Below are 236,440 nucleotides of genomic sequence, written 5' to 3' on the forward strand. Positions count from 1 at the left end.
AATCTCTGGTCCCGCAGGTTTCGAATTCTTCCAGTTAGTTTATCCAATTCTGCATAGTCCATCAATTTCATCCTCCATTCTTCTTTTGTCGGCAATTCTTCTTGCTTCCATTTTTGTGCCAATAATATTCTTGCTGCCGTCATTGCATATAAAAACAACTTACAATCCTTTCTGTTTATATCATCTCCTACAATGCCAAGTAAAAATGCTTCTGGTTTCTTAATAAATGTATATTTCAACATTTTTTTCATCTCATTATATATCATCTCCCAGAAGTTTTTCACCTTTTTACATTCCCACCACATATGATAAAATGTTCCCTCTTTTTCTTTGCATTTCCAACATTTATTGCTAACTTTATACGAGGGGAACTGAAATTCAAGGCCCATGTGTTCCATGCTCCTTCTGGCACCTCGCCTGTCCTCAGTGCTCAGGCTAAGCCCTGGAATATTTGACGTGGTGGTAACATGCATAAGTGCCTCTGATCATGTGCAAAGGGCACCCTTGACCAAGGCACAGTCTGACTGTGGTAATCCTCATAGAACTCTAGCCCAATGGTTGCCATTAATTTGATTTTGAATTGATTTTAGAATGAATTGATTTTAGAACGCTGGGTTACTTTTATTGTTGTTAGCCACTCTGAGCCCGGCTCCGGCTGGGGAGGGTGGGATATAAATAAAATTTTATTTTTTAATTATTATTATTAAGTGTACATTACGGGCCTTCCGGGTCAGAAGGGTGACTTCCAGGTTGGCAGCCTCTCTGGGACATTAATTGCATGGAGAATTGGAAGAAAAGAAGATGTCAGGGTCAGCTCAAGGCATTTTGTTGCCTGCAGTGGAGGGCAAGATGGCCCCTTTGGTCTATGTATAGGGCAGCTGAATCCTTCAGTGCCCTCCACTGCCCCTGAGGGCAGCAGGAGAGTGCACCCACCTCTTCCAACACACTGTGCCAGTCCCCCAGCATCTGCCGCCTGAGACCCCTGCCTTGTCCTGCCTAAGGGTAGGGCCAGCCCTGGAAGAGGGAGGGAGGGAGAGAAAAGATGTTTTCCAATGAATTGTGGGCAGGGTGTCCAGGTTGAGAGAAGAAAAACGACAGGGCTGGTGCATTTGCTTTGCTTTGGGTAGCGCAGGTGGAAGGTCTGTGTTTGGATGGCTGTACGACAGCCATTTCTTAATCTCCTTCTTTAAGGTGTGGACATGAGAAGAATGGAGAAATGGCTGCCATACAGCCATCCATTTTTTTCTGTTAATAGCAGCTCATTTGACCATATCATTGGGCTGGAAGGAGTCCTTGGGTTTTTCTTTAAATACTAAGTTCCATAAAATGATGGTCATATTTCTGAAAAAAATTGACTTATAAATGAAGGGTCTCTTGGGGTGCAGCTAAATCTATGGATTTTGCCTCCATTTGTTACATATAGGATAGCCCAATCATGGGGGATGGCGATTGTTCATAATATTTATTTTGTGCGCTTTTCTGTTATCAGGTTGGTTTTGTTGTAACACGGATGTTATATGTGTAGCCACTTGCGAGCGTCTTGTGATTTTTAAAAAAGTCATTCTCATTGGTTTCCAAAGAAAAACACACGGAAGTGGGTCATTAGAATGAATTGATTTTAGAATGTATTTCAATTACAGTGGTACCTCAGGTTACAGATGCTTCAAGTTACATACGCTTCAGGTTACAGACTCCAATAACCCAGAAATAGTGCTTCAGGTTAAGAACTTTGCTTCAGGATGAGAACAGAAATTGTGTGGTGGCGGCGCGGTGGCAGCAGGAGGCCCCATTAGCTAAAGTGGTGCCCAGTGGCGTAGCGTGGGGGGTGCAGGGGGGGCCGGCCGCAGCTCTCTGCCCCTACCTGGCTCCACGGGTTAGGGGGCGCAAATTACTTGCCTTGCCCCGGGTGCTGACAACCCACGCTACGCCACTGGTGGTGCCTCAGGTTAAGAACAGTTTCAGGTTAAGTATGGACCTCCAGAACAAATTAAGTACTTAACCTGAGGTACCACTGTAATTGATTATGATTTTATGTAAACTGTGTTATTTTACTGTTGTTAGCCACTCTGAGCCCGGCTTCAGCTGGGGAGGGCGGGATATAAATAAATTATTATTATTATCATCATCATCATCGAAGTGAAAGCTCAGCAACCAGAGGTGAAGGAGCTCTCCTCCAATCATAGAATCACAGATCTTGTCCTTCCTTCTGCAATGCAGGAATCTTTTGACCAAAAATGCCAGGGATGGGGGGATGGGGAGCAGAGAGGGGGCTCCTGGTTGCTCACACAGCTACTCTTCCTGCTCTTTCGGAAAAGCCCAGTCATTCTGCCTACTTGCAACCCCAGGTTTGTGCCACTGCATTCTACAAACGCATGGCGACATTTTCAGGGAGTAGAAAAGAGGGAACGGCAAAGCACATGGGCTTGTCTCACGTTTCCAGAGACTTTCCAAAGACCACTCCCTGTGCATGTGCGTGAGCAAAACCCCAAAGCAGGTCGCTAGAGCAAGCGGCCTCTGTGCCAGTGCTAGATTTGGGAGGTGTGGGCCTTGGGGAGAAAAGTAGGCACAAACAAAAAGTGTTTGGCAGTGATAAGGCTCTAGCAGCTCTGTGCTCTCCTGCACAGCGGTTGTTTATCCCAGCCACGCTGTACTTTTTGAAAACATCCTCACGAAGTTATTCAAGCCATAGCTTCTTATCTGATTCCCCTCCTCATTGGGCTGTTATATAGCTGCTGCTGCTTCCATCCCCAAAAAGAACTTTTCCCCCTGACCCAATTTAGTTTTTTAAAAGCCAGAACAACAACAAAAAACCCTATTCCATTTTCTCCAAAGTATATGTGATATATTATAGGCCTAGTGAGATCAGAGCTCTGCTAGACTGGGTCAAATCTGTTTTTAGTCCACTCTCTGGTCTACCCAGTGCCTGCATCTGCTTTCTCAACATGAGTAATTTTATATTTTATAAATTTCTATCGCGGCCCCTAGTTCTCACTCCCGAATCAAAAGCCCTTGAACAATTTAGACTTCCCCAGTGGTCTGATCGCTTGATCATTTTGCTCGCGCTCTTCTGCTCCCTTTTCTGTACCTACAGCACCTTTCTTGAGAAGAGGTGGCCAAAAAACTGCACACAAAATATTCTAAATGCAGCAACGCCATACAAAGGCATGACAGTACCGGCTGATTCTCCCACCTCCACTTCCCTCAACAACAACCCCCCACACACAATTTTTTTTATTTCATCCTAATTCTTAGCCCTATTCACCACCACCACAAACTGAATTGATGTTTTCATTTATGTGTTGACCTGATTAGTATTGCAGTTCTACATTGTTGGTCATACATAAACCTCATGTATATGCAAAGCTAGAAAATAAATAAATACAACAATGTAAGTTGCCCCAACGGGCATCGCCTTGTTTATTTCGCAAATCGATTTGCTGTTTTGTTGCCTAGTCATCCATTCTGACAAAAGCTCTTTGCTGTCTCCTCGAGTTTTCGCCATCTGGTAAACGCAAGATTTGGGCTAAGTCAGTGCCCCTCACTTGGCTGATGTAGATATGTTCTTAGTATACAGTCTGATTTTACATTCAGTTGTACTTAAATGAAACATTTACTATTGTATTGTATTCTGATGCTGTTCCTTCTTCTGGGATTGTGTGAACAATGAAGGCCGAGTTATGAATAATTTAATTAATTAGTTAATCAAAACTTGACTATTTTGGTATCATTGCAAATTTGGCTCCCAACTGCTTACAACAATATTTATGAATAATATCAATGGTTATAATAACTCACAACTCACTTTCCTCCATTGTGAAAACTGTCTATTTATTCAATCCTGTCCTCTTGCTTCCTATCCTTTAACATATCTCACTGCCTACCTAATGATTGGATGGAAATTTATAGTTAATTATATTAAACCATAGCTAGGGATTTCAGGACCAGGGATTGATTATATGCTCATTAACTCAAAACTGTAACAGGGAAACCTGAACGTATGGCAGTCATAGTTGAATAGCCCATTGATTTTGCTAAGGCTGAACAAAGCGCTCACTGTATTGTCCCAAATAAAAGCCACACTTTTTTTCCAAATTCTGACTGTGAAAAGTTTAAAGTGTGGCTTAAATTCACCACCTCACAAAAATGGGCTTTTACGATATCGCTACCGAAACAAACATACGGTAAAACGGAACCAAAAAAAATGTTTTATTGCTGATTTGAGAGCTTGAGACTATTTATTTGCCATTTACGGGTGTGAGTGCCTGCGGAATTGTAGCAATTGAATAGCGATTTGTGATTTGCACGATTGTGGGCTTTGTGGGCTTGCAAGATCAAAGGCTTAAATTAGCTTGGAATTACAATTCTACCAACCGCAGAAATTTTCAACCTGTAACCCAATTTTAAGGGAGCGGCTTATATTTGGGTATTGTCTTTCTCTCTCCCCCCCTTGAATTTTAAAGGTGTGGCTTATTTGCGGGTGCAGCTTATATTCAGGCCAATACGGCAAGTCTTTCCTTGACTGCTTTGCAAATCCCAGTGTCAGGGGCAGAGGCGGAATAGTGGAGATTGCCTCCCCATTCCTGACCCTTCCAGGGAAGAGGAAGAGGAAGACAGTTTAGATTTACAACAGTGGTTTGCAGGAGGTCACAACTCAGAGGCAGATGAGGGGGAAAGTTGGGAAATAATGGGAGAGGAGGAGCAGGCAGAGCCAGAACAGCAGCTGGCTGACACATTGTCATTTGAAGGATTCTAGACCCTCCATCTCCCAGAACCCGGCAAGCCTTAAAAGTAGGAGAGCAAAGAGCTCAAAGGCAGAGGGCATGGAGCAGCACCCGTAGAGGAGATGATGAGAATGTGGGAGAAACGGAGGGGTGGAGATCCAAGAGGCTGGGTTCTATAGCCTCTCTCTGTAAAGGATGAAATAAAAAAGGATGGTAAGAAACTCTTCCTTGCCTTTATGATTTCCTGGGCAACCAGCTGGTAGCCGCTGACAGCACCCTGACACCCAGTCTAAAATTACTTGCCACCAAAGTTTAACATTACAGTTTGGAAGTCAGTCCTGTGGAGTAGGAGACGACATATATTCCATTGGGTTGAATGGTGCTTTTGTAAGGACTGATAGCTTTGATAATACAGTGGTACCTCTGGTTAAGAACTTAATTCGTTCCAGAGGTCCATTCTTAACCTGAAACTGTTCTTAACCTGAGGTACCACTTTAGCTAATGGGGCCTCCTGCTGCCGCCACACAATTTCTATTCTCATCCTGAAGTAAAGTTCTTAACCCGAGGTACTACTGTAAATTTGATTGATGGCTGCTATCAATGTGCAGAAAGAAAGAGCAGCCATTCTAGGTCTGGTTCCCTAACCTAAAAGAGGAGAGGTCTCGGTCAGGTTTTGCTTTCGTACCACCTCCTTTTGTGTTACTCTTCTAGTTCCTGGTTCCTCCAGCCGGGGAGGGCAGGGTACAAACAAAATTATTATTATTATTATTATTATTATTATTATTATTATTATTATTAGTTCTCTCTGCCAGGGCAAAGTGCACAGCTTCTGCAGAACAGATAGAGTTGGCGAAATCCTGAAAGTTTGCATTTCACCAAATTATTTTATTGAAGGGTGAGTCTCATGCAAAGTCAGCTGTTAGTGTGGTATAGTGGTTAAGAGCAGTGGACTTGTAATCTGGTGAACTGGGTTTGATTTCCCGCTCCTCCACATGCAGCTGCTGGGTGACCTTGGGCTAGTCACACTTCTCTGAAGTCTCTCAGCCTCACTCACCTCACAGAGTGTTTGTTGTGGCAGAGGAAGGGAAAGGAGATTGTTAGCCACTTTGAGACTCCTTAGGGTAGTGATAAAGCAGGATATCAAATCCAAACTGCTGCTCCTCCTCCTCCTCCTCCTCCTCTTCTTCTTCTTCTAATACAGGTCTGGAAGTCCAACACATACTTCCAGCTACAAGCTCACTGTCAGACAAGAGCTACCACTAGGCCTCCCTGCCACCCACCCACCTCTGCTCTTGACTACAGTGTTTAATTCTGGAGGGAGAATAAGGGAGTGAGGTGTTGCATTCCTCTGCAAAATATGGCTTGTCTCACTCAGGGCTGGCCCAAGACATTTTGGCACCTGAGACAAGCCACAGAATGTTTTCCCCCCTCCCTGCCAGGGAAGAAGGGGGAGGGAAAATTTATATCAGGAATAAGTGGGGGGTTTTTTGTTTGTTTGTTTTTTTGGAGATTTACACTGGGAACAAAGAGGTGAATGAAGATCTACATCAGGAACAAGAAGGGGAATCAAATCAACCTTGCTTGGTGGTTGAACTGGGAATCAAAGGCCGTGGGGTTTATATATGTGACAACAGCCACAAGGATGCTACAAGCCCAGAGATGGAAGGAAGAGATAACCCCGACGAGAGAAGAATGGCAAACCAAGTTGATGGACTATGCCAAAATGGCGAAATTAACTGGGAAGCTCAGAAATCAAGAAGACAAGAACTTTAAGAAACAATGGGAAAAGTTCATAATTTATTTACGAGACCACTGTAAGCAGGTTAAAACATTAGCAGGATTTTAACCACACTTGTAAAGTAATGGAAAGTATGGATAATTTAGAAGGATGAAAAATTTGGATAAGTACTGATTTGCAGTTGTAAATATGATTACTAGGACCCATGTAAGGGATGGGGGAAGTCAGGAGATTCAGAGTAATCTCAATATTTGGATTCGGAATTGTTTTCTGTTACATGTTTATACTTAAAAAAAATCAAATAAAAATTTTATTTAAAAAAATAAAGTCACTGGTGGCAAATGTCATAAATCAAAAAGAGGGGGGAAAATGAAACAAAACACCAGGACACTGGCACCCTGTGGCACCTCTGATCTCCACTGGCAAGGCTCTGCTTACCTGGCTTGCATCAGTTGTGTTTTGTACTGAATGGCCTGTAAGCCCATCTCTCTTGGCTCTAGGATTCTAGGATTACTGAGGGGAGGCTGGGGAGAGGACAGCTACGGAACCTCACAGTGGCCAATCCATTAACATCATCGCTCCCTCGTGGGGCACTCAGTTTTCCTGGCCATTTGCGTGTGGTCTCATGGAGGTGAGGGTCTCTATTCGGAGAGATTAGCTGGGGCCCTGAGCGCCCAGTTCTAGGTCAGGACTGCTCAGAGCTTCTAGAGTTTGGGAAGCTGAAAGGCAAGGGACGTCACAGTGACTGAGGGACCCTGACCAAAGGGATGCCCTTGAGGAATAGCAAAGGGGTGATTGGCATGAAGAAGAAGGAGTCTTTGGCCTCTGCGAGGAGGAGGGCAGAACAACATGGGATGGAGCTGGACCGAAGGATGAGTGGCGAGAAAGAGGCAGGTAGGAAGGAGGAGAGCTTGGTGGCTCATTTGGTGGCTGCCTGGAGGAAGGAGATGGAAATGGGGGTGCCAGGAGACACGAAGCTAGCCAGAGCTGTGGGGATGGTGAGCCATGTGGGGACAGGCCAGGAGGGCCTAAGTGTGGAGAACTGCAAGACGATGAAGCTCCGGTGCCACGGTCCTTGTGTGTGCCATGGAGCGTGGCTTTGCTACCAGGCTGCATGGTCCCAATGGAGTTGGGGGCTCCTTCCTTGGGGCAGAGGAGAAAGTCGTGGGGGCCAGCGGGGTTCATAGCATAGAAGGCATTGGCGCCATCGGGGATCAGTAGCTCTTGAAGGATAAAGAGAGAGAGAGAGAGAGAGAGAGAGAGAGAGAGAGAGAGAGAACATGAGTGATGCCAACAATGTTTTCCCCTCCATCCGGGTCCTGTGACCCGGAAACTACAACTAATCCAGAATGCGGCAGCTAGACTGGTGACTGGGAGCAGGCGCTGAGACCATATAACACCGGTCTTGAAAGACCTACATTGGCTCCCAGTACGTTTCAGAGCACCATTCAAATTGTTGGTGCTGACCTTTAAAGCCCTAAACGGCCTCGGTCCAGTATATCTGAAGGAGCGTCTCCACCCCCATCGTTCTACCCGGACACTGAGGTCCAGCGCCAAGGGCCTTCTGGCGGTTCCCTCACTGCGAGAAGCCAAGTTACAGGGAACCAGGCAGAGGGCCTTCTCGGTAGTGGCGCCCGCCCTGTGGAACGCCTTCCCATCAGATGTCAAAGAGAACAACAACTACCAGACTTTTAGAAGACACCTGAAGGCAGCCCTGTTTAGGAAAGCTTTTAATGTTTGATGTATTACAGTAATTTAATATTTTTTTGGAAGCCGCCCAGAGTGGCTGGGGAAGCCCAGCCAGATGGGCAGGGTATAAATAATAAATTATATTATTATTATTATTATTATTATTATTATTATTATTATTATTATCCCTCTCCTCACCTTGACCATCTCCCAACAGCTGCAGGAGCCGGTAGTTGTGCAGCGAGTGCCCTTCCAAGTTGTGCTTCTGCAATGCACGCTGAACTACAGCCGTGGTCTTATCCTGGCTGGTGATCTGTGGGGGAAAGTCATCTGCTAATGAGCCACAGAAGAGGGCACAGGGGTGGCCCAGCAATGTGGCAACACAACACAGAAGGTGTCCAGAGAGGGGCAGGGGAGAATATTAACAAAAGTAGTGAAAACGCCTTCAACCACAGAGCCTAGGGCTTGCCGATCTGAAGGTCGGCGGTTCGAATCCCTGTGACGGGGTGAGCTCCCATTGCTCAGTCCCTGCTCCTGTCAACCCAGCAGTTCGAAAGCACATCAAAGTGCAAGTAGATAAATACCCGGTGGGAAGGTAAACGGCGTTTCCATGCGCTGCTCTGGTTTGCCAGAAGCGGCTCAGTCATGCTGGCCACATGACCCGGAAGCTGTACGCCGGCTCCCTTGGCCAATAAAGCGAGATGAGCGCCGCAACCCCAGAGTCGGCCACGACTGGACCTAATGGTCAGGGGTCCCTTTACCTTACTTACCTTACCTAATGCTAGCTGAATCAAAAAAGTGTCAGACTAAACCAGGGGTGGGGGGTACGTGTGGCTTTCTTGGCGTTTGTTGGGCTCAAACCTGCATGAAGTGGGATGAAGCCATTTGTCATGGGCCAGGAGTTGGCTTCACCTGCTGAGCAGCAGCCTGAAGGAGCAGAAGGCAAAGTCGTGATTCGCAGCTTGGAAGTTTAGACAGCCAATCACGTTGGGAGTGGGAGTGGCTCAGGCTTTCAGGAATGTATATAAGCAGTTGCTTTGCCCCTGTTTCCCAGTTATGTAGATCAATAAAGGTTCTTGCTGTTATCACTGCGTCTTGTCTCATGGGAACCCACCTACACTTCACTCTTGACCTTAGGACTAGACTGAACTTCTCGGTAGTGGCACCTGCCCTGTGGAACCCTCTCCCACCAGATGTCAAAGAGAAAAACAACTACCATACTTTTAGAAGACATCTGAAGACAGCCCTGTTTAGTGAAGCTTTTAATGTTTGACAGACTATTGGATTTTAATATTTTGTTGGAAGCCACCCAGAGTGGCTGGGAAAACCCAGCCAGATGGGCGGGGTATAAATAAATTATTATTATTATTATTATTATTATTATTATTATTATTATTATTAACCTTGGACTCTGCCTCCAGGCAAGTACTCCCCTACCGAGACTCAATTGGTTGGCTGGCTTCTCCCTCCACTGAGCTCTGCCATGGCTGGCAGCACAGGACTATGACACTGTTTGCCTCAGGTGGTGGATCTGACCCTTGCCCTGCCCCGCCATTGTGTCGCTACCTGCTCCTCTGGGACTTTGCCCATGCTGCTGAAGCAGCACTGTTTCCCTCACTGTGTAGGGCCTCTATGCGCTCCTCCCCTGCCAGGAAATCTTCACCCCCACACGCAGACATGATGCACACCATCCAGTCATGTCCAGATGTTCCTGGCAGCTTGTGTCCCTTGTCAACTCACCACAATGCTGCGATACAGGTTGCCGTTGCCATGCACATCGTCCATGCTGACGCGGATGATGCGCGACTCTGTCCCTCGTTGCTTGGAGATGGGAGATGGCGGGGGCGGCTCCAGCGGAAGGCAGGGCCTTAGCTGCGGTACAGACAGATTCTGGTCAGGAGAAGACAACCGAAAAGGGGACCAGGAGATGAATCCATGAGTTGTGACTCCCTTTCCGCCCCACATTTCCATTACCTCTCTGGCCACCAACACCATCAAAACATCTTGCTCAGAAGTTTCTGCCACTTCACTTGCTGATATGTGCATTGGTGCTAAATGAAAGCTGGCTCTTCGTGGGTTACCAGATGTTGTTGGGTGACAGCTCCCATCAACCCTGACCTCTAGCTCTGGGGCTAGGGATGATGGGAGTTGTAGTTGAACAACTTTTGGTGACCCAAGGTGAAAGCATGACTGGTCTTCAGGGCCGGCCTATCCAACAATATCAAAATAAGCTCCAATAAACAAGAAGGGAAGACTCAAGAATAGAAGCAGACCTCAGAACACTCCAAGCAGCCTTTGGAAGGTACAGCCCATAGAATGATTCCTGCTACTCCTATCTTCAATGGACAGAAACTATTGGAACAAAAGACATTCGGTGGAAACTAAAGACTCTATACCTGTAGCTGAGGATAATTGTTTGAACCCTTCCAATGGATATGGGGGGGAAGGGAGGGGAAGGAAAAATTGTTTGGGAAATTTAAAAATTGGAAGGAGATAATATAATGTATGTAAAAATCCCAAAATAAAAATAAAATAAATATTCCTGCTACTCCCCAGAGGAGGAGGAGATGAGTGGGGGTGATAGGGGACCCTACTGAGGGGAACAGAGGCAGTAGTGTGTGGAGGAAACAGGATGTCATGGGAGGTGTGCTGTCTTCTGGGTTCCCTATCATCTATCTATCATCTATCTATCTATCTATCTATCTATCTATCTATCTATCATCTATCATCTATCTATCATCTATCTGTCTGTCTGTCTATCTATCTATCTATCTATCTATCTATCTATCTATCTATCTATCTATCTATCATCTATCTATCTATCATCTATCTATATCTATCTATCTATCTATCTATCTATCTATCTATCTATCTATCATCTATCATCTATCTATCTATCTATCTATCTATCATCTATCATCTATCTATTAAAATTGTATATTGCCCTTCATCCCAAGATCCATAGGGCGGTTCACAGCATAAAAATACAAAATGAACACACAAAACATACCAAAATCCTCCCCTCCCCCACTGACGCATTGAAAAGGTATTTATTTACAAAATACATATATCTAGAGATCTGCTCTTCCCAGCTGTCAGAGATGAGAATCTCTCCATTTCTGTTTAGAGTCTAAACACCCCAGAACCAGTCCCGGAAGTGAAGTACTGTACTAATCAGTGGCTCCATCAAGGGCATCTGATGCAAGCTTGAATACCTACCAAGTGCCCTGGACATCCCATCTTTTGCACGAGAGCACAGAGGCCATTTTGGGTGCTGCGCTCTCACTCCCCCACAACCCCCCCCACAACACTTTATCCAAGCGAGAGTGAGGCATGGGTCACGTGACTTGCCTGGGAGCACATCCCAGAAGATGCACATCCTAGTTTTGGATCTCAAAAGTTGGGTGGCATGAACTTGCACCAGGGTGCATCCCAACATTTTATATTGCTGAAGTGGGGGTGGGGTGGGAGAGTGGGACAGGGACTTCCCTAAATCTTGGCTTTATTGGTCAATCATACCATTTTTTTCCAGCCACAGGGGTAAAAAATGACTGGTAAATTATTACAGTCATACCTCATGTTGTGTCCGCTTCAGGTTGCGTGTTTTCGTCTTGCATCCCACGGCAACCCGGAAGTACTGAAATGGGTTACTTCCGGGTTTCGCTGCTCACGCCTGCGTAGAAGCGCCAAATCGTGCCACGTGTCTGCGCAGACACGGTGCTTCGAACTGTGGGCTTTCCACGCTACAGACGGGCCTCCGGAACGGATCCCATCCATACACGAGGTAACACTGTACACCGTTCTTGTATTATAACAATAGCTTTTAATATCTATTCCTTTCACATGTGTTGCTTTGATAGGCTCATTTTTGGCTAGAAATGAAATCAGCCTACCACACCAATTATTATTATTATTATTATTATTATTATTATTATTATTATTTATACCCCACTCATCTGGCCGCCCCCGCCCCCAGCCACACTGGGCGGCTTCCAACAAAATATTAAAATACAATGGGTTAAACATTAAAAGCTTCCCTAAACAGGGCTGCCTTCAGGTGTCATCTAAAAGTCTGGTAGTTGTTTTTCTCTTTGACATCTGGTGAGAGGGCGTTCCACAGGGTGGGTGCCACTACCGAGAAGGCCCTCTGCCTGGTTCTCTGTAACTTGGCTTTTCGCAGTGAGGGAACCACCACAAGGCCCTTGGTGCTGGACCTCAGTGTCCAGGCTGAACGATGGGGGTGGAGACGCTCCTTCAGCGATGCCGTCTCTTTGGCAACTGCATTACAAATCCCCAAGAGAATTTGCCTTCTTCTGCTTGCCCCTTGCTCTGCTCCATATTTCACCACCATCACGGGTGCAACTGGCAGTGACGCAAGTGCAGGCCTTTTGGGTGTGGGCACCCAGGCTGTGCACCCAAAGAGACTCTGCTGCTCCCTTTCGAGATGCTCTGTCCCAGCTGTTTTATTTTGACAGGCATTTGGTTTATGTTGATTATTTTCTCCCCTTCTGTTTTATAGCAACATACAGACTTCTGCATTTTATGTTATGCCCTGGTTAGCTGTCTCGGTCACATAATGAGATCTTCTAAGATTGTGAGTTGTTTCAGGGACCAAGAGAACGGGACACAAACGGTTTTATAAAGAAAAATAAGCTACCTTGCTAGTGGGGAGTCCCCGAGTTGGTGAACAAGGGGTGCTGGATGCATCTTCAGAGGAAAGGCTGCTGCAGGAACCCAGCGGTGAGATTCCGGGCTTCTCAGGGCTTGGAGAAGCAGCAGAGGCTTCTGAGCCCAGGAGAAGTCTGCAAAGGAAGAACAGAGGCAGTGACTCAGGTGTAGGAGCATCATTGTCAGGTAGTGGTTAGTTGTGTATCAGACAAGAGCTCCAGGGTCATATTCCTACTTCGCCATGATATTCATTTGGTGACCTTGGGCCAGTCAGCATACCCATGTTAGAATTCCCGCTCCATGATTGCAGTCATGAGATTGTTGTCTATCACATGACGGTTTATGTTTTGACTCCACAAAGTGGGAAGTGACGGAGACAGGATATTTGTGTTACTGTGTTCCGTGAAGGGGGACTATTGTCTTTTTCTCTTTGCTGTCTGATGCTAGAGAAAGAGGGAGCGGTGTTGCAATGCTCCGTGTGTGTTTATATGTAAATAAAGTAGATTAGCCAAAATGCTGAGTTGCTGTTATGCAAACTGTGAAGACTCTGCGGATCCCTAAGTGTGCCAATGTCTGTTGGCATCGGTCGCTGTGATGTTTGGGCTGAAGAAAGCTTATGAAGCTCCTGAACGATCGAGGAGGGAGGGAACATGCCAGTCGGGCATGTGTCTCTGCCAGGGTCCTACTTGAGTGTAGGCTGAACTCCTGACAACCCAAGCATAGTTTGCCTTGCAAGATTGTTGTGAGGATAAATATGGAAGGAAGGAACCATTTATGCCTCCTACAGAACAAATCTCTCTTTCATCACCAATACACATGACACTGTACTCAGTAATAATATAAATCTTGGGCTTGCATGGACCAGCAGATCCATCCATTGCCATACACTCACGGTGTGGCCTCGGCCATTGCACTGCCTCTCAACTTGAGTGCTCCGAACTCTTGGGAAAAATCAGGTTGCCAACTTTTATTTCTTTTACTTGGGACTCCTAGTCATGTGTAGCTATGCAGAGAAGGGGAATTGAACAGGCGGTGCTTTCTCCGACAGCATACCCCTCCAACATTCCTCAGATGACAATAGGGACAGTTCTCACTGCCCACAACAGACCATTCTTGACCCCCCATTTTTAGTCATCTCCTTTCCCCCCCAAAGCATTTCCTACGAGAAGAAGGGCAAGTGCTATCAACACCACACCAACAGGACACACACCATCTGCTGCCCCGAGAAAACCCCTTAATCCCTATTTTATTTTATTCTTTGGAAGATTTACAAAAAGGAAATCTAGGATCAATTCAGAAGTTGGGATGGCTTTCATAATTATGGGACTATCCCTGGAAAACCAGGACACTTGGAAGGTATGCAGCAGTGTACCTGTAGGCCAGGCAAAGATTGGTCTGCCTGACAGCTGTTCTAGATGCAATAACCTTGTCAGAAAAAAACAGCTACTATGGGGAGGGAGGTGAGTGATCCCTTCCCTTAGGTAAAGCAGCCATTCTTCTAGATCAGGAATGAGGAACCTCAGCCAAGAAGGCTGCCAGGCTGGTTTTTAACCCAAGGGTGGCCCAACTGCAAAAGTGTAATCATGCCAGGGCATGCGATTTTTCGGAGGCAGACCAGGCCTAGTGGGAGGCAATGCCCAATCTCTCCAGCTTCACTTCCTCTGCCTCAAAAAACAACAACACAGAACGGGGTTCTCCAGGAGGCCGAAGGTCATCAGACAGAAGGGAAGTTTGTCCCAAGCATGGCAGGGTAGGAGCAGGGGGCACGAAGGAGAAAGGGGCAGGGAAGGAGCAGCGGGGCCAGCCCACCCATGAGGCGGACTGAGGCACCTGCCTCGGGCAGCAGAATCCCATGTGACCCCGGCAAGCAAGGCTTCAGCAGGGGGGAGCACCTTCCCATCTTGCCTTGGGTGGCAAAACAGGATGGGCTGCCCCCAAGGAGCAGCCACAGGAAGTGTGCCCCCTCACAGAACCCGAAGGCTGACTTACGAACTGAAGCGCTTGGTCAGGCTGCGATGCAGCTTCGGCGAGTTGGGACAGGAGTCAGCTGGTGGCTCAATCACACGGGAAATCCGGTAGCTGCAGAGGGAGGAGAGCAGAAGAATGGCTATATCCACCCAGGCATGGCCTCCCACTCTTCTCTGTTGGTGTGTCTCTGTTCAACTGTCGCTTCTGATACCCTGCTGCCCTGCAATTTCTCAAAAAGGACATGCCTGGCTCTTTCCCTTGGCATCTGCCTTGTGCCACCCTCACAGTTATGCAGCCTGGTTTAGGGGTGGGACTGCAGGAAGGCCAGGAAAAAAAGACTTCCTCTCTTCCCATCCTTTTAGCTTCTCTCGGTCCCACCACCCTCTCAGGCACGCTTGGTGGGGACATGGGAGAGGGCCTTCTCGGTGGTGGCTGCCTCCAGACAACTCCCTCCCTGGAGAAGCCAGACTGGCTCCCTCCTTGTCGTCCTCCTGTCAGGTGGTGAAGACCTTTGTGTTCCAACAGGTTGTTGGGAGCTGAGTACTTTTAAGGAAAGGACTGTTGCCATACTGTTTATAATTGTAATTATTGGTATGGGGGGTGTTTGTGTGTGTGTGTTTTTTTTCTTTGTTCTTAGTGGTTCTTATTTTTATCTGTAAGCTGCCTTGAGTCCCATCAGGGAAAAAGGAAGGGCATAAATAAATGAATAATAATAAATGAATAATTAGCTGTGTAGCCCACAGTGTGAACTTTGGGGGAAGATTATTCTTGCTCTTGAACTTGGGCACCTAGGGAAGAGAGGATGGGTGCACATTCCCTGTGCACTTTTAATAATAATAATAATAATAATAATAATAATAATAATAATAATAAATTTTATTTATACCCCGCCCTCCCCAGCCGAAGCTGGGCTCAGGGCAGCTACCAACAATCAAAATAATCCAACTTTCTAAAAACCTTTCATTATAAAAATTAATTAAAATCAAATTGATGGCAACCATTAAGCAAAATTCTGTGCAGATTGCCAGAGGAGGGGGTCAGGCTGCGCCCTGACCAAAGGCCTGGTGGAACAGCTCTGTCTTACAGGCCCTGCGGAAAGATGTCAGGTCCTGCAGGGCCCTAGTCTCTTGTGACAGAGCGTTCCACCAGATTGGAGCCGCGGCCGAGAAAGCCCTGGCTCTAGTTGAGGCCAGCCTAACCTCTCTGTGGCCTGGGATCTTCAGGATGTTTTTATTTGCAGACCCTAAGTTCTTCTGTGGGACATACCAGGAGAGGCGGTCCCGTAGGTACGAGGGTCCAAGGCCATATAGGGCTTTAAAGGTTAAAACCAGCACCTTAAACCTGATCCTGTACTCCACTGGGAGCCAGTGCAGCTGGTATAGTACCGGATGAATGTGATCTCGCAGCGAAGACCCCATAAGGATTCTCGCGGCGGCATTCTGCACCCGCTGGAGTTTCTGGGTCAGTCTCAAGGGCAGCCCCACGTAGAGCGAGTTACAATAATCCAGTCTGGAGGTGACCGTCGCGTGGATCACAGTGGCTAGGTCAGGGAGAGAGAGATAAGGAGCCAACTGCTTAGCTTGGTGGAGATGAAAAAATGCCGCCTTTGTTATAGCTGTAATCTGCGCCTCCATAGAGAGGGAGGTATCGAAGATTTTAGGTATCTGATAAGTGAAGAGTCGCTATCCCAGTGGGAAAACAGCTTTGCTATAGGAGATAGGTGACATTCCCTAAGCCACTCTGTTACCATGGAGTTTTCGAGATACCAGGAGCCAGTGTGGTGCAGTGGTTAGAGTGTCTGACTAGGATGTGGGAGACCAGGGTTCAAATCCCCACTTGGCTATGAAGCTGACCAGTCACTGCCTCTCTGCCTAACCTACCTGTGAGTATTAAACGAGATAGGGGCGAGCCATGTACATCACCCTGAGCTCCTAGGTTGTATTCACTGCAGGAGTAAGTAGCACTTTGCACAACTGGAACAACTTACACTTGTGCAAAGGAACTCAATCCTCCAGAGCAGATCAGCAAGAGGGAAAGTCCTATTGCACAAGCAGTAGTCACTCCGTTTGTGCATTTATTTAGTTGGCTGCCACCCACTATCAACCATTCTCTTCCTTGGCAGAGAATCCAACACCTTTCCATACCTCTGCTCCTCAGAGAGCTGCTGGTGCTGGTGAAAGGCCAGGCGGAAGGATGGGTTTGGGCAAAGATGGTACTCTTGACATGAATCCTGCAGCTGGCAGATCCAGGAGAGGATCACTGCTTCCTGGGAGGGAAAAGACATAGCAGTGAGGTGGGCAGTGGAGCCACATTTTGCATTCCTGTGGTTTGAAAGGCAGTGCTCTTCCTCCCAGTTCCACATCCTATCATTCCCCTCCATTTCCAGTTCTGGGCACTGAGCTAAGAGATGCAGAATCCCACCCACCCCCCTCCAGCTTTTCCACCTTGGATTTACCTTGCGCCTCTTCTCAAAGTTAATGAGGTTGCTCTGTGGGATTGAAAAAGAAGACAGGGATTGTGAGCAACACCAGGAGACACAAACCACACTGCAGAGCTGTTTGAACCATCCTACAGCAGTGGTTTTCAAACAGGGGCACCCTGGGGTGCCTTGAATGATGGTCAGGGGTGCCACAGGCAACACGGGACTATGTCCCTCTTTCCTTCCCTCCTCTGATGACCTCTCCCATCTCGGCCTCCCAAAGGCTTGCACCGTTGTTGTTTGTTGCAGCAGCCCTGGCTACAAGCTCCACAGGCGAATGGTGCCTCTGGGGCTGGCCAGGAGGTGCTTCCCAGGCCCCTATGGGGTAGGTTGAAGAGACGCCTCTCTTTGGGGCAGGGGGCACAGCTCAGAGACCAGGTGCGGCAGCAGCAGCTGCCCTGAGGACTCCCAAGGAGAGAGGAGAGGAGGCTGAGGGAACCCTCCACAAGGGAGGGTGTTTCAAAAAGGGTGAGAGGCTGCCAGCTCTGCAGGCAAGGGGTGACATAACTGAGCTCCTGAGCCCCACAGGGGTGCCGCAGAAAGAACGGAGTTGGTTAAGGGAGCTGTAGACTCAAAAAGGTTGAAAACCTCTGCCCCATGTGGCTGCCAGCATTTGAAAAGCCTGAGTGCTTTTTTGTTTATAGGAAAAAAAGGTGCTGGTACGCACCATGAAGTTGTTACAGCAAGCGTCACACTTTTAATGGGGGGGGGAGTGCCAGTACTCCCTTACCCTTAAAGGTAAAGGGACCCCTGACCATTAGGTCCAGTCGTGACCGACTCTGGGGTTGCGGCGCTCATCTTGCTTTATTGGCCGAGGGAGCCGGCGGACAGCTTCCAGGTCATGTGGCCAGCAGGACTAAGCCGCTTCTGGCAAACCAGAGCAGTGCACGGAAATACCATTTACCTTCCTACCGGAGCGGTACCTATTTATCTACTTGCACTTTGATGTGCTTTCGAACTGCTAGGTTGGCAGGAGCAGGGACAGAGCAACGGGAGCTCACCCCATCACGGGGATTTGAACCGCCGACCTTCTGATCGGCAAGTCCAAGGCTCTGTGGTTTAACCCACAGCGCCACCCGGGTGTTCCCCCCTTACCCTTAAAAACCCCCAGGAAAAAGTACAGGAAACCCCAAAGGAGGAGACAAAGGCTTCATTCACTGAACAAACTGATTTATGTGCAGAGGCGGAGCTGTGCACCTGGCCATCTGCCGGGTGGAGCTAACTGCCTGCAGGGGCAGGGCAAGTGTCCCAGGGGGGGTGCTGCAGGGGTGTGTGGTGAGCATCTCAGGGGGGCAGCACAGCGATGTCACCCCCCTCAGGGATGACATCTGGGGTGAGCCACCCCTAACCGCACCCCCTTCCTCCGCCAGTGGTTACGTGACCCCCGAACCACCCTGAAGGGTTGATCTGAAACACCTGCCCAACCCAAATGGCCAGGCATCAACAGGAAGTCATTTGCCAGAGGATGCTCAGCCGTCCTGAAGAGGACAAGGGATGTTCTCGTACCACTTCTTCTTCCCCAAGATGCTCACCTCCACAAAATCTGGTAGTGCTGTGTCCAGCATGATTAGGTCAGTTAGAAAGGTGCCCAGATATGGGATGGTGGGAGCCTGCAACAAAGCACAATGGGACTCATGCACTCAGCCCTTTGATTGCCCAGAGCACCCCTCCTTGTGAAATTAAAACATTTAGTGACACTTCCTTAGCAAGATATGACCAATATGCAAATGGTGTCCAGAATGAAGGAAAAGGATGCTGTGGTTTTCACTGTTTGTTGGGTTTCCCTTCTTACTAGCAAGTTCACTCCAGGGGATTTCAAAAGAGGCGGATGTGTGCAAATCTGTGTGTGTGTGTGTGTGTGTGTGTGTGTGAAAACAAAGGTGAAATGAGATCTTCGTGAAGACTGCTAAATTGGCAGATGTGTGCATTATCAGATATACAGTGGTACCTCAGGTTACATACACTTTAGGTTATATACGCTTCAGGTTACAGACTCCGCTAACCCAGAAATATTACCTTGGGTTAAGAATTTTGCTTCAGGATGAGAACAGAAATCATGCTCTGGCGGCATGGCGGCAGCAGGAGGCCCCATTAGCTAAAGTGGTCTTCAGGTTAAGAACAGTTTCAGGTTAAGAACGGACCTCCGGAACGAATTAAGTACTTAACCTGAGGTACCACTGTAATGTAAAAATCTCAAATATTTATAATTGTGGAGGAGAGAATGTTAGGAGCAGTAGCAAAACCTTTAGCTGACAACTACTCTTGCTAAAAAAAAATCAAAAGAGCACCATGTTCTTTTTGGGGGTCTTTTTATGTACTAATTTTAGGGTTAACCCCACTCATTCTTAAACAAAACACAAAGATGGATACAGAAGTACGATATAGCTCAGTTTGTTAGAGTGTGGTGCTGATAATGCCAAGGTTGCAGGTTCAATTCCCATCTGGGACAGCTGCATAGCAGAGAGTTGGACTATAGGTGATCCTCAGAGTCCCTTCCAACTCTAGTTTTCTAAGAGAAAAGGGAATTCCAAAGGGCAGGTGCCACCATGCTGAAAGACGGATTTCTTGCAGGTGCATAAGGAATATTATGAGGCACTCGCAGCACGGCCAGTTCTACGGATCAAAGCAGTCAAGTGGCATATGAGAGAGAAGGTGATTCTCTCAAGTAAAAAGTTTCCCTTTCTCTTCTATCACACTTCTTCAAAGTCATATTTGATGACATATCATGTGCAGACTTTCACAGAACTGTAAAATCAAGGAATTGTAGAATTGGAAAGGATCCTGAGCACCACCGTCCTGCGATGCAGGAATCTCAACAGGCAGTTCCTGATCCAATTCGAAACCATACCTTTGACTAATCTTAAGTAGTATTTTCACACAAGAGGGAGAGTGTGGACACTCTGGTGGCAGTAATTCTTTGGTGAGAGTCTGGTTTTCAGGATCTAAAGTGTGAGGGAGGTACATTAAACATGTATTTCTTACCTTCCCTTTATGTATATTTTGTGGGAGGTGATCCATGAGAGGCAGTCAAGTACAACATTCCTTGTAATGCTAGAGAAGACATGCAAGGGAATGTTTGGTCCAGCCAGTCGCAACTTCCTGTTTCTCCTGGCTGGAGCATCCTTCCTTTTGCATATGATAGAAGGTGGGCGTGACCTAACCTGTCCAGGTAACAAAAGGACGAGTCACATAGCACACCTCCTTTTTTTTTTTTTTTACTTCCTTCTTCGTTTGACCAGCTTCTAGCTAGGACTGCTCTGCGAGCTCTCAGCTAGCAGAAGCACTGGGATTATTCCCCCATATGGGGTAGATCCACATGTACATATTTGTAACTAAGTCTGCCTTCAGGAATCCAACTGTGAACTGATGTGAGTAAACTTCTTTTATTGACTTTGAATAAGATTGTGGCGTCTTTATTCTTTAAAGAGGGATTCAAGGGGACTTACCAGGAACGTACAATTCAATCTGAGACAGATTAAATTGTGCAATAGTGAGAGGCTCACACGAGCCTGCAACCAGCTATCTGCTGTGCATATAAAAAGGGGGGAATGTAATTCTGCTACATAAAGGAACTTGCCAGCACAAGTTAGGAAGGATATCAATAAACAATATATCCTCTCCTGCCACCCTGAACATTCCCACATATTTCCCTCAGAGTGGATGGACAGCTGGCTGGTGCGGGGGGAGGGCAGGATGGCTCTCACCACTACCCTGGTCTGATGCTTCACCTTCGGAGACGCCCCAGCTGGGGGTTGTGAGCTGTTCCATCCATCACTGGAGCCCTGTATACCTCCTTCCTGCGAGAGACACAGAGACAGGCTGCAGGATAAACTCAGCTGATGTCCGAGGTACCTTGATCGAACTGTACAGAACTGACCCTCCCAGCAGGGGCTAATCTAAGAACTCAAAGGCTTCAAGACATTTCAGCAGGTGCCTCTCATTGCTGCAGCCCCTGAACCAAAAGAGGTTGCACCCAGGGCAATTGTAGCTCACACTGAACAGGGAATAACTCTTTCCCTGCTCCAAACATGGTGGCTTAATGCCCCTGGGTAACACTTAACACAACATGGCAACTATCCTCAAGTCCAGTGGCGGAGCAAGCCAATCGGGCGCCTGGGGGGGCGCGCGTGCCCTGCACCTGGGGGAGGGGCCAGCCGCCCATAGGGGCACCGCAGGGCCTCCGAGGAGTCTGCCTGCCTCCTTCCACTCAGCTGCCCTACAGCTGAGAGGGAGGCAATAGGCGGACTGTTTGGGGAAGCAGGGAGCCTGTGGGCATTCAAGCTAGTGTGTCACTCCCAGGAGAGACACGTAGCTCGGACGTGCTACAGGCCCCGCAGTGAGTGCCACCCACCATTTTGTCACCCCCTCAGTGGGGACACCCGGGGTGGACCGCAACCACCACATCCCCTTTGCTATGCACCTGCTCAAGTCCCCACCCCACCTCAGAGAAATCACAAATATTTTTTGGGGGGAGGGGGACCTTGGCCCCAAGGAGTTGGCTCCTATGCTATTGAACCGTCTCCTGATCCTGACAACACTGGACAATACATTACAGCTATACCTCGGGTTACAGACGCCTCAGGTTGCATTTTTTTGGGTTATGGACCCACCAAAACCCAGAAGTACCGGAACGGGTTACTTCCAGGTTTCGGCGGTCACGCATGCGCAGAAGCACCAAATCGCAACCCGTGCGTGCGCAGACGCAGCGCTGCGGGTTGCGAACGTGCCTCCTGCATGGACCATGTTCACAACCCGAGCATCCACTGTGCATCCTTCTGGGCGCATTATCCTGCATAAAAAGACACACAACACACACACAACATTGCTCTCCTCTTCCTCTCAAACAACGCAGTTCTGCTACCTGCAGCAAGATTTCTCGGCACTTCAAGTAATTGTTGTCTTCGGAGAAGATCTGCGAGAGCTTTCGGAAGGCGCCCCTGGTGTCCCTGGGAGAGAAGTCACACTCAGTTTATGCAGCTCCCTGGCACAAGGGTCAGTGCAAGAGGCCACGGCTAGCTCAAGCTGTTTTGCAGCCTGAGGCGAAGGGCAAAGACAGTGGCACACACACATCTCCAGAAGCTTGACTGGAAGCTGAATCTTTTTTTAGCAGTGGCTGCAACAGAGCATCCTTTGTGGTGGAAAGAGGGCAGCAGGCTAGCAGGTCTTTCAAATTTCAGCGGCGCCTTGTGCAAGGCTAAAATTTGACACCCCCGCCTCTCGTCTCCTGTTTTGCATGTGTACTACGTCATAGTTGTGATGCCCTGCGGTGTTCCCCCTTAGCTTGGGGCCCAGAGTGGGGGAACCGGTCACGCTGCCCTAAATCTGCCCCTACAGACTAGCACAGGGCAGGCTGTGTGGCACAAAAAGCTCTGTCCTCCGAGAGAGGGGGAAATCTGTAGGACTCAGGAAGAACATTCAATGGGTGCCCCCCCGGAGGTCCATTTTTAAACCAAAACAGGTTGTAACCCAAGTCATGCTTTTGTCAATGGGGCCTCCCCCCAAAAATTGTTCATAATCCAAAGAAAGAAAAAAAAGGTTGTGCAGTGGTACCTCGGGTTACAGACGCTTCAGGTTACAGACGCTTCAGTTTACAGACTCCTCTAACCCAGAAATAGTACCTCGGGTTAAGAACTTTACCTCAGGATGAGAACTGAAATCACGCACTGGTTGCACGGCAGCAGGAGGAGGCCCATTAGCTAAAGTGGTGCTTCAGATTAAGAACAGTTTCAGGTTAAGAACAGACCTCCAGAACGAATTAAGTTTTTAACCTGAGGTAACACTGTAATCTGATAAAAGTTTGCAAACCGGGACACACACTTCCGGGGTTGACATGTTTGTAATCCAAAATGTATGCAAACCAAGGTACCACTGTAGTTTCTTTTATCCTGCTGTATTATGTAGGATTATGTAAAAATCTTGTTTGAAAAGAAAAAGACTGTCACGAGCTCTCTGGGGTCGCAGGCAAAACTCTTCCCCAGTCCTGCTTGGGGACGATCCTTGAACCTGCCAGAGCCCTGTGGTTTCTCTCCAAAGAGAAGCAAGAGTCTACTGTGGCCTGCTTTAACCAGCCTTTAAAAGGTAAAAGGTAAAGGGACCCCTGACCATTAGGTCCAGTCGTGGCTGACTCTGGGGTTGTGGCGCTCATCTCACTTTATTGGCCGAGGGAGCTGGCGTACAGCTTCCGGGTCCTGTGGCCATCATGACTAAGCCACTTGTGGTTTAGAGCAGCACACAGAAACGCCGTTTACCTTCTTGCCGGAGCAGTACCTATTTATCTACTTGCACTTTGATGTGCTTTCAAACTGCTAGGTTGGCAGGAGCAGGGACCGAGCAACGGGAGCTCACCCCATCGTGGGGATTCGAACCGCCGACGTTCTGATTAGCAAGTCCTAGGCTCTGTGGTTTAACCCACAGCGCCACCCGCGTCCCGATCCAGCCTTTTCCCTAACCCTTTTCCAATGTTTTTCTTTTAGGGGGAAAAATGGTGCTGGTACTCACCATGAAGTTGTTACAATAAGTGCCACACAGTAGAAAACTGTTTTAATTGCTATAACAAAGGTGCCTCTGGCCTTAAATTGAGGCTCATACAACAACAAAAAAATATTTAGAATATAGTGGACCCCATTACGTTTGTTTTTAAAAAGGGCTATCTAAGGTATCTAACTGTTGGTGATGCAACAGGGATAATGCTTCTCTAAAACATGTTTTTTTCATTGTCCTATATTGAAAGATTTTGGGCAGAGGGTAGCTGAAACCATCAACAGAACTGTACGGAACAACTTTACATTTACAGAGCAAAATATCCTCTTGCATTATATACTCAGCACATGGAACCTTACAAAAGGACAATACGAGTGGACTCCCCGTGCCCTTACCACAGGAAAAAGACTGATACTGGTGAACTGGAAAAATAAAAATGAGGCTTCTTTCTATGATTGGATTGAAGACTTACAGTATACAAACTCGCAACATATGAACAACCCGCATATAAATACAGACTTGCCATGGACAAATTCAATGATATTTGGAATCCATTCTTACAAATACTGTAATATTTGGTGAAGTGCAATAATGACCTTGTAAAATATATAGTTTTTTGGCCCCCCCCTTTCCCCCCCTTCTACACGGGTTCTGTTTCTCTTTTTCCTTTTCTCTCTTTTATTTACGTCTCACAATGTTTAGTGCACATATAATTATGTACTCTTTGAGCTTTCCATAAAGATGGTTAAAGAAAAAAAAGCGCCACACTTTTAACCAGGGCTTTTCTTCTAGGGAAAAATGGTGCCACCCAAAACCTCACCTGTGTACAGCAGCCCACGTCCGCTTCAGTCGGTAGATGGAGTTAGACTGTAGGGCAGAGAGGATGGCATGCAGCGAGGAGAAATTCCGGAGGGCCCGACATCGCTGGAGGGCAGGCGTACCATTTGGGGAATTGGGAGTGGGGAAATGAGAAATATTTCAGTAAGAAAGGGGTAGGATTTAACGCCAGCAATTGGATTGATTAAAGATTTAACTGCAAAGCAGTTGCTGCATTTTGAGTAAGGCTGCAAGCTTTTGATTCATTTAGTTGATAATCAAACCATTTTTAACGTGTGGACTGTGACTCAAGAGAAAACATGGCCATTGTGCAGGCTATTACCATAATGCAGAAGAAAGAAGACCCTATCTTCTTACAATAGCTGGCAGTTTTTATTTAGTAAAAGAAAGTCAAGTAATCTTGCACTTGTCAGTATCTCAACACCCACAATACTGAGGTTTTGATAAGGTACACATGTATTTACATTCAATTAAACTGACAGATCAGTTAGAAGGCAGATGATAATTAAACATTCTTCAAATCAATTAGCGTTCCTCACTTTAATGCCACTTGCTTTGGCTGTATTTTTATATATCATCTTAAGTTTACATTGTCAGCATGTCTGTTACTTTTGCAATGAAAAGCTGAGGGGGTCTGTGCCTTTGGCTTGTGCAGCTATTATGTAGGCCCATTTTTGTAATATTCACAAATTGTGGAGAACCAGTGAGCTGGCTGGAGGTACAATCCCATATGTTGGTTTGTGTGCCGACAGGAGTACAGTGGTACCTTGAATCTCAAACGCCTTGGTACTCAAACAACTTGGAACCCAAACACTGTAAACCAGGAAGTAAGTGTTCCAGTTTGGGAACTCTTTTCGGAAGCTGAACGTGCTTCATTCTGAGTGCCACACTTCTGTTTTGAGTGTTACGCTGAGGTCTGTCTGTTTTTGCTATTTATTTTGCGTTTTAGTTTTTGCGGCTCTTTGTTTTTCTTTTTGAGACTGTGTGGAACCCAGTTCAACTACTGATTGATTGATTGATTGATTGATTGATTGATTGTGTGACTGCAGTACATTGTTTACTGCTTTCATTTTATGGATCAATTAGATAGTAAAATTCATGTTAAATTGCTATGTTAGGGGTTGTTTTTGAAAGTCTGGAACGGATTAATCCATTTTGCATTACTTTCTATGGGAAAGCACGCCTTAGTTTTGGAACACTTTGGTTTTGGAACGGACTTCTGGAACGGATTAAGTTTGAGAACCAAGGTACCACTGTAGAGGCAGGGCTAAGGAAACAAGGAAAACTAAGGCCAGCTAGCTCACTGGACACAGAAGCTCTTACCTGGGCAATGTCGATCCATTTCTCTAGCAGGTGTGCCCGCTGGGGAAAGCGTAGAGTCAGGTCTCCCAGTACAGATGCAATGACACAGCTAGTGACTGCATTGAACTGGGCCACAGTGGCTCGGACGCTGGGAGCCACGTGCTGATTCTCCTTCTTGTCTCGTTGCGACCACACGCAGCCCAGGCAGTGGAAGGGCTGCACTGCTCGGAAGAGTTCCTGGGGAAGGAGAATGAGAGGGAGGATGAGAGAGAAGACCACCCCAATGCCACTCAGCGCAACCACTGCAGAAGTAGGGTAGGACTTTGGACCATGGATCAGGTCTCCAAGATCCGAAATCAACTCTCTGCCATTGAACCATAAAATATATATAGGGTAAAAGGTAAAGGTAAAGGACCCCTGGATGGTTAAGTCCAGTCAAAGGCGACTATGGGGTTGCGGTGCTCATCTCGCTTTCAGGCCGAGGGAGCCGGCGTTTGTTCACAGACAGCTTGATTTAAATTGGATTCTTAAAATAAAATGCTTCTGGAGGAAAAATCTTTCTAAAGACAGTTTTCTAGTTAAGTTACATTATAGTCCAAAGGCTATTCATCAGGAAATAAGGATTTGTTTTAAGTTTTTCATGAGTGCTAAAACTCAGTCTAAGTTTTTTTTAATTGTTTAACCACATCAGTTAACAAACATGGATACTTATGCTATAATGTTATTGTTTAAGTTAAATAAATTGTTCAAATTGTTATTAAGGAAATGATTATATTTCTCCTTCCAATAAAATACAGCGGAAAAGTTGTCCAAATATAAACAGTTAACTTACTAAACCTCACAATAATTTCAAAAGCATCTGTCTATGTATTTCTAAAAGTATAACCAAGTCAGTAATTTTTGATATAACTGTAAAAACTATTCTAAAAATTTATTATTCCGAAAATGAAACCTTCATCTGGTTGTAAATATTAAGATTATACAGTGGTACCTCTGGTTGCGAACGGGATCCGTTCCAGAGGCCCGTTCGCAACATGAAAAGAGCGCAACTCGCAGTGGCGCGTCTGCGCACGCACAGGTTGCGATTCGCCGCTTCTGCGCATGCACGAGACGTCATTTTGCGCTTCTGCGCATGCGGCAAAACCTTGAAGTAACTCTTTCTGGTAATTCCGGGTTGCCGCGGGACATAACTTGAAAGAACGTAACATGAAGCAGACGTAACGAGGTAGGACTGTACCAGCAAGAATGAGTCTTTCCATAAAAAAATGATTTAAATCAACTCTTAATGACTAGTGATTTAAATTGTGATTTAAATTGATTTTATTTAAATCAAATCCACCCTGGCTGGAATTAAAATTTAAGAGTCTGAGAGCCACACCACTCCCCCCATTAATGCTGTTTTCTTCTTCCCAAAGCATTTTGCCATCCCTGACCCCTCTTACTCACCGCATCCATCAGGGTCAGCTGTTCAGCTACTTCATCCACCGAGAAGGACAGAAGGGCTGGTGTCTCCTCACAGTCACCTGTCCCAGCTGCTTCTCCGATCACCTGTGGCAGCCCCATCCCTGTGGGTTCCCCTCCTGTCGGGTAGTGAGACAAGGGCCACCTGAGTGAGTGTGCGCAAGCCCAACCCTGACAAAGGAAGAAGAAGCCCTTCCCTGCCTAACCCATGTGCCTTTCTGGTAAAATAAAAGCCAAGGCATTGTTTTTTCTGTGATTACTCCAGGTCCAGCTCTGAGGGCCTTCTGGCGGTTCCCTCACAGCGAGAAGTGAAGTTACAGGGAACCAGGCAGAGGGCCTTCTCAGTGGTGGCACCTGCCCTGTGGAACACCCTCCCATCAGATGTCAAGGAAATAAACAACTATATGACTTTCAAAAGACATCTGAAGGCAGCCCTGTTTGGGGAAGTTTTTAATGTTTAATGCTGTATTGTGTTTTTAATATTCGGTTGGGAGCCACCCAGAGTGGCTGGGGAAACCCAGCCAAATGGGCGAGATATAAATAAATTATTATTATTATTATTATTATTATTATTATTATTATTATTATTATGCAGACATGCCATCTAATAGGCTGAATAGGATGGCCCTGAAGACAACTGCATGTGGCTGAGGAGCTGAGGAGCTGAGGTGGGGATGGGAGCTGGACCTGAGCCACAAACTTTGGGAGGTCGTTTGCTCTAGGCCGTCATGTCCCCAGGGCAGGGGAAATCCTTACCTTCTGCCTCAGCAGCACCTGCCCTCCTGTGCTCCTCCTCCTTGTCGTCTTTGTGGGACTGCCACAGCCCCTCAGCCAAAGCACACGCTGGGGAGTCACGAGAAGATTGGTGCAAGAAGCTCAAGGTTCTCTGCAGGTTGGGATGTTGGGGGGGCTCCCAGAAATCCTCCGGGTGATGCTGCAACCAGAGTTTCAATACGTGCAGCACTGCCCTGCAACCGGAAGGGAAACAGAGTCAGGTCCCAACCATACACAAACACACGTACAGTGGTACCTCGGGTTAAGAACTTAATTCGTTCTGGAGGTCCTTTCTTAACCTGAAACTGTTCTTATTTATTTTTTTTATAAAATTTTTATTGGCTTTTCAACATATATTATAAGACACTACAAACAACAAACACAAACAAACAAACATAAAAACATGTATAATTTCATAAATTTTTTCATGTACCCAATTTCAACGACTTCCCCATGCCTCCCTTTTCTGCATCCCTATTTTAAACTTTTTCAGCAACCCCTGATCTAAATTACTTATAAATTTCTTTCTTTAAACCCTTTTCTTTCCTCTTATCCAATCATTTATCTCTGCAAATCTGCTATGCTTTACTCATGACATTTTAACACTCACTAATTTTACAAGAATTTTTAAGATAAAATTTAAATTTCTTCCAATCTTCTTCCACCGTCTCTCTCCCTTGGTCACGGATTCTGCCCGTCATCTCTGCCAGTCCCATGTAGTCGATCACCTTCGTCTGCCACTCTTCCAGTGTGGGTAACCTGAAACTGTTCTTAACCTGAGGGACCACTTTAGCTAATGAGGCCTCCCGCCCCGTCGGCACGCGATTTCTATTCTCATCCTGAGGTAAAGTTCTTAACCCGAGGTACTATTTCTGGGTTAGCGGAGTCTGTAACCCGAAGCATCTGTAACCTGAGGTACCACTGTACATATACAGTGGTACCTCAGGTTAAGTACTTAATTCGTTCTGGAGGTCTGTTCTTAACCTGAAACTGTTCTTAACCTGAAGCACCACTTTAGCTAATGGGGCCTCCTGCTGCTGCTGCGCCGCCAGAGCACAATTTCTGTTCTCACCCTGAAGCAAAGTTCTTAACCCGAGGTACTATTTCTGGGTTAGCGGAGTCGTAACCTGAAGCGTATGTAACCTGAAGCGTATGTAACCTGAGGTACCACTGTACTCACAAACTGCTTAGGCTCTTATCCAGGGGTAGGCAACCTAAGGCCCAGGGGCCAGATGCGGCCCAATCGCCTTCTCAATCCGGCGCGTGGATGGTCCAGGAATTAGTGTGTTTTGACATGAGTAGAAAGTGTGCTTTTATTTAAAATGCATCTCTGGGTTATTTGTCGGTGTAATGGCTTTAGGGGTTGCTTGTGCGTAAGTTACCGCCGCTCTGGGCTAGGTTGCCTGGTTAAACCGTTTCTCTCTGGACAGCCATCCCCTCCGTGGCTGTTCAGTCGCTGGCAGAATCCGTCAGTGGGCGTTTCTTGAACCTCTTCCAGCAAAGAAGTTCTTTGACGCCAAGTCGCCGCCTACTTTCCCTGCGCGGAAGTCTTCTGCGCAGGGTGGGTGTGGGCAGCAGAGGACCTGTGCTCTCCTCGCTGGTCTCCTGCGAAGAGTCCTGGAGCCTCCTCTCCGCTTTCCCCATCGGCCCCCCTCTATCCCTGGTGTTGCGCTGATTTTCTTCCCCAGCCGGAGACCTGCCTCTCTCCCTGCTTGGGCCCTCTCCAGCATCGCTGTGGAGCCTCGCCTCCTCCGGTTCCGATGGCAGTTCCCTGACAGTGGGGCATAGGAATTCGTTCATTCCCCCCCCCCAAAAAAAATATATAGTCCGGCCCACCACATAGCCTGAGGGACGGTGGACTGGCCCACAGCTGAAAAAGGTTGCTGACCCCTGTCTCTCCCCACCCCCCGGTGCCCCTAACCCAGTGGTTCTCAACCTGTGGGTCCCCAGATGTTGTTGGACTACAACTCCCATCATCCCTGAGCTCTGGCCTTGCTAGCTAGGGATGATGGGAGTTGTAGTCCCAAAACGTCTGGGGACCCACAGGTTGAGAAAGGCTGCCTTAACCCTTCCTGTCCCAGATAAGCTGCCTGCTGTTTAACAGCAGAACGGACTACCTTGGAAGGTGCACTCTCCTTCCTTCGGGGTTCTTAAGCAGAGGTTGGATTGCCATCTGTCCTGGATGTTTGAGTTGAGATTCCTGAACTGTAGAGGGTTGGACTAGAGGACCCCAGGGGTCCCTTCTAACTCTATGAGTCGATGATTCCATGCTGCCTTCACCAGGATTTCTTCCTGAGGGTGCCCCTCCTTAAGCATCCTGCCAGATTGTGCTGCTCGGACTTCACCAAGCTTCACTGCCCACCTGGCATCTCATTACAGACAACTCCCTCTTTACACAGAGGCCACATTCCAAGGTACCCTGCTCTTAAGTGAAATCACATATATTTGATGTGAAAGTCCGCAAACACCCTGTTCCACCCCTGCCCTTTTCTATGCCCTTTTTGGGGGTCATTCCTGGGTTCGGAACGATGCCCGCCTCCTCAGCTGCACACATATTGGATGCACCTGAAACAGTCACTGCCTGTACAGTAGAACCTCGGATTTCGAGCATCTCGGAAACCGAATGTTTCGGAACCCGAATGCCAAAAACCCAGAAGTAATTGCTTCCGTTTTCGAATACGCCTTGGAAGTCAAACAGCTTCTAAGGCACGTTTCTCAATTTTTTTCAGTTGAATTCCCCGACCACCCATTGTGCCTCAGTTGTCAAGTGTTTTGGAAGTTGAACAGTCTTCCAGAACGGATTACATTCGACAACCAAGGTTCCATTGTATTTTATTCCTATATCCAGTCCTTTTTTCCTGGGGGGACGCAGGGGGATGCATACCCCTAAACATTTTGTGAATCTTTGTACTTTTGTCCATTTATTTGTCTTTATTTTTCCCAATTTGAACTATAAAATGGTGGGGTTTTTTAGTCCAACTGAGAGTACCCCTAAACATTTTTTGAGGGGGAAAAGCACTGCCTATATCTGTCAGTTTGCATTTCTTATTACAGAATGTGTTGATCTGATGTGTAGAGATCTTTCCTATTCTACTTAATTCAAGAGGGTTCTGGAAGCTTCTCTGTGTGAAAGAAACAAGCAGAAGGTTCCTGTTGTTTGGGTTATTCCTTCAGAGAAGCTGAGTACAGCTGGCTTAAACTGGTCCTGTTATCTCTTCTGTCAAGGTCATGTGGACTATAATAGTGAGGCCAGAAGGAGCCTGGGTTTCACTTTCTCTTTCTATCTCTTTTCCTTCTGGTATGGTGTTCTGTACATAGTGTGAAGGTTAAGACTTATTATTGTAAGTGTAAGTCAAGTCTGCTGCAACTGGATTTCTTATGGACAATCCTGAATGTATTGGATTTGTGACCATTATGCTCATTTGCCTTCAGTAGCAGTAAAACTCTGCTGGATGAAATATTAATTGCCTCTGGTCTATGTTTTGGGAATCCTGCAATGTGTTTAAGTTTTCACTCTGCTAACTATACATTGGGAGTTCTGCTCTGGATCAATATTGAGTAGAATTTCAATGACAATAATACGTACTGCACCCACATGTCTATATATCCCCTTTCCAAAGAACACTTAATTGCATGAGACAAATAAATTCGCCCAATACATACATGTCTACAGGGCGAAAAGCAAGGTGGGCATTAGCTAAGATTTATCATAACTGTGATAATTTATGTTGGAAATGTAAAGAAAAGGAAGGTACCTTTTATCACATGTGGTGGACTTGTCCCAAGGTGAAAGACTTCTGGGAAAAGATTTATAATGAATTTTAAAAAATGATGAAATATACATTTATAAAGAAACCAGAGGCCTTTCTCCTTGGAATAACAGGTCTTGAATTGCCCAAGAAAGATGTAAAGGTATTTTTGTATGCCACAACCGCTGCTCGAATTTTAATAGCCAAGAAGTGGAAAACGCAAGAATTACCAAATGTGGAAGATTGGCAGATGAAGATGATGGACTATGGAGCTAGCTGACCTTACTGGAAGGATCCGCGATCAGAAAGAAGAGGAATATCAAGAAGATTGGAAAAAAATTAAAGACTATTTGAATAAATATTGTGATATTAAAAATTAGAAGTTACTTGAAAGTACTAAACAGGCCTAGGATTAAATTAGGAGTTAGTTAAATAAATGAGATCTAGAAAAGATAAGAAATCTGATTATAAATGCAATATTGTTTCTGAATAATGATATTGGAAAGCTGTTACACTCAGATACAAGGAAATTCAGACAGGAGGGACTAGAGGAAGTCAAATAATATGTTTATGAGATTGGAAGTTTAATTAATCCATTAATTTGTGTTGTTTATGTGTTTGTTGTTATATTTTTTTCTATGTCTTATTAGTTCCATTTGTTATATATTATTATTATTATTATTATTATATTTGTTTTACAGTATGTGCTTTATTTGTATGAAACTTAATAAAAATTATTGGGGGGGGGGAGAAAAGAAAAGAAAAGGAAGGTGGGCATCACTGTGATACCCTGCCAGGTTAGAATTGCTTTTCCCGCCCCAATTCGCTGCACTGCCAGAATCAAGAACCAGCCCTTCTCCGGGCTCCTGATTTGGGAGCACACCTTGTCCAGCATTTTCCTCCTGCCCAAACCACCCACCTCCTACCCCTGTGCCTCACTTGTCCGGTCCCAGTGGCAGCAGCAGATCCAGCACCTGCGCAGGGTTGGCGAAGGCCCGGTAGGTGGCCAGGAAGCTGGGCACGTAGCCACGGTCACCCTCCACATCGGCAGACACCAGCCACCCCACTAGTCTGGGGAGCGTAGCAGCCCGCAACAGGCGCTTCTTGCACGTGCGGTACTGTACAAAGGGACACTCTGGTGTGCTGGAGACATCCTGTTGGGAAAGAGACAGGCACGATGAGGTGGGAGGAACTCACATAGCTGACACCTATTGAGGAGGTGCTTATCACTGTCTAACACACAGGGTAGAGGTGCAACCTGCCTTCAGTGGGAACTGCACAGTTAAAAAAACCAACCCTATTTGTGAAAAATCAGATTAGTTAACATGGAAAATCTGATACTTGTGGAGTTATCTTGCCTTTGTTACAGGAGATTCCAATCATTCCCATCACTTCTGAAAAGGTTACCACAAATCTTGGGGTCCCCAAATTTGCAGTAATAATAATATAATAATTATTTGTTATTTATACTCTGCCCATCTTGCTAGGCTTCTCCAGCCACTCTGGGCGGCTCCCAACAGAACATTAAAAACACGCTAAAACATCAGCATTAAAAACTTCCCTATACAGGGCTGCCTTCAGATGTCTTCTAAAAGTCAGATATTTGTTTATTTCCTTGACATCTGATGGGAGGGCGTTCCACTACCGAGAAGGCCCTCTGCCTGGTTCCCTGTAACCTCACTTCTCACAGTGAAGGAACTCCAGAAGGCCCTCGGAGCCGGACCTCAGTGTCCGGGCTGAACGATGGGGGTGGAGATGCTCCTTCAGGTATACTGGGCCGAGGCACTTTCGGGCTTTAAAGGTCAGCACCAACACTTTGAATTGTGCTCAGAAACATACTGGGAGTCAATGGTAGCTCAGTGTGGTCTCGGCAGCCACTCCCAGTCACCAGTCTTGCTGCTGCATTCTGGATTAATTGCAGTTTCCGGGTCACCTTCAAAGGTAGCCCCATGTAGAGCGCATTGCAGTAGTCCAAGCAGGAGATAACTAGAGCATGCACCACTCTGGCGAGACAGTCCGTGGGCAGGTTGGGTCTCAGTCTGTGTACCAGATGGAGCAAGGGAAAGAGAGGAGAGATCCTTGTCATGCTTGCACGCATGAGGGAGACATGACTTTCCGTGCATGTGTCCCCTCTGCTGTCCAATAATAAAAACCAGTTTAGCATAGAAGGAGGGATCCGGTATTCCCTGTAAGGGAAGCTGCCACATACCAGCTGACACGATCTGTTGGCGATGGGCTCTGCCCTCACTCGGTGAAGAATGATGCTGTAGATGGCCCCATCTTCTGCCTCTTCACCCCACTGCTGAAGGGGTGTCTGGGGAGAGGCAGAAAAGAAACAGAAGCAGAACTAAGACACAGCTTTTTGGCTTCTTGGAAGCATATGCATATACAGTGTAGAGCAGGGGTTCCCAACTGGTGGTCTGCAGAACCCAGGGGGTCTGTATAGCCCACCTGGGGGGGGCCGTGGCACCATTCACATATCAAAAGCTACAATAGAGATATCAAAATTTTCAGAAGTAGGAGGCCCAGGGCTTGGGGGTCTGCAGTACTTAGCTAATTGGGGACCAGTCGTGTAGAGCAAGGTCTAAACTGGGCTGGAAAGAATTGAGCTGGGAGCCAAGAAAATGTTATTGTCAGGTAAAGGGAGGCTTCCACGCATTCAGAGGTAGATGTTGGGGAGCAGAGAGCAGTAGTGAGATGCTGGAGCTGTGTGTACCATGTGGTCATTCTTGTACCCCCTAAACTAGCCCCAGGTGTGATGAAGGCAGCCAGAATTGAAGTACTATTCAACAGCCAGTCTAGTCACATTCCCGTGCATGGAATTGCAGGAGGAGCCATCTTGCCTCAGGCAGCAAAATACATTGAGCTGGCCCTGATTTTATTTTGTAGTATGGTGTGGCAGTCATGTTGTAATCAGTATTAGCTGCCTTGAACATCCAATATAGAAAGCTGGGGTGTACGTTTTAAAATAAATAAGCAACAAATAAACTTGAGCAAAGTACGCAAGGCAATGGAGTATAACTATCAGAGAAGGAAGACGGGCAGGTTTGCTTTTCCATCTCCAAAACAAAGGAAAAGGCTCAGGGCACAGCTGAACAGGAGATTTCTGGGGGTGAGAAAAGAGGCTTATGCATGGACGAGGGGCAAATCTCTGTCCTGTTTCCTATTTACAGTGGTACCTCAGGTTACATACGCTTCAGGTTACATACGCTTCAGGTTACAGACTCTGCTAACCCAGAAATAGTGCTTCAGGTTAAGAACTTTGCTTCAGGATGAGAACAGAAATCGGGTTCCGGTGGCGCGGCAGCAGCAGGAGGCCCCATTAGCTAAAGTGGTGCTTCAGGTTAAGAACAGTTTCAGGTTAAGTACGGACCTCCGGAACAAATTAAGTACTTAACCTGAGGTACTACTGTAGTGCTCAGCGAGCAAGTATGGCCATCATTGTTTATCACAGTGATTCAGGCATCATCCTTGGTGGCTCAGAGAGACAGCACTGTCTGGATTTCTGCAATGTTTTCACCTTTCCATAGGCTGCTTGTGCCACGGATGGAGCTTGCGGACTCAAGGCTGTTATTAATTGACCAACATTCAACGGTCAGTCAAAGAGAAGAAGGCTTCATCTCCTTCACTTTGATTACCTGTCCTTTCCCAACTCAACCCTCAGCATCAAAGGCCAGCCTAAACTAGAGTTAGGCAACCTAAGGCCCATGGGCCACAAGCGGCCCACGAGAGTCGTTTAACCGGCCCACGAGCCACCCCCGAACCGAGCTGCCTGCTTGGTGAGTTCCCACTCGATGCACTAAGCCGGCACAGCGCGGCATGGGGACTCGCTTCCGCAGCACTGGAAATCGCGTCTGCACAGGCGCAGGGGCTGGAAATCGTGTCTGCGCAGATGCACACAGTGGAAATTGCGGGCGTGGGAGCTTATGCACACGCACAATCCAGCCCCCGAAGGATCTCCGCTGGAGTGAACCTACCCAGGCGAAGTAAACCTTGCCAACCCCTGGCCTAAAACCAACCACACACAGTGTAGCTGCAGGGAGCTGCTATTCTGGCTGGGGCCCCCCACCTCATGCCACCTATTTGCAAAACAAAGACCAGCTACACAATGCAAGTCACTTTTAGTCTGGCCCTGATTTAACGCTGCTAAGAAGCTTGTGTTGTCATCATGGGTTACTGCTGTTGTGAATGGGCACTTGCTTGTTTTGCATACATTTTAAGCTGCAATTGAATCGTACACGGTACTTTTGGCATTTCTCAGTCATTTAGCCCCATCATAAGCTTTCCATTTCCCCCTCTGCACCTGTGTGAATATACACTTTCTAAGGATGACACTATATGCATCTGATGAAATGGATTCTAGTCCGCAAAAGCTTATGCCATACAAAATCTGTTGGGTCTTTTAATTTACCTGCTTATTGCATTTTTACTATTCTGTTGGGAGCCCCCATGTGAGTAGCTTGCCCCCATCTGTCCACCTATAGCTGGCCCTTTGAAGCCACTGTACGTAAATCTGAAACTGGGCTCGTTCCTAGGATTCACTCCCTGAATTTGTACCTATGGAGCGGCCTCTTTTTCTGTCCCTGGTCTTGTGCTTTTGTTTTGCTTTGTTTAACAGCAACCTGACAGAGCAGCTTTTCCCACTCTGCCTGTCAGAAGTCAGAAAACCCAGTGGTTGCTGCTGCTTAGAAAAGCACACAGGGAAGAAGAATGCAATTGCGGTCATGCTACCAATGTTGTCTGTACACAGGAGAAAAGTACTCTTTGATTTGGGTGTAGGAAGGACCAGACTGTTCCTTCCTTCCTCTCCTGGAGCGATGATATCTGGACTCAGAGTGGAATCGAGGAGTTCCATGCCCTGCCACCAAGCTGAACCCCCTCCTATCCAGGTAAGATGAGATGGGGGAGACCTACTAAAACAAGTTGATCACAATATAATAATAATAATTTATATTATATTATATTAGGTTATATTATTATAATAATATTATTATATTATTATTATATTGCAATCGATAAATTTTTATTTGTACCCTGCCCTCCCTGGCAGCTAACACCAATAAAATTACAATAAAACAATGGGGGGGAACAAACAAACAAACAAACAAAAACCAGATTATTAAAATACAATTTAAAATGCAGCCTCATTTTAAGAGTACAGTGGTACCTCTAGATACGAACGGGATCTGTTCCGGAGACCCGTTCGCATCTAGAAGTAAACGTAACTAGTGACGACACGTCTGCACACGTGCGCTTTGCTTTTCACCACTTCTGCGCATGACGTCATTTTGAGCATCTGCGCATGCGCAAGCTGTGAAACCCGGAAGTAACACGCTCCGTTACTTCCGGGTTGCCGAGGAGAGCAACTCAAACGCGCTCAACTCAAAGCGTATTCAACCTGTGGTAAGACTGTAGTCCATAAATCAAAACCGTAAGGGGAGGAAACTTAAGGGTCAGACTAAGTCCAAACCAAAGGCCAGGTGGAACAGCTCTGTCTTGCAGGCCCTGCAACAGGGCCCTAGTCTCTTGTGACAGAGCGTTCCACGAAGTTGGGGCCAGTACTGAAAAGGCCCTGGCCCTAGTTGAGACCAAATCTAACCACCTTGCAACTTGGGACCTCCAAAATGTTGTTATTTGTGGACCTTAAGGTCCTCTGTGGGGCATACAAGGAGAGGCAGTCCCCCTGATAAATTTCAACAACTTTGGCTCCCTAAAAAAAGCTCGGCAACTCTGGGCAGATCACTGCCAGTTCTGCAGTCTCCTGGGAGTTGGACGTGACTGCGCTAAAGGATGAAAGCTGCCCTGCCTGGGGACAGGAATTCCTCCCGCTTGGTCTCTGCACCCCATCCAGTTGCTCCAGCTTCGTTCCTGTGACCTTCCTTGACATTTCCTGCTCAGCAGAGCCGCCAGACCGGTCCTGCAAGAGGTGGAAATGTAACACCACAACCATCTGCACTGCTCTGTGCCAGGTACCAGTGGCTGAAGGCAAAGGCAGCACAAGTGCCCTCCGCCAGCTCTCACTAGAAGGGGCACAGAAGCGAAAAAGGGGCATCTATCTCTTTAAACACACACACACACACACACACACACACACACACACACACACACAACACCCATTATCTCTCCCCACCCCTAAAAACTGTGGCTCTGCATTACTTGGAAACATCATTTATAACTGAGAGAGTTGAACTAGGAAAATAACAAATATATCAAAATCAGTGACTAACAGCAACATTATTGATGCACAAAATGCATGATTGCCAACTAACTTTAAGAGTTGAACTAGGAAAATAATAAATATATCAAAATCAGTGAATAATAGCAATATTATTGATGCACAAAGTACATGATTGCCAACTAACTTTAAGCATTTTGCAAAGCCACAATATGAACTCTCTCTGTGTGTACATGCACACACTTTGGATCTTGTTGTCAAATACAGTGGTACCTCAGGTTAAGTACTTAATTCGTTCCGGAGGTCCATACTTAACCTGAAACTGTTCTTAACCTGAAGCACCACTTTAGCTAATGGGGGGTCTCCTGCTGCTGCTGCGCCGCCGGAGCATGATTTCTGTTCTCATCCTGAAGCAAAGTACTTAACCCGAGGTAATATTTCTGGGTTAGCGGAGTCTGTAACCTGAAGCATAAGTAACCTGAAGCGTATGAGGTACCACTGTATTATAAAAATTATGAATTCAAATGCCGTACCAGAAATTCATATTATAAATGTTAGGATATCCCAAAACGCGTCCCTCTTTTTAAACATGCGGTGATATTGTTTCCCTCTTTGTATATCTCTTTCCTATTCTGCATTATTTAAAGATACACATGTCTGGCCTATCTCCAGTGAAGAGAAGGTGTTATGAACAGTGGGGGGGGGTTTCTGGATGCGGATCCAGCATTTCGTGAGAAGCATCCTGAGAAACAGGGCTGTGTGTGTGAATTAAAAGAATTTGAGAGCAAGGGATTAGAAGCTTGGCCTCTGGAGTTAGTTCTTTTGCTTTTCAGTTTATGCTCTGCACTTTCCTGTTTCTCACTGAGAGACGCTTTCAATATCCGAACCTCACCACAACCCTACATAAAAGCCAGCCCTCCCTCCCATCCTAAGCCACAGCTGCGCCGTGCAACACTTTCTCTGCAGCTGGCATTGGGGGGAAGATGGCGAGAGGGTACCAGCCTTTGCTGTGGCTTCCAGAGCAGCAGTCCTAGATTTGTGGAAAGCCGCGTTGACTTCAATGGGCACAGGGTCTTGCAGCCCCTCCTGTCTCGGGTTGCAGCCCTGGAGGCTTCCCTCCGCTGCAAAGCCCCGTTCAGGATCAGCTCCAAGGCGCCGCAGCACCCGAAGACCCGCGGGCACGCGCCCTGGGCTCCCTTAAGCAACTTGGCGGCGGCTTAACTGCCTTGCGGATCGGCTGCTCCTCAGGCAGCCTTTAACCCCCGACGATTAAAGCGTGATAAGAGGGGGGAACTGTCTATCTGGAGAACAGTCGAAGGAGGCGAATGCAGCGGGGCTTGGGTTCAAGAGCTAGGGGGGAAAGAGGAAATTCTGGAGGTGAAGAGCAGGCGTGGGAAAAGGTGCCCTTTACGAAATTCCCTCTTCTTCCAGGAGCAAGCCGGTCTCTTTTGTACATCTGCGCGCGCCCCCTTGCACCCCCAACCTCCCTGCCTCGCCTCCCTACCATTGCAATCTCCGCTTTGCCCATCCTCGTCGGGTCTCCTCGGAAGCAGCAGCCTCGGCCGGTCCCTCCCGGGGCTTTGCATGGGGCAGGCGATGGGGGCAGGCGCCTTGCCCGGCCCTGTTGCGAGGAGGGGCTGAGAGCTCCTGCCCGGGCTTGGGGACTCCTCCTCGGGAGCCGTCCGGTTCGCCAGCGAGCTCAGAGGCAGCAGGAGGCGGAGCCGCCGTGGAAATCTCCTCCGCCCCGGCCCGGATCCGGCGGCCTTACAGTGCTGGCCGGTGCAGGTTGGCTCATTGCGCCTGGTGCCCGGGGACGTCTTCCTTCGAGTCTTAAGGATGGGGGTAGAATCCCAAGGGAGCTACGCAAGAGAGAGTTTTCCTAAAAGATTCCCAAAGGCCTCCTCTCCTCCCCTCCACATTTCTACATACTTTTCATTTCTTAACACAAGGCTCCCCCCACTTTTTCTAGCAAGTTTTATTAGGTCAATAGATAGAGAGAAATTGCAAAGCTTAATATCAAATATATTTCAATAATAATAATAATAATAATAATAATAATAATAATAATAATTTATACCCCACCCATCTGGCTGGGTTTCCCCAGCTACTGGGGGGGGGGGCTCCCAACAGAATAGTAAAAATGCAATAAAACACCAAATATGAAAAATTTCCCTAAACAGGGCTGCCTTCAGATGTCTTCTAAAAGTCAGATAGTTGTTTATTTCCTTGACATCTGATCGGAGGGCCTTCACAGGCCGGGCGCCACTACCGAGAAGGCCCTCTGCCTGGTTTAACCAAACTAAGGCTTTGATCTAGATAACAATAAGAACATGAAGAAAGAAAAGGGGGACAGGGAGAGAAAGGAGTAGAAAAAGAGAGAAATAAAGAAAAAGAGAGTGTAGAAAATAGGCTGAGACAGAAAAATAAAATTCTGAAAGTAAAGAACTCCCGATTCTTCATTTGTCTCCTATATATAAACAATATTCACTTTGTCCAATCCAATATTACACAGGGCTCTTATCTAGAGAGTACCGGTAATTCATAATACTTGGCAAGGTGGGAACTGTAGTTCTGCAATGCCTTGAGGCGCCATGCTGGCTACTCCTGTTGTGGGGCTTTTGAATATTAGCTGGGATTTACAGACATCATCGCAAGCATTTTTCACACTAACCCTGCAAAGCGCCACCCCCCCCTCCAGTAGCTGACAGGGGAAGAGGTGTGAGAGTAGTAGCTTGTCTAAACCTATTTAGGTTGCCGGTGGCAGAGGCAAGATTTGAACTCGGGGCTTCCTTGCTTGCAACAGTAGTTTCTCAGCTGCTTTGCTAAACTGGCTCTCATCAGGGAGTGTGCGCTTTTGCCATTCTTGGGTGTTGGCGCTGCATTTAGGGCAGTGTGGGGGCTTCCTACCCCCCACCCCCCCAGAGTGCTGAGCTGAGAGGGTGCAAAACTGTGAAGATCCATTTGGGGGTGCCAAATTTTGGCCTCATCAAATAACGAACAATTACCAAAGTCCACCCCTGGCATTCCCTTGTTGCCATCTGATCTGTGTCCCTGGACAGCAGAGAATATTTATTTTTCACAATTCTGTGCTGCCCAGGAGTGTTTCCAGGGCAGCTTCTGAATAGGCATTATGATAATAAAACTGTAATATGACAAAATGCAAACAGGAATCGTAAAATGAGTCAAACACCCGCTGGTGGCTTAGCAACTCACCAAGTCACTTTACCTGCCTCTTCCCTCCCTGCTCTTGGCCAGTGGGAACCATTTGCTGTGTCTAAGAGCAGCTCAGTGAGAGTCAGTAAGAAGAGCCACAACGATTTACAGCTCAATCTACTCCCAAATTAGTCCCACTGAGTTCACTGGGACTTGTCCTTACAAGGTTCCAGTGTGCTCCCACTACTGATGTCTGAAGTGCACTTGATGTTAGCCAAAATCCATAGGTATCTTGTAGTTTCTTGAGAAACTATCTTCCTTCATTCCTTCCCCCCACTTCCATCCAACTTGAAAATGCAAGATGCAGTTAAGCTGAGCTGTGTTCAGTTCAGACAGCATCTGTGCATATGTAGATGGCAGATTCCTTGAACAGGAGCTGGGGAGGGGGGTGGAATTGCAAGTGTGGGAAAGCAAATCAGGTAATGCACATCAGGCGGGCACCCCTATCCTCCTCTCTGGTGTGCCCAGCCACGTGCAAATGTGACTTGAAACACAGCAGAGGAAAGCAACCTTGCTTTGTTTTAAGCCACTAATGTGCACACAGTCCGAGTGAATATTGCAGCCTTAATGAAGGGGGTGGAGAGGACATGCAACCATGGAGCAATGCGAGTCCCCAGAGTGATTGGATAAATCTGATTCATTTTTAATGGAAGCTGCCCCAAGGGTCTTTGTGGACTGAAAGGAAGAATAGAAATCAAAATTGACAAGAGGTATTTGACGGTGGAAAGGGACTCCCTCGGGAGGTTTATTTGAGGTTTTTAAGCAGATGTTTTTAAGCAGAGTCCCATGGACTGCAAGAAGATCACACCTATCTGAAGGAAATCAGCCCTGAGTGCTCACTAGAAGGACAGATCCTGAAGCTGAGGCTCCAATACTTTGGCCACCTCATGAGAAGAAAAGACTCCCTGGAAAAGACCCTGATGTTGGGAAAGATTGAGGGCACAAGGAGAAGGGGACGATAGATGACGAGATGGTTGGACAGTGTTCTCGAAGCTACCAGCATGAGTTTGACCAAACTGCGGGAGGCAGTGGAAGACAGAAGTGTCTGGCGTGCTCTGGTCCATGGGGTCACGAAGAGTCGGACATGACTAAACAAAAAAACAACAAGCAGAGGTTGGGTGGCCATCTGCCATGGATGCTGTAGTTAAGATTCCTCCATCGCAGGGGGCTGGACTAGATGACTTTCGTGGTTCCTTCCCACCCTACAATTCTATGATTCTGTGATTGCATGATTCTGCCACACAGGACAGAAACAAATACTGTACAAAGAAAATCTACGTGATATCGTTTACTGGAGCAGTTGCTGAACTGTTGCCCACGAGACCACACACGACTTTATCTGAGCACACCCACTACCAACTCCTTCTGCATTTTTGTTCTGGGTGTTGCAGCCCACTCCCTCCCCCACACCTTTGCTCTCTCAGAGCCTTTTCTTCCCCCATGGGGCATTCTTAGCCTCCACAGCAGCAGCCCAGCCAGTACATAACATGGGATCTAAACAACCAAGGAAGGCTGCCTGCTCTTCTTTGTTTGCAATACAAACAAACCTGGGCCAAGCCCAGTTAGAAGGAGTGCACCATGTGGATTAGAGAGACATGAGATCCCACAATACAGTTTCTGGTCCTTTAATTCACCATTTTTCAGTGGGTGTGATTGTCTGAAATGACAGCGACACACTATGGATCTGGCATCACCACTGATGGTCAGTTAGCAGAGAAGCTGAGGGACACCTGTCTGGCTAACATCAACTAACCAGGCTATGCTTCTTTTTAAAAAACCTGTATCCAGGAGATTTACACCAAAAAGCCAACCCTATGAACAGCTTGGCCTCCCAACCATCTGCTTCCTTAGCCTTTGCAATACCAGCCTGATCTCTATTTACAGCCCACCCCATCGCTGACAAAAGCACAGACAAGGCAACTCAGCCTGAACAGGGTTTATTGCATCATACACAGCAAACACAGCACATAGTAACCCCATTCCGCAACCAGAGTGTAACTGACTCTGAGTCCCCACCTCCATCCAGATATACCAGGGGGGTGATTGTGGCTGGAGCAAGGGGGGAAATCAGTCAAACTAAGGGCATGGTGGGGAGTATCTCTGCTCACGGTTGAGAGATTCTGGAAAAGAGTCTGATTTAGCTGGGAGGTGGGCGAGCTGCATCCTCTTCCTTCCTGGCAAACACCAGGGCCAAGCCACCCCACCCCACCCACTGAAGACCCCATGCTTTTCACATAGGTGAGAGCTGAAAGGAAGGGAGAGCAGGAGCTATGCACTGGCTGCAGCTCACTGTAGGTCCCTGCCTGCTCTCTGCCAGCATGGGAAACAGATCCACAAAGCGGTCATGTTTCTCCTTTCCTGGGGCCCGCAGACTTGGCGGGACTGAAGTGTGGGACTGGCTCACACGGAAAATCAGTGGCTGGGAGGCACCTTTAATAGCCAAGGACTCTGGAGCACTGCAGGATCAGGGGAAGGTATGGAGGGGGGCTACATAGGATGCAGCTTCCCTTCCTTCTTTCTGTAGCGGGTGCGACGTTTGGTCTTCGATTCTATTATCTGCTGGGACTGACGCTTCAGGGCTGCACGGGTCACCACATCTGCATCATCCTCTCCGCTATCCTCCTCATCTGCAAAGAGACCAAAGGGTTTGTAGACACACGAGAGCGGGGCCTTCTCTGCAGTGGCTCCCCGTCTGTGGAATGCTCTCCCCAGTGAAGTTCGCCTGGCGCCTTCATTAGACACCTTTAGGCGCCAAGCAAAAACATTCCTTTTTAACCAGGTGGTTGATTTGATTGACATCCTATGACCTTTTAAAATGTGGTTGGTGGTTTTTTGCGGGGGGAGGGTTATTGCTTTTATTTTGAGTATATATTTTGTGGTTTTATATTTTGATTTTGTTTTGTGAAGCTCCCTGAGACCTCTGGGTATAGGGCAGTATATAAATTCAATAAATAAAATCATCATCGTGCATGAGGTCACAAGGCTAAGGTTCCAAGCCCTGCACTATGACACGGGACTAGCATCATAACCAAGTCCACAGCCACAGAGAAAGGCTGCCCCTCAACAAAGCCCATAGCCTGAAGGCCAAGAAAGGTAAGTAGTCTACACCTGTGACGTCACAAAGGGAAACATAGTTGTGCCAAAGCCCCATAGCCATGTGTTCAAGGCCAATGATGTTGTAGGCAGAGAAGACCTGTGCCACACAGCTGCCACCTACACAGAACCTGTAACTTAAAACTACCAAAGAGCCCACAGTGTGCTAAGACAGGGGCTGCGTGAACTCTGTGCAATGAAGGAGAGAAATTCTGTGCCCAGGTAGTCCAAATTCTGGATTAAAAAAATAAGAACTTCTGCAAGGTATGCAAACATGCATATTTACTCTGGGTTTGCATAATGTTCAGTGTTTTGTAAAATACATTATCATTTTGCTCGTTTCCCCTCTCTGCTGAAAATCCCATTAAGCCATTTATCCGATTTCAGAAATTTTAGCAGGCATTGTATACGTGCATTAAAATTTACCCGCACACCCACAAGAGTTACAAATTCTCTTTTCAAAACAACTTTTTTTTTTAATTCAGGAAGCTGAGTTCTATGCCCACAAGCACATTCTATGCTCCCACAAAATTGTGGCACAGCTAACACAACAAACAGTCCACAGCCACAGTCCAATAAGCTTCTTGTGCATTGCTTTCCATTGTACCCACCTGCAGAAGCTAGCCCAATACATGGAACCCAAAACTATCAGCTATAGAAGCTATAGAGCACAGAAGTAGACACGAGGCAACAGAATTTGCCTACAGGGAAGACTCTCGCTGTGCAATGTAGCTTCCATCCAATGGCCATGTGTTAGAAAACTTGGATACATGCTGCTGAGACTCACCATAATACATGTCTGGCTTCTGTGCGGTGGGTAGTTTGACCCTCGTATTGTAGGCAGGCAGCCGTCTCTCAAGTTTAGAATGGAACTGCAACAACATAGGACAGAGGTTAGACTGGGACCATGGGAAATGGGGAGGGGCAACTCATTTCCTTGTGTATTAGGGCAAAGCCCAGCAGACCTCGTAGCTCAGCAATTCTGGCCTGACTTGAAATGTATTGTCTTTGTAACTTTGACTGAGGTCATGTTTTGCCTTAATGTCACCTGATCGGGTCAGGGATTAAATAGAAGAATCTTAATAACTGGAATGCAGCCATAAATGGCTGAGAAATTTATGTTCTCTGAACCTACCAGAGTTTGAAAATGGAGGGCGAAAGAGAAGTGGCAAAGAGTTTGGAGCCAGTCTGAATTTAGGCAGGGCAAGGATAGATCAGAGAGTGCTTAGTTGAAACAGAAGTGTGCCTGGGAAGCACAAGTTGCTCCCTTTGGAGAACCGAGGCAGAATTAGCAACTGCACTGACTGCTTTAGGAGTCTGCTCCCCAAATGCTCAGTTGTGTATTCGTAAATAAAGCAAAGAGGAAAAAAACATCACAAGTGTCAGTGCCCTCTTATCCATAGGAAGGTAAACCCCATAATTCCATGTGGATTATCACTGCCTGGTGAATTGGGGAATATGTCATTGTGTAGAATCCCAACAAAGGTGACTGAGAAGACAAATTAGTCTGGCCCTCTCAACCTTATCTGAACCCACCTCCACGTCTTCAATTCTCTGGAGAAGTTCCTTCTTGTCTCGATCCTTGAGAGAATCCATAAGGAACAGCAGCTTCTCCTCTGTCTGGGCCAGGAGGTCAAGGACATAATCACTGGCTTTCTCGTTCAATTGGGTAGAAGCAAAGCGGCTATCTTCCTAGGGAGAAGAAGAGATGTTCACTAGCTTCTGCCCAACGGAGCACAGCAGGGAAACCTATGAACTTGTTGGAACAGCTACTTGATCAGGGCCACATAGGGAGGGAACAAGGGCAAAATCCTGTTACCCTACTATAAACATATCTTTCAGTGAGGTGAACAGAACCCTGGAGTTCTGCCTCACAGCTCCTGCTATAACCATTAGCCCCTGCTTTCTTCCTCCAAGACTTTTGTTCCTCTCCTTCTCAGTGGAGAGCCTCAACCTGCCCCTGATGGTGCTGCCAAGTAGCTCAGATTGTTGGGCATATCATCACTGAGCTGTACGCTATGTGTTGGGTGGGGAGCTGCCTGCCGTAGACTCAGGACATGCTCAGCTGCGCACTCACCAGCTTGATGTGCTGCACTTTGGAGGCCAAATGCTCCACTCCAGTTTTGGCATTGAGCAGAACCTTGTTCACCTTGGACAGCTCTTCCCGGGTTGCATCACGCCTCTTCTCTTCTTTTTGCAGGTGCGCACGTAACTCCTTCATAAGGTTCTGCGCCCTGGGGGTGGGAGAGGGGGTGGGGTGGTTCACAGAAGAGAACCCTTGAGCCCCCCAGCTCCTAACCCTCATGTGCTCCTACAAAGTGGGTGGGGCAGGAAGCAAGGACTGGCACACTCTGATTGGCAAATTGCCAACATGTGCTCTTGCCTGTAAGACAAATGGTACAAGTGGAGGAACCAACTTACCCCACCTTCCGGGCCTCTCCCGAGTACTTGGTGTGCTCAAGTTCACGTTGCAATACATCCCTCTCCTCTTTTAGTCGCACCAGGGACTCTTCATTCTCATTCTTCATTTCCTCCAGGTGCTTGAAGGTTTCTTCTTGAGCCGCGAAGCAGGCCATAACGTCCTGTCAAGATTTCACAGGGATGAATGGAAGTATCAGAGCTGTATGACTCTGGCCCCTGCCCGTTCAGCATGCAGGCTACTCTTTCCATGCAAATAAGAGGCAGCCGTGGAGAGATAGGATCCACCACAGCTCTGAGGCAAGCCTGCAGATCTTATTGGTCATGTCTGGCCCTTTTGTCTCCTACAGTACAATGGTACCTCCAGTTAGGAACTTAATTTGTTCTGGAGGTCCGTTCATAACCGGAAACCGTTCTTATCCTGAGGCGCTAATGGGGCCTCCCGCTGCGTGTGAGCTCTGGCATGCAATTTCCACTAGCATCCCAGGGCAAAGTTCGCTTCTAGAAGCAGCTGCTTCCAGGTTAGTGGAACTCGTAAACCCAAAGAGTTTGCAAGGAGGACGGTTCGCAACCAGAGGTATTACTGTACACATCAAAAGGAGCCTCAATAGGGAAACCACTGTGGCCAGCAAAGTCTCCTGTCTCTGCTAGAGCCAACTGCTGGTTTCCAAGGTCCCAAAAAGATGAATTCTTACAGTTCAAGCAGGCCAAGTTAAGGGGAGAGCAACCAGCAGCACAGAGGCATGAGACAAGACAATGCAAACTTAGCACAAAGAAGCTGGACCTGCCAGCACACCATCATAGTGTGGCAATCTCAGAATGGGGTATCCCTTTGGCTTAGAAACTAACAGAAGCACAGAGAAGTCTGGAGCACAGAGAAGTCTTGCAAAAGACAGTTGTCCTGGTTCTAGAACCAACCTGAAGCTTTCCTGTCTAGTTTGGGTGCCTTGTGATCCTCACTAGATCAAATGGATTTGCAATGGGTCCAAAAGGGAGCTTGAGATTAAATGCAAATTGTCTGTGTCATTCATGGGACAGTCATGCTTACAGGCAATGCTGCTTACAGGACAAGAGAGAGCTCTAAAATTTCAGGCATGGAGGAAGCAGATCAAAATTTTCCCACTGGAGCAGACAACAGGAGGGACATCCAATGATTTTCATCAACATACCAGGCTTTATAGGTTCAATTAATCCAGCCCTGCCACAAGCACATCCTCTCCAGTCCCTCAGCTTTACTGGAAAAGATCCAGATTTCATGTCCTTGGCCTTTTGCCCTCCAGGAACCTGCAGCACAAGTGCCTCTAAACTACGTCAGTGGGTGGCTGTCTGCAGGTCTGGCTCCTGCCAAAAAGCAACAATTGATTGTGCATAGATAGCTTGGCTGCAAGCCTGAGCCTCCTACGGGCACAAAAGCATTCCTGCTGGGTTCACAGCGCAGAAGACCTGAATGGGGATGGACATCCGGTTTTCCTAGAAATGCGCTTATTTTTTTTTAACCAGGGCATCTTTGGGATATTTAAGTAGAGACCAAAGTCATGAGAAAAATCAACTAAGGGCAAGGAATAAATTTATGAATGGAATTTGCCCAGAATGGCATAAGAACACAGCCTGCAACAGAAAAGGATAACTAAGTTTTGATTGGCTGGCAGCAGCTGGTACATGGAGAGCAGAGAATGTTTTGCCGTCACACATGAATAACTAGTGCCCCGAGCAACAATTGGACTTGTGGCGTCAACTGCATATCAGCAGGGAACAGTCATGGGATGTGCTGGAGCTGCTGCAAAACGGGGGTGAGGAAAGATGCAGATCAATTCTGAGTTTTATTATTTGGTCCTCTGCCTGAAAGAAGGGAGAGTAGCCAGGAAGCTGTTCTCCCAATCTGAGAAGGGTGGCTAAATTCACTTCTGTTTGCAGTTCGTCTGGGGGCAACAAAATTAACAGCATCACCCCCTCCCCCCAGGAACTCCTTTCGGAAAGAAAATTAAGCAGGAATTGCACGTTGGTGTATCCTGAACTTGCTTTGTTTCTGTTTCATTGGACAAGCTAGAGGTTGAATTTGGGCTACTTTGCAAATTATACAGAGATATAACCCCTCCCCCCGCAATCTGCCTATTTCTCCTTCTGAATCTTGGGGTGCAAACCCTGACAGTGTCGGAACACTGGCTGGGCTTCCTGAATCCGTTGCCAGTGAATGTGAGGCAGGTCAGATACATTTGGAGCAACCTGATCCACACCAAAACAACTAATGTTTTTGACTGGATTAATCTCAGACTGGGGAGCTAGAAATAACAAGCATCTTAAGTCTGGAAAGGGACTGGGAGGGTGGGTTTAACAGTGATCTAATGTTGCCCTCTCTCAGCTAAGGAAGGAGTCTGGGAGGAGGCAGCGGGCAAAGTTCTTACATCTGCATGTGTGACGCCAGTGGCTACTCGGATCTTGTCAAAGGCCTCTGCAGCAGTGAACATGGCTTGTTTGCTTTTCAGGATAGTTGATTTCTTGACCTGGGGCTCCTTGAGTACGTCGTCACTTCCAAATGGGATACGATCCTTCTGAGACTGCTGAAACAAATGGAGTGCATGTGGACAAGGTACAGTACACATAGCCCAACAAAAAAATCTCAAAATGGCTTCTGTTATGCTAAGGCCTTGCCACTTGATTGTTGATTTGCTTTTAATTCCTCTCCTGCCTCATTTTATTGTATGCTGGACTGACTAGATTTCTTTCTATCCCCCCCATTTTGAATGATTTTCCCTTCTTGTATTTTTAGCCTTTGTTTGTTTATACTTTTCAAGTTTATACATTTCACTAATTTTATACATTTCACTAATTTCACAATCATTTTGACATTTCAAAACTTGACTTCCTTCCCCCTCTTTCTGCGGTTCCTTAAATTTGTTCTTAATATCTTCTGCATATCCAAATTAACTTAATTTGCTCATTTACTCATCTTCTTTAAATATATACTCCTATAAAACTGAAGGTTATTACAATAACCCTGCCAGTGTTTTCATGTTTAATGATTTTCCCTTCTTTACTGCCTCTCCCCTTTACAATTGTGTCACAGCCCTGGACAGCTGGTGGCAACCAGAAGACCTTTGATCACCTTCCTTGGAGTATAGATGAGATCACCCAGCCAATGAGATGTTAAATTAAAAAGGGGCCGAGAACTCCCTTGGAACGCAGTTCAGGTGGCAATATGTGAAAGGGCCTCTGGGTAATCAAGGCACAGAGCTTCAAGATAATCTCGTCCTGCTCTTTCCCCTGGCAGGATCTTCTAAGTCATTGATCACATCCACATTAGCCAACCTCAGATTAGTCAGGACACCCTGATTAAAGCCTTTCATGGGAGGGAATAAGCAAAGTAGCCCCACTTCATAAAGGAGGATATAATTGCTCAGCTGCTACATAAACTAATTATTTCTTAACTGGATGCAGAGATCAATCGGGTGCTCAGAAACGTCATCCACTGAGCCTCTTCGCAAGAAACTTTTTACTTATTTAACAAAATTTTACACGTAGATGGAAGAGGAAACAGCAGAGGTGGAGAGGGATTCATGGTGCGACAGTTGGCCTCTAAAATGTTTTTAAATGCCCTTAGTGGCCTGAGCCTCAGCTGGGTAATGAAACAAACCTAAACAGTCTAGTAATTGCCATACCCAGGGCTTGAGTTCAGTTGCCAAACCTTGTGGCCAGTGCTGAAGGACCAAAAATTCACTTGACTAGCCATAACGCCACACCTGGGAAAGAGATGGGACCTTGCTCAGATCCCTGGCTGACATTAGATTGGGGGCAGGGACCCATAGCCCTCTCAATTTTGTCGGACTCTAACTACTAGCAGCCCCAGCCAGCTTGGGATGATACAAATTGTAATACAGCAACATCTGGCAGGCCACAAAGTTCCCCAGTATTGGGTTAAAATCCCTTTTGTTATTGTCCTGTTAAAGCTAAATAGGACTGATGTTAGATTTTTTAAAATTTTGCTATAGAATCCCACTGACAGTTCACAGACAGTGTTATGATTTCTGTAATTTCACACAGATGCAGCAAAACCACAGAATTTGCTAGTGGGGGCAGAATTATAATAATAAGACCTAACTCCTCTTTTCTCGTTACAGAAGGTTTAAAGCACATTCAGGCCTGTTCAGAGTCAGAGAGTGGCTGCTTGCCCATTTCAGACACTTGCGATCTTTATCTAGCCCACTTCTGAGATTTAAGTCCTTGCTTTTAGCACCAGGAAAACCAGAAGCTATCTAACAGGCAAAATATCCTTTTGGCCTATAGTCAGTCTGAAGACAGGGGACAGACTTGGGGAGTGTCAGTCACTTAATGGAGAGAAGAAAACCCTACAGTACCCGTCTCTCTGTACGCTCATTCTGCGCTCTCTTTTCCTCGGTCAGCTTCTTCAGATCCTTCAGCTTCTTATCACGAACTTTCCTTTCTCGGTAGATGATTTCTTCTTGGTTCAGGAGCTGTGCCTGCATTTTGGAGGGAAGAGAAGGTAAGCTACTGTCCTGTCCTTGTAATCACTAAATAGGATGCACTGTGAACATCTTTGCACCTCTTAGGCCTGTTTTTGGACAGCCCAATACACCCATTGATGTGGTGAGACACCGATCTTGGGGATGTTGTGATGTTCCCTGAGGACCACTTCCTGGTGCTCTCTCCTAACCTACTCAACACTAGATCACAATTAGAGGTTGAATTAGGTTAATCCAGTGGCACCCGACTCTTATTTTATTTGTTTTAAATAAGAGTTCTAGGCTAATATGTTTGCTTTAAAAGCTTAAAAAGTCTCCAGAACAAACCCCCAGTTATTTGAAAGTATGACTCTTAAGATCAGAGTAAAATATGTGAAATGAATAAAATTAATTATAACTGCAGCCCCTAGTGAGAATCTCCTTACAGTGGGAGGTCTTGTATTATTTAATTATTATACAAGTTGAACATGTATATACAGTCATACCTTGGTTCTTGAACGCCTTGTGACTCAAACGTTTTGGCTCCCGAGTGCTGCAAACTCGGAAGTGTTCCGGTTTGCGAACTTTTTTTAGAAGCTGAACATCTGACGCGGCTTCCGATTGAGTGCAGGAAGCTCCTGCAGCCAATCAGAAGCTGCGCCGTGGTTTTCGAACGGTTTCGGGAGTCAAACGGACTACTGAAACGGGTTCTGTTCAAGAACCAAGGTACGACTGTATTGCTCCTCACTACACAGTAGCCACAAACCATGACTGCTCCTTCATCCTGTATCCAACACTGTGCTGACTCCCTACCCTGGCTGTATCACGAGCATGTTGGGCTTCCGTGTTCACGCTTTCCAGGTCCTTAAGCTCGTTGCGCAGGCGTAAGATCTCAGCTTCCATAGCATCCAGCTTGTTCTGGAAGTGCAGGCTCTGCTCCTAGAAAAGGGATGAAGCATTCCTGGGTGGTTGTGGAGCAAACAGCCATGATGCCTCATTCATCTTTGCAGAACACAAATCCCTAATCATCTAACTCCCTCAGTGGCTCCTAACCCACTTAACTCAGTGTGTCTAGGACCTGGGAGATCAGGGTTCAAATCCTCACTCAGCCACAAAGCTTACTTTGTGACCTTGGGTGAGTACAGCCTCTCTGTTTAACCTACTTACCTGTCCTGTGGATGAACAGGAGGCAAATGTGCAGGTGGATGGATTGCACGTGAGGCTCTGGTCCAACCATACCTGCCATTTAGCCCCCAGAACATTACTCATGAAGAAACTTGGCTCTTGGGCTGGAAAAGGTTCCCCACTCCTATCTAAGAGTGTCTCTGTGTCTCACCTGCATATGCGATTTTAACTTCTGGTACATGCCGGTGATGCGTTGGGCCTCATCAGTCTTAAATCGGGCCTTTTCCAGTCGGTTCTCCAGCGTTCGCAGTGTCTGGATATAAAGAACAGCAAACTGAGCTAGCAGCCAGTAGGATGAAGTCTCTCCAAAAACCCATCTAGTTCAAAGATGTCCTTTTCCCAAGTTACAGCTGCAGGGATGCAAGCAGCTTTCAGGTTCTATAGTCTAATCTTTCCATTCCCACGTCCATCAGATTGCATATGGCTGGACTGACAACCATCCCAAGTGCTTTACGAGTCAGTGGAAATTTTTACAATGACCTCATTGAGTTGTAGGGAATCTTCAAGGTGAGCAAACATGGTGACAGAACAAGGAAAAAACGGACCTGGCACATTGCCAGCTTGGAAGGGAAAACAAAATGCTATTATAGCTCAGCCACCAAGTGGACCATAGTCCCCAGCACAAGACCTCAGGATCTGGCAGGATGGGTGGTGGGTGAGAAAAGTCAGCTGTCTGGCATGTGTGGTCTTCTCCTCTAATGGCATTCATGCACAGACAGGATTGAGGGAACAAGAACTTGGTTGAATACAACCACTGTCTTCCTACTTCCTTTACTCAAACAAGTTTTATTTAAGTAATCAGAATACATTAGAAACCCCGGCTTTCTGAGGCAAGTTCCAAGAATCTCTTCTGCTTGTTTTACAAGTGGTAGATATTGGAAATTTAGGTGATACCTTTATTCAGATTCCTGTGATCTGCAGGTTGCAACTGCTTGTTTTTCAATTCATTTAGCTACAGACAGTGCTTTTTTTCCTGGGGGGGGGGGATGGAGGGGGACGCATACTCCTAAATATTTCGTGAATCTTTGTACTTTTGTCCATTTACTGTATTTATTTTTCCCGATTTGAACTATAAAATGGTGATTTTCTTGAGTCAAAATGAGAAGGAAAAAAGCACTGACTACAGTAGGCGCTAAGCATTAGGTTTTGTATAACTGGATGTGCAAAATGGTGCTTGAGTCTCTCTCTTAGAAAAATAATGAGATATTGATATCTCTCAGAAAGATATCAAACACCAATATAAGTACCTAAGATTGTTTAAACAAAATTACTCTAGCATTTGAAAAATTAGAGCAGGGGTTGTTGTGTCATTATACAGCAACCAAGTTATGTGCTCTTACCATCTAATAAAATAATCCTTTCAATACTTCAATCTGATAACACATTCATGCATTTGCACACGGTTAATTGCATCTGATAGAGGATGTTTGCCTACATTTTCAACAATGCTTATTTTTCGAAACTATCACACAATTTTCCTCTTGTAGATAAAAACATCCCACACATGCGCACATGCAGTTAGCTGCAGGACAAGCTTAGCTTTGATTTGAACCTTCATCTGAACATATGAAGCTCCCATGCCAACCCAGACAACTTTTTGTACCCCAGTACTGTATGCTCTGAATTGCAGAGGGTCTACAGCCTTGTTATCCTCTTGTGTCAGATAATGCCAGGAATTGAACCTGAGACCTTATGCGCACAAAGCAAACCACATCACTGAATTATGGGTCCTTCTCTTATGGCTCCGAGTTCTTGCCCATTCACAGCCAAAATGTACTGAGTATATTAATCACAGGGTGGAGAATACATACTTTGTTCATAGGTTTGTGGAGGTGTATATCAGTGTAGCTCCTGCCTGTACAGTGGTACCTCGGGTTAAGTACTTAATTCGTTCCGGAGGTCTGTTCTTAACCTGAAACTGTTCTTAACCTGAAGCACCACTTTAGCTAATGGGGCCTCCCGCTGTCGCCGCGCCGCCAGAGCATGATTTCTGTTCTCAACCTGAAGCAAAGTTCTTAACCCGAGGTACTATTTCTGGGTTAGCGGAGTCTGTAACATGAAGCGTATGTAACCTGAAGCATATGTAACCCGAGGTACCACTGTATATTCAAGTGCATAAATCATTCATATCAGAGGACTAAAAGTGGAACAGCATCCCTATCATATCACTAACAGGAACAGTATAGAGGTCTGGTGGATGAATTAAGGCTTGGGAACTCAGGCACTGAGCTTTTGTCTTCAGTATCTCAGTGAGCTACTCATCTCCCTTCTCTCTGTCTTGATGTCCTCATCTGAGAATAGGGCACGTACGGCAATTTCTCAATTTCGGACAGCTCCATTTACAAAACAGAATTAAGACCTTAGAGGTTCCAAGCACTGAAAAGATTATGGTGCCCCCATATGTAATTCAAAATAAAACCAATAGTAAACCATAAAACGAAAGTTCAAAACAAAAGAAATCAAAATATAGATATATTGCACCACATGACAGGATCTGACTTCCTTGCATTATTTTGAACTACATGAGTAGGATGTCTCCTGGTTTAGGTGGGGATCAGTAATAGAGAACAGAAACGTGAGGGAAAATGTGGAGTGGAGTGTAAGTCTAACCAACTTCTGATTTCTCCCCGCAGTGACTATTTCAATTGCTTGGTTTTTTTGTTTCGTTTTTTACTTTTAAAAAAATTATTGGGTTTTTTGCTTAAAAAACACACACACAAAAAATGAAAGTTAACATAAGTTAACATAAAAAAGAAAAGCAAAGCAAAAGAAAACAATAATTCCCCCTGTGGCTTCCCTTCCCCAAAACTCAACATTCTTTATTTTTACAGTCTTTTTACCATTGCATCTTTCATATATTATCCCTGATATTCCTAATATATCAATTCTATCTATTTCAGCTATACATACTTAATCTATGCATATTAACATGTTATCTTTAGGCCAATGTTTTTTCATATAGTCTTCAAAACATTGCCATACGCTCCTTAATTTCAGATTTGTCTGGTGTCTTACGGCAGCTGTTAACTTTGCCAGTTCTATATATTCACATAGTTTATTCAACCAGTCGTCTTTTGTACCTCCTTTCCAGTTTTTTGCCAAGACTAGTTTGACTGCGGCTGTAGCATATAAGAATAATATTTTCTTATACTGTGGGATATCTTTTCCTAAAATGCCCAGCAAATACGCCTCTGGCTTTTTTTCTATAGAGATTTTGAACATCTTTTTTATCTCTTTGTGAATACATCCCCAGAATATTTTAATTTTGTTTTGTTTTTTAATATCGAATGTCCAATTCTTCCCAAAAACATTTTCTTCTTGTTGTTTTTTTTGTTTTTGTTCCCCTGTTTTGCTAGTGCCCAAAGCATGTGCTTAGTCTGCCTACTGGGCAATCTACTGCATCTATTACAGCTAAGTAGCTAGAATGGGGACAATTAAGGAAAGTAATGCAGTGGTTCTTTGCCTCCCTCTTGCGGTGTGTTCACATAAGCTGCCAGAAAGAAATGGGGAGTCAAATTACACGTTACATTATATGTTAGCAACTGGTTGTTTTTTCTTTGATAAAGAGCAGCAGCAGCAGGAGGGGGTCATCAGGATTGCAACCGCAGGCTTGGGAGGAAAGGGATAGAAATTCAGTCCTTTATTCCTGCTCTAGTTCTGGTCCAGATCAGTCCTGCTCTCCCACAGCTGTTGCTTGCCTTGGGAGTAAAACTGCCATTCTTAGATGACATCTGATTTAGGATAACCAGATCTAGATTGCCAGGATGTCCTGCACTATAAATGTCAGTTAACTACTTATTATTATTGTTATTATTATTATTATTATTATTAGTATCAATGCCCTATTCTGCCTTAGTCAGACTCCACTTGGAGTCCCAAGTCCAGCTTGTCAATTTAGGAAGGATATTGACAAGCTGGAACATGTGCAGAGGAGGGCAACCAAGATGATAAAGGGCCTGGAAACCAAACCTTATGATGAATGGTTGAAGGAGCTGGGCATGTTTAGTCTGGAGGAGACTGAGAGATGATATGATAAACGTAAAGGTAAAGGGACCCCTGACCATTAGGTCCAGTCGTGACCGACTCTGGGGTTGCGGCGCTCATCTCGCTTTATTGGCCGAGGGAGCCAGCGTACAGCTTTCTTTTTTTTTTTCATAATATTTTATTAAGTTTTTCCATAATATCTCCAATCATACAATTTTAAACATCACATATTTTAACTTATTGGACCTCCCTCAACTCCTCTGACAATCATCCATGCTTAAATTCCTATCTACACATTCCTTAATTATAGTATCGCCTTTTAATACATTTTTCCATCCTCTTTTACATTTTTGCGATATTCCTTATTTTTTTCACAAAGCTTCTTTGAAACACACTAGCGTTGTATTTTCCTCACATGCAGTTTTCAAATAATCTCTAAATTTTCCCCAGTCCTCTAAAAACTTATAGTCTCTCTGAAGTCTGATTTTTCCAGTTAATTTATCAAGTTCTGCAAAGTTTGTTAGTTTTGCTCTCCATTCTTCCAGGGTTGGAAGTTCTTCCTGCTTCCACCTTTGGGCCATCAATATTCGTGCAGCTGTTATTGCGTATTGGAAAAGTTTACAGTCCCTCCTATTTATATCATTTTTAGTTATTCCCAATAGGAAGGTCTCTGGTTTCTTTACAAAGCTATATTTCAGCATTTTCTTTAACTCATTGTAAACCATTTCCCAGAATCCCTTCACTTTTTTGCACTCCCACCACATATGTATAAATGTACCCTCCTTCTCCCCACATTTCCAACATTTGTTACAAATTTTGTACATTTTTGCTAATTTAGCTGGGGTCATATACCATCTATATACCATCTTCATAGTGTTCTCTTTCAGCGTAATACATGCTGTAAACTTTAAGTTTTCATTCCATATTTTTTGCCAATCTTCCAAATCTATACTATACCCTAAATCTCTGGCCCAGTGAATCATTACTGCTTTAACTTCCTCATCCATCGTGTGCCATTCCAATAAAATTTTATACATTTTTGAAATTATCTTACAATCATTATTAACAATTTCTGTTTGGAATTTCGAATCTTTTTCTTTATACCCTCTTTCTTTCACATCCTTTTTAAACATATCACTTATCTGATAGTAGTGCAGCCAATCAAATACATGTTCTTTTACTTGCTCATATGGTTTCAATCTCCATTTCCCATCTTCTTTTACCACCAAGTCTCCGTAAGTAATCCAATTACTTCTCATATTAATTTTCTTGACTCCCATAACCTCTAATGGGGATAACCAGTGTGGGACCCCCATTTCTAATATATTCTTATATCTGTCCCACACTTCCATTAATGATTTCCGGAAGATGTGGTTTTCAAACGATTTATAACCCATTTTCTTCCCTTGCCATAAATGCGCATGCCACCCAAATCTAATATCAAAGCCCTCTAAATCCAGTAGTTTAGTATTTTTGAGTTTTATCCATTCTTTTATCCAGCAAAGACATGATGCCTCATAGTATAGTTTTAAATCTGGCAGGGCAAAGCCTCCTCTTTCTTTTGCATCTGTTAATAATTTATATTTGATTCTCGGCTTTTTGCCCTGCCAGATATATCTTGAAATCATTCTTTGCCATTCCTCAAATATCCTTACTCCTTTTAATATTGGGATCATCTGAAATAAGAATAGCATCTTTGGGAGCACGCTCATCTTGACCATTGAGATTCTACCCCAAAAGGATAATTTTAACCTTCCCCATCCCTCCAGATCTTTCTTGATTCGATTCCACACCGGAACATAATTATTTTGAAACAAGTCAATATTTTTTGGAGTTAACCATATTCCCAAATATTTAACCTTTTTAACAATTTCAATACCCATTTGTTGCTGCAGCACTTCAATCATTGTTTGATCCATATTTTTGATTATAATTTTAGTTTTTTTCCTATTTAACTTAAAGCCTGCCACGTCACCAAACTTTTCAATCTCCTCTAACACTTCAAATGCACTATTCATCGGGTCCTCCACCATTATTACCAAATCGTCGGCAAAGGCCTTAACTTTGTATTCATTTTGGCCTACTGTCACCCCCTTTATCTTTTCATTTTTCCTGATTGAACTCAGAAAAACCTCCAAGACCATTATAAACAGCAAAGGTGAGAGCGGACAGCCCTGTCTAGTACCTTTTGATATTTTAATTTCTTCTGTTATCACATTATTCACTATCAATTTCGCCTTTTGTTCAGTGTATATTGCCTTGATTCCATTAAAGAAATCATTCCCCAGTTCCATATATTCCATATTTTTCAACATAAAGTCCCATGATACGTTGTCAAATGCCTTTTCGGCATCAACAAACATTAACATTGCCCGTCTCTCGTTCCTAGCTGTCAGATATTCTAAAGTATTTATTATATTCCTCACATTATCTCTTATCTGTCTGCCAGGAAGGAAACCCGCTTGATCCTCATGAATGATTTCTTGTAAAACCTTTTTTAATCTCTTCGCATTATTCCTGCAAAGATTTTATAATCCGTATTTAATAGGGAAATCGGTCTATAATTCTTTACTTGTGTTTGGTCCGCATCCTCTTTTGGGATAAAAGTTATAAATGCATCTTTCCATGTCTCCGGAATCTCTCTCTCTTTTAAGATGTTATTCATTACTTCTTTTAATGGTGTTGTTAGGGCTGTTCTCAACTCTTTATAATACCTTGCTGTGAACCCATCTGGTCCTGGGGATTTCCCATTTTTCAATTCTGTTATTACCTCCTTAATCTCCTCGTTATTAATCGGGGTATTCAGCCTTTCTGTTGCTTCTGTCGGGATCTTTTGCACCTCTTTTTCTTTTAAATATCTTTCTATTTTCCTCATGCTGTTCTTTTCTTTATTCCTGTACAATTGTCTATAAAAGTCCAAAAATCCTTTTCTAATACCTTTAGGGTTAACTATCTCTTCTCCTTCCACATTGATTTTGTTTATTGTACTTTGTTCTTTCCTTTTCTTAATCTGCCAAGCAAGCCATTTTCCTGATTTGTTTGCAAATTCAAAGTTCTTTTGTCTTAATCTTTTAATGTTCCATTCCACCTCTTTGTTTATTATCATTGCAAATTGAGTTTGCAGAGCCTTAATACTTTGTCTAATTCTTATATTGTTTGGTTTTTTAATTAGCTTTTTTTCATTTTCCATAATTTGTTTTAAGATCTCTGTCTTTACTTTCTCTCTATTCTTCTTTTTGAATGAATTTTGTTGTATAAAAAACCCTCTCATCACTGCCTTGCTTGCGTCCCATACTATACTCATCTTCGTTCCTTTATTACAGTTGTCCACAAAGTAATCATTCACTTTCTTCTGTGCCTCTTGAACAAAATTTTGATCATCAAATAGGCCTTCGTTCATTCTCCACCTGAATGATCTTTCTTCAAAGCCTTTAAGTTCTAATTTAATTGGACTATGATCTGAAATTACTCTTGGTTCAATTTCCACTTGAATAATTCTTGGAGTTAATTCACTCGAAATCCAAACTTGATCAATTCTAGACATCGACTGATTTGGTTCTGAATAGAACGTAAATTGTTTTTCCAGTGGGTATCTTAACCTCCAAATGTCAATTAAGTTACAATCTTTAACCATTTCAAAAAATGTTTTGGGTAGTTTACCTTCTTTTGTCCCACTGTCTCTCAGTCTATCCATTTCTGTTGACACTACCCCATTCATATCACCCATCAGGATTATCTTTTGATCTACATATTCCAGCAGTTTTTCTTCCAAATTTTTATAAAAATCAGTTTTATTTCCATTAGGTGCATAGATCCCGACAATTATTAGTTTTTCACCTTGCCAGTTGATTTGGACAGCTATAATTCTTCCCTCTTCATCCTTAAAGACTTGCTGAGCTTCAATTTTACTTTTTATATACAAAATCACTCCTCTTTTCTTTTCTTTGTCTGATGATATGAATTCGTTTCCAAGTCTTTTATTAACCAAAATTTTCCTGTGTCTTTTCGCCACGTGTGTCTCCTGCAGACAGATTATGTCTAAGTTTTTTTCTTTAGAAATTGTTCCACCTTATTCCGTTTTTTTTTATCATTCAATCCATTAATATTCCAATTCCATAGTTTTAACGCCATTTTGTTTCCAAATAATCAAAGAAAATTTTTTCCTTTAAAGTATTTTTTATAATCTTTCTTCTTCTTCCTCTTCTTCCTCTTCTTCTCCCTCTCCTTCCTCTTCTCCCTCAAGCCTTTCTCCAGTTTTCTTCCTCTCCCCCAAATCCTTCACTCCTTTGACATCCACTCCTCCTGTTGCTCCTTTAAGTTCTTCTTCTTCCTCTGTTAACAATTCTTTATATTTCCTCTGAAATTTGCCTATCTCTTCCGGGCTGGTCAGTCTGTGTCTCTTGTTTTTATAAGTGAAGGAGCTCCCCTCCGGGAACTCCCATTTAAATTCTATATTATTCTTTTTGAGAATTTGCACCTGTGGCTTGTAGGGGTCTCTTCGTTTTATCAATCTAATTGGAATGTCTTTAAAGATGATTATATAATTTCCATCTATCGATAGTCTTTTTTCTCTGTTTTTTTGGAGTACCAAATTTCTCATATCTCTATCCTTAAAGGTTACCAGACAGTCCCCTGGAAATCTCCTTGCCTTAGTCGTTCTCACTTTCATTCTAAAAGCGTTCTGTACCGTACCTGCTACCTCCTCTACTTGGAGCTCCAACCATTGTGCCAGTTCTATTACTAATTTTTGTCTAATGTTTTCACCTTGGTTTTCTGGGACCCCCCTCAGCCTTAGGTTAACTTCCCGTTGTCTAAGTTCGTTCATGGAAATCGCATCCCACATTTCTTCTTGTGATTTATTAGTTTCCAAGAGGCCTACCCTAATTTTGTCATCTTCACGTTTCAGTTCTTTCATTTCCAATTTCGTCTTTTTCATTCCCTCCTCTAACACATGAGTTCTTTTGGATACCTCTTTAATTTGGCCTTTCAATTCATTTACAGTTTCATCTATTTTCTTATCCATTTTCCCTATCTTTAAGTCTACCTGTTCTATTTTTGTTTCTAAATTCTTTTCACTTTGTCTAATTTCTGCAAACATTTTTAAAATTTCCGATCTGAAATCTGATTCTTGCTTAGACCCCTTTCTTTCTGCTGGAGTCCCCCCATCCCCACCTTTCTTTGGTGGATAAGACATTTTCAGTTAAATATAAAGAAATAATAATAATAATAATAATAATTCAGTTCTATCAATATTTACAAAGCTCAAAACCAGTTCCAATAGATCGTTTAAAGTAACGTTCCAATAATTTCTTCTTAGTGCCACCAATTGGGCTAATCCACTAAATAAGGTAATCCGACATCCCACCGAAAGGGAAATCAAAGTTCAAAAGTTCAAAGTTCAAATCAAAGTTCAAATTATATTCCAATCAAAAATATCCAAAGTTTGAAATGAGATCAGATCAGATACTTAAGTCAATTCTTCCTGCCTCCAAATAGGCTATTCCTTATAATATCGTTTGCAAAATAATGTATTTTTAATAGAACCACTCTTTATCTTCTTTATCTTCTTGCCCTCAATTGGGCTAGATCCCACAGAAAATCAGGCCAACAAAGAGTTCCAAAGGAAATTCAGACAGACCAAAATTCTTCCCCCAGATATATAAATCCAACTTTCAGAAACGTTGAGCCAGCCCAGGGAGGTTAGCAAGTGCCAGCAAAATAAATTGTAGTTTCTCTCCCGTCCACCAGGAGTCCACCGCCAACAGAGTAAAAAAGAAAAAGCACAAGGAGAAAAAGAAGGAGAGAAAAAAAAATTATCCAATTCCCCTCCTCAAAAAAGAAAGATGATGGCAACTGTGGTCAGTCTATATGAATTACTTAAATTTATTTATTAAAATTTCAAAGTTTCAAAGGGAGGAGAAAGCACAGATACCGTGCCTTCTTTTCCCTCCCTCTTCTGAGGCACACAAAGGCAATGAGCAATGGCATCCACGCCGTAACGCAGTGGAGTCTTCCGTTACGCAGAACTTTCAGAAATGGAACTAAATTCCTCTTCTTTCCCACTGTCTCAAAGAGGACTAAATTGTATCAATCAGTATCCAAATATTGTCTCTTTGCTCCCCCTCTACTTTCCTCTCTTGCCAGTTATTCTGTATCCAAACATAGTCACAGGAAAAAGTAGAGCGGGGAGAAGAACTTTAGCCGCTAGCGTCACTTACACTTTCCTCCGCTTTGTTTAGATCTCTGCGTCCACGCTGATTTCAGATAAGAATCGAGCTCTTTTTGACTTCCTCTTCTTCGAATCTTTCCTTAGATGACATCCACTTTAGTTTTATCCTTTTTTAGGCTCGAATTTCTTTTTTTTTGAGAATCCAGCGCTTCTCCTACAGGCTCGGGGCGTCGCTTTTTCGGAGACAGCTATGGCTTCCCTCAGCCCGCTTCTCCCCCCGCCGTACTCTTCGCTCCAAAACGGAGTTACCTGACGGCCGGGAGGTCCGCTTTTTGGCTCTGCGGGAACCAGTGTATCTGAATGCCCTCCAGATACTTTTCAGGGGACCACGGCGCCCTGTGGAACCCCTATTTTCTCCGAAAAGCTCGGGATTCTCCTCTAGGGAAAAATCCCCGCCTGACTCAGAGTCGCGCTGAACCGGAAGTCTCCAGCGTACAGCTTTCGAGTCATGTGGCCAGGATGACTAAGCCGCTTCTGGCGAACCAGAGCAGCACACGGAAACGCCGTTTACCTTCCCACTGGAGCGGTACCCATTTATTTACTTGCACTTTGACGTGCTTTCGAACTGCTAGGTTGGCAGGAGCAGGGACCGAGCAACAGGAGCTCATCCCGTTGCGGGGATTTGAACTGCCGACCTTCTGATTGGCAAGTCCTAGGCTCTGTGGTTTAACCCACAGCGCCACCCACGTCCCTATGATGATATGATAGCCAGCTTCAAATATCTAAAGGGCTGTCACAAGGAAGATGGCTTAGACTAGATGGCCCTTAGGGTCCCTTCCAACTCTACAGTTCTATGATTATGAGAGAATGGCACAAACTCTAAGAACTGCCATTCATGGGTTCTAGGAAGAAAAAGTGCTTTTCCAAAGAGATCTTCAGCATGCCAAGGACAAGCAAACATCACACTGATGCCTCCTTACTAATTAGTAACAACCAGAGAGCAAAAGAGACCAAACATGAGAGATCCTGAATTCATCACTGCATCTCAGGGAGAGGAACTGCAGGAGCAGATATGATACATCAACCGTACAGCTGCCCCTGTGATAAGAACTTGCTCTCTGTGTTACCTGAGAGAGCAGCTTTACTCCAACCTGAGGGAGTCAAAGCAGAAAGGAGCCATTTGCAAAATCATCGGTTCTTCTTCTCAAGAGATCTGAGGACTCAGGGAATCCAGACATTTCAACTTCTCCACTCCACTGCACTAATCTGTCACTATATTGCACTGATCTGTCACTATAGAGAGGAGAACCCAGGACACCTTCAGGTGCAAATAAACTTAAGATTCTTCTCAAGCTTTGTGACAATTGAGCTGCTTTCTTTTTAGCTAAACCAGGACTCTGGTAGAAGGAACAACTCCACTTGGAATACTACAACTAATAATACCTGCAGGAGTCCAACTTCTGCAGAATGCAATCAATGATTGCATATATAAAAGGTGAGATTAAATATAAAAGGTGAGGTGCCAATGACAAGAGTCCTCTGCAAGCATTGAGAGAGAGAGAGAGAGGGAGGGAGGGAGGGAGGGAGAGAGAGAAGTGGCAACAACACTGCAGCAATGATTTGTTTTTTTTCCTTATTTTTATTATGTATTGCAGGCTTCCTCAGCCCTCCAGATGTTTTTGGCCTACAACTCACATGATCCCTAGCTAGCAGGACCAGTGGTCAGGGATGCTGGGAATTGTAGTCTCAAAACATCTGGAAGGCCAAGGTTGAGGAAGCCTAATGTATTGTGCATTTGTATTATGTCTTTTATATTGTAATTTTATGTTGTGAACCACCCTGAGATCTACAGATAAAGGATGGTATACAAATTTAACAACAACAACAACAACATTCTAGCCTGGTGAGAGGGAACCAATGGTGGAGCTTTTCAGCCGCCTCCTTCCAAAGGATTCAGATTTGACTCACCTTAGCTGCCTCTATATTCCGTTCTTCCATTTCTTGCATTTCAGTGATCTCTTTTGTTTTAACACCATACTGAAGCTGTAGCTCTTCCAGCCTGCGTTTCCGCATCTCCACCTGATGCTTCAGGTTGTTTAACTGATTGATTTTCTCACATAGCCGGTGATTGATGATCTGAATAGCACCCTTTGGAACAGAGAGAAGAGGAGAAGAATTAAAGAAGCCTCAATGATTGTGCGGACAATCATCCAGGTGAGGGTGAATTAGACCGGAGACAAAGAATAGGTTTTAATAAAGCTGAAACTGGTCTGAATTGAGGAAGGCTTTAAGATAAGGGGAAATTTGTAAATATATTTGAATTGGATATGCAGCAATAAAAAAGATATGAAATAAATAACCGCAGAAAGGAAGGGAGGGAATTTGAAGGTAAGGTAATTTAGATTTGTAAAGATTTTGTTTTTCTTTTCAAAATATTTGTATATGTACAAAATGAAAAATAAAGTTATAAAAACTGAATTGAGGAAAGCTTTTCATGTTGTGCAAATTTTTTTTTGTACTATTATTTCCTCTGAGCAAACAGATACTCAGCAAACAGATATTTTTGAAATAATGTGCAAACCTGAAAAACTTGTTGCCCAATAGACACATTGTTTTTCCTTTGTGTTGCAGGGTTTTCAGTTTTTTGCATTTTCATTCTGTGCAGTGATATAACGGGACAGGGATCACCACCTACCTCTCCAGTTTTATTTTTCACAGACCCTTGCTCTGCTGGATGTTCGTGGAATGCAGCCTTGATGACTTTTTCTTCTCCCTGAAAAAAACCCCAAATAACTGTTTTCATTTTCTGAAAGTCTGACATAAATCCAAGATGCATACAAGATGGAAGCATATTTCTTTGAACAGAGCTTGCCTTTTACAAGTAGGAAGGTAGGGCGTGTTAAGAAAGGCATGTGCGACACCCCCTCTTCCCCACCAAAAGCCAAAGTCCTTTCTTCCATCTTTTTTAAAATGCAGAGGAAACACTGGGAATGCTTTAAATGCAAACATGCAAGAAATAGTTAAGGCAACATTTTATTGGACCAGCTCTGAAGAAGCACGCAGATCTCCAGGTGACAAACACCTCTAGTAGATAGAATAGAGAGGGAACTGATTATCAGCAGTGTTGCACGAGTCCAAATATTTTTTTGCAAGTTCAGATAATGGTCTAATAAAAAACCACTCATACACATAAACAAACAGAAGAACAAAGGTTGATAACGTCCCAAGTTATATGTCCAGCCCGCTCTTTGTATGCAATAAAATTATAAAAACTAAGGGTGCATAAGGGCCTTTCCCATCTTGCTATTGGCGAGCACATTATTAAATCTGGTGCGACAAACTCAGTGTGAGGTCAGGGAGACCCCCGTCTTTCTCCAGACTTGGGAGATGGGCAGGGGCTGTTCCTCCAAGGCTTAGCAGAATGATAGTTACATTTGATGAGTTCTAGCATCTGTTTTGGAACAGAACGTACATTTAGTGGGATTTCAGTTGGAACCGAACATTTTGTTTTTTCCTTGTGTGTCCAACCAAAGCTTAGTTGGGTGGTGGCTCAGAGCTGGCAGATGAATACCATACCATGGCTTGGGAATGGGCATGTCTGACATCTCCCCAGTGGTTCCGTGCTTTGGTGCACATGAACGGATAGCTCAGTTGGTAGAGCATGAGACTCTTAACCTCAGGATTGTGGGTTCAAGCTCCATGTTGGGCAAAAAGATCCCTGCATAGCAGGGGGTTGGATTAGATGATCCTTGTGGTCCCTTCCAACTCTACAATTCTGTGAAAATATTCCTACTAAATGTGTGTTTGGAGTTTCCATCCACCACACTTGTTGCTTGCATGTCTGCATTAATGTGACCAGGGATGGGGAACCTCAGACCTCTCCCATGGGACTTGCCCCAACCCATGCCTCTTACTAGCCCAACTTTGCACCCTCCTTGAGTGTGTTTGCTTGGCTGGAGCCAGTCCCTGAACACTGATGGTGCTTTTTGCTTGTTTGGAGGCTAGAGAGGGGTGTGCAAGTGTGTGTCAAAACTGCCCACTGCACAAAGGTATCATTCACATTTGTTGGTCTGCCCACATTTGCCTCTGCCTCTGGAAGGGAATGTGGATTTCAGGCTGAAAAAGGTGATAACAGCTACTAACCAGTGTTATAGCCTCACTGAGAACACCTTCAGTGTTTCCTTCGTTCATTCTTAGGCTTGACAGCCGTTCCAACGTCTTATTCATCATAGTTCCTTCCTTAGCACCTTGAGAGCGTCCCAGAGTGTCACAGCCAGATTCAGAATGGGCTGCTAACAGACTTTGAGCAATACTTTTGTGTTTCTTTGCAGTTTGCCCTCGGTCAATGACTTGTGTTCCGTGGCTTGTCACTTTCATGCTTACTTTCCCTGACATATTAAACTTCCAGTAGTAGTTTACTAGCAAAACAAACACACCACTGTCATCTGAAACAGCCCTGATGCATTTGTGATGACACACAATGACAACATAATTACTGGCTGCAACAAAATAATGTATGCTTCCTCGTGTGTTTTCAGGTCTCTGTGCTAAGAGACAACATTGCAAAGGACTTGAGCTGCTACACTTGAACTTCAGGTTAGCACATGTATATTTTCCATGCATTTTCTTTGACACACTGTACACATTTTGAACATAACACATTAATCATGTGCTTTTTCTTCTCAATATTTGTAAATACAACTTGTTTGGCCGGTAGGAGAACTTTTTGAAAGTCTAAGGTATCCAGAAGTAGCTTTAGTTTGTTATCGGGCAGCAAAATCTGTATCACATACAGTCAAATCTGCAGTCACTATCTTAAGCAAGTGCAGAAATTGAAATAAAGTTGTTGATTTGCTTGAGTTCTATCCATTCATGTTGCCTGAAATTTTTTTTAGCAACAATATTTGCCGCATGACACTTTCCAGCTTTCTTGGTAACTCGAACATTGGAGCCAAATATCTCAAATTGCCCAAAGGTTATAGAATGCCATTGTCTGGTTTCAGCATGTACACATGAAGGTGATATAAAAACACCTAAAAATTCATGTCCAGAATTCCTGAGAAGTATCCCTGATAGATTGTGCAGTGACTGCTAATAGAGTAAAGTATGGACAATGTATGCTTTTATACCTTTCCACCGAAAAGCACTCATGCCTAAGTAGTGCTTTTTTCTGAGGGGACACAGGGGTATGCATACCCCTAAATATTTCGTGAATCTAAGTTTGGCATCATTGAGGGGCAGTATTTCAATATGAGTAGGAAAATGAGAGTACCCCTAAACTTTTTTTTCGGGGAAAAAATCACTGTGCCTAAGGAAGAACTGTAGAGCTGGGGCCCTTATCTGTGAGTGAAAAGAGATCTTGGTCTGGGATGAATGCCAGCATGAGCTGGTATCATAAATTCTGCTCATTATTTCCGCTTGCTAGAAACAGGGGGAAACATAGCTGTGAGGCTCACCGCTAGGAGATGTGCCAACGTTTTGTGCAACTTCTTATTCTCCTTTCTCAGTTGCAAAATTGACTCCTTGTTCTTCTTAATGTTCCATTGGGTGGTCTCATAGTAAGCTTTCCGATCACCTTCTGTAATGAGGACAAATAAAACCACTCTGCTTATTGCTCATCCAAAAAAGAAGCAGCAGCAAAGCCAAACTTGAAGTAGTTGCCAATTTGGGTAACTTTTAGTCATCTTCCTATCCTCTCACAGATATGTGATTATGGCAGCTACATTATATAGTGAATGAAATGACAGAAATTATGCTTTACTACATGACATACTTTGAGAGTTGAATTTAGTATTTCACTAGAATCAGGAGTGTAACCAAGGACAAAAAAGGCTTAATACTTAAGGCCTCTTTTTATAGGAAATCCAATCTCCTTTTAGAGGTTTCAAGCATTTTGCTTTGGTCTGTATCTCTAATCTGAAAATAATAGCGTTTTTTAATTTCTCAGTATTTCCTTCCCATCCACAAAAATAGATACTGTAGGCCAATCATACACCTGTGGCAGTATAAATACCTTTCAGATGCCCCTCCACTTCTAGACCGCAACAAAAAGTGTACTACTATTGGATGTACAAGACTTGAACATATTAATTAGACTGTGGTGCTCACTAGAAATATGGATATTGGCACAGTCAATTGGATTAATGGGTTATATCCAATGTTGCCGTTCTGCTTGCACAACAGACATCTTGCTTGAGCAAAGAAACTTGCCTCTCCTTTGCAGCCCCCTGTGGGCCCCCAAAATCTGCTCTAGAGGACTGGGGGGACCATTTGGAACAGATTTTAGGGGGTGCACAGAGAAAAGAAGTCCTGTTGTATGAGTGGAACTCAGTACATGCTGTGCTGAATACAACCCAATGAAACCAGCGCTACTTAGCATCTAACTCGACTTTGTAGTAGCACAAGCATGGCTATAGTATGTTCTCACATTCTCCCTCTCTGCTGCTCCTAAGAGGCAACATCTTGGCTGTGTGTCCTGGAAGACCTGCTCTCTGCCTTGCTAGCCTTTTCCACCTGGCCTAGAAGGGCAGGGCCCTGACGGGCTGACTGACTGACTGGCCTCCAGCTACAAAAGCTGAGGCTGCTGAACAGACTACTGGGCTGGGGTATTTTTTAGGGAGGTTTAGTTGCTATTACTGATATTAATTTTTGTATCTTTATTTTTATATATTATGATTTATGTGGAAATTGTTCAGTTTGGCTGTGTACTTTTTCATGTGTTTTATTTATTGGTTATGACTACTTTATGTTTGTAATTATGTAACATATTTTCATGTCGTAAGCCGCCTTGAGAATGGTTTTAACTTTGGAAAGGTGCCATAAAATTTTATTTATTTTTAAGAGTGTTTCTGCGAAACCACATCAGTGGCTGAACTGTGCAAGTTTCTTGCGGTTCCCTCACTGCGAGAAGTGAAGTTACAGGGAACCAGGCAGAAGGCCTTCTCTGTAGTGGTACCCGCCCTATGGAACACCCTCCCCATCAGATGTCAAGGAAATAAACAACTATCTGACTTTTAGAAGACATCTGAAGGCAGTCCTGTTTAGGGAAGTTTTTTAATGTTTGATGTTTTCTTGTATTTTTAATATTTTGTTGGAAGCCATCCAGCATGGCTGGGGAAACCCAGCCAGATGGGTGGGGTATAAATAATAATAATAATAATTATTATTATTATTATTATTACTACTACTACTACTACATGCAACTGGTTAGTTAGAAATCCAAGTGGGTAGGCTCTGAAATGCAACAGCCAGGAGTCTGGTCATCTGCAGTGTATAAGAATTAGCCTGAAGCCTTCAAACAGGGAAGCTTGACAAACATTCATGTTCCCACACCCCTTTATACTACAAATGAATAGATAAAAGTGAGTGGACTACTAGTAATGTTCCACTTTCCCCATGGGTAGCTTTAGGAAGGAGCCCTTCCCTTTCTGCCTTCCCGTTAACAAAATAGTGGTAATGACATAATTTACAGGGTGTTGCAAAAAGGAACGAAGCAATGGAATATTGTCCCTGAGGATTCTGCTGAGTGATTGCTACATCTAAAATAATCACACAATTGGTCCATCTTGCTCACCATTATCTACTTGGACTGGAAATGGGTTTCCATGGTTTCAGGCAGCTTCTATTCCCATCCCTACCTGGAGACCCCGTGGGTTGAACACAGGTTTTTTTTTTACACGAAAGGCAGATGCTATGATCCTTCCCCAATACATAACACGCCACAGTTGTTGCTTTTTAAAAAATCAAAAAATTGCTGTGACAAACAGAAAAACACTTTCTGGGCCAACCTAGCACCTAACTTGTGGTCCTGCATGACAATTTGCAATCAGTTCAATATTATGCACACTTAGGTAAAGGTAAAGGGATCCCTGACTATTAGGTCCAGTCGCGGACGACTCTGGGGTTGCGGCGCTCATCTCGCTTTATTGGCCGAGGGAGCCGGTGTACAGCTTCCGGGTCATGTGGCCAGCATGACTAAGCCACTTCTGGCAAACCAGAGCAGCGCATAGAAACGCCGTTTACCTTCCCGCCGGAGCAGTACCTATTTATCTACATGCACTTGACGTGCTTTCGAACTGCTAGGTAGGCAGGAGCTGGGACCGAGCAACAGGAGCTCACCCCGTCAAGGGGATTCGAACTGCCAACCTTCTGATCGGCAAGTCCTAGGCTCTGTGGTTTAACCCACAGCGCCACCCGCGTCCCTTTATTATGCACACTTGGTATATTATATATATAATATTATGCACACTGGTTGTTATTTAGTCGTTTAGTCGTGTCCGACTCTTCGTGACCCCATGGACCAGAGCACGCCAGGCACTCCTGTCTTCCACTGCCTCCCGCAGTTTGGTCAAACTCATGCTGGTAGCTTATGCACACTTACTCATAAGTAAATTAATGTTTACTCCCAAGCAAGTGTGCACAGAAAAGCAGCCTTACTCAATACGGGATGCCTCCTCGCCCACATCCGAACGCTTTTCTCCCCTCAGCAGCCAGGGATCCCTTACCTAGGAGTTGTATCTTGTTCTGCAGCTCTGTAATCTGGTCGTGGACCGGGGGCTTAATCCCCTGCAGGGCTTGTGTCACTGGCATGGCGGAGTATCTCTCCTACCACCGCAAGCAGGGTCTGTTCGTCCCTTCCCCACTTGCACACGACCGCTGCCCCCGTCCCCAAGCCTCCCTGTCTTCCCCCTGCCCCGCTTCGCCAGGCTGCTTCCCCCTCACTCGACCATCAGCTGCATCCTTTCGCCTGCATCCGTCTCCATGGCGACCAGCTCCTCCGACGCAAAGCGCCCATTGGCCGAGGGAAGCGATCTGCGAAAGGCATGGCGGGAGGAAGGTCAGGTTGTCTCGCTTTTCCTAGGCCGCAGCTGAAATCTATCCGCGGCCATCCTCGCCGTCGCCGTGCGGGGGAACGCGAGCAATGTATTGGTGTCGTCCCTTTGCGGGGGGAAAGGGAACCAAGTCATTAAACACATGAAGCAGCGCCGTTGGAGGACGGAACAAGCAAAGCGCACTTCCGCCACTCTCGCGATGGGCGCCTAAAGGAAGGGGAAGTCCTCGAGAAAGCGCCTGAGGGAAAAGGACAAGGGCTTCCGCCATACACGCCCACACACGCGGTCGCGCGCACTTCGAAGCGGATGTTCCCGTCATCCCCTTCCGCTTCCTCGGACGGTTGGACTTGGGACCCGTTTTCCGCGAGGATTCCCGCGCCCCGTCGGTGAGGGAGACTGTTGGGCTTGTGAGGGGGGTGCGGGTTCCTGGAGGGAGAGCCCGGAGGCTGCTCTTGAGGGGCGCTGGAGGAAGAGCCGGGGAAAGGCGAGTTCCAGGGCCGCGGGGCGGGGGGCGGGCAGGTCGCGCTGCACCTGCCTGTGGCAGCGGGGCTGATCCTGCCTTGGGCTTCGCCACGTTGCAGAACCCTGCCTGCTTTAAAATGGGGGTGCGGGATTCCGTGCTGTTTTTGTCGTGGTTCTGTGTTTTTTCAACATTGATTATCATTTCGAATTAAATGTCGGCAGTCGCCCTTCATCCAAAGACCACAGGGCGCTTTGCAATAGGAAAACGCAAAAATATTCAGCATGGTAACAAACGGAAACAAAAAACAACAACAACAACTCACCCCAATTTAAAAGGCCACAGATGGTTTCCAGTGAAGACACCTCCTTGTTGTATTACAGTGGTACCTCGGGTTACATACGCTTCAGGTTACAGACTCCGCTAACCCAGAAATAGTACCTCAGGTTAAGAACTTTGCTTCAGGATGAGAACAGAAATCGTGCTCTGGCGGCGTGGCGGCAGCAGGAGGCCCCATTCGCTAGTGGTGCTTCAGGTTAAGAACAGTTTCAGGTTAAGAACGGACCTCCAGAACGAATTAAGTGCATAACCCGAGGTACCACTGTATTGTTATTATTTATTAGATTTGTATGTCGCCCTTTGTTCTGAGATCGCAGGTTCAGTGTGAACATAAAATGCATAATACAGTGGTACCTCGGGTTACATATGCTTCAGGTTACATACGCTTCAGGTTACAGACTCCACTAACCCAGAAATAGTACCTTGGGTTAAGAACTTTGCTTCAGGATAAGAACAGAAATCGTGCGTTGGCAGAGGGAGGCCCCATTAGCTAAAGTGGTGCTTCAGGTTAAGAACAGTTTCAGGTTAAGAATGGACCTCCAGAACGAATTAAGTACTTAACCTGAGGTACCACTGTAAAACAAACCAATGACACACACACCCCGCACATAACCGCATTTGGAAGATTGTGAAACAGCCCAAGGCTTGGTTGAAGAGAAAAGTTTGTTCCTGGTGGCTAAATATATTTGGTGAAGGCACCAGGCGAGACACCCTGGGTGGGGAACATTCCAGTCAGCCACAGTCTTTGGTTGCCACCTTCCAGACTTTTCAAAGGAGGGACACGATGAAGTGCCTCAGATGGTGATTGCAGAGTCTGGGGTGATTCACATGGAGAGAGGCGGTCCTTGATGTATTGTGGTCCTAAGCAGGACTTTAGGAAAATGGACCAGGGCAGTTTTATATTAGGTAGAGTTTCCATTTTTCATACTAAAGAAGGTTGGTTTGAATTTAGCACTCCAAATGCTGGAATGCTAGTTTGTTCAGGCAGAGCAGACTTTCTAATTTATACCTCTCTGAGATTATCTTGGGCAGAAATTGGGGAATTCGCTTTGAGTGTAGCATTTCAGGCTATAAAATTGGCCAGTTCTTAGGTAGGTGGAAAGAGGTATGCTTTGATAAAGAATTGCACACGTTCAATAGAATTAAAACCTTTGCTACCTGGTTCCCAAAATGGAGTTTCACCTTTTAAAAATGGACGTTGGTAACGTGCTGGTCAAAATGTTGGCCCATATATACCTTGTTCATCACAGCTGGGCTTTAAAGGCAGAAGGAGCATGGGGGACTCATACTGCCTCACTCAAACCACTAGTAGGAAGAATAAGAAGATTCTCTGCCTCAAGTCCTTTGACAGGCACAGAGAAAGACCAAGGTAGGATAGGAGGCAAGTTACTCATTTGTGCTATGATTTGGCAAATGAGACAACAGCGCTTCCAAAGCACTGGGATAAAGTGCTGCTGTTTCTTTATTCAGATCCCAACCCAATTCTTTTCTCAAGCCCAGATATAGCAACTGATTGGACAATGATGTTCTCTGAAGACCGTAGCATGTAGTTACCATAGAGATGCCATCTGAGGCTTTCCTACGGATGGTGCTATGTGCTGGCTGTAGCATAGATAATAACAGGCAGTGACGGTGCAGACTTCCACTGCAGGTAGTTGTATATGTTATGGCCAGAACAGGTGGCCTATTTTAAAGAGAAGCCTTTATTTACTTTATTTCTTAAATTTCTATAAAAACACAAAAAGACATAACATAGTAACAAACCCAAACAATTCCCCCATGGGGTTATTAGCCCACCCATGGCAACTAACAAATGCTCTCATGTTTGTGGAGAGTCAGAGTTAGTAGGTGCCTGTTGATTCCCACCCAGAATCCTGTTTCATGTTTTGACAATCCTCAGTGACCCAGGTCTTAGGGTGTGGCCCTTTTGGAAAATGGGAAGGTTTTTTTGGGTTGGGGGGTGCACCAAAATAAAAGCAACTGGAGTAGTTTTTAAACATCAGTGATGGAAAAATAACTACAATTTCTAGTAAGGTGTGCAAAATGTTTTATGCACCCATCTTGTGTGAAGTTGAAAAGAATTCACTACAGCATCACCTTTAAAGGTACAGTGGTACCTCAAGTTAAGTACTTAATTCGTTCCGGAGGTCCATTCTTAACCTGAAAATGTTCTTAACCTGAAGCACCACTTTAGCTAATGGGGCCTCCTGCTGCTGCTGCGCTGCTGCAGCCCGATTTCTGTTCTTATCCTGAAGCAAAGTTCTTAACCTGAAGCACTATTTCTGGGTTAGCGGAGTGTGTAACCTGAAGCGTATGTAACCTGAAGTGTATGTAACCCAAGGTACCACTGTACTTAAAAGATGCCTTGATATCAGCCCCCCGAGTTTTGAGCCCTGAGAAAGATGATAAAAGTGTGTTTTAATTTCTTTTTGAAACTGGAATATTTTCTAAATTGTAGAGCATATTTGGGTCAAATAAAATATATGAATTCAAATTATGTTCGTGAGATGTGAAGGGAATTGTGTTCTGGGTTGCGAGTGGAGGGGACAGAATTCTGCATCTTTGCCCCTTCACCTATTTCTGTTAGCATGGAAACTTCTGTAGCAACAGTCCTCTGTTTTTCCCTTTCCTTCAGGAGCCGCTTCTGCTTTTTGCCTTTGGATCATGCTGCTGCTTACCCTGTTGTTGTTCTTGCTTTTGGGCCTAGCATCTCCTGTGGAGGTGAAGCGCCCACGGGGCGTCTCCTTAACAAGTGAGTTCCCAGCAGATAAAATGCCAAGCATTGTTCCACCAGCAAGCAACTCCTTCTGTTGATGTGGAGAATGGAAACAATATGTCTGTATTATAAATTTGTGCATCCACTTTCATTTCTTAGCAAAACCCTGCATTTGGTATATTCACTGTTTGTTTTTTCCTGGTTGAAAAATGGAGGAATGAGGGAAGACTCCAAGGGCTACTATTGTTTCCTGCTCTTAGTTCTACACTTCATTTGGTGCTAGAGCCCTGACATTTGCAACTATGCACACATTTACACAGTTACTTCCTGTAGAGAAGGGTTGTCTTCTTCATGACTTGCTGTTCCTTTCTGGTAAAATTGTTAAACTTGGAAGCATTTCCTAATTCTCATAATTCTTTGAGGAGTCTCAATTCTTTTGAAAGTCAGTGGCAGTGGCCTCAGTGACTTGGTCTTGAGGTTTGTAATCACATTCTCGTTCTTCAGATTCCACTGTTCTTCCCCCCTCCCCATTGGAACTGTTTTGCATAAAATGCTGAGACTTTCATTACACGAAACATTAAAGTGTATTAAGCCTCCCTTGTGCTCTTTCTTCCTCATGTGGTGGAAAAGAGACTGTACATCTGAATGTGTAGCTTTTCTGGACTAGTTTAACTATGAGGTGAATTCATCTTATTAGCAGGTGCCCTGATTGAAGGGCAAAGTAGGTAGCACTACACTACTGGTTGCATTTTCTAGGAGATGGATTGCCAGAATGTGTCAAATCATTGAGTGGCTTTGGGGAGAAGATAGTGTTTTAGTGTCGGTTTGTGAAAGGTCAGTCATGTTTCCTGAATGGCTCCTGAGCCTCAAATGATTGCAGATCTTCCTAGCACTAAATACAGCCTCCTTTGAGTGGAACAGTGACAAGGTTGAAGAAGAAACTACTGTTCACAGCTAAATATTATTTCAGTGGCTTTGAATAAACAGTTCCTTGAAGCTCTCTAAAAAGCAAACTCATCCTATTTTGGTGCACAGCTGTCCTTCCCCTTCCGTTTCCTGTTGCAGTTTGCCTCCGTTCAAATGTCAATCTTCCCCTCTCCACCACATCACTATGGTTATCCATGGGTGATTTAGAGAGAGCGAGTGTGTTTAAGGCTTTGGTATTGTATACGTGACTGGGGATGTTGGAAGACTATTCCATGATATTGCTATTGGTGTTTTGTTTTTGTCCCATCACCCCAAATTTGTGTTCTTTGGCTTGTGCCTTGAATGCCTTTCTGGATTGGTGTATTTGCATTCTGCAATTTTTGTTCTCGGAACCAAGTGTCTCTTGCTGTCCTTCTCAGGCCATCACTTCTATGATGAATCGAAGCCATTTACTTGTCTAGATGGCTCAGCAACAATAGCCTTTGATAGAGTCAATGATGATTACTGTGACTGCAAAGATGGATCAGATGAGCCAGGTAAGCCCCACTCACACACCTTGCCTCCGCCAATGAACCATGCTGCTTATTGCTGCTGTAATTAGATACTTGCTAATATTGTATTTCATGGGGTTACCCATTCCCTGAATGTGTGAAAATGTACAAGGCATGAAATGCTCAAAGTTGTAAAAGCAGAATATGGTTTGCCTGGATTAAAAGCAAACATATTAGCTGAAGAGAGAGACAGCACAAGTCATAGCTGGGTGGGAGGTTTTAGATTAGACATCAGAACAGATTAGATGTTCCTCGCACAATAGAGGGGCAAGCACTTGCCCATGGGAGCTCTGGAATCTGCATCTGGACTTGGGGGGGGGGTGTTGTTCTTTTGCCTTACAGCAATACCACTTGTAGAATCACAGAATAGGAGAGTTGGAAGGGACCATAACAGTCATCTACTCCAACCCCCAGCAATGCAGGAATCATTTGCCCCGTGTGGGACTTTAGCCCATGGCCCTGTGATTAAGAATCTCACGCTCTACCAACTGAGCTATCAGCAATGCCTAGATGATAGGCAGGTCCTGGGTCCAGCTGAGGTGCAAAGTTGCTAGTGGTGCATGAGACAGAGCTGGATCTGTATTGCCTTCCTGCTTGCAACTTTGGCAAGAATCTGCATTGAAAATGGGGAGCAGGGGAGATGATATATTAAATTGGTGCAGAAAACTTGGCTGTTCAACGTTAGTCAAGCGTGAAAATGATATGTCCTAATGCCACTTTGAGTAAGGCTTTTTGGACCAGATGTTATGTCTGAATATGTAACATAGATTTGCTGCAATCTGTTTAGAATTAATGGGAGAAGCTGAAGCATGAGGAAGATTGGGTGTGAATAGTATGTTTGTGTGTGACTGAAAGTGACCTTTGTATTATCTTTCTCTTGTTGCAAGATCCTAAATCCAACTCTTCATAATGGTAAAACAAGACAAAGTGGTCATAGAATGGGCAAATCCAACATGGTCAGTTTATCCCTAAATCACAGAATTTGCAGGAGGGAAGGGTAACATTGTTTTTTTTAGATAGCTGTAAGCATCCAATTTGTTAAGGAATTCACTAGTATCTTATCTCTCTGCCCAGGAACTGCTGCATGCCCTAGTGGCCGTTTCCACTGCTCCAATGCTGGCTACCGACCTCAGTACATCCCCTCCTCCCGTGTCAATGATGGAATTTGTGGTGAGCTTTGCTAGCTCATGTGGGTGGGAGACTTCAGGCTGCGGGCAGCCAAGCCCAAGTGAGTGAATGTTAATGGCTCTCCTTGTTGTTTGCCTTTAGACTGCTGTGATGCAACAGATGAGTACAACAGCGGCATCGTGTGTGAAAACACCTGCAAGTAAGGCATGGCCTATATACTTTCAGGAAGCTTTTCCTCTCCTTGGACTGCTGATTCAAAGGCAGCTCCAGACTGGGTTTGGGCTAGTTTGGGAAAGGAAAGAGGATAAATGTACACTTGATCCCAGGCAGCAGCAGCTCCCAAAATAATTTTGCACACCCTCTGGGAAACTTGGATCCTCCCCATCTTCAAAAAAATAAATCCACTTAACAGTTCTATTGTTTAATTACAGGACACTACAACAATAAATCTCAGTATTAAAAACAGAACACCAACTCAGTCTTAATCAATCGGAGACATTTCTTGATAGTTCGCTGTATTATCTTGCATAATAGAACGTCGCAGCTTTTGGGCAGCTACAGCAAATTGCTGTGCTGTAGGTTGTAGGTGTTTGGTTTTTCAAGTATGTACCTGGCCTGTCTGTGCCATATTTGGGTCCAGTACAGCTCACAACAGAACATTTCAAATATGATCACCAGAAAAAATATGCAGCTTCAAAATAATGATGCCAGCTAAAACCAAACTCCAAAAAATAAAAAATAAATTTAAAAAATGCATGGAAGCACCAGAAACTTAATCTTCTTGTGCAATGCAAGTTTTCACTCTTAAAGACAGAGAGGGAGGTAACAATTCTTCATTCCCCTGATAACTTCTTTTCACGTGTTTGTCATTGGTGCTGGCTACGCATAATGCGGTCCTACATTCTGTATTGTATTATATTGATCTTGATGTTTGTAAGTATCATGAAAGGAAAAAAGGGGCAGTAGCTGTCTAGGTTTGCAGGGGTAGAGATTCTAAAATACTCTGATGCAGTATTTTCCAATGATTATTTTAATGCTGTTTTTAGTTTATTTTGATTTCTTAGTTGTTTTAGGGATTTTTCTTAACCTTTCACTCTAAGCTGCCCTGAAAATGTATTTGAAGACTATTATTATTATTATTATTAAACTCTGTAATAAATTCACAAAATAAATGGGGCAGAGTAGTCATATTTGTCATGCTACCCATAGCTCTTGTCCTGCTGTCACATAATTCTGCAAACCTTTATAAATATGGAGTTATTCAGAATAAGAGGACTTGCATTGTGTGTCTTGATGCGAGCGCTGCCTCTGGCTGCGCAGCCCAAGTTAGTCATCATTGACATTGCCTGGGTTGTAGCTTGCTGTTGTGCTGTCATTTCCAGTCATATACTCTATGCCTGAAAAAAGCTTGCTCCCCACCCCTTCTAGAATAGGGTCTCTCTTGCTGCAGTGGTTGGTGCTGTGGGTGGAAGGTGTCTTTGGGGCTCAGCTCCAGCTGTCTCTTTCCTTTCCCTGTGCAGAGAAATGGGCCGAAAGGAGCGGGAGGCACTAAAGCAGATGGCTGAAGTGGCCAGAGAAGGCTTCGAAATCAAGCAGGCCCTGATGAAGGAAGCAAGTAAGAGGAAGGAAGAAAAACAGGTGAGGATGCTGGCCTAGGAAGTGGAAACACTGTGCTGACAATACAGGGGAAGAGTGCCCATTGCCACCAGTGCTCATGAGCCTGGGCATTGTTCCTCTTATTGGAGTCACTTGAAGAAGCCAAGCTATGGCTCTTTTCAGGTAGGCATTAGAAGTGACCTCCAGTGGGTGGGGAGCCAAGTTATAGAGATTCTGTACACACCTTGGGCTTGAGAGGACCTCTTCTCCTCCCCACCCCCCAAACACTTCTAGATAAAGCTTACTGAGCTACAGGAGAGCAAGAAGTCTGTGGAGGAGCAAGTGGAGACTCTGAGGTCGCTAAAAGAAGCTGCTGAGAAACCTGAAAAAGAAGCCAAGGATATCCATCAGAAAGCCTGGGAGGGTGAGTGCACTTCTACCATGCGAGGGGATTTCATGGCACTGAAAGCCTCTGTGTCAGCCAACAGCCTCGTTTTTAAAGCAGGAGAACTTGTGGTCCTCCAGATGTTGAAATACAGCTTCCAGAATCCCTGATCATTGGCCATGCTGCCTTAAGATGGATGGGAGTTGGGAGTCCCATAGCAAACAGGTGGCCACAGATTTCCCAGCCCTGCCTTAATAGGAGGTTAGAGAATTTTATGATGGATGGGTTTACCCTCATGTCCTAGAATGGCTTCCTGGAAGTTTCTGCCTTGCCACTGATGGGGAGATGGGATGCTAGAGTTGCAGCCGGAGGTGCCTTTGTCTGCGCTGCTCACATTCTTAGTTCCAAGCCCAGCTCTTGCAGGGGCTCGTGGTGTTTGCCACGTCAACAGTTCAGCATGATAAAAGCAATACAATGAAATGCTTGGGTGAAATACTTAGTGCAGCATCCAGAAATGGATTGAAATTATCCTACACCTGCTTAACGCCTGCCATTAAAAACAGACCAATATGAAGCTGTTGCAACACTTCTGGAAGATGTTTGGCAGGGCTTCAGGAAGAGGGAGCTGCACAGTTCTTGGGTAGTCATCAAGCTACTTAAATTGTTTTTCATCTTTGTACGTTGCCATGTGTTGAGAATGAATTTGAAATGAAAAATAAGCAGAATAAATGTGGGGCATGAGTCTCTGTTCCCTTTTTCTGTTAGGGCATGGATGGGATGTGTTTTCTTGGTGGTTCTCAAAGACTGCATTTATCAGGCAAATAAGTCTGCAGGGTTTTAGATTTTAATACATGTGTGTCTACCTTATTGTTTCATTGGAATGTGTGCTTTAGGGACAGGATTTGAGGTGCACAGAAATCCTAAAGCTGTTCTCCTAGTTGTAGAGAGAAGATGACTTTAGAAGTTATGCAGGGAAGTTACTTTGGTTTTTTTGAATGAATGAATGAATGAGTTGAACTTGTTATTTGCCTGCTTTGCAACAGAACAGAAAGCGGCCGAAAGAGCAGTGAGGGATCAAGCCAAAGCAGAAGAAGCCTTTCATGAGCTGGATGATGATGGAGATGGCATGTGAGTGAGATGATTCCCCCTTTCAGTAGCTTGTTCACAGACTCTGTCATCTGTGGTCAAAGGCATGTGGCAGGACAGATGTTGATCCAGCTGCTGATCCCTTTGTGTCCTGACGTCAAATTCTAGCGCTTAACTATTCCTGGATTTATTTGGAGCAGAGGAGCACTTATTGTTACCATCTCAAGGGCCATGTTGGCTCAGGAGGCATTAATTGTCTGTAAGACGTTTCAAACTGGTGAGAGGGCACAAACCCAATCCCATTGCTCTGAGACAAGATACCCTGTAACTTAAAAGCATCCCTAAGTGATGCTTTAAGTCTTCAAGAAATAATGAGGGCTAAAAACTTGTTCTTTTCCGTAAAATGGAAGCTAGGAACCTTGGAGTACACATGCCACAGGGACTGCTATATCAGTCTTTGTGTATGCAGAGTTGTGAAAGGCATGGTTAGTACCCTAATTGCCCTCCTGTGCCTTCAGGATATCTGTTGCTGAGCTCCAGACGCACCCTGAACTAGATGCAGATGGTGATGGGATCCTTTCAGAATTGGAAGCCCAGGTATGGTGGGGAATGTGCACTTGTAGAGGGGGGCTTTTCTTCTCATGCAAGCGAAAACAGCTGTTCATGGTTATCCTTCGTTCTTTCTGTTAGGCCTTCTGCTTTCATGCACTTCCTGGGCTTTGTGGTTCTCTTCCCTCTCCCACCAAAAGCTAGGTTAAGATGAGACCACTTGACACTTGGAGTAGGGCTGGAGTCTGGAAGTAGAGAAAGTTGTAGATCAAACCAGAGTGTCCAAATACTGCCTGGCTGTGAACCTCCCCCCACCCGCCATATTGGTTAGAAGTCACTTGCTGGGCTTGGGGGTATATTGGGGTGGGGGAAGGTGTCAGTAGGCATTCTACTGAAGACACTCTGCTTTAGTTTACTGTTTTCCAGCCATTCCCAATATGTCCTATGTGTGCTCAATAGCTCACTTCCTTTGTCAGATTTTTCTTGGATCTTTTCTTAGCAGTACAGTCATACCTCGGGTTACAGACGCTTCAGGTTGCGTTTTTTCGGGTTACGGACCCACCAAAACCTAGAAGTACTGGAACGGGTTACTTCTGGGTTTCGTTGGCCGTTCATGCGCAGAAGTGCTACATTGCGCTTTGCACATGCGCAGAAGTGCCAAATCGCAACCCGCACGTGCGCAGATGCGCCGCTGTGGGTTGTGAACGCTGTGGGTTGTGAATGTGCATCCCACACGGATCACGTTTGCAACCCGAGCATCCACTGTACTGCCCCAAGACCTTCGGATATAGGGCAGTATATAAATTCAATAAATAATAATAATAATACTTCGCGCTGATGTCCGCAAGGCGGCAGCCTGTTCTGGGGGCTGGGGTCAGGGGGAGCTTGGGCTTCCCCCGCCCCAGCCCCGTGGTGGTGGGAGGAATAATTTTTTTTTATTCATTCCCCCCCCCCCCCAAATGAGGTGCGTCCTATGGGCCAGTGCACCCTATAGAGCGAAAAATACTGTATTTATTCACGCCTAAGGTGTCCAGAGACGCGGGTGGCGCTGTGGGTAAAAGCCTCAGCGCCTAGGGCTTGCCGATCGAAAGGTCGGCGGTTCGAATCCCCGCGGCGGGGTGCGCTCCCGCTGCTCAGTCCCAGCGCCTGCCAACCTAGCAGTTCGAAAGCACCTCTGGGTGCAAGTAGATAAATAGGGACCGCTTACCAGCGGGAAGGTAAACGGCGTTCCGTGTGCTGCGCTGGCTCACCAGATGCAGCTTTGTCACGCTGGCCACGTGACCCAGAAGTGTCTCCGGACAGCGCTGGCCCCCGGCCTCTTGAGTGAGATGGGCGCACAACCCCAGAGTCTGTCAAGACTGGCCCGTACGGGCAGGGGTACCTTTACCTTTACCTTTAAGGTGTCCACAAGGTGGCAGTAACACTGAACCTGCTCTACTTTCAGAGTGTGTTTTTAGGCTCTTTTTGCTGGCTGCTGAAACTATTATTTTACATCATTTCTTCATCCCAAGGGAACCCATCAAGGCTATGGAGGAGACTGTGGAAATCCTCCCAATCTGTGTTCTTGGTTCTGTAGAGTTGCATGGTTGAGAGCATCACAAATGAGGTTCTTCCCCCAAAAATGATAGGCAGAGAAAAGGGTACCTCTTCACACAATTCATAGTTAGCCTAGGGAATTCACTGTTTCATTGGTTTAGATCAGGAGTGGGCAGATCTCTGGCTTGCAGAATCTGTTTCGTTGTCATTTTTACCAAAATCCCGTAAGCCACCAGCTGAAGCCAAACGCAAAAGACATACAGTTAAACAAATTTCTGGGCTCAGAATGTTTGTTCTTTCATTCATTTTTGTTCATTCATTTCAGTTGAATGGTGCATACAGTCTTTCCATCCTCACTTTTGGTTATTCTAAGCTTTCTTCATTTCCGCAGCATTATTTAGGGCAGAGGGGTGGGGTGTATGTGTGTGTCATTTTGTTGCTGGGAATCAGAAATCCTTGCCCATCTACTGCAAATCACCCAGCAATCTACCAGTACTGTAGATGCAAACGCAGCTTCTGCTCACCCCTTGTTTAAGGGGTGTTACTTGCTGAAAGAGCAGGGTCTGTCTTGTTTTTTTTAATGTTTATTATAAAAAATGATCTTGCACAGTCTGGCTCGCTTGAAAGAACTGCTACTCTCTTGTCTTTCCCAAATCTGTAACCATTGTGGGGAGCAGGAGGATGACTACTTGACTGATACAGTGCATTGCTACTTAATTTGAACTATGGGTTAGCCCTGGGACATATGCAGCTGTGTATAAATACAGTTTTCCTGTTCTTTCAGACTTTACTGGACAATTCCTTGCAGGCGGATGTGGCCAGATTCCAGGACACTGTGTGGGCAGCGATCAAGGAGAAGTACAGACCAGAGGTCAGTGTGCCAGCCTTGTCTTTCTCTATCACAGATCCAAATAGTTTGAATGACGTTTTCTGGGGAACTGATATCTGAAACAGTTTTGTTCCATGCTTGGCTTGATGTCATTACTATACTTCAACTCTTAATTTTGTACATCACTTTTTGGACTATTCACTGTGTTCTGAAAACTTTCTGTGGTGGTTTCACATTTATTATGTATTCAATTTATATCCCACCCATTCTTCCTGAAGGAGCCTAGGTTACACAGTATAAATTATGTAGTGTTGATATATTATATGCTGCTTTGAATTCCTAGTTGGTTAGAAAGGCAGGATATAAATGGTAAGCATAAGTAGACTGGAGCATTTGGCAGAACTGTTTGGACTGCAGAATTTGCAGCATCTTGGCAGGCATTAATCATAGCTCCATCTGCAGCTACTGGAGAAGTGGGTCTTTCATGGAAAGGCAGGCCACTTTGGCTCTGGGAGTTCCTGAGTGACATCCATGGTATCCATTCTCCCTTGCTCCTCAAGAATTTCAAACAGTTACTAACTAAGGGCAGCCGTGAGTTACAAGATGGGCTAAACTCAACTTTTCCCTCTCCAGAGCTTGGTTGATGTACAGCCCCCACCAAAAGGCCCATCAGATGAAGAGCCAGATACTCCGCCCGATGCCCACGTGGACCAGTTACCTCCTGATGACGATTATGACGAGGAGGAGGATGAAGATGAAGAACCTGAGGAAGACAGCATTGATGAGGAGGTGAAGGTACTAAACTGAGTTTCTGGAGTCTACACCTGAAATATACAGGGATATTCTTCTCCCCCGCTCCTCTCCTAACTTAAATTTTACATTCAAGATCACACACACCATAGGAAAAAATATGTGTTTTTATTTTAGCACACTTTATTCTGAATACAATATTTGCATGGATGTTTGACTAGAGAGCAGCTGGTCATGGAGCAAGGTGTTGAGGGAGTGGCGTTGAGTAAAGAATTTTGACCCCAAGCCTATAGACCCGTGTTCGAAACTCCCATTGTTCTAGGCGCATTTTGAGACAGGGAATTTCATTAGCGTGAGCAGTTTCTGAGCTCTGGGTGTAGTACTGCTAAGATTTCAGATTAAAACCGTGGTGTGGAAGGAAAGGAGGACCTTTTCTGCCTCCCCACTTCCATCTGCTCTCTGAAGATTGGAGAAGAGACCCTCTTAAGAATATTAGGGGGGTGGGTAAGGGAAAGGACTAGACCATGTGGAAAATGATCATAATATTTTAGCTGCAGTTCCTTCATTTTCAGCCTTGCATTCTTGTTATAAGAAAAGCGTGCCTAGACATTCCGTTGTTGTGCCCATAACTATAGAAGGTGGGTGGAAAAGTAGCCATGCTGGTAGCAGGGGCTCATCCCCTCCAGAGCTTTTTGCTGATCTTGGGATAGGGTAGAATATTAAAGCCTGACAAATTGCTATGCCTGGTGCAATGAGAAGAATGGCAAGTTGCTAGTACTACAGTTTCACACAGAATTTTTGTTGCTGTTGCTTAACATTAGGAAGTGCATGAGAGTTCAACGCGGGTCCTTTGTTCATCTCGCTCCCTCTGAGCCTCTCTTATCCTCCAAAGCAGGGATGGGGAGCCTTCCTCAGTCTGAGGGCTGCATTCCCTTCTGGGCACATTTCAGTCACACAAAATCATTCAGGGTGTGAAGCATGGCCGGTCCCCGCTTGTCAATTTCTCCCAGTCTCCTCTCCCCCTCTTGTTTATGGTCTATGTGGGATGCTTTTTGAACTGGAAGTGACGATGACCACCTTCTGCCTCAATGTCTCCACAGGTCCCTTCCCCCAAGCCATCGTCTGATGTCAAAGCGTCAGAAGATGAACTGGAGACGATGCCCCCTTATGATGAAGCCACACAAGCTCTAATTGAAGGTAAGCTATTCTTTAGGGAACATCCTTTCAAATGCAAGAAACACCATGATTGTCTTTAGTGTGTGCAGGCCTGCCCGTGAACTTGCTGTGCAGAAAACAGCTATTTTCCAAAAGGGGTCAAGTCCAAGTGGAGTCAACCAGCAATGGTACAAAAGAAAGTTACTGCTTTCTTTCTGTTCAAATAAATGCCATAAAGAGGCTTAAGAACTTCAAGCAAGATGGATGTTCTACCAGGTCAGAAAACAAAAGCCATTTGCTCCGAGAGGAGGTGAGCTGCAGCTTTTAACACATGGCTAAAAATTTTGAGCTGCCTCATTTTGAAAAAGTTCTGGGGAAAAATCAGAGCTGTTCAATATTTCTTTTTATCATGCAAGGAAGATATTTGATCCAGTTGACCTTGTCCAACGTGAGGTCCCATGAACACTTGATGCTGCTAACTCGTCATGTCTTGATTGCTTAGAGCTTTCTTCTCACACTGTGGTCAATGAGGCAAGCAGGAGTTTACAGGTAGCTGCTTGCTTTAACAAGTATCTGAACATGAGAAGGAGAGGTGTGAAGTCAAGATGGGGCAAATCAAGCTGCTCTTAGAACGTGAGAGCCCTGCTGGATCAGTCTAGCATCCTGTTGCTGCAGTTGCCAACCAGATGCCCATGGGAAAACCTGAGCACAAGAGCAACTCTCTCTACTTACAATACCAAGCATCTGGTATTCAGAAGAATACTTTCTCCAACAGTGGAAGCGGCGCATAGCCATCATGGCTTTTAGCCACTGATAGCCTTATTTCTCTCCATTGGGGGTGAGATGAGTGGTTTAATCCTGCCATGGAACCATCTAGTGCCTCGTGGCTGAGAAATGGGCATCATACAAACTTTCTGCATGGCACCAAAGAAAGAGAGAGGGACAGACCCAGATGTGTACATGTAGTTATGTATTTCACTAGCTGTATTCAAGAATTTCCATAGCTCACCGTTTTGGCTGCTCTCCATGCTGTATATTCAGTGTGTATTGTTTTTTCAAAAAAAAATTCTGTATTTGAACATTGGAGTAGAATCTTTGTAAATTGTTGCATTGCTTAACCATTTTTGCTCTGTTGGGAAAAGTTGAGTCATGTCTATGGGCAAAGACACTTTAGCATCACCTTGAGTCTAAATATAGCACGAGGCAGCGGGGGAGGAGGATGTTTGTGTTTAGTGCTCCAGTAAGTTCCTTCCGGATAGATGTCATCATGGAACCACCTTTTGTTTAGCTGTCATGTAGCCACACCTCCACTTTCTCCTCCTGAATTCATGTGGCTTTCCAAGCCTTTGGTACCCCAGTGAAGTGAGAGAACTTCTTCGGCAGGGGTGGAGTGACCTCAGGCCCTCTAAGCCCTCTTTATCTGGCCCTTAGGATTCTCTGCAGACCACTCCTCCTCCCAAGGCTACTCTTCTCGGCCTAAACAGAACGTGACCTTGTACTGCTCAGAATACCTCTTGCCTGCTTGGATGGACGGATGCAGATGTAGTAACCACAAACTCTTATGTGGCTGGACTGTAGCCTACTGTACAGAGCAAAGAGTCATATATACAACTCAACCCACCACTGGCATGTCCCCCCCCCCAAAAAAAAGAACCCATGAGATTGTTCAGGTGGGCGTGTGATCCTCTGGCTGAAAAAGGTTCACCAGCCTGCAGTTCAGCATCATATTTTACTTTAATGTGACGCTCTCTTTTCCAAGTGACCCAGGTGTGCTTGGTCTTTTGGAAGATTGAGTTTACCCAAAGCTATGCAGTGACACCTTTTTCAGTAAGCCTGGGAAGGCGGAGCTTTGTTTTTTGTTTTTTTTACTGTTTTGCTGAAATTTAGGCTGGGACTTAAAGGAGCAGCAGACCAAGTTGACCCAGGGTGCTTGAGAGGTTCTTCCAAGTCCACCCAGTTTCCAAGCAGGATCTGTCGATGCTGTAGAGTGGAGCTTGTCAAAATGTACCAGACGTAGCCAAAAGCTGTTTTATAGCTGTAATAAAATGAACTGGGCAGCCAAAGGCATGTCTGCACTTTGTGTTCTGGGAACGTGCGCCATCCGAATAGATCACCGCCATTAGCATTGCTAAGCAGGCACCATTTCTTCGATATCTAATGTCCACGAAGCAAAAGGCAATCAATAGGCTGGACTTGCTCTTTGAAGTAGCTCATGTGGGCTAAAGGGGGAGTAGCTCTGTGTGTGGTTTTCTCCTTGCAGCGGTGCAAAGCCATCAAAACGCACAATATGGACATGGGATTATAACATGTTTGTTTGTCTAACTTCTGATTTGCCTTTTCTTCCCTTTGCATTAGTTATAGGTACTGAAACGAGTTAATTCTGCTTTTCAGTAACTCCAGCTAGTTGGGGAGTGGACTGACATATACTTGAGACGTATGGACAGTTTTCAGTTGACAGCCACTAGGTGGAGGTGGTGGTGCATCCCAGATTCCCATTATTTTGTATAAATTCTTCCAGAGAGGCGTGCTAAATTTGTTGTTGTTGTTTTGTTGTTGTTGTTGTTAATTCTAATTAAATTTGTATAGCGCCCTTCATTTGAAGATCACAGGGCAGTTCACAACAAAAATACAAAATGAGAATACATTTACTCCTTATCCTCCCAAACCTTGTAAGGAGCTACTTAGGGTTGAAAATCTGGGGCAACTTTTACAGATATATGGGCATAGGTAAAGGTAAAGGGACCCCTGACCGTTAGGTCCAGTCGTGGACGACTCTGGGGTTGCGGTGCTCATCTCACTTTATTGGCCGAGGGAGCCGGCGTACAGCTTCTGGGTCATGTGGCCAGCACGACTAAGCTGCTTCTAGCGAACCAGAGCAGCACACGGAAACGCCGTTTACCTTCCCGCTGGAGCAGTACCTGTTAATCTACTTGCACTTTGACATGCTTTCGAACTGGTAGGTTGGCAGGAGCAGGGACCAAGCAACGGGAGCTCACCCCGTCATGGGGATTCGAACCGTCGACCTTCCAATCAGCAAGTCCTAGGCTCTGTGGTTTAGACCACAGCGCCACCCGCGTCCCTTGTATATATATGGGCATATTTTATTCTAAATTGAAAGATAAAAAAAATGTTGGTGCAATCGAGGGGAGATCTTAGCCATGAGATGGGAATCCAGAGGCAGCAAGCTCCCCCCCCCCCCCAGTAGAGGAAGAGTAGTTTTTTGAACATAAGGGAGCCATTGATGCATGGTGCAGTCCAGACATATAAACAGCAACAGTTTGGGTTGCTCTTTTCTTCTTCCTCTTTTGTTTAATAGACAAAAGCAATTTTCTGGTAGAGGCACATTTGTATTATTGGAGAGAAGTGGATTGAATAGCTCTGCTCTTGAGAGGCTGGGTTAAGAAAAAAGAGTAAGACCATTTGAAAGTCTTGATCTAGATAAGCAATCCTAAGTCTTGATCTAGATAAGCTCCCGTTGCTCGGTCCCTGCTCCTGCCAACCTAGGAGTTCGAAAGCACATCAAAGTGCAAGTAGATAAATAGGTACCGCTCTAGCGGGAAGGTAAAACAGCGTTTCCATGCGCTGCTCTGGTTCACCAGAAGCAGCTTAGTCATGCTGGCCACATGACCCGGAAGCTGTAGGCCGGCTCCTTCGGCCAGTAAAGCGAGATGAGTGCCACAAACCCAGAGTTGGCCACAACTGGACCTAATGTTCAAGGGTCCCTTTACCTTTAATAATAATAATATAATATAAAGAAAAGTCCTGGGCTGCAAGGTCACTACAAATTCTTGTGCTCCATAGCTTCATTGCTCTTTGCAGAGGACAGAGATGAGTGACATCTCCTGCACTGCTCTTAAGCTGTTTCCCAGAAGGATAGAAATTGGCCAGTGGTTAGCTCGTGGTCTGCAGTAAGAAGGAAATGGCCCTTTTAGGTAGCTATTAATAGACTGAATTTGAGCCGCAGATCCATTATTTCTTGTGTTCTCCCCTTCCTTTGGACAGGGCCCAGTGTTGAAGTCAGTTGCTTTTTCGCCATTTCTTGCTGCGGCTGTTGAATTTCCAGAGCATCTCCCATTTCATATATGTGAAAGGCTTCTCTGTGCTGGTTACTTGCAAGCCAACTAAACTCCCTAGGCAAAGAACAAATGTGCTTGCAAGGCGAAAGCAATGCAGCGCAGCTGGTGGAAATTTGGACCTCACTGGTGCAGTTCAGATCTCGAAAGTCCTGCTCTCAGTCTGGGTTCTCCTATAAAATGGAATGAATACTAGCCAACTTGGTATTAATTTGATACCAAGCAATCAATGTTAGCACTTACCTGGCCAATTTCCAGTCACCCACAATAAGTATAGACAAGCAGACAAATATAGAAGTAGTATTTTTTCTTTACAGTCACTCGTGTATTTGATAGAAGTAACATCAACTCATAAGTCAACTCCCAGCTTGGGCATCACATAACTACTGGTAGTTAGCATGCCAGAGTCTTGTTCGTTATCAGAATTAGACAAATTGCTCCACCAACTAAGAGCAGCCATGCGCCACCACCCCCAAAATCAAGAAAGAGCTATTGATCTGTCAATTTTTTCTGTGTCTGGGCCAGACGAGCTTTTCCATGTGGTGCATGGCCATTCCTAGTTGGATAGAGCGATTTGTCTGGTTAATTCAGATAACGAACGAGACTCTGGCATGCTAACTAGTTATGCAACCCCCAAGCTGGGTGTTGACTTACGAATTGATGCTACTTCTATCAAATACATTAGTTATTGTAAAGAAAAAGACTACTTCTATATTTGTCTGCTTGTCTGTACTCCTTACTGTGGAGCACTTGTCCTTGGTGATATATTTTTCTGTGCCTTTGCATTATACTATTCTGTCACCATCCTCTGCATTGTCTGTTCAATTTCTAGTCATGGCGCAGTTAACTGGGCACTCTAATCTGCGTTCATACTTACTCAATAGCAGCTCAATAAAGCATAACTAGTGATGAAAGGCCTTAAACTCAAGATTGTAGCTGAAATGCATCTTAATTGGTGTACAGTGCTTCATGTAAGCCGTATTATCTTCATACGGAAGATAATGTTATTAAGAAGAAAAGAAAATAACCCTGAAACAGTGGAACATGGCAATATAGAAAACATTCTAGATTGCAAATTGTATAAGAATAGCATTAACAATCTTCTTACCCTCCTTCTGATTTTCCCCATACCATCTAGTTGTGAAACAGAATTTCTCATCTCTCCTAGCATGTTGGCATTCTGATATAAAGGTCATAGTCAGTCATCCAAGGCTATGGGCCAGGATCCTGTGGCCTTCAGCTGAGCACATGAGGTAGAGTTGGATAGATAGTGAGCAGAGACAGAGAGAATATTCCTTGAACACCTTTTATATTGATCAGTAGCTGGGTCAGGAGGATGGGTCAGTTACATGACATACTTAGGTGAACCAATGTAAGAGAGAAATCGTGGATTACCATGTGGGGGAAAGTTTTAAAAGGCAAATAGCATCCTATTTGTGCTGATAGTATGACCTCGTATTTCATCTTACTGTCATGCAAGATGCCAGGGACTCGCACGTCTGCCACTGAGAATCAGCTGAACAGCTCCCAGCAGCATGCACATGAGGGGCCCAGAGTTGAATCTTACTGTTTGCTGAAGCTTGCTGTAGTGGGTTGTTTACAGGCTTTGTAGGGTCCTGATTTACACCTTGCAAAATTGCTACGGGGTTGTAAAGGACCCCAGTTGCAAACAACTCTGGGGTTGTGGCGCTCATCTCGCTTTACAGGCCAAGGGAGCTGGTGTTTGTCCGCTCCGCAGACTGTTTTTCCTGGTCATGTGGCCAGCATGACTGAGCCGCTTCTGGTGCAACAGAACACCGAAACCAGAGCAGTGCACGGAAATGCCGTTTCCCTCCCCACCGAAGCGGTATCTATCTACTTGCACTTTGACGTGCTTTTGAACTGCTATGTTGGCAGGAGCTGGGACCGAGCAATGGGAGCTCACCCCCGTCGCGGGGATTCAAACCGCTAACTTTCTGATCGGCAAGCCCAAGAGGCTCAGTGGTTTAGACCACAGCGCCACCTGTGTCCCTATGGGGTTGGACTGGTTTGATTAGCAGGGCTGTTTTAATTAAGAAGTGAACTCTGCAGAAAAGTTGGCGGGAGTTACGTTTTTCATTCAGTTTTGCAGCTAGGCTTACTTTCCTGTATGTCTTCCAGCTGCCCAGAAGGCCCGAGAGCAGTTTGAAGAGGTAGAGAAGTCCCTGAAAGAAATGGAGGAGTCTATCAGGTATGGCTTTGGGCTGGCAGCCACAGTCTCTCAAGGGTGAGGTGGGCTTCTCTCTGGAGGAGGGGCAGAACGCAATCCATGTCACTTGCAAGGGTAAGTAAAGCCCTTCGATCAGAGTAAGGGGGACCAAGTCTTGCTGGCAGACCTTACTGGTGAGCCAAGCTTGACAGGTTGGGAAGGCCTCTCACCTTTCAGTCACAATGGCACTGGGTGATGTTTTTGCCCCCATCCCCATTTGAAATCAAGCCATGTGAGCAAAGGCATAACCTGGGTGGAGCACGGAGCAAGGGCTTCACTACACAATACTTTACAAGAACTGTTGGGCACCCCCCCTTTTTTTAGTTCAGCTTTGTCCTTACCTGCCTCATGCCTGATGTCATATATGTGATGTCAGGCGTAGGGTATGGGGACATGGCTTGGCCAAAACAGCCTGGCATGCCAAACGGGGAGGATTGATGGGCCTAATTAGCTGTGAAGGCTGGAGGTTCCCTCACCCCTGCCTTGGGTGAATTCTCCTTGAGGCCTGCAATATTTCTTTCTGCTTGACACTGACCCTTCCCCGTTGGCTTCCAGCAATGGCAATTTGTACCCCCTAGCCAGCTGTTTGTGTGATTTCCCCAGATACCTAATGGTTTGGATAGGTAGTACACTTGGCTTCAGTAGGCAAAGTCTTTGGGGGGGGGGGTGATGACAGGGAGGTCCTTTCTCCTGGACATAGCTGTCAACATTTCACTTTTTTAAAGGGGAATTCCCTTATTCCGAATTGGATTCCTTGCAAGAAATGGGAAACATTGACAGCTATGCTCCTGGACCATTTTCATTGTCATGAATCTAATCTATATGGCTTTTCCTCCTCCCTCTCTATCCCCTCCACCTCGCTACCCATCCTGTAAAGAAGAATGTGCCATTCTCCCCGCACCCCCCTTAGTTAGGGGAGCTCAGCAAGCTGGTGTTTGAGGACCCCTGCGCTAAAAGCGGGGGGGGGGGTGTCCATGGGAATTCTGTTGAGAACCACAAGGCTGGTTTTTAAAATCCTATCCTTTGCCTGGTCTTTCTTGCTGCTTCTTACTTTTTGATGCACCCTCAGCTAGGATGTTAGGAGAGGTTACTGTTTGTTATTTTACTGTGAAGATAAGAGCGCTTTGTACAGTTTCGCTCTAGGGGTTTGGGCATTGCTTTGATGCCACTTGCCATTCAAATCGCATCTCCCCCCACCTTTCCCCGGTCCCAGGTGGGGGAGGGGAGAAGGATAGAAGCCAAAAATAAATTTCAAGCTGTCTCCTATTGATTGCATACATAATTATTGCCGTAATCACGCCACTCCTGAGTTCTTAGGCTGGGAGGGCTGATGCAGGGAGCAGATGGGAGACCTCGGCATGCTTAGCTTGGCTGACCTTGGTGACAGTCACTTCATTTAGCTATTGGGGGAGGATATATTTTGCTGGTTTCTGCCGCCTTCTCAGTGGAAGGGGATGTACAGTGGCAGAGGCACTAAACGGACCCTGTGGCTTGGTGATTTCTGGCCGCATCTTCAGAGTCTCTTCACATACCCATTGTGGCATGGTGGTATTTTTTGACGTGCTGTATTACTTTGCATTGACTCCCAGTCTGATAAGTAAGTATTATCAGCTGTTGCTTCCTTTCTCCACTTCATCTTCGGAATGGCTATAGTCACTTGCAAGTGGTTAGAATGGATGCAGGTTTTGTTGTGATACAGCGCATTGCTCAAGTCAACCACCCAGTTCTTTCCGGCCAAAGGTTTTTGCACAATTTCCATGCTCTGTCCCTGACTCCATTTACCCTGTTGCTTCTGACAAATCTTCCACTAGCTTGCTTGGAAGTGCAGCAGGAGCTTCTCTGTCCGAGAGGAGTGTGCTAAAATAAATCTTATTCCGCCAACTGGCTATGAAGGGCTTGTCTGAATGAACCTCTTGTTACATCTATTACTCTTCCCTGTAAATATGTTTTGGGGTTTTTTAAGGAAGCAGAATAAATTATACAGATTAAATCTATGAAAATGTAATTTATTCCGGGCATAGTATTGCAGCTTCCTGTGCACTGACTTTAACATCATCTTAAGTGGAGAGTCTACAGATTTATTCCCCCCCCCCCCACATCAAGGGCAGGCTGTGAGCTGCCCATGGGGGCGCCCTAGTCTGACCAAGACCTCTGAACAGGCTCAGGGACAATGCAGCAGCTTCTCATTTATTTATTTGCACAAATTTATATGCCGTTTAATCATAGAAGAATATGAAAGCGGTATACATCAAGGAATACAATACATCAAATACTTAAAATATAGGCACCAGTGAGTAATGAACTGCTAAGATATATCTGGGAAAGCCTGATATTTAGTGTGTTACTGTTGCTGCTTTCCCAGTATCAATGGCCAATCTCAATATTCCTTGATGGGTAGGTCTAGGATAGTGGTGGAGAACCTGGTCCAGATGTGGGATTCCAACTCCCACAGCTCTAGCCAGAGTTAGGGATGATGGGAGTTGTAGTCCAGAAACACCTGGCGGATGCCCAGGTTCCTCACCCCTGACCAGCAGAGACTTTATGCCTCTGGAGCAACTTTCGGTCCAGAACTTCGAAAGGCATAGAGGTTGCAATCCTTGACAGCAGGCTCTGATTTCCGGAGAGAGTGTGCAGGCAGAGCGATTAAGCTGCTTCATCATGAGCCGGAGTCCTTAGAAAGTATACAATTATGGCCACTCAGACCTAGGGTTTTTCCCTGAGTTTGTAAGTGTGTGCCATGCCTGCAGCACTTCAGCCGGCAGGAAGGGGCTTGCATGACCAACAGTTTATCCAAGCGACCTCCCCCAAGCCCCCGTCTCCGCAGATAGGCAGCAAGCATGTCAAGGAGCTGTAGGCTAGAGCCCTCCTTTCCAATATGCTAGTTTCCTCTGCTCAGGAAAGGGTGTGTTTTGCGGGGGCAGGGGGAGTTGCGTGGAGGAACATTTAGTCATACGAGCCACCCCCCCAGCCATCTGAAGTGATACAGCCAAAACACATGTTTATCCCCCCAGGGAGAACTAGGCCTAAAACAGCAGGTGCAAAACAAGAGCTTTAATTGAAGTCCCTCTTCAGAATTAGCTCCACATGGGGCATTTCCCACCCAGCCATAACTCCGCTGCGCTTGCAGTGCAAACTGCCCCTCCCCACCCCAGGGAGATCTCTGGCTTGTCCCATTAGGAAGGCTTTTAAGGGGGTAGGGGTTGGAGAAAATGTGTCAGCTAAGTAAGCAGCTAATGGAAGTCTGGAGTCACAGCTGAGACCTGTTTTGTTGGTGTCATCTTTCCAAGCTCTCTTTTTTTTTAAGTAATGAAAGACATCTTTCCCTTCTAAAGGAAGGAGGATGTTTCACGGTCCCTTTTATTTAGGGCTACTACCTGCCCTCCCTTCAAAGTTTCAGCATGGCCGAGCATACTTGCTCATCCCTATCCTTAGAGTCTCACAGCCTTGAGTCGCTGCTACCCCACTTTCCCCTGGTTGCTGGTGGGGGGCTGTTGCAGAAAGAGAAGTGGCTTAAGGCTCCGAGGCAAAGTCTGGGTTAGGACCTAAGTGCCCACCTTGGCATGTCCTGCCACAACAGACCGAGGGAGGGAGGAGAGGACAGGAGTTTTTCCTTTGTCCTAAAAGCTATGTTGATCAGACCAGGGCAAAGTGGCTGCTAAGGCAGGTCCTTTATTAAACAAAGAGCTTTGCATCTCTCTGTGCGCATGGGGGAGAGAGAGACCCGTAATTAGGAGTAGCCTTGGTGACAGGGCGGTAACCATGGGATCCAGCCTCCCCAACCAGTCCCTTTGCTTCTCCGTGGGGTCCCCTGGGAGGACAGGCAGATAAGGGCAAGGAACAAAGACAGCCACTTAACAAAGAGCTTGGGCAAAGGCCATTGACCCCTGACACAAGCTGGACTTGCCTTCCACCAGCGGGAGAGGGCGGAGGAGACCGATGCCAGGATAACACTTGACTCCTGGTGGTCAGTGAAGCAAAAGGGACCTGCTGCCACGCTGGCCGTCCTCTCTCAGCTCCCCGGCGTTGGGAGGAGCTGTAACTCAGGAGCGGGTAACACGGCCCTATGCCTCTTCACTGCAGAATCTGGAAAGCTCTTACCCACCAGGCCAAGCTTCACTTAGATGAACCGTTGAGCTGGCTCAGCAATATGGCGGCATCAGTTCCTCTTGTTTTTAAAAAATCATTTTTTCATTAAAAAAAAAAAAGACAATTTGTGAGAAGCATGAAACATTTTGCCATCTTTGTCTCACGCCAGTCTCCTGCTGGCCTTTCTGGGATAATGTGTGTTCTGAGATGAGGTTTCACCTCCACAGAATGCATGTATCCCGCAAAACCTTTCCTTGATTGCAACAGCTTCTTACTCTTTGTCCTTATGAACTGCATGGCCTCCCACCTCTAGAAATACTCCTTAATGTTATGAGTCTGCTGTCTAGAGAAAGTCACTTAAAGGCTGCCAGGAGGTCTGCCTGCTTGTTTTAAATTTCTATCCAAGCTTCTTGTCGCTTATGCACAACTCGGAGCAGCCTTCAGAATTTTCAAATCACAATATCCCATGTGATAAAATGTTCAGTTAAAAATACAACAAACACTTATTTCCTTCTCTTCTGGTCTTGGAGCTAAAAGCCACATTTTTTCCTCATATGCTTTCTCTATATTTTGCTGTATATGTTAAGTAGTAGGAATTTCAATGTATTAAGACAGATTTAGTGGTCAGAAATTCTCAGCCTTTCTTGACTGGATTACTTTTGCCTTCTGAGCAAAGCATCCCTCCTGTATTTCTGTTAAAATTGACCCAGGAATATTCCAGTAACCCCCTAGCCCCATTAACCTTATTCCGTCAAATGTCCTGTTAGCCTGTGTGTAGTTTTTTCTTTTAACAATGTCGCCTTCTTCCTTCCCTCCCCCAGGAGCCTGGAGAAAGAGATCTCCTTTGATTTTGGACCTCATGGTGAATTTTCTTACCTCTATGGCCAGTGCTACGAACTCACCACTAATGAGTAGGTGCCTGTGTCGCTTGCTTGACTATTTGTTTCCTCTGGGGAGTGGCTCTCTTCTCTCTGCTCAGCCCTATGACACCTGGAGTGCTCTCTTTGAACTGTGTGTCTTACAAGCCGTCACTCCAGAGGTGCCAAAAAGTAGCTGGGTGGCCTGCCCAACCGCCAGGGTTAGCCTGTAGAGCGGCAGGAGATGGAGATCTGGCCAAAAGGTTCTTTGTTCCTGTTCTTGACTGTAAGACGAGCATTATTAATGAAAAGGAAGCTGATTTTTACTCCCCAAAACTGTAGCTTGGTAGTATGGCAAATTCCTCTATAACAAGGTGGTTAGCTTTTGGCAAGCTTACTGGGGCAGCTCAGGGTGAGAAGAAAGGCACCCCCTTCAAAACTGAAGATGGAAGGCTCCAAAATTGGAGCCAGGGACTCAAAATTTAGGCAGATAAGGCTCCATCAGAATTCATTTTTTACTAGTTCTTGGGGAAGTGAGGTTCTCCACTCAGAAGAGAAGAGGTGCTGTTCTTTGATCTAGATATACAGTTGTACCTTGGAAGTCAAACGGAATCCATTCAGGAAGTCTGTTCAACTTCCAAAATGTTTGAAAACCAAACCGTGGCTTCTGATTGTCTGCAGGAAGCTCCTGCAGCCAGTCAGAAGCCACGGAAGCCTAGTCCGCCGTTTGGCTTCCAAAAATAGTTCACAAATCGGAACAGTCACTCCTGGGTTTGCGACGTTCAGGAGCCAAAACATTCGAGAACTAAGCTGTTCAAAAACCAAGGTACGACTGTACAAATAACTGCTCTTGAATGTTCATTATAGCTTCTAAACTGGATCTTGTATTGAGGGTCAAAGTTTGGTTTGGGTTCAGCCCATGTCCCCCAATATTTTGAATGATGCCTGGAATTTGGGTGCCTCTTGACCCTGATGTTGGTGATTGGGCAGGATAGCTTTGCGATGTGAATGTTCTTAAGAGGCTTGCAGTTCTTTGGACCAAGGTTGGGGAATGTGTCGCCTTCCAGATGGACTTCAACTCCCATTGGGCCCAGCCAGCATTGCCCGTAGTTGGGAAAGATAGGAGTTATGGCCCAGCCCTTTAAGGTCCTGTTCCTAGTTGGGCTTCCTTTGTGCCATGGGCTATACAGTAGGAGATGCCTTGTAGAGAGGGGACTAGGGGACAAGCAGAACTCCTTGTAAGAAGAGTTATCATAGGCATCAGTGTTCCACCCCACCCTGGTAATTAAGCAGGAGAGTGTTGCCTTCTAAAGCTCAGGTCACAGCATACCAGCTAGTGCAGTAGCTGCTGAGATATTTTGAACTACAATTCCCAACAGCCTCAGCCAGCACAGCCACACACCTGTAATCACCTGATGTCACCATGATGTTTCCCTTTGGAGACCTGCTTAACATCGAACAGACCTGCAAAGAAAAAATGTTTCTTGGCCTGCACAGTTTGATTTTTTTCAGTCAGAAACTTGCAACTGGAGACAATCCCAGCTGGCTTGCATTTGATAGCACATTTTGATTCCATGCCGAATGCAATCACCACTTGGAAGCTCTGATCAGGGTCTCCCGAGTACAGCAGATCACAGCGGGGCTGGCATTTGGGGCCAAATTTAAAAGGGGCCAAACGCAGGCGCTGCTTGCAGAAGAACCATAGAGAGTGCACCAAAAAGCTCCTGATTTTCCGGTGTAGTGGCACCATCATCCACCCTAGACCTGGCGTCATATGGGTTAGAGGGAAAGGGCCATGCGGTTCAAATTAGGACTCCTGGTGGGCCTAATTTGATTTGGTTGGCAAGTTGGAGGTTCCCCATTCGTTCTTTACTTGATAGACCAATAAGACTTCTATTCTGGATTCTCAGTATTTTTCCTTGTAAGCAGATCACGTTTAAAAGGTTGCACACAGTTGTATTCTGCGTGTTTCAATGGGAAGCTCATCTCGTACATTCTTAAATCTCTGGTGTTGATAGCAAAATAATCTTGGAAGCAAGGGATAGATCGGGGGCCTAGTCTTCTTCCTGCCATGCTTTCCCATTCCATCTAACCCCGAGCAGTATCCTTTCCAAATATATTTTGCCTTGGGTGCCATCGTTTTAGGAGCCAGGTCTAATGGTCTAATTATCGGCACTTCAAAGCACATGGCTCAGGGATCTCATGGATTTCTTTTATGCTCTTTTCCTCCTCAGATATATTTATCGCCTCTGTCCCTTCAGCAGAGTGTCTCAGAAACCCAAACATGGCGGCTCGGAGACCAGCCTTGGGTAAGAGTATGGGTAGGCAAACTAAGGGCTGGGAGCCAGAGCCGGCTCAATCGCCTTCTAAATCCGGCCTGCAGACGGTCTGGAAATCAGTGTGTTTTTACATGAGTAGAATGTGTGCTTTTATTTAAAATGCATCTCTGGCTTATTTGTGGGGCATAGGAATTTGTTCACCCCCCCCAAATATATATATATATAGAGAGAGAGAGAGTCTGGCTCCCCCACAAGGTCTGAAGGACAGTGGACCGCCCCCCTGCTGAAAAGGTTTGCTGACTGCTGGGTAAGAGACTCCAGTGCTCCAGGATTCGACGTGTTTCACAACAGTCTGAGGTCACTAGCCTCCCAAGCTAAACAGGGAGATGTTGCAGTGTTTTAGTGACTAAGCAGAGGCTGAGCTACAGATCAGGAAGTGTATAGTTTGAACTTTGGCTTTGCTCTTCAACATGCTAGGAGGCCTTATGCCAGTCAAACTCTCAGCCTTAGGACACCTTGTAACAATCCTCATCTTGGGGGTGATGATACTGATGTACCTTACAGGGCTGTAAGGGTTAGGATTGCAACCATGATGATGTACATCAGGCACTTCGGATAATCTGAAACACACACCTTTTTGCCCTGGCTTTTGACACTTGAGGTGCATATTTTTAGGACCCACCTTATTTCTGTAACTGTAAGTTGTTTTCATGTTGTGACCCGCCCTGAGACCTTAAGGTGGAGCGCAGGTAATGTGTAAGGAATAAAATAATAATAATCACTACTATGAGTATGAATAATAAAGCCCTGCCCCTTAGCATCAGTCAGTGTAAGAATACCTACTCAATTAGAAACGGGGAAGAAAACTTCATGTGTGTGGTGTGCTGTTTTAAAAACACCTTGCTGCCTTTTTTAACTTCCTGAAAATGGTCAGCGGTGCTGATAGGACCTCACTTGGTGGCTAGATCCTTGCCCCCGAGACCAGCCCACCCTGGAGCAGATTCATCCTGTGTAGAAGTGGCTCCATCTGGTTCTAAACGTTCCCTAAGGTTAGGATTAGCAGGGGCTACTTTGGGTGCTCTGAGTTGTTGCTTCCTTTCCAGCACGTGGGGCTCCTGGAGCGGTCCAGAGGATAACAAATTTGGTGTCATGAAGTACGAACACGGGACAGGCTGCTGGCAAGGCCCCAACCGATCCACCACAGTAAGTGATTGACGTAGTCCTGAGAGACCAGGAAGCTTGGTCGGGTGACCAGCAAGATACAGCTGCCTTTTCAAGGCCCAGCAGCAACGAAGTGGCCTGTCACCCAGATGACAGTATGCCTCCCTATCTGCAGGCTGCGTGAAGCTGCTTGGTTTCCAGCACACTCAAGTTCTGGCTCAACTGGAATGAAAAACCCCAAACCTTTATTTTCTACTCCCAAGCGTGCCCATTAATGTGGAGTCCCTGATCCCAGTCAGTGAAGGAAACCTAGTTGAGAGTGGGAAGAGGGCAGTTCAACAGAAGAGGTGCACTTTTTAAGAAGTAAGTAGGAAGCAGAGTTGGCTGCCTGTTGGAACATCTGAAAGTTTGGGGCTGGGCTGCCAGTTTTAGCAGACCAGCCTGAGGGTCTGGAACGTGTCCAGAGGAGGGCAACCAAAATGGTCAAAGGCCTGGAAACGATGCCTTATGAGGAACGGCTAAGGGAGCTGCGCATGTTTAGCCTGGAGAAGAGGAGGTTAAGGGGTGATATGATAGCCATGTTCAAATATATAAAAGGATGTCACGTAGAGGAGGGAGAAAGGTTGTTTTCTGCTGCTCCAGAGAAGCGGACACGGAGCAATGGATCCAAACTACAAGAAAGAAGATTCCACCTAAACATTAGGAAGAACTTCCTGACAGTAAGAGCTGTTCGACAGTGGAATTTGCTGCCAAGGAGTGTGGTGGAGTCTCCTTCTTTGGAGGTCTTTAAGCAGAGGCTTGACAACCATATGCCAGGAGTGCTCTGATGGTGTTTCCTGCTTGGCAGGGGGTTGGACTCGATGGTCCTTGTGGTCTATTCCAACTCTATGATTCTATGATTCTAGGGGATGGGGCAATGACCGTGGTTAAGTCATTTATTCATTCCTTGCCTCAGTGATGTCCTAGGATTTCCCTCGGTATTTTTTAAATAAATAAATAAATTTTATTAGAGTTTATAAATACAAAACTTAATCTCAAATATCTTTTTTGTTCAACATTAAGATAAAAACAAAAAAGAAAAAGAGAGATAAGGGGGGGAAAGTAGGAAAAAGCTTTCAAGAGAAAATAGAAAAGATACAGTTCAGAAATTAGAGAACTTCTGATTCTTCGTCTGTCAGCTATATATAAACAATAACCACTTCATCCATTCCAACATAATATTAGGATTTCCCTTGGGAAGATTTGATGGATGAGGGATTTTTGTGTGAGTTCAGGATCAGGCTGATCTGCCTTGCTTGGATCAGAGTAGGAATTCTCCCATCCCACACTGAACAGGCCCAGTGATTTGTCTCATCTGGCAGAAACTTGGGTTGGCTATCGTGGTTGGCTGACACTGTTGCTAGTACGTTGTAAAGCTGGTGTGGGGAACCTTTGGCCCTCCAGGGGTTGCTGAACTACAGCTCATCCATGTCTCAAAGCATGGTCAACAGCCAGGGATGATGGGAGTTGTAGTTCAGCAGCATCCCCAAGGAGTGACCAAAGAGGTTCCCCATGCCTGTTGCAAAGAAATGACAGTGGGTAAGGGAGGGTTTATGCCACAGGCAGCGGTAAATGCGATGGGCTCCTGCACAGCAGCTGCAATCCTAAGCCACAGACTCCATAGTGGGTAGCCAATGTCCTGTTTTCTCTCCTTCCAAGGTGAAACTTACATGTGGCAAGGAGACAGTGGTCACATCGACGACAGAGCCCAGCCGCTGCGAGTACTTGATGGAGTTTATCACCCCAGCAGCCTGCCAGGAGCCAAAAGACCTCGGTCACGATGAACTCTGAGGCTGGCAGGTGAGTTCCTTTGTCAAGTCTCAAGATGACATGGTATCCATGGGCGCTGGCAAACGGGGAAGGAAAGCCATGTTCTAAGTAGTGCAGACTAAAACGTTTAGTTTGGCAGCAGTTACACATTGGAACCCCCTGCCTGTTGACACTGGGCAGGTGTCCTTTAATCCCTTACTTTTGCTTTTAATAATTACCAAAATGTTTTTAATTGTGCTTGCTGTTTTCATTGATAATTTTAATATTTCTTGTAAACTACATAGGTTTTTTAATACAATCAAGTGGTGTATAAATTTTGTGTACGTAAAGAAAGTAAATAAAGCCCCACCAGGTAAGGGGAGCAGAGTTTTTTGAGAAGGTTCCACCACCCTTTGCACAACTTGGCAACTACCCAAGATCAGGCCATTTGGGAAGTCGCTTGCCTCTCTTGCCACCTTCTGCTTAATCAGAACTTCTTTTTTTAATGTATTGAAGGAAGACCAGTGTCTCTGTCAGTTCTGTTCCCTTGGCTGATTTGTCCTGTCTGCGATTTCCCCCCTGCAGATTTGCAAAAGAGCTGTTGTCAGTGGGACCAGGTTCTAATCGACATGATTCAAAGAAGCACTGCAAAATTTACTTCTCTTGCCCCCTGGGGCTGCCCCACATGGACCCCCGACATCCTTTCTCTACTGTTCGCGCTGCTCTTCCTCAGTGGACTCTGGAGCTTTTGAATAATTATGTTTACCCTGTGAAACACTGGGGATTGAGTGTGCCCCCCCCTTTTTTCCTTCCAGGGCACCATCTGCCCAGATCATGCACAACACACAGGACTGCTCAGCTGCTTGGGCCATTTTCTTGCTGGGGAAAAGGCTTCCTCCGCCTCTTAACGGTTGCTTCTTTGTGGAGGAAGAGCCCTTACTTTTCAGCCATGCAGAGACTTCAGGCCTTTCCCCCTGAAGCTCTTCTCTCCTGCCAGCATTTTCTGTTCCAAGCCAGATTTCCACTCTGTCTGAGACAGCTGAAAGAAGACGACTGGAAAAAGAACCTGCTCCTTAGCTTGCCCCCTGCACTGCCAATCACAGCCTGGTTGTTGTTGTTTTAATCTGCTGTCTGATGTTGAACTCTTATTAAAAAAAAACACACCACCACATTCCCTTCCAATAAACGTCTCTGCTCTCTTCTGTCTGTGGCCTCAAAGGTGAGATTTGGAGAGTTGTTTGGAAGGGGTTGTATGAAAGGGGGATGGCACGACATGGCCAGTTTTATGTCCGTTCATGCAGCTGTTATCAGTGGCCTCCGCATGTGTCATTTCTCCAGGAGGGGCTGGCAGAAACTTCAACAGGATGCATGGGACCCAACAGACCCTCCTCTTCCTTCCTCCTCCCCCCTCCACCTTTGGGGAACTGGGCCTCCCAGGGCTGCTATGCTCCTCTTCATAAAGGTTTTGGGGGAGGGCAGCGCTGGTGCCTTTCACCTGCTCCCCTCGATTGCTGTCAAAGCCGGAGCATTTCCATAACAAAAAGGGAGGCCACTTCCCACCCAGCCACCATTGTTTCCCATCTGAGCTCCTATCCCAAAAGGCGCCTGGTGCTGGGAAGAGGGGGTTGGGGGGTAGGTCTGACAAAAGGCCCCTCTGGTGACTGGGGACATGTTTACTGTATGGGTTCAGCCTCCCCTGGGCAAAGAAGCAGGGAAGCATGTGCAGTTGGTTATTGATAGAGGAGGGGCACACCACCTCACCCCCCCAATCTTTCCAGAGGGGAAAGGAGGTGTTTCTCCCACACCCATGGGGTGACGTAGGCGGTTTCTGCTGGCGAAACAAGACATTAAATGGAAGCATCTGTTCTTAAACCAGATCTCAACTGGTGTGTGTGTATGCGGACCCCTCAATTCCCTTCCTTTGGATCAAATCCTCTGATCAGTGAAGGATGGATGGGCAAGACTCTTGTGCCCCACCTCCCACAAGCACCATTCATTTCCCCCATCCCCCAAAACACAGTTCAAGTAGAGTAAACTTGACTCTCGTGCAGAGGGCAAAACTTGAGTTAGCACCTCTTCTACCAACCCTATTCATTTGCTTCTATGCTTGGTTGCCATAGCGTGACAAATAGACCCTTTTGATTTATGCTAATAAAATGTCCCTTCATAAGGGGTGTTTTCATTGTTCCTGCAAGAGTGACTTAAATATGCAGAGTGTATCTGTTGTGGGGACAGACCATCCACTGCAACATCTCTCAGGTGTCAGTGCTCAGTTTCCCCCCACATAAGTGAATTGTGACCACTACAGAAGAAAGTAAAAGACAGAGTTTGGGCAAACCACTGGGAATTGAGATTAAAGCGGGCTTCAGTCTCTGGACGAAGGATCAGGCTTTGTTCCTTTGCTGTATGTTAACTGCTTCCTGTTTACTTTTTCTCATAGAACTCAAATGGGATCCACTGCAGGTAGACCCCCACCAACTGCAGAGCTCGTCTCAGTGTTGTTTCTTTTCAGTTGTATGACAGACCACAGGTACCACCTAGTTACTACTGCTGACTCCCCCAGTACGTATGAGTAACCCAGAGTAAGTGGAGCATCTCCTTCAGTAAACGTACAAGCCTGTATATTGTGTGTGTCTATCCCAACAGTTAACAGCCATGAGAACATGCATGGCTGCATCCTTTGATTGCATGAGCCAGCCGAGATATACAGTGGTACCTTGGGTTACATACGCTTCAGGTTACATACGCTTCAGGTTACAGTCTCCGCTAACCCAGAAATAGTACCTCGGGTTAAGAACTTTGCTTCAGGATGAGAACAGAAATCGTGTGGTGGCGGTGTGGCGGCAGCAGGAGGCCCCATTAGCTAAAGTGGTGCTTCAGGTTAAGAGCAGTTTCAGGTTAAGAACGGACCTCCAGAACGAATTAAGTTCTTAACCCAAGGTACCACTGTACTTTCTCCTCCCTGGCTAACACAAAATTTACAAGCATTGTGGGACTTTCCCATCATGTTGTGCAAGCCAGCCTTCAATCCAAAACAGACTTTTTGCGCTATGTTCATATATGTGTAAAAGGTAAGGTAAAGGACCCCTGCACGGTTAAGCCTAGTCAAAGGCAACTGTGGGGTGTGGCGTATGAATATTAACACTGGGCTGTGTCCCAGTATATCAAAACACTTCTGATTTTGGGGGGTGTTTTGTGTGGTTAAAGTGCTTCTCATTCCTAATTCTCGTCTGGAAAAGCTGCTTCGCTTTTGAAGCAACTGTGGGCATTTGCTCTGATGTAGATATGTAAATTAAACACACTGCCAAAATATTTGTTGGCAAGAGGAGAGAGGTGTTTGCTTGCAAAGGGCACGGGACTTTTTTCCTATTCAGAACGACACGCAACAGTTTCTATGGATAATGTGTGCTTTGTTGGTGCCTTCTGGAAGGGAGGACAACTTTTATCATGCCCTGTCCTGCCTTGCTAGAATTCTCTATCACATAAACAGACAAGCGGACTCTCATAAGATTCTGAACTTTTTATTTTCTGGCATGAAAAGTACAAATAATTAAACAATTCCATGTAAAAGATTCATACAGCCGCCGTGCCTGAAATCCCAGTAATAAATATTCTAAACTAAATGCAAAGTGTCATTTTTTTCTTTTTTTAACAGCAGTTTTTTAAACCCTTCCCACATCAACAGACTCTCTCATGATTTTTTTTTTAAATATTGTTTTTAAAAACTGTCCCAATACACATGTGAAGCTTAAAGAGGCTCTGGGGGCCAGGTACTCCAGGCCTGTCATCTTTTCCCCTGAGCCCCACTATGCCCCATGACTAAATACATTGGTGGGGAGGGTGGAGGGCATGTAAAAAGGTTATTAGGATCTCGCCATTACAACAGACAGACAATTCTTTAAACCCTCTGCTCCCTTCAATGTTGCACCCTGACCCATCATTTGGAAGCAAATTTGCCTAGCAAACATAAGGAAATGCCACGAGCCCCGCTCGCTCGCTCGCTCTCTGGTGTCTGCCTTCGTTGGCATGCAGAATTCTCTCTTTCCCTCCCCACCCCTGCTCCAACCCCCGTTTCAATCCACTTCGCTTTTTTTTTTTTTTAGTAAACTCAAACTGGCACTTATTGCTACTTGAAAAAATATAGTCGAGAAGAGGCTAGATTGCTGTGACCATTTTAGAAGCAACAGATCACAAAGAGAATTTCGTTTTGCCACTAAATGCCCTCGTCGAGATGCAGGGAAGGGAGTCAGATGCAGGGGTGTGGTTGCGGGAGAAGAAATTAATCAGGATCTGAGCCGGCTAGCCAAAGGAAAAGTGTCTTGACCAAATTAGCTGGAACCGGAGGCAAAGCTCTCTAAGGTAGCTGTGCTTTCCAATTTGCATCTTAGCTCAGTGGCTCTGTTTCAGAACAGTTCTTTAAGCACGCAAGTTATTTCGGTGGTGTGCAAAGGGAGCTAGGCTCTAGGCTGTGTTGTGGGTAGCAAAAGAATTTTAGGGGGTGTCCATTTCCTACCCACCAAGAGAACTGTGTAGGGGTGGAGTTTTTCTACCTTTTCCACTCCCACTATCATGCACACAGATAGTTTATGCTTCTCCCTGCATATATTGAGTGGTATTGAGAAGACAGGACTTGTTACAGCTACAGGGCTGTGCTATTTTTCCTGCTCTAAGCTCCAAGGCATGGGTAGGCGAACTAAGGGCTGGATCCGGCCCAATCGCCTTCTAAATCCGGCCCGCAGACGGTCCGGGAATCAGCTTGTTTTTACATGAGTAGAATGTGTACTTTAATTAAAATGCATCTCTGGCTTATTTGTGGGGCATAGGAATTTGTTCATTATTTTTTTTCAAATTATAGTCAGGCCCCCCACAAGGTCTGAGGGACAGTGGACTGGCCCCCTGCTGAAAAAGTTTGCTGACCCCTGCTCCAAGGCATCACTCCTCTTGTCTGGAGGTGGGTCTGAATGCTGCCAAACAAGTTTCAGAGAGGAGTCTCCTGATCAGCACTCCCCCTGACTCATGTACAGTTCGGAGCAGGAGTCCACTTTGGAATCCACTGTCCAGCGAATTTTGTGGCTAGCTAGTGTAAAGAGTTTGCAACATGACCTCTTTTCTAAGATTATTAAAGGCTAATCCCAGTGATAGAAGAGAACAGCCCAGGAACAGACCTTCCCACCCAGGAGTTCTTCAGCTACTGCAGTGGTTTTCTAAGGAGGCCACATGGCAGGGCACAAATCAAAGTAACTAAGCCACCTGACGGGGGGGGGGGCGTCCAGCCTTCATCTAATCCGGGGTTTCCCAAACTTGGGTCCCCAGTTGTTGTTGGACTACAACTCCCATCATCCCTAGCTAGCAGGACCAGTGGTGGTCAGGGATGATGGGAACTGTAGTCCAAAAACATCTGGAGACCCAGGTTTCGGGAAACCCCCAAGATGAATTTTGAGGAACAGCCCTCTCAAGGCCTGTGTTGCTGTGTTGAAGAAAAGGCCACCCTGGCCCCTCTTGGATTTGAAGTAGCTTCATTCAGTAGCCAAGAATGCAAGTTTTTTTTTTAAGTTCAGTGGGCTTTTTTGAAAAGAAAATGCCTCAAAAGAGTAGCATGAGCTCAGTATTTTTACATTTGTTCCATCAGCACGTAGATCTATAGCTCCCAGCAGTCCCAGTATCTGGAAAGCGCCAACTTGGCAAAAGCTGACCTAATGCCATCCTGATTATTTAAATTTCAGAGAATTTATTTTCAAATGTGTTACTCGTCTCTAAGCTTTCTCATATATACCTTTTAGATTTTGTATACGCTGCCTGATTTCAGTTTCCTTTATTGGTGGCTCCCAAAGTCACTCGCTATTCCATTACTTAACCCAAGCAAGTAGCCTCCCCTCCCCTTATTGCAGTGCTGCCCAGGGGTTTGGTGAATCGTATTTGAAATTCTTCCTGAGTTGGGAGATTCCCGCTTCCCAGCCATCCAGCAGATTATTTGTTGTGACTAGAGATCTCCCCTTGTGCTTAAAGATCTCAGTGAATCAGAGCCAGAGTGGGTCAAAAACTTCCTTTGTGCCAGCCCGTCTCAGCTGCCTGTGGTGCCTGCTCAAATATTTAAAATAAAAGAAGCAAACTGTCACTGAAATAACTTTTTTTAACATGTGGGAGGGATGCTGAGTGGCAGCATGTAAAGGGCAGAGGGTACAAAACACAAGAATAAATAGAGAAAATGACAAGCTACATGTTTTCCCCCTCCCGCCCTCCCCTTTACTTTCTATTAGGATGAAGACTCAAATGTATTTTTCCCAACAAGACAAAAGTAGATGATGTAACATCGAACCCCACAAACAAACTTGCCTATAAAGTTTTTTTTGTTCTAAATGCCACATTTGTAGGTTGTTGTTTTTTTAGAAAAAGAAAAAATTACCTCTGTGCACTTTGCCCTGTTGGAGAGCCTGTCGTTTAAGCTTATATTATTATTGTTGTTGTTGTTTCAATTTTTGTTTGCTATTTAATAAATAAATTAGGAATAATCACTTCTCAGCAAATTAAAAAATATTTCCCTTTTAACTTGCAACTCTGATGAGAACATAAATATACACAAATGTACTTTTACAAGGCAGTAATAAATATTTAAGTTAACAATAAGTTAAAAACTACAAGTAGCTAAAATTCGCAAAAAGATACAAGAGTTAATGGTGCCAGTTTTTTTGTTCTTTTTTCTCATTTTATCGCAAACAGAAGCTGCCACAGACTCTTACAAAACACAAGTGAACACATTTATTGTCAAAAAATCAAGAAATCCTAAACTAATTTCTAAATCATTAAACAATTAAAACTCGAACTAATGCTAAAATGTTTTAATTATCATTAAGTTCGTCTTTTAAATGTTGTTCATTTTGTTTCCATTTTTTTTTTGCTTGAGAGCAAAAGAAAATAAAAGTCCCTTGCTCCACAAGTGCCAACGATGACTTCGTTGTTTTCAGCAAACCAAAATAAATAAATAAATAAATTTTTAAAAAGAAGAACGGAAAATAGCCGATGTGCATTTTCAGGATGTGATTTGTGAACACAGATCCAAAGAGATGCCTCGGGAAAAGGCGGTAGCAGTTGCGTCCCCTTTTTAAAAGTTAAGTTTTTTTTAAGAGAAACTTCCCTTCTCGTTCCCTCTGAAGTATGTGGAGGGGGAATTTAAAAAAAAAAAAGCAACATGGACATGGATGTCAGTGTAGTACAACCCTTACAAACAGATTAATCCCACTTGAAGGCTCCATTCTGAAGGGAGACAACCATAAAATAAAATAAAATAAAATAATTCTTTTTTTATTTTTAAGCAGCAGCCCTACAGAGAGCAAGATTCAGACGTTTTTAAAAAAAGTCATCCTGGGCTCTTTTGGCTTTAATTTGAGAAACCGGGCAATGCCTCCACGGAAATGGCTAAAACTCCAAAGGTATTTGGCATTTGTGGCTGCCGGATGAGTGAAAAACTTGAGTAGATTTCTCTCCACCATCACCCCCCCCCAAAAAAAACAATTTCTTGCTATTATACCAAATAAATAAAAAATAAGCTGGGCAGTGCTGTGGAGGAACTGTCCCAAGTGAATGTTTTTGGCCTGTCCCCATTCAACAAACATACACACTCGAAAGGGATGAAGGCTCCCTGTGGAGGACCATGGAGCAAGAGATGTCTTGGTCCAAAGGTGGAACACTCTCACCTGTGCCAAGAACCTCATCTCTGCCCCTCTACCCATTCCATGATAGCACCTCCTATATCACAGGAAACTTACATACAGTAACAGAGATGACACCCTCAGGCGTATTAATCCCGTTGTTAAAAAAAACGCGGGGGGGGGGAATTACAATGGGCATCGGTCAATGGGAAGAGATTTGGTATTAAGAACTGTCAGGGAAGCTTCCCCCAAGCCTACGCGACAAAGGTGTGAGATATTGGAGCAGCAAGTTCCTTCCCTTCAAGGGTTGTGTTACGTACGGTGTAGTTTTAGCTTTCCGCGAAATAAACATGGCCTCGGACACACAAGGTCTATTTGGTTGAAGATGGCAGTGGATGGGGTTATTTCGCCCTTAAACTTGCCGACATGTTTAGGACATTTAATCGGACGGAGACTGAATCCAGGAGGGCCAGGTGGGATAGGTGGCTGGGTACACAGTCCCTGCAGGGTTTGATCAGGGAATAGCTCTAAGCATTGTTCCATCATCCTACTATCATGGTTAACAGGCAGGGGTGATGCTTATGCTAGGATGCCATTAGTGCCATGATAGTAACTCGGTCACAGCTTAAGATGGCAAAGCCAGAAGCCGAAGCTGCTTGAAAGGTCTACGCTCCAGTGGGGTGAATCCTAGTTTCACCCTGGCTTGCCTTTTGAGCCAGAGAGCACATGCGTCCTTTTCCTTAAGCATGTGCAGAGGTGCTCACTCACATACGCACCTCTCTGGCTACATCAAAAAAGCTCTTGCCGCCTGCAATTTTTGCAGACAACCCAAGAACATTATTGGGTGCCTTGACCGAAGGAAGTTTTGAGGAGGTATCTCAATGCTTAGCCTCAAAGGGCAACTTAGCTGAAACTTGCTGTTGTGTTTCACCAAACTGGCATCCAAATCTCTGCTGGGGAACCTGGTTAAGTATCTTTTCCTTCCAAACATGGACAAAGGGTTTCCCCCAATCTCTCCCCCATGATGGATCAGATACCACAAGACATCGGGTGGAGGGGAAACATGCCATCAGCTTAGAATCGGAGCGGGGATGTCATGCTGAAAGCTAGGTGTCCAGCAGACAAGAAGCATGTCTTTGGCAAGGATCCAGAAAGGTGGGCTGAGGTGCTCACCCTCCTGCGAGATGAGCACAAAGCAATCATACTGGCCCATGCCGTGACCACTGGCCCATGCTGCCTCGGACCAAGAACCCAAGCAGGAGTGTGCATCTCAAAAGACTGGAAGGTTTATTGCTGCCAAGAGGAAAAGAGAAGCCCCCTGAGAGAAATCTTAAAGCATGGGAATTGCAAGGCCTTCCTACGGGTCAGATTGCTCCACAACTGCCTCGCAGCATGGTGGAAAGAGCTCCGATCCTTTCTCCTACAGCCCAGCGCACCAGAGACCTTCTGCTGGAAAGTCAGAAGACATCCTCGGCTGCTGGAGTCGACTGTGGCAAAGTGCAGTGTTGCTTTACAGAGGTGATTGGCTTTGTGGGGACGTATTCTCTCTCGGGGATGGACTAGCCACAGCAGAGCAGGCACTAAATCTAGCAGAATGGCTGAGGGCGAAAAGGTGGTGCCGTTTCAGAGCTGCCAGGGCATGTGGCTAATTCGGAGTGAGGGCGAGTGGGAAACAGAACTGACTTGAGTGAGCCGAGAGAAAGAATGAACACGGAGTTATCAAATGCCCAGATGGACACTTTGACTGTTGGGTCTTGCCAATGCCTCCACCCAGGAAGGCGGAGGAGGAACAGAAAACTGTGCCCCTTATTGAAAAGGAAGGCATGGCACAGCCATCACTTGTGGCATCACCATCCCCCCCCCCGGTGGATAGCAACCCCCAGGAATCATGTTGGACTCATCCGCCCCACAACCCGTTCCCCTGGCCAAGTGTGACTTGCGCTCAGCTGTTCTAGGAAGCCACATGGACAAAGCAGAGCAAAGACATTGCCAAAACAGCCCCGAGATCTCCATTCAACAGCAAGGGGGGGCGGTCAAAGAGCTGACCTATTTGGTTGCATTAAGCTGCCTGGAAAGGGCAAGTGGCAGATGTTCTGCCTCATGTCCACTCAAATGGTAGGGGAAGGAGAAGAATTGGTGCCTCCCTAGCAAGTGTTCGCTGCTCCCTATCTAGTCCTTCCTCAGAAAATGCCAAGACAGGCAATCTCACCCCCCAGGCCCCAAGTCAGCCTGTCTCCACTTCTGTTGCCCTCTTCTGAAGTACAATGCCAGGCTCCTAGGGGGCAGCATTTGCAGATTCTCCAGCTGCATGACCTTCTTTGGGCCAGTTTTCCCTACTCCCCGCCTACCCAACTTATCCTTGGTCTCTTACATGAAACAGCTGGATCCATAATTAACATAAAGAGAACCCTTTAATTTTTAAGACTGTTGGAGCTGTGGACTCTAGTTCCAGTATATGGATGTGGGATACTACTAGAAGTCAGTGTCAAACAAGAGACGCTCCTCAAAATAAGAGGGTCCCTGCCTTTCCTTCATGATCCTTCTTCTGATTGCCTCTGCACTTAGCCCATCAATATAGCAGTACACTGAATGGACTGCCCAGGAGCCTCCCAAATTGGATCAAGCTGCCTTGCCTTTGGGAAACTGAATGTTAATCTACTTTCCCGTAATTGATGTCCATTGCGTCGTACACGGACCTCTGCGGATCTAACTCTCTTCTTTCCAAGATGTTTTGCAGCATCATGCATAACAGCCTTGGCGCGCCAGCAGTGGGCAGTGACATCTGAGACAGCTAGAGGAGTTGCTTGCTACCGTGCCCCCATTGAGGACCATGTTGTCTCTTTGCTAAGGGTAGATATCAGGCATGCATTGAGAGGTGGGTGAATAGAGCCCCTCTTTCCCCAACCAGCAGCAGCAGGGTTTTCCTGCAGAACCAAACCTATCTGCACAAATCAGCTTCCATACTCTAGCAGCACTAACTGTTTTGGGGTGCTTCTTTTTTTAAATTTCACTCGATGGCTTTTCCAATGAAAAAGCCAAAAGAAATCTTAGCGGGGAAACAACTCTGAAAATGGACGTGTGTAAAACTAATGCTGGTGTTAAGCACACAGCCTAAACCAATGTTGTTTTTTAAAGAAATAAACTGTTTCCTAGGCTTTTTGTCCCTTTGGCAGGGGCTGGGTGGGTAAGAGAGAAGTCTGGTGGGGATGTTGCAAAAAGCCGTAAGGTGACTGCAGCCCCTTCTGCCCTGTCCCCAGCCCCTAACAAGACACACAAAGACAAGAAAAGTATTAAAATAAAATAAAAAAGGCTAGGGGGGGAAAGAATCCTGAAAGCAATTTGCTGCTTCTTCTGCCCAGCTAAGGGAGGGACAGAACAATCCAAACCCGCTGGGATCTTAGGCACTAAGTGCTGCTCCTGCACAAGACTCTCAAAGACTTTCCAGGCAACTGGGGATGGGGACAAGGGAGAGGGTGTGGCAGGAAAAAGACAATAGGTCAAGAAAAGCAGCTACCTTCCCAGCATGCTTCTGGTGTGGAGAAAGCACGTGGGCCTTACTTAGTGCTGTTTGGGATGCTTGTGAAACTGCTGCTATGCAACTGGCAACAGCTGGCATCTGTTGGGACACCACCCTTTGGAAAAAGCCATGTTTTTTCTCTCCTGGTCCCAGCACCTCTCTATAGGGCACTAACTGAACTCAGTTTCCTTTCTAATTCTCACGCTTTTAAAAATGCCTTCAGTCACTGTGAGCCGCCACAGTTGTGCTGGTGGGCTCAGTTGCTTTCGCTGGCGTTTAAACCCTCCCTGCAACAAAGCCAGGCTCAACCCCAACTGCTGTACCGCCAAGTCGTTTTGCAAACCTGGGTGGAATTAGCAAAGGGAAGGGAAGGCTCAGCTTCCAGGAAGGAACCGCCCCAGCTCAGAACTATGGCTATCCCCCAACTCAATCAATCCCATATCAAAGCTGATGCCAAAATCCCAGTTCATTATATGGAGACTCTTGTGTGTCTCCAAGCTACCTGTATCTGTGAAATTTGATACAATACGGACATCCCCATCACTTGTCTGGAAAGGCCATTGGGAATGAATGACGGGTGTGTAGAGCAGTAGCACTTAGTGACTTGCTTTCCATTTCTCCCTTTGAATTTGTGTGTGTGTGTGTGTGTGTGAAGTTCAAGAATCCCAGTAAAAATTTCCAACAAGGTCTCTTTTCCTTTTTTATAAAAATAGATTTTTTTAAAATCTTTCTAAACGTTTGCTGTTGTTTTCGTTTTGTTTCCCATTTCAGCCTTTTTAATGTATCATTTCCCCCTTTTCATTCAGTCATTAGATTGATCTAACATTGAAAAAGAGAAAGGGAAAACTCACCCACCAGCCCATTCCCACTCCTGTACCTCCCCCTTTAATAAAAAAAAAACTTTCTAGCTTATCAGGATAGTCAGCTAACACAGTTTGGGGGTGGGGGGTTGGCTCCCTCCTCTCTCTCAGATGGCCCCATGCTTGGTCTTAACAAATTCTTCGCCTAAAAATTTATAAAGAAAGAAGGAAAGAATGAAAGGCTTGATTTTGGGAGAGGAGGCAAAACAGCAGGTTTAAATTGTACCACCACCCGATTCAAGTCCATATTTTTGACCCGAAAAGAAACTTGACCCATCTAGTCCACACAACCTGATTAATCGACTAGGAATCTTGGACACTGTGCCAGGTCCCTGGCCTCTCTCGCTTGCTTATCTCCATGTCCCACGCTCTTACTTTAATCCCAAATAATTCCAGGACGTAAGCAAATTATCAAACCTGATATGCAAACTTACAAAACAGAGCAGAAAAAATATATATGGGGCCTTTGCTTTTCCCCTAGGGAATGAGGCTTCTCTGGGGAAAGGCAGGAAGGACCCCAGTTCAGGACATATGGGGTTGGGTTTATTTCCCAAATACAACATCATTCTAATTAAGGGCCAGGCAAGGTGGTAGGATTAACAAACAATATCGCTAACATTTTAGACCAAGGGATGAGATGAGAGCATTGTCCACCCACCACATTTGTACTTTTGTGTATTTTTTTTTTTTTTTTGCATCCAAGAAGGACAAAAGTGGTGAACTGGATTGTTGTAACTCCTCCCCCCTAGGCTAGCTCAGAAAAGCAGTCGTGACAATTCTTGGATTTGCTGATCCGCAATATTGGGGGGGGGGGAGGTCGGGAGTGTTTCTATATCACACCTTACAGGAGAGAGTGGTTTTCGTCCCCCCGGGGCCAGGAAACCTGCCCATCAAAAGGAACAATGTAAGGGGTCGGAATTCAAAGAGGGAAGGAAGGATGGAAGATTGGGGAAAGCTTCTGACTTGGGTAAAGTATGTTAGAAAAGCCTAGGACAAGGGACCGGGTTGGGGGGGGGGGCGCAGTAGGGTCACAAACAGAGAGGTGTTCTATTCTGAGTGGATGTCTCCCCTGCACATTGCCAAGAGCAGGGATCGGTTTTCAAAAGGTGGCTTGACATGTTGCCACGTCCGTGCTCCCTGCTGGGCTGTCGGGCACAGGGGAGGGGGAGCGGGAGAAGCCTCCTGCTTCCCAGAGAAGATCACGGTGTCTGGCGGTTTTTTTGTTTTGTTTTAAATATTCTGCAACATTTGAGTCAATGAACATTTCCGTTCTCGTGGCGAGTCGGGGAAGAGGGCTGTTTTCCAGCATCCTTGCCGCTCGCCCCACCCCACCCCTCCCGCCATCTCTCTCGCCCCGCTCGCTCGCTCATGCCTTGTGTTGCTTACTGGTCTTGAAGGAAACCTGGAGAATTCGGTCGCCCAGTCGGTAGCCATTGAGGCTGGCGATGGCCATGGCTGCTTCGTCGTAGTTGGTCATGGTGACAAAGCCAAAGCCCTTGCACTTGTTGGTGGTGAAGTCGCGGATCACTTTGACGTTGGTGACTGCTCCAAAAGGCCCAAAGAGCTGCCACAGGACACTCTCATCGGCCTCTGGGGAGAGGTTGTACACAAAGATGCACCAGCCGGCACTGGAGGCCCCTGTCAGGTTGACTCCCGCCAGGCTGGTCATGCTGTCGATCGTGATGGGAGAGAACCTGGAGATCAAGGAGAGAGGACTACTTTGGGTGTAAGGCTGGCATTCTACCAGCATGAGCTCACTGCAATATGGACAGGTTAGGAACAGCGCTGCCTACTTCTCAGGGGAAAGGGAGAGGCACCGGCAGTTCACTCCTACAAGCCTTGGCTCCAAGGGGCAGGAGGGAAAGGGCACAGGCAGTTCCTACCAAAAGCCCTGGATACTTCAGGTTGAATTTGATGTACAGTCGTACCTTGCTTGTCGAACTTAATCCGTTCCCGGAGTCCGTTTGACTCCCGGAACAGTTCAAAAACCAAGGCATGGCTTCAGATTGGCTGCAGGAGCTTCCTGCACTCAATTGGAAGCTGCGGAAGCAGCGTCGGACGTTCGGCTTCCGAAAAACATTCGCAAATTGGAACACTCACTTTGGGTTTGCGGCGTTCGGAAGCCAAAACGTCCGAGTACCAAGGCATTCGACAACCAAGGTACCTCTGTACAAGCCTACCTTTGTAATTTCCCCCCACAGATTTCGGTGAGGTGACATTTTAATTCACACTCCGTCAACCGTATTTCTGCCTGTGCTAGATGTCCCCCCAGTTTGGTTCAGCCTGCAAGTGTGCCACGAGTCTCCCTGTTTGACCTTAAGGTTTCTTGGCTCTAATAACGAAGTAACCTCAAGGGTAAAATGGAAGGGCTCCTAACGAAGGAGGCCGTGACTTTTCCTGTGCACGAATGAGTTCATCATGCAAGTCCTGAAATTGGAATCTCATGCAGAATCTGGCACAATGAGAATCTCATTTTCCATTTAAAGAAAAACAAACTAACCCCCCCCCCACGCCAAGTTATAAACTTCATGGTAGCAAATAACATCTTAGAAATGATTCTAATGAAACGGGGAGGAATTCAATGCCGTGCTCTTCCGATTGTTCCGTCAGCTCAAGCATTTCAGCTTGCCAGACAAAATGATCCCCCCTCTCCGCCCCTAAGCACTGTTATGGGGGTTCTCCCTAGCCCCCCAAGCCAATTTTGGCACAGGGAAGGGGGAGAGAAGGAGGGAAAAGCCGATTGCACAAGGGATTCCAGTGATGGGGCTCATTAGGTGCATCCTGCTCAGGATGAGGGCAGAGCTTGCTGTCAGGAACAGGTATAGTACAAACTTCCCTATGTCTCTCTCTCTTCCCCCCGCCCAGCCAGCTATTGTTTTCTGACATGTTGCTGGTGACCACCTGTGCTCCAGTTATTTCCTTCCCTTTCCTTGTCCACCCCAGTTTTGGGGGAGAAGAAAGAAAGAAGATTGAAATGTTTGGATAACCTGGATCTGTGGCTTGACTCAGGTAAAAGGTAAAGGTAAAGAACCCCTGGACTGTTAAGTCCAGTCAAAGGCAACTATGGGGTTGCGGTGCTCATCTCGCTTTCAGGCCGAGGGAGCCAGCATTTGTCCACAGACAGCTTTCCGGGTCATGTGGCCAGCAGGACTAAATCGCTTCTGCTGCAACGGGACATCATGACGGAAACCAGAGCGCATGGAAACACAGTTTACCTTCCCGCTGCAGCAGTGCCTATTTATCTACTTGCACTGGGATGCTTTCGAACTGCTAGGTTGGCAAGAGCTGGGACAGAGCAACGGGAGCTCACCCCGTTGCAGAGATTTGAACCGCCAACCTTCTGATCGGCAAGCCCAAGAGGCCGTGGTTTAGACCACAGCGCCACCCGCGTCCCTCTGGGTTGTTTCACACCACAACTCTGTATATGGATGTGTAATTTTTGTTATTGATCCAGAACACACTGTTATTCGTGGCTGAATGGCTCACCAACACTACCTGCCTGCTGCAACTAAGCTTTCCAAATACAGGTGGAAGTGAATGTTTTGGAAGTGGTTCTGTGCAGAGAATATCTTCAACCTCCAGCCTGCTGCAGTAGAGCAGTCGTGTAAGTGTCTGCTAATTTGCTTGACTTCAGCGGCAATCATTCTATGCTCATTTACTTGGAAGGAAGCCCCAGTGACTTCAGTGGGATTTACGTCAGAATAAACACGGGCACACGATTGTGCTATTGCATAGAAAATTCTCTGTGAACAACAACGCTCCCCTCTAATCTTGTTGGGAACAGGAGGCATGAAGGAAGCCAGTTCTGCAGAAGAGTCAAGCTTCTTCTTGCTGAATCTGAGGAAATAGCTGGGCATTGCCAGGAATCTCCAGGGCAGACTGGACCACTCATAAAGGATGCTGGCATAGCAACCACTTAAAACGACACAGGCTCAATTTGGGGCCTAGGAATTTTGGTCTGAGAAGACCTAAGGAGGAATGAGCTTGCTCAGTGCCCACATGCAGAGCTACAGAGAGCTCCATTTAAGCTGCTCTGAGCTTTCGAAGGAAGATTGGGACGTGAAATATAAACAGTAATTGTTGTAACGTGTTTGACAGCCTTCTAGCTCTCAGATATATATGTCTTTGGTATAAAGTTTGTCTGTCCAGTGGTTTTCCGCCTTCCCAATTCACCTCTGGAGCAACCGTCTAATTTCTGTCCTTCAAGCAATGCAACTAAATGAAACCAAGAAGCACCCAACACAGTGACAACAGATAAACACAAGACCAAAAAAAAAATTATATAAGGAACAGCCAGTCATCTGAGCAAAACAGCAAACCCTTCTCTCGAACCAAACCCAAAACAGAACAAAAAGAGAGGCATGAAAGGTCTGTAGTGTGTCCCCCAAGACACACAAACCCAAATTCCACAGGCCTAAGGCAGAAGATGGAGGGATTCTATTGTTTTAACTTTTATAGTACTTTTAAATTCCCATGCTCGCTGAGGGAGGTGGGGGGGGAATAAGAAAAAAGAGGGGAAATGATTACAAATTAAAAAATTAGTATTGGGGAGGGGTGGGTATTGAACCAAGCAACCACAAATAAAGTTGTCTACGTTTTTTTCCCCCTTTAAGGTTAAGAAAAACAGTCAGATACCTTAGGAGACTACCAATGTTATGTCTAATCATGACGCCCACATTTGCTTTCTAAAAGGATGAGTGCGGCTGCACTGTTAAGGCCGAGGTTGGGGTGGGGGGCCTCTCGCCTCTGGGGCTGTGTTGACAATCACCTTTTTAAAATCCAGCCTTGTGCTGTGGGCCAAGGTGGGGAGGGAGGGGGGGGGGAGTGGCGGGGAGCGTAGGCTTTTGAAGGCTATTTACCTCTTGACGCCGTATGCCATGTTTAGCAAATTGTCGAGCCTGTGGGAGGAAGAGGAAGACGAGGAGAGGCCATTGTTAGTAGACGATCTCGTAACAAGAGGGTCCTGCGGTGCCATCTGGCTTGGCTATTAGTGCCACAGCAAGGCAGCGCTTGCTTCCTGAGACTAAGCACAGGTTGCTGTTTGCACTTGGAGGCCCTGGAGGAATTTAAATGTCTTAGGTTTGGAAATATATATATATCTATGTATATATATATATGTGTGTGTGCTGAACAGCAATGGGAAAGGATCTCCATCTATTTTGTTTGTTTATAATCTGTTTTTCACATACTGAGATGCATGGGTAATGGACAGGCACTAATTAATTAAGGGCAACGGTGTCTGCATTTCAAAAATGATGATGATGATTATGGTAATAATCAATCATTTTTTTAAAAAGAGAGAGAGAGAGAGAGAACACCTAGAACAGAACATGGCAAACATATTTACAGTTACAACTTGCCACCCCCTCTTGTTAGGACTTACTTTCCTCTGCAGAGCTGTGTCCAGATTTCATGCAGCAACTCTGAATTTTCTTCAATTCATTTGCTTAAGAATCTGCATGACTACCCTCATGCCATGGAATCTAGGCAGCTTGCCTTACTCTTTATTTTTTAAAGGCAAGGGTTTAGTCTTAATAGTTGCTAGCAAAGATCTGAAAACCTGCAGGTTGCCTGAGCTTCTAATGGGCAAAGCTACCAGCATTAGTACTTTCCCCTATTGGCCTTCCTGCTTCTATTGTCCTTTAAAATGGTCCCTCATCCCATCAACTGCACATATCTGGATTTCCAGAATCTCATCTCTTCAAAGAATGTGGTGCAGAAAGGCAAAATCTTGCTAAGAACTCCCCCAAATGGTGCAATTGCATAGAATACAGTATACACATTTCGGTAGCACAATTTTTATAACTTAGTAATAGGACTTGGGAGTATTTTTCCTAGTGCAGATATCCAGGCCTTACTTATGAGGTGCGTTTCTAATAAACTAGACCTTTTGCCTGTTTGCACATGCGGGAGAGAGCATTTAATGGGTGAAACATAACACCTCCCAGATCCATGGATGTGTTTATTAGCATGTGTGTTGTGGCTCCATCATGAACGGAAGTTTAATGAGCCAAGACACAGAAAATATCTACGTCTGCATGTTCCATGCATATGTATGACTTTTGCATGTGTGTCATGTTATGGCATGTCGTACACCTTGCAGATGCCATGCCTATGAACATCATCTGCGTATGGGTCCACTGGATATGTATGAGCAGGGAGTTCAAACATAAGTGACCCAAACCTACAATTCAGTCCATCATTACTTCACCAAACCAAACCAAAATTTATCCTGCCTGTTGGGACCTATATTGGCTTTTGGACCAAAGGAAGAAGCGAGATATCAGAAAAGCCTTCCAGCAGCACAAAATTCCTCGTCTAGTAGGCAGAGAGGCTATTTTAATTCTCCTAGTGTATTGTTATTGCTTTCTTTCTGATAAAAGTATGTTTTAGATACTATAGCTAAAAGTTGACCTGGATTGTGGGAAAGTAGCTGGGTTGATAATCCCATTTTTTGGGAATGGCTTAGACACATGGCCTTCTGGAAACACTGTATTCCTCACTTCTACACAGTACAGTGGTACCTAGGTTCGCAAACACCTTGGTAGTCAAACAACTTGGAACCCAAACACTGCAAAGTGTTCCAGTTTGCGAACTTTTTTGGGAAGCCAAGAATGCTCCATTTTGAGTGTTATGCTTCCAATTTGAGTGCCAAAACTTCAGTTTTGAGTGCCACACTTCCATTTTGGGTTCCATGTTTCCGTTTTGAGTGTTATGCTAAGCTATGTCTGTTTTTGCTATTTATTTTGCGTTTTTGTTTTTGCGCCTCTTTTTTGTGCGTTGCTGTGTGGAACCCAGTTCAGCTACTGATTGATTGACAGTGTGACCTCAGTACATTGTTTATTGCTTTCATTTTATGGATCAGTGGTCTCAGATAGTAAAATTCATGTTAAATTGCTGTTTTAGGAGTTGTTTTTAAAAGTCTGGAACGGATCAAACCATTTTGCATTATTTCCTATGGGAAAGTGTGCCTTGGTTTTGGAACGCTTTGGTTTTGGAACGGACTTCCGGAACGGATTAAGTTTGAGAACCAAGGTACCGCTGTAATTCCATTTGGTGGTTTCTCCGTACCTGAATTGTCGGAATGTATCTGCATTAGCTGATGGGGTTAAAAGGGAAATTCACTACAGACATCTCTAAGAAAGAGAAGGAATCACCAGATTCTAAACCTGGGTGTGGCAGCTTACATCAGACCTTTCAGGACAGAAATCTGAACTAGCCTACTAGCAACCCAAGGTCATTTTGCTCTCCATGGGAGAAGGCCAACAGAACAATTACAGAGCACTCAGTGGCTCCATAGAACATGCCTGGAAGCAAAAAACCACTCCTTTAAATTCTTCACAACTTCAACCAAAAGCGGGACAGGGCTTTGGGATACAAGAATCCCCTTGAGCTTTGAACAGACCGTTTACCCTGAGGAACTCTCCCAGCTCCTGCCACACTTTAGGGCCAAACTAGAAAATACAGTGGAATCTCAGGTTGCATACACTTCAGGTTACATACACTTCAGGTTACAGACTCCGCTAACCCAGAAATAGTACCTCGGGTTAACAACTTTGCTTCAGGATGAGAACAGAAATCGTGCTCCGGCAGTGTGGTGGCAGCAGGAGGCCTCGTTAGCTAAAGTGGTGCTTCAGGTTAAGAACAGTTTCAGGTTAAGAACGGACCTCTGGAACGAATTAAGTACTTAACCTGAGGTACCACTGTATGTAAAACTGTCAAATAACCCGTAGCATGGCATAGCATGTGTGTGTTTGTATGTGCATGGTTAACCCAGCCCCACTTCCACCATCCTGACAAAAAAAAAATTCCTTCCCTGCTGTAAAGGTGCTATTTGCTCCAGGAAGAGAAGCTGCCATTGATGCCTGTGCAAAACAGCGGGGGGGGGGGGTTGTTGGGGCTAGGCACATTCAGTGCAATACACAGGTGTACCCTCCACTCCAAGTCGGTTCTTCTCAGACACAGCCCAGAATCCTTTGGGCTCCCATCGCAGCAAGAAGTGGACACAGAGTATGGCCAAGGTGGGTGGAGGAAATAAATATGAAGGACTCTGCCTGCCTCAAGGACATGGAATGTGGAGAGGCAACAGAAGGTAGGATGGTGCAAGATACTGTTCAAAATACTCAGTTTCCTGTTCTCCAACACCAAAGTGGCAACTAACCTCTCTCTCTATATATATAGATTTTTAAATCCATTGTTTCTAGGCTCCAGTTACAATATCGATATATCTAAACCTATGGCCTTTTTGGTTTCGAAGCAACCCTTCAAGGTGACAGAGAGGCACATGAGTGCAACAGAAATGTCTTCTGCTCAGATGATAAGGGAGCAACAGGAGATTATTACCGGTTCAGCCTCACGGAGACGGGCAACAGAATAGTTCAGGAAGTCTACCTCCCAATCGCAGCATTTTCCTTCTCCAAGAAACGAAGGAAACACCCATAACAGTCCTCTGGGGAAGCAAGGCTAGAAAAATCTCTGTTCCCTGCTGCACTCAAAATGTTTTTAAGTCCAAAGGGCACAGCTGCTCACCCGCTCTACCACAAGCTTCCTCCACAAGCCCTGATATGATTCTAGTATCCAAACCACCTTTCCTACTGGGTCAAAAAAAAAAGTAAAGGACCCCTGACAGTTAAGTCCAGTCGAAGACAATTCTGGGGTTGCAGCGTTCATCTTGCTTTACAGGAGCCGGCGTTTGTCCTCAGACAGTTTTTCCGGGTGATGTGGCTAGCATGACTAAGCAGCTTCTGGCACAATGGAACACCGAAAACACAGCAGTGCTTGGAAACACCGTTTACCTTCCCGCCGGAGCAGTACCTATTTATCTACTTGCACTGGTGTGCTTTCGAACTGCTAGGTTGGCAGGAGCTGGGACCGAGCAACGGGAGCTCACCCCGTTGCGGGGATTCGAACTGCTGACCTTCTGATCGGCAAGTCCAAGAGGCTCAGTGGTTTAGACCACAGCGCCACCCACATCCTGGGTCAAATATGCACAGCCTATGCCCAAATCCATCGTGATGAGCACCGCCGCCTAATACAAGCCTCTGTGCATTTCTCCTTGCCACTGCTCTTTCCCCACCTGTGCCAGTTGGATCCAGCAGGCTGAATTCCTTTAAAAACACAGCCACTTCCTGCAGCGAGTGCTCTAATCTTGCTATTTAGCATGAGATGCACAACACAACTTCTACTGCTTGGTGGGCAACATGAAGAGCTCAAGACCTCAGCTATGAACTTTCCTGTGTTATCAAAGCCTGGGCATTTCCAGTATTTGAAACTCCCATTGTTCTAGGCGCGTTTTGCGACAGGGGATTTCATTAGCGCGAGTAGTTTCTGAGCTCTGGGCACAGTACTGCGCCTAAGATTTCAGATGAAAAACACAGTGTGGAAGGAAAGGAGGACCTTTTTCTGCCTCCCCACTTCCAGCTACTCTCCGAAGACTGGAGAAGAGACCCTCTTCTAAGAATATTAGGGGGAAGGTGATCAGGGAAAGGACTAGACCAGGGGTCTGCAACCTTTAAGACAAAAAGAGCCACTTGGACCCCTTTCTGAAGGAAAAAAAACTGGGAGCCGCAAAACTCGTCATTATAAAAATAATTTTTTTGTCACTTTTTTATTATTTCTTTGTTTGACCCCTCAGAATTACTCCTCCTCATAGAAATAAACGTTAAATTAACAAGTTACCTTTTTGTGTGTGTGTGTTCTTCACTCTCCTTCAAAACAGTGACCAGCGTACATGCCCCCTTTCAATGCACTGTCCAGTGTACATGCCCCTTACAATGTAGTGGGCGGGCAGGCGGGAAGGTGACGTCGGGACGGTGCGTGACTAACGCACGCACCGCCCCCATGCGACGTCACAGCCAATACAGCGCCCGCCACAGTGGGGAGTGTCGGGGCGCACAATGCGCCTCCTCCCCTCGCTAGTATCCGCCCCGGAGCCGCGGCAAAGGTGTAAAAGAGCCACATGCGGCTCCGGAGCCGCGGGTTGCTGACCCCTGGACTAGACCATGGGAAAAGTGAACATAATATTTTAGCTGCAGTTCATTCAATTTCAGCTTTGTATTCTCGTTATAAAAAAGCCCGCCTAGACATTCTGTTGTTGCGCCCATAACCTAGGTTTAAGGTGCCATTTAGCTCCTAGCTTTCGTATCTCAGTTTCCCCCCCAGTTTCCCTCTCAGCTCTCCAGCTGTTAGGTGGGACTACCAGCCATCCTAGAGCGTTAGGAAGATAAACAACTTCAGAGATTTGGGGACAGTATGAAGCTGAATAAATATGTGATGAGTAGGTACCACATAATGAGCCTCAAATGACATCACTTTGAAAAAGAAGTGAACAGTTCTCTCGCACATGATTCTTTTTCCTGCTTGGGCATGAAGATAAATCTGTGTTAATCCATGCACGCTGCCACACATGAAAGTCACATCGAAAGCAGACATATACACCATCATCACACCTAGCAGGTGTACACAGGGTGTTTTTCGATGCCATGTGGGAAAAATATCACGTGTGAAGCAGCAGATAACAAAAAAAATCCATGAAAAACATGGGAGAAAACATGTGATGCAGATCTGGAGTTCAGATGCGACCAGGCATTCAATGCCAAATCACGGGGAAGGGGGGGTTAACAGCCTTGAGGCTTTATTTCAGTTTGCCTAAGACTTTTCAAATCCAAACGGGCTAAGGGGCTGCTTAGGGATTGCTGCAGACCTTCAGGTGGCCCTCATAATCTGTCCCTCCCCATCTTACCTACAAATTGAAAAAAAGAAAATGGGGTACAGTGGTACCTCGGGTTACATACGCTTCAGGTTACAGACTCTGCTAACCCAGAAATATTACCTCAGGTTAAGAACTTTGCTTCAGGATGAGAACAGAAATTGTGCTGCGGCGGCAGCGGGAGGCCCCATTAGCTAAAGTGGTGCTTCAGGTTAAGAACAGTTTCAGGTTAAGAACGGACCTCCGGAACAAATTAAGTACTTAACCCAAGGTACCACTGTATATGAGAATTCATGGATCATGATTCCCAAAACAACGTACAAAAAGAATTTCCTGTTTCATACAGGATCTGTCCCACACAAAAGGAATCTGGACGCTCATCTGTCCCAACCCTGCCCTGAGGAACACAATACAACTGGTAAATGGCACACATTGGTAGTTAGGAAGATGGCATTTCCTCTGTTTACACCTGATGGAAATGTGGCTGCCCTCTAGATCCAGCAGAACCTCAAGCTATATAGACAACCGTCCCTTTACTGAATACTGAGATGTGGCTATTTCTGGAGTGGAGCGGCAGGGCAGTAAAACTACTAGGGGAAAACACAGCTTGACACAAAGAGACCCACTCACAGTGGAAGTGCCTGGCCTCACCACCACCAATCCTAGCAGTTTTCAGGTGAGCATCACTGGAGCACACAGACCGCTTCTAACCATCTGGTAGACCTGATGCCCTGTAATCTTTTCCAATTCAGCATAGCAACAATCTGAAAGAGACTCATAACTTGGTCCCTTCCTGCCCTGAAGAACTCAGCATGAGGTAGCCACTGAATGGTACTGCTCCTGTCTGCCTCATTATTAAGACCCAAATGTGAGGCATGGGCTCAAGAGAAGGAGGGAGTCCAGGAGGGAATCCAGGAGCCCCCCCAAGGTGCACTGATCCACAGTATATTAAGGAAGTGCACAGAGCAGTACCAGAACAAGGCCCAAGCCCAACGGGTCAGCTTTACAGAAGGCAATCTCTTAAGGAACAGCCAGTGAGATTGTGCTAAAGGGACACTGGAAGGTGGCAGAGGATTCAACCACACATCTTCGCCTTGTGTTTACTTAGAGACTAGCCACACCTGTGGACACTCAGCTCTAACATACAGGCAAATGATGAGCCTGGGTATCTGAGTCCTAGGTTTCCCCCAAGCATAGGGTGGCAGCTGCCAGGGACCGGGTGAGGAGAAGAACAACCTGAACTCTCAGCCCTCCAGCAGAGGAGAGGGGAAGGTGTCTCACCTGAATCGCTGAGTCTGGTGGTGCAAAGGTCCCGTGTACCGTCGAGCTGTGGTCTGGTACAGATGCGTGAGCAAAGCTTGTCCTGTCTTCTGGCTGGGGTTGTTGGCAAACTTGACTGTGATGGGTTCGCTGGCGCCCAGGGGCTTCTGCCCGTTCAGCCCCTTGATGGCCTCCTCAGCTTCTATCCTCTTGTCGAAGCGGATGAAACCGACTCCTCTAGAGACACCTGGAAGAGCAGGAGTCAGAATGGCATGGGTGTCATATGAATGCTGGCGAGGGCACCTGCTGAGTTGATAATGCAGGGCTACAGTATGGTACAGTCAACCCTCGGTTGTCAAATGTAATCCATTCCGGAAGCCCATTTGGCTTCTGAAGCGTTCGACAACCGAGGCACAGCTTCCAATTGGTTGCAAGAGCTTCCTGCACTCAAGCAGAAGCTGCATCAGACGTTCGGCTTCCAAAAAACGTTCGAAAACCAGAGTTTTGGGTGTTCGGGAGCCGAAATGTTCCAAAACAGAGCTGTTTGGGAACTGAGGTTTGACAGTATCTCTCATCTGAAGACAGACACTTCCCCCTAGCACCTTGCATTCAGTAACATCTGTTCAATTTTCCTTTTTAGTGCCCCTGAATGTTTGAAACACATACAGTATATAAAAGACTGGATAGCCACCATTGGGTAAATCAGACAACTTTAGATTAAGCTTTAAATATCTCAGCTAAGTACCCTGAAATAATCTTGGTAGTTTTGGAAGTATCATCCCTCAACAAATATTGGATTACAGACTCTTTGCAAGTCAATATTTTGAGCTGTGTGGGAGTCACTAGGAGATCTCTGCAAAGGTTGTCGAGAAAAGGGCAGTCCAAAATTATGTGGTGTATTGTATCTGGTGTTTTCTTATTACAGGAACAGAATCTGTTCTGGAAAGGGATTTTTTGAAACCTTCCAAACAAATGGATGAGGAGAATGCAAGTGCTTCTAAGAGGTGATATGGGGCCTGGTACCCACACAGTCTCAGCTTGAAGTCCTTCCCATAAGTAGTATGGATCAGTGTAGCTACTCAGTGGAGTGGGACGCGGGTGGTGCTGTGGGTAAAAGCCTCAGCGCCTAGGGCTTGCCGATCGAAAGGTCGGCGGTTCGAATCCCCGCGGCGGGGTGCGCTCCCGCTGCTCGGTCCCAGCGCCTGCCAACCTAGCAGTTCGAAAGCACCCCCAGGTGCAAGTAGATAAATAGGGACCGCTTACTGGTGGGAAGGTAAACGGCGTTTCCGTGTGCTGCGCTGGCTCGCCAGATGCAGCTTTGTCACGCTGGCCACGTGACCCGGAAGTGTCTCCGGACAGCGCTGGCCCCTGGCCTCTTAAGTGAGATGGGCGCACAACCCTAGAGTCTGTCAAGACTGGCCCATACGGGCAGGGGTACCTTTACCTTTACCTAGCTACTCAGTGGAGCAGGAACACCTGACATATGTAGAAAGCCGTGATTTCTTACTTATTGCTTGACATGTTCTAGGGTTGAGCTCTGCACTCCCAGACACACAGCGGCATCATGGAAAAGATGGGACAAAGAGCTGGAGAAATAAGCCCTACTGGGATGGAGAGTTTACCAGAAATGTGGCACAGTTTGAGCTTGCAAAGAGTCAGAAAGGTGCTGATTCTGGGGACCAAGCAAGGGTGCCCTAAGTGCTTTAGAAACGGAAAAAAGCAGATGGAATTCTTACAGAATTTGACATTATTTGTACCTCCACATACTTGGGGTGACAGGAGAGTCTCTCCTTCCCATTTCCCTTCCCTAGTTACATAGCAATCACACTCTGATTTTCCTCTCCGTGTGCTCCCCACTATAGATGATCCTCTGGGTCCAGGTCTACTAGGAATGTCTCCTATCGCATCTCCAATGAAGTGGTTGGAGCCAGGAGAAAAGGAAAACCCGGCAGGAGTGGCGGAATGGAGCAGGAAGAGGATCAAGAAGCATACAAAGAAAAAAATGCCCTCCAATATGGCATTCCCGCCTCTTCTCTTTTGCCGTGCCTAGAGCAGCCGCCAAAAACATCCTACCAAAAGAGGTGGAACTGGGGATAAAGGGGTTGTCCCTTCCCCAGGTATATTCTCCAAATAAAAGGTTACTTCCTGCCAGTGGTGAGATGGGCTGTGACAACCCACACAGAATCACATTTCTCCCCTACAGGAGAATGGACAACATTTCTATTTTTTTAAAAATGTATGCATGCCATAATCACTCTAAAAGACCGTCTGTGCAGCCTATGCCTGTACTTACTTCAGACGAGGATCCTAATAGGTGTCCTCTTTTAAAACCTGCTCCATCTGTGTATGGCTGCTTCGTAAGAACTTTTAAGGATTCTGCTGATGAAGCAGATCTATCTAGCCCAATATCCTTCTTCCAAAACTAGCCACCAAGTGCTTCCAGGAACTACACTGTTCTCTACTGTTGTCTCCACCACAGCAACTTATATTAGAGTCACGACTAATGGTTTTGGGTAGACTTTTTCCAGTCCCCCTTTTAAAGCCATCTAAAAGCTAGTGGTCCTTCTGGCGACATCTAAAAGCTAGTGGTCCTTCTGGTTAGGGATGTTTTTAATGTTTAATGCTGTATTGTGTTTTTAATATTCGGTTGGGAGCCGCCCAGAGTAGCTGGGGAAACCCACAGATGGATGGGGTATAAATAATTATTATTACTGTATTTTTGGCTCCATAAGATGCACCTGACCATAAGATGCACCTAGTTTTTAGAGGGGGAGTGCAAGAAAAAAAAATATTTAAAGGGAGCGCTGAGCAGAGTCTGTATGCATCCCAGGCTCTGCTCAGCACTCCTTTTCACGAGCCACATGGAGCGTGTTTGCAGCTCTTGGGGGCTTTTCCCCAAGGAGGAAAACGCTAGGTGCACACGCTAGGTGCGGCTCTTTAAAGAGCACGTGGCTCCTGCTGGCTTTTGTGGGAGGTGGGGGAAGGGACAGAGGGCAGCCCCTCAGTCTCTTCCCCCACCTCGCGGAAAAGCCAGCAAGAGCCGCGCTCCCTTTAAAAAGCAAGCAGAGCCTGTGTGCAGCTCTTTGGGGCTTTTCCCGCCTGCCTCCCGCCTGCATTCACTCCGTAAGACCCACACACATTTCCCCTTACTTTTTAGGAGGGGTAAAGTGTGTCTTATGGAGGGGGAAATGCATCTTATGGAGCAAAAAATAAGTTGTTGTTGTTGTTGTTGTTGTTATTGTTGTTGTTGTTGTTATTATTATTATTATTATCACATGTCCTTGGGTTTGCATCTGTGCTTGGAAGGCCAATTCCATATACACCTCCCGTCCTCCCACCTTGCTATAATGGAGACAAACGCTATGGAGGGGTAATAGTGTACTCTTTTCTCATTTTAAGACTGGCACATATTGATTTTTTGAGAGGAACACGCAACTATGGAGTTTAACTGTACCGGCATGTGTCCCATTCCACACATTGGAAAATAAGGACACCCAGATTTGTTGCTATATGTACACTCAACAAGAAACTGCAGCCAATTTTGGCTCTCCGCTGAGCCTATCTGTATAACACATGAGCTTTTAATCCCCCCTTTTTTTCATGACTGCACTCACACTTTCCATTTTTTAGTGTTACGTGCAAAAATGTCATGCGCAAAACCCTTCAGTACAAGCCATTCTTGTTACCTGTGACATTATCACAGAATTCGAGGCACTGAGCAAGAAGGAAAGTGAGTGTCCAGGCTCAATCCAGGCCCCAGATTACAATTAATTTAGCCCTGGGAAATGCAAAGTGGTAATACAATGGAACCTTGGTTCTCAAACAGCTTAGTTGACGAACAAATTGGCTCCCAAATGCCAAAAACCCAGAAGTAAGTGTTCCAGTTTTTGGAAGTCGGACGTCCATTGAGGCTTCCACTTGAGTGAAGGAAGCTCCTGCAGCCAATCGGAAGCCACGCCTTGGTTTTCGAATGGTTTCGGGAGTCGAATGGACTCCTGGAAGAGATTAAGTTTGAGAACCAAGGTTCCACTGTATAGACAAGAGTGTTTCTGGGTATTTGCAGAATCCGGGTGAAACTCCACTGATCCTCAACATGAGAATCAACCTTTGTTTGCCTGTGTGGACAAGGCCTGAGCCCATGTACCAAGTGCGATAGAAAGGTTATGCACATCAGAGCGCAAGCCCATGCAAAGGCACATGATGTCCTATAATGATAGCATTATAGGCACATGCCCAATTAGGCACAACCCTTCCTGCTCCGATTGAAGGACCCCCAAGGACTATGATAAATCCTCTCCTCGCTCTGCTCAAGTCCCTTTGGCAATCTTTTTCCACCAGTGGCACTGGTGGCAGGGTACCTATGCGCTTCTTAATACCTGTGACCTGATCAACAAGGATGCGGGAGGTGATGATGCGCCCATACTGCGAGAACAGCTGCTCCATCTCTTTCTGGCTCATCGTCTTGGGTAGGCCGCTCACATAGAGATTGGCATCACGGATGGAAGCTGAGCTAGGCCGGGCGTAGGACACCTGGTGGCAGAGAGGGCAGAATTACAAACACTCTCGAGAAAGAGCTTTCTGTTTCCACCTCCCACTTCAACCCCAGCAGCTCCCACTTTCTTCCAGGGGAGCCAAGGATTCCGCCTTTATTCCTCCCCTGCCTACCTTCGCATCTATCTTCCATCCTCTTCCTCTGTAAGCAACCTGAGACAGGAACCTCTCTTTTCACAGTGCCATGCATATTAACTGTGTGGTAATAATAATAATAAGAGGGACGCGGGTGGCACTGTGGTCTAAACCACAGAGCCTAGGGCTTGCCGATCAGAAGGTCGGCGGTTCGAATCCCCGCGACGGGGGAGAGCTCCTGTTGTTTGGTCCCCGCTCCTGCCAACATAGCAGTTCGAAAGCACGTCAAAGTGCAAGTAGATAAATAGGTACCACTCCAGTGGGAAGGTAAATGGCGTTTCCATGCATTGCTCTGGTTCGCCAGAAGCGGCTTAGTCATGCTGCCACATGACCCAGAAGCTGTCTGTGGACAAATGCCAGCTCCCTCGGCCTATAGAGCGAGATGAGCGCCGCAACCCCAGAGTCATCCGCTACTGGACCTAACTGTCAGGGGTACCTTTACCTTTAACAATAATAATTAACAATACTAACAATATTGCCACCCAGACTCTGCCTTTACACCCCTTCATAGACTCTGGCCTCCTTCTATCATTTGCACGGATTCGTTGAGATCAGGGTTTCCCCAAACTTGGGTCTCCAGTTGTTTTCAAACTACAGTTCCCATCATCCCTGACCACGAGTCCTGTTAGCTAGGGACAATGGGAGTTATAGTCCAAAAACAGCTGGAGACTCAAGTATGGGACACCCTGATTAGATGTATGGCTTAGGGCTCATCCAGACATCCTTTCATGCCACTTTTCCAGGCACAGGTCCAGGTTTTAAAGCTCTGTGTCCGAGCAGTTTGTTTGTCCCAGCGCTTTCCCTGGGAACACCAATGTCTTACTGCAAACGTCAATCTGCAAAAAAAAAACCCTGTTTGCCCCGATTCAGTGGTAAAATGTGAGTTCTCCCAGGGAAAGTGCCTGGAACAACAAAAAGGATGTCTGGATGACCCCTTATTCTGTGCTGAAGGCCCTGAGTGGGTGAATGTCAGGCTTCAGGGACTTGGCTTCCTCCCCACCCCACCCCATCAGTAGATAAACAGAACAAAGTGAAAGGAGTCTCTTACCAGTTAGAATTTTCAATAATCATAGCGAAAGAACAAAGAATCCATTCCTCGGAATGAAAGTGCTCCCAATTAAGGGTTCCACCCACTTCCTCCCATGTCACTTCTGCGCCTTGCAACCTGATCCCGCAGCCACTGTGCTTTCTGAGCAGCCACCTTATCTGCTCTCCTTGACCTTCAGCTGAGCAGATGGGTGCTTTCCAGCAAAAGAAAGTCTGTTAACTCTCTCTCTCTCCCAGTTCTTCTTCTCCTAGCTCAGCGGTTCTCAACCTGTGGGTCCCCAGATATTGTTGGACTACAACTCCCATCATCCCTGAGCTCTGGCCTTGCTAGCTAGGGGTGATGGGAGCTGTAGTTCAACAACATCTGGGGACCCACAGGTTGAGAAAGGCTATCCTAGCTGTTCCATCACCCAGTTCTTCCCAACTTCTGCCTTTTGAACTATGCCCCTCTGCAAACCATTGTTCCAAATCTATACTGTCCCATGGCTGCTGGGAAGATTCAGGATCCTGAGCAGGAGCTCTGGGGGGGGGGGGAGGCTCCCACCATTCCTCCTCAGCACAGTCCCTGGCAGTGAAACACAACTGTGCATGAAAGGAAAGAGGGTCCATGCCCCTTCTGAACTCAGATATGGATTCCAGCCTTCCTTTCATGAAGGCACCTTGAGGGCAGCTTGCCCACCCACCCCAAACCTCCTCACCTTGATTGTTTTTGTCTGTAGTTTGAGCCCATTCAACGTGTTGATTGCTTTATCAGCATCGTTGGAGTCAACATAATTGACAAAGCCGTAGCCTAAGCTCTGTCCTGGTGGGGAAGAAGGGAAAGAGGTTACAGTGGAGGAACTGCCAAGGAAGGAAGGAAGGAAGAGACGCAGAAAAGGAGGTTTCTTTCAAACCAAAGGGGGAGGGAATAATTAACGTGAAGGTAGCATTTTCAAAAGAGCTGAAACAAAAGCTTAAAGCTCTTCAAGTCTGATGCAATTTTAACATCTGAATATAAAGGTTAAAATTGGAATATAAGGGTTGTTTCAGTGGGTTCAGAACTATCCTGTGAATGCTGCAGTATATTATTTTGTACCCCTCACTCCTTCAGCTCCTGCCTGCGGTGCTCAGAATACAAAGTGTGGCCTATCGAGTTATTTTGGGGGCCTCAAAAGACATGATGCAGGAGAGCTGTGGACCATCTCCAGATGGTTTGGGGGTTTTTGGTTCCTTATTGAAAAGCAGATGTGGGGGTGGCAAATTTGACCACAGCAGAGATAGGGGGTAAGTCGTGCCTAACCCTTCCCCCCACAAAAAAGCTGTCCCTCACACACGTGTGTTTTTCTCAAGCAAGGGAGAAGATAGGGGGATCCGAAATCTATATCCTGCAGGCGAGGAAGCAGCTCGGTGGGAGCAAATTTTGATCAGAAAAATGGTCCACAAGTTAAACACTTTCTCCCCCACCCATGGCTTCTTTATTGTATTTACATATTTATTAATCTTACACCCTGTCCTTCCTCACAAAGGAGCTTAGGGTGACAAACACACAAGGGATCAAACAATTAAAGCATCTTAAGAACTATTCCAGTACAGAAACTGGATAGAATCTGCTCTTTAAAAGTCTCGTTGGAAGAGGAGAGTCTTCAAGCAGGCCACCAAAAATAGAAGAAGAAGAAGAAGAGTTTGGATTTGATATCCCGCCTTTCACTCCCTTTAAGGAGTCTCAAAGCGGCTAACATTCTCCTTTCCCTTCCTCCCCCACAACAAACACTCTGTGAGGTGAGTGGGGCTGAGAGACTTCAGAGAAGTGTGATTGGCCCAAGGTCACCCAGCAGCTGCAGGTGGAGGAGCGGAGACACGAACCCGGTTCCCCAGATTACGAGACTACCGCTCTTAACCACTACACCACACTGGCATACAACAGATATGGTGCCTGTCTGTTATATAATGTTGTCCAATCAAATTCACACAAGTACCGTGTGCATGGATGGGAAAGGCCTATAGCACCATGGTACAGCACCTGCTTTGCAGTTTCAGTCTCTGACACCTCTGTATAGGGCTGGGAGACCTCTGCCTAAAAGCTTGGAAAGCTGTTGCCGATCAGTGCTGACACTACTGAATAGCTGGACCAGTAGTCTGGGAGCTCATTTAGACTTCCTTTTGCCCCAAGCTTTCTAGGCAAAGGTCCAAGCACTTTGATTCCCTTCTCCCCCCTCCCTGTGCTTTCCCCGCGAAAACTCGCTCTTTACTGCTGAATCAGAACAAATGGCATTCCATGGAAAACCTGAATCACCGTTTGCTCTGATTCAGCAGTAAAGAGCAGGTTTTTGCAAAGAAAGCCCCTAGAAATTGCGGGGCAAAAGGTTAAGTGTGGATAAGCCCTGACTTGGTAGAAGACAGCTTCCTGTGTTCCGATGCGTAACAGCATTTTAGCAAAACCAAAAATATTCGGAGATTGGCTCTTCCACACCCTGTCTGTAGTTCAGTCTTGGGGCAGCATGGAATTTGTTCATTGGTTCTTTTCATCCACTTTAGTCGGATGTGGAAACTAATGGTCTAGAGCAGAGCTTCCCAAACTTTGGTCTCTCTCCAGCTGCTTTTGGACTACAACTCCCATCATCCCTAGCTAGCATTACCAGTGGTCAGGGATGATGAGAACTGTAGTCCAAAAACAATTGGAGATGCAAGTTCGGAAAGCCCCTGGTCTAGGGGCACTGCACCCTAGAGGCGAATTCAGGAGGGCACTGCAACACACCTTATGTTTCAGCCAATGACACAACCATCCTCAACAACCTAAGAACACCTACAAACTCAGGTCCCAGAGCCCTAGTAGGAGGGCCTCACATCATTATGTAACTGGGTGTCAGAAACATGGCCATGGTCAGCATTTGCTAATAAACTCTCAAAGGAGTACCGTATTTTTCGCACCATAGGACGCACCGGACAATAGGACGCACCTTGTTTTAGAGGGGGGAGAACAAGAAAAAAACATTCTCCCCCTCTCTGCCCAGCGTCCCTTCAGCGAAGCAGCAGGAGGCACTGCACAGAAAGGGGGAGAATTTTCCCCCTCTTGTTTTCCCGCTCTAAAACAAGGTGCCGTTTAAGGTGCGTTCAGGCAGCTACCTTGGAAGCCTGGAGAGCGAGAGGAGTCGGTGTGCACCGACCCCTCTCGCTCTCCAGGCTTCAGGTTCCTTTCGACCTGCTCTTTGGGGCTGTCGGGGGGAAGACCACCACCAGCCCCAAAGAGCAGGTCAGGGAGCAGCGGAAAGGCGCAGTGGAGAGGCTGCTGCCATAGCCGCGTGTCACCTCTCCAGCCGGGAGAGGGTCGCGGGGCTATGGCGTCATCGCTCCGTAGGACGCACACACATTTCCCCTTCATTTTTGAAGGGGAAAAAGTGTGTCCTATAAAGCGATAAATACGGTATTTTTAAACAAACTGGTTTCAGCTCTAGCCTATGCCAAAGTAGCAACCCTTCCATCGGCTATTAGAATGAGAGTGATCTGGAAACTAGTCCCAGAATCCTGTTTTGGGCTAACAGGAGCACTAGACAACAAATTAACATTAAACAAAAGCACTACTAAAAATCAAGCTACTGATCGGAGGGAGCCTCATTTAATTTCAGCAAGGCACAGACTCTTATTAATAGAAGCAGCAGTTCTTGATTAACAGTCCCTAGTCCAGAAGTCCCTAATAGAGAAACAAGCGGGGCTCAAAGAAAATGTGTTGGGTCTCTGGGCTGCTGCTGTTTAGACCTCCCACCTGTTCAGAGATTATGCAGGGGTTTGGGGTGTGTGTGTGAGGAACGGCTCATTATTTCCTTGGTCACTTTTGTGAAAACACACAGTGCTAAGGTTTCCAAGCACAATTCAAAGTATTGGTGCTGACCTTTATGAAGCCCTAAACGGCCTCGTCCCAGTATACCTGAAGGAGCATCCCCACTCCCCATCGTTCAGTCCGGACAGTGAGGTCCACTTCCGAGGGTCTTCTGCTGGTTCCCTCACTGCGATAAGTGAAGTTACAGGGAACCAGGCAGAGGGCCTTCTCGGTAGTGGCACCCGCCCTGTGGAACGCCCTCCTATCAGATGTCAAGGAGATAAAGTATTACACAACTTTCAGAAGACATCTGAAGGCAGCCCTGTATCGGGATGCTTTTAATGCTTGATGTTTTTATTATGTTTTTAGACAAGCTGTAAGCCACCAAGAGTGGCTGGGGAAACCCAGCAAGATGGGCAGGGTATAAACAATAAAATAATTATTAAGGGAATCATGCTTTTTTTTTAAACCTCATTGCATGCATGTCCTGACTTTAATCTCCACTTCCAGGTTGCTATGAACCATCAGGGCAGATATAGTGAACCCACAGGCCACAGCAAGCTGTGCAGCCCTTTGAAGTGGCTCACCAGCCCCCCCACTTGAACCCCCCCCCCCATCACAACACTGAGCTAGGATGAGAGGTTTATCCCACTCCACCCAGCCCAAAGTTGCAACGGGGCAATGTCCAGACTGCAGCAGTGAGCTTGGTGAGGCTTAAAGCTTCTCCACCAAGCGCAGCACTATGCTGGGGAGGTATCTGCGTGTAAAATGGGGAGGGTGATCTGTGTTTCTGTATGTATGCGTGAGAGCATGTGTGTTGTATGCAGGGCCAGATTTAGGTTTGATGAGGCTCTCAGCTACTGAAGGTAATGGGGCCCTTTATATGTCCTGCTGTCCTTTGCTAACAACAAATTGCTGCTGGTTTTTTTGCGTTCAATACATGCTATATGGTAATTTATGGACCTAATAGGTATCTCAAGCCATTTGCACATGTTGCCATGCAACCCACCCATGCAGAATAGAGGCACCCTATATATAAAAATAAGCAAACCAGTGATTATTTTAGGGAGCAGGCCAGCAGGTGGGGCCCATTACAGTGGTACCTCGGGTTACGAACTTAATTTGTTCTTAACCTGAGGTGCACTTTCGCTAATGGGGCCTCCCGCTGCCGCTGCGCTGCTGCCGCACAATTTCCATTCTCATCCTGGGGCAAAGTTCTCAACCCGAGGTACTACTTCTGGGTAAGTGGAGTTTGTAACCTGAAGCGTATGTAACCCAAGGTGTCTGTAACCTGAGGTACCACTGTACTTACATCATAGGAGCCTACACAACACAAAACACTGTTGCTGTATGTAGGTTTTATTTTGGTTTTTTATCATATATTTTAGAAATGTACATCCAGTTTTTCCCTCCTTTAAATTTTTTGGCGGACCCCAAGAGAGTGGGGCCCTAAGCTATAGCTTGTTTAGATTATACGTAAATCAGGTACTGAGCTTGTGTGTGCTGAACCATGTGGTTGGCGTGTAGACGTTAACCACAACGGTCATGAACCTCATCTGTGCATGCTGCCATGCAGTCCTTGGGGGGGCCAAAAAAAAAAGGTTAGCCACCTCTGGGTTAGGACCTCAAGCAGGCCAACTGCTTCCCCACACCTTTTCTTTTCCCCAGCTCACACCCTCAGCATTGATGGAGGCTACTACGCAGGCATGGGACACAGGTGGCGCTGTGGGTTAAACCACAGAGACTAGGACTTGCGGATCAGAAGGTCGGCAGTTCGAATCCCTGCGACGGGGTGAGCTCCCGTTGCTCAGTCCCTGCTGCTGCCAACCAAGCAGTTCGAAAGCATGTCAAAGTGCAAGTAGATAAATAGGTACCGCTCCGGTTGGAAGGTAAATGGCGTTTCCGTGCGTTGCTCTGGTTCGCCAGAAGCAGCTTAGTCATGCTGGCCACGTGACCCGGAAGCTGTACGCCGGCTCCCTCGGCCAATAAAGCGACTGGGTTGGTCACGACTGGACCTAATGGTCAGGGGCCCCTTTACCTTTACTACGCAGGCTCAGTCCTCCTTGAGCTGCTACCTGGGGAGTCTATTACGGAAGCAGGCAGAAACTATTCTGTCTGTAGGTGGCCCTGTTCCACTGCCAAACTGACAGCTACAGGACCACCCAGTTCAGCATTTGATTATGCTGATGACAATGACTAGTTGGGGGAATTCTCTGAAATGTTCCTCATGTTCTGAAAAGGAAACCTACTCATCTGCTTAAATTCTGAAATTTAAACTGAGAGGTGGCTTGCCTTTTTAAAAAATGTGCTGCAGACTCTTAAGCAAAAACTTCCAAGTAATATTACATGCACATCGCCGCCGCCTCCCTCCTCGCAGCTTTGCTTGTGTCATGTAATAAAAATTTAAAGTCTTATATATATAATAAATGTTCATAAATGTACCAACCAAGCACGTACATAGATATGGGGACCACATGTCTGGAGCAGCACAGGAAGACCGCCCTGAAACCATTTTGACTCCCAAACTAACCAAATGTGTTCTCTGCAAGGAGGGAGGGGGTGAGGGAACCTTCCCATTGTCTCAGGAATTGGGTAATCACCATCTCAAAGGAATGGCCAGACTACCAGGAAAGGCAATCAGATAATGCATTATCAGATAACCTGGCAGACAGGAAAAACAACATTCAAATTTCTGCTGTAGACTGCCTTTTTTGTGGTATGGTTTTTGTGGGGGGTGGTCTTGGGTTACACCCCTTCTGTGATGTATATATGATGTATGGAGGGCTGGTCTTGAGCTCCAGGGCAGGGAATTTAAAATGTCTATATAGGGGCAGGCACACCTTTGTTCTGGGTCCTCTTCCTTTCCTGCGTGTGAGGGGAGCACCCTGTTGCAGCTTTAATAAAGATCAGGCTTACTAGCTGCTTTGCTTCTCAATATTCTCTGGTTGGCCTCCTACCAAGCTAACCCATTTAAGGACTCTGTCCGAGCTCTTGGATACCCCATAAGGGAAGAAGGGCAGATTTTGTTTACAACAGTCACAACCAGGGCAATAGTTGAGTTTCAATCTGGGAGCCTCACAGATGGGACCACAGCTCACATCATCTTTGCCTGACAGTTTTGCAGGCTGGAGCAGAGAGGAGCTGAGAACCCATCAGGTGACCCCACCTCTATTCTACACAGTGGCTTTAAGGTAAGAAAATGCGTGGGCTTGCAGCAAGCAGGCAAACCAGTATAAGGGTTTTAGTAGAAAAATGTGTAAGATCCGCTGACGTATAACAGAAAATGCAAATTGTAGCGCGACACTTTTTAATTCTCTAACAAGATTTTGTCCATTTTCTTTTTTGATTCGTTAATATTAAAATCAACAGTGCCATGAGCTTTGTGCTGCTGACTTCACAAAAGTTAAGACATCATAGCAAAAGTTGCACCTTCAGACACAGACCGAAGACGCCTTCAAACTGCAAAATCACCAAAATGTTACACTTGCAGAGGACAATCTCAAGAGTTATAAATTTTTATATATGAGATTAGACAAAATATGCCTCTGTGCTATAAATAATTCAGGTTTCATTTGACGTTTTGCACTGCTCAAAAAACAATTAAAATAACATATCCAATTTGATAAATGTTATTAATAGAAACTCCAAGGTTTATCACTTTAATGAATGATACAGCAGCTTTAAGATACCCAGATTTCAGTGTCTGAATTAATGTTAACTGTAATTGTGGAAATTACATTTTGCCCTATTTGCCTAAGGGCAAAACGAGATATAGCTTGCATTTCCCAGCATCTTTTGATTGCCCTGGCTGAGAGCAGCTGCAGGGGCGATTAGGACTGTGGCAAGCGCAGGGAGGGAGGGTTTTTAATCCCTTCCCATGTCAATTCTCTTGATGCTAATTTCCCCCTCCCACCTGGAACCATCATTAGTTGTAGAATAACAACAACAACAACAATAATAATAATTTTTATTTATACCCCACCCTCCCCGGCCAGGGCCGGGCTCAGGGCAGCTATCACCAAATATAAATTACAATAAAACATAACAGGGGAAAAAAACAGTTAAAATACGGCTTAAAATACAGCCTCATTTTAGTAGTAGCCCATAGATCAAGACCATAAAGGGAGGAAACATCAGATATTCACCCAAGCCAGCTATCCATGCTGGTCCTACATGGGCCAGCAAAAAAGCCAAGTGAAGATTTATATACCCAATCCTATCTAAGGGGTCAGAGTGATTCTAAGCCAAAGGCCAGGAAGAACAGTTCCGTCTTGCAGGCCCTATGGAAAGATGTCAAGTCCCGCAGGGCCCTAGTCTCTTGTGACAGAGCGTTCCACCAAGTCGGGGCCAGTGCTGAAAAGGCCCTGGCTCTAGTTGAGACCAATCTAACCTCCTTGAGGCTTGGGACCTCCAAAGTGTTGTTATTTATGGACCTTAAGGTCCTCCGCGGGGCATACTAGAAGAGGCGGCCCCGTAGGTACAAGGGCCCTAGATGCTTGTATATTAGTAGTTTGGGAGGGAGAGGGGGTGAGCAATTTACATCAGAGAAATGGAATCGAGGAGAAAGGGTTAAGTCCTCATTTCTTGCACCACAATCCCAATCCAAACTGTTATCCCCCAATGGCTGCTTATTTATTTAGGGGGGGGGATAGAAAAAAATTATAAACTACTCAATAAAAAAGAAATCTCCAAGCAGTGTATATGAAATGATATACAATATTTATTAACAATACACCGAGAAAGCAAATATTTTTAAAACAAGCATATGTAGCTATGTTTTACGTCTGAATAGGCTTGCTGAAATAAAAAAAAGTTTTTAGCATGTGTCTACAGCAGTATGGGGTGGGTGTCAACAGGAACTGAGTTCCAAAGTACAGTGGTACCTCAGGTTAAGTACTTAATTTGTTCCGGCTGGCCGTTCTTAACGTGAAACTGTTCTTAACCTGACGCACCACTTTAGCTAATGGGGCCTCCTGCTGCCGCCGCGCCACTGGAGCACGATTTCTGTTCTTATCCTGAAGCAAAGTTCTTAACCTGAAGCACTATTTCTGGGTTAGCGGAGTCTGTAACCTGAAGTGTATGTAACCTGAAGCGTATGTAACCCGAGGTACCACCGTATTGGTGATGCCACACCAAAATATCAACTCCTCATGAATTTGAAACAACCATCTGGGCCCTTGGAAATGTGCAACTTCTGCAGATCAAAATGGTTAAGAAGGCACAAATGGTCTATAGTTCATGCCGTGGACTATGCCGAGATGGCAAAACTGACTGGAAAACTCAGAAACCAAGAGGATAAAAACTTTATAAGAGAATGGGGGGAAATTCTAAGTTATTTAGGAGACCACTGTAAGCAGATGGAAACATTAGCAGGATTTTGATTTCACTTGTAGTTTAACAATTGCCATGGACAATATGGTTTGATATAAAAATCGGAGTATGGAAGAATATGCAGTATTAAATGTTTATAATGGGACCCCATGGAGGGGATGGAAGTCCTGAGATTTGAAGGAAAGTCTTTATATGGATATACTTTTTGATTCACTGTTTATAACTTTGTATTTGTAAAACTAATAAAAATTTTACACACACACACACACACACCCCCATATGGAGCCAGGCGATTCTTCTGAGTAAACTGGTTCCGAGCTTCTAAGAACTTCGCATACTAAAATATGAGACCCCAAACTTGGCCCAGTAACAAATCAGTAGGCAGTGCAGATCTTTGAGCAGAAGTATAATTTTCTGGTTGGATCTCACCCCTGCCAGCAACCATGCTGCAGCATTCTGAACTAGTCCAACCCTGAAATTACCAACACCTGGACTCCTGTGCCCAAATTATGGTTGCAGCAGTCGTGTTCAGCTGAAGCTGGTAAAAGATGCTCCTAGCCACTGAGGCCACCTGTGTCTCCAGCGGCAAAGGTGGATTCAGGAGCACAGCCAGACTGCGTATCTGCCCCTTCAGAAGGAATGCAACCCTGCCCAGGTCAGGCAAAGTTCACAAACATGGCAGCTGCTCACCCACAGACCCCTGTCTTGCCCGGAGTCAGACTTTGTTTATTTCTCCTCATCCAGTGCACCACTGCAACCGGGCACTGATCCAGGGTCTGCACAGCCTCTTCTGAGTCAGATGTGATGGGAAAACAGAGCTGAGTGTCCTCAGCACAGTGATGGCACCTTGCCCTAAATCTGCTAATGACCGCTCTCCAAAGTGCTTCATTTAGATATTAAATAGCATTGGAAACAAAACAGTGTGGCTTTCAGGACGCCTTCTCAATTCGGTCCGCGGATGGTCCGGGAATCAGCGTGTTTTTACATGAGTAGAATGTGTCCTTTTATTTAAAATGCATCTCTGGGTTATTTATGGGGCACAGGAATTTGTTCATTTTTTAATTTTTTTTTAATATAGTCCGGCCCCCCATAAGATTTGAGGGACAATAGACTGGCCCCCCGCTGGAAAAAATTGCTGACCCTTGTCTAGTGCTACTCTCCAAAATGAACACTCAGAGGCAGGGAGCAGAACCACTGTAACACAATATAAACCAACAGAGCCATTTCAGGAGAATACCATGGTCACAATGCTATCAAAAAGCCACAGAGAAATTGAGAAAGAGAGAGAGAGAGCAAGGTCACACTCCCCTTGTCCCATTGTCAATAAAGGTCATCCATCAGGGCGATCAATTTGTTCCCATGGTTAAGTCTGAATCCTGATTTGAATGTGTCTGTACGGTCATACCTTGGAAGTTGAACGGAATCCGTTCCAGAAGTCCGTTCGACTTCCAAAATGTTCAGAAACCAAAGCGCAGCTTCTGATTGGCTGTAGGAAGCTCCTGCAGCCAATCGGAAGCCGCGGAAACCCCATCAGACGTTTGGCTCCCAGAAATAGTTCACAAACCGTAACAGTCACTTCCAGTTTACGGCGTTTGGGAGCTAAAACATTTGAGAACTAAGCTGTTCGAAAACCAAGGTAAGACTGTATTATCCATGAATGCCTGAACTTGTTCCACCATAACCATCTACCAACTTCCCTAAATAAGGGGGGTTTGTGGCTAGTTGGTAGCTAGTTTGTCCAAACCAATGGGTCCAGTACTAGTTTATTTAGAACTGGCTGGACCACCGCCTTCTCCAAAGTGACAGGGATCATGCCAACATGCAGCAAAGCATTAACCACACTCTGGGCCCAACCAAGCATAGCTCCACTGCTAGAGTTAGTAAACTAAGAGAAACGGGGAATCAAGGGGGCAACATGGCTGGGCAGAGAGCTGAAAGCACCTGTAAGTGGAAGGTGATCCCACCACACATCGAGGCTTGGCCATCGGAACCTGCCACAAATGCAGAGTTAAAGCAACTTTATCATCAAAATGTGCAGCCAGTTGGTCTCAAGCAGGTTCTTGAGGGGCTCTAGTGCGAGTCAGCAGTTCCAAACTGCACAGAGGAGCTCCAGTGGTGAGCTGCTTGAGGCACAAAATGCATCTTCTTCAATGCCTTGTAGGCAAAATGATGCACAGTAAGTGTTTGGTTGACCCTTCAAGGGAACTTCTGCACCGCTTGAGCTCTAGACTTTGTCCAGCCTGTTTCATAGCCTGCAGCTCCTCCAAATACCAGGGAGCATACTGGGTTCTACAAGACCGAAGAGGACACTCAGGAGTGACTGTGTCTCATCTCACCATTCCACAATAGGAACCAAGGTTTGGACAGGATCATCGGGCTTCTCTGCTGCCATGTTCCCCAGAACATTCAGAAATCCATCAGTTTCCATCAAACTTCAGGGCAGACCCTCCGAATGGGCCCACCACAGTTGCAGGGGGGAACTGCCATCACCAGTCCAAACTTTACCAGATGGTGGTTTGACCATGACAATGATTTGCCCTGCACACACCCCAACTTCAGGCCACGCCTCGCATCACTCTGGGTAAAGTCTGTAAATTAAGGGCAGTAAGTTGGACCAATGGCCATTTGAGACAGCCCCCTGGTGGTTGTGGAGGCCATGAAGTTCTGAGTTAGTTCTATAGCAGCCTCCGTGTGGATATTAAAGTCACCTAGGGCTTCCAACACCATGCTAGAGATCACTTTGGCCAACTCAGTCTGGGAGGCTGCTGGGCAGAAGATAAGTGGTTGGTACACTCCCAGTATGCTCCCCTGGCCCAATACCAGGTGCATGGTCCTCTAAGCCTACCTGAAGATCAATAGTTTTTTGGTAAAGGGGATGGAAGTCCTATGGACAATGGTGACACACAGACCCAGATTCTCTAGTTTTGTTTAGTGCTGCACTATGTCCCAAGGTGGCAGAGCAGAGTTGGTCAGACCCACCCAGGTCTCAGTATTCACATCAAGTCACCCCCTACAACCTCAATCAAATGGTGGTCAAGTATGGTCTTATTATGGAATTACCGAATTTTTTGCTCTATAGGACACACCCGACCATAGGACGCACCTTGTTTTAGAGGGGGAGAACAAGAAAAAAATCATCTCCCCCTCTCTGCTCAGCACCCCTTCAGCGAAGTGGCAGGTGAAACGGAGCCCCTTCCATTTCTCCTCCCGCTTGGCTGAAGGGGCGCTCTGCAGCTCTCCGTCTCTGCTAAAGCCAGGAGAGTCTTGCTCTCCTGGCTTCAGCAAAAGGAACCCAAAGCCTTTGGAGCGCAGCACGAGTTCCCACTGCGCTCCAAAGGCTTCAGGCGGCTATCCCTGAAGCCTGGAGAGCAAGAGGGGTCGGTGCGCACCAACCCCTCTCACTCTCCAGGCTTCAGCAAAAGCAACGCGGTGCTATCGCTGAAGCCAAGGAGCCTGCATTCACTCCATAGGACGCACACACATTTCCCCTTAATTTTTGGAGGGGGGAAAAGTGTGTCCTATAGAGTGAAAAATACGGTAAGTAGTAGCAATACCAGACCAGAGAAATCAGCCCATAAGCGACCAGGTACTTCTGGAAGCAGAGCAGCTGAGAAGCGAAGCATTTGGACCTCTGCCTCAGATGGTAGCCAACCCCTCTTTCCAAATAAACAGCTCCGCTTACCCACAATGACCAAAAATAAAATAGCACACAAATAATGTCGGGAAATGCTTCCAGGCATCTTACATGGCAAGTTTAGTTTTGCCCCTAGAGCAACAGACAGCCATATTCTGACACTCAGTGGGCAAGAAGAAGGCCCACCCCCATTGAAGAAGGTTGGTTTCTATTGAATGACATTGGTGTCTTCCTGCCATTGCGTAGGCTGCCTCTCAATGTCTTTATCACCGCCATGTGATAAAGGGTACATCCAAACATCCAAATCATCCAAATCAAAACATTTCAACTAATTGGCACTAAACACACATTTCCCTGCTAACTTGCTTGTGACAAAGTTTGTAGTTTGAGAATTTAAATCTGGGATCTACATTACATTCCCCGAGGGGGGAAATGACTGGCATCCGCTATAAAATATGCCACCCAGTCCCTCTTTCTAGTTTTTGAGATTTTTTTTTTTTTTTTAAAATGATAAAGTATCTTACTAAGTTTCTGGACTGCCCCTTTCAACTTGCTGCTGTTTCCAGCGAGACCACATTCATTCTGCATCCATGAAACGACTGCAGGTCAGGAACAGACAATTTGCAGTCAGGGTATTTTGGGCTTGGGCAGAACAATGCAATGGTGCAAGGAAGGGATGAATTTGTGGTGCAAGAGCCACTAAATTCAGAACTCTCTGGGCTCCTGCCAGAAGGTGGCGGGGGTTAGAGTTTTCTCCTGCCATCCTGCACTGCTCCACCCGTTTCGTGTTTTTCCTCCCAGTGGTATCAATCGGAAGGCAAACTGGGGCATATCTACCGCTGGAAAACTGGTGGTTGCAGAAGAGCAATGCCACTACAGAGAGGCACCTCCCTCTCCAGCTGCAGAGAGCTCCACTATATGTTAGGGTATTTCCGTTCCACCTTAAAAAGGGAGCAGGCTGTTGTGTGTCACAATCCTGCGTACTTCCTGCTCACAGGAAGTTTCTGTTTTGTATATAGCTTTCGTTTTCTGCCTGTTGCCTCAAGACGAAGGCAGGCAGTCATGTTTTCTTTTGTTCTGACCAACGTTGAATAAATCTGTAAAATATGCTCTCCTGGGCGAATCTTCCGTTGTGGAAACTCTGCGAAAAGGGCGTGCACAAGTCCTGGAATGTGGACAGCTATTTCGGAGGCTCGTGTCGCTAATTGACTGATACTATTCCACGGGAGACTGGGAGACGACGTGGAGGCATGATGGCCTTTGTCTCCCTGGCAGTATCTCTACTGTTCCTGGAACACCCTCCCAGGGAACTTAGTTTTGCACCCTAAAAAGACAACCTCTTGCAATTCCCATGTACTTTTCATGCCATGCTGAGCCTATTGTATCTCAGCAATGCCTATCCATCTGTCAGTGTGCATGTGCTTCCTTCCTTTAATGCTACAAATTCTCTGTCGATATTTCAGTTTTCTTGATTAAACTTGATAATTTACTTAAGAGTTAGATTTTGCCTGGATTTCTAAGTATATACTACACCTTATGTGGCTAGTCACACACTGCCAAGGTGTTGCACAGAAGCTCAGTGCACCTGGGTGAGTTTTGGACTAATACTAGCAAAGAACAGAACTTGACTTCAAGCCAAATAAATTGCAAACTGTGCTTAGCTTGGGCTTCCTTCTTGCTTTTATAGAATGTTGGTGGCGACACAACAGGGGACAGATTACATACTAAAGCTACCTAGAAACAGTAAATAGAAGTTATCACATCTGGATCTGAAAGGAGAGAAAGAAAACCCTGGATGTCAGCAGCCCAGACGTGTGACAATCGCCCTCCTGGATTTGGCAATTAGATTAAACGGCGGTCTTTGGAGCAAGCATAGAGAACTGGATCAGGTTAGTGGGCTGGAACCAGATCTTCTGCAAACCCCATGAGCCATTTTGACAGGAGAATTAAGCTGCCCACCTGACAGTCACCTGATGTCACCATTATGTCAGGTGAAGCATTCCCGTTTGCTGACACCCTGCCTGCTGCACAGTTTGATTTCAAACTGTGTGGGCAGTTTGCTAGGCACAGACAATTAGCTGACCTTGGAAGGCCTGCAAACCCTGCTTTCGACAAAGATCTTCATCTTTGCCTTCCCCGCACCTGATGTCTTGTATAATGTCAGGTGGGGGACAGGTGGCCATGGCCTGGGGAGAACAGCCTTGCAGGCTAAATTAGGATCCCCATCAGGCCTAACTAGAGTACAGGGTGTGCAAAGTTTAAGCTCAAATTTCTGCTTAATTTGAAATTCACTGAGTAGCCTTTGATAATTAACATGGCATATCTTCCTGTGCAAAGGAGGCCACTGGGAGAAAGGTGTGCTACAAAAGTCCTGTTGGCTTCATTTGTTCCTTAACATCTGCAAAAGTAGAAGGCTTCCTCTCTGGAAATACAGTCAAACCTCGGTTGTCGAACATAATCCATTTGGGAAGCCTGTTTGGCTTCCGAAATGTTCAAAAACTGAGGTGCAGCTTCTGATTGGTTGCAAGAGTTTCCTGCACTCAAGCAGAAGCCGCATTGGACATTCAGCTTCTGAAAAACGTTCGAAAACCAGTGCATTTACTTCCGGGTTTTTGGCGTTCGGGAGCCAAAACGTTCCAAAATGGAGGCGTTTGGGATCCGAGGTTTGACTGTATTTCACATGAAAGGGTAGCATGCAAACTAAATGGAAGTAAATAATAACAATAAAATCAAGTAGCTAGTTCTGAGGACCAGATGGCCTGAAACCAGACTATTTCTTTATTCAGTTGTGTACTTGAACCTCAAGAAAATGCCCCCCCCCAAAACCAAACTCAAAGTCACAAACTTCCATTTTCAAAGCCACAAATCAAAGCTAGTATTTTTCCCCCCAAAGGGGGCTGTCAAATTTACTTGCTGCACAAATGTGCTGAGAATTCAGACACAGCTTTGCCATTAGTAAATATCAGGTGCTCAAATCTGACCTTCCCTCTGAACAAACACCAGCAACAAGCCAATGCAACAGGTAATCTGAACAGGTACCTCAAGGTCTGGTTTCAGTAGCAGCCTGTGGAGCTGCCCTCCCAACCTTGGCATCAGTACAGCTTACCCAAGGTTGAGACAGGGAGTGGGAGAACAGCTGTGGCATCAGGGCCGCATGCGCACATCATCACGAGGTGCCGAGGTGCCCAGGCAGTCACAATCTCACTGCCACCCTGTGATGCCCTGGCCCTTGGTAAACTGCAGCTTTAATACCAGTGTCAGAAGAAAAGTTCCATGCCACCTCATGGTCTGCTATAGTCTCTTTTCATCATATTCCATCCACAGCTAGTTTGTCATTATCATAAAAAAAGGTGTATCGCGATAGTAAATGACGATATAGCAAATCCTGAGAGAAGCACAAATGCACTACAGTGGTACCTTGGTTACATACGCTTCAGGTTACAGACTCTGCTAACCCAGAAATATTACCTTGGGTTAAGAACTTTGCTTCAGGATGAGAACAGAAATTGTGCTCCGGCGGCGCGGTGGCAGCAGGAGGCCCCATTAGCTAAAGTGGTGCTTCAGGTTAAGAACGGTTTCAGGTTAAGAACGGACCTCCGGAACGAATTAAGTACTTAACCCGAGGTACCACTGTACAGTTCCAGGCCTGCGATCCATTCACCATCTACCAAAAGCTCCTTAAGGCCTCCACAGCCAGTGCCGGATTTACGTATAAGCTAAACAAGCTATAGCTTAGGGCCCCGCTCTCTTTGGGGGAGGGGGGCAAAAAAATGAAAGGGGAAAACCCCTGGATGTACATTTCCAAAATATAAGATATAAAACAAATAAAATAAAACCTACAAACAACAACAGTGTTTTGTGTTGTGTAGGCTCTTATGATGGAAGTAATGGGACACGCCTGCTAGCCTGCCCCCTAAAATATCACTGGTTTGCTCATTTCTATATATAGGGTACCTACATTCTGCATAGACTGGGTGCATGGCAACATGTGCAAATGGCTTTAGATACCTATTAGGTCCATAAATGACCATATAGCATATATTCAACATAAAAAACAGCAGCAATTTGTTGTTGACAAAGGACAGCTGGACATATAAAGGGCCCCATTACCTTCAGTAGCTTAGGGCCTCATCAAACCTAAATTTGGCCCTGTCCACAACAAAGAGAGAAGCTTAATTCATGTACCACAACAAGCTATAAATTAAATGCCACCATCTTAAGCATAATAACTGGCCTGCTAGATCAGACCAAAGGTCCTTTTAACCCAGCATCCTACTAATCAGATGCATCTGGGAAGTCCACAAGCAGGGCTGGGCGACTATAATGCTCTCTGCTGCTGCTTCCTATTAACTGGTCTTTAGAGGGATGCTTCCACTGGTCTGGAGGAGCAGTTAGTGAGGAGGAGCACAGCTGCACACTCAAGCCCTCCTGGCAGATGAGTTCCTACCATTTGCCAAGGAGGATCGGGGGAGGGACAAGAGCCACACAGTGCCAACCTTTCCACTGCATCACCCCTCTTCCTCCTCATAAGTGGCAGTACCAGGAAGCCAGCCACCACCACTACTGAGTGCTCCTGAGATTCCATATGGCCCTTCTTCCTAGCCACTGAAAAATCCCCGTGGATTTCTCTAATCCCAGTTTAAAGCCAGCTAACCGGGTGCCCATTGCCATTTTTTATGGCAGCAAATTCCTATTATTATTATTATTATTATTATTATCACCCCACTCATCTGGTTGGGTTTCCCGAGCCACTCTGTGCGGCTCCCAACAGAATATTAAAAACACAATAAACCATCAAACATTAAAAACTTCCCTGAACAGACCTGCCTTCAGATGTCTTCTAAAAGTTGGATAGTTGTTATTTCTTTGACATCTGATGGAAGGGTGTTCCACAGGACGGGCATCACTACCAAGAAGGTCCTCTGCCTGGTTCCTTGTAACCTCACTTCTTGCAGTGAGGAAACCGCCAAAAGGCCCTTGGAGCTGGACCTCAGCGTCCAGGCAGAACGATGGGGGTGGAGACGCTCCTTCAGGTATACTGGGACGAGGCTGTTTAGGGCTTTAAAGGTCAGCACCTACTATGCCAAACATATTTCCCTCCTTCATGGGATTTGGGTCTCCAGGCCTATTTTTCCACAGCTGCTGCCTTATGGTGTTGACGTTTTTACCGCGCTACCTGCCCCAATTTCAGGTTAAGTCACTGCCACTTCTGACTCCATCACTGTACATGGAGTTCTGGAGTTCTGTTTGCCCCAATGTACCTCACTTTACGCTATCCCACTCGCCATTTGGTTGACCATCAACTCAGTTTGAATGGAACCAGTTGGAGCTCTTCAAAAGCTGCTTGGTTTATCATCATCATCATCATCATACTGTGGCTTATCGTGATGTCTGAGTCAAACCAAAGCCAGGATCTCTCCCCGCCCCCCACCGCCACATTGTCTTACCTGTGATTTTGTCTCTAACCAGCTTGCAGGATTCAATCTCTCCGATACTTCCAAAGAGGCTCTTGAATTCTTCCTGTGTCATGTTCTGGGGTAGGTAGTTGACTATGAGGTTAGTTTTGGAGTCATCAGTGGCGCCGTTGGCACTAATCAGTGGCCCATTGGGGAGGGAACTGTTGCTTGTGGGACCATTGGACACTTGGGTCTCCATTGTGCTGATTATCTGCTGAAAACAAGAGGGAGTGGGGGGAGGGGGTTACTGTTATGAAGGAACTGAAAGCAGAACCCAACAATCTGTGTCAGGCTTGGGTGTTTCTGCTTGCAACCTCATGGATGTCGGGATAGGATGGATCTGGTTGGCCATAGGTTTGTCTGGATGGATCAGGGTTCCTATTCTGAACCATCCAGAAGTTCATTTGACAAGCTTTGTTTTGTTGGAAAGGCATTTTGCCTGCTGGCTACTCAGGTACCACTTATCCCACTGAGCCAAGACGTAGGGGATGAATACATGTGAGGTGCAGCACACAAAAGGCATTCTACAACTATTTATTATTGAATTTGCACTTATTTTTATTTATAGCCCATTCCATGTCAAGGGCCCAGGACAGGAGACAATACATTAAATCACAACACACACACACACCCTCAAGTTACACAGGTTAAATGGCATATTCCCTGGTCATCAAAAGCCCATTTAAACAAACAAAGCAGTATTGTTTTTCAAAGCAAAGTTGCCAGGGAATGCTGGAGTTGAGGACAGAAATGGAGAACACCCTCCCCCATTAATAAATGTACCAGCCATGAAGAAATGTCAGGTCAGCTGAGCCACATGTTTGCTTCCTTACACACACAACCGAGGTTACCAACCCTGCTATAACCCTGTGGGATCTGGAACACCGAGCAATACAGTCCTGAAAGCCATTTTCAACACGGGGTGGAACTGCAGAGGTATGAAGTGATGATTTAAAAGTGTGGGGCAGAGAGCCTTTGAGAATGTGCAACAGATCCACAGGCACACAAAATATGCAGAGGGGATTCCACTGATCCCTAAACGAAAGTTCCTGGGATGAGTGTGTGGAATACAGGCAAGAAGAAAAATCTGCCCATTGGTCATTTGTATATGCTGATCCACATGAAGGAGGAGAATTTCAAACTATCCCAAAGTACCTCTGACTGTTAGAGAGAGAGAGAGAGAGAGAGAGAGAGAGAGAGGGAGGGAGGGAGAGGGAGAGAAGAATAGTACTGCACCTGAACGTCCTGAACTTCCACACTGTCAGCCACAGCTCCCCATCCATCCACAGATATATCCCACACAGGGACACTGGGGGCGCTGTGGTCTAAACCACTGAGCCTTTTGGGCTTGCCAATCAGAAGGTCGGCAGTTCGAATTCGCACAATGGGGTGAGCTCCCGCTGCTCTGTCCCAGCTCCTGCCAACTGAGCAGTTCAAAAGCACACCAGTGCAAATAGATAAATAGGTACCGCTGTGGTGGGAAGGTAAACGGTGTTTCCGTGCGCTCTGGCACTCATCACAGTGTACCATTGTGCCAGAAGCGGTTTAGTCAGGCTGGCCGCATGACCTGGAAAGCTGTCTGTGGACAAACACCAGCTCCCTCGGTCTGAAAAGTGAGATGAGCGCCACAACCCCATAGTCACCACCTTTGACTGGACTTAACCATCCAGGGGTCCTTTACCTTTTATGTCCCACATGTATAGATATATACAAACGCATTTTACTTGTTATTATTTTCTTTATCCAGAAATTTTATTTGTATTTCACATTATGAGGTTTATGTTCCCCATCACTGCAGTCAGAAGTCACATAGTCTTTGGCAACTTCATATGGCTCAGATCACCATTTTTTCATTTGCATCAATGAATCCATTAATATATACAGTACACCAATTCAACAACAGTCTGTTGCCTAGAGTTGAGAGCATGATGGGGAAATCAGTTGCATCTGCAGAACAATCCAGGCATTCTACAGGTGCCTCCCTCCAGCCATAGTGGCACAATTCAGTTTCCTCCTCCCACGTTTGTCCTGATTTCCACTCAGCCTCTGTGCCCGGGCTCAGTTCCCTTTTGCCTTCCAGCAGACTTCTGTTCTGCTAGCAGTGCAATGGCTCCCTGTTAAACTATTGATCAGGCCATCGATTCTGCTATTATCTCCAGCTTCAGGCCAGGATTGCATAGCATCAAAGGAAAATGCTTCGCTGCCTGCATGACCTGTCATTAATTCTGCTTCCAAAGACAATCAATGACATGCAGTCTCACTATCAATACATATTCTCCCCCAATGGCTTTGAGAACTCAGCGTCAAAAATCCAAAAATAAGAGAGGGAAAGGACTCAGGCTTTCAGACTGCACTCCGCCATGGTGGCTGTTTGCACCATCATTTTTAACATCTAGAAATCAATACTAGATGGGTTTCTCAGAGAACTGGTGTGCTGAGTCTCAAATACTCTGACGTGTGCATTTCTAATTTCACCACATCTTGGTTCAAGCTACCTTAGGTTATATGGTGAGAGACACACTGAGACTTTCATCCTGGGCCAATTGCCTTTAATATGCTCAAAAGCACTGCATGAATAGGGCCTTTGCTACATGAACTGGGGCTCCTTGGGATTTCAATATCTGAATCAATCCCATGTTGTTCTATTTTTGGTCGGACACTGTGGCCTCTCCAGGCTGGGCTTTGTATTGGGGGTTCTTGGCTCAGGTCTCATCTCCCTCTTTCTGAAGCGAGTGTGTTTATGCCCTTTGCCTGAGTTTTTTTATCCTAGGTACATAAAGCTGTCACGGCCAAGTGCTTTCTTTCAAAATGGCTCCGCATCACACAGCCTGCAGTCGCTCTCCCTAGTTCTGTGTAGCAGCAAACAATTTGCTGACCAGTCTCCACCAATGATTCTGCGCAACACATGCAGCATGAAAGCCAGGCCCCATAGAAGCAGCTGGCTTCCTTGCTTCAGTTTTCAACTCAACCCAGCCCTACCCTAAAGTATCACCAGCAGGAATGGAAGAAAGCAGCACTGTCACGATGCTGCAAACAGAGCAGACATTACACAGTATTTAAAAGGGATATGATACCCACTCGGGGCCAATGTGCATGTTCTGCCAGTGAGCATCACCAACAGGAAGCGGAAGCTACTCAAAGCTCCCCATTAGGAGTGTGATACAGTGGTACCTCGCAAGACGAAATTAATTCATTCCGCGAGTTTTTTCTTGCGAGTTTTTTGTCTTGCGAAGCACGGTTTCCCATAGGAATGCATTGAAAATCAATCAATGCATTCCTATGGGAACCGCCTTCAGACCAGGTCCGGGGACAGTCTGTCCCCCGACCTCTTCCGAAGGCTGGGGGGGGGGACGGACAAGGGCTTTTCTTCCCACCGCCAGCCTTCAGAAGGCTGTTCTGAAGGCTGGCGGTGGGAAGAAAAGCCCTTCTCCCCACCTCCCGCCCCGCAAGCTCCGGGGACAGGAGGGCTTTGCTGCCGACCGCCAGCATTTTAAAAGCCCCCGGGACAGCGGAGACTTCTCTGCTGTCCCGGGGTGATTTTAAAATGCTGGCGGGCGGCAGCGAAGCCTCCGCTGTCCCGGGGCGGTTTTAAAATGCTGGCGGGCGGCAGCGAAGCCTTCGCTGCCGCCCGTCAGCATTTTAAGATCGCCCCGGGACAGCGGAGAAGTCTCCGCTGTCCCGGGGGCTTTTAAAATGCTGGGGGTCGGCAGCGAAGCATTCGCTGCCGCCCGCCACCATTTTAAGATCGCCCCGGGACAGCGGAGAAGTCTCCGCTGTCCCGGGAAGGCAAGCGGGGGGGGGAGCAAAGACTTTTGCCCTCCGCCGGCCTTCAGAAGAGGTCCAGGACCTCTTCTGAAGGCCGGCGGTGGGCGAAAGTCTTTGCTCCCAACCGCCAGCATTTTAAAAGAGGTCCCCGGAGATTTCCCTATGGGTTTTCTTCTTGCGAAGCAAGCCCATAGGGAAATTCGTCTGGCGAAGCACCTCGAAAAACGGAAAACTCTTTCTTCTTGCGAGTTTTCCGTCTTGCGAGGCATTCGTCTTGCAAGGTACCACTGTAGCTCTGTTTGAAACGCTACTCATGGCATTTTTAGGTAGCCACCTCAAAATGTAATCTGTGAAGCAGCCCCAAAATATAGAAACACGCAGATATGAAAGAGACTTAAATGAGTAGCAGGCAGTAGAGATTGATAGTTATGTGTTTCTGTTGTCTTGTTAATAAGGCCTCAGTATGCTTCAGAGGAAGCAATTCATATATGAAGAAAGGTAATAATATTTTTTATTTTAAAAACCCAGGGAAACTGAAGAAAAATGGGGCACCTGTTTTATCATCATCATCATCATCATCATCATCATCATCATCACCACCACCACCACCTTTTCCTCAGAACTGAGACTCAACATAGATTGCCAAAAATTAAAACAGCATGAATAAGAACACAGAAAGCTAAAAACATATACAGTGGTACCTCAGGTTACATACACTTCAGGTTACAGACTCCGCTAACCCAGAAATAGTGCTTCAGGTTAAGAACTTTGCTTCAGGATGAGAACAGAAATTGTGCAGCAGCGGCGCAGCGGCAGCGGCAGGCCCCATTAGCTAAAGTGGTGCTTCAGGTTAAGAACAGTTTCAGGTTAAGAACGGACCTCCGGAATGAATTAAGTTCTTAACCTGAGGTACCACTGTAAAAAGTGATAGCTAAAAAGTCATTAAGCCATAATGGAATTAAAACAAATATATTAAACTACAGATAGTAAAAGCAGCACAGATCTTTCGTTAAGCTTTCACTTCAGAATAAAACCATCTTCACTTGCAGATGGGAGGGAGCCAAGTGTAGCTTCTCTGGGAAGGGAATTCTAAAGTCAAAGAGCAGCCTCCAAGATGGCCGTCTTCTGTGAATGTGCCTGTAAGGGTGGGTGGGACTGAGAGAAGGGCCTCCCCCAGACATTTCTGTGCCTGAGCAGAGAGAAAATGGTACTTCAGATAGCCTGGGCCTAAGATACCTAGGGCTTCATAGGTCATAACCAGAATCTTATTCCAAAGTTTTGGGGTCGCAGGAAGCAGCAGAAGACAATGTGGGGCAGCAATGTTCACTTGACCTCCAGTCTATAATATCACTGTAGCTTACCAGGAGACAGTGGTCAGGTTAGGTCACTTCTGGGAGTTAGCAATGCAAGGAGATGAACAGCATCCTTCAGGGTGCCAGATTTGCAGGATCACTACCCTATAGTGATTCCCAGACATATTGTGTTTAACCACCACTAGTTCTGCTACTGCAGAAGGGTTACATCAGTTCTGCAATTCCATCCTTTATAATGCAGATTGACTTGTTAAAGTAACCTGTTTTCATCTTACATGTCAAGTAATGGGCTCCTTAAGGCTACAAGCCTAAAGGGCAATCCTGTGCAGGTTCTGTCTGCAGTAATGCCCAGTGTATTCAACAGGATTCACTCCCCATTAAGGATGTTTAGGACTGTGGCTTTAACTGCAGAGTAACTTCTTATTGAACTCGGTGAGACTTAACTGTGAGTAGAAGATATGCTGAAGACAGGTACAAGACAGGTACTTGATACTGTAAACAGGTCGTTCTGGTATCACAAACAGGACTCGGGCAAAAGTAGAAATCCCAGCTCAATGGGGGGAAATCCAGGCTAGCATTTGTATGCAGCTGATGACATTGCGTGGCATTCTCCGGTTACAGAGAAATAAATAGATGCAAGGATGGAGCTGACAGAATCAATTCTCCAGAAACTCTTTTTTCTTCTTCCCAAATCCAAACTTTATCTATGCTGGGCATAGATACCTACAGTGGTGCCTCGCAAGACGAAATTAATTCGTTCTGCTAGTCTTTTCGTCTTGCGATGTTTTTCGTCTTGCGAAGCACGGTCTGTCGCGACTGCACCTCTTCAAGCGGCTTTAAGAGAAAACGAAACAAACTCGCAAGACGTTTTCGTCTTGCAAAGCAAGCCCATAGGGAAAATCGTCTTGCGAAGCAACGCAAAAAACGAAAAACCCTTTCGTCTTGCGCGTTTTTCGTTTTGCGAAGCATTCGTCTTGCGGGGCACCACTGTATATCTATATCTATATCTAAATATCTATCTATTTATCTATCTCTCTTTATCTATACATTAGAGCCTAGTTTATCCATACATTACCTAGCATGTAATCTTATGGTAACTGTGCTAGGGTTTTTTGATGTTTATTTTTGCTTTTGCCCCCGACATGGTGCAAAATAGCTTTCAAGCCCAGGATATGTTCTGTGGACAGAGATGCACCTGCAGAACACTGTGCTGTCCCTGAGATTTAAGAGAAATAAGGATTGCCTCCCTCCGGGATGCAAGATGTTCATTTGCGAAGGACATCAGCAGGAGCGCCTCTTGCTCCTTCTTAATAGCTGTGCAAAAGAGGGAGATTTGGCAGGTGCAGCCTGTAACGCAAGGATAAGCAAAGCTGCACCTGCTGAAATTTCCTTTTTTTACATAACTGTTAAAAGGAGAGAAAGTCCTGCTCTCCTTTGCACCCGGGTACAACCAGGTTCAGGAAGGTTACTAGGCTGGGAACTGATGGCTGATCGCTGAAGAATTGATGCAATTTGAATTATTGTGCTGGAGGAGACTCTTGAGAATCCCATGGACTGCAAGAAGATCAAGCCTATCCATTCTTAGGGAAACCAGCCCTGAGTGCTCACTGGAAGGACAGATCCTGAAGCTGAGGCTCCAGTACTTTGGCCACCTCATGAAAAGAGAAGACTCCCTGGAAAAGACCCTGATGCTGGGAAAGATTGAGGGCACAAGGAGAAGGGGATGACAGGACAAGATAGCTGGACAGTGTTCTCGAAGCTACCAGCATAAGTTTGACCAAACTGCGGGAGGCAGTGGAGGACAGGAGTGCCTGGCGTGCTCTGGTCCATGGGGTCACGAAGAGTCAGACACAACTAAACTAAACAACAACAACAAAAGCAGCATAATATGCATGGTTCTTTCATTTTGGGACAGGAAGTCAACTATGTGATGCAGTGATTTGAGTACTGGGTTTCAAATTAAAAAGCACCACCTCAAATTCCCACTTAGTGCTGAAGCTTGCTAGATCTCAAGCGTCAAGCTGCTAGCTCTCAGTGTCATCACTTGAGTTCTAAGGTGGAAGCAAAATTGTGCAGAAATGAAACAAGTGAGCAGAAGAAATGTCATGAGGCTAAAGTACAACTCTGAGCTTCCTGGAAGAGTGAGGTACAAATTACTATTATCAATCAACATTAAATTTGTATAACACCCTTCATCCGAAGATCTCAGGGCAGTTAATCACTAGAAGGTTTGGTCAGTGCTTTTTTCTAGGGGGTACGCATATCCCTAAACATTTTGTGAATCTTTGTACTTTTGTCCATTTACTGTATTGATCTTTCCCGATCTGAACTATAAAATGATGATTTTCTTGAGTCAAAATGAGAGTACCCCAAACCTTTTTTTTTTTAAGAAAAGAAGCACTGGGTTTGGTTATACGGGAATATTTAAACAGTGTATAATTTGAAAGGCTCCAGGAAGGTCAAGCAGAAAGGAGATTAGGCAGGAAGGTCTTGGGGAGCTGTTAGCTCTCAGTTTTGGAACAGCTACCTCCTGTTTTCCTTCCAGACAAGATATTGTGCTCCCCCAGTTACCCACAGGCTGGGATCACACAGCCTAATCTGGTATCAGTTTCAAGCTCTGGCCCACTTTAGCCCTGCTAAGCCCTTAATTGGGATGATCCTCACTCTCTATCCTCTTTAGAGCCACACAATGAGATTTGCCCCCCTTACTCCCCCTCTCTTGCCAACAAACATATGTTGGCAGGGGAAAGCATGGGGCTGGGAATTGGATTGAGATATGCACACCCCCAGGGTCTATTCTCTAGCCCCCTGTCCACCCGGACCCCCTTTCCCACATGACAGCCATCTGTCCTAGGTTGCTGGCCCCAGGGGCCTGCAGGCCTGGTTGCCATGGCAGCCATTCACTGTGTGATGCCATGGCTGCTTAAGCTGCTACCCCTAATCTGGTTGCTAAAGGACGGATGGGGTCTGTAAACACCATAGGTGCAGCTCTTGAAGCTGTGATTAGAGAGCTGGGACCCACACATTCCCCCTCTTGTTCAGCCCCCTGCCCCTATGGAGATAGCGCCCTTTTTACAGGGTACGGGTGTTTTAAAGTCATGTCTGCATTCTCTGCAGTTAAATGAGGTGCTGGAAAAATCAGAACCAGATAGTAGCAGCTGATGAGAATTAGACCCTTCTGTGCCTGAGACCTTGGGCAGCCCCTGGCAGTTTAGACAATGCTGGGCACTGATGGAAAAAGAGCCCGGTCTGATATAAAGCAGGGGAACGAGGATGTAAACAAGAAAACCAGGCATTTTGTTCTACGCCAGTATTAACAGCAGCACTCTTTGCTAGGACGCCTCAACAAATCTTGCAAAGGAAGAGAAGCCACTGTTGCAAGGAATTGCTCTAGTTTGGGATGGGGGAGAAATAAAAGTGGGACGTCAGCATAGAATTCTACATATTGTATGTTGCTGCCCCCCCCCAATAGCCACAAATGTGCAGAAGACTGGCAAAATTCTATAGCACACGTGGAATATAGACGGGCAGCAGGATCCTTCTAAGATCCCGCTCAAAAATCTTAACACTAGTTTTCATTTTTCGCAGCTTCGTCCTCATTCAGCAATGATGGTTCCCCAAAGGTCAGCACTGTATCTAAACAGGTTTCCAATGTTCCTCTATCTACACTAAGCTATGATCAATAAATGGTTTTCAAAATGGCACCCTGATCCTTGACAGCTGGAGTCAACAACCCCAAGATTACGAAATGAAATAGTGTTTGTAACTGAAACTGCTTTTAGATGTTGCTGTTTTTGCTTTGTTCTAAATTGTGGGTCCGTTTACCACACCGGGGGGAGGGTGGGATATAAATTTGATAAACAGCAACAACCAACAACAACTGCACAAGGGAGCAAATTTTGTACCTACTTTAATATTATCTCATGGTGACACACCTTTGTATCCGGCAATCATAAATGCTACGCATCAAGAATCTAAAAAACTATCTAGGCGCTGTACCAAAACATTCAAGATGACAGGATGCTGCCCACAGGCTGACTATGGAAAAATAGCAATACATGCAATGAAAAGGGGGGAAAGAGATGAAAAAGGAGAATTGGAAAAGGAGACAAAAAATCATTCTGTGCTGAACAATTAAAAATATACTATCTGAAATAAATGGGACACAAGACAGTTCGGAACAGAAGACTGGGTTGATTTCACTAGCAGTTAGGAGGGAATTCCAAAGATTAATGCCAGAAACAAGAATGAAGAAGGGAAAGATCCCACTTTCATAAAAAGAAAAGAACGAGAGCAATACAAGGAAGAAGAAAGACATGACCACATTCTGTTCTTTTTGCAGTTTTTGTTAAGTATTATTAGTTGTTGCTCCTGTTGCTCTGATGTGTTTTGAATTTCATATGCCTTTTCATTGGATGACATGTTCTAGAGGGGGGCAGTGTGGTTTTTTTTAAAAAAGACAAAATTATGATAAAAGATAAGGTGTAGTAAGTAAACTTTAAGATGAGGGACTGAACCATAAACAGAATATGGAATCTAAAATAAAACCTCTCAAGAGCAGTAATCCAGGCAGGGGTGTGTGGTATTTCAGATCAGAAAATAAGATGAAGAACAGGATGTAAAAATAGAGGATACTTGGAAGGCTTCTGAGTGGAAATGCTTCCTAAAAACAATTGTATAATGTAATAAATATGTAAGTAAGGAGCTTAAGTTAGGCATACATAAATCAGTGGCTGGCACTGATGTCCCAGTGGACACAGCAATGGAAGGAAAACCTGTCCACCATGTCTGACCTTGGATGGTCCAGGTGCCATGAAAAAGGGACACCATTGTGGTTATTATTTTTAACAAGGCAAAGCCTACTTTTCTATAAAGATCTAAGCCCAAAGCAGCTTATGAAGCCAAACATTCAAGAGAGAATATGAAGTAACAAAACAATAAAATGGTTGAAATGCACGAAATCCAAACTGGCCATCACACACGCCAACCAAAACAACTGCAAAGTCAAGCAAGCTTGTGATGGTGTGTCTACCCCTCTCTCCTCCTCTGACCTGTCACACCCTCTCTCAGTGGAACAGGCCACTCAGAAATAAGATTCCCCAGATTTGCAAAAGCATTTAGTTTGCAAATTCTAAAGCTTAAAAGCTTGTAAGGGTCAGTTTTCTTGCAATTACATGCCTACCTGTCCCCTAGAATTTCCACCCGAGTTGGTTGTGTTTTGTTTTTTTGTTTATGTGCTTAATTGGTCTATTGTTTTTTCCTCCCTGTAATTGTGCATCTTGAAATGCAGTTTTAATGAAACTGAATAGACTGCTCAGTGACTTCCAGGACCTATGGAATGTCAAGGATAGATGAATCACAGAATGCAGAGCCATGGTTGTCAACTGGAGGAGAAACAAACATGGAGAGTAGGACTGGGGGAATACAGACCTGTTTGAGCTCCTAGCAGCTATTAGTATCTTATATTGGGGGCATGGTGGGGTGCATACCATGAGGTTTAAAAAGCCCTTTCCTTTCCAGAAGGGACCTTTGGTCAAATTTTATGTTCTTGGCACACACACACAGGAGCCCAAACTCCCATTGCAAAGGTGGAGTGTCTTTTCCCCTTCTGTCTGCCACTGTGACCTCCTGGGACTAAAGGATGGTCTGGGGCTTTTCCTAATGGGGGCAAGGGAAGGGTGGTATCCAAGCCCCATTAAAATTAATGAACATGACTAAGTTAGGTCTAAGGGACTAAGGGACACGGGTGGTGCTGTGGTCTAAACCACTGAGCCTAGGGTGAGCTCCCGTTGCTCTGTCTCAGCTCCTGCCCACCTAGCAGTTCGAATGCACATCAAAGTGCAAGTAGATAAATAGGTACCGCTCTGTGTGCTGCTCTGTGCAGCTTAGTCATGCTGGCCACATAACACGGAAAAACTGTCTGCGGACAAACGTCGGCTCCCTCGTCCAGTAAAGTGAGATGAGCGCCGCAACCTCAGAATCGTTCATGACTGAACTTAACTGTCAGGGGTCCTTTACCTTTTAAGTTAAGTCTATTATTTTCAGTGGGTCCACTATGAGTTAAACTTAGTTGAACACCACCCAAAGAGATGAAATTATTCTATTGTTGCAGACCCAAACCGACTAGGTAACTACAGCTTCTTCCATTTCACCGGAGCAAAATTACTTAATGGGATTTAGTTTAGCTTAGTTTTTGTTTTATGTGGTATTTGCATGACTGCCATCAGGGATATCAGAAGTGGCACCCATTGACGATGTTTTGCTTTCCCAACTTTGAATGGTGATCCCGGAATGGAACTGCAAAAAATCCCTTACAGCTAAGCATCCTCCTGACTGTACAGGAGATGCTTCTCAATGTCCCAACCTAGTGAGACCCATTTGCAATGCAGAGGGAAGCAGGCCAGGCTGCAGGAGGGATTTAGACTGCAGGGGCCAGAAGCCTCGGATGCAGATCCAAACCATCCCAGAGGTAAGTGCACATCCCTGAATTAAATTAGACAGCTGCATCACGCTGCCATCTCCCAGCCCAGCTCGTCAGCTGACAGAGACAATTGTGGAGGAGGAAATATTGAGGGCCATGTCTGCCAAGTGGAGTCCCACCTCCGCCCCACTCCCACCTGCATCGTGCAACCAGAGCAGTGCACTATAGAACCCCTTGCGATGTCAGAGAGGAAGTCAGGAGCCAACACAAAGACACCTGAAATCTGGGGCGGAGGTATGATGGAGTAGTTTTTTAAATATATATATGTGTGTACAGTCATACCTTGGATCCCAAACACCTTGCAAGTCGACCGCTGTGGCTCCCAAACGCCACAAACCCGGAAGTGTGTGTTCCAGTTTGTGAACCTTCTTTGGAACCCGAACATCCCACGCTGGTTCCATGGCTTCTGATTGGCTGCAGGAGCTTCCGAATGTTTAGGAAGTCGAACAGACATCCAGAATGGATTCCCTTCACAGGGGCATCGCAAAGGGGGGGTACGGTCCACCCCGAGTGTCATGCCTAGGGGGGTGACAAAATGCCCCCGGGCGGATCAACATGGCAGCACTGGCACCCCCGGCGAGCTGATTTTCATGATTGGTGATACTGTCGTCGTGAAAATCGCCCGGCTGATCGTGCAAATACGCCCAGCATGCACCCTGGGCCACCAGGCATATTTGCATGATTGGCGGGTGGTGCTGGCACCCTGGGGAGGATCAGTGCACACCTGTGGGCAGATTGCCCCACCTCCTGGCCAGATCACCCTGCCCCTCTGCCCCTGGGTTCACATCATGTTTGCTGCTTCAGAACACTGGCAATGTAATCCTCCTCCTCCTCGGAGCTTTTTTTCTTTCTTAAGCAGGGCCTTCTCCATTCACGACAGCCCCAGGAAATGCACCTTGTCCCCAAGCCAGATAGGTGCATCTGAAAATACCAGCTCACTGTGTCTTCTCAACGCCTAAATAAATCTATAACTCAGCCCCTTGGTGAGGCCAAAGTTTATGCTGCAAACCAGGCTTCCTCAACCTCGGCCCTCCAGATGTTATTGGCCTACAACTCCCATGATCCTTAGCTAGCAGAACCAGTGGTCAGGGATGATGGGAATTGTAGTCTCAAAACATCTGGCGGGCCGAGGTTGAGGAAGCCTGCTGTAAACTGACAGGGGTCCTCTCATGTCATCCTAAGACTTCCTGAGCAAACAACCATACTGAGCAGCGTGCAATGCGGCAGAACAGAGCAGCCTGCATGACCAATAGTCATGATTATGGAAGTTGGGGGTATCCTAAACGAAGCTCACTGGGAGATTTTGGCACTTGCCACCTCAGATGAATCAGTGGACCTCAGAGTGCTGTTGCGAAGCAAAAACACTGTCCCGCACTCTTTGGAAGAACAGTGAGGTGCAAATCTACATAATATTCATGTATACACATTCTCCAAAGCCTATCCTAATGCAGCCAAAACAGAGGGAGAGATGGGGGAACACTGAGGTTTACAGATATACACACATCCCTTTTTTAAAAAAACCCAAAAGGGTGGCAGGACTTCCAAAAAAGTCCAACAAGGACTCAGCATGATCAATAGCATGAAATGGTTTGGGGGACAGAAAAGCAAGCCGGGGGAGTAATGAAATGAGGTATTCTGGAAGAAGCCATAGCTGAAACCCTGAAAGTGAGGGGGGAATTCCACCCAGCAACGTTTTATATTAATCAGCCAATAATCTGATGAAACGTTTTCAATGCTAAGCGCTGTTCCACGATTAATAATGATACGTAACATTCATTTGAGTGTTCTGCGCTCAAAACACTTCACATACTTTGAGGAATTGGTACAACAACCATGTAAGGTAAAGGTAAAGGTAAAGGGACCCCTGACCATTAGGTCCAGTCGTGACTAACTCTGGGGTTGTGGCGCTCATCTCACTACTGGCCGAGGGAGCCGGCGTACAGCTTCCGGGTCATGTGGCCAGCATGACCAAGCCACTTCTGGCGAACCAGAGCAATGCACGGAAACGCCGTTTACATTCCCACCAGAGCAGTACCTATTTATCTACTTGCACTTTGACGTGCTTTCGAACTGCTAGGTTGGCAGGAGCAGAGACTGAGGAACGGGAGCTCACCCCGTTGCAGGGATTCGAACCGCCGACCTTCTGATCGGCAAGTCCTAGGCTCTCTGGTTTAGCCCACAGTGCCACCTGCATCCTATGTAAGGTAGACAGGTACAATTAGGCCCATTTTACAAATGAGGACAACTGACGAAACACCAGCCCTCTCATGCCACCTCATTACTCTGTGGCTAGGGTTGGCCTATTTTTGAAGAGCAAAAAAGTGAACAGCCTGAGCTGCTGCCACCCTGAGCTTGGAAAAGAGGTGCGTGGGCACGGTGGCAGCAGCCACATGCACTTCTTTCCCCAACTCAGGCTGGCAGCAGCTGTGGCGTGCAGAGCAGCCCAAGCCTGAGCCCAAAAGACCTGGACATTTCCTTTAAAATGTAAAACTCCACCCGGATGGGCATGTTGGCTCCCAAAAGGGTTTTCCCAGACGTATGGCAACCCTGTCTGTGGCTGAAGCAAGATGAGAAGAGCAGGGAACCTTCTAGTCCGGGGTCTTTGCCACCATAATGCGTCATCAATGGAACATCAAGCTAGGGATGCAGCCTGTGGATGTGCTGCTGGCCTCTGAGGCTGCAGCCTGAATGGCAGGACATATGCCCCCCCCCCCCGAAACAGAAGAAGAGCCCCCCTCTTCTTCTGTATAGGGGGGAAGAAAGATGCCCTGGCAGGAGGAGCTAGCCCCCGATGCTTTCAATGGGGTAGGGGAGCATGGTGCCTTCTGACACAGCACACATGCTTCAGCTAACAGATACAAACCCCCCCTCCCCTTTGCTTCGTGTCTTTGTGCTGTAACAACCCCATCCAGCTCCAGTTGCTAGAAATGCAAGACTTTTCAGCGTTCCCTGGCTGGCCCTCTTGGAGCTCCGCACGGTCAAGGCTCAGATGCCTGCGAGGGCATTTGGGCTGGCAGAGTGCACTGAGAATCGGGCGTCCTATCCTCTCCTCCTCCCTCCCTGTCACACAGAGACATACACCCAGCCACTTGCTAAGTGTGACTGCAGAAATGTGCCCTACTTGCTCAGCCACCGAAAAGATGCATAAAAAGAGAGAGAGATCGCATTTATTATCATCCCAGGATTTGGGGGAGGAACTGTCAAGGCTGTCTGCAGACTGTGCCAGATTAAACTACCTTTGAAATTCATTTTAGAATCGAGAAGCCTAGTGCCAAGAGACACTGTAGAAATCCTTCACCCCCTCTGTCCCACAACAAACCTCTTCATTGCCCAAGAACTGGGCAGAGTTCCTTGAGATCCCAAGAAGTCTACAGTCCAATGGCCTGGGCCTTGCATGCCCAGTTTCACAAACTCAGAAGTCTTGACCCCATGCGTCTCTTTGCATCAAAAACATGGACATCATCATAATATGTTAAGGTAAAGGTACCCCTGCCCGTACGGGCCAGTCGTGTCCGACTCTGGGGTTGTGCGCCCATCTCACTTAAGAGGCCGGGGGCCAGCGCTGTCCGAAGACACTTCTGGGTCACATGGCCAGCGTGACAAGCTGCATCTGGCGAGCCAGAGCCACACACGGAAACGCCGTTTACCTTCCCGCTAGTAAGCGGTCCCTATTTATCTACTTGCACCCGGGGGTGCTTTCGAACTGCTAGGTTGGCAGGCGCTGGGACCGAACGATGGGAGCGCACCCCGCCGCGGGGATTCGAACCGCCGACCTGACGATCGGCAAGTCCTAGGCGCTGAGGTTTTACCCACAGCGCCACCCGCGTCCCTCATAATATGTTATTGTGCAAAAATAAGGGGGGAATCGTAAGGGGAAAGCAGACACATACAAATGCCCACCCCTGCCACCTTTATTCCTCCCCTCTCCCCACACGGAGACAAGCACGGCATGCAAAACAATGGCCTGCCCAGCCGAGCCTTGGGGACAATACAGCATTGAGTGCCCAGGCGACAGGAGGCACAAGGACTGCCAGCCACCGAATGCTGCTATTCTTACATGCATCCGACACGCCCACCCCAACAATGACACACACAGTTCCCTCCTCTCCAGAAAGGGAAACTGCAGGGAGAGTGGAAGACAATCGGGAGGAGAAGCAGGAGAAGGTTGGCTGGGAGTGGGGGTGGGGGTGGGGGAAGGAGAGGGAGGTTTGCTTCGTGCCCGGGGGGACTGGGTCATTCATGACTGGGCAGCAGCTGGGAAGAAAAGTCAGAATTCCTGGTTCTCTTTCTACATTGTGAGAGGTAGAGCAGGAGGAGATTTCTGCAAAGCTGGACTCCTGGATTGTCCTCTCTAATATTTGAGCATTTAGACTGCATACACTATGTTCTTCCTAGGTAAAGGAACCCCTGACCATTAGGTCCAGTCGTGGCCGACTCTGGGGTTGTGGCGCTCATCTCGCTTTATTGGCCGAGGGAGCCGGCGTATGGCTTCCGGGTCATGTGGCCAGCATGACTAAGCCGCTTCTGGCGAACCAGAGCAGCGCACGGAAATGCTGTTTACCTTCCCACCGGAGTGATACCTATTTATCTACTTGCACTTTGACGTGCTTTCATTTTTTTTTTATAATAATTTTTTATTACAGATTTTTATAACAACACAAACATATAACAAATACATAAACAAACAAAAAACACAATCAAAACAAAAAAAAACATGTACCATTTCATATCTTAGTTTCTTACACCTTTCTTCCCCGACTTCCTCATGCCTCCCTTCTCTGTATTCCAAGTTCTTATCAATTACTCAGCAAATCTTCCCTTATTTTAATAAAAATTCAAACTAGTCTTCCTTAATCTCCTTGTCTTAACCATTACTAATAGTAACCATTTACTTTCCAATCCAACATCATTCTAACTCTCATTAATTTTGTAATATTTCTTTAAAGCACTTTGACGTGCTTTCAAACTGCTAGGTTGGCAGGAGCAGGGACCGAGGAATGGGAGCTCACCCCGTGGCGGGGATTCGAACCGCCGACCTTCTGATCAGCAAGGCCTGGGCTCTGTGGTTTAACCCACAGTGCCACCCACGTCCCATGTTCTTCCTAATCAGAGGCAAAATCCACCGTACTCGGAGTATATATATTTTCAATTTTTTCTACACTGATTTATTTCATACACACACACACACACACACACACAAGCACCTCAAGGGCAGAGAATGTTGATTTCCTGTGGCTTCCTGAGCAAGGTACTCATGGCAATATGTGCATGCAGGGTCTTCCTTTGTGGCGTGGCTCTCAAGCACCCAACGATAAGCAAGGGTTTGTATTAACATGGCACATTAAAAGCGTATCTCCCGAAAATAATTGGGAAGTGAGAACTATACAGCATGTGGAATCGGGCTTCTGTGTTTCTTAGGAACTCAGATATATAAGCTAGGCATCAAATGGCTCCTTAAACCTAGGTTGCAGTCGCCAAAACGGAATGTCTAGTTGCCATTTTGGAGCAAGACTGCTCTAAAATCTTATTTTTCAAGTGATGGACTGACTGTGCTTGATTCTCAGTTAAACAACTGGCTGGTTCAGATGACAACCTTGAACTAGGTGAAGAACTTTGACAACTTAAAGAAGAAAAGCCACTTGATCAGGGACAGCGCACATACGATATTGGCCTATCCCAACTTTTTTCATAATGGCGACTGCTCCTGCTCAGGCTGCACAGAAAAAAACCTTTTGATTCCAGAAATTCATTCTGATTGGGGAGATAAAATATAACTGATAGAGTTTAAGAGGGGTAGGGTATTAGTGTGTGAAAACAGTCCAGATCCAATAATTCCCAGGCGTGCATCCTGGTGCCTGAGCATCTTCACTTGGTCGCAAGTGGTCGAAAGCACAGTGCAAAACGTTTCTGGCAAATCTCAAACACTGCATGCACCTTACACGGGTGTCACGCTGCACGTGCAGCTCCTCTCCCTGCTCCAATGAATGTTAGACAAAGATGTTGTCTGGGTCCACCGTCCAAATGGGGAAGGGCAACTGAATTCATGCCCTCTTCCATTTAATATACAATACTACACAACACCCAGAGACCCTTGAGGACAACCTGTCCCAGCAGGTGACTATCGACGACACACAATGAGATCTTGAAACTTGTAGTTACTTTGCTTCTGTGCCAGCATTGCATTGAGCCACATTCTGTAGCCTAGGCATGCCCAAAGTCCATTTCGGAGGCCTAATTTGCTGGTCAATTTAATCCGGCCCCCATGGCAATGTATGTCCTGAGATAAAATCCTTTTTAAAAGCACTGCAACTTTGGGGTAAAATTGAAAAAAAAGCTCAACAACTTTGGTTGGCCCTCAGGCATGTTCACTTCATAAAATCTGGCCCTCTTTGAAAAAAGTTTGGGCACCCTGCTGTAGCCCATTGTTAACTTTCTCTTACTTCTGCTTTCATGACACTAGTGAGGAGAAGCCAAACACTATGCTTCCCCATAGCCAGAAATAATTATTACTAACCAACGACTCGCAGCTTCCCCAGTCTTCAGGGTTTGGGACAGGACTGTTAAGTTCTCTAACCTATCCTGCTCTATTATTGGAAATCAAAAGGCCCTTCAAATAAGAACTGCATCTGTAGGAGTTACTTTAGCCATGAGTGACCATGCATGAGTGTGTGATGATGCACAGTTCAGGGATGGGGAAACCTGTGGCCCTTCAGATGTTGCTAGACCCCCAAATCCCATCATCCCTGACTATGCTACCCTGGGGCTGATGGGAGCTGGAGTGGGATATATGGGTGGAATATAAATAATAAAATTATTCTTATCATTCAGTCTAACCCGCTGCAATGCAGGAATCTCAGCTAAAGCATCCATGAGAGATTGCAATCCAACCTCTGCTTAAAAACCTCCATGAACCCCTTCCTGGTCCTAATTAATTAATTAATTAATTAATTAATTAATAAAAATAAAAAAAATACAATGGTACCTTGGGTTACATACGCTTCAGGTTACAGACTCCGCTAACCCAGAAATAGTACCTCAGGTTAAGAACTTGGCTTCAGGATGAGAACAGAAATCATGCAGTGGCAACGGAAGGCCCCTTTAGCTAAAGTGGTACCTCAGGTTAAGAACTGACCTCCAGAAAGAAATAAGATATTAACCCGAGGTACCACTGTAGTTGTTTTTCTCTTTGTCATCTGGTTGGAGGGCATACCACAGGGCGGGCGCCACTACCGAGAAGGCCCTCTGCCTGGTTCCCTGTACTTGGCTTCTCTCAGTTGGGGAACTGCAGAAGGCCCTCGGAGCTGGAACTCTGTGTCCGGTCAGAATGATGGGGGTGGAGACACACCTTCAGGTATACTGGGCTGAGGCCATTTAGCACTTAGCACATTCAGCACCAACACTTTGATTTGTGCCTGGAAACTTACTGGGAGCCAATGTAGGTCTTTCAAGACCAGAGCTATGTGGTCTCGGCAGCTGCTCCCAGTCACCAGTCTAGCTGCCAACAATGTTTTGCACTGAACCTCCTGCTAAAGTGAAGATTTTTCTTCTGTTCTGGGAGGTGCTTTCAAAGTGCCAAATCACTCGAGGTCATGAATTCAAGAGGCAATATTCAATGTTAGTCAGACTTATAGGAGACCTGCTGTAATTAATGGACTTCAGTCACTTATGTCAGCTTAGTTCAATGGATCTACTCTTGAGTATTGCTGTGTACACGTTACCAGCTTGAAATGCTAGCTGATCTAACCGGAAGAGTCCGCGACCAGAAGGAGGAGGAACATCACAAAGAATGGAAGAAATTTAATGATTATTTAGTTAAATTTGTTAAGCTAAAATAACTGGAAATAGCGTCCAGATACTTAAAGGGCTTAGGATTGTATCTATGTTAACTGATAAAATAATATGTTTAATACAAGAAGGAGACGATTTAAAGATGTTAATGTTTAATTTAAAGGGTATTAAAATTGGGATTTGGAAAACCGTTATAAGGATATGCAATGAAATTCAACTAAGGGGAAACGAGGAAGTCGTTTTACAAAGTAAATAACTGTTATTTTCAATAAGGTTATGATTTATGTCTGTTATGTTTTGTTTATTTTATGTTTTTGTTTGTCATTGATATTGAAAAAACTAATAAAATTTTTGCAAAAAAAATAAATAAAATATGAAACGCACCTAGGTCATTCTTTTCCTCAACTGGTGGGAGCACTTTAGATGCCAAGTCAACAGGAGCTATAAGTAACACTGGATATCACCCAATAGGCTGATTTTAGCTCCCTAAGTTTGGAATAGTTAAAGAGTTCACCTACCATATGTAAACACACATATTATAGTATATTAAGAATGATGCATAAATGCTGCTTCAGGTGTTGCCTGCATCTAAAGTAAGATTAATATACTAGAAGCATAACTTTTTCAGTAAATGCATATATTGTAGGATCCACCCCCACCTTCCGAAAATTCACTAGATCTATTTTTTTAAAGGTAACCTGTAAATATGTTTTATTCCCTCAATCATGATTTCCAAGAGAACTAGGTTGATTTCTTATTTTCAAAATTAGATGGACTGCTGCAAACTTCTCTATGTTTTAAATAATCCTTTCCTTATAACTTTACTGGTTTGAGAGGCAGCTTTGTAAACAAGAGCATTGGGGTTGGTGTCGATCATGGGTAGGCAAACTAAGGCCCGGGGGCCGGATCCGGCCCAATCGCCTTCTCAATCTGGCCCACAGACGGTCCAGCAATCAGTGTGTTTTTACATGAGTAGAATGTGTGCTTTTATTTCAAATGCATCTCTGGGTTATTTGTGGGGCATAGGAAACGGTTCATTCCCCCCCCCCCCAAAAAATATAGTCCAGCCCCCCACAAGGTCTGAGGGACAGTGGACCGGCCCCCTGCTGAAAAAGTTTGCTGACCCCTGGTGTAGATGATGCCTTAACATACCCAAGCAGGCCCACACCTGATGGGAAAGGGAAAAGCTAATGCGCTGTGCATTACATTACAGGCCGCCATGTGGCATATCTGACCCCTAGAAGTGCACATGCCTTTACCAGCACTGGACCATGCAGAGAGAGTTCTTCCCGCTTGGACTCCCATGACCTCACATTATCTCAGAGAGTCCTACCAACCAAGATATCCTGAGCTTTACCGCCTTCTAGCCCATCCCCATTGGTGCTGAGTTATTCTCACGCTTTTATTGTGCATCTCAAAGAGGAAGCCTTCAAAGTGTATGTACTTAACAGCTCCATTCCGGGAACCTTGTGATTATGCGAAAAATCGCACCTTATTTTTAAAAGCAACGTCTTCCATTCCTCACCCTTGTTTTGGTGGGGGAAAGCCTGGAAGAAGAGGAGGAGGAGGAGGAGGAAGAAGAAGAAGAAGAAGAAGAAGAGGAGGAGGAGGAGGAGGAAGAAGATGATGGTGAAGAAGAAGAAGAGGAAAAAGAGAAAGAGGAAGAGGAAGAAGAAGATGAAGAAGAGGAAGAAGAAGAGGAGGAGGAGGAGGAAGAGGAAGAAGAGGAAGAAGAAGGAGAAGAGGAAGAGGAAGAAGAGGAAGATGATGGTGAAGAAGAAGAAGAGGAAAAAGAGAAAGAGGAAGAGGAAAAAAAGAAGAAGATGATGATGATGAAGAAGAAGAAGAAGAAGAAGAGGAAGAAGAGGAGGAGGAGGAGGAAGAGGAAGAAGAAGGAGAAGAAGAGGAGGAGGAGGAGGAGGAGGAAGAAGAAGAAGAAGAGGAGGAGGAGGAGGAGGAGGAAGAAGAAGAAGAGGAAGAAGAAGAAGACATCCAAACAGCTCTATTGCCACCACAGCCCAGGCAGTGCAAAACCCAGGAGGGGACTATGTAGGACTTGATGACAAAGCTGATGGTTTACTGAGCTGCTGATGTGAAATGTCTGAACTTTACAATACTGTGAAAAACTAAAAGTAGATGTGGAGTCCCACACAAGGCCCACTGAGCAAAATGTGGTTAGGGAGCAGAACCATGCCCAGGGCTGCTCTCAAGAGTTGCACCTAGCAACACAGGCAACTATTCACCCTTTTCAAAAAGGGAGGAGAAGGAATGTAAAACTGGATCTACTGGCAGATTGCTGGATGATCTCCAGCAGTTCAGCAAAACCTGCAATTGCTTAGTAACACCGAACAGTAACCTGTAACTCATCCAAACATAGGCATGTCTGTGTGTGCAGGACCTCAACCTATGGCTCATGAATCCCAGGAGGTCATCCATAGAAGTTGGAAGGGGCTCCGAGGGTCAACTAGTTCAAACCCCTGCAAATCACAGACGTGGGCAGGGGTCACCATTGCCTCTTGTGGAAGGGAGTTCTGTAGTTCGTTCTATGCACTGCGTGAAGAAGTACTTTCTTTTTTCTGTCCTAAACAGTGTTCAAAACTCCTACTGTTCTAGGCGCATTTTGAGACAGAGAATTTCATTAGCGCAAGCAGTTTCTGAGCTCTGGGCGCAGTACTGTGCCTAAGATTTCAGATTAAAACTGCAGAGTGGAAGGAAAGGGGGACCTTTTTCTGCCTCCCCACTTCCAGCTACTCTCTGAAGACTGGAGAAGAGACCCTCTTAAGAATATAAGGGTGGGTGGGCAGGGGAAGGACTAGACCATGTGAAAAATGAACATAATATTTTAACTGCAGTTCAATCATTTTCAGCTTTGCATACTTATAAAAAACTGTGCCTAGACATTGCAGTGTTGCGTCCATAACATAGGTTTAAGATGCCATTTAGCTCCTAGCTTTCATATCTCAGTTTCTAACATTGGTCCTAAATCTTCCAACATTCAGCTTCTTTTGTTGTCCACAAGTTCTAAGTTTATGATAGACCTTTTCTCCATCTAATTTCCCCATGCCGTGCATAATTGTTCAGCCCGTACACTGAGGTCCAGCTCCGAGGTCCTTCTGGTGGTTCCCTCACTGCAAGAAGCGAAGATACAGGGAACCAGGCACAGGGCCTTCTCGGTAGTTGCACCCATCCTATGGAATGCCATCCCATCAGATATCAAGGAAATAAACAACAATCTGACTTTTAGAGGACATCTGAAGGAACCCTGTTTAGGGAAGTTTTTAATGCCTGATTTTTTATTGTATTTTTACTATTTTGTTGGAAGCCGCCCAGAGTGGCTGGGGAAACCCAGCCAGATGGGCGGAGTATTAATAAATAATAATAATAATAATAATAATAATAATAATAATAATAATAATAATAATAATAAACAACTTTTCATCATGCCACATCTTATTCATCTTTTCTCTAAACTAAAAAGTCCCAAATTCTCTAACCTTTCCTTATTGGGGGAGTCACACCACCCCTTTGATCACTGGCATAATGCTGATGTACTCACACATATGATAGTTCCATCAGTAGACTTAATCTCTGGGTTGTGAGTCCGCGCCCCACGTTGGGCAGTAGATTCCTTCATTGCAGGGTGTGGAATGACCCTCGTGGTCCCTTCGAACTCTAAAATTCTGTGATCTATACACTACCATGGCTCATTTTTGCAACAGAACACCCATCTCAATGCAAAACAATCCCAGGCGTAATTGCATTTCTGGGGAACAGTCCCGCGCTACACTGTCCCTTTCAAGATTTAGAACACCTCACATTCAGGCCCCAACTGTCACTTCTGTGCGGCTGGCTGCACAAGAGCTGCTTAATGCAGCCAAATAACCGAGATTAGGAAAATAGGAAAACAAGACACTGCAGAGGAAGAGACAAAATGAAGAAAAGCTGGGGAAAGCAAATGAGCTTTCTGTGACCAGAGGAAGAGCTCTCTCTAAATGGAACCAAGGCTGCTGCCACAAATGGAAAGGAAAGACAGCAACCTGGTTCCTTAGCCTCTCTTCTCAGCATTGGAACGCATGATTTGCTCACATCAACGGGGAGCATCATGACGAAATGGACGTGACTGCTACCCCCACAGCCTCCCAGCTGGTCCCCCTCCCAGCTGAGGAAGCTCTCCATCAGCTGCTGCTGCAGACTTGAGCTTCCTCCATAACAACAGATACCGTGACCTGCACTGAGGTCTTGTTGTCAAGAGATGCCAGGTATCCAGATTAACACTGAGTTCCACAAGCAGTCATAGCTACTCAATGAACTCTTTAAGCTGGGACCTAAACAAAAAAAATAATCAGGCCAAACATTTCGGACCCGCATGGTCTAACTTTTGCCCTTTGATCCACAATTTACAAAGAAAAGAAAAAAATCACATTCACCAGCTTTTAACAATGTAAGAGCAGCCCTGCTAAATCATGCCAGTGACTTGTCTAGTCCAGCATCCTCAGAGTAGCCAACCAGATGCCTAAGACAGGGTTTCCCAGACTTGGGTCTCCAGCTGTTTTTGGACTACAACTCCCATCATCCCTAGCTAGCAGGACCGGTGGCCAGGGATGATGGGAACTGTAGTCCCAAAAACAGCTGGAGACCCAAGTTTGGGAAACTCTGGCCTAAGGGAAGAATCTGAGTTCAAGAGAATCCTTCACTCGTATGGTTTCCTGCAACTGGTATGTAGAAGCTACTAGCCATCACTACTATTCCAATGTCAACAATAGAGCATTATCCTCTAAGAATCTCTCTAATCCTCTTAAACAACCAGTCTGTGTTAAATGACCCTGACAATGCACTCCTCCTGAAAAATATTGAAGGGAATACCACATTACATTAATTTAAAAAAAAAATCAAAAAAATCTAAACAGGACACTTGCATTTTGAAGACAAGCTGATCGGGAGCAAACTCCCAATCTGAATGGGGACCACATTTGACATCTTCCTGCTGAAAATTGTCCTGTTCCTTTAAGGCACCCTAGTAGCAAGTACGTCAAGCCAAGAAGGTACCATTTTCAGCAGAAACTGGCGCAGGGTCCAGATCAACAGCACGTTCCAAATTAGGGGCCCATGTTTCCCTTTTCTTCAGATTAAAAGAAGCCAATTTAAATAGGCTTTTTAATAAAGTGTGAATAGCATGACATAGTCTAGCTCCCAAAGAACTCTGCAAGGCCCACTGCTGCTTCTGTTCCAGCAACCAAGTAGGGGATAAGTTGTTGGCATCCGTCTGTCTTGAGACACACTGGAGTGGGCCTCTGGGGATGAAGTCAAATCACTGTGTTAGCAGCACCAAAGTGATCTCTCCAGGGCGCAAGACGGGCCAGTGTGCGTGGAGGTCCTGGGCTGCCCAGACGACAAATCTCTCCTCTTGGCCATTGCTGGAAGGTGGTGTACAAGCTGCTATTCAACCATCTTAGAGACTCCACTCCAGATTTGTGTAGGGTTTACTCTTTAAGCTTTTCTTCTCCCAAAGATATCCCACAAGCCAGTGGAAGTTTAGGACCAGAGTTTTCCTTCTGCAAAATGGGCAGGCTGGGAACCAAAGGTGGACAACCTACCCCAGAAGGAGCACAGTGTGTCCCCCAGCAGAGGTACTACCTTTCCCCCTAACATCACACATTCCACTAGGGAGTAAGTAAAAAGGTAAAAGGGACCCCTGACCATTAGGTCCAGTCGTGGCCGACTCTGGGGTTGCAGTGCTCATCTCACTTTATTGGCTGAGGGAGCCGGCGTACAGCTTCCGGGTCGTGTGGCCAGCATGACTAAGCCGCTTCTGGTGAACCAGAGAAGCGCACGAAAACGCCGTTTACCTTCCCGCCGGAGCGGTACCTATTTATCTACTTGCACTTTGATTTGCTTTCGAACTGCTAGGTTAGCAGGAGCAGCGACTGAGGAACGGGAGCTCACCCCTTCGCGGAGATTCGAACCATGGCAAGTCCTAGGCTCTGTGGTTTAACCCACAGCGCCACTCATGTCCTTAGGGAGTAAGTAGCCCCCCGGAAACTTGCTAGTACAGTGGTACCTTGGTTGTCGAACTTAATCCGTTCGAGGAGTCCATTCGACTCCCGGAACCATTCTAAAACCGATTGGCTGCAGGAGCTTCCTGAACTCAATTGGAAGCCGCATCAAATGTTCGGCTTCCGAAAAACGTTCACAAACTGCAACACTCACTTCCAGGTTTGCGGAGTTCAGGAGCCGATTTGCTTGGGAGCCAAGCCGTTCGAGAACCAAGGTACCGCTGTACTCTACTTTCTACCAACTCCTGAGTGTTTTTACCACCTGTTCAGTAGGCAAGGACCCACTGTGAGCAAAGGTAGCTGTATCTAGTCCAAATGCCGCCTCCTCTGACTGGCATCAGTTCTCCAGGAACTCAGGAAGAGGTCTCTCTCCTCTCCCTGCTTACCTGATAATTGTCACTGGAGATGTTAGGGATCAAAACTGGAGCTTTCTGCATGTGCTGTATCACTGAGCTGTGGTCCCTTCCCAAGCCCATGAGCTGGGCAGAGAATAACAGCTGCACTCCCAAGGAATAATCCATGCAGAGAGCATTGTCTGTGAGACTGAAGTGGCAACACACCCATAAGAAGTCTCCCTGGAATCGCATCCTGGAAATCGCGACAGCACAGAGGTTAAAGCCAGGAAGGGGCCTGTGTTGACTCAACAACTTGACCGCCTACCACCTAAAAGTCTTCATTGGAAACATGGGGGAAAGCTTTCCTCATACTATAAACACAGTTTTTGTTACTGCAAAGCCAGTCATTCCACCACTCCCTTCCCAACCTATTTCTGTGACAGAAGCCCACTGGTTGAACCACTTCAGAAACGTTTTGCCACTTTCCACACATTCTTTAGGACCAGCAAGTTTGTTCCAGTCTCTCTGTCTGTACAAATGAAGCTTCAGAAAACAACCATCTGTAGGGAAGCTTCAGCACATGACTGCATTCTTTATGGGACTTTCAAACCAACGCTGCCATGGATAGGGACATGATTTGTGCGACTGGAATATGTGGGGATATTAGTGCCATGATTAGGACAAAAGAACACCAAGCTGGTGGGGACACAGAGGAATTTCTTACAGTGGACCCTCCGGATATGAATTAAATTCATTTCGGGGGTCTGTACTTAACCTTAAAAGTCTGTAACTGGAGGTGCCGCTTCTGTGCGCATGAACGGCGTGATAGAGTGCTTCTGAGCATGTGCGCAGGGTGAAACCCGGAAGTATACACTTCTGCCGTGTTCGCAACCCAAAATTTACGTATCCAGAGCGGTACATAACTCAAGGGTCCACTGTACTTTGTTTTCTTTGGAAATTCTGGGTGGATTCAACTAAGTTGTTGTGAAAGCAAAACGAGGCCTGCTCAATCAAAGGGCCTTTGTCCCCACCCTGGGTAACCATTAAAACTGCTCCGGAGGGTTAGGGGAATACCACAGGACAGGTTTAGGAGGCGTGTGGGGAGGAGAGTGGGGAAGTACCCTACTTACTGCTATGTTGAATTCCACCCTCTGCATTTCTCCCCAAGCCAGCTTTGGTTCAAATTGAGAGAGTAACCTAGCTGCATTTCAAGCCAGCAATGTGTACACAACCTAAGTTCCTCCATTTCCATTTGAAAAGGATCCAACACTTATTCCAGCAAGGCAGGAAGAACCTGGGGCTATATCAGGCTTGCTCCCTTGTCGAACCGCACAACCTAATAGTTGCTTGGAGACGACAACCTTTGAGTGGCACCTCAAAGCAGAGTGTGTCAATGAAACTGGGGTGTAATGCCTGCTTCTGTCATGAAACTTAGACTCGTTCCATGTGCTTCAGAGGAATACAACAGCCATGTTTCTCTCTGCCCTAGTCAGTTCAATAGGTGACAAAAGAAGATACCAGCTGCTGCAGCCTAAATGTAGATTGGAACTAATTACCAACCTCCAATTATCTCTGGTTTGAGAATCGGGACGTCTGTCTGTGAAACACAAACCATCTTTTCCTGGCTGAGTCAGTCACACCTTTGTCAAAGGAACACCCAGCTCAGCCCTCTAACTGACAAAACTTTCCCCTTTGCAGCTAAAATCACAAATGCATATTATTTTACTGTAACTCAGAAGTATTTTTCTGCACACTGCTGTATTTGCTGCCTGCACTGAAATGTAAGTAAATCCTTTTTCTGTTTATCTTACAAAAACGTGGTTCATTCTCTGCAACGGTGGTGAAGGGGGAAAGGTCAAGAGACCACAAATAGAAGGGATAAAAAGGTATAACTGCCTAATTCCTAAGCTTTAATAAACTGCTAAACTTCCAAGTGTTTTTACTCTGCTAAAAAGGCTTTACTTTGCTTTAGTATTTCTCCCACACACGTGGGATAGGAGGTTCAGATTTACACCTACAGATTTAATCCTCAATCCATTTCCCACACCCTCAATCCCTGATATGACTCAGACTCTAAATGCAAAAACTGCATTTAAAAAATGTTTGTATGTTTTCACACTTGCACACATGCCTGTCTTGCCATGTTTGGAGGCTGCAGCGTGGATGCGCTAATAACTGCAGCACTTTCGCAATGATTCCTCCCCTCCTCCAGTGCTTTCTGGGCTACAATTAACACTAGGGAAATCAAAGAATGGCTGCACTGCTTTTAGCAACGGGACGAGAGTCAAGTGTCCCCAAGCATGTTAACCTGGAGCTAGTGGCTTCTTGCCATTCATGTGTGGGTCCAAGCTTCAAAATGACACCTTGAAATGTGGCCCCCTAAACCACAGCCTCCTAAAATATGCAAGATGGAAACAACTTCAAGACCAAGTCAGAATCTTTTAAAAGCTTCAAAATACATTCCATGGCCTCCCTAAAAAGTTGTGTTCCAATACCAAATGGCTCTTGCAAATTAGGAATCTTTTATCTTGAACTTCCTCTGCTTGGCTCATGTATTCTGCCCTTACCCCTTCCGATTTTGCTGGGATGTTTAAGTGCTTTGGCCTTCAGCTACCAAGTGTACTATAAGCACTACTTGAAATTTAGTCAAATAAGTTTAGTCAAAACTATTCCAACATAAAGTGGAGAGGGAAGATCCTCCACATTCATGCTCATCCCGTTGGGCTAAATCCCTCCTTATAGTTTATAGTTCATGAGCAGCCTTGCAAGCCCTTGAATACATCTTACTGGACAACTGATGCAAAACAAATTCAAACAGACATGAGATTAAGCCAAATCTCATTTTACACGTTGCACACAAGGGCTACCTATAATGAGTACATTCCATTATAATTTGGTAAATGCCTCAATATAGTACTTAGAGGCTATGCAGGGAGTGTGGAGAAGCTTCTTAGTATTATAAGGGGCCATGAAGCAATTTTTACATATGCAAAACCTTCAACACTTGTTTTCTCCTGCTCTGGAAGGTAGAAGACGGACCAATGGATTCAAGTTACAAGAAAGGAGATTCCAACTAAACATCAGGAAGAACTTTCCAAGTGCTATTTGACTGTGGGATGGACTCCCTTGGAAGGTAGTGGACCTCCTTCCTTGGAGGTTTTTAAGCAGAGGTTGGATGGCCATCTGTCAGGGATTCCTTAACTGTGATTCCTACAGAGTGTTGAATTAAATGACCACTGGGATCCCTTCCAACTCTACAATACTATGATTCTATGAGCACTTCATGGGTGCTGTTGGTACCCAACTACAACATGAAACGTTAGAACCAGCTCTTCATCACTTTCAAAAGTGGTCTACTGTTTCAGAGTGGCCACCGAGACCATATAACACAAGTCCTGAAACACCTTCACTGGCTCCCAGTATGTTTCCGAGCACAATTCAAAGTGTTGGTGCTGACCTTTAAAGCCCTAAACGGCCTCGGCCCAGTATACTTGAAGGAGCGTCTCCACCCCGATCGTTCTGCCCGAACACTGAGGTCCAGTGCCAAGGTCCTTCTGGTGGTTCCCTCGCTGCGAGAAGCCAAGTTACAGGGAACCAGGCAGAGGGCCTTCTCGGTAGTGGCACCCGCCCTGTGGAACGCCCTCCCATCAGATGTCAAGGAAATAAGCAACGATCTGACTTTTAGAAGACATCTGAAGGCAGGCCTGTTTAGGGAAATTTTTAATGTTTGATGGTTTATCGGGTTTTTAATATTCTGTTGGGAGCTGCCCAGAGTGGCTGGGAAAACCTAGCCAGATGGGCAGTGTCTAATTATTATTATTATTATATTATATTATTTCAAAGCCAAACTAACCAATATGTTAAACGTATGCTTTAAAGCAGGCATAGGCAAACTTGGCCCTCCAGATGTTTTTGAGACTACAGTTCCCATCATCCCTGACCACTGGTCCTGTTAGCTAGGGATGATGGAAGTTGTAGTCCCAAAACATCTGGAGGGCCGAGTTTGCCTATGCCTGCTTTAAAGCATGGGCATCAACTCTTAAGGAACTCAGACCCCTCCACAGACCCCCAAATATTTGGGGGGCACCCCACCCCAAACTGACTGTGCCAACCTGCCTCAGCCTCCTTCTCCACCGCTGCGGCATAATAGCACAGGTAAGGCCCCCAATTGCCCACCCTTCTCCCTTTCTCCTGGGGCTCCTTCCTTCCTTCCTCTCCTCTGGCAGCCTCAGCCTGGACCCAAGCGCCTCGCAAGCCCCCTGCCGTGAAGGAGACTTCGATGCCTCCTGGAGAGGAGGGAGTGTTCGCAGGCTGGACTTGCCGTTGTCCACCAGTGAGACCCCTGGCTCAGCCTCTCAGCACCAGCCCCAGCCTGAGCAGTGCTGCCTCCCAGGCCGGAGCCAGGCAAGGAAGAAAGGTGGTTCAGCCCAGAGAGGCCTCACCCCGAGGGCTGTGCTTGCTTGGCTCCGGCCTGCCTCGATTCCTGTCAGGGGAAGGCTTCCCCAATACAGTGGTACCTTGGGTTACATACGCTTCAGGTTACAATATGCTCTGCCAGCCCAGAAATAGTGCTTCAGGTTAAGAACTTTGCTTCAGGATAAGAACAGAAATAGGGTGGCAGCGGCATGGCAGCAGCAGGAGGCCCCATTAGCTAAAGTGGTGCTTCAAGTTAAGAACAGTTTCAGGTTAAGAACGGACCTCTGGAACGAATTAAGTACGTAACCTGAGGTACCACTGTATTTTGTTCAATTGGCGCCACTGCTTTACGCTGTGATGTTGCAACCATTATTTCCTCCAAAGGAACCTGCTATGGGGCCCTGATGTGGATTAGGACCGCGCTATGTCTCCCCTACCCTTCAGCATGCACCACCACCACAATTGCCCTGACACTGCTGTTAACTACAAAGAGAACTTCCGGGGGCAAATTGAAGTACAGTGGTACCTCGGGTTAAGTACTTAATTCGTTCTGGGGGTCTGCTCTTAACCTGAAACTGTTCTTAACCTGGGGTACCATTTTAGCTAATGGGGCCTCCCACTGCCGCCGCGCCGCCAGTGCGCTATTTCTGTTCTTATCGTGAAGCAAAGTTCTTAACCCGGGGTACTATTTCTGGGTTAGCGGAGTCTGTAACCTGAAGCGTCTGTAACCCGAGGTACCACTGTACTGGTGAGGTGATGCTCAGCAGGAAAATGGCATGGGAAGGAAATCCATCTCCTCTCCTCATAGGGTGGTGCCAGCCTGAATGGGGATCTTCCAGGGTTTGCTTTCTGCAACTGAAACACGGTGGCTCATTGCAAAGGCACACTTTTATGATGTCCATTTCTGACCTGCAGTTTGACCCTCAGTGCTAATTCTTAGGTTTGGAATGACCAGCAGGAATTCTCATGGGTCTTTTAAAGCACAAGGTGAGACTGTGATCTCTACAGGCCAGGTAATCCCACAATGGATTAATGTGAGGAGGGTCTTGTGCATTCTTCAATTTTGGTGAAGAGGAAAATAAGAAAGATGGATTTTCCTTCTGACGATGGCTGGCGGCTATTGTTAGCTAAATTACAAGCTCTCGCAGTTGAGATGCTGTCACGCTTCCTCCACAATCCAAGGAGGTTTTCCAGTGTGCAAATGTATTTAAATTTATTCATCGGTTCAAAAAATAGACCACTGATCCATTTTAAAAAACCTTAATTGGTTGGCAACCAATTAGGATTTTTAAAAATGGATCAGCAGTCTTCAGAAAAAGAGCCATTTTCAAAATGTTCCTGCTAGAAACAAGAGTCAAGTTTTGCACTGTCCACGAGTATTAAACCACCACAGGCCCAAAGAGGTAGAAAAAACCACCAGATTATTTTCCCCCTTCCACCACAAACAGCTCTGCTCAGTGAACTCTGTGCTGCTTCAGGATCCTCAGGAACAGTTTAAGATAATTTGCCACCAAAGATGGGGAAATGAATGGTCATGCCACTCCTAGTCAAAACAGGTAGTACAAAAGAGGCTGCTCAAGTCATTTCAGCACGGAAGGAGGATAACCAGCCACTGCCTTTACCCCTCCGCAGTAGTAAATAAATAGTAAAAGGTAAAGGTACCCCTGCCCATACGGGCCAGTCTTGACAGACTCTAGGGTTGTGCGCTCATCTCACTCTATAGGCCGGGAGCCAGCGCTGTCCGCAGACACTTCCGGGTCATGTGGCCAGCGTGACAAAGCTGCATCTGGTGAGCCAGCGCAGCACACGGAAACGCCGTTTACCTTCCCGCTGGTAAGCGGTCCCTATTTATCTACTTGCACCCGGGGGTGCTTTCTAACTGCTAGGTTGGCAGGCGCTGGGACCGAACGACGGGAGCGCACCCCGCTGCGGGGATTCAAACCACCGACCATGCGATCGGCAAGTCCTAGGCGCTGAGGTTTTACCCACAGAGCCACCTGCGTCTCTTTATACAGTAATAAATTAAATTACTTGCTATCATTTCATGAAAACCCAAAGCCTCACTGCTCCCAATGAATTGGCCAACCCAAAGGATTCTGTTCAGACCCATTGAAGTCTTAGCTCTCAGGCCCTGGATTAACTAACCAGGAGGTTGCAGAAGGTCTGAACACAAATGCTTTATAGTAGCTTACAAAAATGTATTCCTTGCTGTCATATCTGGTCAGATCCCTTGATCGATTCCCAATTGTGCCCAATCAAATGACCTTTGCCCAGTATACCTGAAGGAGCATCTCCACCCCCATAGATAAACCCGGATACTGAGGTCCGGCTCTGAGGGCCTCCTAGCGGTTCTCTCACCATGAGAAGTGAGATTACAGGGAACCAAGCAGAGGGCCTTCTCGGTAGTGGCTCCCACCCTGTGGAACACCCTCCCATCAGATGTCAAGGAAATAAACAACGATCTGACTTTTAGAAGACATCTGAAGGCAACCCTGTATTGTTTTACAATTTTTTATGTGCTGCAAGCTGCCTAGAGTGGCTGGGGAAACCCAGCCAGATGGGCAAGGTTATATTATTATTGTTATTATTAATGATCAGAAGCTGAACATAGGGGCTACAGTCCTAGTCATGGCAGCTACATTCCCTTCCCTTCCCTTCGCACTCCCAAGTTCTTTAAGGGAGGGAAACCCAACACTTCCCTTCCCCCCCCAACCTATCCTGGGGGAGGAAGTTTGAGCAATATGGGAACAGAGGTGTCAAACTGGGTGGACCATTTCCTTGTAGCATAAAATGGGGGAGTAGACACCCACTCACATATGGTTCCTGGGATCCTCACTAATCCAGAGTCTTTAAATCTATATAGTAAACAGATTTTTGCTCAGCATAACTTTCTCAAATAAATTCTATATAATATTGTTTGCCTTTCCGTCCTTCCACTGCGCTACCCTTTGGAAAGTTCAATATTATTACACAAGCGGCACAAAAAAAGAGGAAGGCTGTCTGCATTCTGTTAAGGGAAAATAGCTATGTAAATCTTCTCTTCCAGACCAGCACAAGTATCTGAAAGCAGAAGCAAGGATCTGCCTTCCAAGCATACATACACTGGGGGGAGGGCGGACCTATCAATCTCACCTTACAAAGCACGTGTGTGCATATATGAATATGGCTCTGAGATTATAATTTGAGAAAATGACATGCAAAACTCACACACCAGGAAAGCTTAATGTCAGGCTCAGCGTTAGATCATGCACTAACTTTGTTCATGAGTGAAGGTCTGCAATATGAAATTATAATGCAACCAGCAGCCCATAGATCTGCTCCCTCTGAGAAACTAAGAGCACTGACTAGCATTTCAGCTGCTGGACAGGGATTTCGGTAGAGTGTCGTCAGGTCCCTAGCTTGACTGAAGGGCTTCCGCTCAGCCAAGCCTTTTTTTTTTAATATTTTATTAAGGATTTTCTTGTTTTACAGAAGTGTAGTGCCTCTTTTTCTTCTTCTTCATGTAACATTTTTACAAATCCGTTTCATTTGTTGAGGCATTAGGGGGAGAAGAAAAGAAAGAAAAAAGAAAGGGGGGGTGGAGAGAGGGAAGATGGATGGGGGTGGGGTCGGGTGGCGGTGTTTCTATTATGTTTAATGTATGTAGAGTTTGGTGTCAGCGTTGCTTGTGTTGTTCACTTGTGTTCCTTTGGTGGTGAGAGAGGTTGGGGTTGGCCAAGCCTTTTTAACTTCTAAACCTGTTCTTAGTAGGTCTGCAACATTAAACCAATTAACTGGTTGGGAGCAATTAAACCCCTTTCAAGTGACTGGAAAAGCAATGCCCACTTAATCATCTGTCAACACACGGAGCTACATATGCATATTTTTAAGTATTTAAAACCAAAAAGAAGACACCTTGCAACTTTTCTTGTGACGTATTAGCAGACAACACATATGCCGTCATCATAGCAGAAAGCGGAAGACTTTCACTGAACTTAAATTTTTTAAGAAGCACAATTGTGCGGCATGCAGATTTTGGTGGGCACACCCCCACACGCTGCTTGTTCACAGCAGCAAAGGGATTATTAAGGCCTAGGCTTATTTGGCTGCATAAGGTTAGTTGCTGGAAGCCTCCGATACTGTGCTAGAAAAAAATGCAGAGTCTGCAATGCATTGCGAAGTTTCAGCCACATGTGCACTAAATGCTGCTTCTGATGCTATGTGCTGCTTTGTGGGTCCCTCGATTTGACTACAGGAAATGCAAATGGACACCTCATTACTCTCACATTCTGAGCATTAGTACCTCTCGGATCAGAACCTTCCTTTTCCACACCACCCCCTTCTTGCTTTTTTTACTGACAGATCAGGAAGTGCTCTCACCACTTAAAAGTTTCAAAGGCTAGCATTCTGGGGTCAGTAGAACTGGATTTGGCGCATGCCTGGATAGATATGAAGAGACTGGACATCACAACTGACAGTCTGTCAGGTAACACAGAAAATCACAACCTTGGGGTAGATAAACATCTTGTAATGCATCAATGATGCACAAGTGTGTGCTTAGGCACGGTGCCTAACAAATCCTATAGAAATGAGGCATATGGAATTGTGTAGCATCCTTGTGCTTCTTCTCGAAGATCTGGAAGATATGCAGTGCAAACAGGGAACTGTCCTTCAGCACAGAAGAGAACTCACCCACACACATAATCCATCAATTAGATAATGTACTGGACCCGAGGCAGGAGAGTGCTGGGTTCACTCCCATTTGACCTCCAACCTCAGCAAATGACCTTGGGCCAGGCTCCATCTCAGCCTATCTATTTTACAAGGTCACTGTGACTATTATTTAAAAGGAGGAGGAAAAGTGAGGAGATTATATATATACCGCCTGCCCTGATGTCCTTGGAACACAACAAAGGTAAAGCGAATGTACGAGGAGCAAGAATATAAGAGCACTGCCATCAAATGGACTGCACCCACATGCAGGGGATAGCGACCGCCATCGCTTGCACATCTGTCAACACTTGGGTTGCGATTTGGAGCAGATACCAGTGTTTCCTTACTGTTCAGAGAAGACAGCGGAAGGCAAGCTGCTGAGTCATTTTGATTTGTCCAGTGGAGCTTTGCAGCAGTTATATAACAAGCAGTGCTCTTTCCTTTCCTCTCCTCTCCTCCTAGAGCTGGCAGCAGAACTCAGAGGAGTTCTGGCCCCCAGCCTCGCTCTTGCCAGTGCCCGCTTGCTTGCCCACTGCTTAGACCCCCGCTCTCTTCCCTCAGGACAGAACCGAGGAGCCCTGGTCACCAGAACTGGCCAGGTCGCTTGCCCTTTAGATTGCTGGTCGTTGCTGAAAGCACAAGGGAAGCCACTGTGATGGAACAGCTGGGGGCGGTAGGTGGGGGAGGAGAAAAGGGAAGAGATTTGAGGGCAGAAAGGAGGAGACCCCCCCCCGCCTGTCTGTGAGGCAGGGCCAAGGGACCTGATGAAAGCCGCTGAATAATGGATAGGCAGAAGGCACAGCGGCGGGGGAGGAGAAACGGTGCGCCTGCTCCCTCTCACGCAAACATGGCAGCAAGCACTGAATATTTCATGCACAGCGTGAAATTGAGCATTCAGGGTGCTGTGAGGCCAGGCCGCGATGCTCCCTGCGTGATAAGGCCCAGCTGCCTTGCTCAGTCCGACGGTGCCCATTGAGTGGGTTTAAAAATGAAGGAGGGGCTGCAGGGGGGAGACGTTTTCCAGCTACGCCTCAGGAACCCCCGTCAGCATCCATCGCCAACTTAGTAGTGCAACTGCCCAACGACGTGTCCGTACAGCACCATGAGCATTATGGCCGTTGCACTGGGATGGGGCTCTCGAAAGCAGTTCTCTCTCATCGCCCTCGCCAATGATCTCCATAGCCCCCGAGGGGGGCGAAATAAACTCTTGGGTCAAACTGGGGTCACGATGAACAATAAGGTATAAGCCTACATCTCTGAAATCAGAAGGTTTGAGTCTCTGGCTACGATCCCATGCACGCTTACCTGAGAGTTAAGCCCTGGAAGAGACTCTGAAAGACCCACGGATTTATTGTGGCATCCGCTTTCAGGGGCTATGAGAGGCCAACCTGATAAAAAGTGTTGTGCTTGCTTGGAGTACAGAACACTTTGTGCATCTGGTTAAACTGCCTCCAAGCCCAGGGCAAGGGCAGGCTTCAGGCTTGTGGGCTCTACTTTGTTGTTGTTTTTATTCAAATCCTAAGGAGAACCAAACAGAGCCAATTGCAAAAATAGTGGCTCGCTGGGGAGGGCCCAACCAGCTGAACATCGTAGGTCAGGGGAAGGGTCTACTGGGACCCAAGCATTGAGATGATCTGCACATAAACATACAAATCTGTACCGGAGTGAGTTGCTGCAGCTTAGGGGATTGGCCTACTTTAGAAGGCTGGAGGGATGCCATTTTGTTGTTGCTATTTAACAATTAAGAGTCAGAAACTCTTGCCAGTCGTTCTGCTGCAAATCATCCAGTGATCCATCAGAAGATCCAGATTTGCTTTATTGCCCTCCCCAGCTCTCGTCTATGAAAAGATAATCCTTCTTCATTCTTTTCATCTTTAAGTTGCCAGAGATTTTGTTTTTAATGCAGCAAATAGGGCTCTAGGTTTTCACTTAAAACCATGTGGGCAGGATCCAGTTAAACTAAACATCTGAAGCCAAAGGTGGAATGAGTTTCCAGTGGTCAGGGTTGGGTATCAATCAGTCCATCTGTTGCGTAGTCCTGATGCCCTCTATGTCCTTCATGCTTTCTGTTCCCCTGCTCGGCATCATATATAAATCCTGAACACCAAAATCCTGAGCACAGATCCTATTGTGCAAAATAGACACATGTGAGCAACTTGATCTTCATGTCATTTGTTTCATTCTGAGAATCTGAGCTTCCATGGTGCTGAATCTGAAATGTTCTGGGACAGAACTTAATGAGTTGTGGCTGAAAGCCACGGAAGATGGAAGGCAGCCTCTTGAGCAATGGCAGGGCCAGAGTGCTTTGAGTCGGACTTTAGAAGACCGACAAGGAAGGGAAGGAACAACCAGTGATGCGTCCAGGTGCAAGAAGAGTGAATGGCTTGAAGTTGCAGGGAAGTACCACCAAACAAAAGTTAGCAAGGGCATCCCTTCTGAGAGAGTTCCTGGCGGCTGCCCCCAAAAAGGAATGTGTTCTGGGGCACAATTGGAACAGGGGCACAGCAAGGTGATGAGTTACGGGAAAAGGCTAACTAGAAGCAACTGCAAGTCCTGCAAGTTCATGCACATGCAAGCCCAGCATAGCAACCAAAGGCCAGAAGAAACAAGCGCCCTTTTCAGCCACCAAGAGAACGATGCCAGAACACAAAGGGCTGCAATTATTCATGGAGTACCTACAAGCAGGTAGCTTTAGAAGACACACAGACACAATGGGGAGAACTTCCTAGTGCATAATGGAACCAGCTGCCTATAATATTATTGAGCATATAAAGCACAGTGCTTTGGAGTATTCTAAGTGTGTCATATTTCTACAAAAAATTGTAGAAATCTTTCAGGGAGAGGCTGAATGGAGCATCTGTTGGATTTGGTTTAGTTACAGAGTGGCCAATCCAGACTACATGGTCTATTGAGACTCTAGTTCCAGGACCAGAATTAACAAGACAACCCCCAGAAAACTGCATTTGCCAAGAACCATCACAACCACTGGAAAGATGAGACAGAAGAAGCTGATCATCAAAAGCCAACTGAAAAATGGCCCCAAAACATCACCCTGGGCTGGCATGAAACAACCAGAGAGCATGAAGAACTGAATTAAAGACCAGCCGCCCCAAGGAGAGGTGAAAATCACAGGCACATCATTCTCCCTAAGACAAAAAATAAAATAAAATGCACCACACAAAACAGCTAATGGCAACCACAATAATGTCTCAAGAAAGCACAGAGAACATAATCTCTGCACATGATCATGGGGTCCTTATCAGGTGTGGATATTTTTTTGTGGATGTGGAACATCATCAGGATCTTGTAAGGGTGGAAGACCAGCAAATATATCAGGTTGCTGCAGTGCCAACCCCAAAAGCTCAAGGTGGTAGACTATGGGGAAACAAGGAACACTTAAAACCCAATGGCACACTAGGCAATCCAAGAGGTGTGGACCCTAAAATGCATTGCAATGTCACCAAGGAGGTTTCCCCAGTACTGCAGACAGTGCTACAAAACTCAGATATATAAGCTAGGTGCCAAATGGTTACTTAAACCAGGTTCCAGTTGCCAAAACAGAGTGCCTAGTTGCCATTTGGGGGCCGGACGGCTCAAAGGTCATATTTTTTCCATATGACTTTTCAGTTCTGATTATGCAGATAAAATAAAGGAATTCTACAGGATGTGTCGCTAGTGTGTGAAAACAGTCAAGATCCAAGGATCCCCAGGCATGCACCTCCAGATGGTGATGTCAGAAAGCATCCTGGCGCCTGGCATCTTAACTTGGTTGCAAGTGGTTGACAGGCAGGTGCAAAATGCACCTGCCAAATTTCGAATGCTGATTACAGGTGATGTGTTAAAATTAATCCTGGGGTATGCACGGCCTTCCTGTCTCCAAGCAACTTGCCTAGGTCACCTGTGAACCCCTGATGGTCTTAATCAGAAGATGAGGGACACTGCTAAAGAACCCCTCCAAATGTTGGATTACAACTCCCATCATCCCTAGTTGCTAGCCATACTGGCTGTGGATGATGGGAGTCAGAGTCCAACAACATCCAGAAGGCCACAGGTTCCTCACCTGATAATCAGATCCATCCATACTATTCACCAAGTATCCAGGTTCAGTGTGCAAATTTCACACACACAAATAAATTCCAAACTGGCACACTTTGCACTGAAACAAGTATTTGCTTTTGTAGACTTTTGTACTTTTTGCTTTGTTTTTGCCAAGCGTTAGGAGGAGAAGCCTTAGGAGAAATAGCAAGGCATGCCTAGAACCTAGAAGTAAGATAGCAACACTGGGATAACCAGCCAAGTCAGTGATACCAACTCCATGTTTCCATATGAAAGACCCTCCAAGATTTCAGTGGTGAATTTCTCAAGAACGTGCAGTTGTACCAGATCCAAGATATTGCACAGGATTATGTGCACTTCTGGCATGTAGTAGTCTAGCCATATAAACGACAAGCAGCCCAGGTGACAAGGTCATTTGTTGGCTACTAATTACAAAGCCATTTGGTAACACTGAGAAAAGGTCAACTTTATTCAGCTCAAGTCTTACCCAGAGTAGACCCACTGAAATTAATGGACATAGTTCACCCTGTGAGCTGCTGTGTTCTTCCCCCATCCCAGGACACAGGAGCACTTAATTGAATGCCACACTTTCCCTGCCTCTAGCCCTGATTTACTAGGGTCAGGGAGGAGGAGAGAATGGCGAGGCTGCTGCCACTTGTGCCTTAAGACAGTGGAGAAACAAGGAAAGCGAGGAGTGAAAAACAGCATGTTTATTTACAGAGCCTGGGCCAGGCTTCAGCCACGCCAACTGGTGAAGCAAAGCAGCTGCGACCATCTCACACAACACAATTAAGTCCCATTCCCCAAGCTGCGCATAACGACTAACAGAAACGAGGAGGTCTGGCTCCCAGCCGGCTGGCTCCTTCCTTGCGTAGAAACAGTGATGGAACCCCCAAAGGGCCAATTTCCTGTCTGAACTTGCTACTCGGGGGCATTCCTGCTCCACCCCACCCACCTGCCCCTGGCTGCTAGCACCACACTAAAAGCTCTGGGTGAGGCCTTCTGACGTGGGAAGGGATTAGGCCCTGGGCAGAGGAAGAACCTTGCGAGTCCTTCCTGCAAAGAGACTGAAACATCCTGGGCTCTTTCCTGTGTCTCCTGTGATCTTCCCTTCTGCCTTGGCCTTTCTTTCCCATCCCAAGTGATCCAGGATTGGCTTGTGCCCCTAGGTGACAGGTGGGAGAAAAGACCCAAAAGGGGTCTTTCGGTGGGCAGCTGAGAGCCTTAGAAAGTATACGTGGCAAAGAAGAGCTGAAGAAGGAAGGAAGAGAGAGACAGAGAGAGCAGAGCAGAGCCTTCTGGAATGACTGGCAGACTGGACACTCCTTGCCAGCGTAAAGGACAAGGCTTAGACCATGTACTGGTCAAGGCCATTTTAGCTGCACCCTGCAAGATTTCAGTTCTGCTCTTTCACTGGAGGTTTTAAAGCAGAGGTTGGGTGGCCATCTGTCATGGATGCTTTAGCTGAGGTTCCTGCATTGCAGAGGGGTCGCACTAGATGATCCTGCTACTCTATGTTTCTACATGATCGGTATTTCATCTCACATCCTTAGGAAGCCCAGGTGATAGAATTATTCGCCCAGAGGTTGACTGAAGACACGGAACATGCAGCTCCATATTAAATAAAAACAACACACACAGCACAAAATCCAAGAGGAGCCAATTGGTTCCAATGGACTGCATGGTTGACCTTGGCTCGGGGTTCAAATCCCAGTCACCATCAGCTGATCAGAAGCCAGACTCAGTTTAACCATCGGTGAAGTGGAAACAGCAATGGCCTTACATAAGAGGAAGATCAACCAATTTAATATTTTGTTAGCCAAATCCCAAGGGATCAGCTGTGACAGTCTTATGGAACAAAAGACAAGTAGCAGTCTTGGAGACTGATTTATGATGCCATAAGCTTTTTGTAGGCCAAATGTAATTAACAACTAGACATCACATGACACTCACACGAAGGCATCACAACAGCGCTGCTTATTTTAAATATAGTGTTGGTAACCACGTTTGTGCCATGTTTGGGAAGACAATACTGCCACTAGCCAAATGTAGAAGTAGCTATTGCAGGTCTCTCTCCCTCTCCCTTTCCTCACACAATGCCTCAAAATCTAAGCCAGGGTGTGAAGGGTTGTAGATGACAGTCTCTCTTTTCTGCCCCGTAATGGATATTGTGGAGATTGCTGGAGTTTCACCAGGAATAAGGGATGGGGGCTCAACCTGTCTGGCGTCAAGCTAAGGCCTTCCCCCTCCTGCTCCAGGCCCCACAGATCCCCATCCAAACTGCCTGCAGAAACAGCATGCCCAACCTTGGCACAGATTAGCCTCCCTAGTGCAGAAGTCAACCCTTTACCCTGCCTGCGCGAGTGGGGAAAGGCTATTCGAGCTGCCATTTTCTTGCACTGTAACTTTAAGAACCCAGTTCCCCCTCCTCTCCATCTCTCTCTCTTTCTGCTGCATTGCTGACCCTGTGGCTTTCTCTCTCTCTCTCTCTCTCTCTCTCTGCCACCCCCCTTCCTGCCTTTACACCCACAAGTGAGATGCGGTGCATACAGCTATTACAGAAAGAAAGCACACATGAATCTAAGCCACCACTCCAGCCCTACACACACACCCCACTCCTTTCTCCCTCCATGCCCATGCTTTCCAGAGGGTGGGGTGCACATTGCAGTACGGCAGGAGTGCACAACTGAGCAATCGCTACAAGGTCAAAATGGCTTTGTGTCATCTACAAAGGCTGTTTTCCCCTTACGGTGGTCCCCGCCTTTTTAAACCCTAAATGTGGCATGAGCAGGCACTCATATCTGCCCCCACCCCTCCTACCTGCAACCAGGCGCATATTGCACAGAGGGAAGTCTGGTCACAGACCCACCCATGCCATGCTTCCCTTGCACGCGCATACACACACACACACACGGAGCCCGCTGGGTCTTGCCACCTTCCTCCCTGCTGCTCACCCAACCTCGCCATCTCACACCCCTATTCTCCCGCCGCCTGAGACACGCGCGCGTCCCCTCCATCCCTTCTCCACATTTCCACCCGTCTCCTCCTCCTCCTGGCAGCATTTGCAACAGCCTCAGTACAAGCCGACTGTGCGTCGGGGGAGGCACTCAAACCCCTCCCTGAAATGCTGCCGCCACCTCCTTTTGTTCGCCTGCAATCCCCCTGCCTGCAGACTCGCTCTCCAGCTCGCGGGGGGGTGGGTGGGGTGGGGCCCAGATGGGAACGTCTCTCCAGGAGAGAGGACGAGGTTGGGGGGGGGAGCGGGAGAGCGCGATGCTGCTTTTCAAAAGGATGGCATTTGCAAGCGCGCAACAAAATGCAACGCGCCAAGGAGGGCGGCGCGTCCCTCCCCCGCTTGCGTGCAGAGGGGCGGCGGCGGCAGCAGCAGCGGAGAAATGCAGGTTCTAGATAGACGAAGCCCCCTTGCAACGGCATCGTCGGCTCCCCCGCCCGTCCCGTGGCAAGCCGGATCGCTTTCATTTCGCCGCTTGCCCTCCCCCTCTCCAAGGCACCGTTGGCGGAGGCAGCGTGCTGCAGCAGCTCCTTCCTCGCCTCCGAGGAGCCGCTTGGAGATGCGCGCCCGAGGGCGGCATGCGGAGAGGGCCACCGCGCGCCTTCCCGGCCCCGTCGAGCACGAGGTGGCCCGCGGGCGGCGATCCCACCCAGCCGAGAAAGCGGCGTGCCTTACGCGCGCCTGCATGGCGGCAGCCAGACGTGCGCGAAGCACCAACGGTTGCCCGCGGCCAGCTCGAGAGAGACACACCCCGAAGCGACCGAGGCGCACAAAACGCCCAGACACCGCCTCCCCTCCCAATTCCTACGCGCAATATCTCTCGGATCTCTCCAGAAACCCGTCGGGTTGCATCCAAAATTGCAAGCCGCTGAGCTAGAAATCTGGCTTAAGCTGGGCCACCCTGCGGAGGCAACGCGAGGGGGGGGGAGCGCAAAATGTCCTTCTCTCCCCTTCTTGCACGACCTCCACGGTGATGGATGCGTGCAGGAAAGGACTGTTGTATCTGCATAACCGTTCCCCTCCAAGAAAAAAATCAACCACACGGATAGGACACCCCCCCCCCCATTATAATAGATGCTTTGGTGTGTTATGGTCGATTCCATCGTCCTCCGAGACGCAGCTAGCTCCGCTTCGGCCATGCACTCGAATACGCACACCCTCCCCAAGGAAAACCCGAGGGAGGCTCGCCCTTCTCTCCGACCTGCACAATGTACTATAGCTGACACAATCCAGATACGTGTGTGTGTGTGTGTTCGTGTGAACACGCTCTTTAGCCCTTCTCCGCCCGCCCGCAATCTTTCAACGTGGTGGAAGGGTGTCGTATGGATCCTTTCAGGCTCCCGAGTCTCCAAAGAGCCCCCCTTGTGTGCGCGCGTGTCCCTGGCGAAGGGGGCGAATGCGCCGGCGGAGAGCCACCGCGGCAGAGATTTCGCCTTCCCTTTCACCTCCCGGTTCAAGGCCAAAGCTCCCCCGAACGAGCAGCGGGGAGGGGCAGGGCTCTCCGGAGCGCCGTCTCCGCTACATTTCCCCCTTCCCCCGTTTATCCATCCAGCCCGCCGCCGCCCCCGAAGCATACAAAGGAGCGCCGGAGCCGCGAAATACCTACAGTGACCATGCTTAGGGCGCGCCGGGATCCTGCCGGGCGGCGGCGGCGGCTCCGTGGACGGCTCTAGAATCGGGCTTCTTCGCCCCCTTCTTCTTCTTCCTCCTCCTCCTCCTCGGGTGGGGCGGGTCGGAAGGGATTGGCCCCGGGTGCGGGGCGGGGGTCGCCTTGCCTTCCCGATCGATGGCGAGTTGGACCCCCCGGCGACGGTGGCGCATACAAAATAAAGGGGGGGGACCGTCCGGGTGAGGTGGGGGGAAGGGAGGAAGCGAGGATAAATTGCTGTCCCGGGAGGGGCGGGGGAGAAGCGGAGGGAAGAAAAACCCTTCTTTTTATAAAAACAGCTTCCCTCGCGAGGAGAAGGGAGGCGGGGAAGGAACGGAAGAAGAGGAAAAGGAGAAAGGATGGGCGTCGAAGCGGGATTTAGCCCGGAGAAGGGAGCCGTGAGGAATGTTAAAAGGAGAGGAGGACGGAGCGGAGAAAACAGAAAAAGAAAAGAACGCGGGAGGGGGGAGTAGAACGAGAGAGAGAGAAATGGGCGGATTATTTTTTTTTAAGGGGGGAAATTAAAAAGGGGGGAAACGGAGGAGGGACGGACGGGAGGCGAGCGACTCGCGGAGATTCACACAATAGTCCTTTAAACGCCCTTGACTATTTACACCCGGGGATTTTGGTGAGGGGGGGAGAGGGGGATGGGCGGGCGCTCTCTTCTCCGGGCCCCCCCTCGGGGCCTGTCCTTGGCCGCGAGCAAGGCGCTAGTCCGTCGGGGGCCCCGGCCGCCGCAGCTGGGCTCGTTCCGCCGCCCGCGCAGCCCCTCAGTGGCCCCCCACCTGCCGGACCAGAAGCTTTTATGAGCCCCCCCCCAAGCCTGACAGGGCCCCCGCTCATTGGCTGGCGGCGGCGAGCCATCACGGAGGCGCGCTCCTCCCTGCTCCGCTTAGAACCCCCCCCCCCCACCACACACGGTGGAGAGGCTGCGTGGGGAGGTAACGATGGGCAAAACGAAATGCGCGAAGGAGAGAAGACGAAGCGCCCCCCTCTGAATCTTTGCTTCTTCTCCCTTCCCTTTATCTCCCGATGGTGAACCCTTCCCCCCCGCCCCCACCCGCTGCAGGCGCCCGTTCAGACGGGCATTTAGGCCACCCACCAGCCCAGGGGGGAGATAAAGCGAGGAAGGCGCCATTTAGGGGAAGGCATAGAACAGGTGGTAGAGAAATGTCTCGCGCATCCTGCCCCAGAAAGCGGGGTGGGGGGAGATAAGGGTGATGGTGGAAGGAGGAGGAAAGAGCTGGGATAGCTCCGTCAGTACAGCATGGCAACTCTTAATCTCAGGGTCATGGGTTCAAGCACTACGTTGGGCAAAAAAAATCCCTGCATTGCAGCGGGTTGGACTAGATGACCCTCGGGTCCCTTCCAACTCTGAAATTCTATGATTCTAAGAGAAAGAGAGAGAGAGAAGACACACACAAACACTAGCTTCCTTAGGACAATGAAGAAAGTGCTGGAGCAGAACTATCAGATCATGTGATCGAAGAGGATGCTGTGCTGAGCACACCCTGTGGTGGACAATCCATTAGTTGACCTCCAACATCCTCTGCAATATTGGCAAGGGACACTTGGAATAAGAGCCAGCCATGCCAGGTAAACTGATTCTGGTTGCAAATGAAATTGCTCCAACTGAAATCCAGAATGTATATTCCAGACTCTGGTTCTCTTGCAGGGCTTTGAGGTGGTGCCCATACATGCATGCTGAATTGGCCAAAGGGAGAAAGGGCAGATATCTCTCACAAGGGAATCACGCTTAGATCTGAAGCTGAAAGTTGATTCCCTGGTATTCGAGAATCAGTGGGCACAGAGAGCAAGATGGCGACTGTGGAGTGAGCAAGTGTTCACAGCTAGGTCAGGGAACTCAAAAATAGCTGTCCTCACAACTGAACTTGCGCTTGCCCATTTTGCATGTAAAAGCATTAGATTGGAAGTTGCACACCCCGGCGCGCACAGCTGAGTTATTTAATGACATATCATACTCAATCAGGTGCCATATTCCTGTAATGTTCAACTTAGACTCTAGTGTCCTGGGTGATCTCTTGGCACCAGCTTGGTAAACCCCCAGAAAGAATTTCTCATCCAACTAAAAAACAACTGAGCTCCTTCTGCTATAAAGAGACCCACAGTTACTCTAACATTGAGGGCTTCTAAATGAAACATACCTGATAGTTGTTTGTCTGCCTGAGGCAAGTTTGAACTTGGCTTTGTTTTTTTAAAATATATAACTGAGAATATATTTTTTTTGTCACAGATGTCCTGAACATTATTATTTCCCTACTCTAGCAAGTATCCCAGAGATGCGCTGCGCACCTGAGAATCCATTCAGGCATATTAGAACTAAGGTAGGGTTACCAGACATCCCCAGTTCCCGGGGACAGTCACCAGATTTGCAAATCTGTCCTCGGACAAATTCTGTCCCCAGAATGTCCCCAGATTTGCAAATCTGTCCCTGCGAAACGGTACCTGCCATTTTTCCTCGGTGGAAGTCCCAATATGATGTGTCTTGTGCGCAACACATCATGTGGGGACTTCTGGTGAGGAAAAATGGCTCCGGGCTGCTGACTGCCCCTGCTGCCAAAGGGGAACTGAGGACGTCCGGCGGTTCAGATTTCCTGCCCCCTTCCCCCTTTGTTTTGACTGATCGGGGGAGGCTCAGGAGTTGCGGGTGGGCAGCCGTTGCCCAGTTTTTAAAAAACTGTGCATTTATGTTCCACAGGGTGCGAAAGAAGGGCTTTGCACCTTTATACAATATGCATGTGTGCTTGGCCCCAGGGTCTTTTGCCTCACCATCCCCACTACTGACTCCCTGTTGCTACTCAGCTTAAAAAAATTAAAAAATGTCCCCGGATTCATTGAAAAAAATCTGGTAACCATAAACTAAGGGGGGGGCAGACTGGGCAGCTACTGCTTAAGGATCCTACCTGCCTAGACAGCTCCCCCCAGAAGAAGCCCACCCTCAAGCAATTTCTTGGTCTTCCCTTAAATAACCTTGAAAATTGTAGTTTGGTGAAGATGCTGGTGATTTCCCTCTTGGGGGCAAGTTGCTAACCCCCCTCACACAAAACTATCATTCCCAGGGCTCCCCATGGCGAGGGAATAGCTATTGAACCCATTGAAATCTGTAGTGTAAATACACTTCTCTTGGCTCCATGTGAAGGAAGGGTTTCCCAGCCCCTTAACCTCTGCACTCCAATAAAAATATGGAAGTGTAGGAAACACCATTGATTGAATCCATCTAGCTCAATATTGACTCAGAGGGGTGGGATCATTCCTTGTCCTACCTGAAGATCCTGAGGATTGAACCTGGATCTTCTGCATGCTCCTGGTGCCATGGCCCCTCCTATCAGTGTACTTTGCTAGAGTGCATGAGAACCATCCGTACTTGGGGATTGCCCTTAACAGCCCTTTCCTAATCTTGCAATTGACTAATTTCTCTTACAGCGTCAGAATTTTGCTGCCAAATTTTGATCCCGCATAGTGTCCTGGACACAAGTATTCACCAAACTGGAGTCGAGCGTGTGGAATTGCAGGGACTGCAGAATTTCTAATTTCAGCAAGGGGGATGTGTGTGTTTTCATCTCTCTGTGTGCCTCTTGTCACTTTTCCATTGGCCTTGGTACTGCCGTGTTTCACCAGGCGAGGTCGTCTGTTTGCAAACGTGTCCCAGAAATTTGTTGGTAGGCTTGTTTTAGGGTGGCTCTTTTTCTTTTTCTTTTTTGTCTTTTCAGTGTGTTGTTTGTTGCTGTTCAGTTTGATGAGCTAAAAACATGGCTATTTGTAGGCTCAGTTGGCAAGCACTAGCATTTTTGATCTTTAGAACTGGCCTGTGTTTTTATTTTAACTTGTCTCAGCCTTTCTTTCTTTGACTTGTGATCGTTTTTTATTTGGGTAGCGCTAGATAACACTAATCCTTTTTATTTACAAGGAGTCGCAGGAGGGAAGGGCACAACCCAGTTCTTCCCTGCAGCCCTTGTAGATGGGGTGCATACAGAAAAATCTGTGGCAGAACATTAGCAAGATTTGTACAGTATGATCTCTAGTTCTTTGCAGAAGAACAACCATGTGCTGATTTGGTTTCTAGTAGTTCTACCGTATTAAGCCTTTGAAATCATGTTCTCAGTAGGTCTGCTGTACAATTATTCTGTCGTGGTTCTGTCATTTTGTTTTTGCCAGCATGGCCTTACCTGTAATCTTCTCCTCTGCAGGCCATGCATACATATTTCTATCATCTATTGCTTGTATTATTTACCTTCCAGTACCCAATGACCTTGGAAATCTCTGAGTTTATTCCAATATGACCACCCTTGCTTGTCATTCAACCTACCGCTAAGTGGGTCTGAAAGAGGGCCTCAGTGTTTGCCATGATCACCAGACCAAATTGTACAAATCGAAAAATGGAAAGCCACTGCCCGCCCCCATCAAAGTCTTCCCTCAAAGAGCAGGAGGTTAATTGTTGAGAGAGCCATAATGAATCTAGCCTGGCTGGCACTGACCTCTGATTCTACCAGACCTGCAGACCTGCTGTCAGGGCTTCTTTTTCTAGAAAAATAGGTGCTGGTTCTCACCATGAAGTTGTTACATTAAGTGCCACATTTTTGTACATAATGGAAGATCTTGCTCCATACTCACACTTATGGGGTGTGGCTTCTGGCTCCCCTACCCCATCCTTTACCATAGTGCCTACACAACATCATCTTAGTCCTACTACCAGCCAATTGCTATCACTCTTTATATAGCACTTCAAGAAGAAACCAAAAAGTTCTACTGCAATACACTCAATTTCCCCATGCTGTGGAAGGCAATGGGTGCTTTGTTCCCGTTTCCACAAATGGGAAAACTGAGGCAGGTTGGAAAACAGGCTGCCAAGGTAGTGGGCTTTGAACATAGCTCTTCCGTGATTCTGAAACTGCTGGACCATATTGTCCTTCTCCATGGCCCATCATGCAGTTCCTTCTCATGCAAGAGAAGGTTGAACTGGGATGGAAGAGAGACCATGGCTGTAGGTAAGAACACAGGGCCTTTCGCAGATCTTTGCTCCTTCCCCTATAAGTACTCGTTAAAACCACAAGGAGAACAATCACCCCAGACTCAGGAGTGTGTTCCAGAAGTCCTGCACCCCGAAACGTCCTTCCCTATTATCATGTGACTTCCCTCCAAAAGTAGCCTCTTCCTGTATCAGTAGATCAGACTCCGCATTCTGAGCTGTGGTTGAGAAAGGAACGAAAACAAGGCTCCCCGCTGCTCTCTTCCACAGACACACACCTTGCCAAACTGAGATCAGCACCCAGGAGTCATGTTCCAGCATCAACAGCCTATTGGACCTCTGGAGAGCTTTTGTTTTGAAAACTCTCTCTCTTTCTGTTTCTTGAAAGCATCTTCAGAGGTATGTTGCCTTCTCCTCCTCCTTGCCCTGCCCTCTGCTTTGCTATGCAACATTGGTCAGACTGTTGAGGAGGGTTACACATAACAACATCCTTTCACCAAAAACCAACAGCTGTTTTCTCCATCTAGCTTCCCTGTGGACAGTCTCTTCAATCCTCTGAGCCTGTGTAGCCCTGTGATTCCTCTGTGGTGATCAACAGATCTCCCTCCCTCCCCACCCTCGCCCTGCCAACTTCCACCTACCAGAGGAACTCCTGTGCAGAGCAAAGAGAAAGCAGCCAGCAAAAATGTCAAGCTCTCTCATCTGCAAAATTCACTGCTTCCCACCATTCTGGCGCCCTGCAGCGGAGCTTCTAGCCACTCGGAGGATCAATGTGAACCATTTTAAACAGATGCCATCTCAGGCACCCCCGAGTCCCGACCTCTGGCCCTCCAGCCCCTCTATCTTCCCCCCTCGCCGGCTTTCAAGTGGGTGGGGACATTTGCCATAACTGAGGGAAGAGGATTGGTTTTCAGTGAAGCCCCCTACCTCATTTGCACTCAGGAGGTATCGTGCTGTGTCTTGTGGGCATCTGCTCATTTTCAGCAGCATCGCCATTTCTGATGGAGGGTGAGAGAGAAGAGAAGATTACAGTTAGTCTCAGCGGAGGGAGGGAGGGAGGGAGGGAGAGAGAGAGACACACACACGCATAACTAGGTAACGGTTTTGTATCCACGTCCGGTGATTTATAGCTGTGCTGGGCCTATTCCACTGGGGAGATCTGCAAACCACACAGCTTGCGCTGCAGATGAGAGGAACCAAAACCAACCACGCCCACCCACCCTCTTCTCACTCGTTTTTTGCTCTTATGTAGGAAGAGAGGCATTCAACAGGGTCCTTTGAAGGGAAACTCCAAGAGGGAAATCGAGGAGAGAGGAGTGTCAGCAGGAACCCCTTACCATCCACCCAGCAGAGGCCTGGGAAATCACTTTCAGTTTCAAGTGAGAAGGTTAGAGCAGTTGCCAAGATGCAGCAGGCGCTGAAGAGGGTTCTGTCAGTGATGCTAACAATCCAAACACCTCTGGGTAGCAAGGTAGTTGCAGAGAATCTCACCTGCTCATCATGGAGGAGAGTGATCCCTTTGCTGCAGAGGGCAGGGAGTTGTGGAGTGGGCACAAGGAAAGGTAGCTTTCTGTGCAAACATGTCACCAGGGCCCTTGTCGACCAACCTCCCACCCCCATGATAGGCTTAGCAACCATCATATTGGCTGCTCACCTGGGTTCCTTATCAGCTTAAAGCTGACGGGCAATTTGTAAGAAGCTGTAGCTGAGTGACAAAGCTTATGCCTTGCATGTAGAAGGTACCAAGCTCAACTGAAGCAGCTTCACTTAAAGGCATATCAAGTGACATTGCTCAGAAAGAAGTCTACTGGAGACCCTAGAGAGCCATTGCCAATCAGAGAAGACAGCACTGTGTCCTAGATGGGCAAATGGCCAGACTCCATATAAGGCAGCTTCAAATGACCAGATCCCAGAAAGTTCAGTAGGACTCCTCCTTTAACTATGTTCCACCAATTAGTGTAAATGTTTCTATTCTGAAAAGCTTTTGTCTTCCCTAGCACATGACATGACAAACTCCATTTAGGTTTTTGTATCTGCTGAGCTTGTTTCTGTTGTTATGTTGTTGTTGTATTTTTTATTGATTCTTCAACATCATCTTCGTTGGACTGGTCATGTTGTGTGGATGCCTGATTATCATCTTCCAAAGCAACTACTCTATTCCAAATTAAAAAATGGAAAGCGTAATGCTGGTGGTCAACAAAAGAGGTTTAAAGACTCTCAAGGCAAATCTTTAAAAATGTAGTATAAACACTGACAATTGGGAAACACTGGCCTGCGAGAGCTCCAGTTGGAGAACAGCCTTTACCAAAGGTGTCATGGGCTTTGAACTCAGGATGAAACTCAGGATGAAAGGGAGAAGCGTGCTAAGAGGAAGGCACGTTTGGCAAACTCTCACCGTGATCAACACCTGCCTGGAGACCTATGTCCCCACAGTGGAAGGACGTGTGGATCCAGAAATGGCCTCCACAGTCACTTACGGACTCACCATTAAGACCATGGTAGTTCATGGAAGACAATCTTACTTGACTACAAGTGATCACAGGAGGAGGAGGAGGAGGGATGTTTCTTTTTATGTAAAATCACTGCATTTTAATTGTTGCAAGCTGCAATGTGAATGCATTAGGAAGGTGGGATACAAATTTTCTAAAGAAAAAGAAAGATGAAACCCAAGTTTTATGAATCAACAAAGGGATTTTGGAATACTGAATTTCTCTGTGAACGCTCTGCTGCATATTCTCCAGATCATGAGTCACCCCAACATGAAAGCATCTTCTACAATGCAGATGGATCAGGACATTTGCTTGGTCTTAACAGCTACTTCCATGGCTGTCATTCCTAACGGGGATGCGGGTTGCTTCTCTGATCTTCAAACCCGAGTGGGATTTTATCTAGTTACCGTATTTTTTGCTCTATAAGACTCACTTTTCCCCTCCTAAAAAGTAAGGGGAAATGTGTGTGCGTCTTATGGAGCGAATGCAGGCTGCGCAGCTATCCCAGAAGCCAGAACAGCAAGAGGGATTGCTGCTTTCACTGCGCAGCGATCCCTCTTGCTGTTCTGGCTTCTGAGATTCAGAATATTTACAGCACTATGTCCCAAAGATGTGGAGGCTTAGTGATTTACCTATTTTTCACTCTATAAGACGCACCAGACCACAAGACGCACCTAGTTTTTGGAGGAGAAAAACAAGAAAAAAAATATTCAAAAAAGTAAATATGTCATACCTCACAGAACCATTAAGTAAAAATCTCCCTTTTTTGTGTATTTATTTGTGTATTTATAAAAATATGTGATATTGGCCATAGAAATAATGCTTGATTTATACTGAATTGCCAAGCTGAGTCCTCTTGTTTTCAGTTCACCAAGGGTTTTGCATGCATTCCACAGCCATTATCTTCTGTAGTTGGACCAGACAACTCCCTTCAGGTATCCCCTGTAATGATGATCACTTTCTCTTCTTTCAGACCATAATGACTCAGCTTCATAGTCTCTTTGTCTAATTTGAAATGTAACTGGCCTGCTTTGTTTGGTTTCCAAAAATAACTTGACTTAGGAGGTCATTCACTGTACCTGAAATCATGTGTTTCTTCCATGAGTGATGGTGTGATTTTTCCTTTTGGGAAATGCCAAGCTGAGAATGTCCAGAGATGTCAATGCCTGGAACCCCAAGTTGCCCTTGCTTTGACTCAAATAAGCAAGGCATGGCAAAAATGAGATGATATCTTCTGCTGGTCAGCATAACTGTTCAGTAAAAGATAAAGGTAAAGGACCCCTGGATGGTTAAGTCCAGTCACAGGCGACTATGGTGTGCAGTGCACATCTTTGCTTTCAGGCCAAGGGAGTTGGCGTTTGTCCGCAGACAGCATGACTAAACCGCTTCTGTCACAACAGAACACCATGGCGAAAACCAGAGCACACGGAAACACCGTTTACCTTCCTGCCACAGCTGCCACACCGTTTACCTTCCTGCCACATTTATCAACTCGCCTTGGTGTGCTTTCAAACTGCTAGGTTGGAAGAAGCTGCGACAGAGCAATGGGAGCTCATCCTGTCGTGCAAATTCAAACCGCCAACCTTACTATTGGCAATCCCAAGAGGCTCAGTGGTTTAGACCACAGTGCCACCCACTCCCTAACCTTTATCTGTTCAGTACCCTTCAAGTGACTGAAGTGAATGCTTGGGTGTGCTACTCTAGCCTGACAGCTTTCTTATAAATCCTACTTCTCCTATCTGTTTATCTTTTCACTTGTGTTCTCCTTCCTTCCTTCCTTCCTTCCTTCCTTCCTTCCTTCCTTCCTTCCTTCCTCCCTTCCTCTTTCTCCCTCTGTCCTTCAGTCAATCCTTGTCCCTAGTTGTACCCTCAGCCTTCTGCTACTTGTTGGTAACACCATGGCGCCATAGCGCCTCTCTTCCCTCCCCTCCCACTTCCATTCTCTGTCTAGGACTGCCATTCTCTCACTCAGCAAAATTCTGTGTTCTGTGGTCTCTTGCTTGCTGCAGCTCCTCACCTTTACTGAAGCCCAGCTTGTCTTCCACTGACATGGTTACTTCTCTCTCTCCATTTGAATCACTTTTCATTTCCAGAGGGGTAGCTGTGTTAGTCTGTTGCAGCGGAATCAGTCCTGAGCCTTGCAGCATCTTAAAAACTAACAAATGGCATAAGCTTTCATGGACCAGAGTCCAGTTCATCAGAACTTCTACTTTTAGTGTTCATTCTCATATGGCTTTCTTACACTGCTGCACTATTATTCGAAGAGCTGTGAATGCAACAATGAATTGGATAGATGTACCCAGAAAAGAAGGACATTATGAGAAGCCCCAAAGCACCTGCTTTAACATACCAAAAAATGTATCTTGGTGGTTAATGAATCCCTGCCTCCCAGTGCATAACATCTGGAAGAACCTATGTCTCAAGAGGAGCTCAGGCATCTCTCTGTCTTGAACCCAGTGCCAACCAAGTGTTACCAGCTCATACCTATTTAGGTAAGTAAACCAAGTGGGTAGGGCAAGAGTGGGGAACATGGACATCTGGACATAGCCAGTGGTCAGGGATGGTGGGAGTTGCAGTCCAATAACATCTGGATAGCCAGAGGTTCCCACCCCATGGGGCAGGGCTTGTATATACCCCATTGTCATCAAGCAAAGGCTCTATTGGAATGCATGGTCTGACCACATCCCTCAGCAGAACAGGAGCCTACGCTGCTCCCCAACACATCAAAATATGGGTGTTTATTCCCTAAGCACATGACACTTAGCATTTGTGGCACAAGCACCCAGTTCCACACTTGTAGGTAAAGTTATAGTGCAGCTAACTTTCCCTGCACAATGTTGAGTAACTTAACCTGTTGTAACATACTTAAAACAGGGGGCAGGTGATGCCTCTCTGCTACTTGCTCCTATGGCTCTGGGAACTGAAGAAGAGGATGGAGTGGGGCACATGAATCAACAATGTCTGGGGCTTCCAAACACGATTCAGCTTAACTCAGGGTGCCCGTGGGGGTTTCTGAGCAACAAACATGCCTTGAGAGGAGGGGGGGAGAAGAGGGTCCCAGTGGTGCCCCCTCCCCCAGCTGCTGTCATAGGGGCTTCTGAAGGACCACCTCTCCTCCACCCACCTCAGAGCAAGGATAGAACCAGAGGCGATGGGTCCTCTGCCATTTTCTTGCTCACAATCAATTTCAGCACCAGAGACAGCTCCCAGTCTTTGGTTTATCCCTTGTTTCTTCTTGTGCAGGTAATCTATTTCTCACTGAATAATAGGCACTCTGCTGTTGCAGAATTCTGACTTCCTTTCCATGCTTCTTGGCATAGGGGTGGGGCGTAGACCCCCCCCCCCAAAATCTGCTGCTGCTGTAGTTAACTAGATCACATTAACTTACGGGTATTCCATGGATTCTGACTCTCCCTCTCTTGGAGAAGTTTGGAGCTTAATTCTGTAGCAGCAGCTTGCTGGGTTTGGGATGAGTTTTACCTGTTTTGATTATTAATTTGCCCGCAAGGCTCATACTGAAGCAAAGTAACAGATTAAAGAAATCAATAGAAGTAAGCCTCTGGTGTAACTCTTCTGCCTGAGATGAGAACAAAACTCAGTAACATTCTACTTCCCATGTTTCTAAAGGAGCCTGCTCAGGATAATTTCACGCAGAATAGCTACACTCACAGTGCAGTCTTAGATCTAGTAGTGGGGTGGCTAACCAGCCTCACTCCATGTGTTCTTGGGCTTGACTCCCATCGGCTCCAGCCAGCATGGTCAATTGCTAGCGATGGCAGGAGCTGCAGTCCAAGAATGCCTGTTGAGCCACAGGCTCCACACCCCTGCTCCAGATAGAACTTATGAAAATATGTGGAGCAGGTGGGGAGAGAGGATCTCTCCTCTCCCTCTCTCTTCCAGTCAACAGTTTATAATTTTCTAACCTTCGATTGTGATAGATCTGCAGTGTGTGTGTGTGTGTGTAAATATACTTAGCTCACAGGGAAGAAGAAGAAGAAGAAGAGGAGGAGGAGTTTGGATTTGATATCCTGCTTTATCACTACCGTAAGGAGTCTCAAAGCAGCTAACAATCTCCTTTCCCTTCCTCCCCCACAACAAACACTCTGTGAGGTGAGTGAGGCTGAGAGACTTCAGAGAAGTGTGACTAGCCCAAGGTCACCCAGCAGCTGCATGTGGAGGAGCGGGGAAGCGAACCCAGTTCACCAGATAATGAGTCCACTGCTCTTAACCACTACACCACACTAGGTACTCTAAATCCTCAATCTTTTCTCTGTTCTGCACCTTTCCAAGCTCTACATCCTTTTGTAGATGGTTCCACCAGAACTGTACAGTATATTGTACCAAAAGGGACCATAGCATAGTTTTCTTGGCATTGCAGTTTTTTTTCAATTGCAGTTTCACTTTCCATCTTCTAATAATCCCAGCATTTAGCATGCCTGTTTCGTGGCCACAGCAGATTGACACAGCATGTTTTCAGTTAGTTTCCCACCATGATTCCAATATCTCTTTCATTGATAGAAGTCGGGATATTTTCTCCAAGACTCCCATCACTTTGTGAACCACACCTGCCTTTTAGTTGCCTGTTGGAAGAGGGGGGGTTGCCTCTTATTCCTTTCCCTCCCCTTGCTAGGGACCCCAATTTCATTCTTAACACACCGGAACCTTTCCTCCTTGAGACCAGAGTCTAAACATCCATGTTTTCCCTGTTTGGGGGCAGCAGAGTGGGCTTCCTATTCCAGGCTTATTGTATTCTGTGTATGGGATGCTGACTTTGTTTCTTCCCTCTGAAGCCTGGATGTTGGAGAGAGAAAACATATGCCAGCAATTATCCCAGCAAGGGTTCATCTGCCCCTATCTCTTGGGGCTCCTCTAGTCAAACTGGGGACAGGAACATGTCTTTTCTCTAATGAGGAGGCTGGGCCTGGGCCCCTTGGGTCACGTCAGGGAGTCAGGTGCTAGCTGTGACCCCAGAAACTGACTTGGGGAAAGGTGTATATTCCAAAAGGAGCCATATGGCTAGACTGGGGAATATTACAGGGGATGGTAGGGTTAAGGAACAAAGGAGAAGCAGCCCTTCCTGCAATGGGGCAGGGAATGGAGAGGATATAAGAGACGGGAGTGAGGGCAGCCAAATTTCAGAGCTGTTGCAAACTAGCCTGTCTCAGTGGGTTAGCAAGTGACCTTACTTCAATATGGTCATTTTCACACATTTACTTGCTTAAAGAATCATATGCCACACCTTCAATGCAGGTTTATGTTCCCAAGGGTGGCTTATAGAGCAATAAGAAACAAAAAACAAAAACCAGCAGTAAGCAAACAACAACAACAACAATATGCAAACTAATGCTGCAAACTAACCAAATATAACAAGACCAGCCAAATTAAATAGGCAGTCAAATAAATCTAAGTTAAAGAACGCTTTAACTTAGCTTAATTCGACTGCCTATTTAAAGTTAAAGAACACTTTAACTTAGAGTCCTGGAAAACATACATGTTTTTGCCTGGCACTGAAGTGATAACAATGAGGTCTCCGGGCTGGTGCCCCTTCTGCGTTCGGCAATAAGCTTGGCAGCATCTATAGTTCAGCTGACACAGCGGTCAGAAAGGGCTCCTTCTCCAGTTTCCCCTTGCTACACTTCAGGACAAAAATGACATGGAGAGCATGTGCTGTGCTTCCCCCTTCCATGATGTCAATGTAAAACTTGTTAAAAAGGCTGGAAATTAGTTTGTGTGATGTGATCTAGTTCAATATTCTGTTTCTCAAAATGGCCGCCTTGATAGCCCCAGGAGGCTTTCCTTCCCCTGCTCATCTACTTCATAGTGCTGGCTCTTTCCCCTGTCCCAACAACAACAACAACAAATAATAGAATTGCAGAGTTGGAAGGGACCTTGGAGGGCATGTAGTGCAACCCTGCCCCTGCTGAAAGCAGGGTTCCCCAGGGCTGAAGGATGCCAGGTGCCCAATCCAGCCTCTGCTGTAAATACCACTTGCCTTTCTAGTCCCCTGTGGTTGGGTTAGATCATGCGAGGAATTTCTCTGCCTGGCCATCTGCCACAGAGTGTGGGAGGTCAGGCAAATCCTGAGTTAGGTTACTGAGCCCCTCAGGAAGCACAAGAAATGGGAATGGGGGGCAGCAGACCTCCCCCTCCCACTGTCTATGCATCATTGTAGGGACAGCTTTTCCTATTGACATGCAAAGTCTTTTACCTACCACTGAACTCTGTGTGAGAGGGGGAGGGCTGGAGTCAGGAGTAGGTCAGCAATAAAACACCTGGTGTCAGTGAAGTTAACCAAAACAGTGCAGGCCTAGTGATCACAGCAACTCTTTCTAGTAGGTCTTGTCTCATGAGGATTGAAGGTCCCCCACTTCCCACTGCTCTCTGATACTCCTCCCTAGGTTCGTTCCCCAGCAGCCTATGGCTATGTTGTCTTGTCTCTCTTTGCTCCTCCCTCTTCATGTTCTGGGAGACCAAGTAGGAGGGGAGCTGGTCTTAGCAGAAGGGGGGAGATTCCTTGGCTTCTTCAGCAGCCTGCCTCCTCTCTGCCTCTTGATACACACACCCTCTGCTTCTGCCTCCAGTTCCGGACTGCCTTCTGCCACAGCCTCTTCCTGCTCACTAAACCCTGTTATTTCTTCAGCTTCTGACACCTCCTCCCCCCAGTCTGCTCCTTCTTCTCCCTCTGACCACTCATTGTCATTTCACCACCAATCCCCTGGCTCTGAGCCACCTTCTCCTGGGGGTTTCCCTTCTTGCTTCCCTAGCTAGTGCCACCCAGCATTCCTCTGCATCCAGCCAGGCCATGGCGGTGTGGTACAGGAACTAGTGCTTGTGTAGGAATGGCTGTTCATTGGTTTCAGTTTCTTATCTGAACATAACCCACATTTGCCAATGCATCCAATTATGAACGTTAGACCATTTTAGTAACATCAGCTGGGAGACCATTACTGGTCAGGTGTCTGAGAGAACTACCCATAATCTTTCTTCAGCTCTGGCTGTGTTAATGAATTCCAGTTCTGCAGCTTGCTGTTTCAACTGTCCCTTCAACCTACGTTAACATGCACTAGAAAATTTGTGATGCTGCAGAAGCCAGTGACTGTGGTTGGCTGAGCTGCCCTAAAGTCACAGAGAGGTGGGGCAGACAGAGGGGTCTCTGCCTTTCACTGCCTGAGCTGCTCAGACCTTGGAGAGTAGAGAGAAGGACCTGGGAAGATGGAGAGAAAGGGGTTGCAGGGACTTGCAAAGGCAGAGCTGCAAAGGAAGGGGGGCTGATCCGGAGGAATGAGGCAGCAGTCTGGGAGGAAAAAGGAAACTGGAAGTGAAAATGGTCAGAGCGGAGATGGGCACATGGCCAGGAGCTGCAGAGGTCCATGCATTGATTCAAAATAACCAGCCAAATCTTTGACTGCAGGACTTTGACATACAGGACTATACATTACTATGGCAACCTTCAGGTCAAAGGCAGAATGCCCAAGGAGATGTTACTGCTCTCCTCCTGCTATTAAAATCTCAAATGTATGTATGCTCACCTTCTCAGGGCAGAGGGTGTCCTGCCTATGCATGGGGCAGAAGAGAGCCTTGTTAGCAGGTGAGGGCTTGCATGACCTCACCTTAAGTAAGCCCAAGTTGTGACTATTATGGATAGTGATAGGTTTCTTTATGGAACTGTGAGCAGAGTTAAGCTGGCTTGTTGGTTTTAGTTTTGTTTACCTCTAGATACGAAGGGGATCCATTCTGGAGCCCCGTTCGCATCTAGAAGCAAATGTAACTAGTGATGGCACATCTGCACGCGCATGCGCGTCGCTTTTTGCTGCTTCTGCACATGCGCATGACATCATTTTGAGCATCTGCACATGCGCAAGTGGTGAAACCCAGAAGTAACGCGCTCCGTTACTTCTGGGTTGTCACAGAGCGAAACTTGAACACGCTCAACCCAAAGCGCATTCAACCCAAAGTATGACTGTAGTTTGCATTCAATTGCACCACTGTAGGTTTTAATTTGTTCTGTCTTTAATGACTTATACATCACATAGAGAATTTATTTCAGAGATGACAAAGAGATGTAAATACTTGATTGACAACTGGCTGCATGTCGGCTCTTGTGGGCACCAGCCTCCCGCAAGTGTCCCAATCACAGCCCTAGCCAGCACACGTAGGTGAACACTGTCACCAAGATCAAAGGAAGGTGACTCAAGAATCCCTGCTTTTGCCAGGGCTTGCCGACTCTCTTTCCACTTGCTTCACCCCCTTGAACATGAAAATAAATGAGGATAACTCAGAGGTGTGAGCAGGTAGTGTTCAGCACCCTGGACAGGGGGGCCCTGATCTGGTCTGCACATCATCCAGCGCAGGTGCCTGGTCCGTGCTTGAAAACTAAGCACATTTTAAAGCACATCAAGGCTGAAGATTCCCACCAGCATGAATCTGGTCTTGGCTGAATCCTCAGCAGCAGAAGCAGCAGCAGCAGCAGCCCCTCCTCCAGGGCCATTTTCGATTGCACAGGGAATCCAGCTAGAACTGCCTCTTGTGGAAAAAGCCCAGCATCCTCCTTCAGCTTTGTCAGCAGACTGTGGTTTAACATTAGCGTCTGGCACTAGCACTGGGGCCTAATTTCCATACAAAGCTGTCCATGTTTATTCTTCCGCTGGCAAAGATGAGCAGGCTGAGCTGAGGGCTAGCGGAGCAAAACCGCCAGGAAGGGCTGGGATGCAATGGAGGCTGCAGCACACTGCAAGCGGGCCGAGAGGGAGGCACCAGGGCCCCAAGCCTGCAGATCTGCAGGGAGGTGTAAAGGGGTGCAGCAGAAACCTGAAACAGGGTAGCTTGAGGGGAATGAGGTTAAACTATTTCCTTGCCACCCCCCAACCTCTGCCAATCACTCCTGGATAATGTTATTTCAGCACAAGTTGGGAGCCTGCTCTGCATATTTTTATGAGACATACCTGCACAGCACATCTACTACACACACTAGTAATTAACAACAACAACTGGTACCTAAGGATTCCATTCAGACAGAGCTTCAGGGCACTGCTGCATTGAAACGCAGGTTGTGTCACGCAGTCAAGGAGAAAGGGCATGCATCGGGAGGTAATTGATCAAGGCTTGCTGAGAAGGTGGTGGCTACATTAGGGAGATTGTGCACGGGAAGATGCTAAAGCAGTAGAACAGTGGAAGGGGGAAGCATCTCCTGGTATGCCCCGCGGAGGACCTTAAGGTCCACAAATGACAACATTTTGGAGGTCCCACGTCGCAAGGTGGTTAGATTGGTCTCAACTAGGGCCAGGGCCTTTTCAGTACTGGCCCCGATCTGGTGGAACGCTCTGTCACAAGAGACTAGGGCCCTGTGGGACTTGACATCTTTCTGCAGGGCCTGCAAGACAGAGCTGTTCCGCCTGGCCTTTGGTTTGGACTCATGGTCTTGATCTATCGGCTACTTTTAAAATGAGGCTGCATTTTAAATTGCATTTTAATCTGTATTTTAAATTGGTTCCCCCCCATTATGTTTTTACTGTGATTTTATTGGTGTTAGCCGCCCTGAGTCCAGCTCTGGCCAGGGAGGGCAGGGTATAAATAAAATTTATTATTATTACTATTACTATTACTATTACTATTACTATTACTATTACTAGGCAGCTGAAGAATTGGCATCCAGACTCTTGCTGGGTAGCGGCATAGCGAGCACTCTGAATGGCTCTATCAGAGCACCTTGGGAGGCTGCGAGACCATGCCCAGGTCTTCAGGGACAAAAAGACCTTTGGTTCTGCAACAGACCTAAAAAAAGGGTGTTGCCAATTGGCTTTGAGTCAGATGGACTTTGACCTCTTAGCCAAGTCTCTCTCCTTTTTCTTCTTCTAAAGTTAGCCTTGACAATAGGCCCCAACATCTCTTACAGAGGTAAAGGAAAGGCTACTTTGTCATTTGCCTTCATTGTGCCATTTATAATGTTCAATTAATCAGCTAATATCTCTTCAACTGGGTGAGTGCTTGAGAAAGAATTTAAAAAACAACACTTGCTCTATGCCTTTCCTCTAAAACATCACACACGCACACGTTTCCCTTCTTTCACAGCAGCTGTAGCAGGATGCCACAGAATCTTGGTTCAACCAGCAGTCAAAGGGATGACGTCCCACACTGAAAACATTCTCCACCTGGCCTAATGTTCTGCAGTCTGGACCTGAACTCCTCCATACATAAGATGATCTCCACGGCTTCCTTGGAGGTGCAGATCAATTAATACAGTGGTACCTTGGGTTACAGACGCTTCAGGTTACAGACTCTGCTAACCCAGAAATAGTACCTCGGGTTAAGAACTTTACCTCAGGATGAGAACAGAAATCGAGTGCCAGTGGCACGGCAGCAGCGGGAGGCCCCATTAGCTAAAATGGTACCTCAGGTTAAGAACAGTTTCAGGTTAAGAACGGACCTCCAGAATGAATTAAGTTCTTAACCCGAGGTACCACTGTGATGGAAAAACAACCACCAACACTCTACTTCTGCACAATACCAACTACAGGTGAATCAATCTTCCACGCCCAGGCAGCTGCTGCTACAGCATCACCCATCACCTGTATTCTCCCATCACTGCGACCGTGCATTCAAAAGGGTGGCCAAACTGTGCAGTGGGAGGGAGGCATGCAATACATCAGGGACCTCTCTCCTTGCTGGGCTGTCCTCCTTTCCTACCAGAGCCAGGCAAAGGCACCAAAGAAAGCAAAAGAGGCAAGGAGAGAAGGCCTGTTTGGGCTGCTGGTGACTGTGGCTTGCTTAGCTGCAGTTGTCAAAGCAACCAGGATGCAGCACTTAAAAGGCAGAGGCTGTCAGAGGAGGAGAAAGGCTGGGCAGAGGCTTCCATTCCCTGCAAGGGCTGGTGCTCATCCTGCACACACACCCTAGAACCCCAGCCCTGGCCACTAAGTGGTTCTGACAGCTGCAGCTCCAGCGCTGATGTTTGGAGACTTAAAATAGTCACAGGCAGCCCAATTCTGTGCCTGGGGTTCTCTAACACTGACCCCCTCCTTTCTCTCCTCCCGGGGACCAGGGCGAAGGGTGGGCCTCTGCTCAGGCCTGCCAAATACGCTAGCTCTCAAAAGTACTGACTCCTAACATGACAGACTTATTATTTATATCTAAAATAAAAAGGGCATGACATTTTCGGCCGGAGTGAAAGTTGTGGACCATGCACATCGGCCGCAGCGTGGGCAGAGCCACTGGGGCAGTTGTACTGGGTGCAAAATTCTTAGGGGTGCAACATTTCAAAGGGAAAACAAAGAGAGGAGTAGTAATAAGTTTAAAAATAGCACGCCCTCCCCCTAACACAGAAAACCTCCCAATGTTTGCGTGGGAGGACTAAGGAGCGGATTTGGGTGACAGCCAGTTGCCAGGGCACCCTCTGCATGGGTTTAGAAAGATCCTGACCAATCCCGTCTCAGTCTCTGTCAAGCTCAGCGCTCATAGGACGCCACAGCTGCCACTTGGGTAGGTCGCCGAGCTATTGCCCCTTTGTTCTAGCCTATCAGTTGGCGGTGCCAAGGAGACTTGCCACTTGAGCCCACCCCCACCATCCTATAGTGGCTCCAGAGTGTGACAGCTTTTTATATCTGATTATAAGAGTGGGATGGGACGCGGGTGGCGCTGTGGGTAAAACCTCAGCGCCTAGGACTTGCCGATCGCATGGTCGGCGGTTCGAATCCCTGCGGCGGGGTGCGCTCCCATCATTCGGTCCCAGCGCCTGCCAACCTAGCAGTTCGAAAGCACCTCCAGGTGCAAGTAGATAAATAGGGACCGCTTACCAGCGGGAGGGTAAACGGCGTTCCGTGTGCTGCGCTGGCTCACCAGATGCAGCTTGTCACGCTGGCCACGTGACCTGGAAGTGTCTGCGGACAGCGCTGGCTCCCGGCCTATAGAGTGAGATGAGCGCACAACCCTAGAGTCTGGCAAGACTGGCCCGAACGGGCAGGGGTACCTTTACCTTTATAAGAGTGGGTAGTAGGGGTGAGACCCTACATAATGTAGGAGGGGGTCCATGCTGGGGGGGTCCATCCTTTGTTAAGCTAATTGTTCACTATCCGGGAAGAGTGATGGGTGCTTCTATATTGTTGTTGTTGTTTAGTCGTTTAGTCGTGTCCGACTCTTCGTGACCCCACGGACCAGAGCACGCCAGGCACTCCTGTCTTCCACTGCCTCCCGCAGTTTGGTCAAACTCATGCTACTAGCCCTGAGAATAGTATCCAACCATCTCGTCCTCTGTCGCCCCCTTCTCCTTGTGCCCTCAATCTTTCCCAACATCAGGGTCTATTCCAGGGAGTCTTCTCTTCTCATGAGGTGGCCAAAGTATTGGAGTCTCAGCTTCAGGATCTGTCCTTCCAGTGAGCACTCAGGGCTGATTTCCTTAAGAATGGAGAGGTTTGATCTTCTTGCAGTCCATGGGACTCTCAAGAGTCTCCTCCAGCACCATAATTCAAAAGCATCAATTCTTCGGCGATCAGCCTTCTTTATAGTCCAGCTTTCACTTCCATATTACTTCTATATTACTGGGAGCTAATGAATGAATAGCTGTCCTAATGCTGAGGATGAAGGCTGTTATATGGAACGTTTCTATTTTTCTTCTTTTTTCTCCAAGGTGTTCATCTCCTGGCACAACTCACAACTTCAGAAGGGTACCACACTTAAACCTCTGAGACGTCCATGAGAATCAACAAGGTTGCACTGCTTCCAGGACATTTCAGGGCACACCTGTGGCAGAAGCTGAGTTAAAGTCAATCCAGATAAGAACAGGAAGCGCCATCACCTCCCCTGCATATTGAAGGGTAGTCCGATAAAGGATTCCAGGGGGCATGGCCCTGTCTGAAGCCTAGGGAGGTGAGGGCCTAAGGCACGCCCCCGAGCGGTGACCCTGGGGGAGTTCCCAGTTGATGTGCAGCAGCAGGACTCCCCCTACTGGTGGTTAACCCTTCCCGGACTTCAAGTGGACAGGCTGAAGCCGGATATAGTTGGTTAGGACCAATGCCTAAGCCAATACCGCTCATCACCTGTAAAAAATAAAGTTGTGGCCATATTTAGCCCATTGACCTTAAATAATTGTGTCATGTGTCTTTATTTCCTTTGGGGGGGGTGGGGGGCGGGAACTTGCCATGCAATGGCCAGCCAGATGCAAATGGGAAGCAGGCAAGCAGGATTCTGCCCTCTTACAGTTTCGGGCAACTGGTATTCCAAAGAACCGTATTTTCCGCTCTATAGGATGCACCGGACCATAGGACACACCTTGTTTTAGAGGGGGAGAACAAGGAAAAAAAATTCTCCCCCTTTCTGCTCAGCGCCCCTTCAGCGAAGCGGCAGGAGAAGCGGAGCCCCTTCCATTTCTCCTCCCGCTTTGCTGAAGGGGCGCTGCGCAGCTCTCCCTCTCTGCTGAAGCCAGGAGAGTCTTGCTCTCCCGGCTTCAGCAAAAGGAACCCGAAGCCTGCGGAGCGCAGCGGGAACTCATGCTGCGCTCCGAAGGCTTTGGATTCCTTTTGCTGAAGCCGGGAGAGCAAGACTCTCCTGGCTTCAGTGAAAGGAACCTGAAGCCTCCGGAGCGCAGCGGGAACTTGCGCTGCGCTCCGAAGGCTTCAGGCAGCTATCCCTGAAGCCTGGAGAGTGAGAGGGGTCGGTGCGCACCGACCCCTCTCGCTCTCCAGGCTTCAGCGAAAGCAACGCGAAGCCTCCGGAGCGCGGCCTGAAGTGCTCCCACTGCGCTTCGAAGGCTTCGCGTTTCAATCGCTGAAGCCATGGAGCCTGCATTCGCTCCATAGGATGCATACACATTTCCCCTTAATTTTTGGAGGGGGGAAAAGTGTGTCCTACAGAGCAAAAAATACGGTATACTGCCTCCAAAAGTGAAGGTAGTAATCAGTAGCTGTCAACCAAGTATGCCTGGAGTTGATCCCAGCCCACTTCTTTGCACACCTTGCCTTAAAGGATTTTCACCACTGGCTGATATTTGGAAGTACGATCTGGATCCAAGGAGGGGTTCTTTGGAAGTTGCCTAGCAAACACCTAATTCCCCCCCTTTTTATTTGCATTTTCAAAAACAGGGACAGAGAGCATATCTAACCCCCCTTCCCTCTCCCTGTCCCATTTACAACTTCATACCAAATACAGCCTGTATACGGTACATATACCATACGACTTCCCTTCCCCCCTTTTCCTGGTTCCTTTTGCTTTTCTACTACTCCGCGTAATCCACATCGTTTTAATCATGCAATTTGTTATCTATTGAAAACTGTATCTATTTCAATCCTGCTGGATTTACTCGAGACCTGCTAAGCTATGTATTTGTTTTAAAATACTTGATAAATGAATTAGCAAACACCTAATTCAAGGCTGCTGGGAGCATACCCGCTTTCATCTCCAGACATGCACCTCACCAAGGACATTGTCTTTGTCCTCAGGCCAGAAGAACGGAAAGAAATTCGAGCAATAGTGATGAGATGCCTCTCGTGGGCCATCTAGCAATTGTACTGTCACTGAGGTGGTGCCCAAGCCGGAATGGATGCGAGCGATTTTATCTGCAAAGTGCCAAGCAAGTAGATCACAGCAAGCTGCCAACAGTTCATTAAGATCACCCCAGGGGGGCCAACATAAAGCAGAATGTGTAGCACTCTTAAAGAGTGCTGCTGGACAGCACTGTGTGGTGGGAAAGTGCTTTCTCTTTGCCACCTTCAGTTCAGAGAAGGACTTTGGGGCAGAAGCCCAGGGCCAAAATCAGCAGAATCAGGAGGGACCCCAATGCAGCAAGGCTTAGCACATCTTGGGAGTAAGTAATACACATTGCATCTAAGATGTGGGTAGGACTGTGAGGTCCAGAGTCCAACGTGGCCTGCATGCAGTACTGGTAGGGTCCCAAATGAACATTTGCACCTAAGAAAAAAAATACAGTTGGACCTTGGATCCCAAGCGCCTTGGTACTCAGACGTTTTGGCTCCTGAATGCCGCAAAACCAGAAGTGAAGTTTGCAAACGTTCTTTGGAACCTGAATGTCCGACGGAGCTTCTGCGGCTTCCAATTGGCTGCAGGAGCTTCCTGCAGCGAATCAGAAGCCGCGCTTTGGTTTCCGAACATTTTGGAAATCAAACAGACTTGTGGAACGGATTCTATTCGACTTCCAAGGTACGACTGTATGTTGCACGACATGGATGGGGAAATTGCCTCATGCGATGTTGTTACAACACAACTCCGATAATCCTTGGCCACTGGCCATGTTTATTGGGGCTGTCAGGACTCCAGCATGTCCCTGCTGCCTCATGAAAGTACTAGCTGGGGTGATTGGGCCTTCTCTCACCTCCACCGTTTCCCTATTCCAACCAGCAGCCTGACACTCTGGCCCTCATGCTAAGGAAGCAAATCATTCACTCTAGAAGGGAAGAGTCCCCGTTACACACATGCAGAATCAGAGACTTGTAGAATTGGAAGTGAGCCTGAGGTTTCACCTAGTCCTGCAATGCAGGAATCTGTGGATTTGACATTCATTTTGTGAGTATGGGCAAGGCAGGAAATGAGCCCCACCCTCTCACCCCCTGAGAGCCAGTGTGGTGTAGTGGTTAAGAGTGGTAGTCTCGTAATCTGGTGAACCGGGTTCGCGTCTCCGCTCCTCCACGTGCAGCTGCTGGGTGACCTTGGGCTAGTCACACTTCTCTGAAGTCTCTCAGCCCCACTCACCTCACAGAGTGTTTGTTGGGGAGGAAGGGAAAGGAGAATGTTAGCTGCTTTGAGACTCCTTCAGGTAGTGATAAAGCGGGATATCAAATCCAAACTCTTCTTCTTCTTCCACCCTTCTCCCACCTTGCAAAGATGTCATTCCTCTTCTGAGTTGAGAGAAGCAACCGTCTTCCAATACAGTGTCTCAGTTGTCATTCCATCCCCCGTCAGGCTCTTCATTTCCACTTCAAAGAGCCACTTTGCTGGTTCAAAACCCCATTGAGGGCTGAACAGGCCTTCCCAAGCTCTGCTGTGAATGGTTGCTGGCTACTTAGGGCTATCAATCAGGATTAAGGGAGGTCTGCACCAGCCAAGGGCAAGTGGTTCTGGAGCACCTGCTGGTGGGGCTGGAAAAGAAGTAGGTAAGGGAGAGGATGGGATTATGGTCAAGGGGATGTTTTCAAGCTTTTGTTTTGATCTCTGTAGCTGAGCCCAGCAGTTCAGAGTGAGCTATGTACATATTTCAAACTGCGTGTTCATGAAATGCTGTTGTCTACCAAGCAGTCTTGTAAAATCAATATATTTAGGGGCTTTCTACACATCACATAGATTGGGGGAGATTGAGGGAGACGCATAAACTTCTCCCTGATGTACTGAGCTGCTGCAGGCAAGGAACTCTTTGCATGGAGAAGATTACACCCCCTCATACAATGCAGCATGAAGTGGATCAGTCCAGAATCCTGCCCCACTCAATCTACCTATGATGGTCTGGGATTCGGACTCGGAGGCAGAACCTGAGGAATCCCAGCCTGCACAGGATTCCCCGCCTCCAGAACCAGCTGAGCCAGGGCTGGGGCATGAGCCTGAAGGGTCCCCACCTGTGCTGGATCCTCAGGTGCAGGCATCAGCTGAGTCTGCTCTGGCTCCAGAGGTGATGGAGGACCCATTGCCTGCAGGTGCTCCATTCTCAGCCCCGTCAGGGGAAGCTGAGGTTGCCTCTGGGTCCGGTAACCCTCCAGCCTCTCCTGAGCTGCAGAGACTCAGGGCAGAGAGGCGGAGGGAACTAAGTTCCTGCAGGAGGAGTGCTTGCCTCCAGGCCAGGAGAGGCGAGTCACCTGTGGACCGGGGCCGCCCTAGGCCTCGGGGCAGATAAAAGCCAGCCAGCCCCAGTCCCAGGTTGCGGGAGCAACATTGTTGGTAGCCTGTTCCTGCCTGCACCTTGTCCTGCTCTCCTACCAGAGTTCCTGACCTCACCCGACTCCCTGCCTTGGACCCCGCTTCAGCTTTGATGGACAGCCTCCATACTGCACCCTCGACCTTGGACTGGACTCGGACCTCGCCGCACAGTTAACCCTCGGGACCAGCACCCTATCCCACCCTATTGTACATCTCAATGCACATCTTCTGTAAGAATGAATCCGAAGCACATCTGCGGGGAGGAAGGGGAGGGACTGCAATTGGGCCGATCCTGCCCTGACAGTCGTAGGCTGTCCATAGGCTATGGTCACCAACATGGAGCCCAAAGAGTCCTCTTAGTCTGAGGTGTCTCAAGAACTAAAGCTCATCTGGAAACTGAGCGGGACGGGGGACGGGCTTCCCACCCCCTATGCAACACTGGGAATAACCAGGACAATTTCTTTTCTGTATTGCCACATTTATATCTCACTTTCTTTCCAAGGAGCTCACGGTGAACTACATGGCTCTCCCATTCCAGTGGCAGACTTGGGGCTTTCAATTTTCAGCAGTGCCTTGTGCGATGCCAAAATCCAGCACCTCCGCAACCTCTCGCCCTTCATTGTTGTAGCCCCCCACTCCCGCAGCACCCAGTGCGGGTGAACCAGTCACACTCCCCTAAATCCACCTCTGCCCACTGAGAGCTAGACTGAGCTAGAGACTGGCCCCAGGTCCCCAAGTGAGCTTCAGGGATAAATCAGGATTTCAGCCTTGGTCTCCCAGATCCTAGCCCATTGCTCTAACCACTACATAGTATCGTTTCCCTTTGCTGTAACCTGCCATAATAATAATAATAATAATAATAATAATAATAATAATAATAATAATTTGTTTATATGCTGCCCAACACCGGGCTCAGAGCGGCTAACAACAGTAAAAATAGCACAGTTTACATAAAATCACAGTCAGTTAATTGAAATACAGTGGTACCTTGGTTTACAGATACTTCAGGTTACAGACTCCGCTAACCCAGAAATAATACCTCGGGTTAAGAACTTTGCTTCAGGATGAGAACAGAAATTGTGCAGCGGCGGCAGCGGGAGGCCCCATTAGCTAAAGTGGTACCTCAGGTTAAGAACAGTTTTGGGTTAAGAATAGACCTCCAGAACAAATTAAGTTCTTAACCCGAGGTACCACTATACATTCTAAAATCAGAATCAAATTAATGACAACCATTGGGCTAGAGTTCTATGAAGATTACAGAAGGAGAGAGGGAGTCAGACTGTGCTTTGGCCAAAGGCCTGGTGGAACAGCTCTGTCTTGCAGGCCCTGCAGAAAGATGTCAAGTCCCGCAGGGCCCTAGTCTCTTGTGACAGAGCGTTCCACCAGATCGGGGCCACGGCTGAAAAAGCCCTGGCTCTGGTTGAGGCCAGCCTAACCTCCCTGTGGCCCAGGATCTCCAAGATGTTTTTATTTGAAGACTGTAAGGTCCTCCGTGGGACATACCAGGAGAGGCAGTCCCGTAGGTACGAGGGTCATACGTGGACCCAGAGTTGTTAAGGATCAAAGGCACCTCCTGCTGAAGACGAGACCCACCTGGTGCCTGTCCCAGTTTCCAGAGCTGTGTTAGCCTGATGCAGCACTGGGGGTTCCAACTTGAATAAAATATTGGGGGACTCAGGTAAGCCACGCCACACATAATCCATCACAAAATGTGACACACGCATACTATTTGAATGGCAGTACGCATCATCTTTGGGGGGGAGGGACAGCTCCCTCAAATATTTTAGGGGGGGCCTGAAGGGACCTTAGCCCCTAGGCCTTTGGCTTGGAATCAAATTGATCCCCTCCCCCTCTTCCTTTTTCCTTTCTCCTTCTGTGATGGAACTCCTATTTGGGGACTTCCCTGGCTTTTTTCTGGCCCACATAGAACCAGTCTGGATAGTTGGCCTTGGTGAAGACTTGAATTTTTATCCCCCAAAAAGTTTTTGATTTGAGTTCCTACTGAAATGAGGCTGCATTTTAATGTTGTACAGTCATACCTCGGGTTGAATGTGCTTCAGGTTGAGATTTTTCAAGTCACACTCCATGGCAACCCAGAAGTAACGGAGCGTGTTACTTCTGGATTTCGCCGCTCGCGCATGTGCAGATGCTCAAAATGACGTCACGCGCATGTGCGAAAGCGGCAAAACGCAACCCGCGCAGACGCGTCTTATGTTCTATTCAGGATGCGAACGGTGCTCCGGAATGGATCCCGTTTGCATCCCGAGGTACCACTGTATTTTAATTTTGTTTTTAAGTTGTATTTCAATTGATTGTTTTATACCAGTGTTAGCCACACTGAGCCCGGTCTTGGCTGGGGAGGGCGGTGTATAAATAAAATTTAATAATAATAATAGGCGTTGGTTCCTATGTGGAGCACAAACAACCAAGACTTGGCAGCTTGTGTCAAAGTGAGAGTTTGCAAGGTTTCCTTACAGCTTCCATACATTTCAATGGGGCTTGCACCAGAGAGCTTTCCAGAGGCTTGTGCAAATAAGATTTTGGGGCAGGGAGCTGGGGTTTCAACCTGAGGTTCTGAAACACTCCAGACTGCTCCCAATCTCAAGGAAGCGGAAGGCGGAGATGGCCAGAGGAGGGCTAACTCTCTGCAGCTGTCGTGGTGGGTGAATTATTGATAGTGGCTAATGACCGGGTAATTGAGGCTGAGCTGAGAGCAGCAGGTATCAATTATACATGGGGGAGTGGGCAGCTGCGATTGAGAGGGCGAGGAAGATGGACTTTGGCGCTTAGCACCAGCCGATCACCTTGGAGGAGCCAGGAAAGCCATCTAGCCTAACCTCTCTCTCGGAGGCAAGAGATGCCCGTCTCCCATTCACAATATAAAAACAAAACAAAAATACATAATGTGGTAGCAAACAAAAACTAAAGCCCCTGCCCCAGTTTAAAAGGCCACAGATAGCTTGATTTCCATTCTGAAGGAAATCAGCCCTGAGTGCTCACTGGAAGGACAGATCCTGAAGCTGAGGCTCCAATACTTTGGGCACCTCACGAGAAGAGAAGACTCCCTGGAAAAGACCCTGACGTTGGGAAAGTTGGAGGGCACAAGGAGAAGGGGACGACAGAGGACGAGATGGTTGGACAGTGTTCTCGAAGCTACCAGCATGAGTTTGACCAAACTGCGGGAGGCAGTGGAAGACAGGAGTGCCTGGCATGCTCTGGTCCATGGGGTCACGAAGAGTTGGACACGACTAAACAACAAAGTTTGATTAGCCAAAGGCCTGGGAGAAGAGAAATGTTTTGGCCTGGCACCTTAAGATATGTAAGTAATGAAGGTGTCAGGCAAGTCTCTCTGGAGAGAGCATTCCACAAGCAGGGAGTTGGTGCGGAAAAGGCCTGTTGTTACCCTCTAGACCTCTTGTGGAGGAGGCACACGAAGAAGGGCTTCAGAAGATGATTGCAGGGTCTGGGTTGGCTCATATGGGGAGAGGTGGTCCTTGATACTTCAGAGCCATAGCCATGCCTGAAGCCAGACTAGAATGGGTCCAGATAATCAGTGTTCGTTCTCCCAGCATACCTAGAGTGCCACACCTTCTCATGCACTTTGCCCTCAAATTAGATGTTCACCACTGGGCTATAGTAGCCTACTGTCAGGGAACTGCCATCGGAACGAGAGGAGGAGGAGAGGCTCCACGACGATGCTGGAGAGGGGCCAAGTAGGGAGAGAGGCAGGTCTCCTGTTGGGGAAGAAATTCAGCGCGACACCAGGGATGGAGGGGGGCCAATGGGGGAAGCGGAGAGCAGGCTCCGAGACTCTTCACTGGACACCAGCGGAGAGAGCACAGGTCCTCTGCTACCCATGCCCACCCTGCGCAGAAGGCTTCCGCGCAGGGAGGCTAGGAGGAGACTGGGCGTCAAACAACTTTTATGTTGGAAAAGGTTGAAGAAACGCCCACTGTCGGATTCTGCCAGCGACTGAGCAGCCACGAAGCGAGGGGCTGTCCAGTCAGGAAAGGTTTAACCAGGCCACCTAGCCAGGAGTGGCGGCAACTTACGCACGAGCAACCCCATAACCAGTAGACCTACCATGTCTGGATCCAGGGAGATCCTCCTAAGGTAAAGGTTTTCAACCTTTTTGAGTCCATGTCTCCCTTGACCAACTCCTTCTTTCTGCGGGGCTCAGGAGCCCAGTTATGTCACCCCTTGTCAGCAGCCCCTCACTCTTTTTCGAACACCCTCCCTTGTGGAGGGTTCCCTCAGCCTCCTCTCCTCTCCCCTCTCCTTGGGGTCCTCCAGGCAGCTGCTGCTGCCAGTCCTGGTTTCTGAGCTGCCCCGCCCTGCCCCAAAGAGAGGTGCCTCCTCACACTGCCCCACAGGGGCCTAGGAAGAGGATGCCCCCAGCCTTAGTGGCCCAATGGAGATTTGCCAAAGATGAACATGAGGCCAGCAACTTACCTGGGGAGGCAACAGTGGGCACTGCCAGGCCTATGTGGTGGAAAGACTCACCTTCAGCACCGGGCACTCAGCTCCCAGGCAGGCCTTGCACACAGCAAGCACAAGAAAGGCCAGCACCGTGCCTGCCTGCCTGGCTGGCTTCCCACTTGTCTGTCCATTCCCAACAGCAAGCACTGGTGGACTGGCTGGCTGGCTGGGCTTGCTCGCCTGCTTGCTTGCTTACTCCAAGTCCGCCTCAGCTCCTGGCACCTCCTGGCCAGCCCCAGAGGCACCATTTGCCTGCAGAGCTTGTAGACAGGGTTGCAACAAAACTGTGCAAGCCTTTGTGAGTGTCAGGTGTGCGTGCAGGAGCCAGGCGCTGTGACTAGGACTGGGGCTTTCCTAAATTTGTTCTGAAGAGGCAAGGTGCAGCCTCACAGGTGAGGCCGATTGGTAACTCACAGCACCTAGTGGCAAGAGCTGGGAAGAGATATAAGGTCAGCATTTCCCTTCAGCTCTTTGCCACAGCAACACGTTCCCTACCTTGCTGTGTTTGATTCCTTGACTCCTTGCTCCTCGGACCCTTGACTCATGACTCCTTGCTTCTTGATCCTCAGACCCCTGCCTTCGTGACTCCTCGCTTCTTGATCCTTGGACCCTTGACCTCGTGACTCCTTGCTTCCTGACTCTTGGACTCTTGGCTTCCTGACTCCTGGCTTCTGGACTCTCGTTCCTGCTCCAAACCCACCATCTTGCCCCGGTCCTGACGTCCCCAGCTGGGACTTTGATTGCCCATGAACCGGACCGTGACAGTGAGGCAGAGATGTGAGAGGGCATCAGAGGAGGGAGGGAAGGAAAGAGGGACAGAGGCCAGTGTTGCCCCCGGCACCCTTGACCATCATTCAAGGCACCCCAGGGTGCCACAGCACAGTGGTTGAAAACCATTGCCTTAAGGAGCAAGGGACACCACCACCACCTCCTTCAAGGTGGATGGTTCCTTCTCCTCCTCCAACAAAACATTCTTCACTCCCTGGACTCACCCAGTCTAACACAGGACAGCTTCAAAGGTCAGAGCATGTCAGGGACACAACTGCCCCAACTGCACAAGCAATTCACATGGTTGCTTTGGGCTGTAGTATTGTCAGAGACATCAGCGAATCAGCTGCATCCTCTACAAGACTACAAAAATACCAAAGTCCGCCTTTCAGGTTGACCAGAGCAACCACTTGCAGGGGAGGAGAGATCGCAAAATGCTTGTGCCAGCTTTGAAACTTCACGTCTGTGTGTGCGCACAATAGACTGCAATTTTTTTTGTGCCTATAGAATTGTAGGACGATAAAGCTGTGCTCACCACAGTCTCCAAAGGAAGTTCAGCCTCCTCTGAGCACCACAGAGAGGGGTGTTCCACATACAGAAAACAAGATGGAACCCATGCGATCACAGACACGAGTGAGGCAAGACCCACATGATATGGGGAACTGGAATGGGCCGGCCCTAGCATTAGGCAGTGAGGCAGTCAGCACAGGCAGTTCATTTTGGGTGTAATGAAAAGGCAGCTAATTGCTACTTATTTGATTTATTATGCTTGTTTTGTTTACTGTATTTAATTTATCATGATTGCGTTTGTTAATGTTACTGCGTTTAATTACTTACGGTTGTATTTTTGACAGTATTTTTAGGACCTTGTGGGGTTTTCTACTGCAGATAACAAAATAACTTGACTGCCCCTGGGTGCACCTTACTGAAAGGTGCAATGTGTGTGAGAGAGAGCAGCAGCATTTGCTGTTCCAAACAACAAAGTGTCTAGACTTTGGTAGGGTTGCCATATTTTAAATTCTGGACACAAAAGTTGTTGAGCTTTTTTGGCAAAGTCACTAAAAAAAACACCCCTGACGATTTTGACCTATTCGTCAGGTAAATCACCAGAAAAGAACCGTATTCTTGGGTCAACCCTAAGCAATCCCACTGTCATGTGTCAATCTAGCCTAGGGACTATCTGTATACTTTTGTCCAAAATCCAACAATGGAGTAACTTAAAAAAGAAACCGCTCAATCCCTTTTATTTATTAAAAGATTTCTACCCCATTTTCTCCGACCATATAAAGAACCCTCCTGTCTAAGAAGAATGGCAGACAAAATTAATGGACTACACAGAACTGGATAAAATGACAGGAAGGATTCTAAACCTGCGGGACCAGAGATTTGCAGAAGATTGGAAAAAATATACAAACTATTTGAAAAGCAACTGTAATCAACAAATTACGTTAGTAGGACTACAAGAAGTTTTGTAAGGAAAAATATATGAAATATTGCAAAATAGAGAGATTAGTTACGAGATTTAAAGGTAATAGTGAAAGTAAGAAATGTATATTAAGTGATTAGATTGGAAAATTTTCAGATGTGATTGATGGAAATCCAAAAATATTGTATAAGATGTAAAAGTATGTTTAATTATTTGGAAATGATATGTTTAAAAACTAATAAAAAAATATATATATATATATATATATATATATATATATATATATATATATATATGAATGAACCCTCCTGCCTAAGGGAGCAAGCAATCATAATTGAAACAATAAAGACAGCATCACAATAAAATAAAGAACAGGCTTTAAACGGAAGACAACAGTCAAAACTCAACAGCAGCTGACAGAAAGCAAAAGGAGACTCTCTCTCTCTCTCTCTCTCTCTCTCTCTCTCTCTCTCTCTCTCTCTCTCTCTTGCTTGTGTCACAAGAACACTGAGGTAGCAGCTTTTTGACCTGGCACCTGAAATGAGATTCCCCCTCAGGGATGAGGGGACTAAGTGGGGCTGGAGAGGAAGTTTTCTGATGACACCAGATTGTTCAGTGTGGCAAAAGCAAAAAGGGATTGTAAAGCACTGCCAAAGGATCTCTTCAGCTCTTAACATGGCAAATGTGATTCAATGTGAGTATCATTTGATGCACAGTGGGGCAACCCCCAACTTCTAATATAACTAATGGGGCCTGAATGGGTGGTGACTGACCAGGATAGCTGCTGGATATGCTTGATGAAAATGTTATCGCAGGCAGTAGCAGCAGCTATGGAAAAAGGTTATTTCCATGTTTGGGATCTTTAGGGGAGAGATTTAAAATAAAACCGCCAATACAGTGGTACCTCAGGTTAAGTACTTAATTCGTTCTGGAGGTCCGTTTTTAACCTGAAACTGTTCTTAACCTGAAGTACCACTTTAGCTAATGGGGCCTCCTGCTGTCGCTGCGCCGCAGGAGCATGATTTCTGTTCTCATCCTGAAGCAAAGTTCTTAACCTGAAGCACTATTTCTGGGTGTGGAACCTGAAGTGTATGTAACCTGAAGCGTATGTAACCCGAGGTACGACTGTACTGTAATGCCGCTGCTGAATACCTTGCGGAGTTATGGTTGCCACGCCTCAAACAAATATTCTGTAGAGCTAGAAAATGTTCAGAAAAAGACGATCCAAACGATCCAGCTGCTGGAGCAACTCCCCTGTGAGGAAAGGTTATGATGTGTGGGGCTTTTTAGTTTAGGAAAACTGCAGTTGGAGAAGTGACAAGAGGCTTGTAAAATTATGCACGACATAGATGCTGCACCGTGAAAAGAGAAAAGGTTCTCCCTAATCTTTCATAGTACAGTGGTACCTCAGGTTACAAACACTTCGGGTTACAAACACCGCTAACCCGGAAGTAATACCTCAGGTTAAGAACTTTGCTCCAGAATGAGAACGGAAATCGCGTGCTGGCGGTGGCGGGAAGCCCCACTAGCGAAAGCGCACCTCAGGTTAAGAATGGTTTCAGGTTAAGAACAGACCTCCAGAATGAATTCAGTTCGTAACCTGAGGTACCACTGTATTAGAACTTAGGGTCATCCAATGAAAGTTGGGTGAGGTTCATGACAGACAAAAGGAGGCACTTACTCACACAGGCCATAGTTCATCAATGAAATTCACTACCGCAAGTGGTGGGGATGACCATCAACTCAGGTACTTTAAAAGACAACTATGTGAAGGATAATATTATCAAAGGCTGGTAGTCATGATGGCCATTTCATCTCCATCATCAGAGGCAGTGTGCCCCTGTACCTGTCGCTGAGGTTCAGGAGTTGCAGAGTTGCGTTGCATTCGTGTCCTGCTTGTGAGGTTCTGATCGGCATCCGGTTGGTCGCTGTGAAAACAAGGTGCAAGACTAGACAGGCCTTGGGTCTGTTCTTATGCTCCTGGAGGAGAAAGTTCCACAGCCTCCTAGGTGCCACCTCCAAGGAATCTTGGGACTCTTTTGCCCAAATGTTGGTGGTAGGGCACAGAGCAGGGCTCTGTTTGGGGGACCCAAGTGGTAAGGTAGGTTCATATAGGAAAATAGTCTTTAAATGTTCCAGCCTCAGCACTGTTTAGGGGCTTTAAGAGTCAAAAACAACAAATTGTACAAGATCAGAGTAACAGAATTTGGAAAATGAGCCCATCAAATAGAACGGAGAGAATTTAGTGGTTTGGTCTGGTTTTAGACCCCTCTAGCTGTCTAATTGTGAAGCTGAGGCTCCAGTACTTTGGCCACCTCATGAGAAGAGAAGACTCCCTGGAAAAGACCCTGATGTTGGGAAAGATTGAGGGCACAGGAGAAGGGGACGACAGAGGACGAGATGGTTGGACAGTGTTCTCGAAGCTACCAGCATGAGTTTGACCAAACTGTGGGAGGCAGTGGAAGACAAGAGTGCCTGGCGTGCTCTGGTCCATGGGGTCACAAAGAGTCGGACACGACTAAACGACTAAACAACAAGCTGTCTGATTCTGCAGCACCTGGAATTATTGTGATGTGGGATTGCCCTTGGAGTGCCCTGCAGTAATGCAGTGTACCTGTGACCAAGGTATTTGCAAAATTTCTTCAGGAAATGGGGCAGCCAGCCGATTAAGGTGGGCAAAAGCACTCCAGGACACAGCAACTGCTGGAGCACCAGAGACCAGTGCTGGGTCCAGGAGATTTCCCAAGCTGTGGAACTGGTTCTTAAGAAGAAGTGTCTGGAGGGCACGCATCTATTTCATACCCAGAGCTCTGCATGCATGGAGGGTTATTCCTTCTGGCCCAATGGATCCCAACTAGCTCAGAACAGCCAGGCATGAATTACAATGAACGGGGTCTTTGACTAGGGCAGACGCAGGCCTTAGCCTGGGGTCTGGGGCAACTTGGTGAAGACTTTGCAATGGCCACTCCCAGCAGGTTTCTTTGTCAATGAACCCAAAGCAATATTCTGCTCCCATCCGAAGAGGCTTCCCTAGTATGCAACACTCCAGAGACTCACTCAGCTTGCCTCCAGTTGCCTCCAGCTGGGGTAAGATCATAAGGGGCTGGTGGCCTGCTTTATCCCGTCTCCTGGCCTGGCACTCAGAGCCAGTCGATTCTCACGCTCCTCCTCTGGGGACGATGAGGCATCTCCCTACCCTTGTCCATCCTATTGCTCAGCATCCACAAAGCTGCCAGGCTGAATCAGGAGGTGATCGAATGCCCTTCATTCGCCCGCTGCCACGTCTCTACTCTCTTGCTCACTGCCTCCTCCCCTTCCCTCCTCGCTCTTCCCTGCAAAGGAAATTACAATTGTGATTTATTCAAACTCACCCACCCACTGCCTCTAATCTCTGAGCCTGCAGCACTGGGAGTAAATTCAATCAGGGGAATGTTTTATAACCAAGGAGAGCCTCTTGGCTAGGCGGCGGCAGCAGCAACAACTCGGAAGCCTCTCCACCCTATGGGACATGGGAAAACAAGACCCACATCTTTGCCCGTAGGCCTCAAACCCTATGGAGCTCAGCCGTTCGTTTTGTGCAGCCGGGAGCATGGAAAGCACATGGATGGAAAGAGATTCTCTCTGCCCCGCGACCACAGCTAATTCCCTTCTCTAGTGCAGACCGTCAAAGATAGGGCTGGTGTGGTCAATGTCTCTGGACAGGAACCCTGCATTATCCACATGTGTGTCCCATTCATCAGCTGTGCTTTCAAAGCCTCCGGGAAGATTAATGCTCTGGGTCACTGCGTGCAGTGTGTCAAAGAGAACTGCCGGATCCAGCCCAAGCTCAGAAGACATCCTCCTCCAGTTGGGATTCTGGAGCCTCAAATCCCAGCTCTGTGCATGGAGCAGCAACAGTGAGGTCATCCACAAGCCAGAGGAGCAGATGCCTCCACCTTCTGGCCTGGTCCATTTCCCCTGCTCAGCCTCTTGAAAGCATCCAGCAGATCGGAAGGTGGGGAGCAGAAACATCCGCTGGGAGGTGGAAATCATCTCCATTTTCTCATCCTCTGATCCAATTTCCTCCCAGAAGAGGCAGCGTCTGGTATTCACTAATGGCCCAATCCGTCTTAATTAGCTAAAGGGGAGGGGAACCAGCGAGGGGAGGGGAGCGTGCAGCTCTCCCTTCATAAAAGAGGGAGACAAAGGAGAGTTCCTTGCCCATTGCCGGCTGGAATTTGTGTTCTGCGTTTATGAATGAATAGGCGAGGGCAGCACCTGCTTGTTCTTTGTTCCCTTAACAGATTTACTTTCTCCTTGACAGAAGCCTGAACAGGATGAGGCTGGCCAGTAATTTGGAGGAGAGGCTGTGGATGTGGGGAGGGAAAGGCAGCTTCAAAGTGACGCTACCGTACCACACTATGGGATGATGCATTGCAAGAGTGTAAAAGGAGTCCTGGTGGATCACAGCAAGACCAGTAACAGCCAGTCATATACTTCTGGGAATCCCACAAGCAGGCCATGGAGACAACAGCTCTCTTCTGCTGCTTACCTCCAGCAATTATTATTTGGACGTATCCTGCATCCAAACATAAGAGATGCCATTTGGTTGCCATAGGAGCTAGCCACTGACAGGGTTATCCTTCCACAAAGGTGTCTACTTAGCTGTCCAAGCCAACTGCCAACACAGTCTATGGTAGTGCATTCCACATACTGTGTTTCATTTGAAAAAGACCTTTCTTCTAAGTGCCCAGAATTTACTACCAGCTATTTTGGGGGGCGGTGACCCTGCATTCTATAAATTTTCTCTGCACACTGCAAAATTCTGCCTCCTGCCCCCCCAAAAAACACCATCTCAGTGAGAACAAACAAACTCTGGACATGCGTCAGAGTATCTAGCCCCCAGCAACCAGCAGAAGAAAAAGTCAAGCTCTTATTTGGAACGGATAACCTTCCCAACCTAGCTGGCCCCCAACTTGGGGGGGGGGAGCCATCTTCAAAAGCTACAAAATACCAGTCTGATTTCCAGTCAACGTGGTCCACCAAACACAGTTTCAATACAGCACTGGTTGTTTATACACTAGTGTATGTACGTATGAGATGTTTGTGTAGCTTGGGTTCTTGAGCCAGCATGGTGTAGTGGTTAAGAGCGGTAGACTCGTAATCTGGGGAACCGGGTTCGCTTCCCCGCTCCTCCACATGCAGCTGCTGGGTGACCTTGGGCTAGTCACACTTCTTTGAAGTCTCTCAGCCCCACTCACCTCACAGAGTGTTTGTTGTGGGGGAGGAAGGGAAAGGAGAATGTTAGCCGCTTTGAGACTCCTTAGGGTAGTGATAAAGCGGGATTTCAAATCCAAACTCCTCTTCTTCTTCTCTCTTTTTCCAAACGAGAAAGCTACGAGTTTAGATTTCTTTTTGTTCACCAGGGAGGTGAGTGTTTGCTTGCATCAGGTGCCTGCTTCCCCTTTGGTTGCTATAAAGGCTCAATCACAGAGAATCAACTGCTGGTTCCCCTACTGTTAGCACAGGTAGATATGCAGTACGAAGCGTGGTGGGTACTTGCTCTATCGTACCTGCTAGCAAGCTAACAATGTATTTGGCATTTCCTTTGTAACTACTGCCTGCTTTGTTTCACTTCACCCTCATTGGGAAAGTCTCACCAGGGGCAACACAGAGCCCTTGCAGTCGGGATTCCACAATGCTGTGGGAGCTGGTGTGGCTGCATCTTCAACCTGAGCGTTCCTTCAGGAAGAATAAAACCAACAGCCCCACCTGCTGGCAGGCAACAAAATATGTAGGCTAGCACATGCAATTAACTCTAATGTACATTGAATGAAGCCATGAAGTCTAGGAGGGGAGTAGGGAAGTGTTTACTAGGCCTTCCATTTAAAGTCTCCAAGGAAAAGTACTGCTTTTGAGTTGCTAACAAGGTGTTAATAGCTTTGGAAGAGTAAGTGGCTGCTAAAAAGCTCTTTAACTAGGATGCAGCATACCAGACCCTCCAACTGCAATAATTGCACACCATTCCGCTCATCACTGCATCCCCAAACCTTCCTATAATGAATACCAACGCAAATCTGGGCACTGTTTCAACTGAGCTGAAGTGCCTTCTCCGTTTGGCTACAGAATGCCAACAGTCACTACTGCCAAGCCGCTCAGAGACTGCAGCTGAAAAACTCCAGATACCCATCGACACAAGGGTAAGGCTGGTGTAGTTGCTGTTGTTTAGTCGTTTAGTTGTGTCCGACTCTTCGTGGCCCCATGGACCAGAGCACACCAGGCACTTCTGTCTTCCACTGCCTCCCGCAGTTTGGTCAAACTCATGCTGGTAGCTTCGAGAACACTGGCCAACCATCTCGTCCTGTGTCGTCCCCTTCTCCTTGTACCCTCCATCTTTCCCAACATCAGGGTCTTTTCCAGGGAGTCTTCTCTTCTCATGAGGTGCCCAAAGTCTTGGAGCCTCAGCTTCAGGATCTGTCCTTCCAGTGAGCACTCAGGGCTGATTTCCTTCAGAATGGAGAGGTTTGATCTTCTTGCAGTCCATGGGCCTTTCAAGAGTCTCCTCCAGCACCATAATTCAAAAGCATCAATTCTTCAGCGATCAGCCTTCTTTATGGTCCAGCTTTCACTTCCATACATCACTACTGGGAAAACCATAGCTTTTACTATACGGACTTTTGTTGGCAAGAAGGCTGGTGTTACCAGGGAGGAAACAGCTTAGGCATTGGGGCAATGGACCCCTAAGCCAGTGCTGTTAGAGATGGGGCATTTCCACATGTTCCCCCTCCCTTTTGCATAATTCAGCCTGCTACCATAAAACATGCAGGACACGTGCTGCTTTTGAGCAGAGATTTTTTTTGGATGTGATGCTTGCTGCGTCCAAACACCAGAGCTGGGCTTCTTCCCCAAGCGTGAATCAAAGCTGCAATTGCATCTTGGTTCATGGAAAAGGGGGCAGGTGCCGTGAACTGGAGGCAGAGCCTGACACTCTGCAAGAGGGAGAGAATCCAGGTTGCGGCCAAAGGAGAGCAGCTTTTGAGGTGCCCTTGGTGCTGAGAGCAGCAGTTCCCTGAGCCTGCATTATTCATGTGGCCTTGTCAGGTAGTGAATTATTTATTCAGCACTATTTGCAGGGAGTGGCAAGAGGCACCAAGGTGCTTTTAAAGCAGAAAGTGGGTGGGAGGGGAGAGAGAAGGGATGGCATGGGCTATTAACCCCATCCCTGCAGGAAAACACTGTGCAGGAGGCGAGTAATAGGATGGAACTGGTTAACTTTCAGGACCACTGCAGAGAGGATGAGAGTATAGCTGGCAAGCACAAAACTCAGAAAGCAAACCGCTAGCAGTCCTGGAACAGTGGCACATTGGAAGGAGCAATACCTAGTGGTTAGCCTCCACAACAGGCCTTATAGTAAAGGTAAAGGGACCCCTGACCATTAGGTCCAGTCTCTGGGGTTGTGGCGCTCATCTCGCTTTATTGGCCGAGGGAGCCGGCGTACAGCTTCCGGGTCATGTGGCCAGCATGACTAAGCCACTTCTGGCAAACCAGAGCAGCGCACGGAAACGCCGTTTACCTTCCTGCCAGAGCGGTACCTATTTATCTACTTGCACTTTGACGTGCTTTCGAACTGCTAGGTTGGCAGGTGCAGGGACTGAGCAACAGGAGCTCACCCCGTCGCAGGGATTTGAACCACCGACCTTCTGATCTGCAAGCCCTAGGCTCTGTTGTTTAACCCACAGTGCAGGCCTTATAAAGCCTGCTATAAGGGAGAAAATATGTCTCATGAGCTCACTTATCAACAGCGTACCAGGAAGCCTCTCTTGCCCAGCCCATCAGGTGAAGGGCTTTATACAGGCTGCTTGCTGGAGGACAGTTAAAGGTGCAGAAATGCCCTCTTAGCCTGGAAATGGAATGAAGTTGGTACAGCACAGCAGGCACATGCTACATGCCACAGCTCATCTATGGAGTTGCGGGGTGACCTCAGCTTTGTAACATGAGGGTTAATAATACGAGCCTGCCTCAGGACTGTTGTTAATGTTGCTGAGATAATGAATACAAAGTGCTGAGAGCACTTAGGGGGAAATGCTGTGTAAAGTTTATTATTCATAGAAACCACTCTGTTCCTCCATTCCAGTTGAGAACAGGCTCAGGGCTGCAGCCAGGTTTGGAGTAGAGAAGCGCCATCATCACCCAGGCTGGTCTAGACAAACACTCAAGAAAGGGGATTTGAAGGGCAGCAAAACGGGCCATATCCAAGTATTGCCCTATATGAAAGTTACTGGGGTCTAAAGACAGGGGTGCTTTCCTTTCCAGACACAGGGGTTTCACCAAAGAACAATCATTTGCTAAGGCTCAGGGCTTCCAAAAGTTTGGAGCCTTACCCCAAAGGGAGCAGAATGAGGAGACTGAAGAAGAGGAGGAGGAGGAGGAGGAGTTTGGACTTGATATCCCACTTTATCACTATCCGAAGGAGTGCTAACATTCTCCTTTCCCTTCCTACCCCACAACAAACACTCTGTGAGGTGAGTGAAGCTGAGAGACTTCAGAGAAGTGTGACTGGCCCAAGGTCACCCAGCAGCTGCATGTGGAGGAGCGGAGATGTGAACCCGGTTCCCCAGATTACGAGTCCACCGCTCTTAACCACTACACCACACTGGCTCTCTAAATACCCCAAGGTCATCTGCAACACCAAAAAGGCAGGAAGGTGGCAGAGGGCCTTACATGATGAATGGGTTTTAGAAAGCGGTGGGGAAAGAACACTTCAAAAAAGAATTGTGGCAAGGGATGGGGAAACCTGTGCTTGGACTCCAGCTCCCCCTGGCCTCAGGCAATGATGGGAGCTATAGTCCTGCAATATCTGGAGGGCCAAATTCCTTGTCCTGGGTGTCAAGGATCCGTCATAGAAAAACTCTGCCCCAAAGGAAAAAGGAGGAAGCTATGCAAACAAAATCAGAACCCATGCCTAAAGAGCACAGCAGTGCTCAATCCACAAGCCCCAGGCCAGATGAGTGGGTAACTGGGGATAGTGGAATTCCTTCCTCCACTTCTCTTGCTAGCATCTTTTCTTAGCAAAGCAGCTGTTGCTCTGACTCCCCCAGCTGGACAAGACTTGAATTACACAGGAAGAGCCGCTTGCTGTCCTCCTTGACTGAAAGTAGGATGGAGACTGCTGAGAACTACGTGGATACGAACTTGACTTCCAGAACTGGGGGGAGGAGGCAGGCTATAAATGCAGGCTGCGACCGTTGACACGAATGTTCAATTGACTAATAATAATAATAATATTTTTTTATTATTTATACCCTGCCCATCTGGCTGGGTTTCCCCAGCCACTCTGGGTGGCTTCCAACCAAATATTAAAAACAATACAGCATCAGACATTAAAAACTTCCCTAAACAGGGCCGCCTTCAGTTGTCTTTTGAAAGTAAAATAGTTATTTATTCCCTTGACAGATGATGGGAGGGTGTTCCACAAGGCGGGTGCCACTACCGAGAAGGCCCTCTGCCTGGTTCCCTGTAAACTGGCTTCTCGCAGCGAGGAAACCACCAGAAGGACCTTGGCACTGGACCTCAGTGTTCGGGCAGAACGATGGGGGTGGAGACGCTCCTTCAGGTATACTGGGCCTAGGCCATTTAGGGCTTTAAAGGTCAGCACAAACACTTTGAATTGTGCTTGGAAATGTACTGGGGGCCAATGAAAATCTTTCAGGACCGCTGACTTGCAGCCCCGGAAGGGGGCAGAACAGACTTACACACACAAAGACCCAGAATGCAACCCCTCCACAAATGGGGAGTTGCCTGTATAAAGTAGGTAGCTTTAAGAATTCAACAGAGCAAAATGGCCCAGTCTGGGAAGGTCACTTTTCTCCTGCTGGAAACTGGAGGTGGAGAAAACCTGAAGAGCAACCAATCAAGGACCTGAACCATTGGATTCAAGGTACAAGAAAGGAGATTCTGACTAAACATAAAGATGAGCTTTCTGAAAGCAAGAAAGTTTCCGTTTGACAATGGAATGGACTCCCTTGGAAGGTGGTAGACTCTCCTTCCTTGGAGGTTTTTAAGCACAGTTTGGAGGGCCACCTGTTATTGATGTTTCACTTGAGATTCCTGCATTGCAGGGGGCTGGACTAGATGACAACTGGGGTCCCTTCCAACAGTGGCAGAGCTTCATGCTCCAGCACCAGGAGGTATAGAGCAGGCAGTGGCGGGGCTGGCGTGCATCCTGGGGGCGTGGTGCTCAGCACGGGTGGAGGGCCAGCCGCGATGGCACCCCACCAGGATTGCGTTGCGCTCCCCCCGCACTCCTCTTCCTCCGCCACTGCCTTCCAACTCTACAGTTCTTTTTTAAAATAATATTTATTAATTTTCCAATAAAAAACATCCAATTAATATATCCAATCATAATCCAATTAAAATAAAAAACTGAAATAAACAAAAAGACCAAAATATAATCCAAATTATAATTGTTGATTTTTCGGAGCTCCCCATAGTCTGGACTTCTGAAGCATATCTCCCCACATCTCAGTTCTGCCTCTCCTCGTTGTTTCCATATTTTCCACATCTCGATTTTAACGCTTTAACCAACTCTACAGTTCTATGAGTCTTATGATTCTATCCCACTCCAGTACAGGGAATAACACAGCTGTACATGCAGGAGAAAACAGGGAGAAATAATACCTGGGTCACAGATAGCAAAGTGGAGTTGCAGTACTGTCATGAACAGGGTGGTGTGAAAAGGACCAGAAGTCAGGCGGTTTTGTTTATTCCAGAAGCAGGCTTTTCCATCTACAGTAGTACCTCGGGTTAAGAACTTAATTCGTTCTGGAGGTCCATTCTTAACCTGAAACTGTTCTTAACCTGAGGTACCACTTTAGCTAATGGGGCCTCCCGCTGCCGCCGCGTGATTTCTGTTCTCACCCTGAAGCAAAGTTCCTAACCCGAGGTACTATTTCTGGGTTAGTGGAGTCTGTAACCTGAAGCGTATGTAACCTGAAGCATATGTAACCCGAGGTACCACTGTACAGCCAAGGACCAGAACTGGGACACTATGGAAATATATTTTATGGCATTTTAGTCTGCTGTGCTTTAGTGGGTGCTACAATTCCAGAAGGGACGTGGGTGGCGCTTTGGGTTAAACCACAGAGCCTAGGACTTGCCAATCAGAAGGTCGGTGGTTCAAATCCCCGCGATGGGGTGAGCTCCCATTGTTCGGTCCCTGCTCCTGCCAACCTAGCAGTTCGAAAGCACCTCAAAGTGCAAGTAGATAAATAGGTACTGCTCTGGCGGGAAGGTAAACGGCCTTTCCGCGCGCTGCTCTGGTTCGCCAGAAGCGGCTTAGTCATGCTGGCCACATGACCCGGAAGCTGTACGCCGGCTCCCTTGGCCAATAAAGTGAGATGAGTGCTGCAACCCCAGAGTCGGTCACGACTGGACCTAATGGTCAGGGGTCCCTTTACCTTTACCTTTACAATTCCAGAAAAAGGGATACGAAGGCCAAATCTGGCTTGCCTTCCAATGCAAGAGCCCTGAAGGATGAGGAAGAGGCAGTCTCCAACAGCAGATTTATGACTCTTTTTATCAACCTACTTTTGGGAAGATATGACCTTTCACGAGAATGGATCAAAACATGCAGATCAGCCGAAGAGTCATCTTGAATTGTAGTCAATAGATACAAACCGGTCATGTGAATCCGGTATAGTTTTCCCACTGAAGTCAGTCTCTCTGTAAGTAGTGGTAGGCGAATAGACCCTCAAACCAAGCATCAAATTGCCAGACAAGCAAAGGTGCTGTTTAGAAGTAAACAAAGTACTGGTAGCTTAATTGGCTAAGACTCTTCTTGTCTATTAATACAGCATCATTCCCCTTCCCTTGGAGAGATGGACAGCTGTAGCACCACAATCTCCAGTTACAAGATGAGCTGATTTGATGCTGTTTTGAACAATTCCCCACCACTTCACCCCGATACCTGAGAACACCTGCACAACAGAACTAAAACTTGTTGATGTCTGTCACCATCTGCTCTTTAAAAGCTGGTGCACAACACACTGATGAAGGGCTGCAACCCTCTGCTGCAGGCAGCACACATCACATCTCCAGC

The 236,440-nt window shown here is 46.6% G+C and overlaps 4 protein-coding genes and 2 long non-coding RNA genes across 22 annotated transcripts; 3 read left to right on the plus strand and 3 right to left on the minus strand.

The window, feature by feature from the left end:
* Window positions 1-6,489: 6,489 nt before the first annotated feature.
* RGL3 (ral guanine nucleotide dissociation stimulator like 3) lies at window positions 6,490-39,891 on the minus strand. 7 transcript variants are annotated; one of them, XM_053370838.1, is made up of 17 exons: window positions 39,546-39,889; window positions 34,076-34,180; window positions 32,806-33,020; window positions 28,100-28,311; window positions 27,329-27,462; window positions 25,904-26,119; window positions 24,564-24,667; window positions 22,125-22,209; window positions 20,968-21,060; window positions 18,796-18,873; window positions 17,240-17,272; window positions 16,929-17,050; window positions 14,806-14,895; window positions 12,806-12,950; window positions 9,889-10,038; window positions 8,347-8,461; window positions 6,490-7,682 (listed from the first exon to the last, which is right to left on the minus strand). In XM_053370838.1, exons 1-17 carry the CDS (start codon window positions 39,567-39,569, stop codon window positions 7,114-7,116), a joined length of 2,490 nt encoding a protein of 829 aa, XP_053226813.1. In that variant the 5' UTR covers window positions 39,570-39,889; the 3' UTR covers window positions 6,490-7,113. The 7 variants fall into 7 exon arrangements, with proteins under 7 accessions (XP_053226813.1, XP_053226815.1, XP_053226816.1 ...); XM_053370840.1 differs by having other exon boundaries at window positions 9,889-10,020; window positions 39,546-39,887; XM_053370841.1 differs by having other exon boundaries at window positions 20,992-21,060; window positions 39,546-39,886.
* Window positions 39,892-43,175: 3,284 nt separating this feature from the next.
* On the minus strand, window positions 43,176-71,555 carry ODAD3 (outer dynein arm docking complex subunit 3). Of its 4 annotated transcripts, XM_053371111.1 has the most exons (13): window positions 71,065-71,555; window positions 68,017-68,138; window positions 65,256-65,333; window positions 64,529-64,708; window positions 52,559-52,660; window positions 52,036-52,161; window positions 51,118-51,240; window positions 49,168-49,323; window positions 46,769-46,929; window positions 46,425-46,581; window positions 45,884-46,039; window positions 45,135-45,219; window positions 43,176-43,881 (listed from the first exon to the last, which is right to left on the minus strand). In XM_053371111.1, exons 1-13 carry the CDS (start codon window positions 71,147-71,149, stop codon window positions 43,742-43,744), a joined length of 1,671 nt encoding a protein of 556 aa, XP_053227086.1. In that variant the 5' UTR covers window positions 71,150-71,555; the 3' UTR covers window positions 43,176-43,741. The 4 variants fall into 4 exon arrangements, with proteins under 4 accessions (XP_053227086.1, XP_053227083.1, XP_053227085.1 ...); XM_053371108.1 differs by lacking the exons at window positions 68,017-68,138; window positions 71,065-71,555 and adding an exon at window positions 66,704-66,943; XM_053371110.1 differs by lacking the exons at window positions 68,017-68,138; window positions 71,065-71,555 and adding an exon at window positions 66,704-66,941 and having other exon boundaries at window positions 49,168-49,320.
* LOC128404980 (uncharacterized) lies at window positions 44,296-67,425 on the plus strand. 2 transcript variants are annotated; one of them, XR_008328209.1, is made up of 6 exons: window positions 44,296-44,347; window positions 49,249-49,352; window positions 51,163-51,263; window positions 64,682-64,774; window positions 65,192-65,449; window positions 67,099-67,425. It is a non-coding gene; the product is annotated as an uncharacterized LOC128404980 (long non-coding RNA). The 2 variants fall into 2 exon arrangements; XR_008328208.1 differs by lacking the exon at window positions 44,296-44,347 and adding an exon at window positions 44,364-44,569.
* A 104-nt stretch (window positions 71,556-71,659) lies between the features above and the next one.
* Window positions 71,660-105,492, plus strand: PRKCSH (protein kinase C substrate 80K-H). Of its 3 annotated transcripts, none has more exons than XM_053371115.1 (19): window positions 71,660-71,777; window positions 74,826-74,942; window positions 76,253-76,369; window positions 77,459-77,554; window positions 77,654-77,711; window positions 79,033-79,150; window positions 79,403-79,532; window positions 80,537-80,621; window positions 81,098-81,176; window positions 83,449-83,535; window positions 84,127-84,282; window positions 85,344-85,440; window positions 91,611-91,680; window positions 96,606-96,695; window positions 98,876-98,950; window positions 100,024-100,123; window positions 101,780-101,920; window positions 102,455-104,128; window positions 104,310-105,492. In XM_053371115.1, exons 2-17 carry the CDS (start codon window positions 74,855-74,857, stop codon window positions 101,909-101,911), a joined length of 1,578 nt encoding a protein of 525 aa, XP_053227090.1. In that variant the 5' UTR covers window positions 71,660-71,777; window positions 74,826-74,854; the 3' UTR covers window positions 101,912-101,920; window positions 102,455-104,128; window positions 104,310-105,492. The 3 variants fall into 3 exon arrangements, with proteins under 3 accessions (XP_053227090.1, XP_053227088.1, XP_053227089.1); XM_053371113.1 differs by having other exon boundaries at window positions 71,673-71,777; window positions 84,127-84,288; XM_053371114.1 differs by having other exon boundaries at window positions 71,673-71,777; window positions 84,127-84,288; window positions 102,685-104,128.
* Window positions 105,493-111,028: 5,536 nt separating this feature from the next.
* On the minus strand, window positions 111,029-194,144 carry ELAVL3 (ELAV like RNA binding protein 3). 5 transcript variants are annotated; one of them, XM_053371120.1, is made up of 7 exons: window positions 193,326-194,144; window positions 149,799-150,018; window positions 132,292-132,395; window positions 130,237-130,390; window positions 125,882-126,107; window positions 118,752-118,790; window positions 111,029-115,607 (listed from the first exon to the last, which is right to left on the minus strand). In XM_053371120.1, exons 1-7 carry the CDS (start codon window positions 193,332-193,334, stop codon window positions 115,259-115,261), a joined length of 1,101 nt encoding a protein of 366 aa, XP_053227095.1. In that variant the 5' UTR covers window positions 193,335-194,144; the 3' UTR covers window positions 111,029-115,258. The 5 variants fall into 5 exon arrangements, with proteins under 5 accessions (XP_053227095.1, XP_053227096.1, XP_053227093.1 ...); XM_053371121.1 differs by having other exon boundaries at window positions 111,029-115,586; window positions 149,799-150,021; XM_053371118.1 differs by having other exon boundaries at window positions 149,799-150,021.
* Window positions 157,898-158,657, plus strand: LOC128404981 (uncharacterized). The gene is made up of 2 exons (XR_008328210.1): window positions 157,898-157,964; window positions 158,474-158,657. It is a non-coding gene; the product is annotated as an uncharacterized LOC128404981 (long non-coding RNA).
* Window positions 194,145-236,440: the final 42,296 nt, after the last annotated feature.

This window comes from Podarcis raffonei, chromosome 17 (assembly GCF_027172205.1).
Source record: "Podarcis raffonei isolate rPodRaf1 chromosome 17, rPodRaf1.pri, whole genome shotgun sequence".
Classification (NCBI taxonomy): domain Eukaryota; kingdom Metazoa; phylum Chordata; class Lepidosauria; order Squamata; family Lacertidae; genus Podarcis; species Podarcis raffonei.

Excerpts from the sequence above, each read along its gene's own strand:
- RGL3 (XM_053370838.1), bottom strand. The coding sequence starts at position 39,569 with ATGGGCAAAGCGGAGATTGCAATG. Across the intron at positions 27,463-28,099 it reads AGGTGCTGCTGAGGCAGAAG|GAGGGGAACCCACAGGGATG; the intron begins GTAAGGATTTCC and ends ACTACCCGACAG. Across the intron at positions 18,874-20,967 it reads AGCATCAGACCAGGGTAGTG|GCTCCCACCATCCCATATCT; the intron begins GTGAGAGCCATC and ends GCTTTGTTGCAG.
- ODAD3 (XM_053371108.1), bottom strand. The coding sequence starts at position 66,937 with ATGAAAGTGACAAGCCACGGAACACAAGTCATTGACCGAGGGCAAACT. Across the intron at positions 65,334-66,703 it reads TCAGTGAGGCTATAACACTG|GGAGAAGAAAAAGTCATCAA; the intron begins GTTAGTAGCTGT and ends GGTTTTTTTCAG. Across the intron at positions 49,324-51,117 it reads ATGAGCGTACAGAGAGACGG|CAGTCTCAGAAGGATCGTAT; the intron begins GTACTGTAGGGT and ends CATTTGTTTCAG.
- PRKCSH (XM_053371113.1), top strand. The coding sequence starts at position 74,855 with ATGCTGCTGCTTACCCTGTTGTTGTTCTTGCTTTTGGGCCTAGCATCT. Across the intron at positions 76,370-77,458 it reads AGATGGATCAGATGAGCCAG|GAACTGCTGCATGCCCTAGT; the intron begins GTAAGCCCCACT and ends CTCTCTGCCCAG. Across the intron at positions 79,151-79,402 it reads AGAGGAAGGAAGAAAAACAG|ATAAAGCTTACTGAGCTACA; the intron begins GTGAGGATGCTG and ends AAACACTTCTAG.
- ELAVL3 (XM_053371118.1), bottom strand. Across the intron at positions 132,396-149,798 it reads GGTTAGAGACAAAATCACAG|GACAGAGCTTAGGCTACGGC; the intron begins GTAAGACAATGT and ends CTTCCCCACCAG. Across the intron at positions 126,108-130,236 it reads CCTTGTTGATCAGGTCACAG|GTGTCTCTAGAGGAGTCGGT; the intron begins GTATTAAGAAGC and ends CTGCTCTTCCAG.